The sequence below is a fragment of the Dermacentor andersoni genome, chromosome 1, assembly GCF_023375885.2.
Source record: "Dermacentor andersoni chromosome 1, qqDerAnde1_hic_scaffold, whole genome shotgun sequence".
Lineage (NCBI taxonomy): Eukaryota > Metazoa > Arthropoda > Arachnida > Ixodida > Ixodidae > Dermacentor > Dermacentor andersoni.
In genome coordinates this window covers 351,698,610-351,986,967 of record NC_092814.1, presented here as the reverse complement: position 1 = coordinate 351,986,967, position 288,358 = coordinate 351,698,610, and the positions used below count along the sequence as shown (strand labels likewise).

The 288,358-nt window shown below is 47.0% G+C and overlaps 2 protein-coding genes, 3 long non-coding RNA genes and 1 other non-coding gene across 11 annotated transcripts; 3 read left to right on the top strand and 3 right to left on the bottom strand.

The window, feature by feature from the left end:
- Positions 1-52,160: 52,160 nt before the first annotated feature.
- LOC129381200 (uncharacterized) lies at positions 52,161-59,232 on the bottom strand. Its single transcript, XR_008609420.1, has 3 exons — positions 57,735-59,232; positions 54,481-54,616; positions 52,161-52,617 (listed from the first exon to the last, which is right to left on the bottom strand). It is a non-coding gene; the product is annotated as an uncharacterized lncRNA (long non-coding RNA).
- Positions 59,233-108,390: 49,158 nt separating this feature from the next.
- LOC126516776 (solute carrier family 22 member 6-A-like) lies at positions 108,391-209,965 on the bottom strand. Of its 3 annotated transcripts, none has more exons than XM_050166880.3 (11): positions 209,282-209,965; positions 192,678-193,019; positions 157,767-157,946; positions 156,006-156,109; positions 147,683-147,837; positions 141,845-142,013; positions 138,083-138,316; positions 131,822-132,036; positions 120,680-120,861; positions 112,205-112,359; positions 108,391-108,637 (listed from the first exon to the last, which is right to left on the bottom strand). In XM_050166880.3, the coding sequence occupies exons 2-11, from the start codon at positions 192,879-192,881 to the stop codon at positions 108,586-108,588; spliced, it is 1,650 nt and encodes a 549-aa protein (XP_050022837.1). In that variant the 5' UTR covers positions 192,882-193,019; positions 209,282-209,965; the 3' UTR covers positions 108,391-108,585. The 3 variants fall into 3 exon arrangements, with proteins under 3 accessions (XP_050022837.1, XP_050022835.1, XP_054919777.1); XM_050166878.3 differs by lacking the exon at positions 209,282-209,965 and adding an exon at positions 200,760-201,058; XM_055063802.2 differs by lacking the exons at positions 192,678-193,019; positions 209,282-209,965 and adding exons at positions 163,653-163,777; positions 166,489-166,696.
- On the top strand, positions 119,693-119,767 carry TRNAS-AGA (transfer RNA serine (anticodon AGA)). The gene has a single exon. It is a non-coding gene; the product is annotated as a tRNA-Ser (tRNA).
- Positions 126,385-127,763, top strand: LOC129381169 (uncharacterized). 2 transcript variants are annotated; one of them, XR_008609410.2, is made up of 3 exons: positions 126,385-126,578; positions 126,652-126,710; positions 127,274-127,763. It is a non-coding gene; the product is annotated as an uncharacterized lncRNA (long non-coding RNA). The 2 variants fall into 2 exon arrangements; XR_008609409.2 differs by having other exon boundaries at positions 126,652-126,785.
- Positions 184,005-189,907, bottom strand: LOC140214496 (uncharacterized). The gene is made up of 3 exons (XR_011891432.1): positions 189,583-189,907; positions 184,545-184,586; positions 184,005-184,129 (listed from the first exon to the last, which is right to left on the bottom strand). It is a non-coding gene; the product is annotated as an uncharacterized lncRNA (long non-coding RNA).
- Positions 184,549-247,997, top strand: LOC126516889 (uncharacterized). 3 transcript variants are annotated; one of them, XR_008609407.2, is made up of 2 exons: positions 184,549-186,069; positions 247,071-247,997. XR_008609407.2 is itself a non-coding variant. In XM_050166977.3 (2 exons), the coding sequence occupies exons 1-2, from the start codon at positions 244,231-244,233 to the stop codon at positions 247,759-247,761; spliced, it is 708 nt and encodes a 235-aa protein (XP_050022934.2). In that variant the 5' UTR covers positions 242,251-244,230; the 3' UTR covers positions 247,762-247,997. The 3 variants fall into 3 exon arrangements, 1 of the variants encoding a protein (XP_050022934.2); XR_008609408.1 differs by lacking the exon at positions 247,071-247,997 and adding an exon at positions 192,361-192,671; XM_050166977.3 differs by lacking the exon at positions 184,549-186,069 and adding an exon at positions 242,251-244,247.
- Positions 247,998-288,358: the final 40,361 nt, after the last annotated feature.

Here is a 288,358-nt window from a genome sequence, read left to right as displayed (position 1 = left end):
CTCCGCATAAGCTTGTACGACGTCGATGCCGCGTTGCATGATCTCTTGAAGAGCTTGTGGATCATCCGCCGCTGCCCATAACGTCACGTCGTCAGCGTAGAGGCTGTGGTGAAGCCCAGGGATAGAGCACAGCAGTTCCGGGAGCCCGCGCATCGCCGCGTTAAAGAGAAAAGGGGAGATGACTGATCCCTGCGGCGTGCCTCGGATCCCCAGCTCTATAAATTCAGTTTCATGTTCGCCGACTTTGATCCGGCACTTCCGGTCGGTGAGAAAGTTTCGGACGTATTGGTATGCTCGGTTTCCGACACCCAGTTGGGTCAGGCCCTCGAGCACCGCTGCGTGGGCGACATTGTCGAAGGCCTTCTTCAGGTCGAGGCCCAGGAGGCACCGGAATCGGCGAGCGTCCGCCTGACTTTCGGGTTGCATCACCTGCCTTTTTAACTGAAGGAGCACATCTTGAGAGGACAGGTGTGGCCTGAAACCAAACATAGAGTGGGGGAACTCGTTCCCATCTTCTACGTGTTCATTGAGACGGTCTAGGACCACGTGCTCCATCAGTTTGCCGACGCATGATGTGAGTGAAATCGGCCTGAGGTTGTCCGCATTGCGTGGTGTGCCTGGTTTTGGTATAAAGACGATCGTTGACGTCTTCCACTCTTCCGGGATGGCGCCCGTCTTCCAGCATTCGTTAATGAACTCGATGAGCTGCTCCATTGCGGCCTCGTCCAGGTTGCGTAGGATCTTGTTGGTAACGCGGTCCGAACCCGGTGCCGAGTTCGTCCGCAGCTTGTAGGCGGCTGCCGACACCTCAGCGAACGTAATGTCTTCGTCTATGTGCGCGTTCGGCCGGCCCTGGTATGCCTCTATATCATCAATTTCTCAATATGTAAAAGAATTCCAGGCGCAAGAAGCCTTTTCTAAAACCGGGCAGATTAATGATTAGTACTTCAATAGTTTCGTGTCTTTTGGTGCTTTTGTATGTGTTTAGCGTAAGTAGCTTAATACATCTATTCAATGTATAAAGCCATAACATATTAAACGTGAAAATGACATCCAGGTATTTGTAATACGTCAACGTCGCCAGCGAAAGCTCTTTGGGACAGTAATAAAATAACAAAGGCTGTTGTAGTGTAGAAAATGGTGTTGTTATTACGGTTCTTGAATATTACGGTTCATTTGCCAAATGATGCACCGCTTGCGATGACGTAGGAATGAATTGTTATATCGCTGGTGGTCATAAGGAGATGTTGATCGATTCATGGACTTTCACTTCCCTAAGCAACGCTCTGTCTATGAGAGTCGCTGTAGTGGAGGACGTCGTATTAATTGTGACCAAGGGATGAGGGGGAGGAGGGAGAGGAGGTTCTCAACGTGCACCTAAATTAGAGTACACGAGCGTTTTTGCATTTTGCTCCCTGGGTCATTCCACGCAAAACGCCCAATACAATGCGCTCGACCTTCTACGATTCTATTTTTTTAAAAATGTGGTCAATCATTTGATTAACTATTTGCCCTCGAAAAGTGTTTTTGCAAGACATTTTGTTCCCCGTCTCTAACGGCGATTTGAATGTTGCCGTGGTGGGCGAAACTTAGGTTGGGAAGAAAACACCCGCAAAAGTGTAATAGTACACGGAGTGCCATAAAAAGCTGTTGGCTGCAAGAAGAGGAATTGCGTTTTATTCACTTCTATTGGTGGCTGCTACGTTGTCTCACAGTGGGCTTTGTGGTGGAGCAATACAGTGATCCTGGGTCAATTTTGACGATATTTTTTACAAAATTCTGTCTGTTTGCACAAGTGTGTAAAAAAAGTATTAAAATCGATGGGCGAGTAGTTTCGAAACGGAATAGGCGCAAACATTGAAAAATGTGCGAAATGCCCCATGTTCAGGCACCTGTAAATTGGTTATGCGGTGACAGTAAAAGTGCATGCTCAAATTCATTTGAAACGGCCTGTAAAAGAGCTTTATTTCTGAAAGTTTAATCGGACTACTTCCCTTGGCAACGAAAAGGTGCGGCAGCCGCGTGAGTGGCAATATTGTGTGCTGCTTTTTGTTTTCACGTTTTTGGTAACTTGGAAACAGTGTGACTGGCTGGCACGAGGTTTAGGAAGGGCATCAAAGGCTGTTGGTTAGTACTAGGAGCTGCTACTTCTGCCAAATCACTACGTCGGAGCAGGTACGACACACGCAGTATAACTTAAGTTGTGTGCCCGGTTTTGGATCTTTCAGGAAGTTGCAGTTTTTACTACCTTGACCAACGTATGGTCTTTGCCGAAGTGCTCGTGAAGCTTGGAACGTACAGAAACGAATATGATGATACTTTTCGAAAATGTCACAGACCCACTGTGGAGGATATCTATAAGAACAGAGAGGGTGTTACGATGACAAAAAATATGAATGATAAGAAAGAACACTGAAACATCAAATATAACTGAAAATACGAAAGACAAAGATCTAACTGTCTGCCACAATGTGGTTGTTAATGTCCTATTCAAGAACAATGCCGCATACCCACTGAAACAAGTCGGTGAATAATGTGGCGGAGTGCATGTGCCATTTACAGGGCTCTAATTTTTGAAGAAATTGTACAAAACAAAAAGAATTGCGAAATAACTGACAACATTAAGACCTGAGCGTCTAGAGGCAAACACAAGCCATGGCGAGCAAATAAAGAAGCGAAAGTGGCGGCCCTGTTTCTCCTACCGTCAGAGAGAGAGCAAGCATATCGGATCAGCAGTGATGCTCTATAGTAATGTAAATATCCAGCAGTTTAACAAGGTGAACTGTAGGAATCAAGGTAGTGTACCACGACGGCGGAACAAACGTTCATTTGGCTGAATCAGAGAGTTTACGCTCCAATCGTCATGCCCAGACCATGTTGCGGACGAAAGCGATAACGTCCGGAAATAGCGCCAAGCGCTATTCGGAGAACAGACTGTAAGGTACGCCCTGATAAGCGGAGGTGTGCCGTCAGCGCCTCTCGAGATGTGTGTACTGGACGCTAATTTCATGCAATGTCTGAGTGATGAGTACCTTGTTTATCTGGTCTGTACTGTGTGTTTTTTTTTTTTACGTATTGAAATCGCGGCTTTGTTGTCCCTGGTCAGGTTCACTGTTTATGTACAAATATGGAGGCTGCATGAATGTCGGATGTATGGCTCTCCCATTCACGTGACTAAGCTGCCGGTGCTGATGCCCGTAAAGTAACACTATTTGGGTGCTTGTTACCTGCGTTGGTGTGTCTATTACGTGCCATTTCGTTTTCGTCATTATTATTCCTGGTTTCATTATCCTAGCCCGAGCAGCGCATTTGACATTTTGCGATAGCTGTCCCAAAGAGTGGTCTACCTTGCCATTTTTCCTCATATAAATAAAGTAGATGAACTTGTTTTCGTTGTTATTGTTGTTTCAAAGCATGGCTCAACCGCCGCGGTGGCTTAGCTTCTACGGTGTTGCACTCTTAATAACGAGGTCGTGGGACGAAATCCCGGCAATGCCCGCATTTCGAAGGGGGCGAAATGCAAAAAAGCCGTGTGCCGTGAATTGGGGGCACGTTAAAGATCCCCTGGTGGTCAAAATTAATCTGTAGTCCTCCACTACGGCGTGCCTCATAATGAAATCACGGTATTTGCACATGAAACCCCAGAATTGAGAAATAAAAGCATGGCTCCTATCCACGTTATGAATTATCCATACGGAAGACGAAAACGAAGCACAACAAGGGTGTCATTGGCTGCTCTGTAGTCTGCTTGACATCGCTTTTTTTGCATCGAATGGGGATCTACATTTACTTTATCAATCGTTACAAAATTACTTATGCACTCTTGAAACTTCGATAGAGGACATACATGTGTCTCTGAACGTCACTAAAAGTGCACTTCTTCTCTTTCCGTTGGATGTTTTCGTTCACATTTCACTCATGTATCGCCAAGAGTTCATTCCCCGGGTGGATTCTCTTAAATACCTGAGAATCACGTATGATGGGAAACTAAACTGGAAAAGCCACATTGAAAAAGTCGCGCGTAAATCAACTCGTGCCGTGGGATGGTTGCGTAAGATCAGTAACCGACGATATGGGTTGCGAAGATATATAATAATTATGATATATAAAATGTATGTCCGAACCATCACGGAATTTGGGTGTGTCTTCTTTTCCGCCAGCCCAGCTTGTAAAATGCAGCCTCTGGTTTTGTTAGAAAGGGTAGCTCTGCGATTGTGCCTTGGACTCCCTAAGTTTGTTGCAAACACCGTTCTGTGTATGGAAGCGCGAACACCATGTTTAAAAAGTAGATTCAGGATCCTCACAGTCCAAACGTACCTGAAAATTTACGGTTCTCCTCAAAGAAAATCAGTGCATGTTTTCATTAATGAACCAAGTTCATTTTTTTTAATTATCATTGGCCACGACTACGCACATCTCAGGTTATATTTGTAAAGGTACAGCTAAAACGTTTGAATGCACAAATTCAACGTATTCAACCAACAGCTCAATCCAAGATAAGTCTCCAGATAGAATTTGGCGATATTTTCCCCTCGAATGCTAAACTAATGTCATACCGATATTTAAATGACCAATTACTGATTACCTTTCTCACCTGGAAACAAGCAATATAATAGCCACCGATGCTTCACTGTGTGGAGAGAAGGCTGGCGTAGACGTTTTCTCTCCTTCTCTCGGTTGGTCCTTTTTCATACGCCTTCCAGATTACACGCCTATTTTCATAGCACTATCATTGGCTATTGTTTTAGCGCTGCGCAAACTTCCCGCTAATCAATCGTCAGCTGTCGTGATGACAGATTCTCTATCGGTATGTGCGTTGCTTTCCACGGCAACGAATACAGCTATCTTAAGTATGTTTTAAAATTTCGTCCCTACAACTTCACAAAAAATTAGTTTGCTGTGGGTTCCCGGGCCACCGCGGTTTATACTTAAATGAAATGGCAGATGTATTAGCCCAGAACGTCTTGAAATGGACCTTTCATTCCTGTTTTACCGGATACAGCTTACGTCACTACATCGAGATACAGAAAACTGTGTTCGCAAAATGATGTAAGTAAATTATCGCCGATACCATCTCCCGACTTTCAGCATCTCAGTTTTGCTGGAATAAACGGTGTTGTCTTTCGCGGTAACGGGAAGTTACATACACCAGACTGCACTGTTGCATTCCGCAAATGAATTTTTATTTACACAGAGCTGGTCTGACGATGCCCCCTCTATGCCACAATTGTAAGAAAATTGAATCAATAGACCACTACTTTTTATCGTGTAGACGATATTCACACCAGAGAAAGATATTACTCGAAGCTCCACTCTTCAAAATTGGATTAGGGTTAAGTATACCCGCATTGGTTATCAGTTGGGGCCTCGACACCAGGCTATAGTCACAGAAACGTTTGTTCCGCAGTATTTGATTAATTAACTGAAACAAAACAATTGCCCTGCTAATTATTGTATCTTTATTCTAGATATCATATCTGCATTCATTTCACCTAAATTGGTTTCTCTAAATTCTTTAACATTAACTTCTCCTTGATTGTACCCTCTTTTAACAGTCACCTTTAAGTTAGCCTGACTGCTCGTTCGCATACTAGATTAGTTATTGCATCATTTCATTTCTTTGTATTTCTTTTACTTTGCGTTTATTTTCTTCAAATAAGAATTTCCTTTAGCAACCACCAGCCGCCCGATTTTTGGCCTATCCCCCTAGTGGGTGCGAGCAATGACAGAGGTTCATCATGATCATCATAATCGCTCTGCTTTCTCTTTCTTTTGCGTATTGAAATAATGGCCATGTTTTTCCTCGCGGCCAGGTTTACGTGGGGATATTGTGGCTACATGTAGCATGTTTCAACAAAAGGATTTGTTTGCATTCGATCACACCATCCTAGGAGAAGAATGACCGTCTCAGGCACTGGACTTTGCTGCTGGTGCTAATTCCCCTATAATGACGAAGGTTAATTTTTGTGACTTCTGTTTGTTTATCTAGTGCATAGTATTTATTTATTTAATGCTTTTTTGCTTTCTTATAGTCGCACGAGTAGTGAACTTAAAATAAATAATTGAAAGAAAAAAAGAATCCACACGGGAACAATGGGTATCATAAGAACAACATAAATTTATTAGGTATATTTCAAAAAGAAAAAGAAAAATTGCACCACGATCGCTCCCCTGACAGCGCAACCTTCCCGACGCTTCAATTAACTTATGGAAAGCTGCTATAAAAGACATGTGCAGTCCTGTGCAATGTGACTTGCAACACCCTCGTTTATGGTCGAAGGGGCTCCAGGGCTGCGTGGTGGCTCTGACATGCGAAATAGTGGTTTAACAAATACAGTACCACTAATTGAAGCTGCATTTAAGTCTGCAATTTACCCTCTGTCTACGCAGCCGTACAGTCTCGGAGCCCCTTCGACCATGGGCACCGGTGTTGCAGGTCATATTGCACGTAAGTGTACCTGCCCTGTCCCCGAACAGACATGCACCGGAAATGAGAACAGTTTGGTTGTCGATAATCTGACCGGTACGAAACACGAAGAACAGTCTCCGCAGGAAGGAGAAACGCCGACAGGAAAGTACGGTCAATCGTTTATGATTCATTGCGAAAAATGCTGGTTTCCCCGATTTTAACAGAGAGACCAGGAATATGAAGGTAAAAACATTGACGCGAATTATACAGCAGAATCCTGTTAAGGTCACCTCGCATTGTCGTGAAAGACATTTTCTTGTCTTCCAGAAAAATTCCATCTGCCGAAAATAATCGGAGCAAAGCAGGAATGATGGTTAAGCCCACTTCAAAAACGAAAAGATGTTCTAATCGAGCTCGTGTAACCAACGCAAAATACAGAAAGGATATATCAAACCAGGCCATTCATTTACGACAATGCGAGAGAATTAGTGGACTCATCTAGAGAGATTCAAGTGTGCCCATATACCTGCAAAACGCGTACTTCACGCTAGCTACACGGCGTAGAGAAAGAGAGAGAAAGAGCAAATGATAAATGAAAGGCAGGGAGGTTAACCAGGACTGAGCCCGGTTGGCTACCCTACACTGGCGAAAGAGGAAAGGCGAGAGAAAGATTAAAAGAAGAAGAGAAAGTCCGCTGGCGATATCGATCGGCTACTCAGCTACACGGCGTAAGTGCTGAAAACATACGTGCATGAAACTGCTTAAGAGAGGAAAAACCAGCACAAACCGACACGGCGGTAAGAATTGTCGCCTTAGATTGCTGAAGACCCAAACTTTTGTAGCCAATATTCTGCAATCACAGAATGTCGGCGAGCTTTGCCTGGGAAGAGTCCTCAGACAAGCTGGAATGGATTTCGAATGCTAACCTTGAGCGAGCGCCCAAAATTGTATAGTCTTAAAGGTAAGGTAGGTGTTTTATCCGCGATAAATATCAATTGAGTCTGACATGACAAAGACGGCGGTCAGACCTGCGATGCAGCAGAGGGTGCTAAGAATGTCTGGACCCGCGGACAGGCTGGCTGCCACTGAAAATTGAACCTAGCAACGTTCAATACACGAACCCTAGCTCTGGAGTGAAGCTAGCTTAGAGGGACTCTTTGAGGAACTATCAGGTATTATGTGAGATAATATTCGCCTTAGTGAGCTTGCAAGAGCTTGTGAGACTTATACAGGGCCGACTAACTGGCACGTTCTCTGATACAGAGGAGTTCCAGATCAGAAACAATAGGGGGTATGATTCCTAATCCATAAGGATATGGCGGACAAGATTGACGAATTATACAGCATTCATGAGACGGTAGCAATAGCCGTAATAAAGCTAAATAGAAGGTATATAATAAAGGTAGTACAAACCTACGCTCCAACCTCCAGTCACGTGGATGAAGAAATAGAACAGTTCTATGAAGATGTTGAATTAGCGATGAGAAAAGAGAAAAGAGAAAAGAGAAAAGAGAAAACTAGTATGCTGTAGCAATGGGCGACTTCAACGCAAAAGCTTGGAAAAAGCAAGCTGCTCATCAAGCAATTGACAACAACAGCATAGATTCTAGAAACACTACAGGAGAGATGTTGGTAGAATTCACGGAAAGGAATAAGCTTCGAATAATGAATACCTTCTTCAAGAAGCGTAGCAAGAGGACGTGTACTAGTAAAAGCCTTAATGGAGAAATAAGAAATGAAATAGATTTCATATTCTCTGCCGATCCAAACATAGTGCAGCATGTCAAAGTGTTAGGTAGGGTAAAGTGCAGTGATCATAGGTTAGTGAGGTTTAGGATTTCCCTCAATATGAAGAGAGAAGGAGTGAAATTAGTCAAGAAGAAAGCCAATCTATACGCAGTAAAGGGTAAAAGCAGGCCATTTCAGGCTGGTGCTTGCAAACAAATACGCAGCTTTAGTACAGAGAGATGAAGATGACATAGAGGTAATGAATGAAACCGTAACTAGGCTGGCTTCAGAAGCAACAAAGGACCCATTAAAGAAACGACAAAGCATGAAAGTGTCCAACTCAAGAGATCAGGTAGAATTCGCGGAATTATCAAAACTGATCAACAAGGAGAAAGTAAGGGATATTCAAAATTATAACCTGAGAAAGACGGAGGAGGCAGTAAAAGATGGACGCAGCATGAAATCAGTGAAAAGAAAACTTGGCATAGGGCAAGCCAAAATGTATGCGCTGAAAGATAAGCAAGGTAATATCAGTAGCAATTTCGAAGATATAGTAAAAACAGTGGAAGAATTCTATACTGACCTTTACAGTACTCAAAGCAGCCACAATACTGTCATTCCAAGTAGCAATGAACAGGATACACAGGCTCCCTCCATAACTAGCGACGAAGTTAGAATGGCCTTGCAAGACATGACCTGGGGAAAAGCGGCAGGAGAAGATGGAATAACAGTCAACTTAATTAAAGATGGAGGAGATATCATGCTTGTAAAGCTTGCGGCCTTTTACACAAAACGTCTCAGGCTTTCAATTAAGGGTTCCAGAGAACTGGAAAAATGCCAGCATTATACTAATCCTCAAAAAGGGAGGCATTAAAGAATTGAAAAACTATAGGCCCATTAGCTTACTTTCAGTATTGTATAAAATATTGATCAAGATCATTTCCAATAGAATAAGGGCAATACTTCAGTCAACTAAGGAAACAGGCTGGCATCAGGAAGGGATACTCTACAATGGATCACATCCATGTCATAAATCAAGTAATCGAAAAATCCGCAGAGTGCAATCAACCTCTCTATACGCATTCCATAGATTACGAAAATACACTTGATTCAGTAGACATACCAGCAGTCATAGAGGCATTACAGAATCAAGGAATACAGGACGCTTACGTAAATATTTAGGAAAATATCTACAGAGATTCCGCGGCTACCTTAATTCTACACCAGCAAAGTACAAAGACACCTATAAAGAAAGGGGTCAGACAAGGAGACACAATCTCTCCAATGTTATTCACTATGTGCTTGGAAGATTATTCAAGCTATTAAACTGGGAAGGCTTAGGAGTAAGGATCAACTGCGAATACCTCAGCAACGTTCGGTTTGCAGATGACATTGTCCTTTTCAGCAACACTGGAGACGAGTTCGCGGCACTAGTTGGAATCTGTTGGCGCAGGATGGGGGTAATTGGAAATCGCAGGGAAAAGCCTTCGTCCTATATACAGTGAACATAAAATAGGCTGATGATAATATATATATATATATATATATATATATATAAGGTAAGGCAGCTGTAAATCTGCCAAAGGGCCTAGAAAGTGTAAATCACTGTCACAAGTAACCCTTTCGGTTCGATGCATCTGAGAACTACCGGGCACGCGGTCTGCTGTCTTCACTATCAGTGCTGAAGTGCCTGTTTATATATATATATATATATATATATATATATATATATATATATATATATATATATGACTGTTCCGCTTGAAAACTTGCCGGCTTGTAATTTTTTGGAGCACTTACGTTTGGCAATTTTTAAAACGCCAGTAATTCATCAAAACACATTTTACCCCACCAAAGCATTTACCATGGTTAAGAGACTATGATGGGCTAGTTGGTTGATAGCTTGATAATTTACCATAGTGTCCTCCCTCCCTCCATGGCCCTCCCCCCACTCAATATCCGCTAGATTTAATATCGCTTGAATTCAGCGTTATATCCCAGGCCAACGGGATAAACTCTTTGTTCGCAAAACGCATTGATAAAGTTCTGGATCGCTTGCATGTGTAATTTACTGCAAATGTCATAATTATTCCCCTATCTTTGAAGTTTACCTACATATTACCCGTAACGCGCTTTATTTTCGCCAAATATAAACAAAATGCCTCGTTCAGTTCATAGAGGATATTGCTGAAACCAAGTCGGAACGTTTTATGACGGCTGAAAATAGGGAAAGAAAAACGACAGCTTAGTAATTATTTGCAACACTTCTAACAGGACAAGGAACGTCAAAATTTTGTCGCACATTGCGGTTACCCCCCTGTCCCTAATCCCTTTTCCAAAAAATATAAACCCGTTGTAACCTACAGCTATGTCGGCACATTGGGAAGCATATAGCTGATAGCGCCGTATCACGCGCTGTAATACTTGAATAAGATTTTTTTTTACACAGGCTGTGTTTGATTCAACCACGTTTAACTTCGTACAGAGAGTTTCCCAAGCTTACCACCGATTTTCGCTAAATTTAGCCTTGGTGGCTTTTATAGTACTGCCAGGGCAGCAGGCTCAATTCTTGCCCGCTCGTTAGAAACGCTCATAACGCTCTAGTTTGCTTGCATACGTAACTTATTGCGAAAGCCCCAATTACCCATCTGTTTTGAACGTCACCTACGCACCAGCCATTAACTTGTCCTTACAATAACCATCCGTAACGAAACTGACTCCTTTACATCAATGAGGACACCAGGCGAAACTAATGTATCACGCATGAAAAAGTAAAAGGAAAAAAATGAGGGTTTAATAGTATATTCCTAACGTTCGTAAATAAGCCAGAAACGTTAAAACTAAGCGTAACGTTGCACTCAAAGTGGTGCCTATTCCTTCAGAGCTTAGAATACCTGAAGCGCACAGCTCTTTTGGGACATTGGGAAACCTATAGCTAATATCAGCAGCGTGATACTTTCGAACACTTGCATACAATTTTTTAGCCTTGTATTTGATCAACACTCATTTATCATCGCACGTAAATGTGGCGTATTGCTCCCCTTATGTTCGAAAAATTTGACCTCAGTTGTAGATGTAATCGTGCCAGCGCAGCCGTCTGAGTTTTACCGCTCGTAAAACAGACTAATAACGCTATGGACCTCTTGCATACGTATTCTACTGGAAAATGCGCATTTAACCCACCCATTTTGGAACATTGCCTACGCAATGGCAATACCATGCCCCTAAGTTTCCCCAGATATAAATAAGCTGTCTTGTCTAGCTCATCGAGTACACTGGAGAAGCGAACTACGAATCTCGTATGATGCACGAACGAACATGTAAAAATGAGGGTTTAGTAATTATCTGCAACACTTACATTTAAAGCAGGAAAGGGGAAGTTTCGCGGCTCATTGCATTTAAAACTCTCTCTATTTTCGCGCAATTTCTACCGTTTCTCATGATGTGGTTTTAGGACCCTTGGAAACATTTCGATTAGTGGAACTATGACACCTTGGAACGCTTCAATGAGTAACTTCCTACAAAGGCTGTAGCCAACCTACACCGAATAAACATATATCGCAGGTCACTCGGAATATTACTTCGTACTTCGAGTGAATATATACACCGCGCCCGCATATTTTACCGAGGATACCGGGGGAAACAACTAATTACCGTATATAACACGTAAAAGTTCAGCAACTGTTTTCAGAGCACATAACCAACCTACAAAATGCAAGTTTTCAGTACAAGTCACCAAAAAGTGACCATCATGTTTTCAAATTACAGAATATCTGGTGTTTTACTCCCGCCGAGAAACAAGTAAAACTGTAGCTCTTATTTAGAAACTGCCTGAAAATGAAATCTTCGAAGTCAAACGTGACCCATGCCTTTAGAAAAAACTTCCCGGTACTGGAATGGCCTTCCGAGACAAATTGCACTCATCCGCGATACAGCGCGCTTTAGATCTGCCATCGAGTGTTCCGACTAATCTTTCTAATGTCATCGTCATCATTCCCACCTTTTACGTGCCCACTCCTCATGCAATATCTTACTGGAACTCTTGATGTATAAATAAAAAAACATAGGATAGTGTGATCGAATGCCGAGGAGCTTCTTTTTTTTTTCATTTAAACATAAGGTATATGCAGCTTCCATATTTTCATATAAACCTCGCCGTGCAGAATACGACCATTATTTGAATACGCAAAAGAGAGAGCAGAGTGCAGAGCAGCCAATAGCGCCATTGGGTTTCGTTTTTATCTTTCGTGTGGACAATTCCGAACATAGGTATGAGTGGTGCTTCGGAACAAAACAACAACAAAGAAAACGGTATTCATAGACTTTACTTTAAACAAGGAAAAATGGGAAGGTAGACCTCTTTTGGGCCAGCTATCAGGAAATCCTAAATACGCTGCTTCGGTAACAATAATGAAACCAGAAAAAAAGTTTAAAGCAAGGCGCGCAATGATCCCACAGCGTTCGCATTTCGCGTTGAGCGTTGTGGGATTGTTCCCCACCTGTGGCAAGTTGTTTTTTCGTCCACTTTCATTTCCATTAATTCATCGTTTGCTTACTTCATTTATTAAGCACAAGTAATTTCCCCTATGTTGTCCTTGGTGTCAGAGTTTGTTGGCTTCTTATGATATGACTAAGCCCACAAATAGTGTTACTTTACGGTCATTAGCACCGAAAGCTGTCTGGCGGAGTCATATATCACACATTTTTGCTCCATCCATATTTGCACTTAAGTGGTGAACCTGACCAGGGACAACAAAGCCGCGACCTCTATACGTTGAAAAAAAAAAGAGAAACACAGTACAGACCACATCAATCAGGTATTCATCACTCACGGACAGTGCCTATGATTACCGTCAGGCAAGGAAATCTCGAGAGGCGCTGACTCTCCTTATCAGGGCTTGCTTTACAGTCTGTATACCCTGCACTGAGATTTACGTTATTTTCGGAACTTACTGTCATCATTAGCAACATGGTCTAGGCATGACGATTTGAGCGTCAATTATGTGATTCGGTCAAATAAACGTTTGTTCCGCCGTCGTGTACTTTTGCTTCATTCCCCCTGTTCACCTAGTTAAATTGCTGGATTTTTAGATTACTTTAAAGGCAACGCTGCTCATTTGACATTACTTTTGTCCTCTCTCAATGACGGTAGGAGAAACAGGACTGCCACTATACCAGTTTCCTTGAGGGCAACAATGTCAGGTTTGGTTTGGCCATTTTGAAGCGTCTATTTCAGAGACCTGCGTTTACGGCGGAAGCCCCTGCAATTCCACTGCCAGATTACGATTGGTGCCTTGGCCATCACGTTTGTTTGTGCGGTTCCATGCACGGCGAAACCGTGCTAGGTGTTTTTGTGAGCGCTCCGGAAGCGGGTTGAGCCACAGAATTGCGCAGCATGTTTGGTTCTGGCGTTGGTGCAGGCGGAGTTACCACCTGAGGCTGAAGGTGAGGTTGGGATCGGGGTTGTGCCGCGGTTAATCCAATGTGGGACATAACTGCAGTCATGGCGGAGCTAAGAGCGGCAACGCTCTCTGCCAGCTGTTTGTTTTGGGCGGCTTGCTCAGCAAACCATGCTCTCCATCACGCGTTCCAGTTTTGAAATTCGGGGGTCCGGCGCGACGACGCTCTCCACGGGTACTGCGGCGGGGCCTTCGGCCTTCCGTTTAGTGCGGTGCGCACCATCTACCTCCATGTCGTTTTCTGCATCCGCTCCACGCTTAACACAAGCCACGATCTCGCTCGCGTTATTTGTGCTGGGGCCATTACTAGGAGTATGTCCGTTTTCTAATTGTCGAATTTTCTTATTAGCCGCAGCTAATTGTTGTTGGAGTAATTTCATTTGCTCTGCCAGAACCCTTACCTGCGGGTTTTGGGGCAGCTTCTTCCGGGGCTTCGGCTGAGGCTTGGCGACTTGTGTGCTCTTGGAGCTCGAGCGGTCTCCAGGTGGCCGGGACGCCGACCGGTGCCTCACGCTCGCGCTCCGGCTGCGAAGAGGTGGAAGGGACTCGGTTCGGCTCTGGCCGCTCACCTGACCCCGCTCCTGTGGTCTGGACGTTCTCGTCGGCGCCTTCTTGCCGTTTTCGGCTCCTCCACATGGCGACGGCGTGGTGTTAGCGTTGGCTGGCTTGGCGGGCTGCTTTTTTCGGATAAACCGATATTTGAAACTCCTGCTGCCGGTCGGGTGGCCTCCACCGCGTACTACGCAGGAGGGAGAGCAGGTTGGCTTTTCTCCGTTGGGTGGCGAAGGGTGTTCTTCGCCGCACCGCCGGCATCGCGGTTCTGTCGCTCGGGGTTGAGGGCACACGTCTGCCCTAGCTTCCAACAGTTGAAGCAGGCCTCCGGCAAAACTATCAGTTTTTGCAGCTTACATCGAAATTACCGCTCCAGATATCTCTCCGGCCACGATGATCATGGTGAACAGAAATCTGACCGCCAACCAATTAAACCTAGAATTCACGGCGGTGTCATACACCTTCCTTGAAATCCTGCCAAGACGACGATCGGACCAAACGCTCTATATTCTGAACTTTTATAGCCCCTCTAGGGATAAAAGCCCAGCAGTAGCTACACTAATAGGCAAAGCATATAAAGCTGCAAAGCATGCACAACTCGTGCTGCTGGCAGATTTTAACGCGCACCATTCAGCCTGGGGCTATGAAAAATGTCAAAAGAAAGGCACTAAACTCTGGGAGACCGCTCAAGACCTTGGTTTTACTCTTCTTGTTGACCCTGAAAGACCAACACGCATAGGCAATAGCGTAAATCAAAACACCTCGCCTGATTTGACCTTCACCAGGAACATAGACAATGCAATCTGGGAGAATACCGAACTAAACTTTGGTAGCGACCATTACATTCTTTCCATTACGGTGCCCTCCAGAGGCTGCAAGCGAAATAAGCTGAAAATTAAGCACACTAAATGGGACGCTTTCCGGTATGTTCGCAATGGACGCGAACCCGCCACCATTACAAACCTTGAAGAGTGGATATCCACTCTTCTCAAAGACGCAGCTAACTCGACCACCACGGAGGTAGACCAGGAGGAGGACGGCCCGGCTCCTGTTGCTAAATTGGTCCACCTGTTGTCTGCGCAGCAGAGCTTGCAGAAGCGCTGGCTCGCGCAGAAACACAATCGTGGCCTACGCAAACGCATTGCGCAACTCGAACGGGATATCGAGAAATACTCATGGCAGCTCAGTCAGCAACTGTGGCACCGGCTATGCGACCACCTTAACGGCCAGCTAGGGTGCAAAAACACCTGGTTCCTGCTTAAACACCTACTTGACCCCAGTCAGACTAAAACAGCATCACAAAAGAACCTTCAGAGGATCATACACTCTTTCCCGGGAGATAATGATGCCCTTTTTGAAGCTCTTAAAAACCGCTACTTTAATACAAGCACCAATATTCCTCTACCCGTAGCTTATACCGCAATGGAAAACAGGGAAGTAGACAGCGAAACTATGGAATCTGAAGGACGTGTTGTCCTAAACAACATCAAAACTACAGCGGCGGCTGGCGAGGACCGCATCACCAATACGGAACCTAGACGATCAGTCGGTTACCGAAATCACCAATCTTTTCAACATCCACTGGAAAGAGGGAACTATACCCACCAGCTGGAAACGGGCAAACGTAATTTTCATACCCAAACCAGGCAAGAAGCTGGAGCTAGCGAATCTCCGCCGTATCTCCTTAACCTCTTGCCTGGGGAATGTTAGAGAACACGTCATTCTTAACAGGCTAAACGAGTACACTGAAAGCAATGGGGTCCTGCCCCATACGGTGATAGGCTTCAGATCAAACCTGTCCACTCAAGACATTATGTGGCAAATTTAGCAAGATATCCTACACCCGCGCCCTATAAGAGGCACCCGTACAATTCTAGGGCTGGACGTGAGTAAAGCGTTTGACAGTGTGTCACATGCTTCAATACTCACAAATGTAGCCCAAATGAATGTCGGGAAGCGCACTTATAGCTATATTACAAGCTTTCTCAAGGATCGCACTGCAGAAATACATTTTGGGGACATTAAAAGCGGACAATTTAATTAGGTACAAGGGGCACCCCTCAAGGTGCGGTCCTCTCCCCCTTCCTTTTCAATGTGACCATGCAAAACCTGCCTCCATTACTGGAAAGGATCCCGCATATCAAACACTCCATCTATGCCGATGATATCACCATCTGGACAAATAGCGGTCCGATGGAGAAATCACGGAAGCATTACAAGCGGCCGCGGATACCGTACAAAATTTTGTGTGACAGAATGGTCTAGCGTGCTCACCGACAAAATCGGAGCTTCTCGTCATCCGAGATAAATCGACCAAACACGCCACCGAAAGGGACGCCACCTCACCTATACGAGTCAGTATGGAAGACGGCCCTGTTCCACCCGTTCTGACTATAAGAGTCCTGGGCATGTTAATTCAACATAACATCCATAAATATGAGGCAATTGTCCGATTACAGACGACATCCCGCCAAATATGTGGCCTAATCAGACGAGTAGCCACACGACACCGCGGTATGAAGGAGGCCGATATCTGCCATCTGACGCAGGCTTTCCTGATCAGTTGCATCGTGTATTCCTTCCCTTACTACCACCTACGCCTTTCCGACAAGGAAGAGGTTAACAGCGTCATTCGCGCAGCTCATAAAGCTGCCCTTGGTCTCCCGAGGTATGCGAACACTGAACGATTACTTGAGCTAGGTATATACATTACCCTAGACGAACTCGTGGAGGCCCGTAAAGCAGCCCAACATGAACGACTCTCCAGCACCGCAACTGGCAGGGTCATTCTAAGTAAACTCGGGCTGAATCCCATTATGAATTCAGCAGGAAGAACAACATTACTCGGTGCGGTCAAACGACGTTTGGTTATAAAACCGTCACACAAGAACGTGCTCCCTGGGAGACACGACAAGAGGCGGTCTGCCAGAGCCAAGGCCCTTAAAGAAAGGTACCAAAGCAACCAGCACGCCGCTTATGTCGATGCAGCAAAGCAAAATCACCAAACTTACGTAGTGAGCGTCGTGACCGGAGAGGGAAGTATGCTCAACGCCGCGACCATAAAAACAACGTCTACCGTGGAAGCGGAAGAGACTGCCATTGCTTTGGCCATCATGAATAACTCCATGCAAACTATCATAAGTGACTCCAAAAGGGCAATAGTCAACTTTTCGAGAGGCAGCATAGGCGTCTGTGCAGCGCGAGTCCTACGGGACTTTAATAATGAAAACACTGTTGAACTCGTATGGGTCCCTGCCCATTCGGGGAATCAAGGGAATGAGGAGGAGCGCTGAGTAGCCCGAGATCTAATCAATCGGGAGATGTGTCCCTCAGACTCGGATTCTATGGATAAGGCACCGACGACATACCACGAGATAACAAACTACTACAAGCAAAAAAGGCGAATCTACCCGCCTCCAAACGCGGGCCTCACGCGAGCGCAAGCCTTGATCCTGCGTCGAATCCAAACTAAGTCGTTCCCCAGCCCACATTTGCTGGCCATAATTACCAACGGGAAATGGAACCCAATATGTCAAAACTGCACAAATCAAAACATTGGCTACCCAAAATCACATTCTTTGGGGGTGCGAGAGCTTACCCCCTGCCAGGTCGCTCCTGCCAGCTCCCTCACAACAGACGTGGGAGGAGCTGCTCAGAACGCCGGATCAAAAACTATTAAAAGCCCTCGTTGCCTGGGCCGAAAGGGTCGCTCCTCGTGAGGGGCCATCCCATGACTCGGGCCTGCCAGATCATAACTGAGCAGAATCTCAATAAAGTTGCTACCACCAGGACTGCCACTTTTGCTTTCTTATTTACAAGTCATATAACTTGCGTTTGCCTCTATTGACGCAAGTCTGAGTGTTGTCAGTTTTCTCGTTCTTCCTCTTTCGTTTGTAGGATTTCTTCATAATCCGCAATATTCCCCTCAATTACACACAAGACCAGCTCTTGCACGCACTGGTGAACGTGAGGAACCCTTCCCTGGCGTACGCCAAGAGACTGGGCAGCACGACCACCGTGATACTACTGTACGAGGGCAACAGGGTCCCCGCGTGGGCGCACTTCAACAGCATCATGATGAGAGTATCCCTCTATCGGAAACAAATAGACTTCTGCAAAGAGTGCGGCAGACTCGGGCACAGACCCGATGTGTGCCCCAGACCGGACGACAAGCTGTGCCCGGCGTGCGGTAGCAAAAACCCGGACAAAGACCACGAATGCACACCTAAATGCAAGCTCTGCGGAGAAGCTCACCCCACGGCGGACCGGACTTGCAGGGCTAAATACAAGACGCCGTACATGGTAAAACTAAGAAGATGGACAGCGAGAAGAAACGAGGAAGAACTCTTGCGAGTAGCCGGCTCACAAGACCCTGACGGCGGGGAAAGCAACCCCACATAACCATCTCCCGCACCCAGATCCAAGTCCAGGTCCAGATCCAGATCAATGTCCAGGCCGGGTGCGCGGGGACGACCGATCTCGAGGTCCAGGGACAGATCCAGATCCAGGTCTAGGCCGGGAGCGCGGGGACGACCGACCTCGAGGTCCAGGTCCAGGAACAGGGACAGGACCGGGAGTGGGTCCATATCCACCTCGAGGGGGACGAAGCCCGACACGAAGGGGAAGAATCAAGAACAGACGACACCAGCAAAGGTGAACTGGTCAGACGTAGTGGCCAATCGCGAATCGGGAAGGTCCGGCAATACCAGTAACGATAGGGGCAGGTACGATCACATAGAGGAACGCGTGAAGGAATATCGAACGGAAAACCAGCTACTCAGACAGGAGCTAGAAAAGGCAAAAAAACAAAACAGCGAATCAGCCAAAAAAATTGACGAACTACAGAAAACACTTAATGAAATACTTACCAAAATGCAGACACAATCGTCGCCCCCGTCAGCCGCCTTCGCCTCCGTCTGCACCCCATCCACCGAAGCCATGGAGGAGGAAGTGGATATCTTAGCAGATGTAGCACACCCACTGGGCGCCAAGCGTAAAATCCCGGAGACCAAGACCAACGAACAGGTCGCTTCGGTACAGGAGGTCAAGAGACCCCGACCTAGCACAAAAAAAACTGACGTCCTTGAGGACATGCTCAACAAACTCTCTGACAAAATGGAGAAAATGTTCGAGATGCTGGCGGCGCGCATTAGTGACAGCGAGGCAGAGAGGAAGGCGCAGGCCCTAAAGTACGACAGGCGGCTCGCAGAGCTGGAGAAGAAGCTCTCGTAAAGATGGCGGGCACCAAAAAGGGAAGACTCGTCATCTGGCAGTGGAACTGCCGCAGCTTCTCAAACAAAAAAGCAACAATGACACAACACATTAAATTGACCGCGAGAAGACAAAAGCCCGACGTAATCATTCTCCAGGAAACATTCGACCACGCCAAAATTGCCGGGTACGCCACCCACAAACAACGCACAAAAGGGACGGGGAGGGACATAGTCGTGACCACATTAGTCAAAAAGGGACTGGTCGCGATCCCGAGAATTATGAGAAACATTACGGACATTAGCCACATCCTCATAGAAGCCGTGCCACGCAGCAAGAAGGAGAGCAGCACTTTCGTCCTGAACGTCTACAGCAGCCCGTCCAAAAAGGGCCTAACACACAATTTCGAAGATTTAATAAACGAAACGTTGACCATCGCCGGCGACAACAGGCTCGTCATCGGTGGGGACTTCAACGCTCCACACACGCAATGGGGATATGGACACTCGTCCAAGAAGGGAAAAAATCTGGCCGACCTCATAGAAAAGGTCGGCCTAACCCTTCTCAACGAGCCGGCCTCACACACCAGAGTGGGTGCGGGCCCCCATAGGGACACCACACCAGACCTAACGCTATGCAGGAGAGCCGGGAGAATCACCTGGGAGAACACCTTCGAGGACCTGGGGAGCGATCACAGGATACTCAGCATAGCCCTAGGAGAGGCCCGCGTCACGAAGAGAATAAAACATAAGTTCCGGCTAGTAGACTGGGACAAATTCCGCAAAATCAGAGACGAAAAAGAACAGGGACCCATAAGAAACATAGAGGAATGGAACGGAGAGCTGCTACGAGACGTAGAAAAGGCCACGACCGAGATGGAGTGGGACGACTGGGAGGCTCGACGCGAACATGAAGACGACGACAACGGTGGTGGTCACTCTCCGCGGATGGACAGCAGGCTCGCGCACCTCGTACAAGCCAAAAAATCCATCCAGAAACGGCTGCAAGGGCAAAAACACAATAGAAATCTAAGGCGCAAAATCGCGGAACTAAACAAGACCATCGAAGCACACTGCGCCCAGTTATGCAATCAGGATTGGGACGAGGTATGCGACGCCATGGACGGCAACATCAACACGGGCAAGACGTGGAAGATCCTCAAGCACCTGCTCGACCCGTCGGGAACGAAGACAGCGGCGAAAGCGGAAATGACCAAGCTCAGACACAAGTACAAAGGAAACATCCGTGAAATGGGTGATGAAATCGTCAAGCTCTACCTTGAGAGACCTCCAGCCGTTGAACACCGGAACTACTCGGGCTCTCCCAACGAAGACCTCGACAGAGATTTCTCCCAGCAAGAAATCAAGGCGGTCCTGCAGACCATCAAGACCAAGTCGGCTCCGGGCCCCGACAAAGTGACCAACAAGATGCTCCGGAATCTAGACGACCAGGCAACGAGCCGCTTGACAGACTACATCAACGAGTGCTGGCGGAACGGCGGGATACCCGACGAATGGAAGAGGTCCGACGTGATCCTCATCCAGAAGCCGGGTAAACCCTTAGAAATACAGAACATGCGGCCGATCTCTCTCACTTCCTGCGTTGGTAAAGTGATGGAGCACGCTTGCCTGAGTAGAGTTAACGGCTACCTGGAGTCAAACGACCTGTACCACAGCAACACGATTGGCTTCAGAAGAGGGCTCTCTACACAAGACGCCATGATACAACTAAAGGAGCAAGTCATAGATACCACGGGGCGGGACTTGAGGGCAATACTTGGACTTGATCTAAAGAAGGCCTTCGACAGGGTCAAGCACACGGCCATACTCGACAGAATCGTGCAACTGGGCCTGGGCGAACGAACGTATAATTTTATCCGAAATTTCCTTACGGGAAGAACAGCCAGAATCAGACTGGACGAGGAGGAGAGTATCCAGGTGGACATGGGCAGCGCTGGCACGCCGCAAGGATCCGTCGTGTCACCGATGCTCTTCAACCTCGTCATGATCGGACTATCGGAAAAACTGGACCGAATAGAAGGCATTAATCACACCGTTTATGCAGACGACATTACGATTTGGACCACGAAAGACGCAAGCGAGGGCGATATGGAGAACAGGCTTCAAGGGGCAGTGGAGGCAATCGAAAATCCTCTAGAGGGCACCGGACTTGAATGCTCGCCGGAAAAATCGGAATTGCTGCTCTACCGCCCCAGGAGGTTCGGCAAACCGCCCAGAGACGTAGCGGAACTACACAAAAGGGGAATCAGATTAACCACGAGGAAAGGCACGGAGATACCCATGGTCCAAAAGATTAGAGTCCTGGGTCTCTGGATCGAAGCCAGGGGAACAAACACGGAAACTATAACACGCCTGGAAAAGAAAGTCACGGCGGCCATTCGGCTAATACAGAGAGTCTCCAACAACAGGAGGGGCATTAAAGAAAGAAACGTCGTACGGCTCGTTCAGGCCTTCGCGATCAGCCACGTCGCGTACGTGGCGGCATTCGTCCACTGGAACAAGGCCGAGAAAGACAGGATCGACGCGCTCATTAGAAAAGCGTACAGAACAGCTCTGGGTCTCCCCCAATACACAAGAAACGAAAGGTTACTACAACTCGGGGTGCATAACACGCTGGAGGAGATCGCAGAAGCACAGAGAATAGCGCAACTCGAAAGACTCTCCGGAACCAAGGCGGGCAGAGAAATCATGGAAAAGATCGGCATAAACTACCACGGAATGAACGGCCCCAAGATGCAGATTCACCCAGACGTCCGAGCCGCAATTAACACGGAAAATATCCCGAAGAACATGCATCCCGTGCACAATGTCGAGAGAAGGAAATGCCGCACGAAAACGATTCTCAAAAACCACGGCGCGCGGGAGGGGGTGCTCTTCGTAGACGCCGCGCGGTACCCCCGAAACAGGGACGACAATGGTGGTGTTGGCGCTGACAAAGGTAACTCCCTCTTCGCAATGGCGGTCGTATGCACGAAAGGAAAGACCGTGACTGCGGGCTCCGTAAGGACTGGATCGTCGGAGGCAGCGGAAGAAACGGCAATCGCATTGGCTATAATCAGCGGTCGGCAACAATACAGAACAATAATCAGCGACTCCAAGACGGCTATTAGGAATTTCACAAAGGGCTGGGTCTCCACCGAGGCGGCCAAAATCCTGAACCACAGAGCAGAAGACTTTAGGAACGGCACAATTACACCCAAATACCTCAAATGGATCCCGGCACATATGGGAGAAGTTACCATGAGTGCCCCTCCCAACCTCAACGAGAAGGCCCACCGAGTCGCGCGAAAACTAACCCACCGCGGCCCGGCCAGTGACGGCCCAACACCCCGCAACCCCCGGGGAAGGGGGAAGGACTGCGGCGGAGGCGATGGAGAAGACGGAGGAGGCGACGACGACGAAGAAGCGATAAAAGACGACAGGGACAGACTGGTCACAATTTATGAGTTTTCAAAAATGCGTACGCAATATGCTTTTATCACTGAACCATCTGAGTTTTTTCAGGTATCGTGGTCAAGATTCCACAGCCCTCAGATACTATTTGTGCAAGCACAGTTACAACAATTGGACGTGTCCATACGCCAAGTTTGTCATTCAAATAATGACTTAACAGACCTCAAAATTGAGTTCGAGGACATATTTCCGAATCATGCTAAACTGTTACCAAGGCGAGATTTAATTAACATCTTACATGACCACCTACACCAACTAACCACTGAAAATGTAATAGCCACTGACGCTTCTGTGTGCAATGAGAAGGCGGGAGTGGGGATCTTCTCTGAATCTACAACATCTCTGAATCTCTACAACATCCATACTAACACCGTCTTCTGATTTCCACCATCTTGGCTTCTCTGAATCTCTACAACATCCATACTAACACCGTCTTCTGATTTCCACCATCTTGGCTTCCCATGGAATAATAATTGGTGTCCTTCAAGACAATTGGAAGTTTCTTTTACAAAATTGAGATGCCGTATACCTCCTCTAAATTTTTACTTACACAGGTCTGGTCTCGCTATGTCCCCTCTATGTTCTTTTTGCAGTGCACCTGAAACGATCGAACATTATTTTCTCTCCTGCCGCCGCTTTATAAGACAAAGAAAATTATTAGTACACTCATTCACCAAACTTGGGCTATCGCTAACCTCACCAACCATTCTTTCTTTTGGTGCGACCTCACTGGGATCAAGCCACAGGGATGCTTTTCTTGCAATTTACAATTTTATTAGAGATACAAAAAGAGTACCTTGCTGACTTTCTAAAATTATCAATATTTTCTATTATTTCATTTATTTACGTTAACTTACTTTATCAAAATTCACAATATTTTCATCATACGTAAATTACAGTTCTAGTCTCATGCTCCACAATTTAAATCTAGTTTGGCTTTACTACTAAGCATACGAAAAACCGCCTGCTTCTTGGCCAATCCCCCATAGTGGGTATGCGCCATTGTCTGGGACACAAGACAAGACAAGACCACGACATACTGAAACACTACACGAAACAAAGAGAAGCATACCCACAACCCCACAAACAACTCGACAGGTCTCAAGAAACAGATTGGAGAAGATTGCAAACCAGAACGTTCCGAAACCCAGTACACTTCAACAGAATAAATTCAACACAATATCCAGACGCTAGCTGCAAGCTCTGCAAACACGAACACGCAGACATGGCACACATCTTGTGGAAGTGCACACAGATCAGTTCAGTATACGTAGAGGACAACATAGAACCGGACCTTCTCGAGGAGCGATGGCTAAGCGCTCTGACTAGCTCCGAACTAAACGACCAATTATGGGCTATCCAGCGGGCCCGGGCAGCGGTGGAAAGGCTATGCCTCACCGCACACAATGCCCGTGTGGCCTGAGCCCGGGCTGGCAACCTCGCAGGTCCTTTTTCCATTAAAGTTTTTTCCGTCCGTCCGTTCATAATTAAGAGCTCAGTAATTTGCGCACTCCGCCAGATTATCGACTGATTTATTGCGTTCGGCATCCGCCATTGTTCATAAAGAGAACATCGACGAAGACATTACTCGGTTAGGCATTGATGGTCCTTTTCTTTCGTATTTTCATTTATATTTTATATTTCGTAGTTTTTTATGATGAATATTTTTCACAATGCAACACCACCTGGCATTTATACCTATCCTTCAGGGTGGGTTTGTGACTGTTTCTTGAAGTATCATCATCTTCGTTTCTGCGCGTTCCAAGCTTCACGAGCACTTCGACGGGCGATCGAACGAGGTAGGAGATGAGCAACCTTTCTTTCGTCTAGGGTTATGCGCTACCTCAGCTGTAGAACATTCCCCTCACTTTCGGCACTCCGGGGGGGACGTTCGTAGCCATTCAGTTCCTGGTGTAGGTCCCTTTAACGGCTCCTATGAAGGGTGTAGCTGCGCACGCCTAGCAAGGTTTAAAGAGCGAATCGTTCTGTGCTCACGAAATCAACCGTACGTGTTTTGCAGCCACTTGAACCAGCCTCGGTTGCTTGTTTGGCTTTAGTAAGTATTGAATAAGTAAATAATTCCTAAAGAGTACTTTTAGACCGCCATGTGGCTTTGACAACAATTGAAAGCATCGGTGTCAGCCCTTTTGCCGTGCAAATGCGTTTGAGAAGACCTTTTTGCCGCATTATAAAGAAAGACCGCGAAATTTCAAAACCTTGACGCGTTATCCGCCGCGGTAGCTTAACGGCTATAACGCTTCGCTGCTCAGCACGAGGTCGCACTTTCGATACTGTCCGCCGCGGTCTCATCTTAATGCAAGAACGTCGTGTACTTAGATTTGTGTGTATGTTAAAGAAGCCCAGGCGTTTATAGTTTATTGTGTTGTAGCATATAAATTTCTCCTCACGAAGCGCACGGACTGAGTAAGCAGTCGGTGATATTCTTTGAAGCGTTATATAACCTATATCGTTTCAAGGAATGTCAGCCAAACATCTATATCATAAGTCATATAAGCAATTCACGAAAGGCAATTTAACGTGAATCGCTCTCGATTTGCCCGGTCAGCATTGGAGCCGGGTGATTGCAGGGCAGCAGCAGGCCGACTGTGGCGGCCAAAGGCGGCATCGTATATTTATGCCTATAAGCAGGAAGTTGCGCGAGGGTCCGTATTTTCCCTTCTTTTGTCTGATCACAAAGGGCTCGTTGGGACTGACATGTCGTGACGCAGCTGATATGGGTGACATCGGCTGTCACCGGCCGCACGGGGCTACAACTTACGGATGGAAAGTGAAGTGGAGCGTTGAAAAAATACGCCCCTATGGTAGCCATATTTTCAGAAGACCCATTTCGTCTTCACTTACTTTTGTTCTTTCGTCATCGGCTCGTACGCGACTAGCACGCCACTGCTGCGCTGCTATCGCTGACGTCAGCCACTCGGCGGGACGCGTCACAACAAAAGAATGTAACGTCACGGGCCAAGAAGTTCCCAGCGTACTTGAGAACAGCATTGCTACTAAGATCAAGCAGGAGGCTTCATTGGGTGGTGCGCTTCTCATGCGCTACGCATTTCCTTGTGGGCCCCCACCCACTTTTGCCAATCCGCCGATCGATCGTGCCTCGAAGCTGTGTGTCAACGTAACTGACGTTGCATCAATATGTATAAATAATTCCCGTTAAAGGCTCTCTGTCCAAGCAATTCACCTCTTTAGTAGGTTGAATGGAAATTGTTGAAAATATATTTTAAATTCTAGGATAAATGCCGTAGCACATCTTTCGTTTACACCCGTTACTATCTTGTCCCTGTCTATCTGTAGCTGACCTATGTTCTTTCCTAACGTGACTAAGAAAAAATTTCATACCGCGGCGATGATACGCTCGTTCTACCTCTACTCCGAAGCCGCGTTCCAATTTTCCGGAGAAAGTTGTGTTGTAAACTTCTACGTTCATTTCGTAAAATTGTACGCATTAGAGCTAGCATGAGTAAAGATGAAAACCGTTTTGTGATGCGCAGTCTACAAACATTTTACGGGCTGTGGGTAGTCTAAAGAAGCAGAATTTTCGAGCAGTTTAAGCCCGCATGTAGTAAAACCGTGCTGCACCATGTAGGTCTCATATGAACGGACTGAAATCCAAATAGTGCAGCACTCTGACAAGGCTGTGAAAATATCAGCGTTTTTTTCTTTTGATTCGTGTCAGAGAAATTTTTTGATGCCGGTGGTATTTGAACCATCAGGTTGAATTCAAGTACAGGTGGTGTAATTCACTAATTCACCACGTATTCGCAGACGGTGTACTAAAAATTCCAATTAGGAAGATGCATATATTAATTTAACACGCAACATATACACTTTGTCAAGGACAATTAATCATCTACCGAGCGCCATAATGGCTCGAAACATCGCCACATTCAGTAAGAATAGAAATATTCAAACATGGCCTATTACACAAAATTGTTTCAGAATTGGTGTCTGCAGACATCACTTCTGCAAGTATTTTTTTCTTCCTGCAACTTTACATTGCTATTCGTCCAGCAAGTAATAATTTGAGACTCTTAAAGCAATCCGTCTGTTGTCTGAGAATGGCGCTGTCTGCCATGGACGACAATCAATAAGTCAGTCCCTACTAAAAATATAGGCGTAATGCTTAGGCATAACTTCAGGTAACTTAGATGGTCTAACTCGGAACATCTGTAGCTCGCGCACTAATCACGTTAAAGCAATATTTCTCTTCCCGTTTTTAGTCTCATTTCTTTTCTTGCAGCTTTAATGACTCCGGTGACTACCTCAACCTCAGTGTTGGTAGTAAGGACGAAGAATTCTTCGGTGAAGTTTAACATCACATGCCTTCTCGGAAATCTGCGGCCCAGCGTCCGAATTCTCCGCGTGAGTGAGCAGCTGCGTCACGTGACCCGCCAAAAGAGCGACTGCCCACACCGGAGTTCCAGGGCCTTGTCTGCACCGTACCACCATCGCTCTTCCTCGAGCAGCCCTCGGGAGGATGATGTGCCGCAGATGAACTTCCACGCCGAGAACTGCGAGAGAAAATCAGTGTTCTCGGCTGCCATCGATAGCGACAGGCCGCAGATGGCACCGCAGATCGTTGATTTCTCACGCGAAGCCCATGTCGTGAGGCACCGGCGCCCGAGCGGCGGGTGGCGTCAAGCTGCTCAGCCTTGGCTGGCCGTGGTGCAATGGTGCCGCTGTGCCGTCGAAAGGTATTGCGCCGTTGTGTTCGTGGTGGCTGACGACGACGCACTTCGCTTCCAACTAGTGTGTGCTGCTGACCACGTGACACGTACAGCGGCGCACGACGAGAAGCCCGGTATGCCACGCAGCGACACTCGGTGCTCCTTTCCTCACCAAGTGCTACGTGCGGGAAAGCAGCTACCTCACAGTCGTCTCATCCAGAGTGCCTCGCAGACTTCTGCCGTCGCGCTCGCGGTGGCGGAAGACGACGAACACTGTTGCGAGCTGCGGGGCCCACTCGGCAGACGTGCACTTCTGTCGGGAACGCTGCCTGTCAAAAGGCCGCCTGCTGCGTTTCTTCTGAAATATGGCGAAGTTGGGAGCTGTGCGTTGTACTGAGCATTGACAGGCTTAGCTAGCACTGGGCCAGAGTTTTTATAGATCTGATGGCGCCGGTCAGACAGGGTTGCGCTGCGCAGCTTGATGCTGCAACTTATTTTTCCGTAGGGGGCGCCTCGTAACTTACCCTAACCAAATTGAGGGTATGATTACTATTGAGTCGTATTGGGCATTTAGCAGCTTTTGTCGAGTATGGTATTAACGCTTTCGCACAATCCTTTATTTTTGGCAAAAAGTGATAAATTTTCTATCCCTTCAAAGAATTGCTGCTTGTTTCACTCCGGCACATTCCCATTCGGTGGGTGTCATTCTCAAGCCCGTCGAGGTCTCGTATTATCCGTGCATCTGGCCGGGAAAGCGCATGTATCAATTTTGCCGGTACAGGTACCCGGCGGCAGCTGCTGCCGGCCTCCCACAGCCGCGGTGGATGCTCGACTAGGAAGCAGTCGGTAGTGAAATCAATTAATAAAGTGAGTGTCCTTCCAAACTTCTGGAACTCTCGCATATTTATCGAGCACTGGTCCGGGAGCGCGCTTGTAACTATTTTAACCGCGGGTACCCAGCGGCACCACTCGTCTGCCTCCCGCAGCAGCGGCGGATGCTCGACTATTTCGGCAAATCTGTGGCGAGATAACAGGCACCCGGAGATGTTATCAAATCTCTATAGGGCCCCCTTTCAAGAGTAGTACACATATAAACAACTGCGCTCCGGGTCGTGGTATATCTCTACCCATTAGAGAAACTGCATGGTGGGACTCTGGAAGCAGCGATAACCCACCCGGCGCCACTGCGCTCGACTTCAGCGAGCTGCGTAGACCACCGAAAGGGGAGAGCGCCCCCCTCCACTCCGGCTGCTGAAAGACAAGTGGAAATTAGATGATGTAGAGCCTAGATGTTGGTGGCACATAGCCATTCTGGGGGTATTTCAATAAATGGGTCGTTCAATATAACCATAATAAAGAAACGATTATTGTGAGTGATGCAGATGACGAATGCCTAGTAATGATGAGTGAGCTATAACGTCGAATGGGCTCCCAGCAGGAATTGTGCAGAGTATATTATTCTCAACGCAAAACATCGGTAACAAATGAGCAGCACCAAGCTCATAGATGGTGCCACACCCAAAGTTTTTTCTAGGGCATTCACTGTGGGTCGACAGCTTCAAACTGTTATAACAATCCTTCCATTTCTCCTTCTGATGATTCTAATACTTGCCAGTTACACTTGCAAACAAACAAAAACTATTGCTTTCGTCATCCCAATGATTAATCTACCTGTGAAATCCGACTATTAGACTACTGCTGAAGAAGGCGCGTGTAAGCATAAGCGTTACTTGCAGTTGATACTGCTCTAAGTGCGATGATTGTCCGCCGAAAAAAACTTCTCTGTAGTTGTTGGGAACAAGTAATCAGCTCAAGTCAGTAGTATCACGGCCGCTGGATAAAGACACACAGCTTTTATCCTGCGGCTGGGGTAGTACGTTCCGTGTGCGGAACAATTTCCAGGAAGCATGTCCCACTTGCAAAATTTCTGGTACCTATGTAGCGTCATGAGAATTCCACCAGAGATGGCTTCCTGCTGTAGCACCCCATACTTTCTTTTCCCAGTGCTTAAAGCAAAAAGCCACAATGCATTTACCGTTACACATGCCTCACGCTGCACTTGGGAAGAGATGCTAAGCTAAAGCATAAACACGTCCATTGACAACATAACGGCTGTGCCTCCAAACTAAATGTCGCTTAAAATCATAAAGAACAGAGTATTTTCCGCGAAAGGCAACAACTCTATGTTCGTGGCCGTTCTTCAAACTAACCGCGGGTAAAGTCGTTGTTTTGCAGAAATATTATTTTTGCAGCGAAGCTCCATATCTCTATTCCCGATTGCATTTGTTATATCTGTGTACAAAAAAATGTGGGCCGATCCCGGAGGTAGTCAATAACCGTGCCGAGCCTCCGCGGAGAGGAAGCAAACTTCAAGCACTCCGTCCCGAATAATAATAATAATAATAATAATAATAATAATAATAATAATAATAATAATAATAAATGAAATCAATCAATCAAGATGCATTGTTTCAAGTCGATGGGTATACTCGAATCGTTTTTAGATAGAACATGGATTCACGAGATGCGGTCGTGGTGAAAAGCCTTTATTGCAGGAATGAGTAGTGTGAGCCCCATAGTGGGGCTCTACATACTAAGTGGAATTCTTATATTACCGCACCCCAATGGTCGAAGCCGCCAGCTAGCCTGCCTCTTTGGACCAAGGCCTTTTGGGCCTGAAGGTCTGAACAAAGCAGGGCCGCCTTCCACTCCTCTCACCTAGGGTTAGGGTTGGGGATTAGGGCTGGATTACACTGACAGGCACAGACCATGTAGTAGGTGTCGGCTACCTCCCCACAGTGCTGGCACCTGCCATTGACGATGGGTTCCAAATGTTTAGCGATAGTGGGGCAGATCATTGTGTTAGTAAGAAGTATCAGTGGGACGTGTTCGTTCGACTTTCTCAAACTTTTAGCCGGGTTGGGATATTGGCGGTGACTAGCCTTATAATAGCCTACAATTTCTCTGAACCTAAGAAGGAGGCCTCCTCTTTCCTGGTTGGGAGGGTTGTCGGGAGGTACACGGGAAATGAGTGCACGGGCAGCCGCATTGGCGGCCTCATTTCCCCATAATGCCTGATGACCTGGAGTCCAAGGGTGGTGCTCTGTAGGAGTCCACCTAGTGGACTGTCCATTTCGGCCGCTGCTAATTGGCTGGGGCCGCTCGTCTCCTCCTCGCCGCTATTCTGTAAGAGTCCACTAGGTGGACTCTTACAGAATACCCCCCCCCCCCCCCCCCCCCCCAGATTGTGTGTTTGGGTGAGGGATCAGTATCCCTCATGCAAGTCCGCAGTATTCTTTCAACAAATGCGGTGATCCACCCTGCTCAATAGTTCCGGCACCCGTTGTGCGAGTCCGTGATAATGTGTTTAGAGCAAGTATCCGAGGCCGCCAGTGCAATAGCTACCTCTTCCGCCTGTTTTGTTCCTGGGGCTCCACCTATCTTACGTTGTGGATAACCGGTGCCGTGTACCACCCCCGTGGGTTCGGGCTAGCGATGTCCACGTAGTACACTCCGTCTTTCTGCCCATAGTGCCTTTCCAGCGCCATTGCACGTGATTCCCGGCGACCGCTGTGATCCTCGTGATCCATCTTTGTGGGGAGTGGCTGAACTAGTGTGGCGCGGCGCCATAATTTGGGTACCTGTACCATATTCTGTATGTGAATACCATGTTTTATGTCTAACTGGGCCAGTAAATGACACCCAGATGATAGATGTGCCAGTAGAGTGTACTGGTTGGTGAGGTGAGCCTCTTTGAGTTCCTGGAAAGTGTTCGCCACTCCAAGGGCGAGGAGTCATCCGTTGGAAGTGGAAATGGGAAGCTCAAGAGCACTTTTTATCGTTTTGCGTAGAAAGACGTCGACTTTGTCTTCTTAATGTTTTATAAGGTGGAGGTAGGGCACCGAGTATAACATTCGGTTGGTGACAAAAACAAGGGCTAGTCACAAAGCTTCCTCCAAGTGTCCGCTAGTTGGAGACTCGGTGACCATACGACCCACCTGGTCTCCAGTCTTCTGTAGTGTAGCTGGTGTTGTGTCCACGCGTAATTGGTTGTCGATGTATAGACCAAGTATTCGCAATTCCGTGGCCTCGGGTATTGGGCCACTAGGTAGGGAAATTTTGGCACTCGTATTGTCTTTAGGGGAGGCCCTAATGTGGACAAATTCCTACTTATTTGGTGCACATTGGAGATCACAGCGGTTTGTGTAGGCGGCAACCACGCAAGCCGCTGCTTGCAGGCTTTTCTCCACCGATCCCTAAGGGTCACCGCCAATTGTGTTGTGCCCTGAAAGTTGTGTAGAACTCTCTGAAGATGACGCTGAGCTTCTCCTCCAGGATGCATTGGATCAATAAGGCTCCGGAAGAGTCGCCATGTGTTCTTTTGAGACATCAGGTATGCCGCTGTGTTACACGGATCTACCCAGTTAGAGTCAGCTATAGCTATGAAGCTTACTGCACTGCTTGTTGGCGGATGTCCTTTATTCGTTTGGGAATGGCGCGGTTGTGTTTCTGTCGGTTGCAGCGTTTAGTAAGTACCCTGCATGCTTCCCAGAGAGGGAGTAAGTGGTTGTCTACAGCAGGGTGTTCTGCTGTGCTTCAGATGAGCTTTTCGTATTTCCTGATACTAGAGGTTAGTGCCTTGTCCCAGGACGCGAAACCTTCGGTATTCAGGTTAGAGAGAAAGTAGGACCTGCAGAAAGCCTGGCACTTAGAAAGACGAGCCTGGTTGAGGGGTCATTTTAGGCGTCTTGCATGTACTGACGTATTGATGATGCAGTACCCGCTGCCAAGGGTGCCTGCCATGTTAGTCCACTCGACGTGTTCTGCATTTTTTGTGAGGTTGAGATCAGGGCAGGAGTCCCGGTTGATTGAGTTAGCTATACGCGTGAGATTCGCAATGTCGGTATGGAGGTTGATGTCCATAGTGGAGATAAGTTCTGCAAGCTGGCGTTCGCGGGCTTCCTCTCGTTTAATTCCCCTAGCCGGCTTCCTCAAAGCCGGCTAGGGGCATTAAAATCTCCCATGATAATTGGGCGGGGGGGGGGGGGGGTCTCGACCTGCTATCTTTAGTGCCAGAATACAGATATTAGCGAAGTTCCCATGTAATGTTTTGGGTGGGCAGTAAAGTTTGAGTACGTGTACCGAGGCATCTGTCCTCCGCCGGGGATAGCACAGTAACCATCGTGTAAGAATAGTCAATGTTAAGGCCGAGATCGACTTCCTGAGCTGTGTACGAGTTGTATACCAACACTCAGGTGGTTGGGTCTCTTCTAAACGACTTATAGCCCGTGATTTTTGCTTGAGCACCAGGTTTCTGAAAGGCCACAACGGCCGCTAAAGATTCTAAGGTGACTAGGTAGAGGTGGCGATGAGCTGTTTTGTGACGGTCCTTGAAACCTCTACAATTTCACTGTATTGCCGATAAGGGTTCGGATCCCTTTTTATTTTTGGTGATGCCGTCCCTATCCGTAATAATTTCTTTCTTGAAGGGGTTGAATTTCGTCGAATTCACGAGCGGAACCATATCGGCACTCTGTATGGTATCCAGTGAATAAGCAAATTCTTCATGTTCCTCGTCCTCCGTTGAGCCTAGGAGTTCGGTAGGATCCCCGGCCTCCCTAATGGGACCGGTGCGGCGGAAAAGTCTCGGGTTAGTTTAGATCTATGTTTTGATGTGTTGAGTGACCTGTTGCGTGACAATTGTGACTATTTGCTGTGTTGGCAGTTGAATGGAAGATTGGACTGCCTGATTGATTAAATTTGAGAGTTGAGTTATATGCCTCGTTGAGGCCTCCATTTGCTGCTCCTGGGAGGTAACCCGGCCTTCTAGATTGTTAGTAGGAGACGCGCGTGGCGATGTTACGGTTACGAGCACATGGACGAAAACATTCTTGGGCATTCATGGCCCTCGTCATTCATGGGCCCTCCCGGAATCGGAGTGTCTGCCCTAGCATTTTCCAGTGCGTGAATTTTGCTAGCTAGCTGCGCGTTCTGCCTCCTGAGAGTTTCTAGCTCTTTCTGTATCTCGAGTTACATGGGAGAAGGTTGGGAGGGGGCACAGGAGGACTGTGAGGCGACTTCCATCATTCCATCATTTCTGAATCATACAAACTGAAGGGCATGCAGCCACCCGAAGTGCACTGCGCATCTCCGGCCGGTACCTATTTTTCTAGATTTACGAATAAACTTTTAAAAAAGCTGAACAGGTTCTTTTTCCTAGAGAAATAGACAGCACAGCCTTCTCGTATTCATGGTGTATCAGAGAGGTTGTTGTTGTCCCCTGTAACGCATGTGACTCTTACCTGCTGGACTGGCCAAGTCTTGTCTTCCAAGCACTGGCGCATGCCCACTGTGGCGGATTGGCCAAGAATCAGGCGGTTTCCGGTATATGTAAAATTAAATCTAAACTGAATTTGAATAGTAGAGCGTGAAGTAAAGCCTCAGTCGCCTCCACTGTGCTGCTAGAGCAACCTTTGCCTTTTTCTCCTTCAAGATATATCATCTGTTGGTGAATAAATTTGGTGTCAGCAGAATATTTTCAATTAAAAATAGAATTAACAAGCATGGCATAGAATTACCTGTTCAAAAACAAAAAGAGAGACTTGTTTATTATTTTTCATGGGCTTCAAATGTTTAATTCTGTGAAATGGAAGGACAACACATGACAGTCGCTTACTTGCCACTTTATCTCAGCATGTTTTGTAGCGCTAGCCGATGCAGGAATATTATTATTACTTGAAAATATGTAAATACGGGCCCAGAGCCTGCATTTGTGAAAATATCTTGGGCTAGAATTGATCGTAAGAGCAAATTACAGCCAATTCTGAGACTGAAGATGTCATTAGCGAAGACGGTCGGCCAATGGCAAATATAACTTACAAGCGAAAATCATTGTGAATTTGGCCCCAGGGAAGTTTGGGATCTAGACCAGGGTCCGCTGTAGTGGCGTATAGTGCCAGCACTATTGATCGCCATAGACGATCAAAAACAGTGATAAGGTTTATTGACGTTCTTGTGCCTGTTTAGGGAGTGCTCACGGTGAAAACACAGCGTAAATTGTGAGATTGTATTAGTCATTGCAGGCTGGCACGGCAACTGTCACGGCAGTGGTAAAATGCTGTTGTATTGAAGCAACGTCAACAATGCCACCGTATTCCAACCGGAAGGTCGTCGGTGAAGACTTTGGATGTTCTAAAGCTGGTACAGCGCAACATAGAAAGGAAGAAACAAGCCGAGCCGGCCAGATGAAAGAACGGAGCGCTGAGATGAGATGCGTATACTGACAACGGCTTACGATTTTTAGACCTCAATTTACTTCTTTCACGTGACCATGTATGCTGGATGCACGAACCAAGAAGTGGGAAACCTCTTTTAGCATTTGACGCTGCCCATTCTTAGCTGGTTAAGTGAAGCATCACTAACCTTTGCCTTACTAATGCCCTCAGGAAATCCTGTCATTATGCCATGCAGCGAAGTTTTGCAGGTCAAGTTGATCGACTTTTGTGTGCCGGATACCCGGCTACACTACTATCAGCTATAGCTGAAAACCTATTAAAGCAGATTAAGAAGGACAGTAACACAGAAGCCCAACAAAGAAATAATGAACGAAAGATGACGGTAGTCATACCATGTTTGCATATAGTATCTCACAGATTCAAAAAGATTGGCCCCAAGGGTAGCGTGGAAGTAGTGTTTTCCGCGCCGGATATGCTACGCAGGTTCTGTACGGTAGTAGATCCGCTCCATCCGTGCACTACCGTCTATCCGACTATGCACAAGAAGCGTTTTGGGTCTGGCGTTGTTGGGGTTGTGTATTCAATTCCGCTATCACGTGGAAAGATATATATATGCCTAACTGGTCTCTGGCTTAATTAAAGGCTAAAAAACATGATCACAATTTGCACCGAGCTATGTAGGGACACTTAGGAATTCGCTGTCACGGCTGTGGATGTAAGCCGAATCTGTGTGAAGTGCTAAAGAAAGCACCGATCACAACTTACGCGGGAGATTATTCACGCTGATCTCATAGCAAGGGCTGGCAGCACGTGTGTTAGCGCGCCATCTTTGTGCCTCTGTTCACAGTAAGTAAGATTTCTTGATCAGATTAACCACGCATGGCAGAATTGCGCGTTCTGTGACTCAGGATCGTGTACTCTTCTATCGGTGTGACGTTTTGTGAAGTGTTGTGACGACATTTCTTGATGCTTTCTTGTAGCGAAATATTTCGTGCAACTTGCCAATAAACTAGTCCCAAGTAACCGCGCTCTGTCCTTTCATCTAGCCGGCTCGGCTTGTTTCGTCCTTTATATGCTGCGCTCTGCCAATTTTAGAATGCAATACCAACTCGCCCAATCCTCAACCCTTTTCGATGTCCATCACGCCAGAAGTAATTATTTTACCTTTAGAGAGTGAAACGAAACGGAATGTGTATCAATTTGCGAGGTGTTTCTAAATTTTATTCTTGGAGCAACCCTTCGCAAAAGGCTGAATATTTCACGTCGCCAATATGATAGGCAAGTTTCATGACAAGATTATGAGGCAAGTTTATGACAGACAAGTGAGAGGCACGTTCCTGGTCAGCACTCGGTTCAGCGTGCCTATATGCTATCGGGCGTTGTTTGCGGCAGTCTTCCTCGCGTTTGTTGGAGCAAGGCCAGGGGTTCCGATTTCTCCGGAGAGAAGGATAGACTCTTTCCATGGAGGCAGTCAATCAATGGCCTCTTGAAGCGAGTCCTGCTGTTCTCCGGCCGCCGACGTCCTGGTCCATATGGTCTGGTCATATGGTCTGGCCGCGAAACTTAGAGTACACCACGTCAGAACGTGGCCACGTGCCAGCGAAAGTCGCGGTTTCAGAGGAAAACCAAGCGTAAACCTCGACATATGCTAAGATCGGCATCTCGCGCACTTTCAAAGCCAGGCCGGCTCGTTTAAAGTACCATGTAAACCCGCCAAAACCTTCTGTCGTGAAGGGGAAAGAGCGCCTCCAAACATTCCCACCGCGATAAGCTAGCCTAGTACTTTATGAGCTTTACATTTTGGAGCGCTGAAATTCTTGCCGCACGAATGGGAATGCTGTCACGTGGTATTGTTTTTTCTTTATCGGGGCCTTTCTTTTCTGTTTTTCTATTGCCGAAAAAATGAGCCACAGAAGACCTAAGCTGCCTTAATCGCTGTTTCCAATAATTTCTCGACATCCTCCAACACTTTTGCATTCCCGCCTTCTCGATCAGGTAAGTTATATAGAAGTAAACTGATTAAAAATGTTATTTGCGCGAACTTTAAAAAAAAAATGCCCGTGACTAGCTTGAAGAACCGCCACGAAAATACAGTGATCGCCGTTCGCGGAAATCACTCTGTTACTTTATCATTCGTGGTGACATTTCGTTTGGAGGCACAGCCGGTATTCTGTACATGGACGTGTTTATCGTTTAGCTTAGCATCTCTTCCCAAGTGTAGCGGGAAGCATTTGGAAAGGTTAACGTCTTATCGTAGCTTCTTGCTTAACGCACTGAGAAAATACAGTATGGGGTACTAAATCAGAAAGGCATCTCTGGTGGAATCCTCACGACGTTGCATAGGTGGGAGAGATTTCACAAATGGGGCATGCTTCATGGAGATAGTCCTGCAACAGAACGTACTCTCACGGACGTTGGATAAAAGGTGTGTTTTTATACAGCAGCCATGGTACTACTGACTAGAGCTGATTGCTTATTCCGAAGCACTATGGAGAAGAGGTATTGCAAATGCGTGGCACGTTTTTTCAGCGGAGAACCATCGCGCTAAGCGCAGTCATAACTGCAAGTAACGAAATAGCTAGATGCCGTCGATTTTTACATGATACATTTTTTAAACGTATGCTTATACGTGCCTTCTTCAGGAATAGTCTAATACTCGCATTTCACATGTATAGATCAAGTGTTGTGATTACGAAAGCAATAATTTTTGTTTTGTTTTTCGCAACTCTGAATGACAAGTATTAAAATCATCAGAAGGAGAAATGGAAGCAGCGTTATCACAGTGTGAAGTTCTCGGCACGCCGTGAAGGTTCTACAAAGAAACTTTGGGTGTGGCACCATTTATCAACTTGTTGCTGCTCAGCCGTTACTAATGTTTTGAACAGAGAATAATATACTCTGCCCAATTCCTGCTGGGAGCCCATTAGACGTGATAGCTCATTCATCGTCACCGTACATTCTTCATCTGCCTCGCTCACAATTTTTTTTTTTTTACGGTTATACTGAACTACCCAGTTATTCTGGCTGGGCTCTACATCTACATGTTCACCTAATTTCGACTTCTCTTTCAACAGCCGGAGTGGAGGGGGGGCGCTCTCCACTTTCGGTGGTCTACGCAGTTCGCTCAATTCGAGCGAAGCCTTGAAGCGAGCGCAGTGGCACCGGGTGGGTTATCGCTGCTTCCAGAATCCCACCAGCTTCTCTAATGGGTAGAGATATACCAGGACCCGGTGCTCAGTTGTTTATGTGTGTACTACTCTCGAAAGGGATTTGCGAAGGTCTCTGGGCGCCTCTTATCTCGCCACAAATTTGGTGAAATAGTCGAGCATCCGCCGCTGCTGTGGGAGGCAGACGAGTGGTGCCACGTGGTACCCACCGCTAAAATAGTTACAAGCGTGCTCCCGACCCGGTGCTCGATAAATATGCGGGACTTCTCGAAGCTTGCAAGGACATTCACTTTATTATTATTTTTTTTAATCACCGGCTGCTTTCTAGTCGAGCATCCACCGCAGCTGTGGGAGGAAGACAGCAGCCGCGGCCGGGTGCCTATATCGGTAAAATCTGCACAAGCAACCTCCCAGCCAGGTCCGCGGATAATACGGGACCTCGACGCATGAGAATGACGCCCACCAAATGGGAAATTGGCGAAATGAAACAAGCAGCAATTCTTTGTCCAGATAGAAAATTTATCACTTCTTGCCAACAATCAAGAATTGTGCGAAAGTTTTACTACCATACTCGACAAAAGCTGCTAAATGCCCAATACGACTCCATAATATTCATACCCCGAATTAGCTTAATATACCCTCGATACGCAAAAATACGTTGCAGCATCAAGCTGCGCGGCCCAACCCGGTCTGCTCGGCGCCGTCAGATCTATGAAAATCTAGGGCCAGTCCTACGTTAAGTCTGGGAATCCTACCTGGCACGCGCAGCTCACAAATAGACGCGACATTTCCAAAAGAAACGCAGCAGGTGGCCTTCTCACAGGCCGCGTTCCCGACAGAAGTGCACGTCGGCCGAGTGGGCCCAGCGGCTCGCAACAGTGTTCATCGTCGTCCCCCACTGGGAGCGCTACGTCAGAAGTCCGTGAGGCACTCGCCGACGACTGCAAGGTAGGTGCTTTCACGCACGTAGCACTTGGTGAGGAAAGGAGCACCGAGTGTCGCTGCGTGGCATACCGGGCTTCTCGTCGCGCGCTGCTGTACGTGTCACGTGGTGAGCAGCACACAATAGCTGGAAGCGAAGTGCGTCGCCGTCAACCACCACGAACACAACGGCGGAATAAATCTCGATGGCACAGCGGCACCATTGCACTACGGCCAGCCAAGGGTGCGAAGCTTGACGCCACCCGCTGTTCGGACGCCGGCGCCTCACGACATGGGCTCCGCGTGGGAAATCAACGATCTGGGGTGCCATCTGCGGCCATTCGCTATCGCTGGCACCCGAGAAGACTGTTGTTCTCTCGCAGGTCTCGGCGTGGAAGCTGATATACGGCACTTCGTCCTCCCGAGGGTTGCTCGAGGAAGAGCGATGGTGGTACTGTGCAGACAAGGCCCTGGAACTCCGGTATGGGCAGTCGCTCTTTTGGTGAATCACGTGACACTGCTGCTGACTCACGCTGAGAATTCGGACGCTGGGCCCTGGATTTTCGAGAAGGCACGTGATGTTAAACTTCACCGAAGAATTCTTCGTCTTCACTACCAATCCTGAGGTCAAGGTAGTCACCGGAATCATTAAAGCTGCAAGAAAAGAAATGAGACAAAAAACGTTGAGAAATATTGCTTTAACGTGATTAGTCCGTGAGCTACCGAGGCCGGCGATGTATGTTCCGAGTTAGACCAATTACGCTACCTGAAGTTGTTTATTTACATATACTGCCATCTTGCATAGCAAGATATTGCAGGACTGAGTGCATACATATGTCAATCAATTGAAGAATACATTGCCTAAGTATGTCTAAGTGCTTAATACACCTACTGTAGGATATACACCAAGTGATATTTTTAGTAGGAACTGACTTATTGATTGTCGTCCATGGCAGACAGCGCCATTCTCTGACAACAGACGGATTGCTTTAAGAGTCTCACGTTATTACTTGCTGGACGAATCGCAATCTAAAGTTGCAGGAAAAAATGACTGTTGCAGAAGTGATGTCTGCAGACAACACTTCTCCAATAATTTTGAGGCCCGCTTTAATGATTAATAAGTTCGAATATTTCTATTCTTATGGAACGTGGTGATGCCTAGAGCGCTTATGGTGCTTGGTAGATGATTAATTGCCCTTGACAATGTGTGTATGTTGCGTCTTAAAGTACTATAAGCATCTTCCTAGTTCGAATTTTTCGTACACCGTCTGTGAATAAGTGGTCAATTAAACCTCGTGTACTTGGCTTCAGCCTGACGCTACAAATACCGTCGGCGTCGAAAAATTTCTCAGACGACAATTATGAGAAAAAACACGGATATTTTCACAGCCTTGTCAGAGTCCGCACTATTTGGATTTCTAGTCTGTTCATACGCGACCTACATGGTGCAGTGCGGTTTTATTAGATGCGAATTTAAGCTGCTCGGAAATTCTGGTTCTTCACACTACCCACAGCCCATAAAAGTTTTGTCGACTGTGCATCACAAAATAAGGGTTTTCATGTTTATTCACGCTAGGTCTAATGCGAACAATATTACGAAATGAACGTACACGATTACAACACAACTTTGTCCGAAATATTGCCACACGGTTTCGGACTAGCGGTAGAACGCGCCTATAATTCACGTTCGCAAAGAACACAAACTAGCTACAGATCGGCAGGGACAAGATAGTAACGGGCGTAAACGAAAGATATGCTATGGCATTTATCGTAGAATGAAAAATATAGTTTCATTTATTTCTATTGAGTTTACTAAAGAGGTAAATCGCTTTGATGGAGAGCCTTTAACGCGGAATTTAAAGATATGCATGCAACGTAGGTTACGTTGACACACAGCTTCGAGACACGATAGATCGGCGGATTGGGAACATTGGGCAGGGGTACACAAAGAAATGCGTATCGCATGAGAATCACACCAGCCAGTGAAGCCTCCTGCTTGCTCTCCGTATAGCAATGCTGTTCTCAAGTACGTTGCAAACTTCCAGGCCCGTGATGTTCCATTCTTCTCTTATGACGCGTCCCGCCGAGTGGCTGATGTCAGCGATAGCAGCGAAGCAGCGGCGTGCAAGTTGTGTACGAGCCAATGACGAAAGAACAAAGCTAATTGAAGACGAAATGGGTCTTCTGAAAGTACGGCTGCTATAGGCGCGTAATTTTGCAACGCTCCACTTCACTTTCCATTCGTAAGTTGTAGCGTCGTGCGGCCGGTGCCAGCGATGTCACCGATAACAGCTGCGTTGCGACATGTCAGTCCCAACGAGCCCATGGTGAACCGGGAAAATAATGGAAGATGCGGGCTGTCGCGCAATTTCCTGCTGATAGGTACAACTGTACGATGCTTTCGCGGCCACAATTGCTGCTGCTTCCGTTCCGCTGACGTGGCAAACCCAGAGCGAGTCACGTTAACTTGGCTTTTGTGAATTTGCTTATATGATCTGTCATGTATGTGGTTTCGTGACATTTCTTCATATCGCTTCAAAGAACGTCACCCACAGCCGACTCAGTCGATGCTCTTCGTGAATAGAAATTTAGAGGCTACAACACTATAATCGCATAAAAAACCATAAACCATAAAGGCATTGGCTTCTTTAACACGCGCATAAATCTAAGTACACGAGGTTCTCGCTCTAAGATTAGGCCACGGCGGCCAGTATCGAACCTGTGACCTCGAGCTGAGCAGCGAAGCGCCCTATAGCAGTCAAGCTACCACGGCGGATAACGCGTCAGTGTTGTTTACATTTCGCTAGATTTCTTTTGAATACGTCAAAAAGGTCTTCTCAAAAGCTGTTACACAGCAAAAGTGCTTACACCGATGCTTTAGAATGCTGTCAGAAACATATCGCGGCCTAAAACTTACTCTTTAAAAATTATTTACTTATACAATATTTAGTAAAACCAAACAAATGATCGAGGCTGCTTCAAATTACTGCAAGCAATGTACAGTTGGTTTCATGGGCACAGAACGCTTCGCTGTTCTTTAAACCTCGCTATGCGTTAGCGGGACGCCATTCAAAGCAATCGTTAAAGGGACCTACACCAGGCACTTAATGGCTACGAACATCCCTCCGGAGTGCCGAATGTGAGAGCAATGTTCTACAGCTGAGGTAGCGCATAACCCTAGGCGAAAGAAAGGTCGCTCATCTCCTACCTGGTTCGATCGCCCATCGAAGTGCTCGTGAAGCTGGGAACGCGCAGAAACGGAGATGATGATACCTTTCGAATATTTCACAAACCCACCGTGGAGGATAGGTATAAAAACCGGGTGTTGTTGCAGTTTGAAAAATGATATAAAAACATGATAAAAAAAACTATAAAATATAAGATATAAATCAAGATACGAAAAGAAAGGGCCATCAATGCCTCACCGAGTAATGTCGTTGTCTATGTTCTCATCATGAACAATGGCGGATACCGAACGCAACAAATCAGTGAATGATGTGGCATCGTGCGCCAATAACTGAGCTCTTAATTATAAAGAAATCCTACAAACGAAAGAGTAACAACACGAAAACTGACAACACTCACACTTGCGTCAATGGAGGCAAACACAAGTTACGACTTGTAAATAACAAAGCAAAACTGGCAGCCCTGTTTCTCCTACCGTCATTGAGAGAGGACAAAAGTAACATCAAATGAGCAGCGTTGCCTTTAAGGTAATCTAAATATCCAGCAATTTAATAGGTGAACTGTAGGAAATAATGAAAAGTACATCGACGATAGAACAAGCGTTTATTTGACTGAATTACAAAGTTGGCGCTCCAATCGTCATGCCTAGAGCGTGTTGCTAATCATGAGGATACTTTCCAAAAATAGCGCAAATCGCACAGCGGGGTACATATAATAAAATACGCCCTGATAAGCACAGTCAGTGCCTCTCGAGATTTGTTCGTTGGACACTAATCTGATTTTACCTGATATAACCTGATTTTTTCGTTCTGTATTGCGCTTTTTTTTTCAGCATCTTGAGATCGCGGCTTTGTTGTCCCTGCCCAGGTTCACCATATATAGGCGCAAATATGGATGGTGCATAAATGATACATAACTCTGCCAGACATAGGAATATGCTTCCGGTGCTAATGCCCGTAAAGTAACACTATTTGTGTGCTTGTTACTTGTGCTGGTGCGTCTATTGTGTGCCATTTTCTTTTTCTATTTGTAAATCTATTTTTCTGGCTTCATTATTCTTGCCCGCGCAGCGCATTTAAGATTTCGCGATAGCTGGCAGAAAAGTTGTCTACCTTCTCATTTTTCCTCGTATAAGATGAAGTCTATGAATACCGTTTTCTTTGTTGTTGTTTTGTTCCAAAGCATTACTCACACCCACGCTGAGAATTGTCCACACGGAAGATGAAAACGAAGCCCAAGAGCGCCATTGGCTGCTCTGCGCTCTGCTTTCTCTTTCTATTGCGTATTAAAATGTTGGCCGTATTCTTCCTCGCGGCGAAGTTTATGTGAAGATATGGAACCTGCATATAGAATATGTTCAAATGAAAAAAAAAAAAACACTTGTGTGCCCTCGATCCCACCATCCTATGAGACGAATGAACGTCCCAGGTACTCTGCCCTGCTGCTAGCGTTGATGCCCGCATGGTGACACGAGTAGTGCATTTAAAATAAACAATTGAAATACACAAAGAATCCAGAAGACAACAATCGGTATGTTAAGAACAAGGTAAATTTATTAGGCATATTTAAAAAAAATGACAACCATTCCAGTCTGTAAAGATGGAATGGCAGCGAAAGCTGACGAAAGTCGAAGCTCTCAAACGAAAATCAAAAGTGCTTTCGCTGCAATTCCATCTTTGCAGAGTGGAATGGTTGTCGTTTTTTGCGTTACGAGTCTGGCGTCGCTGCTCGTTCGGAGGTGCCCGGGCTCGCGATTGTCGCTTTCGTTCAGCATCGCGGGAACGTTCTTCGTCGGTGGTCGCTTCGCGCCGGCGCTGTTTACATTCTCGTTGCGCTTCCCTCCGGCGCTCCTCGTACGCATGTTGTTCTTCGGGTGCACGAACTATACGTGTCCGACCCATTGATAACACAGCTGTTTTCATCGCCGATACCTCTCCTGCTTATATAGTGCGATAATCTTGACGCCAAATTATTCTTCAAGGCGAGCGTTCCAATCTCTTCCGCATTTTGACATCTGCGCCGCCGCACTGCACCCGTATGGGTTTGTTAGAAATGGCCAATTCCGTTTTTGTTGCCGGACGCTGAAAAAACTACGGAAGGTTAGCCATATACAGCTTTCGCTATAAAAGGAAAAGAATCATAGCACCAGGATTCAACACATGACATCGCAACCTTCCCGAGGCTTCAATGAATTTATTAAAAGCTGATAATAAAGACATTTACCTACCCTGGAACTAAACACAAATGCACTAAAAATGAGAGCAGTTTCGATGTCGATAATGCTAAACTTAGATGACTAGTAGCGAACACGGAGAACAGTCTCCGCTGGAAAAAGAAATGGCGGCAGGAAAGCACGGTCAATGGTTTGTGATATAAAACAAAAAGTGCTGGTCTCCCTCGTAGTGAGATAGACGAGAAATATGAAGGCAAAAACATTGCCGCGAATTATACAGAAGAATCCTATTAAGATCACCTCGCATTGTCGTGAAAGGTAATTTATCGTGTCCTAAGAAAATTATAGGTGTCGAAAATTCTCGGATGAAAGCAGGGATGATGTCTCAGCGCACATCAAAAATAAAAACGTGTTTTAATCGAGCACATGCAAGTAAAGCCGTGTGCAGAAGGAATACTTCACAACAGGCTATTAACTTACAGGAATACGAGACAATCAAACGACTCATCAAGAGAGACTAAAGTGATGCCAGTGACGTGCAAAACGCGTACGTAACTCCAGCTGCACGGTGCAAGTGCTGAAAACATGCGCACATGAGGACGCTTAATAGAGGATAAATCAGCACAAACCGACACGTCGATAAGAATTATTGCCTTAGATGGCAGAATACCCAACATTCTGTAGCCGATATTCTGCAATCACAGAATATCGGCTACCTTTGACTGGGAAGAGTCCTCTAACAAGCTGGAATGGATTTCTATTGCTAAAATTGAGCGAGGGCCGAAAATTGAACACACTTCACAGATAGATTGTTTTTTGACAGCTAGAAACATGAATTGAGTCTGTGTACTCGATCGAAGGTTTATCATTTCCAAAATCTCGAGAGAGCAGGGGCGCTATAACGTAAAACTATTCCAAACTTTTCTATTCCAATTCTGCTATCAGCCCTCCACGTTTGTTCAAAAACTTTTTTCGACCACCCCCACTTCACCTGTCTGTCACGTGACGTCACGAAAACCGCGATACCTCCCCATCTGATATGATGTGTACACACTGATTATGCATGATTTGACAGAAAAAAGGAAAACAGTTATTTCTGATTCGACCCCTTTTCGCCGTTAGCCCTCGGCTATTGGTAAAAAGTTTTCGGGCTGCACCCACTTCACCTGCCTTTCACGCAACGTCACAAAACCGCAAGAACTCCCCGCGACAAAGTGACATGTACGCGATAAAGATGCATTAATATGCCGAACAAAACTGAATTTTCTTCGGAATAGCCGCAGGCTGCCCCGTCCCGAAAGGAATAGAAGATAGCTGCCGCCGATCGCTCAGATGCTGGCTACTCGCACCTGCCGGAGAGCATGGGTGTATTTGCGTATAATAAACATTCTTGCGTGGCCGTGTAACGTTTTCGAGCACTTTCGGCACGTTTACCCCCTCATTCTGCCAACTCTTATTTGCTGAGGGTCCGATTTAGCGCCATTTTTAAGCTTCCGTTGCATGCCGCCGCGATTTTCGACCAGCCACCGCAAGCTAAGTAAGGGAAAGCCGACCAATCGTAGACGCCGGCACCACCCTCTTCAACCGGTTATCGACTTTCATTGCAGTGGCTCTGCCCCATTGAATCCTTCTCCACTTGAGCGTTCTCCTCGCCTCTTGTCAGCCAATTAGATACGACAAGCCGCTCAGTGTAGGCAATGTTATTCGTTTTTCAAGCAAACAAAAGTGACCTCCTATGAACGAGGAGAGCGTTTGATTGGTCTGTTCAGACAACCCTGCGGGTGACCGCCCGGTGCTTGCGTTGGTGGTTACGCAAATTTGACGTCAGGAGATTGGAATAGAAACATATTGGAATAGTTTTACGTTATAGGGCCCCAGGTCTCTGCTTTTGAGCCGCAAACACTCTATCCTTGAGTGCCGCTTTAGTTAGGCAAACGAGGACACTTCTCATAAGAATAAGGATAAGTGCAAGTGTTTCTCTTTTTCAGACCACACGATATGGGAATGAGACTGAAACACCCACATCGCCCATATGACCCACCCCACACAAGAGCAATTGGAGAACTAGCATGTCAGCTACATCAGCAATGACGACCAGCGTCAGCTACTCAACAGCGCCAGGCACGCGGCCAGGTCACAAAGCTCCCTAGACTGAAGGGGCCACCTGCAAGGGAGATGAGCAAACCGCTTCGTCTGCTCTCAATAAAGTTCAATCATCATAGGCTGCACTTTACTAAACACATTTCAAAATTTAAATCACATGCCAGCCTTACACTTTGCTTGGATTCTGTATAATGCAGAGTACCCGTGTCTTCAGTCTGCGCCTGCGGCGCAACGGATAACGCGTCATATTGCGGATCAGAAGATTCGAGGCTCGAATCCTGACAGGCTCCGTCAAACTTTCCAAGTGTGTGCTACCTTTAACGATGGACCTAATTGTATGTGCCCAACTCGTATGAGCCAGCATGAACACATTTGGATCATTTTGCGCGTGTGCAATGAGAGGTTGTTTCTTATGCCTGTGTAACCGTCTTTGATTCCTCTTCGACGTATAATAGTGTAATATTTATGTCGGCGTCAAAGAGTTATTGAACAGTGGTACCTACCCAGTCTCGCCTCTACAGTGACTCATGGCGGCGTGAAAGGAGTTCGTTAAAGAGCAGCACATATATACAGGTTGCGACATACTCGGTGACCCACGTTATTGAAATGGATGGTTTCGAACCCTGCTCACCGAGTGCAGCTGATCGATGCGCTTCCCATTCGAAGAAAGACTACCCAGTGACCCAAGTAGGCCGGAGAACTGTTAGGTAGAAACATACAAACCTAGCCCCCGAGAAGTCCGTGATGTGCCATGAGAATTTGTACCATTATAAACGATAAAAAACACAGCTATCGACTTATGCGCGTCGGTACATCCAAGGAAGCTCATTTCCTTGCCCGATAGGGATAAGGACGGCTTGCTCCCGCATCGCATAAGTCGTGCTCATATGTAATCAGCGCAGCTCCAACGATAATGCGGGTGCGGTCGTCGCTCTGTTTGTGAAATGTTATGATGTCCTCAAACACAAGTGAAGACATGCATCAGTGGAAATGTTGTGCAATGAAGCCATGTTTTCTGTGGCAAACGTTGTTCACGTGTTCCCCTATGCGGTCGCTACGATATCTGCCCGTTTGACCTACATATCACGCGCCATACTACACATTTATCCTATAAACGACCCCCCGTTCGCCATCCACATAGCTGTTGTGCCCATGTGTTTGGCGTTACATAAACCAGGCTTTCTTTTTTTCACCGGACTAGTTAGTCTGCCAAGGCTCGACAAAATGAAAGGTGAGAAAAACACCACTCCAACGCCAGCTCAATATCTGAACTTTTATTGGGATAACAATTATATGAAAAATAGAGGCACTTTTTGTCGCCGTCGCCGTGATGTTCCTTATAAAGGCCAAGGACCATAACACCGTCGACATGCGCCATATGCTGTATGTGGGAGTGAAAGCGTGCGAGAGCGAGCCGACGATCGTGGCTCAATCTTGCGCGCGCAAGGGAGGAAAGCAGGTTGGAAGCGCGCCGCCTTCCGTCGCACGCTAGAAACCGGGGTGTGATAGGTGTGATGTGTACCTGTTTGCCTGTACGGTGCGACCATGCTGGCTAATTTAGTTAGTAAGCGTGTGTTCACAAGTTTACCCGGCAGATACAGCTACTATGATTAATCATTATGGTTGTCTACTAATTTGCTATCCCAATCGATGCTTGGCATTTCGGGCGAACCTTCGACTATTTTAGGCGTTGGTATAGACCGTGTTTCTATGTAATCATGTATATTTTTTCTTATCTGTGTGCTACATTTAAAGTCGCATCGTGCCCTTTGGTGCTCCCCATGGGTTTTTATGGAAGTAACATCAGAATTCATATGGTAGACACTTCTGGGACACCAGAAGGACTAGGGCGGGATACTTCGGATTCAAGGCTGCTAGCCATGCTATGGTGGTAAGATCGGTCCACGGAGTCTGACAGGCACATGTGTGCAATGCCTCGCTTAGATATTTGCTGTTCTTGAAAAAAAAAGGCAGCAGTGGCTTGTGCACGCGTGGTTCAAAGCACCAACAGATCCACTTGAAAAAATAATCATATATCGAGCAACCGCAACGCACCGCTTTCGGGCATCACATGTGTATTACAGAGACTTAAGACAGTTTTCATAAAGGATATGACTTGCTATGGGAAAGCAGTTAAATGCGTCTTAAAACATCTCGTTGCAGCGTGCCATGCCCTGCGCAATTACTTTTCCCGTTTACTTAAGCGCGAAAAGTGGCGCTTGATTACGCACTCGATATCCACGGCGCCAGGGGTCCCACAATTGTTCCGAAACAACAAACTCGGCTCATAGCCCGACTCGGCAACCACGTGACCATCACGACCCACTGCGGTGGCTTAGAGGCTCTGGCGTTCCACTACGAAAACACGAGGCCGCGGGACAAACACCCTTGCCGATGCAAAGCGCCCGTGCACCGTGGATTGGGTGCGCGCTAACGAACCCCAGGTGGTGAAAACCAACCGGTGTCCCCCACTATGGCGTGCCTCGTATTATATCGTGGTTTTAACGCGTTATACCCTAGACTTAAATTTTTTTAAATCTATTCATTGCGTAGGTTGTGACCATCAACGCGGAATACGCAGCACGCGAACACCGGAAGCGAACGCCGACCACTTGCCGCTTCCAAGCTCTAGCCGAGTTAGGCAGTGAGCGGAGTTGGTTCCTTCGGATCCATTTTGCGACCGCTAGTCTCGCGGATGTACAATCACGTGGTACTTTTGGTATTTCGCTACTACCTGCAATGGGCGAAGAAAATAATCTCGCTGACAATAACGTGCTATAAAGAAGATTTCCCATAGGACCTCTCCAGCCTGATGCACAAATTCAATGTCTCTCTGATCAGCTAAATAATTAGTACACAAAACTACGCCTAGTGGAGGAAGAGGACTGTTGGCTAAAGTCTGTAGGTGTTATAGCCGGAAATTTTACTGCTTTTTAATAGCTTGGTTAACATTAGATATATAGAACACCCTGTTTAGCACGTACTGTGCGCCGTGTTTAATTCCTTCGCTACTGAGCTCACTGCCCTCCCTGTGCGAGGCACACTTTGAAAAGTGCGGCCAGGCCGACTCATCGATATTTGGTGCATTTTCAGCGCTTAACGGGGGACAGAAAATACTGAGAGAAGAAAAGACAACAGCGTAAGGAGGACGCTGGTCATGAACTGATTTTACTGCATGAAAAATACGCCCAAAGGTCACGCGGCACCACACAGTAGTGCTGGAATGGTGGCCCGTGTGTGAAGCTGCTCGTCACAGATGCGTAGCGCACGAGTCGTGACGACACAGCTTATTGCACTATTTCATGGTCACAATTACATACGCACAGCGCTAACCCACGAATGCATCAGACTATACTTTTTGGTGCGGTATGCTGGAAGAGTCAGTTTGCATTGTCCATCCTTGTACCTTCCGGGAACACGTGTGCTGTGAAATGAAAGTGTGGCACTGGCACCCCTTAAAGTCCAGTTCAATAATTCGATGCAACGATCGCGCCCGCGCGTATCGTTACGCTGGGGAGAGGTGAGCCCTTCATACTCCGGCGCACCGACGTGGTTGTCGTAACCGGCGTCAGTCGGCGCGTCCCGGCGGCGCCGACATCAAGGTAGCACCGCAATACTGCGGGACCCGTTCAACGCGCCGAACTGTAGATGGGGTGGGGTGGGGGGGGGGAGGGGGGAGGGTAAGTTTTCGGTGATCCTGGCGGTGCCGGCGTGGCGTATCCGATTTCGCCAGCCGCTGCTGGGCACGCTGAAACGCCGGACTACATCCGTGCCTTTAACAACAGGGGTCTGCGTAAAGCTGGATTCCCACGAAGGACCACATACCATGGACGAGCATTACGTCGCTCAGTGCAGCCCAAACACGCCGCCCACATGAACGTAGCTGCTGGCGGCTCAATTCGGTGCGGCTCACCCACGTCACGCTGGTTTGTGTATTTAGAACACTCATTTAAATCCAGCTTAAAGTGATAAGGTCTCCCGAATGCCTGAACCTGCGCATGATGCTGCCCCATAAGAGCGGTTTAGGCAGGGCCTGGTCAGGCGGACGTAACACTTGCCGCATTGGTCGGGTAATGCTGTCCTCGTCCACCACGCAACGAAAGGAGTGACGTGCCTTGTTAATGTAGGCAGGACCTTTGTGCCTTTTGTCATTCACGACTCGGCACATGCGATCCAGCTCCTCTGGTGCTTTGCGGTCACGTTACGCCGCACCAGGCGGCCATGTTAAAGAACGCCAGGTGGTCGAAATTAATCCAGATGTTGAGGCACTACGGCGTGCCTCAACATGAGATCGTAGTGTTGGCGCGCAAAATCACAAGACCCTTACTTACTTTTTTTTCCCCACTTAGCGAACGTTCTTTTAAATCAGTGCATCGGGTATATACTGTGCACTTAACACACCACAAGTCGCCGTTTATCTGTCTGAGCATAGACACATTTTATTTCGGTTCCTTGAACTTGCAATCTTTGAGGAGGCTCTCTCTAGCACAGAGGCAATGATCTTTTGTGGAAAGCCCTGCTGACTCGGACATTTTACAGGCACATGAATATTTGTGGCCAGCCACTGTTCACACAAATTCTGGTTAGGTACAAGGATTAAAAATGTAGACTCACTATCGAAGCCCGGAGCATAAATAAATAGGTATGAAAAATGTGTGAGCACTGCGTCCATCACATTGACACTGAAAGGGTGCGATTATCTGTGTCGTCACAACTTGTGCGTCACACATCTCTGACGAGTGGCTACACGCATGGGCCACGATTCAAGTCCGTCGCCGCGTGACCTGTGGGTCTAATTTACTGCCCGTAAGATTAGTTTAAAACCGGCATACTGCCTGTACAGTCCTCTTTTCTTCTCTCAGTATTTACCGTTTACGCTTAAGAGCTGGAAATTCATGGAATGTCATCCAACTATCCCAGGTCTCTGCCATCTGTCCCGTCTCATCGCCTCCCTTTGAACTGCATAGGTTCTCGGCTGAGACGAAGCGCTATGCATAGTTCGTACTACTTTCCAAACTCCAAGGAGCTTTGTGATTTTGCACGTTGGCATTGCTGAATCTATATAAAACTCCATACATGTGACAAATGTCGTTTCTGTGTGACGTCTCCTGAAGTATTTATGGAGAACATGTCCGACCCGGTGAATACAGATTTGTTTTCGTCTAAAATCTGGACCAAAGATTCGTCTTAAAAAAAGATTTAGCACGGGAGCGAGTGTTTAAGCACGTGGGAACGGAGAAATTGTTTTTCTGTGTAACTCCGGCACAGATTTTCATAAGGTCTGTTGCAAATAAAGAAAAAGAAGTTTAGCGACCGTATGGGAAGCGGATATAGTAAGTAGACCATCATTTTGTCTTACAAAAATGTGTTGAAATTTTTGTTATCAATAAAAACTGAACAACCATGTTTTCTACTCCGTACCTCAGTATTAAGTCTTTAGTATCGCAATCGTAGAAATGCACCCATTAGGATGTATAAAGCACACAACATTCGTGTATTATAGACCACCCTGAAAAAGGTCTATACCAGTGAAACGCTCTCGAACATTGCAACAATGTCCATTACACTGTCAATTCAATATTAAATTTCGCCGCTTTAAATACTCTATTAGGTGCACTTCCAATAACAGTGATGTTACGTTTTGGTGAAGCGATAACGATTTGTAAACTTCGTTCTTCAATTTTTTATTTGTAGACAACATGAGCCCCTACATCAAAACTATGCTCACTAAGTTCACTAGAAGTTAACTTTCCTTATCAAATGCAGCAGAGATAGATCGATTCGGTACATTCGTTGCCTCACGAAAGGGTTTCTGCGTTGTGCGTGTATTTCTATAGGAAAATCGGAGTTGGCCCCGAGCGTTGGGGTGTTTCGTCATACCTCTGATAACCGCGGATCCTCGTGCACGTCACCATGCTCTGTAAGCCATGGGCGCGGCTACGCGAGGCTTGCAGAAGGCGGATGGTTATAGAGAAACTCACAGTTCTGAATATGAAATGCGACCAAATCGAACACTGGCCGAGCACATCATCGCACGCGCAAGTTGATCAGAGATGACTGTTCTCATCCCATTCAGGTCGCTACCGTTCCATACACTCGCCACTGGTTGATTTCTCGTATTTGTACACCCCAAAGTATACCGTAGTAGTATCATACCTTCACTTTCTTCATTTTGCTCCGGTGCCGTCGTCCTGGAAACAGACCGGAAGTGCTTCTACCTTATGTAGTAGCACGCTCAGTCAGCCACCGGGACGGCATCGTGGGTCGCAAGCCGGATCAGTAATGATGTGCCGCAGCTTCCTGAACTCAACCCTGAAGAATAAAATGAAAGGATTCAGAAAATCCAGGTTCACTTTAATAAACCTAGTTAGTCGGTGTCTATTTAATTAGTCTAATTTCAACTGCCCTCTAACCAGACTGTTTTCAATCGAATGTTTACGTTCCAAGATGATAGTTTTTTTTTATTTTTTCAACTACACGAAACTTGATTTAAGGGGAAAGCGCATAAATATTCTTTATACCTACGGGTGCTACTTTAACATAGATGTCAGCATTTGTCTGCAGCGGTCTTCAGCGACCTTTGGAACCAAGTAGTGTGTTTGTACAAGGGCCACATTTCACTGCTCTGCCAAATACTCAGAAAACCCCAATTTTCTACTGTAGGAGAGTCGGTTATACCAGTAGGATTGCAATGTTTCGAATTAGACACATTGTTCCGGAATATGTTCCCAAAAAAGCCTCATTTAGAGAGAATGAATAGAATTAGTCATGGTAGCTCGTTGAATTTGTTTGTTGATTATACCATCCCGCTCAATCACAACTCACATAGCGCAGGATGTCATACAGCGGACACAATGGGTTCGATGGGCTTCCCGGTGTCCGGTGATGACGCCTCGACGTGTGTGTGTGTGTGCGTGTGTGTGTGTGTGTGTGTGTGTGTGTGTGTGTGTGTGTGCGTGCGTGTGTATGTCCGTGTGTGTGTGTGTGTGCGTGTGTTCGTGCGTGTGTGTGTGTGTGTGCGTGTGTGTGTGTGTGCGTGTGCGTGCGTGCGTGCGTGCGTGTGTGTGTGCGTGTGTGCGTGCGTGCGTGCGTGCGTGCGTGGCAAATTAGTAGCACGTTAGTAGGGCTTTCTGGGAAAAATGTCGAGCGGCTACTTGACATAAATAGACGCGGTAGAAATGGGCAATGAAGTGGGCGACTAGCTTAAAAAAACCTTAGGTGAAGTATAGTTTAGAGATCCTAAGCTCGAAATCATGTCCCGGTCGTGACAGAAGGCTGTGTCTAACTATTGCAATATAAAAAATTCTGGAGAATATCAAAGCTATTGATTGATTATGCCATGTTTTTTTGGGGGGAGCACCGGTACATATACGCTACGTATATGTACCGGTGTTCCAACTTCAACGCCATCTAATTAATAAAAGACCCAGTGATACACATTCTTGGCAAGGGAAAAGAAACTGATCTTTCGGAAGGCTAATTAAGCAATATTCACTAACTGAAATATTAAGAACTAAGCTTTTAATATGCATAATGTCTCCTTATTTGAAAAACACTGGTGTTAAGAGTCCCTCTCAATTTACTATGGATACACAAGTCGTCGAAGTGAGGAGCGTGCATAACCGAAGTAATTAACACGGAAAGTCGGGCTAGTTGATGTGTAGCAGTTGCTGTGACATAGATACTAGCGCGAACAAGAGAAACGGAAAGAAGGGTGGGACGGGACAGAGCGCTAGACTTCAGCTCCGTCCCTCTGTCCTGTCCCAACATTTTCTTTCGTTTGTCTTGTTCGCGCTAGTAACTATGTCACAACAACTGCGCATAACCACGCCTTTTAAGGCTATGAGACGCAGAAAAAGCCATGCCATAAAGCTAGAACGCCTATATCGGTGAAACTAATGCCATGTTTCGTTAGCTGAAAAGCCGGCAGGATCTGCTGTCGAAAAGCAACAATGATTCTTCCTTTTTTTTTTTTTCTTTCGGGCGACGAGCGCAATCAAAGCAAGCGCAGACCGGCTTGACGCTCTGGTTGGCATGTCACGTGATAGCACATATCCCGAAGTGTCAACAAAGTGCCGGAATCTAGATCACTCTTGTATCATGCAAACTGAAGGGCATGGAGCCACCAAAAGTGCACTGTGCATCTAAAAAGAAAAGCAAAACAGGCTGTCTTACCTAGAGAAAAGAACAGCCTTCTCATATCCTTGGTGTATCAGAGAGGTTGTTGGTGCTGTCTCCCATAACGCATGTGGCTCCTACCTGCTATGTGGGACTGGCCAAGTCTTATCTTCCAAGCACTGGCGCATAGCCACTGCTCGGGATCGGCCAAGAATCAGGCGGTTTCCAGTACATGTAAAATTAAAAGAAAACTGAATTTCAATAGTAAAGCGTGAAAGTAAAGTCTCAATCGCTTCCATTGTGCTGCTAGCGCAACCTTTGTCTTTTTCTCCGTGAAGATCTGTCATCTGTTGGCGAATAAATTCTGCGTCAGGAGAATATCTTCAATTAAGAAAATAGAATTGACAAGTATGACATAGAATTACCTGTTCAAAAGCAGAAAGACAGACTTGTCCAAAATTTTTCATGGGCTTGAAAAGTTTAAGTCTATGAAACTAAAGGACAACATACGACAGTCGCCTGCTTGCCACTTTACCTCAGTGTGTTCTGTAGCGCTATCCGATGCAAGAATATAATTATTACTGGTAACTATGTAAATACGTTCCCAGAGCCTGCATTCAGGAAAAGCTCTTGCGCTATGATTGATCGTAAGAGCAAATTACAACCAATCCTAAGCCGAAGATAGTATTAGCAAAAACGGTCGGCCAATCGCAAATATAACTTACAAGCGAGAACCATTGTGAATTTGGCCCCAGGGTAGTTTTCGCTACAGACCAAGGTCCGCTATTGTGGCGCAGTGCCAGCACTGTTGGTCATCGTAAAAGATCAAAAACAGTGATGCCGTTTAGTGACTGTGTTGTGCCTGTTTAGGGATGGCTGACGGCACAAAAGCAGCGTGAACTGTTAGATTGTGTGAGAATGCGTATACTGGCACGGGAACTGTCACGGCAGTGGTAAAATTCTCTTGTGGTTTAACTGGTTCAACAATGCCACCGTATTCGAACAGGAAGGTCATCGTTTACGACATCGGATGTTCATCAAGCCAGCAGTGTACTCATATCACCTTCACAGAGTGAAATCACAGAGTATGTGTATCAATTTACGAGGTGTTCCTATATTTTATTCTTGAAGCAACCCTTCTCAAGAGGCTTAATATTTCGCGTCGCCTTTATGACAGGTAAGTTTAACGAAAAGTTCAAGAGGCAAGTTTATGACAGGCAGGTGACGGGCACGTCCTTGATCATCACTCCGTTCAGCGTGACCTCGCGATCGGGCGTGGCACGAGGCAGTGTTCCTCGCGTTTGTTTGCTCAAGGCAAGGAGTTCCGATTTCTACGCAGGTAAGGATAGACTCTTTCCATGGAGGCAGTCTATCAATGGCCTCTTGAAGCGAGGCCTGCTGTTCTCCGGTCGCGGCCGTCCTCGTCCATGTATGGTCGGGTCACCTACGTACAACCCGCGAAATTTAGAATATAACACGTCACTACGCGGCCACGAGCAAGTGAAAGTCGTGGTTTCAGAGGAAGACCGGGCGTAGACCTCCAGATATAGTAGGTTGTGCATCTCACGCACATTCAAAGCCAGGGCGGCTCGTTCAAAGCAGCATGGAAACCCACCAAAAGCTTCTTGTCGTGAAGGGGAAAGAGCGCCACCACACGTTCCCATCGCTATCAGCTAGGCTAGTACTCGATGAGCTTTACATTTTTGAGCGCTGAAATTCTTCGCGCACAAAGGGGGATGTTGTCACATGCAATCATTTCTCGACATCGCCCACAAGTTTTGCTTTGACGCCTTCTCGATCAGCTCAGTTAAATAAAACTTAAATAATTAAAAATATAATTTGCGCAAAATGAACAAAAAAAAGAAAGTGTCCGCGACTAGCTTGAAGAACGGCAACGAACATACAGTTATCGCGTTTGGCGGAAATCGCTCTGTTATTTTGTCATGCGTGGCCAGATTTCGTTTGGAGGCATAGCCGGTATGTTGTAGGTGGACGTGTTTACCGTTTAGCTTAGCATATCTTCCCAAGTGTAGCGTGAAGCATTTGGAAGGGTTAACGTCTTATCGTAGCTTTTTGCTTAACGCTAAGGGGTGCTATAGCAGAAAGGCATCTCTGGTGGAATCCTCACGACTTACAGAGGTTGGAGAGATTTTGCAAGTGGGGCATGCTTCCTGGAAATCGTTCTGCACGCGGAAGTACTATCACGGCCGTTGGATAAAAGGTGTGTTTTTATCCAGCAGCCATGGTACTACTGCCTAGAGCTGATCACTTGTTCCGAAGACCTATGCAGAAGAGGTATTGCATGGCAACGTTTTTTTCAGCGGTGAATCATCGCGCTTAGAGCCGTCATAACTGCAAGTAACGAAGTAGCTATATGCCGTCGAATTTTACATGATGTATCTTCTAAACTTATGCTTATACGCGCATTCTTAAGCTATAGTCTCATAGTCGGATTTCATATGGGGATCAATTATTGTGATGACGAAATCAATATTTTTTTATTTGCAAATGTGAATGGGAAGTATTAAAATCACCAGAAGCATAAACTGGAAGGAGGGCTATCACAGTGTGAAGTCGTAGGCACACCGTGAAGGCTTTACAAAGACAGTTTGGGTGCAGCACCATCTATGAGCTTGGTGCTGCTCATCGCTTACTAATGTTTTGCACATAGAATAATATACTCTGCACAATTGCTGCTGGGAGCCCATTCGACGTTATAGCTCATTCATTGCCACTGTGCATTCTTCATCTGCCTCGCTCACAATATACTTCTTTTTTTTAGGCTTATAATGAACTACCCACTTATTGGGCAATCCCCGTGAATGCTGTGTGCTACCAACATCTAGGCTCTACATCATCTAATTTCCACTTGTTGCTCAACAGCCGGAGGGGAGGGGGTTGGTCTCCGCTTTCGGTGGTCTACGCAGTTCACTCAATTCGAGCGCAGCCTTGGAGCGCACTGGCACCGTTTGGGCTATCGGAGCCTCTTGAATCCCACCAGTTTCTCTAATGGGTAGAGATGTACCACGACCCAGCGCTCAGTTGTTTATATGCGCACTACTCTCGAAAGGGGGCCCTATAGAGACTTGCGAATATATCTGGGCGCCTCTTATCTCGCCACAGATTTGGCGAAATAGTCGAGCAACCGCCGCTACGGCGGGAGACAGACGAGTGGTGCCGCTGGGTACCCACCGGTAACATAGTTACAAGCGCGCTCCCGACCCGGTGCACGACAATATGCGGGAGTTCCAGACGGATGAGTAGGACGCCCACCTGTAGGGAAATTGGCGGCATGGGACCGCCAGACTCACGTTTCCAACCAGAGACGGCTTTCAAGTAGAGCATCCAGCGCTGTTGTGGGAGGCAGACAGCAGCTGCCGCCGCGTATACCCATACGGGCAAAATTGATAGATGCGCGTTTCCGGCCAGGTGCGTGTATAATATGGGACCTCGACGCTTGAGGATGACACCCACCAGTAGCGAATATGCATGAGTCAAACAAGCAGCAATTCTTTGTCCACGTAGAAAATTTATCCCTTCTTGCCAAATATAAAGGATTGTGCGAAAGCGTTACTACCATACTCGAAGAAAGCTACTAAATGCCCAATACGACCTAACAGTCATCATACCCTCAATTGGGTTAGGGTAAATCACGAGGCGCCTCCTAGGCAAAAATAGGCTGCAGCATAAAAGTGCGCTGCGCAACCCTGTCTGCCCGGCGCCGTCAGATCTATAAAAACTCTGGCCCAGTGCTAGCTGAGCCTGTCGATGCTCAGTACAACGCACAGCTCCCAACTTCGCCATATTTCAGAAGAAACGCAGCAGGTGGCCTTTTGACAGGCAGCGTTCCCGACAGAAGTGCACGTCTGCCGAGCGGGCCCCGCAGCTCGCAACAGTGTTCGTCGTCTTCCGCCACTGGGAGCGTGACGGCAGAAGTCTGCGAGGCACTCTCGATCAGATGACTGCAAGGTAGCTGCTTTCCCGCACGTAGCACTTGGTGAGGAAAGGAGCACCGAGTGTCGCTGCGTGGCATACCGGGCTTCTCGTCGTGCGCCGCTGTACGTGTCACGTGGTCAGCAGCACACAATAGTTGGAAGCGAAGTGCGTCGCCGTCAACCACCACGAACACAACGGCGCAATACCTCTCGACGGCACAGCGGCACCATTGCACCACGGCCAGCCAAGGGTGCGAAGCTTGACGCCACCCGCCGCTCGGGCGCCGGCGCCTCACGACTTGGGCTCCCCGTGGGAAATCAACGATCTGCGGTGCCATCTGCGGCCATTCGCTATCGATGGCAGCCGAGAACACTGATTTTCTTTCGCAGTTCTCGGCGTGGAAGTTCATCTGCGGCACATCATCCTCCCGAGGGCTGCTCGAGGAAGAGCGATGGTGGTACGGTGCAGACAAGGCCCTGGAACTCCGGTGTGGGCAGTCGCTCTTTTGGCGGGTCACGTGACGCTGCTGCTGACTCACGCGGAGAATTCGGACGCTGGGCCGTGGATTTCCGAGAAGGCACGTGATGTTAAACTTCACCGAAGAATTCTTCGTCTTCACTACCAATCCTGAGGTCGAGGTAGTCACCGGAGTCATTAAAGCTGCAAGAAAAGAAACGAGACCAAAAAACGTAAAGAGAAGTATTTCTTTAACGTGTTTAGCCCGCGAGCTACAGAGACCGGCGTTGTATGTTACGAGTTAGACCATCCACGTTGCCTGAAGTTATTCCTAAGTACTAGCAATACGGCTACAGTAGGACATACACGAAGTGATATCTTTAGTAGAAACTGACTTGTTGATTGTCGTTCATGGGAAACAGCGCCATTCTCTGACAACAGACGGATTGCTTTAAGAGTCGTACATTATTACTTGCTGGACAAATCGCAATCTGTAGTTGCCTAAAACAATGACTGTTGCAGAAGTGATGTCTGTAGACAACATTTCTGAAATAATTTTGATTTATAGGGCCCGCTTTAGCGATTAATAAGTTTGAATATTTCTATTCTTACGGAACGTGGCGTTGTTTAGAGCGATTATGGTGCTCGGTAGATGATTAATTGCCATTGACAATGTGTATATGGTGCCTGTTAAAGTACTATATGCATCTTCCTAATTTGAATTTTTCGTACACCGTCTGTGAGTACGTGGTCAATTACACTTCCTGTACTGGAATTTAGCCTGACGCTTCAAATACCGTCGGCGTCAAAAAAATTTCCAGACGCCAATGAGAAGAAAAAGTGCGGACATTCTCACAGCCTAGTCAGAGTACGCACTATTTGGATTTCTAGTCTGTTTATATGCGACCTACATGGTACAACACGGTTTTACTATATGCGGGCTTAAACTGCTCAGAAATTCTGGTCTTCACACTACCCAGAGCCCGTAAAATTTTTTCCCCGACTGTGAATCACCAAATATTAGTTTTCATGTTTACTCTTGGTTACTCTAATGCGAACAATTTTACGAAATGAATGTAGAAGTTTACAACACAACTTTCTCCGAAATATTGCAACATGGTTTCGGAGTAGTGGTTGAACGCGCGTATGATCGCCGCGGGATCAAATTATATCTTAGTTATTCACGTTCGCAAAAAACAGAAGCTAGCTACAGATAGGCAGGGACAAGATAGTGACGGGGGTAATTGAAACATATGCTGTGACATTTTTCGGAGAATTTGAAACATACTTTCATAAATTTGTATTGAACTTACTAAAGAGGTAAATCGCTTTAACAGAGAGCCTTTAACGGGAATTATTTACCAAAATGCATGCAACGTAGGTTACGTTGACATACAGCTTCGAGGCACGATAGATCGGCGGATTGGGAAAATTGGGCGGGGTGCAAAAGGAAATGCGTAGCGCATGACTAGCACACCAGCCAATGAAGCCTCCTGCTTGCTCTCCGTAGCAATGTTGTTCTCAATTACGCTGGGAACTTATTATCATTCGTCTTTTATGACGCTTCCCGCCGAGTGGCAGACGTCAGTGATAGTAGCGCAGCAGTGGCGTGCAAGTCGTGTAAGTGAAGTAAGTGAAGTAAGTGAAGTAAGTAAGTAAGTAAGTAAGTAAGTAAGTAAGTAAGTAAGTAAGTAAGTAAGTAAGTAAGTAAGTAAGTAAGTAAGTGAAGACGAAATGGGAGTTCTGAAAATACTGCTTCTATAGGCGCGTATTTTGCACCGCTCTACCTCACTTTCCATTCGTAAGTTGTAGCGCCTTGCTCGCCGTGCCAGCGATGTCACCGATAACGGCTGCGCCACGACATGTCAATCCCATCCGAGCCCATTGTGATCAGAAAAAAGAAGGGAAAATACGGACCCTCGCGCAACTTTCTACTTATAGGCATAAATATACGATGCGGCCTTTGGCCGCCAGAATCGCCCTGCCGCTTGCGCTCCAATGCTGACCTGGCAAATCGAGAGCGATTCATGTTACATTGGCTTTCGTGAATTGCTTATATGACCTATGATATAGGTGATTGCCTGACATTCCTTGAAACGATATAGGTAATATATCGCTTCAAGGAATATCACTGACAGCTTTTTCGGTCGATGCTCTTCGTGAGGAGAAATTATGGGCTACAGCGCTATAATCGCATATAAACACCATAAACCATAAAGGCATTGGCTTCTTTAACATGCGCATAAATCTAAGTACACGAGGTTCTCGCTCTAAGATTAGGCCACGGCGGCCAGTATCGGACGTGTGACCTCGAGCTGAGCAGCGAAACGCCATAGCCGTTAAGCTAGCGGGACGGATAACGCGTCAGTGTTGTTGAAATTTCGCGGGCTTTCTTTGGAATGCGGCAAAAAGGTCTTTTCAAACGCAGTTGCACGGCAAAAGTGCTGACACAGATGCTTTGAAATGCTTTCAAAGCCTTATGGCGGCCTAAAACCTACTCTTTAAAAATTATTTACTTATACAATATTTAGTAAAACCAAACAAATGATCGAGGCTGCTTCAAATTACTACAAACAATGTACAGTTGATTTCATGGGCACAGAACGCTTCGCTGTTCTTTAAACCCGGCTATACGCATTCGCAGGACGCCCTTCAAAGCAATCGTTAAAGGGACCTACACCAGGCACTTAATAGCTACGAACCTCCCTCCGGAGTACCGAAAGTGAGAGGAATGTTCTACAGCTGAGGTAGCGCATAACCCTAGGCGAAAGAAAGGTCGCTCATCTCCTACCTGGTTCGATCGCCCATCGAAGTGCTCGTGAAGCTGGGAACGCGCAGAAACGAAGATGATGATACTTCTCAAAAATGTCACAAACCCACCACGGAGGATAGGTACAAAAACCGGGTGGAGACGCAATGTGAAAAATATGCATGATAAAAAAAACTACCAAATATAAAATATAAATGAAGGTACGAAAGACTCATCTGTGCCTAAGCGAGCAATTTAGTAATTGATGTTCTCTTCATGAGCAATGCCGAATATCCAATGCTACAAATCAGTGAATAATCTGGCGGCGTGCGCCCGTTACTGGGCTCTTACTTATGAAGAAATTTTAGAAATGAAAGAGGAAGAACGCAAAAACTGACAACACTAAAACTTAAGTCAATAGAGGCTGACAGAAATTATGACGAGTAAATAAAAGGCGAAAGTGACGGTCCTCTTTTTGCTACCGTCATTGAGAGAGGACAAAAATGATATCAAATTAGCAGCGTTGCCTTTAAAGTAATCTAAAAATCAAGAAAGTTAACAAGGCGAACTGCAGGAATGAAGGAAAAGTACATCGACAAAGGAACAAACGTTCATTTGACTAAATTACAAAGTTGAGGTTCCAGTCGTCATGCCTAGAGCGTGTTGCTAATGGTGACGATAGCAACACGCTCTAGGCATGACGATTGGAGCGCAAAATAGCGCAAATTGCACTGCAGGGTACATATTATAAAATACGCCTTCATAAGCAAAGTCAGCGCCTCTCGAGATTCCTTTGCTGGACGCTAATCTCAGGCACTGTCCATGAATGATGACTACCTGATTTTTCTGTTTTGTATTGTGCTTCTTTTTCTTTTCTTTTTTCAATGTATTCAGATCGCGGCTTTGTTGTCCCTGCCCAGGTTCAGCATTTAGGCGCATATATGGATTGTGCATAAATGTCTGATACATAACTCTGCCAGACATTGGACTATGCTTCCGGTGCTAATGCCCGTAAAATAACACTATTTGTGTGCTTGTTACTTGTGCTGCTGCATCTATTGTATGTCGTTTTCGTTTTCTTTTCGTAAATATTTTTTCTGGCTTCGTTATTCTTGTCCGAGAAGCGCATTTAAGATTTCCCGATAGCTGGCAGAATAGATGTCTACCTGCCCATTTTTCCTCGTATAAGATGAAGTCTACGAATACCGTTTTCTTTGTTGTCGTTTTGTTCCAAATCATTACTCATATATACTCACGTTGAGAATTGTCCACACAGAAGATGAAAACGAAACCCAAGAGCGCCATTGGCTGCTCAGCTCTCTGCTTTCTCTTTCTATTGCGTAATAAAATGATGGCCGTATTCTCCCTCACGGCGAGGTTTTTGTGAAGATATGGAGGCTTCATATAGAATACGTCTAAATGAAAAAAAAAAAAACTGACCAGCACTCGATCGCACTGTCCTATGAGACGAATGAACGTCCCAGGTATTTGGCTCTCCTGCTAGCGTTGATGCCCGCATGGTGACACGAGTAGTGTATTTAAAATAAACAATTGAAATACACAAACAATCCAGAAGGCAACAATGGGTATCATAAGAACAACATAATTTTATTGGGGATATTTCACAAAAATGACAACCATTCGAGTGTGTTAAGATGGAATGGCAGCGAAAGCTGACGACAGTCAAAGCTCTCAAACGAAAATCAAAGTGGTTTCGCTGCCATTCCATCTTTACAGAGTCGAATGGTTGTCATTTCTTGCGTTGCGAGTCTGGCGTCGTTGTTCGTTCGGAGGTGCCTGGGCTCGCGATTGTCGTTTTCGTTCAGCATCGCGGGAACGTTCTTCGTCGGTGGTCGCTTCGCGCCGGCGCCGTTTATGTTCTCGTTGCTGTTCCCTCCAGCACTCCTCGTACGCATGTTGTTCTTCGGGTGCACGAACTGTACGTGTCCGACCCATTGATAACACAGCTGTTTTTATCGGCGATACCTCTCCTGCTTATATAGTGCGATAACCTTCACGCCAAATTATTCTTCACGGTGAGCGTTCCAATCTCTTCCGCATTTTGACATCTGCGCCGCCGCACTGCAGCCGTATGGGTTTGTTATAAATGCTAAGACCGTTTTTGTTGCCGGACGCCGACAAAACTACGCACGGTTATCCATATACAGCATTGGCTCTAAAAGGAAAAGAAGAATTGCACCAGGATTTCACCCCTCACAGCGCAACCTTCCCGAGGCTGCAATGAATTTATTGAAAGCTGATAAAAAAGCCATTTACCTGCCCTGGAACTAAACACATATGCAACAAAAATGAGAGCAGTTTCGATGTCAATAATGCTAAACTTAGATTATTAGTAGGGATCACGGAGAACACTCTCCGCAGGAAAGAGAAGTGGCGGCAGGCAAGTACGGTCAATGGTTTATGATTTACAACAAAAAGCGCTGCTCTCTTTCGTGGTAACATATGGACGAGAAATATGGAGGTAAAAACAGTGACGTGGTACTATGCAGCAGAATCCTGTTAAGGCCACCTCGTACTCACGAATGCCATGATCTCGTCTTCCACGAAAATTGTAGGTGTCGAAAATGAACAGAGCACAGAGTGCTGATAGTTCATGACTCTTCAAAAATAAATAGGTGTTTTAATCGAGACCAGGTAACTAAAGCCAAATACAGAAAGAATATTTCAAGCCAGCCTATTCACTTACAAGAATACGAGGTAATCAGTGGACTCATCTAGAGTGACTAAAGTGAGGTCAGTGACGCGCGAAACGCGTACGTCACTCCAGCTCGACGGCGTAAGTTCTGAAAACATGCGTACACGAGGATGCTTAATACAGGATAAATCAGCACAAACCGACACGTCGGTAGAATTATTGCCTTAGATGGCTGAATACCCAACATTCTGTAGCCAATATTCCGCAATCACAGAATATCGGCTACCTTTGACTGGGAACAAGTCCTCAAACAAGCACGAATCGATTTCTATTGCTAAAACTGAGCGAGGGCCGAAAATTGAACACACTTCACAGATTGTTTTTTGTCAGCTAGAAACATGAATTGAGCCTGTATACTCGGATTGATGGTTTATCATTTACAGAATTTCGAGAAAGCAGGTCTCTGCTTTTTAGCCGTAGAATACTATATGCTTGAGTGCAGCTTTAGTTAGGCAAACGAGGACACTTCTCATAAGAATAGGGATAAGTGCAAGTGTTTTTCTATTTCAGACTGCATGGTATGGGAATGCGACTGAAACACCGACATCGCCCATATGCCCCACCCCACACCAGAGCAATGGAGACCCAGCATGTCACCTGCATCAGCAATGACGACCAGCGTCAGCTGCTCAACAGCGCCAGGCAGGCGACCAGGTCACAGGGCTTCCTGGACTGAAGAGGCCACCTGCAAGGAAGAGGACAAAAAAACTTCGTTTGCTCTAAATAAAGTTCAATCACCATATGCTGCGATTTACTAAACAGATTTCAAAAGCTAAATCGCATACCAGCACTGCACTTTGCTTGGGTTCTGTATATTGCAGAGTACCCGTGCCTTCTCTCTGCGCCTGCGGCGGAAAGGATCACGCGTCATACTGCGGATCAGAAGATTCGAGGCTCGAATCCTGGCAGGCTCTCTTAAACTCTCCTGGTGGGTGCTAACTTTAACAATGGACCAATCTCTATGTGCCCAACTAGTATGAGAAAGCATGTACACATTTGGAGCAATTTCCGCATGTGTAATGAGAGGTTGTTTCTTATGCCTCTGTAACCGTCTTTGATTACTCTTCGAAGAATAATAGCGTCATATTTATGTCGGCGTCAAAGGGTTTCATTGAACAGCGGTACCTACCCAGTCTCCCATCTACAGTGGTTCATGCCGGCGTGAAAGGAATTCATTAAAGAGAGGCACATATCTACAGATTTCGACATACTCAGTGACCCACGTTGTTGCAATGGTTGGTTTCCAACCCTGTTATATATGATTATATGAAAATTAATCAAGGCGCATTCTAGTCGACGGCGTCGCCGTCGCCGTACAGCTGATCGATGTGCTACCCATTCGACGAAGGACTACCCAGTGACCGAGGTAAGCTGGACAACTGTTAGGTAGGAGCATACAAACCTAGCCCCCGAGAAGTCCGTGATGTACCATAAGAACTCGTACCATTAAAAACGATAAAAACACTGCTATCGCTGCTGCTAAACACTGCTAAACACTGCTTATGCGCGTGGACACATCCCAGGAAGCTCATTTGCTTGTCCGATAGGGTCAATGACGACTTGGTCCCGCATCGCATAAGTCCTGCTCATATGTAATCAGCGCAGCTCCAACGATAATGCGGGTGCGGTCGTCCCTCTGTGGAATGTTATGGTGTCCTCAAACACAGGTGAATACCTGCATCAGTGGCAATGTAGTGCAAGGAAGCCCTATTTTCTGTGGCGAACGTTGTTCGCGTGTTCCCCTAGGCGGTCGCTACGATATCTGCCCTTTTGACCTACACATCAAGCGCCATGCTACATAGGTATCCTATAAACGACCCCCCGTGCGCCATCCATACAGCTGTTGTGCCCATGTGTTTGGCGTTACATATACCAGACTTTTTTTTTCACCGGCCTAGATAGTCTGGCAAGGCTCGACAAAATGAAGGTTGCTAAAAACACCACTCCAACGCTAGCTCACTGTCTGAACATTTATTGTGATAACAATTATATGAAAATTAATCAAGGCGCATTTTTGTCGACGGCGCCGCCGTCGCCGTGATGTTCCGTATAAAGACCCAGGGCCATAACACCGTCGCCACGCGCCATATGCTGTATGTGCGAGTGAAAGCGGGCGAGAGCAAGCAGACGATTGTGGCTCATTGTTGCGCGCGCAAGGCAGGAAAGCGGGAGGAAGCGCGCCGTCTTCCATGGCGCGCAATAAACCGGAGTGTGATAGGTGTGATGTTTGCATGTTTGCCTGTGCGGTGAGAGCATGCTTGCTAATTTAGTTAGTAAGCGAGTGTTTACAAGTTTACCCGGCCGATACAGTTCTAATTATTATGGTTGTCTACTAATTTGCTATCCCAATCGATGCTTGGCATTTCGGGCGAACCTGCGACAATCTTAAGCGTTGGTATAGACCGCGTTTCTATGTAATCATGGGTATTTCTTTGTCATTTGTCCGTTACATTTGGCGTGGCATCGTACCCTTTGGCGCTTTTATGGAAGTAACACCAGAATTCATATGATAGATACCTCTGGGACACCAGAAGGCTTAAGGCGGGATACTTCGGATTCAAGGGTACTAGCCATGCTGTGGTGGCAAGATCGGTCCACGGAGTTTTTGACTGGCACATGTGTGCAATGCCTCGCTTCGATATTTGCTGTGCCTGAAAAAAAAGGCAGCAGTGGCTTATGCACGCGTGATTCACAGCACCAACAGATCCGCTTGAAGAAAGAATCTGATATCGAGAAACCGCAACGCTTCGCTTTCAGGCATCACATGTGTCAGTATTACAGAGACTTCAGACAGTTTCCATAAAGTAAATTACTTGCTATGGGAAAGCAGTTAAATGCGTCTTAAAACATTTCGTTCAGTCGTCTGCAGCGTGCTATGCCCTGCGTAATTATTTTTTGCGTTTATTTAAGTGCGAAAAGTGTGACCATCACGATCCACTGCGGTGGTTTAGAGGCTCTGGCGTTGTACTACGCAAATACGAGGCCGCGGGGCAGGCACCCTCTCCGATGCAAAGCGCCCGTGTACTGTGTATTGGGTGCGCGTTAACGAACCCTAGGTGGTCAGAATCCAACCGGTGTCCCGCACTATGGCATGCCTCGTATTATATCCTGGTTTTAGCGCGTTATACCCTAGACTTCATGTTTTTCTTTTATTCTGTCAATTGCGTATGTTACGGCCATCAACGCGGAATACGCACCTCCCGATCAGCGGAAACCAACCAACGCGTATTTGGTTCCTTCGGATCCATTTTGCGACCGCTGATCTCGCAGATGTACAATCACATGGTACTTTTCGTATTTCGCGACTATACCTGTAATGGGCGAAGAAAATATTCGCGCTGACTATAACGTGCTGGCAACAACATAGTGGGACGTTTTGCAACGCAACAAAAGATATACCAAAGGACCTCTCCCGCCTGATGCACATATTCAACGTCTCTATGATCACCTAAGTAATTAGTACACAAAACTACTCCTAGTGGAGGAAAGGACCGTTGACTAAAGGCTGTAGGTTTTATAGCCGCAAATTTTACTGCTTTTTTAATAGCTTAGCTAACAAGAGATAGAACACCCTGTGCAGCACGTAGAGTGCGTTGTGTTTCATTCCTCCCCTACTGCGCTCACTGCACTCGCTGTGCGAGGCACACCTCAAAAAGTGCGCCCAGGCCGACTCATCGATATTTGGTGCATTTTCAACGCTGAACGGGGAACAGAAAATATTGAGAGAACAAAAGACAACACTGTTAGGAGGACGCTGGTCGTGAACTGATTTTGCTGCCAGAAAAATACGCCCACAGGTCACGCGGCAAAACACAGAATTGCTTGTATCATGGTACATGCGTGAAGCTACTCGTCACAGATGCATGCGCACAAGTCGTTACGACACCGATCATTGCACTATTTCATGGTCACAGTGATATAGGCACAGCGCTAACACACGCATGGAAGAATCCGTTTGCATTATCCATCCTTGTACCTTCACAGAAAGCGCCTGCTGTGAAATGAAAGTGTGCACTGCATGGCACCTTTTAAAGTCCAGTTCAATAATCCGATGCAACGACCGCGCGCGCGCATGACGTTACGCTGGGGAGAGGTGAGCCCGTCATACTCCGGCGCACCAACGTGGTTATCGTAACCGGCGTCATTCGGCGCGTCCCGGCGGCGCCGACATCGAGGTAGCACCGCCATACAGCGAGACACGTTCAACGCGCCGAAATGTCGATGGGCGCAAGTTTTCGGCGATACTGGCGACGCCGGCGTGACGTATCCGATTTCGCCTGCCGCTGCTGGGCACGCTGAAACGCCGGACTACAATCGTGCCTTTAACAGCGGTCTGCGTAAGGCTGGATTCCCACGAAGGACCACATACCACGGACGAGCATTACGTCGCTCAGTGCAGCCCAAACACGCCGCCCACGTCAACGAAGCTGCTGGCGGCTCAGTTCGGTGCGGCTCAGCCACGTCATGCCGGTTTGTGTATTTCGAACACTCATGTAAATCCAGATTTAAAGTGACAGGGGCCGCTATCTTGTACACGTTCAAAAAGCCGAAGTTCGATTTCCCCTCGCGCGATTGTCCAGGCGGCGCCGATATCGCGACCTAGGCCAATCTAGTCCAATCGCGTGCCGCGAAATCGAACGTCGGCTTTCCGAACGTGTACAAGATAGCGGCCGGGGTCTCCCGAATGCCTGAACCTGCGTATGATGCTGCCCCATACGAGAGGTTTAGGCAGGGCTCGGTCCGGCCGACTAACATTTGCCGCATGGGTTGGGTAATGCTATCCTTGTCCAACACGCAACGAAAGGAGTGATGTGCTTTGTTAATGTAGGGATGACCTTTGTGCCTTTTGTCGTTCACGACTGGGCGCATATGCGTTCCAGCTCCTATGGTGCTTTGCGGTCACGTTACGCCGCACCTGGCGGTCATGTTAAAGAATGCCAGGTGGTCGAAATTAACCCATATTTTGAGGCACTACGGCGTGCCTGAAGATGAGATCGTAGCGTTGGCGCGCAAGATCACAGGACCCTTATTTACGCTTTTTTTTTTTTTTTTTGCACTTGGCGAAAGTTCTATTAAACCAGTGCAACGGGTATATATAGTGCACTTAAGACACCATAAGTGGCTGTTTATCTGTCTGAGCATAGACACCTTTTTCTTTTGGTTCCTTGATAGGATAGGATAGGAATAAACTTTATTTGTCCAACGTTTATTGCAGTTGCTGCCCGGGGCTAGGCTGCCAGGGCTCCATCGCCCGAGGAAAATCTTTCGAGATCCTCGGCAACGGCCCTGGCCCGCTGGACGGCCCACTCCTGCTCTTCGGGTGCCTCACTGAGGAGGGCGGCTTGCCATTTCTCACCGAGGCGCCCCGCTGAGGCGAGGCGCCCCCCTTCCTCTTGGTTCTTCTTCCTCATAGCGTTGGCATTCCCAAAGCACATGGGCCATATCGGCCCGTTCGTGCTCGCACCACGGGCAGCCGGGTGACGGGTGCAGCGCGGGCCACAGGCGGTGCAGGTGGTAGGGGTTGGTAAGAGTGCCCGTCTGCAACCTCTCAGGTCGACCGCCTGGGACCTGTGCAGCCGCGCGTGGGGTTGTGGATATTTCCTTCGTTCCTTCCTGTAGTGACCAAGCACCTCTCGCTACGTTGCCGGAAACTCCTCGACATCGCGGTCGGCGTCCCCGTGATCCCCAGCTCTGTCCGCCACGATTTGGGTAACGAAAGCGGTGACGCCCGACGGGGTGGCCGCCACCGTCGCCGTCACTCCTCCGCTGGGGTCCCACACAACAACGGCAGCGCCTGCCCTTTGGGTGACCGCGTCGCGGCGGGTAGGCTGCCTCGCGACGAGGTGGGCGCGCTCGTTGTGATTGGGCGGGGTGTCGGTGTCGGCCGTTAGCATTGTTGTTGTCGTTGTTGTCGCGGCTGTTGTTGTTAGTGCCAAGCTCCCCGACATGCGCGAGGAGCCACTTGAAGGACTTGTTTGTAATCGTGCCCTGGCGTTGAGCATGCGCGCCACGTCCGCGGACACCCAACCTTTGGTGTAATTCCGAATCGCTGATTTGGAGTCGCTAATGATCAGGTTATCCTTCGCACCTCCGTGGAGTACCGCGACGGCTATGGCCATCTCCTCCGCTGCTTCGGCCGACGGCAGCCTCGCTGATGCCGTGACTCGGATCCTTTCCTTCGTATCTACGACTGCCATGGAGAAGTCGGGCGCCGCCGCCGTAGGCCGGCCGTGTCGATGTTGCCGCTGTTGCTGCTGCCATTTTAACGCGACAGCGTTAAGGAGCTCGTGTCGCAGAAAAGCCGGTGTCATCGGCGTCGGTGTCGGCGGCGTTGGCTGTGCGCGATAACTCCTGGGAGGCTATTCATGAATAAAAAACAACTTGCAAGATGGTCTGGGTGGGAACCGAACCAGGGTCTCCGGAGTGTGAGACGGAGACGCTACCACTCAGCCACAAGTTCGATGCTTCAAAGCGGTACAAAAGCGCCTCTAGTGAATGCGGTGTTACCTTAGAAACGTGCCGTAGAAAGGTATACTGCGGTGTATATCGGTATTTATGAGCATGTAACTTACAGAAGTCGCAGTTACACGAGTAGCGAAGTACGTTTCCGCTACATTTCTTCTACGCTCTGCGCACACGCAGAGCCATCTTGCGGCAAACACAGAAGACCCCCTCCTCGCAATTTGCGGCGCTGCCCCGACACGTGGCGCGCCACTCGCCCGCTTCTCCCCTTCGGGCCGTGCGGGGACCGGTGCGAGGATGCCCCACTACCCTTGTGTTTAATAAGTTTTCTCGCTCTCTCCCCTTCCAACTTCACTCGTCACTCGCACCCACGATGGAAGAATACTACTCGCACCCTCGCGTTTTGGCGACGTGGCTCCTCTTTCCGCTCACAGCGCGATTCCTACGTGCAGCGTCCGATGCGGGACGCCTCTGACCTGATCGCTGCGCCGTAGCGCGTCTGGTGGGAAAGCGTCCCCTGCGATGTGTGCCGAGCTGCTTCCGAGGAGTCATGCGTCTGCGTGGTGCTCCCAAGCGATATAGAGGACGATCCCATCGAGGCGTCAGCCCCATGATCGCGTCGGCCTTCATGGCGCGTCGCGGCCAGGCTTTCCGTGCTGATCACGACGTTTGGCTCGCGTAGATCGTTTCTCCCTCCGAGACACTGAGTTCTTTGGTTCGTTCCGCTTGCTCAGGCGCACGTTTCGTTGCCGCGCCGAACGCTGCGTTGCTCGGCGCTCACCGCGTGATTGGCGGGTGCAAAGCCCGATGCAGGGCGCCTCATAAGTGATCGCTGCGCCGTAGCGCAATGTCTTACACCCCTTGGCGGGTCGACGGGAACGCTATCGCGTTCCACTCTTGAAGGCGAAGCTTAAGCGTCCTCCAATTTTTTTACGCACAATACAGGTCCAGGGCACAAGGCAGAAATACCGTATACAACTTTGACTGGAAGCCACCTTTCTAAAAATTAAGTCCAGATCTAGACCATTCGCCTACATTTAACAGTCCATAATAAATTGAGGAAATACTAATAATCGGTAATGCAATTTTCGGTATAAGGATTCTCTTCATTCTCCTGAGAAAAAATTGGTTTGCTTTTGTAACAAAGCCCCGAATTTTATAATTGGTACTTACCAATTATAATTGGCCTTATCACAAGATTGACGTAGTGCTTGCGCCGGTGAAATCATTGTTTTCAGAAAAGCATTTCTCAAAATGACCTCTTTTCTTATATTGAAGGGCCTTCGATTAAAAAAAGATATCGCAGATGGTAATAGCGCCAAGGCTGGGATAGTTGGCATGAAATGAACCGTAATAATTGAGATAGTTTGCTAAAGAAGTCCAGGAAAATAGTTCTTCGCTAAGCATTAAGACTACGACGTATTTTTCCTGCTACTGCAGTCGATCAAGAAGACTATCAAGCCTTAGCCATAAAAGGTCGCTCGTTTCTACTATTCTTGATTCAACAAGTTATGCAGGTATTTTGCTTTAATTTTTCTAACGTACCAGTCGCCTTATTAGAACAGTATTTATATGCATAAACGTCTTGTGTACCTCTAGTTGCTAAAATGCTTTCCCAAAAGGTGTCTTATTATTTTATTAGCTGCAATGATTTGCTAGTGATAGATGGTTTCTTTTAGTCTTTTCTATATTTTTAATAGGCATTTCATCTGAACTATATGGATTTGAATAATAATACGAAGTTATCCGAAGTGACATGAGGGTCCTGCATTGAAAGTACCTGTTTCCACTTCCCGTTGGAAAGGGCAATACGAAACTTTTTGTTGAGAACGGGTTAATATCATTAAATGTGAGCGCATCAGGTGCTTTGAGTGGTCTCAATGATGCGTTAGTGTAAACAATTTTAAAAAGATGGAACATGACCGCTTATATCAGCAGCTGTAACCCCTGACAGTACAGATTCCGGTAGTAACTATTAGTTTCAAAAATGTATATTAAAGTTTCAGAAGTGCACTGAACCGGACTGGGTGAGATGAGTTTATAGATGCATTCGATTCGAGTATTCTTAGAAAATCCCCCCTTGCAGTTGGTGGGTCTTTTATGTCAATATAGATATCGCCACGAAGAATCCCACATATATTATCATTTACCCAGCTGAGTAACTTGTCAAGAAAGGCAAAAAATGTCCGTTTACTGCCGCAGAAAGGGCGATACCAAACGATCAGAGTACGCTGACTACACGACGTCATTAACACTTTGAAGCGTGCCGTCGTTCGGTTTAGCTCGTTAACGATATCCGGTCGTATTTTTCGCCATCAATAGGACGACTGCTCCTTCGTTATCACGACAATAAAGTCTATTTTGTAGCCAGGCATTTTCAACACCTCATTCCTGTCTTGTTACCCCGTTTCTTTCAGCGTGATTACGTCGAAGCCGAATCTAAAAGGTGAAAGCAATGAAAGAAGGGCATCATCCTTGTTTCGGACGTATTGCGCGTTCAAGTGAATGAATGATACATATTTACATTTTCGTCATGGTAGCGTTTCGATAATGCAAATGAGGCTAGCATGCTGCCAGATACATGTCATCTAGCAGTGGTAAGTACGAAGGGGAAGTACGCAGATGTTAGCTTTCATTCAATCATCACAAGATGTCCGTAGCAGGTTATGTGCAGGACACGAACGGCATCGTGCAAATTATGCGCGGGAACAACTTGACCTCTTTAGTTCAGACGTACTTCCAGTGTTTTATTCTTATTTTAAACTTCACGAACTGGCTTGACCAAGCCATTTTCTTTATAATCGGATAGAAATGTTGGCTGACAAACGCTGGAGCAGGCCGGACAGCCCCCCAAAAAAATAACTGATCACTCGTTGCTTTCTTGCTTTTTGAAGTACTTCGTCGCGTTTACGCCGCGCCCATGAACTGCGCTACATCAATGTTTCAGCAACGACCATCCTTTCTCGACACTCGATGGTATACGTCTACGCCTGCTTCAGAGATTGGTTCTTTAGTGACGTCACCGAGTGTCTTTACCCACGGCAAGCAACCGTTCATTTTTGGTTTCTGGGAGGCCCTTTACATTAATATTTTTTTTGTTCTCACAACATTGCCCCAAGTCCGTAAATTATTACTCAAGGGTTTTCATATTTGCTTTCAGGAGACCACATTCACTTGTCAATCCACCATTTTCTTTCTATTTTAGTGCTGCGTTTTGCTGTTCAATTTTTGCGCAGCGTTTTTCCATAGTATCAATCTGCTCGCCCAAAAAAATCACTGTTTGCTTCAAGACTTTATAATAATGTCCAACTCTCTTTCTACTGCAGGGTTCGTTTCATACATTTCTACTTTGAATGCTACAGAGCTCTGGCGATTTCAGGCGCCATATCAAAAAAAAAATTAACGTTAGACATCTCGGCATCGGCAATTTGCAATTTTTGGCCCCATCACTAGTAGATTATTCGTAGGGCAGATAATTCCAGCCCTAGATTACCGATTTATACACAACGGCGTTTTGATCCTCGTAATAATGCCAGTGAGCGCACATTGGTTCTGAGGAATCTAACGAGAATGACGAAAGTATGCCTGCCTTATATGTAATCCTCTCATACATATCTGTAAAGCAAATGCTCTGGAAGGAAGACGCACAAAGCTGGCCCCAATTCACGGCCCCCCAGCCAGAAATCGCCAGCATCCTCTGCCGAAGGTGCATGAAATCGCTTAAGGCGTGTTCTCGTTAAGTATGATGCTGACTGCACATGTGCGCTTGTACTCACATTGAGCCGCCGCCAGCCTGCTTCGCAGTTCGTGTCCCTGCCGATTGGTACGAGGAAATTCCTAGTTATACGCCGGGGCCGGGACCAGCCCACGTGAGGCTTCATTAAAGGGAAGCTGAAGAGTCTGTCGAATTCAATAAGACGCTCATATACGGATGCGGGAACCTTATAAACCATGTACGTAAAATTTGAGGTTTTTTTTCAATTAGGAGCGACGTAATCGTCGGTTGAAATTGCGCTGTAGCTCCGCCCCCCCGTCGAATGCCGCGCGCTGCTGCTGACGCTGACGATGCGAGCGGAGACCGGAAACCGCGGTGTTGTGACGTCAACTCTGGTGTTTCGTTCCTTCGCAGCGTCCGCGACCGTGCCTGACCGCGGTTGTTTCTGCGTGCGTGCCATCGTAATCTGCTTCGATCGACCCTGCATTCCTTTGTTGGTGCGTCTGCGTGTATGTAGAGTGGTAGTCAACGTGCGTGGTAGTCAACGTGAGTGGTAACCAACGTGAGTGGTAGTCAACAGATGAAGGTCACTACACGTACTGCATGAACCGGGAAGCTTTTCACGCGTTTAAACCGTCTTTGTAGATTGCCGACAGCTTTGGACAGCGCACAAATGCCGATGATCGCATCCCCGCTTACGTTCCACGAGGAGGCATGTAGGAACACAACACTACAGTTGTTTGACCGGAAACGAGCTCACTAGATCGGCGAAAGATCGGCGAGATCACTAGATCGCTTTGCAAAAAACATACCCACCAAAGAGCATTTCCAACACGAGGAGATCCCAAGACTTTGCTTTCGTTCGCGTCGAAAGCCCTGCTCGCACCAGCATCGTTTGCTTCTTCGAGAGGCCGGCTCTTCGCAATCGGCTCGTACATGTAGGGAGTAACGCCGAACTCCTCAGAAAAACGCAGTCTCTCTAAATTTTCATTTACCGTCTCAGAAAAACAGCACCTGGCACCGCGCTTCATGTGTAGCGGCAGCGGTCGGTTACTAGTGTTGACGTCACGAGGCGCCCGACTAATCACAGGCGGAAACGAGACGCGCGAGCTGGGCGTGTCCGCTGCTGCACTTTTCGTCGAAATAAAATATATTTGCGCTTTCTTTCGCTCAATTTCGATACGATATTCGAATTCGGAGGGTTGAAAACCATTATGTACAGATGTTCACTCATTTTTTTCTGGAAAACCTTTCTAGCTTCCCTTTAACGACCTCCAGAGCGGTGGTGACGCTGCCGTTAGCATTTTAGAGCGATAATCCCATAGGGGCCGTCCATATTCATTGCACCAATGGAGATCCCATGTGAAAAGCAGACGTGCGCGAAGATGAGATCTAAACATCGCGGTCCTCGAAACCGCGCGCAGCGGAACGCAGAACAAAAAGAAGCCGCAAGATAAAAAGCAGGGCCGGCAGTCACACAAAAGCTACTTGAGCCCGGAGTGTTCGTAAGAGCAGACGTCAGCGAATCGCGATGTCGGACACATATTACTAGCCAAGGCAGCCAGCCTATAGCAATCGATACTTCCTAACGAAACGCTTTGTGCATTTGTCCCAAGGAGCCTCGCTTGAACTGCTGATGTTGTGGCACCGCCAATGGTTTCGTTTTATGCTACTCAACTCTGTTTGGTCTGTAAGGGTCTGGCCGAAAGTACCACCTCATCTTACACAGGGTGTCTACCAACTATATATTTTCAAATTGCCTGAATTTTCGAGGTTTTCCCTGAGTGCCTTTGCAAGATTCCGTGAGCGACACAGAACTTTGTTTTATGTCAAGACGGGCCGACACCATGTCGCCCGATGCTAGTAAGTAAGTAAGTATGTTAAAAATAAAAGACGACTGAATTCACTTTGAATATAGCAAAGAATAGTGTTTATTTTATTCAAAAAGAAAACAGTAGGGAGGGGTTACTAAAATGCACAGTGAATAAGGTATATTCGAGAAAAAGAATGGTAAAACCCATTGCAAAATAAGTCGGACATTCTGAAATATGAATAAAATAGAGGTGCATACAGAAGCAAATATTTTCGAATATGAGCTACTTCTATCAACTGAGAGCAAGCTCATTCGTATGAGGCCCGAACTTTGTCACAAGTGAGATTCTCTCTCAACAGCTCGTAAGTCAACGTCACCTGTCCTGACATACTCTCAGCCCGCGCACAACGCCTCTGTGTTGGGTTTCACTGCTTTAAAGAGTTTGCTTTGGATGAGGAACACCTACATCTCGGCGTCAGCCAACACTTTCTTGTTTGACCTCAAGCTCCTTGAAAGAAGCGGCGGCATACTTATTTTGCCCTTCATTCGTCGATGCGTAGGTCCTTTCTGTTCTAGTCTTCCTTCCACCGAGCGTTCGCCCCATGGACCATTTTAAGCATCATCTTAGTCAGTACAGTCAACGCCTGACTTTTTGGAATCCCTAGGCGCCGCCAAAACGTCCGAAAATTCGGGCAGTTTGAAAAAAATTAATGCACGTCCTTTGCTGCCCTTAAGAGCTCAAATCGCCACAAGCACATCCGAAAATCTCTGAAGACCTGCCTTATTAGACATGTTGGTGCTCGTGCTGTGACAGAAGATGGCGGGTGCACGCATGTATAATTAAGGAGTACATACTGTGTCCCGTGATAATTGCCCCTTCCCACGCCCGTTATGCTTCACCGCAATACTTTTGCGGATGCTTGACTGCGTGACAACACTATACCGAGGCGAAGCTGACTTCCGGGAACCGGCATTATGCAACGCGTCGTGCTTTCCGAGCTTCTAAGAAAATCGCGAGGACCACAAAGGTGGAGTCAGTGCCGTTCCTGACAGCGGCGAATTCTTTCAATGAAAAGCACGGCACCGAACAGCAAGAAGCTTAATAGCGAGCATCGAAGGAGCTAGGCCTAGCGTTGCCGCGGTGGTGGCTGCGGCTGCTAGCTGATCTGTGTGCGAGAGCGCCGGTTCGAGGCAGTGAGGTAATCAAAATGGCGGCGGTGGTGGCTTTGATTAACGCCCTTTCGGACCTGCGGTGACGGCAAAAAGTCCGGAAACTCGGAAGGCAAAGGGTTCTTGCGTCCGAAATTTCATACATTCCTAAACAATGACTCTATGGCCCGGGGTACGTAGAGGTGCCGCGAAGCCGTCGAAATTATCGGGCGTCCGGAAAGCCAATCGTTGACTGTACACTAGTACTGTCAACTCCTCCAGCCGATGACACGGCGTCAAAGACGATTCGTTACGATTCCTCTCTGTTACTCGAGCCAGCATTTCCGCGACTTTCGTTCGCTTTCAATAGAATTACATCTAATTTCCCTCATAGAAGCACAAATTCCCTGAGTTTTCGCTCAGTGTGTTCTGACTATCCAAAATCCCTGAGAATTCCCGGTTTTCCTGGTTTTCCCGGTTGGTAGATACCCTGAACTTACACGACACGACATGCTCCACAAAACGTCGCAGTCTCGCCCGAAAGGCGAAGCATCGATTGCTATAGTAATTTAGTAGACAAGTATACGAAGTAAGCATAGTAGTTTTATCGACCATAAACATGCGTAAACATTCGCTTACTAACTAAATTAGTAACCGTGGTGTCAGGCGCGCACAGACAAACAGAAAGACATCGCACTCGATCAACGCGGACACTCCCTGTCAAAAAAATAACGCTGAAGTGAGGAAGAGTGGCAGCTGCAGCGAGCGAATTGACCTACGTGCTGCCTCTCGCTTTAACGTGAACTAAGCGGCGAGAACACAGCGCACACGAATCTACGAGCCCATGTTGCACCTAGACTCCGTTGTTCGGCAGCGTCAACGCAACTGCCGCCGGAGTAAAACGTCCCCCTCCCACCCTAGGGCTTTGCGCGCTGTAGAATACGGCGTGCTTCTCTCCCTGTCTTCCTCCCTTGTGCGAGTGAGATCAAGCCATAATCATCTGCTCGCCCTCGCACGCTTTTACTCGCATCTACAGCATACGGCGCGCGACCACCGTGTTATCGCACTTGGACTTTCTACGGAGAATCACGGAGACACCGATGGCGGAGATGCGCCAGAAGTGTTCGTATAATTGCTATCGCAATAAAATCCCGAATCCAGACGCACAGTGAAGCACAGACAGAACACATGCGTCTACGAATGATTGCGGCGACGGGCCGCATTGTACCGGTTGTATTTCACAGCGTGCGTGCGTGCGTGCGTGCGTGCGTGCGTGCGTGCGTGCGTGCGTGCGTGTGTGTGTGTGTGTGTGTGTGTGCGTGCGTGCGTGCGCGTGCGCGCGCGCGCGCGCGCGCGCGCGTGTGTGTGTGTGTGTGTGTGTGTGTGTGTGTGTGTGTGTGTGTGTGTGTGTGTGTGTGTGTGTGTGTGTGTGTGTGTGTGTGTGTGTGTGTGTGTGTGTGCGTGTGTGTGTGTGTGTGCGTGTGTGTGTGCGTGTGTGTGTGTTCGCCTGCACGTGGGTAGGGTTTTCTGGTAAAAATGACGAGGAAAATCTCCAAAATTCTGTAGCTGCCGATGCCATCTCGAAAGAAGGATCTGTCCTTCTGTCCTGTTTCGTGGAACTCTTAAGAGCACGATCGGAATCAAGAAACTAACATGGGCCCAACCACATCAAGTACGCTTTAAAATTAGGCGGATATGAGTTGATACAAATGAATCCGGTATTAAATATGCATGGAAGCGGGCGACCAACTAAAAAAAACGTTAGTTGAAGTAGTTTAGAGATCTTAGGTACAAAGTCACGTGCCGGTCATGATTGAAGACTGCCTCTAAATGTTAGAGACAATATCACAGTTATTAATTGATTATGCCATTTATTTGGTCCCGCTACGTGTTAGTACCGCTGTTCTAGCTTTGAATCTATCTAATTAATAAATGTAGAACATAAGAGACAGAGTGATAGTTTCGTTGGCAAGGGAAGGAAAACTGATCATTCGGAAGACTAATTGACTAATATTCACTAACTAAAAATTTAACTAAGCTTTTAAAACGAACAAAACGCCCTTTTTTAAGGAACACTGGCGTGAAGAGTTCAGTCCCAATTTGTGATGGAAACCGAAGTCGTGGGCGTGAGGAGCGCGCATAACCTCTCCATTTAGGGATATGGTATACCAGCAAAAGCCACGCCACGAAGCTAGAAAGCCTACAGCGGCGAAACTAATGACATGTCTCGTTGGCTCAAAAGCCACGCGGCTCTGCTGTCGAAAACCAACAATGATTCTTCGTTTTATTTCTTTCTGGCGACGAGCGCAAGCACACGATAGCACATATCCCGGTACTTCAACGCATGACGTAACCCTATATGACACGATTACACGCGCTCATGATGCACGCTGATGATGCAATCAGTTGCCATTTCGCACGCGAACCGGGAGAAAAGTCTTTGCGGCAACGTGTTAATGAGCTATAGCCATTATTTACAAATGTGTAAATCGCGATGCAGGCGTAACATTTAAATAAGTAAAATGCAGTTAAGCGGACTTTAATTGATTAGGCTACTAAATGATCCGTCACGGCTTTTGAGTTTGTCCACAAATGGTGTGAATCTTGACCAGCAAAAAGATATAATTTAGTATCGTATCTCTCGTATCCCTAGACACGGTCCTTGCTGAAATAGACTAGGATTAGGTTTCTGGAAACTTAAGGTGGGATGCCACTGCATTTCTCAGCAAGCTCTCCAATGAACATGGAGAAAGTGGTGGCGTACAGTTTCGGTATTGCTGCTACGCGGTCTCCTTTCAGTACTCACTGTCCTGGATCCCGCAAGGGCGACGTGTGCGCTAAAGTATGTAACGAAGTGTCACGAAGTGGAGGTTTTAAACAACTTGCCCGTGATTAGCTCACCATTGCTAATTTCCGCTGCTGCTTATGCTCTTGGGAAGCAAAAATTAGGATTTTGCCTAAATTTACGCACAATGTACAGGCCAATTGGAGCACAGAACAGTTGGAGCCAGTGAGCACTAGAAACATTCGATCACTGCTGAATCATAGAAAATGAAAGACATTCATCTACTCAAAGTGCACGGCGCTGCTCCGGCCTGAGCGTATTTTGCCGGATTTAGCAAAAAACTTATATAAACAAAACATGGGGCCTTATAAAGTAAAACTATTCCAATATGGTTTTATTCCAATCTCCTGACGTCAAATTTGCGTAACCGCCGACACAAGCATCGCGCGGTGACCCGCAGCGTTGTCTGAAGAGACCAATCAAACGATTTCCTCATTTATAGGAGGTCACTTTTGTTGACTTCAAGAACGAATAACGTTGTTTACACTGAGCGGATTATCTTATCTAATTGGTTGACAAGAGGCGAGGAGCACACTCAAGTGGAGAGGGATTCCATGGGGCCGGGGCAGTGCACTGAATATCGATAACCGCGGATGAAGAGGGTGCACGGTGTCGGCGTCTGCGATTGGTCCGCTTTTCCTTACTTAGCTTTCGGTGGCTGGTCGAAAATCGCGGCGGCATGCAACGGAATGTTAAGAATGCTGCTAAAACGGATCATCAGCAAAGAAGAGTTGGCAGAGCGAGATCGTAAACGTGCCGAAAGTGCTCGAAAACGTTACACGGCCACGCGAAAAGTTTTATTGCACGCAAATAAACCCATGGTCTCCGGCAGGCACAAGTAGCCAGTGCCTGAGCGCATAGAGTTTCCTACAAAAATGACTAGAGGGAACTCTGGCGCTGCAGTCGTTGTCCTACCATGGGAATGATGGGAAGTACATGGATTTGTCTGATCTTCGTGCTTGTGGATTCAGATGTTTTTGTGGCTTTGTATATTATGCTATATAAATGTTATTGTCGTATATTTCAGCGCAATATATATTCTTCGAAGTGCAGAAGACGCCAGGAACGCGCACAATTGCTATTAATTGCGACGATTGAGCTTGTCCAGGTGGCCAAATCGAAACGCGCCAAGCGTCTCAAGGCACTGGCATGCCCGCGATAAATTCACAACGGCGTTTCATTCGCTTGTCGATACATGCGTCTGTGGCTTAATGGTTTCAATATCATGCTTCTGTGCTAGAGTCCCTGTGTTCGAATCCTGCCGTCGGGCAATCTTAATTATGTTTAATTACTTATTTATTGCGCAATACACTGTTGAAAATGACGAATTCACAAAGCCGTTTAAAGCCAAAAGGACGAAATTGAGGCAAATCCATGTACTTCCCATGCTGGGACAACCGCTCCCATTGCAGCTCCCGTAGACACTAGCGCCAGAGTTCCCTCTAGTAATTTTTGTAGGAAACTCTATGCCTGAGCGATCGGCGGCAGCCATATTTTATTCCTTCCTGAATGGGGCAGCCTGCGGCTATTGAGAAAAAAAATCAGTTTTCTTCGGCATATTAACGCATCTTTAACGTGCACACGTCACTTTGACGCGGTGAGCCTTCACGGTTTTGTGACGTCGAGTGACAGGCGGGTGAAGTGGGTGGAGCCCGAAAACTTTTGACCAATAGCCGAGGGATAATGGCGAAAAGGCGTCGAATCAGAAATAACTATTTTTATTTTGTTCAGTCCAGTTATGCATACTCAGTGTGTACACGTCATATTAGATGGGGGAACTATCGCGGTTTTCGTGGCGTGGTGTGACAGACAGGCGAAGTTTTTGACCAATCGTGGAGGGCTGATTGCAGCATTGGAATAGAAAAGTTTGGAACAACTTTACGTTATAGCGTCCATGTTCACTTACCTAGAGAAAAAGATAGCGCTACCTTCTCATATTCTTGGTGTGTTAGCGATAGTGTCAATGGCCTCCATTGTGCTGCTACTGCAACCTTTGTCTTTTCTCCCCCAAGACCTGCAATCTGTTGGCGAATGAATTCTGTGTCGGTGGAACATATTCAATTAAAAAATGAATGAACAAGCATGACATAGAATTACCTGTTCAAAAATAACAAAGAGAGACTTGTTTAAAATTTTTCATGGACTTCGAAAGCTAAGGGCAGTGAAATGGAAGGAGAACTTATGACAGTATAGGCTGCTTGCCCGTTTATCTCAGCGCGTTGTGTAGCGCTAGCCAATGCAAGAATATTATTATTACTTGTAGATGTGCAAATACGGGCCCAGAGCCCGCTTTCCCGCATGGCTCTAGCGCTAGAATTGATCGTAAGAGCGAACTACAGCCAATCCTGAGGCTGCAGATGTTATTAGCGAAGGCGGTCGGCCAATGGCAAGTATGAATTACAAGCGAGAATTATTGTGAATTTGGCCCCAGGGCGGTTTTCGCTACAGACCAAGGTGAGCTGTGGCGGCGCAGTGCCAGAACCGTTGACCATCGTGAAAGATCAAAAACAGTGATGCGGTTAATTGACTGTCTTGTGCCTGTTTAGGCAGCGCTGGCGGCACAAAAGCAGCATGAATTGTGAGATTGTATGCGAATTTGTAGGCTGGCACGGCAACTGTCACGGCAGTTGCTAAATGCTGTTGTAGTGAAGCCGGTCCAACAATGCCAGCGTACTCTAACATGAAGGTCGCCATAGACGACACTGCCATGGATGTTCATCAAGCCAGGAGTACTTATTTTACCTTCAGAGTGTGAAACCACAGAGTATGTGTGTAAATTTACGAGGTATTTCTAAATTTTATTCTTGGAGCAGGCCTTCGCAAGAGGCTGAATATTTCAAGTCGTCTTTGCGACAGGCACGTTTTGGTTGTTACACGTTCCAGTGGTCTGCTGGTATAAAAAGCGCTGGTGATGCCATAACCGGTCGCATCAAATTGAAGTATAGGGTTTAACATCCCAGAGCAACTCACAGGACATCAGAGACGCCGCCATGCTGATTACTCCGCTGTAATTTCTACTACGCATGGTTCTTTATACTAGGCAAACATCTATATCGCGGCACGCGAGCGTTTTTGCATTTGGCCTCCATCTGGGATGCAGCCGCTGCGGTCGGGAACCGAACCCGCGACCTCGTGCTCAGGGACATACAGAACGCCATGGCCTGCGAACCACAGTGGCGGGTTGTGACCAGGGTCGCAGCGTCTCAGCGTCGAGTATGTTTCTAGGCAACCGCAATATCTAAGAACGCCCTCAAGTCATACCTGGTGTAATGCATCCATTGGCTTGTGACGAGTATAGATGCGGTTGAGACGACGAAGAGACGCGCCGCGCCACGGCCTGGGAAGTGGTGGTTGCCGTCGCAGAATTGGGGGACGGATCTTGCCTATAAGGAAAACAAGCATGGGTGTTTGAAAATGCTGTATACGTAGTTTGACAGTATAGGGTTGTGTGGCCTCACTCGAACCCATTCTGCGTCAAGGTAAACAATTAAGGAAGCAAACTCACCCAGCAGAATTCACCTTTCAGCCGGGTGGTCCTGTTACCGTGTTTGCTCAGGAATCCTGCAGATACCGGCGCACGCAGCTTTGACCGCGGCATGGCGTCCACGTACATGAATTGGGACTGCCGTGTTGCCATTCTATAGGACGTTGCCGACAATCGATGAGCCAGTGACGATATCTCGCGAGGCTTCACTGAAGGAAAGTATGTCTGCAGCTGTATTGCGTCACTGGCTTCGAAAGCAAGCGCAGAAGAGTCATGAAGTTATATGCCTGTTGAGAAGCCTTTGCACCACGGTGGCGAAAAGGAGCGTGGCCATCCACCTCAAGATTACAGCTCCATACTTTGATCAACCAGAATACAGACTGATTAACCACATGATTAATAAATGTGCAAGATGGCCGCTAAGCCTATGCTAAGCCTTGCCTGAGGCTTAGCGGCGACCGTTGACATGTCTCAATATACTTAGAGATACAGAGCAATACCCGATTGAACAGGCCACTACAGGATTTCTGAGACCTCGGAAAATCGTTCATAACAAGTGGCATAGTTAAGGGTGTAAGTCAGAATGCCTGAATAGAAAATTGCTGTCGTTGTTGTCGCCTCTAACAATGGCACGTACCCACGAGAGGGAATTGGCCATGGTTGGCAATGGGAACAAAAGTGATTGCTTCCCGTTAAATTAGTAGTCTGTTCTTCCTATATTTTAATAATAATGCGTATAAATTATAAACAATATCTGAAAAGGGATCATGCCAATTTCACGCGAGGTCGCTAGATTACAAAAAAAATTAGATGGAATTCGCTAAAGCATTTTCCTTTTCTTTTCCCCATGTCGCCGTTTTCAGGTGCAAAGAAAAAGATTGTTGCAAGAACCATTACGTAAACTTTGCTTCACGCTGACTCTCCCAGTGGTCCTTTCCTTTGGTGCTACCGAATGGGGTTTTAGCCACGGGAACATTTGCGATGCCCTCTGCAATTTTCAGTGCGAGACAAAAATAATTCAATGCTACAATCATCAGTTTATTTTTTCTTTTGTAATGAAGATTGTGTAACATGTAGGTACAATACAATTTATACCTATATCGCGCAAATTTTAATCCACGCAAGTCCCGGTTACTAGTCTTGATTGATGTTATATTCCTCAAAATTCGTAATCTTATTTCTTTCTTTGAAGCATTACACCGCCTGATTCATGGCAGATCCCCCAGAGGTGGTTGCGCCAATTCACTGAAGAACAACAACAAACAACTTCTGCTTTGGTGTCTTCAATATGGATGTGCCATCTGCCGGAATCAAGTAAAGTCATTTAGGCTTCATGCTAATGACCCACGTAGATGTAATTATACTGCATTAGTTTGTCGCCTTGTATGAACTCCGACCTTTTACATCTTACGGCCAGAAAAACGCCTCAAACCAACGGAAAACGGCAGGTTAAACTCGATTCAAGTGCGAGCACAAAGTATTAGGCCCGTTATGAGGACATGCGCGTACTTGGAGAGCGCTGTCTGCAGGTTTAAAGTCGCCGCGCACTTAGCTCCGTCTAATGCAGGCCTCAAAGCTTGAATGTAGCGTAATAATAAAATCCTTTTTTGCAGAGACGTTCCAGAATGCGCGTAGACCACGCACTATAACAGGACCTCCCGCGTGCTAAAAGATGATGCGTTATTGCGGAAGATGAAGCTTTCTTCTTTTGAAATTTCTACTTGCTTGTACGTCAATGGTGGACAAGCAAAGAAAATTAAATGCGAAGTGTAGTCTACCGCAGCCAGCACCAGGCATGCTGTAGCTCAAAGTTCCTTGGAATGCTCCGCCGTTTTACAGATGTCCGCTGCGCAAATTTCGCAATTAGAGCACTTCACTATTACTTACGACTTTCTTCACAGGTACAGAGCACAGAAGAGCACAAAATGCTCGATTCGTAATTGGACACTAACCTATATCCCCTCATATAACATTTCATACATATTACTATGTCAGTTTACCATTCAACTCTCTTTGAAGCGTTATTAAAGGGTTACTCTATTTACCACAGCACTTGCTTGGCCTTTCTGGGCCTTTTCTAAAGCCGTGGGAAGGCGTTGCTTGAGTTTACTATGCTCAATATTTTTTTTTTTTAACAGGCACGAGCCGTGATTTCAGGCACATGCAATTCCTGAAAGAAAACGACTCCTGCGTGCTGGCTCGAGCCACGCGAGGACCGTGCCACCAGCGCAGAGAGGCCCCATTTGTCCCGGACGGCGGCCCTTGAGCGAACGTCGACCAGGAGCCTCCCACGATGGCCGCCGCGGGCCAGTTCGGCGAGATACCATTGGAATGCACGTACTGGACTCCCATCGAAGCAGGTGTGGCGCCTCCGGGGCATGTCTACCTGCCCCCTCCGGAGTTCATTGGGGTGTTCCTGCCTCCGCCGGTTCCCGTTCTGGAAGTTCCAGACCCACTGGCGCCGTACGCCGTCGATGCGGCTGCGAGCGCAGCCCGTCTTCAGAAGCTCCTCCGGCTTCCACCATCGTACCCGTGGACTCCCGGTCCCACGCTTCCCACGGATGATGTGGCATACAGCCGCGGGTTCGGCTACACGACACCGCCGCTCCCTTTGTGGATCAAACCGGGATTTGTCTACGGCACCACCCCGAACCTGTACGTGCCCCGTCCAGCCCTGGAGCCAGTCATCCCGGGCAGTACAATGGCGCCTTTTGGAACCCCTCCTTGGCACCCACCACCACAGGCGCGCCGTCGCACACCACAGCTCCGCCACGGAAACGGAAACGGGAGCGGTCCGACGCCTCCGACGCCAGGTGGGCGACGTAACCGAGACTCGCCGGGCCAGCGGGCTCAGGCCGGACCCAGCGAGACACCCGAGCAGCCAGTCGGCCCCAGTGACTCCCGCGAGTTCTCGCCAGACCTTCCGGCTGAACCAGATTCCGACATTGCCGACCAGCTTTTGCAGAAGAAAAAAGAAGCTGCCTCGAAGGTGGAACCGGCAAACGACGCAGCTGGGGAAGCTGAACCGACAAAGGAGGCGGAAGGGAAGGCAGAACCTGATACGAATCAGGCTAGCAACGATACACCACCAGGCGACACCAGTCCACGCCAGAAGGTCACCCGCGTCTACAGCGCCGCAACTCTGAAGAGCCTGAATATTGGAGGACGTGGACACGGCTCACCGACTGCCAGTGGCGAAAGGGGCAAGCCAATACCGTCAGAGCCACGCATCGAGTACTGCTGGCCAGATGAGACGCCTTCCAGGGAAAAAGAGGAGCCGCCCGTGGCCCCAGCTTACCTGCGCGCAGCCAGGAACAGCGCTCCGGCGAAGCCGAGTGCGCCACCTCGGGCCAAGTCAAGCCTGCAGGACGGCCGCAAGCAGGGCTCGCCGCGTGACCGTGGTCCGCGACGACGCAACTCGGTGACTGCCTGGTGAAGCTCCTTGTCCTTCAACTCGCTCGGGAGGTGACGAAACACTTCCATCATTTTAACCTAGCGCAAGCACTCTTCTGCTCAGGTGGCCAGTGGAGAGCCTTCTCAACCTAACCCGATGCAGAATGAAGCCCTAACGCCAGCCTGAATAAGAAAACTTATCCACCACAAACCAAGGAGCCTGGCTCACAGCCCTTTTTTGAAGCAGTGCTCACGCTCGGAAGGCTGTAGCAGATGTCACACTCACAAGGTAATTTCCGCTGGCGTTTGTGCCAGACCTGCGTACACTGTACAGGTTTTCGCACCGACACGCCGTACAATACCTGTGGTGCTCAACGACTCGTGGAAAGACATAACTGTTCTGAACATCGAGGTCTGGAACTCGTGAATAATTAGCAACATATTGTGCACAGGGTACTGGTGACACTTCAGTGTTCGAGCTGACTGTTGATCTACCACATGGAGACACGCGGTTGAGTTGTGTGCCCAGTTTCCGCCACCTGGACTAGATCGTGCTTTGCGTGGTGGTAAATAAACGTGTTCAAAAGCAAACTCAGCAGCATTAAAATTTATTGAAGTATGGGCGAGCGAAATGCACAGCGCGTATGTTTATTTCTTTACACGTTCGCTACTTCACAAAGTAAACCCTTTTCTTCCGGTGGCGTGAAAGCTTGCGTCATGTAAATGGCCTCTGCCGAATACGCAGTGAAAAAGGTCGACGCAAGCAGCCTTTTGGTCTCAAAATTTTCCCTATAATATCAATACATCGGCGCCTTTTAACACAGCGTTGACCTGGTGGTTGAGCATCCGCCTGATTTTGCATGTTGCGGTTTTGCATGCAATATTGTGCGCGCAACTAAGTGAAGAAGTTGATTAAGAAACTACTGCGCTCACCGCATCGAAGAATATACAGCGCTTAATACAGTCGACTATCGTTACAACGGACCCTGATAACCTGACAAAGAACGTCCGTCACATCCGAAACGCCTCACTTCAGAAGCTTTCTTCATGATGTCTAACAATTTTATTGCAATGAGTGACTGACGAACGCCCAAAGTAAAAAAAAAAATTCGCAGATCCGCCAGGAAAGCGAAGCGCCGATTGCGATAGAAAATTATTAGATAGCTGAACGAAGTAAGGACAGTACTTTTATCGGCCGTATAAACTTATAAACATTCGCTAACTAAATTAACAATGATAGAATCTGTAAGCGTGACTCAACGAGGACGTAAAAAGAAACAGACACACAGAGACAGTGCTGTCTTTGGTGTCTGCTTCTTTCTACGTCCTTGTTCAGTCGCGCTTACACATACTTTATCATGGATTCAAACCAACTAGCGCGCTAACGTGTTTTAATTAAATTAATCAGCACGTTGTCACGCGCGCACAGGTAAACGTAAACACATCTCGCTCGATGAGCGCGGAAATTAGCTTTCGAAATTCTGGAGTGAGAAATCGCGTCAGCAGCAAGCGAATTGACCTTCATGCTTCTCTCGCTTCAACACGAACGAAACGTCGAAAGCACAGCGCATACGAAGCTACCGGCATTACGCGCGCTCTGCAAACATCGCAGATCGCTTTCAAGATCAGGCACGCGTGGGCGCGCACTTTGGCCACGTCGCAGATTGCTTTCAAGAGCCACGAGCGCCGGCAACGCGTCCCTACGGCGTCCGCCAAAGGCGTCTACTACGGCGTCCGCGATTCGCGTGGCCAACGCCCTAGTAGACGCCGCGGTTGTCTTCACTCTGTACGTAGCGGCGGACGAGAAGGACATCAAGGCACCCTAGCAGCTGCCGAAGAACTAAAGCCCCTTAACCCTTCCAAGGTCGATTTTTTTCGCCATATGCGACTGCCTGCCCAGGGTCGATTTTTTTACTGCAGATTCCAATTCTTCTGAGGGACCTATTTCGAAAAAAATTTACCGTAATTTTTCTTGGGTGACCGTAAAAAAAGAAAAAAAGTGAAGCCGGAAGTTAGCGTTGCTCATGGCGTTGCTCCGCCTATCGGGCCAGCTCTCCTCTCTTGTTTACATTTCTTGCGAAACCACGCCGCGCTGCGCGCAACCGTACTGCTCGGACCCGCGCGCTGGACAAGAACGGCACCGAGAGCGGCGCTGCTGCTACTGCGCCGGCGTTGAGAGCGCCGCATGCGAAGCAAAATTCTATTAGCGGTCTCGTTCGCACCGCCTTGATTGCCTCCTGCACTGCGCGTGTTTAGGCACGTTTCGTGCCACGCGCGGTGTGTGTCTACGTGTGTGCGCGTGGACATTTCATTCGAAGGGCGATGTAGTCTGTTTCACATTTAAGGGAAAACTTGGAGCGCATTGCATCGCGATGCGGCGAGCGCTTGAGTCAGGCGGCGGCAGCAGCTCGCGCAGGTGCTCGAGGGGCGGGATCTTGAACGGCGTCGTCTGCTACGGCGGCGCGCGCTGGCCGCATTGTCGGGAAACGTTCTACTGCCAGTTGCAGGGCGCCGATCTCATCGTTACTGCGTGAAATGAGCCGGTATTCTTTACTAAGCGTTGTGCGACGCCCACTGATAGGCCTCGAAAGTAAGTTCATCGCTGCAGGGCAGTCATAGACGACGTACTGATTCCATACATTCTTGACGGCCCGTTTCTGGAAGGCGGCTATATATTCTAACGCTATAGGTCGCCGATTCACACTGCTCGTGTTGTGCAAGAACTGCTGGAAGAGTGCGCAGTCACTCTCTTGGAGTGGCCGTCTCAATCCCCGGGTGCCAACATCATTTAAAATGTCTGGGGCTCGTTGAAAGTATCGCTGGCGCACCATCCCCTCTATCAATCGCCCGAGGATAGGCTTCGATCCGCCATCGTCAGCGACTGAGGCGTGCTGCGAACGAACACGTTCCTGATCAAGTCATTCTACACTTCACTGCCTTCCAGGATGAGCGTTGTCCTCGCTGCCGCTGGGGACATGACAAGATACTAGCTGAAGGTCCGAGCGTGACGTGTCCGATTCCCCGCAGGCGGGCAGGGTCTGTCTGGTGTAGTGAATGATTGTCGAGAAAAATCACTTCCAGCTCATTGTCTTAATCTAAAACATTCATTTAATCGTATCCGTTTGTTTCATCGTGTACGACCGCCATAGTTATTGTTGAATGCTTCGTTTTCCTTTCGAGTCAAACAAAGACTGAGCACGTTGCGCGCACATCTTGGTGCGTCTTGTCGCTGATTATTACGGTAGCACACACAGTGAAGAAATATACGTGCACGCGCTCAGTACCCCGGCCTTTCGAAAGAACAAACGAAGCATGCTGTCAAAAGAAGTTTGTGGAACTCCATTATCGCCAATGAAGGCACAAGGGTTTGGCGACGCACAACGTTTAGTAAAGAATATCAGCTCAGTTCCCGCAGTACCGATGAGGTCGGTGCAGTGCCCCCTGACAGTAGCACGCTTCCCGACAATTTGGCCAGCGCGCGCCGCTGTAGCAGACGACGCAGACCATGACTCCGCCCCTCGAGCGTCTGCGCCTGCTCGAGCTGCTGCCGCGGCACGACTCCAATGCTTGCCGCATCGCGACGCGGTACGTTCCGAGTTTTCCCTTAAGTGTGAAACAGACTGTACACGCTTCTATTTAACGCGACAGCGTTAAGGAGCTCGTGTCGCAGAAAAGCCGGTGTCGTCGGCGTAGGTGTCGGCGTCAGCGGCGTTGGCCGTGAGCGATAAATCCCAGAAGGCACTTTATAAATAAAAAAACATTTTGCAAGATAGGCTGGTGGGAAACGAACCAGGGTCTCCGGAGTGTGAGACGGAGACGCTACCACTCAGCCACGAGCTTTTTTTTTCTTTCTTTCATGGTATTTATTATAGTTGCATTCAACCAGACGAGTTCGTTCCTTTAAAACGGGACAAAATCGCCTCTAGTGAATGCGGTGTTCCCTTAGAAACGTGCCGTAGAAAGTTATACTGCGGTGCATATCGGTAATTATGACCATGTAACTTACAGAAGTCGCAGTTTCACGAGTAGCGAAGTACGTTTCCGTTAAATTTCTGCGCACACGCAGAGCCATCTTTCGGCAAACCCAGAAGACCCCCTCCTCGCAATGTACGGCGGTGCCCCGACACGTGGCGCGCCACTCGCCCCGTGATCGCGTCCGCCTTCATGGCGTGTCGGGGCCCGGCTATCTGTGCCGATCGCGACGTTTGGCTGGCGATGCGTGTTTGAGTAGGCGGTGCGAACGGGGTGCGATAATGCTATCGCGTTCCACTCTTGAAGGCGAAGCTTAAGCGTCCTCCAATTTTTTTCTTTAAGGAGATCGGTACGCTTGACGATTATTTTTTATGGCTGCAATGCGGCGAAAGGGCAGCGTCTGCTTAATTATGTAAGTGACGCTGAGCAGGTAATTGGAGATGACATCGTATGTGCCGCTGGAAAAATCGTCAGCACATACGATGCGGCACATACATACGGCACAAACGAGCTAAAGTCATTTTTGCAGTTTCTCACAATATGTTTGCTACAAATCCGTGTTGCCTCTGATGGCGACAACGGACTTCCATCGACACTGTGTAGAAATAAACAAAATAAATCGCTGCATAGCACAAGTACGACATGCGCGCACAACTTTAACTAGTACGTCCCCTACATTATGGAATAGAGGCAGCAATGTAGACAGGAGGAGGAGGAAAGAACTTTATTGGGTCCTGAGGAACCCCTTCCCACCCACTCTTGGTTTAGTGGTCGGCAGGGGTCGCGGGCCGCACCCACGTTGGGACGGGAAGCCCGTGAGCCTCCGCCCTTTCGTGAGCCCTCTGGACGGCCCGAAGCTGGGTCTGGTGGTCGTCGCTTCGCAGGGCGTCCATCCAGTCTTCTTCTTTGCTGAACACGGTGCCGCTTAACGCGGAGCACTGCCAAAGCATGTGCGATAGCGAGCAGTACGATTCGCCGCAATCCGGACCTTGCGGCTCTACGTCCGGTGAATAAAGGCTCATTCTGCCTCTCGAGGGGAACGACCTTGTTTGCAGCATTCTGAATATAGATGACTGTGGTCTAGTAAGTTTAGCGTGGGGGAGCGGGAAGGTCCTCCTCGACAGCTGATAATGTGTTGTTAGTTCGTTGAAGGTGAGCAGCGGGTCTCGGTGCTCCCCTCCCTCCCCGCCACTTCGCTCGCCACGATCGCCGCGGTGCGTGAGTCCTCGCGCGCGTCCGTGTGCCAGCTCGTTGGCGTTGGGAAAGTCGGGGTGCACGTCGGCCCCCATGTGGGCTTGAAACCATTTGAGGATGTGATGACCCGCGGCTCCCTCACTGCCGAGGACGGCCGCTGCTTTCCGCGATATCGAGCCCGAGGCGAATGCTCTGGCCGCCGATCGCGAATCTGTGTATACGTATGGACGTTCGGGGTCCCTCATTGCCATGGCTATTGCCACCTGTTCGGCCACCTCGGACGTTACCCCCTTGACCGATGCTGCGTTGATGATCGTACCATCCCAGCGTATCGAGACGGCCGCGTACCGGTCGCTGCGCCCGTACTAGGCCGCGTCTACAAATGCCGCCAGTCCCGGACAGCTGGCGGTCGATTTCAGCAGTGCTCGGGCCCTCGCCTTTCGGCGCCCCTCGTTGAATTGCGGGTGGACGTTTCTCGGAAGCGGTTCTACCTTGAAAGTGCCCCTGACCGCCGCGCTGAGCGCGACGCTGCGTGCGTTGCACTCTGCCTCGGCATTTATACCTGCTTCTTCTAGGATGCGTCTGCCGGCCCTGGTGGTCGACAGCCGCACGACCTGTGCCTTGGTCTGTGCTTCGATGATTTCTGCTAGCGTATTGTGGACCCCTAGCCGATCGAGCCGCTCCGTGCTTGTACTGATCGGAAGACCTAGAACCCTCTTGATGCTCTTGCGCATCAGTGTGTCTATCTTGGCCGCGTCTCTCTTGGTCCATTTTAGCGCCGAGGCTACGTAATTTACGTGACTCATGAGGAAGGCGTGGTAAAGTCTGATGAGATTGCTCTCGCTGAGCCCTCCCCTGCGGTTGGTCACCCTGAGGATCAGCCGGAGCATGTTCTCCGTTTTGGACGTGAGTCTCATGACCGTTTGCGTGTTACCGCCTTTAGCCTCAATTAGCAGCCCCAAGATTCTTATAGTGTCCACTCTGGGGATCGGCTGGCCGTCACTCGTGCGTAATTTGATTGGTATTTGATCGATCGGCGTCAAATTCCTCATGCCTTGTTTCGAGGGCCTGTAGAGCAACAGTTCCGATTTGCTGGGTGACAGACGGAGTCCCGTTTCCTTCAGGTACTCTTCCGTTGTGTCCAGCGCCTCTTGAAGAGCCCGCTCGACTTCTGCGTCGGACCCTCCCGGGCACCACACCGTAATATCGTCTGCGTAAAGGGCGTGATTGACGTTGGTCACTCTCGTCAGCCGGTCCGAGAGCCCTTTCAATGCTAGATTGAATAATAGCGGGGAGAGCACCGCCCCTTGTGGGGTGCCCTTCGCGCCCAGCGTGTAACAATCGGACGTGGCCTGTCCTATTTTGATCGTGGCTTTCCTGTCTCTGAGGAAGGAGCCTATGTAAGAGTGGAATTTCCGGCCGAGCCCCATCACCGAGATCGTTTCCATTAGAAATCTGTGTTTCACCGTGTCGAACGCTTTCGTTAGGTCCAGGGCCAGTATGCCCCTGGTGTCTCTGGTTATGCCGTCGATTATGTGCTTTTTGAGTTGTAACATTACGTCCTGTGTGGAGAGGCCCGGTCTGAAGCCCACCATGTTATGTGGGAAGAGGCCCTCTCTCTCTATGTACCGCGATACTCGGTTATGTATGGCATGTTCCGCCGTCTTGCCTACGCACGAGGTCAGCGATATTGGCCGCATGTTCTCCGCCGCAAGTGGTTTACCGGGTTTCGGTATTAGTATGACCGAAGCCTCTTTCCAGGCCTCTGGTACTTGTCCCGTTTCCCACGCTCTGTTTATTTCTTCGGTGAGCTTGTCGACCGACTTTCCGTCTAGGTTTCTTAACAGTTTATTCGAGACCCCTTCAGGGCCCGTCGCGGAGCGTCCGTTGAGGCCTTGTAAGGCATCCCAAATTTCCGATTCCGTGAAGGGCGCGTCGAGTTCTTCGACCTCTGTGCCGGCGTATTGTGGATAGTCGCCATCGCCTGACGGGCCCAGTGGTAGATACGTCTCGGCCAGCTCCTTTAGGAACTCGCTCTCCGTTTTGCCCTGCTCCTTTTGTTTGTGTAAAATCCTATCAATTGCCAATCTCTGATTGCCTTTGGATTGCTTGTCGTCTAACAGTTTCTTTAGGAGGTTCCATTTGCGCCCGGTTCTCATTTGTCCGTCTACCGACGCGCACACCTCGTTCCACTGTTGCTTGGAAAGCTCGATCGAGTGCGCTTCGATTTCCCGGTTTAGTGCCGCTACTTTCTTTCGCAGTCTGCGATTTAGTCTTTGCGTTTTCCACCTGGCCGTGATGGAATTCTTTGCCTCTAATAGGTGTGCCAATCTCGCGTCCATCCTTTCCACGTTCAGTTCAGTTTGGACAACCCTCGTCGCGGTGCCAACGTCCTCTTTGAGCCTTCTAAAAAGGCTGTCTAGGTCCGCATATTCGCTTTTGTCTTCCTTCCTTATTTTGCGGAAGCCGTCCCAGTCGGTGACCTTAAATTCTCTCGGTGGTGCCGCCTTGACGGGGATCGTCACTGCCAGTATGCAGTGGTCGCTGCCGAGGTTCTCGTGCAGGTTGCGCCACTCGGCCCCTCGCACGTTCTTGACGAAGGTCAGGTCGGGCGTCGTGTCCCGCGCCACCGACGTGCCTAGTCGAGTTGGATAGCGGGGGTCGGTCACCAGCTCTAGCGAGCACATAGTGACTGCCTCCAATAGCCGTTCTCCCTTAGGCATTGGCCTTGCATAACCCCAGGCTCCGTGGGGCGCGTTAAAATCTCCTGCCACTATTAGCGGGGCCCCCTTGGCCATTGAGGCCGCCTTCGTTATTATCGACGTGAACGATTGTTTGCGGTCAGACGGCGGGCTGTACACGTTCACTACGAATACGCTGTTTTTCAGCCAACTGTTCGGTATGATTTCGATCGCGGTTACCTCCGCTTTCGCGTTGCCTAATTTGAAATCTCGTTCCTGGAAAGAGCATTTGTTCGCGACAAGCGTAGACAACTTGGCCATTTTTTAACAGTGTTCAAGAGACGGAAGTTGAAAGTATTAGTAATCATTCCTGCTTCAGCAATGCCGGCGCGGCCAAGACGCGGGCGTATACGTACCGTCCAGTAACTCAATCGATCGGTGCAGTGGTGAAGCGGGAATGAACTCCGGTCATGTTCAATGCATCCTGCACATATTCAATTTCTCGGCACGCGTGAACTTCGGCCACTGCTAGCGCATACAACAGAAGTGGTTTCCATTCTTGGGCAGCGCACACACAAACGAAACACGAGAAAGAAGACAGGACAAGCGCTCGTCGAACAACTTAGTTTTTATATGAATAAAATGATTAGGTACCGAGTAATTATTAAATTCATGTGGGTTACATATAGAAACCGCCCTACACTCAGGAGTGATCAATGAACGAGCTCGCTTCGTTTGCCAGTTGTTTACTTCGCTCGGCGCACCGCAGTAATCCATGTCTGTCGTCTGCTTTTTTCGTACCATTTTCTTGTGAATCGGCAGAATTTCACTGGTGGCATCAACCCTTTCGTGTTTACATTGCTGTCGTGACAGTTAACAACACAATAATAATTTCCGGTCACCCGAAAAGGCGCCGTCGCAAACAAGAGACGTTTCGCGCGCAGCGCGAACTGAACGCGAGCGCGACCGCTAAGGGAAGCGGCGGCGGAAACCTGCACCCGTTGGAGATGAGATCGTTCCGCCAGGGGAGAAACGAGCGCTGGCGTCTAGGATGAAACTTGGCGTGCGGTCGTCCATACTAAACAATCGTTAGCCCGTTAGCATGATTCCGCCGAAGAGGGCAAAACTTCCCGCGGATATTCCTTCGTCCATTGCCATTGCCGTGGCGCAGTACATTGCGTACAGCGTTGCATGCGCGTTCATTTCACGAACTTTAGTCCCTCCTGTCCCACCTGGCCACAGCAACATCCGATAGAGCACGGTCCAGATAACGCAGCGCAACAAAATACGGAGACCAACGCAAACCCGGTCGCACGGCGCCTTTGCCACGGTAGAAACCTACGGAGCAACACGTGCGAGCGCACAGAACAATAACAAAGCCGCCATTGTGGCCCGAAAGGCGGGGCCACTCCAACAAAGAAATAAAAAAACACAGCAAAACAAAGGAGAACCTACTACGTCATTTCCTCCACACTTTTCTCCTAGCGCGCGGAGGGGGTAGGGCCTCTCTTCAGTTTCCATGGAGGAAGGAAACAGCATTTGAAAGTACTATAATAGATAGTGGCTGCCTTTGTAGGCGTGCAACATGGTAGGCTACTGCTCGATGTCGCAGTGCTGGACGTACGCAACGGAGCCCGGTGTCAGCCGCAGGACAAGGAGATGCGTGAAGCTTGGCTCGCGAAACTTGGAACTGGCAGACAGCCATCGGCTACAACTCGAGTATGCAGCAAGCACAGACGCGAGGAAGATTTCTGCTACGGCACCGGGACTGCGATGTTCGGTGAGTAGCAGAAGACGTGACTGAGACCCTCGCCCGCTGCCCGGCTAATGTCATGAAGGTTTGGTCTATGAACTTGTTGATGCTAGATACTAGCAAGGAAGTGGTAAGACGCACATTTAAAAAAAAGCTAGGCATATGGTCATGTTTGTGTTATGAATTAAAGCACTGGATTACGAAAAAGAAGCAGAGGGAAATCGCACGCTGAGAAGACCGATAAACATACAGTGCGACGCAACTTGAGAAATAATATTGAAATGTCCGAGAACTTAGAAGACAAAAAAAGATTGAATTGTCGCGACGGCACATCACAGTCGCCGTAGGCGTCGAAGTCTCTATAACGAAATTATTTTTGAACAGTTCTGATAGCGTCCACGCAACAATGGTTGCTAGTGTACTGTCAAATGCTTATATGCTGCTTCTAAAGCTCACGGCACGGTGCGAAAACGCGCTCACAGCGTGTGCGCGGACAGGCATGCAGACACGCAGTCGGTCGCTGCGAACCCGTGCGATCGCTGCATTGAGGCTACATTATGTTACGCCCTATTTAGTTATACAGACAGCCCGCTATAACAACATATTTCACATAGTTTACTCTCAGCGTTTGCCTACATTTCACCCAAGAAGCGGGTTCGGGAGACTCCATCGCGGCGACCGCGCGCAGTGGCGTTCACTGTACGTATTCGGTAAAGAGATAGCGTCTGTAAACCATTCTGTGTTTTCAGTTTGCCCAAGTTTATTAAATCGACAGTGAAAAACTTCCCTCGTTTTGAGAGTACTTCATAAATGTCCATGGAGGAGGGCTGCCGCATGGTGTTTTTATCGAGCTAAACTATATATGAGGAGCGCGTCGCGTGATCTCTCATACTACGCAAGGCAGGCGCTTCCGACAGATGGAGACTCCGTAAGTCCTCGCCTCCAATAGATGCGCCGGAGCAAACTGTACACCGTTTTTTCGTAGGCGCCGCCATATTGTGAGCGCGGTGGCGCCGCCTATGAGCAGCGCCATACTGGCTTGGGTGAAAGCGGTGTTCTGCATGGCAGGTATACGTTCTGCGATAGTTTCTGCTGTTTATTTTCGCGCTCGCGCAGTCTATTTAACATGACGTGCATCTTCTACGTGGTAAACGGTTCTGTAAGACGTGCTGAAGTGGTTTAAGGCGTCATGGCCGCAGTTTCTGCTGGCGTTGAGGTGTACGGAACACGCAGCGCGATGTGTGCGCGCATATTTGAGCCTACAATCAGCCTCGGAGATCAATTGTGTATTTCTGAATGTTCCATTCACTAATGTGACCTTATTGCAGTATTACCCTTTATTTCTAAGCTGCGGTTTAGGAGCCATGAAACATACGCGACGATCGTAACAGCGTGCGTACCGTTCTGCTACGATAGGAGCTGTGATGTTATACTTTGACAAGCGTTCAAACTGTTCGCTGCAGGTTACATTGCGTGACTACTTGGTTCGATGGATGAGGTTTCCGCCCCTGAATAAAATAGCTTTGGCAAGTAATAGCAGCATACCTTACAGTCTGAATTAAGCTTGTCCAGCAAAGGGACTGTTTACGAACTGCGCGAGCGTCCTAAGCAGTGGTAGGTGCTGCATTATACAGATATCTTTGTTCTATATACCGCATGGTCTAAGCATACGGAATCAGTGGTTATATATCTGCCCGTCGTCAGCAGACGACGGGCAGCGCTGTAGAAGGCACGGGGTTTTTTTTCTCTCGCGATCCCGCATGTGCTGTAGTACATGAGAGCTCTACTAAACCAGTCATCAAAATACAAAAGCTTTTATTTATACCGAGAATTGCGCGTTTCAGAAGCGCGACTTTTTGAGTGGGACTATTTTAGTCGCGGAGGCATTCGGCTGTCGCGCTTCGGTCATCTGGGCGGCATTTCCCCTTTTTTCTAAAGTTGTACCCTAAACCATGCAACGAAAACCGAGAGAGGGAAGCGCCAGAAAAAAATTCCATGTATTCCCACATAGTGGCAGCACATGCCAAGAAACAAAAAGTTCGGATTTTGGCACGCTTTTTAAACATGCAGATGGCGCCGGAAATATACGGCATCGACCATTTTGGACTTGTTCGCGGCGCCGTATATTTACATAATCGACCCTGAAAGGGTTAAACTTCGTAAAGCAGCGCCACGCTTTGAATGACGCCTCCTCCTCGCGAAAAAACGTTCATTTGAGGGATCGCCAGCCGTTTGTGCGCAAGCGCGAGTAAGAGCGGGTGCGAGAGAGAAAATTTTGGGGCTTTTGCTCCTTCAAGGGACATTAAAGGGAAGCTGAAAGCTTTTCCAGAAAAATGAGTGAACATCTGTACATGATGGTTTTCAACCCTCCAAATTCGAATATCGTATCGAAATTGAGCGAAACAAAGCGCAAATATATTTTATTTCGACGAAAAGTGCAGCAGCGGACACGCCCCGCTCGCGCGTCTCGTTTCCGCCTGTGATTGGTCGGGCGCCTCGTGACGTCAACACTAGTAACCGACCGCTGCCGCTACACATGAAGCGCGGTGCCAGGTAGTTTGGTGCTGTTTTTCTGAGACGGTAATGGAAAATTTAGAGAGACTGCGTTTTTCTGAGGAGTTCGGCGTTACTCCCTACATGTACGAGCCGATTGCGAAGAGCCGGCCTCTCGAAGAAGCAAACGATGCTGGTGCGAGCAGTGCTTTCGACGCGAACGAAAGCAAAGTCTTGGGATCTCCTCGTGTTGGAAATGCTCTTTGGTGAGTATGTTTTTTGCAAAGCGATCTAGTGATCTCGCCGATCTTTCGCCGATCTAGTGAGCTCGTTTCCGGTCAAACAACTGTAGTGTTGTGTTCCTGCATGCCTCCTCGTGGAACGTAAGCGGGGATGCGATCGTCGGCATTTGTGCGCTGTCCAAAGCTGTCGGCAATCTACAAAGACGGTTTAAACGCGTGAAAAGCTTCCCGGTTCATGCAGTACGTGTAGTGACCATCATCTGTTCACTACCACGTTGACTACCACTCACGTTGATTATCACTCACGTTGACTACCACGCACGTTGACTACCACTCTACATACACGCAGACGCACCAACAAAGGGATGCAGGGTCGATCGAAGCAGATTACGATGGCACGCACGCGGAAACAAGCGCGGTCAGGCACGGTCGCGGACGCTGCGAAGGAACGAAACACTAGAGTTGACGTCACAACACCGCGGTTTCCGGTCTCCACTCGCATCGTCAGCGTCAGCAGCAGCGCGCGGCATTCGACGGGGGGCGGAGCTACAGCGCAATTTCAACCGACGATTACGTCGCTCCTAATTGAAAAAAAACCCCCAAATTTTACCTACATGGTTTATAAGGTTCCCGCATCCGTATATGAGCGTCTTATTGAATTCGACAGACTCTTCAGCTTCCTTTAATAGTATGTAGAATAGAATTTATTGATAGGAAAGACAGAGAGGTCGACCTGAGCTAGTGCGCTCTAGTCTGCTACTCTGCACTGGGGAAGAGGGAAGGGGAGTGAAAGTACTGGGATGGATGATGATGATAAGAGAAGTGGTGAGTGCTTATGTACATGAGACAGTTGTCTTGCTAGAGCTTGGTGTCCTGCAGAAACTTCAACAATACTTTAGTTGCACGCATTGAAATTGCAGTGTCAGGCCATTTGCCGAGCAAAGCTTCCTCCGACAGTGGTTGCCTTCCAACGCTGGCTAGAAAGCTTTCTAACGTCCTTCGCTCTAGCATATATGCTGGGCAGTCGCACAGTACGTGTTGCAGTGTTTCAGGCATCTGGCAGTGTTCACAATCAGGGCTCTTCGATTGGCCGATGAGGTGCGCGTAGCGGCGGCTGAAAGCAATGCCGAGCCGAATCCTGTGTAGCAATGATGTTTTGTTCCGCGTAAGCTTCGGGGGCAAACAGAATTTACCGTCTGGGTCAATCATAGGTAGACGTCTGTGAATGTTGTCATAGTGGGTTCTGTAAGCCTTTGTAAGGTCCTGCATGAGTGCCTTGATCATGGAGTTGGTGTCAGGTCGCCAGTGGGCAATCCGTACTTCATCAGAGGAAGAGGCGGCCGATCTTGCCTCACTGTCAGCGAGTTCATTGCCAAAAACAGCACAATGACTAGGCATTCATTGAAAGGTGATCACGTGGCCACTTAACTCGGCACTGTGATGAAGTTCGACGATTTTCAGCACGAGCAGGTAGTACGGTCCTTTCTTTAAAAACCGCAGCAACATAGCAGTTTAGACTAATAAAACATCGGTTGAGAACACTGCAGGCAGTCATTTCAAAATAATAGTTTCATTATTAGACGAGAAAATGAAGGTTGAAGTATCAGTATTCGAATTTCGCGCCAGAACCCCTACGCCGGTACGTCAGTGTGACGTCAGGGATTCCAAAGTATGTTTACGCATTTGGGCCGCGTCGGTTGAGTAAAGGTTCCCGAAACCTGCCATGTTGAATATTTGGTTCTTTTAGAACACAATGTAGTCAATCTGTACGGCTATATAATTAAGTAGGCCCTAGAAGATCCCATCAATATCCATGACGTCACAGCCACCAGGTGCGGGAACTTCAAGGGCCATCGCCACCAGTCTTTCGTTCTTGCGCTTTTTCTGGCTTACCGAGCGTCTTATGGTGGTAAGAGTGGTGTTTTTGGTGTAGTAGAGAGGCAATTTACTGATCCAGAAGAAATAATTTTTCTCTTTAGTGTCCCTTTAGATATGACTCTACCTAGGCACTACGGAGGAGGTTTCTTAGCGCGTGTTGTAGGCGTTTGTCCCTAGGCGTGCCAGCATTGCGGAGTGGGGTTACAGTGTCCTGTAGTGAGGTCTAGTTTGGTTGCGCTCGGACGCTGGCCGCCAGCGCGGTGAAATAGGTGAAGCAGCGGGCACACTGACGCCCAATTTGGCGACCGCTGTGTTGGACAGACCGACTCGCACCTGTGGCGCTAGTGCTAAGTCAGTCGTGGCGGATCATAGCTTTCTCGCCCCCTTACGGCAGTGTACATTGTAATTAACATCACAGATGCTTCTGTGGGAGCACTAGCGACTGTACTAGAGCCCGGGTCGCATATATTGAATATCTAGAAGGCAGAGCGCCTTAGCAACCGCGGTTGAACGCAAGTGGCTGAAAGGCCGCCGGTGACGATGACTGACTCAGCACCAGAGCCGCAGGGCGCGAGAAAGTCTGTCCGAAGTACCTTCTGAGGCAAGGTTCTGAGTGCTGTTGCACGAGTCGCGGGGCGCGGTAGTGCTGAACTTAGCGTCACAAGTTGGCGGCTGGACGTAATTATATGTAATCAATAGCGTTTTTTTTTTAACTAATCGTAACAACGTGTCATTACTTGGCATTATTGGCGGCGCCCCCACAACACCAAAACGGCAACGGGGACTCCAAAGCCAGAACCCGGACTGGTCCGTAGGTTGGGGCTCGCCGAGGCCTGCGCGTGTCAGGGGTGTATAAGATCGGCTGTCGGCTGTCGCGCACAGTCAATTTTTTATGCGAACACCCCCTGGCACGCTTTGGCCTGAGTCAGTCAAAAATGAGTCGGTCAAAAATGAAGGTGATGTTGGTTGTGTTTCTTGACTGCAAAGCCATTGTCCATCAGAAATTTGTGCGACATGGCCATACGGTAAACAAAGAACTTTACCAGGGAATCCTAGCACGTTTGAGAGATTCTGAGCGCAGTAAGAGGCCTGAATTGTGGGAAAATCAGGCTTGGCTGTTGCATCATGACAATGCCCCGGCTCACGCATCGCTCTTTGTCCGCAGCTACTTAGCGAAACACCACACTCCTGTTGTGCCCCACCCACCATATTCTCCAGACCTAGCCCCAGCAGGCTTTTTTCTATTCTCCAAGCAGAAAACCACCTTGCAATGACGTCGTTTCCAAACCGTAGAGGAGACCCAGGACAATGCGAGAAGAGACCTGCGCACCATTCCAGAAAGTGCGTTCTAGGAGGTTTTCAAAAAATGGAAGATGGGAAGAGTGCATTTGTCTCGATCCGCCCGGGTTCGTGAACGAGGGAGGGCTCGAGGCACTCTCCGTTAGACGGACGCTCCGCAGCGTGGTGGTGATGAACGATCTGACCGCCGAGCAGCTGTGTTCGTCGGTGTTTATTGCAGTGCGGTGACCAATGTTGCCTGCCAAGCCTGGCAGGCCACCGAGCCTTGCGGGCCAACGAAGATTATGCCCGAGGGGCGTCACATGCTTGTTACATCCCCTTACCCCCAGTTTGTTTGTCGACAACAAACGTCCAAGGCTCTGCTCGTCCAAGGCTCTGCGAGGCTCTGCCTCCGCCCTATCCGGGTCGACGGTGCCCACTACCCAGCGTTAGGATCGGCCTGCAAGGGTACTGCTCTCAAAGCTATTTCAGCCCGCTGCAGGTTCGTCGATCGATCCGGGGTGGTGGCGCCCTTCAGAGAACCAGCGAGGACAGCGCTAACCAACCATGAACTTACTTCAGAGAACTGCGGACAACCGGCAGCCACGCGGCGGGGGTCAGCTCAGGGGAGTTCTCGAGGGGAGGTATTTGGCAGAACCTCCCCATGCGCTTTTCGAGACACCAAACAATGAACCGCGGCGGAGGCCACTGTACGAGGTCCGCTCTGGAATTTTAGAGGCGCCGGCTGGGGTCGGGCGTGACCACCTGGCTACGGGGACGCAGGACAATGGACACCACGACGACTGCGCTGCAAAGGTCGTCTTCCCGCGGAGGGGGCACTGAAACCTGTGTGCGTGTGTTTGTAAAACGTCCCGCAGAGAGGCGGCCTGTTTACGATGTCGTCGAACGTTTTGCCTCACCTAGGGATCTAGGGAACACGTAGTGGATATAACCAGCTGTTGTCGGCGGCTAGAGTGTGCTTGTCGTCGTGCTCTGTGCTCGTCAATGTACTCGTGAGCTGTGTGCTCGTTTGCTGTATGCTTCGTCTTGCGGGCTCCTTTTGGGAGTCACGCTAGACTGTGTAAATGTATCCCATGTTCAAATGTAAATACTGTAAATAAACCCTGTTCACCTAGTTCCTCCCTACGACCTTCAACCCTTACAAATGGTGGCAGCGGCGAGATCGTCCGACAACTCCTACAACTGGTAACAGCGGTGGGATCGTCCGACAACTCTAATACCAGGCGAGTAACGGTCTGGTGGCCTCCGCCGTAGAGTACTCCGCCTGGGCACCAGTGTTGACGGCCCGGGTGTGGCAACGCCGGGTGCTGCCAGAGACAGCCTCGCTCCATCCGGAGGGTCTGCAGTGGTCAGCCTTGTGAGTGACGACGGGCTCGACACTGGCCCAACGGGCGCCGCACCACTGGCAACGCTTAAGTGCCGCCTCCGAGGTGGACGTTGTTCCGCTGGAAGCGACTGGTGCTGTCGCTAGTCCTCCTGCGGGCTGGAACTCGGAAGTGGCAGTCGAGGGTGCTGGCCAGGTCCCGAGGCGAGGCCTAACATGGTCGGTGTGTCTGTGCCACGTGGGCCCATCTGGCATGCGGACGAGCAGCCATGAGGCGCTGGCAGGAGACACCACCTGTCCGGCGGACCAGGGTGGGCCAGGACGGAAGTTCCGGGCGAAAACTGGAGCTCCCGACTTAAGCAAAGACCCGGGACGGCACCCTCAGTCAGCAGCCACCTACTGCTTCAGGAACACTGTGGATAGGAAGTCTGGATGCAAGACGTCCAAGGGTGTCTTGACCATCCGACCGAGCAGGAGCTCACAGGGGGCACGGCCAGTGACATCGTGGGGCGTGGTCCAGTACTGAAACAGTATCCAGGCAATATGCGTCCGGAAATCCCCAGTCTGGCTCTTCTTGAGCTTGTCCTTGATGGTTTGCACCACCCGCTCGGCTGCACCATTCAAAGCAGGGTGGTACGGCGGAACCATCACCCGGCGGATTCATTTCTTCGTCAGCCAGGCCAGGTATTCTGTGCTGGCGAAAGCAGGACTATTGTCGGACACGATGACGTCCGGCAACCCCTGGGCGGCGAAGACCTGTCGTAGCGCTGCAATGGTCGTGCCTGCTGATGGAGTGGTGACAGGTAGAACTTCCACCCACTTCGAAAAGGCGCCCACCACCATCAGGAAGTAATGGCCCTTGAAAGGTCCCCCAAAATCCACATGTAGACGGGACCAGGGTCTCTGTGGGAATGGCCAGGGAGTGATTTCCACATGATGCGAGGCCCGCTGATGCTCCTGGCAGGTTTTGCAGCTCTGCACCACGTGAGCGATGTCCTGGTCCAGGGCAGGCCACCAAACATGGGACCGGGCCACCATTTTGGTCTTTTCCAAGATGACCCGCGGGCAGCAACTGCAGGACCGGGACCGGAGACTGTGGGATCACCACCCTGGAACCCCACAGTAGGCAGTCCTGCTGCAAGCTCAGCTCAGTGGCCTTGTGGCTATAGGCCTGCTGAACCAATTCCTCCCCACGGGACACCGCCTTGACCACCTGAGACAGGACTGGGTCCCGGCTGATCGCTTGCGATACCGCAGATCTGGAGAGCACCTCCGGGTACGCGTGTTCCAGCATGAACACTTCAACAGGTTCTGAAACCGCATCAGGCTCCTCGAGCAGGAGCAGGCGGCTTAGGGCATCAGCAGGTCCCAGGTCCTTTACCGGGCGGTAAACCAGCTGGTAACTGTAAGCTGCAAGCCTCAAGGCCCAGCGTACCACTCGAGGTGATGCCTGCACGGGAACTGCCTTGTCAGGTCCCAGCAGCCCCAACAGCGGCTTGTGGTCCGTGACCACCTCGAACTTCCGGCCCCACAGATACTGGTGGAAGCGTTCTAGACCGAACATGAGGGCCAAGCCTTCCTTGTCCAGCTGGCTGTAGCGTTGCTCTGCAGCATGAAGCCGACGAGAAGCAAACGACACAGGGAGTTCCTGGCCATCTTTGTCCCGGTGCGCCAGGACGGCTGCCACACCGTACAGCGACGCATCTACATTCAGGACGACAGGCTTGGCAGGGTCTATAAGTGTACTAGCACTGGAGCCTTCGTGATTAGCTCCTTGCTGCGCTGGAAGGCCCGGTCCTGCTCCTTCTTCCAGACCCATTGCTGACCATCTCGAAGCAGAAGATGGAGCGGCTGTAGATGCTGACAGGTTCGGCAGAAAACTCCTGTAGAAGTTGATGAGGCCCAGGTAGCTCTGAAGCTCCTTGTTCTGGAGCTTAGGCTCCTTGAGCACAGCATCAACTTTTCGGGGAGCCGGGGCTAGGCCAGCCTGGGAAATGACATGTCCCAAGTACTCAACACGGGGGCCAGGAAAATGCACTTTCCCAGCTTGAGCTTAAGGCCGGCGTCCTGCAGCCGTGCCAGGACGTTGTGCAGGTGGTCCCTGTCGTCGCTCCCAGTAACTAGGATGCCATCCAAGTACACCGCCACGTGCCTCATGCCCCTGAAGAGGTTGTCCATCTCCCTCTGAAATATGGCTGGGGCTGAGGCCACACCAAACGGTAAGCGCGTGTACTGGAAGAGCCCCAAAGTTGTGGATATTGTGACATACTTCCGGGAGACATCCTGGAGCACCAGCTGCTGGTAAGCATCCCTGAGGTCGAGCTTGGTGAACTTCTGTCCACCGGACAATGTTGACCAGAGATCTTCAATCCAGGGCAACGGGTACTTCTCGACGGTAGCGACGGGGTTGATGGTAACATTTAAATCCCCGCAGATCTTGACACTGCCGTCTCGCTTGAAAACTGGTACGATGGGAGCGGCCCATTCAGACGTCTTGACGGGCATCAGGATGCCCTCTCGCTGTAACCGTTGCAGCTCCTGGGTGACTCCGTCCTTCAGGGCGAACGGCAGTGGGCGAGGCTTGAAAAAATGAGGCCGGGCTCCCTCAGGTACATAGATGTCAGCCGTCGTGCCGGCGAATGTGCCCACCCCTGGCTGGAACAGAGGCTTGAACTCTGTCAGGAGGCTGGGGACGTCTTTCACCACATGCAGGCTGGCTTCCTGGTGCTCTGGCAGACGAACGCCCATTGCATGAATCCAGTTTCGGCCCAGCAGCGTCGGCGATGATCCCTTCGTTAAGTAAAGGGGAAGGGTTGCCTCCCTGTCGCCAGAGCGAACGCTTACCTGTGCCTGACCCTGGACCTTGGAGAGCTGCCCGGAGTAGCTGCACAGCATCACGCTCGAAGCCTCGATGGACACGCCAGAGGAAGTATGCCTGAAGAGTTTCCCGGCTATGACCAACACGCTGGCCCATGTTCAGCTCCATGGAAATGGGGTGCCCGCAGATTTCGACGGTCAGCATGTACGGCGGCACAGACTATGGTACGAGGCCTGTACGCCACATGTCGAAAATCAGCAGGTCCTCGGCCACGACGTGGAGCTTGGCCGCGGAAGAACTTGAGCCTGCTGCCGCACGCCCCCGCCGCATACCTTTGCGACGGCTACTCTGGCCGCGGGCTTGTGCGGTACCTGGGTTTGAACCAGGCTGCTGCTGCTGTCCGTTGTTCGTCCTCTCCCTTCGGTATACCCGTGCCAGGTGCCCAGTTTTCCCGCACGTGAAGCATTGTGCTTGAGAGAACTGGCACTGTGAGGGGGAATGGGCACCACCACAGGGACCGTAGGTACTGCCCTTTGTCGCCAACTTGTTGACCGCCGCTTCCGCCGACGGTGAGCCAGTCGCACGGGCAATCTCGCTGCTGCCCTCGGCGGCAGCTTCCATTGCCAGCGCTGCCTTCATGGCGTCGTCCAGCGAGGGGTCGGGAAGCTCCAGGAGTCGCGTCTGCATGGCGGGGTTGTTGATGCCGCAGGCGAAACGGTCCCGGAGCAGAGTCCAGCTGGTCCCCGAAAACGCAGGCACTCGCTAACCCTCGTAGCGCAGCAACAAACTGCCCGAGGGTCTCTCCTTCCCGGCGGCTCCGGTTGTTGAAGCGGAAACGATCCATTAGTGTGGACGGCGCTGGGATGAAATGCGAGCGCAGTATGACGAGCAGCTCACCCAGCGTCTTAACATGCGGCGTGCTTGGCTTGAGAAGGTCGAGCAGGAGACTGAGGACGCGGGTCCCGCAGCTGGCCAGGAAAATGTCCCGCTGTTTGGCCTTGGGTGTGTCGTTTGCCCGGAAGAACACGTGGGCTTGTTCCTCGTAAATTGGCCAAGCGGACCCGTCTCCCTCGAACGGCTCGAGCCTTCCGTACAGCGGCATGGCGGCAGCAACGGGAGGCGGTGTTTCGCCGCTCGCGGTGGCGTGGGACGATCCGCCCGGGTTCGTGAATGAGGGAGGGCTCGAGGCACCCTCCGTTAGACGGACGCTCCGCAGCGTGGTGGTGATGAAGGATGACTGACCGTCGAGCAGCTGTGCTCGTCGGTGTTTATTGCGGTGACCAATGTTGCCTACCGAGCCTGGCGGGCCAGGGAAGATTATGCCCGAGGGGGCGTCACATGCTTGTTACAGCATTGCCAGTAGAGGGGCCTACTTTGAAGGGGACAGCACTTAAAATGTTGTACCATAAACAGTAAAGGTGTTATAGCAAAAGTTCTGTTTCTTTTGAACCCACCTCGTATTTACATATCCCACACGGGACACACTCAAGACGTCTAATGGACACTTCCAATGGCTGTGCCTTATGTCCTGTTGTGCAATCTGTTTAATATGCACTGATGTTGAGAAAAAAAAAACAAGCTTATAAGGATAGTAATTATGTTGCTTTTTTGTTTATTTATCTTTGTTTCCTTTGTCTATATCACTGCAATAATGTGAAGTGGGGCATTTCAAATAGCTGCAGTTGCTTCAACAGACAGTCAGCCATTGCCGGCAACGGCAGAGTAGTCAAAGCTTTTTTTGACATTGGCTGTGCACTTTTGTTGTACTGGTGTCTTCAGATGCTAGTCGTTTACCGAGGAGGCGCCGCATCACCAGAGACAGCATCTCCACCAAGGCGCGACCTGCGTAAGAGCACCATATAAATCTTTGTCAGGGCGCATTGTTCAAACAAATCAGAGGCACTCTTGCAGAACCCAAACGTATTGTTATGTATCTGCAAGATGTCATAAAAATTTTTGGTTAGTTGACTGAAGCACTGAAAGATATACCCAACTCTTGTAAAGACACTTTGGATGCACACTGTTGTTCATATGCAGAAATGCTGGCCATGTTGTTTGTCTGCTCCTCTTTGAAGTAGTGCCCTGCGATCTTCACTGCCACTAAGCTAAATATTCTAAATGTAAAATTCCCGTGACGGCCCAAGCCGTGACATCGACCACTGTGATTGACCAAGTGATTAACTTGTGAAGTGCCCAAGTCAAGACAGCAGAGCCTCCATGAAGAGGAGGCGGAAGACGACCAAGACTAGGAGTAGGGGGCAGAAAAGAAAAAGAAGATTATTAAAATGGCCCCGTGTCATAGAAAATCCGGTGTCGATGCCGGCTGCATTGTCCGTGAGCGTACATTTCCGCATATATTTAGGTACATGTACAGTACCTTGCCTTACCAGTACCACGCCTTGCTATGTGGCATGTGGTATATGCGGGTCATATTTCCACACCATTCTATCACTAACGTTGCTCATACCTTGTCTTACATTCTTGACAGAGGAGAAGACGGGAGATGGAAATTCAAAAATTAAAATTAAATTATGGGGTTTTACGTGCCAAAACCACTTTCTGATTATGAGGCACGCCGTAGTGGAGAACTCCGGAAATTTTGACCACCTGGGGTTCTTTAACGTGCACCCAAATCTAAGTACGCGGGCGTTTTCACATTTCGCCCCCATCGAAATGCGGCTGCCACGGCCGGGATTCGATCCCGCGACCTCGTGCTCAGCAGCTCAACACCATAGCCACTGAGCAACCACGGCGGGTAGATGGAAATTCAAGACGATGAGCAAAACGAGAACTAGGTAAAAGCAGGAGCCAACGTTTCGACAAGTGGACTTGTCTTCTTTAAGGTGACATATGCTTTCCTTGGCACAGCGTATATAAGTAGGGTTCTTCTAAACGAGAGAGGGGGTACGGCAGGTGGGCGAGGCAACGACCGAGGGTCTGTTAGCGGTGAGGGTGCAGAATTGAAAAGAAAGGTGTGCTGTTCAATGTTGGTGGAGGAATGTGAGGAAGCGCCGAGTGTCAGCCGGCTGTGTGTTCTTTTATGGAAAAGGCCTGGACAGGGGGGTATTATCTGCTCCGCTGGAGGTCTGACTTCCTAACTGGGCTGCATGAAAAAATAAAAATAGGGGGATGGCAGAGCTGATGTGAGAAAACTATAATGGCGGGGAGGCCAGTGCCCCTCCCCACCACTTTCCTCCATCCGGCTGCTGATTGTGTTCACTCGTTTAACTGCTCCCTAGGGGCTCCGATCGCGTGTAACAATCCGTGGCTGTAGGCGTTAAAGAATGGCACTGCTATAACAACTGTAAAGAGTGGTCACGGGTGGCAAGCAATATACGAGCACTGCCGAGGCATTTTGGGCTTTTGAAAAATGCGAGAAGGTTGCCGTGGCAGTCTGTCAGCTTGAGAAACCGAGAAGAAACGCTGAGGCGAGATCGCCACAAGCGTCTCGCCACGTACTTCACACTGGTTCGCACGAGAAAACCCAACGTCCATCAGCCTTGCATGCTTTACGTCAAGCTTGCCGACACCCTTCTCCAAGGCATCCAGGTGCTCCACGTAGTGCAGCGGAATGTTCCTCGTGAAAACGAAGCACTGGTGAGGGGACTGAATTATCTGCCGGGCCTCCTGTGAGGACAACGTTGAGGCAGTCTGCCCTACTGCGTCATCGCTGCCATTGTTGCCATCGCTATCCGATGCAAGCATGTTTGTGACGATCACCTCATTGATTAGAAGCATTTAGTTTCTGAACCTATAGTCGTGTGCTTTCTTTTCACCGGCAATGTCGTGCACTGCCGATGATCAGCGGGCGGATTAGCCATCTTATGTTTCAACGGCGAGTCAAACGAGGCTGAGAAATCACGTGGCCAGGAACGATTCCGACGCAAACAAGAAAGACGAACGTGAGCAATTACGCTGTTTGCAGAATTGCACTGATGAGGAGCCAGCGAGCAACATGCGAGCAGTGCAGATGGCGCGGTCCATTCGTGTTTCGGAGGGTGGCGCGGCGTTGAGCTATGGGCGCAGCCCATTCGTGTTCGGAGTGGTGGAAGGGCGATGGGAGAGAGGTGCGCGGAGAAGGCTGGAAAATGAGCGCGCGACGACTGATGGAGCAGCGGGCCATCGTGCAGTGGCTCGAATTTCTCGTTTTTTTTCCGAGGATTTCGCATTTCACTACCTTTCGGCTCGGACACCCAGCAGCCAGACTTCATCGTTATAAGTGATAATGCGGCATCAGGGCATTGTACTATGTGGGTTATTTCACCATGCAAAACATACAAAAGTTGACAGTGCAGCAGCTTCTCATTGTTACAACCAATATGTTTTTAAAACCAGCATTGTAATAAGTGGGTTCAACTATAATGCTATAGTTGTCCGGTGCATCTGCATGTCGAACAGAGTGGCCTAATACATCTATTAGTGCCAGCACTTATTTGCCCACTTGATTAATAGAGGCTATTGGTCTAGAACTATTATTCATATTCTGTTACTTTTGTCTTATTAGTCTAATACAAATACATGTTTCAATAACCTGGATAAGCTATTACTTTTGTTAGGGGTTGGAAGAAAATTCAGTTTCGAACACAAATCAAATACTACGCACTAACTATTCATATTCATATTTCAAAAAGAACTATTTGGTATTTTCGAATATTCAAAGCTAACCACATAGTTCGCAACAACCAAATGTTAAAGTCTGGTTACGGTTGTCTGGATGCTGTTTAAATAAAGTACTGCAAATTATTAGAAGTGAGACAAAGACGAACATTTTCAAAGCAATGCAGAAACACAATTGGCAAAGCAAGCTCCGTTTTCAGTTTCACGGCGGAAACCTACGAGACCGCCTATAATTTTTGCTTCTAGCTTGTCATTCAGTGTTTTGGCATTATACTTATGCAGCAGTTTTAACATTTACACTGCAACTTGTGATGTTTTCCTTGCAACAGATGCTTTTACATGTGTCTATGGCACACAAGTACTTCAGCAGTACTTCTTTTTTTCTTCTACAACCTTTGATCATTATTTGGTAACCATTTATTTAGCCTTATCGGTAAGCTAGCGTTACATCAGCCATTCATTATTGGAAAGCTTGCCTGCAACCAAGCTCTAAAGTTGTTGAGACGCTACTGGGCCGTGCAGATATTTAAAATAACAATTAGCGATCTTCTGTTTCACCGTGATCATTGGTCCCTAATATTTATCTGTCTTTTTTTGAATTGCTTAGTACAGGCATGGAACCTAACTGTATTGAAATAAATAGTGTTACTGCAAATATATCCATCTGTGTTTAATCATTCGGCATTTGATACTTACTATTCGTATTCTATTTGTATTCAAAAAAGTTTATGCTCTCCCACCTCTAGTTTCTGTATTAAAATTTTTGGTTCGGTGGCTTCTGCTCTGACTTACTTCCGTTTCGTCTTCAGGCCAAGGTCATTGGCCTCGTCGAAGGTGTCTGGTAGTGGCTTTCCCAGAGTTTCTGGAAGGAAACAGGTGGCAGTGGCTCCACACAGCCCGGCACCGCTGAGCACGATGGTCGGTGCAATGGTGTGCACATGGATTCCCTGTGAAAACATGTCTCTTAAGCAATGCTGCTGCGTACAGCCGACAGAAACAGAGACTCTTAACACGAGCGTAGTGTTTGAGCTAGTCGTTCGCTGGAACAAGACACGCAGCCATGTGTAGCAGCACACTGGGCTCCCGCCTTCCCAGTACACTGGCATGTGTCAGACTACTCGCACAAAAAAAAAAAAGTCCACACATATGACATTTGTTTCAGGTGTGATATATGAAGACAGAGAAAAGCATAGACGAAGTTAATTGTTACGTCACCCTCTGCCTTAGCTAAGCGGCTATGTCATTGTGCTGCTGAGCTCGAGGTCATGGGTTCAATTCCAGCCGTAGAGGCCAGATTTCTATGGAACCGAAATGCAAAATGTGCTTGTGTACCATGCATTGGGTGTGCATTAAAAAACCCCATGCGGTCAAAATTATTTCGGAGTCCCCTACTATAGTGTGTTTCAATCAGATTATGGTCTTGGCACGTAAAATCCCAGAATTTGTAATGCGAGAGCATTATTTGGCTCACTGTGCGACCCTGCCATCATCAGAAAGCCGTGACAGAGAAGCGGCACACAAATTACGTCATCTTTAAGTAAAAAAAAAAAAAAAAAAGTGGCCACAGTGAGGATTTGATGAGTCGTTAGCCGAGCACGCTAATGACTGCGCCTCCAATACATTACGCCGCCACTGCAGCAAGCGGCAGTGATGAATACCTTCGAGACTGTGCATGTAGTTGGGCTCTGCTTTGTGGGCGATTCACTAGATTGCACACGACAGGAGTGGCGCCACTGTCGGCGCTATGGAGTCTTCATTCTCCAAAAAGGAAGCGCTCGTGTCCACACGATCAGGTGAGACGACAAAACGTGGCCAGAGGCACCAGTTCACTGCCAACGAAGTACAAGACCATCGCAACGCACCGAAACATGCGAAGTGACCTGCTGCTGCATTCTCTCAGCAAATAAATCTCAGCTGAAAGATCGCAATATGGTCGGTTTGTCGTCTTGCGTCGTTGCGACCTCATAAGCAGCAACATTACACTTGGAAGCACAATGCAGTAACACTAGACTCAATGCATTACTCAGCGACAAGTTAACTCTCGTATTGACACATCATAAAAATGACTTAGGTGCCCCCATAGTTTTTTCTTTTTTTAATTTGTATGTTTAATTTAAGTGTAGAAATAATAAGGCGATGGTAAATGCAAGTGGACGAAATGATAACTTGCCGCTGGTGATAAGGTAATGCATTAAGCACCGCACGTATAATGCCGAAGATGTGGCTTCGGTCCCCATCTCCGGCAGGTTTTTTTCATCCACTTTTACTTCCTTTTATTTATAACTTCTAAATTTCAGTTAAACACAAAAGTTACTACTGATCCTATGCTTTCTCCAGCTTCATTGCCTGTCAATTAATTCGTATGGCTGTGACTAACAAAAATCGGACCCCTTGGATCCTCGTATTCATGTCGCCGTTCCGGATGTGCCTGTTAAGCAGTAAAATATCAATAGCTTTCTAATAATGGCGTCTTACCGAATGATGCATGTGGTGCTAATTAACCTTAGACTGTATGCTTCACGCCTTTTTCCTGCATCTAGTACCTTTCTTTATGCTTTTGAAATGTTTTGACATGCTTTACGATAACATGTATGACATTCTTGCAACATCCTTGTGCATACATCCATCTAGCAGCAATGCCTTGTTTTAGCTTCCTCCCCTTCACTATAACCAGTTTAGATAAACTTGGTTTCCTTGCAATATAACTCTCCCTATCTTACCTTGAATATTGGGTTGCATTAGAATAAAATGGATTTTCAGAACAATGGAATACGGATTTTCGGGACTTCAGAATACAATGTTTTGGGACAACGTGCCGGCTTCAGTGGCGACCAATAAAATAAGTGATCTGAAGACTGTATGGTCCGTTAGCTTTAACACCATCACTCTCCCCATCCTATATTTTTTTCCTCTCTGAAATCAAATATTGAAATTGTAAGAATCAGTTTTGAATACCCTTCTTCAGATACTATTCATACAGCAAAGGAAAATCTCAGAGACCAGCGTTCACAAGATCTTTAGAATGTTAGAAAAAAGTTAGCAAATGATTCGATAAGTGCATTGAACTTCCTAATGGGTGCATCATATTACGTGAAGGTTGGCTGGTTCTACATCATTCCCTTCTTGATGGCCAGGCAAAGAACTTTTTAGTGCAACTGCGATTCTCTTCGGTCCTCAGCTGCGTTTCCATTCCCTTGGTATCTGTTGAGCAATTCTGACGCACAAATGTTATCTGTTCTGTCCTGTGCATTAAGTCACGTGCCCGACTGTCTAAATCATGCCTTTAACTGTTACCCTACTATGGGGAAAATAGGTGTTTATGTAGGTTACACCAGATTTTTTTTTTCACAGGGAACTACTGCACTCAATATTTTATGTAATACCTAAACAAAAGGCAGAATGAATGCACTTCTTATGCATGATATTTTTATTAACGAGATGCATGTCATAAAAAAAGATAAATTGCTAAAATCAAGACTCTGGGATAAAATTGAACAATGTTTGTAAAGAAACGTTTGTATCTACAAAGAAAAAAATTTAACAAACATTATGAGATACACAAAATGCACTGCCCCCTAATTGGCACTATCTCCGGAAAAATCGAAATTTTTCATTGAATAGGTCGTCGTGGTCATCATCATCAGCCTATGTTATGTCCATTGCAGGACGAAGGCCTCTCCCTGCGATTTCAATTACCCCTGTCCTGCGCCAACCGATTCCAACAAGCAGTGGCAAATTTCCTAATTTCAGCACACCGCCTAGTCTTCTGCCGTCCTCTACTGCGCTTCCCTTCTCTTGGTACCCATTCTGTAATTCTAATGGTCCAATGGTTATCTAATCTTTGCATTACATGACCTGCCCAGCACCATTTCTTTTTTCTTAATGTCTATTAGAATATTGTCTATACCCATTTGCTCTCTGATCCAAACAGTTCTCTTTCTGTCTCTTAAAGTTATGCCTCGCATTCTTCGTTCCATCACTCTCTGCGCGGTCCTTAACTTGTTCTCAAGCTTCTTTGTCAGTCTCCAAGTCTCTGCCCCATATGTCAGCACCAGCAAAATGCACTGATTGTATACATTCCTTTTTAATTATAACGGTAAGCTCCCAGTCAGGAGCTAACAATTTTTGCCATATGCGATACAACTCATTTTTATGCTTCTGTGAATTTCCTTCTCATGGTCTGGGTTATTTGTTATTAGTTGACCTAGGTAAACATACTCCCTCAGACTGTAAATGCTGAATGGCGATCCTGAACTCTTGTTCCCTTGCCTGGCTATTGATCATTATCTTTGTCTTCTTCAAATAACCTTCAACCCCACTCTTATATTCTCTCTGTTAAGGTCCTCAATCATTTGTTGTAGCTTGTCCCCAGTGTTGCTGAACAGGACAATGTCATCTGCAAATCTAAGGTTGCCGAGATATTTGCCGTTGATCCTTACTCCTAAGCCTTCCCAGTTTAATAGCTTGAATACTTCTTCCAAGCACGCAGTGAATGGCATTGGAGAGATTGTGTCTTCTTGACTGACCCATTTCTTTATAGGTATCATCCTACTTTTCTTGTGCAGAATTAAGGTGGCTGTGGAATCTCTGTAGATATTTTCCAGGGTATTTACGTAAGCGGTCTGTACTCCATGATTACGCAATGCCTCTATGACTGCTGGTGCTGGTATCTCTACTGAATCAAATGCTTTTTCGTAATCTATGAAAGCCATATAGAGAGGCTTATTGTACTCTGCGAATTTCTCAATAACCTGATTAATGACATGGATGTGATCCATTGTAGAGTATCCCCTCCTGAAGCCAGCCTGTTCCCTTGGTTGACTAAAGTCCACTGTTGCTCTTATTGGAGATTATCTTGGTGAATATTTTATATAATATTGGAAGTAAGCTAATGGGCCTATAATTTTTCAATTCTTTAATGTCTCCCTTCTTGTGGATTAGCATAAAGTTGGCGTTCTCCCAGTTCTCTGGAACCCTTGAAGTCGATAGGCAGTTAGTATAGAGGGCCGCTAGTTTTTCAAGCATTATGTCTCCATCATCTTTGATTAAATTGGCTGGCAGTTCATCTTCTCCTGCCGCTTTTCCCCATTTCATGTCTTGCAAGGCCCTTCTAACTTCATTGCTAGTTATAGGTGGAGCCTCTCTAATCTGTTCTTTACTACTTTGAATGGAGGTATCGTTTCTACTTTGTGTACTGTGCAGGTCAGTATAGAATTCTTCCATTGCTTTTACTATACCTTCGAGATTGTTGATGATATTACCCTGCTTATCTTTCAGTGCACACATCTTGGCTTGTCCGATGCCTAGTTTCCTTCTCACTGTTTTCAGGCTGCGTCCACTTTTTACTGCTTCATCAGTCTTTCTCCCTTATAATTCTGAATATCCCTTATTTTCTTCTTGTTGATTAGTTCTGACAGTTCCACGAATTATATTTGATCTCTTGAGTTGAACACTTTCATTCTTTGTCGTTTCTTTATTAGGTCCTTTGTTACTTGGGAGAGCTTACCTACTGGTTGCCTTGGGGCCTTACCTCACACTTCAACAGCTGCTTCTGAAGCCAGCCTAGTTATGGTTTCATTCATTGTCTCTATGTCATCTTCATCTCTCAGTTCTAAGGCTGCAAAGTTGTTTGAAACTGTCAACCTGAATTGGTCAGTGAATTGGTCTGCTTTTACCCTTACTGTGTTTAGGTTGGCCTGTTTGTCCATGACCAATTTTACCCTTTCTATATTCAGATTGAAGTGAATACTAGCCCTCACTAACCTTTGATCACTGCACCTTTACCCTACCTAACACTTCTACATCCTGCACTATGCTGGGATTGGCAGGAAGTATGAAATTGATTTCATTTCTTGCTTCACCATTAGGGCTTTTCCAGGTACACTTCTTGTTCCAATGCTTCCTGAAGAAGGAGTTCATTATTCACAGCTTATTCCTTTCCGCGAGATCTACCAACATCTCTCCTCGAGTTTTCTTAGAGTCTATGCCATAGTTGCCAATAGCTTGTTCAGCAGCCTGCTTTTGCTCCACTTTTACATTGAAGTCGCCCATGACTACTACATATCTGCCAACCTGGCAAGATAAAAAATCGGGAGACTTTATTCGCGCCAACGGAAGTGGGGGCGGGGGGGGGTGTATTCACTGTTTCAATACACGGCCTAGCCAACACAAATCATGCACACAAGCAGCAGCAACAAGATGCACCATGGAGGAAGGCATGCATGAAATGCAGGAGCTACATTGGCTCTGGCTTTAGTCGGCTTGCTAGGCACCGTAGTCTGCTGTTTAGTTGATGATACCAATGGTGCTAGTGCGGCCGTTGTTGGTGATGCTGGCGATTACGATGTGGCTGTAGATTCCATGGTGCCAGTTTCGCAAAAAAACATTATTGCACGAACAGAGACCATTTTTCGGGAGATATAAGACAGTGATCGTGCAATATGAAAGTTCAGTCAAAAATCGGGAGTCTCCTGGGCGAATTGGGAGGGTTGGCAGGTATGCTACTATACTGAGTTTGTACTTTTCGCATCACTAGTTCAACATCTTCATAGAACTGTTCTATTTCTTCATCATATCGTGACTGGAGGTTTGAGCGTAGGTTTGTACTGCCTTTCTTCTATACCTCCTATTTAGTTTTATTATGGCTACTGCTACCCTCTCATTAATGCTGCAGAATTTGTCAATGTTGCCCGCTATGTCCTTATGGATTAGGAATCCTGCTCCAAACTGCTTCTTATCTGGTAGTCCTCTATAGCAGAGGACGTGGCCATTTGTCAGCACTGTATAAGCTTCACCAGTTCTAATCTCACTAAGGCCAATGATATCCCAAACAATGCCTGATAGTTCCTCAAAAAGTCCTGCTAGGCTAGCTTCACTCGAGAGGGTCCAGGTGTTAAATGTTGCAAGGGTCAGTTTCCATTGGCGACCTGTCCAGGTCCGAGATTCTTAGCACTCTCTGCTGCGTTACAGGTCTGACCGCCGCCTTGGTCAAGTGCTCTGCAGCTGCTGGGGACTGAGGGCCATTGGGTAATTGAGTGAGTCATTTGGGAGGGAGTGGCTGAATACTGCACCAGGGAGGCCAATTCCTGTTCTGGTGAGGAAGTGTCTTGTTGAAGCTTAGCGGGCCTTCCTAATTTGGTTGTACCTGGATTAGTATAGCCACACTTGCTCTCGGCATTTTTGCCGGTGTCAGGCGCCACTCCAAGCCTGGAGATGCTGTCTATTGGGGGAAGTGAGTTCGAGTTTCCCACCTTCAAAAAAAATTTTTGATTGTGGCAACCGAGCATCCAAGCTAGCTCAGTCAGATAACCCTGCAGCCTGCTAGGCTACCTTAGGTCGGAGGATTCCAGTCCAGATGATCCTATTCCACAACATAAATTAAATGCAAACACTAGTTTGAAGTGCCAGGCTACGGCCGTCGATGTTCCAGGCTGGCTTGCATCGTTGCCAGTCTAAAAGTCTGACGAAAAGGTAGCATCCTCACACACGTTGCTGCTCGATCCATTGATACAGTCAGCCACAAACACAGCGGAATTGTGAGATCTGCGATCTTTCGAAGCACCCGCACTGTTCCCGGAGGCAGCCATTTTTGCTTTCTGCTTTGACGATCGCCAAACTTCAGAGTGCGTTCAAAAATTAACGCCTGGTGGGAAAAAGTGAACTGCTTAGAAAACAAAAATATAGCTCTTCTTCTTCATGTCCTATGGCGCAGTGTCCGTGAATGGCATGGAAAGTCTCGAAAGCGGCGTTTCAAATCATCGATAGCGGGCAGCAATTTTTGCTTTCTACTTTGACAAGCGCGAGAACTTTGGAGTGCATTAAAAAATCACCACCTGGGGAAAAACAGTGAGCTACTTAGGAGATAAAAGAATGGTTCTCCTCCTTCCTGTCCGATAGCGCAGCGTGTCAGTGAGTGGCACAGGAAGTCTTGAAACCGGCGTTTCAAACCATAGTTATGAATAAAGGGAAAATCAGACATCCACCCATTCGTAACAATTGCTACAAAGGAAACCCATACGGGTTCCTCAAAAGAAAAGCCTCAGAGTTGAAGAAAAATTCGTCCTGGTCCGAGACGAATTTTTCTTCAACTCTGAGGCTTTTCTTTTGAGGAACCCGTATGGGTTTCCTTTGTAGCAATTGCTACGAATGGGTGGATGTCTGATTTTCCCTTTATTCATTACTTCTCTCCACCTTGCGGGTTTCCGCAGAACTACTACGTCAAACACTTGCCTTTGCTTCGTGTTGTCGACAAATTCGACTTCACCCTGCCATCTGCTAGGCGCCTGGTTAGCTCAGATGGTAGAGCGGCTGCCCTAGAAAGGCGGTGGTCCCGGGTTCGTGTCCCGGACCAGGACGAATTTTTCTTCAACTCTGAGGCTTTTCTTTCGAGGAACTCGTATGGGTTTCCTTTGTAGCAATTGCTACGAACGGGTGGATGTCTGATTTTCCCTTTATTCATTACTTCTCTCCACCTTGCGGGTTTCCACAGAACTACTACGTCAAACCATAGTTAGCGAACCATATCATCTGCTCGCGTACGGTCCTCCACCAATACAGCACTTTTGCAATCTCTTAGTACTACAACTATTGTTTTCCGTCCAAACATTCACTGTGGCCTCTTTCCTTGTTTAGTCATTCCTTTGTATACAAATGTTCAGTAACAACTTATTGTTTTCTCGGTTCCTATACCTGAACTGGTGCCCAGTGTGTCTATTCTTAAAAGTCTATTAACAGCACAAGAAAATTTCTGTGGGTGCCAGTTACTCTATACTACATGAATGTTAAAAATCAAAAATTAAATTATGGGGTTTTACATGCCAAAACCACTTTCTGATTATGAGGCACGCCGTAGTGGAGGACTCCGGAAATTTCGACCACCTGGGGTTCTTTAACGTGCACCTAAATCTTAGTACACGAGTGTTTTCGCATTTCGCCCCCATCGAAATGCGGCCGCCGTGGCCGGGATTCGATCTCGCGACCTCGTGCTCAGCAGCCTAACACCATAGCCACTGAGCAACCACGGCGGGTCACATGAAGGTTGCACAGGCATAAGATGACACTGGACTTCCTCCTCACACTTTCTACGGACATCGCATGCAAATCATTTAACCATAGGACATGAATGGAAGGAAGTAGCAACATTTTCACATGCTGTCCAAACGTTTTCCACAGTAGTGAATGATGCATAACAGTGAAGGTCACAACTAGTATTGAAGAAGCCTTAGCTACACACATGCACAGCCCTGCTGAGGTGCTGCAAAAACTCACCAGGTCTCTCATAAAGGGAGCCACGATTCCTCCAATGCGTCCCATAGTGAAACAGGCTGCGAAGCCAAAGCTTCTCGTCGCTGTGGGGAACAGCTCCATGGTGTAGACCCACTTGATTGCGCCCGAAATGACGAGTAGAAAGCGAGACGTCATGTTTAGGCCTAGACGTAGCCACAGGTTTTCTGCAAAGGTGTAAAAGAGCACATCAGGCACACTGAGCTATCTCAAGCAAAGGTCAAGAAAGCATTTGCCCAAGCAACCCTAGCCGACTGCCGATGCTTGGTCGATTGTTGAGAAATAGTCGGAAGCCGGCTTCACTGACCACCTGCCTTCCATAAACAGTCGACCCGACGTCTCCTTCCAGCTACATCGGCACACGGCCGGCCACACGTGCTGGGCCTCCGTCAGAGCATGACTGGACGCCGAGCGCGCAAACGCTCGTCGGTGTGACAAGCCGGCAATGCATTGAGATGGCTTTAGTTACCGATTGAACTATGGATTCGCGTGTTTTTTGTTAGACGACAGCATAAAATATATTGCACTAAGTACATAACTACGATAATAACAAGCATTTTGCATGCTGCCACAACTGATGCAGGCTGAAGAAGCACCAGACTGCGACTCTGGACTTCTTTAAATTCTTTTTTGATCACTTTGCTCGTACTGCTGCTTGGTTTCAACTCACGTTTCGCTAAGAGGCCGCATTTTTTGTTTGTCCGCATTGGTAGAACGCGGACATTGCTGTTAAACTAGTTCGTTCGCAGCTGGTCTGGTTCAACTGGGTAGGAGGTGCCTTTTCGCATGAACCATGGCAAGCAGAAATACTAATTAAACACTCTGTGAAAAACGCAAGAAGAAAGAATACGACCTCATTGCGAAATTTGAGTGCGAACGAACAAGCAATGCAAAGGATTCTTTTAAGCTTGTTAGAGCAAACGCGCATGCCTACTTCCAACGATAAGCTGATATGCCCTCTGGTGACTTGGGCTGAGCAAAAATAAAAAAAAAGTAAGTAAAGGAAAACAGTTCAGAGGCGGGGAAGAATGCGGGCAAGAGGGGAGAACCGAGCCCAAGGCCGAATAGCGTGGCCGGGTAACCGCAGTATTGAGCTAGGAGGAGAAAGGAGAAAAAAAGAAAAAGAAAAATTGCGCGCCACCAGGGAAGGCAGGCGGACAAGCGCGGGAAACTTTTCGACCGTTCTTCTTTTCCCTCCATGTTTTCGACTAGTCTCTGCAGCTGGGCGACATCGTCTGGAGTTGTACGCTGCGCTTGCGGCAGAGAAGCCAGCAGTGTCTGTCGTCAGTAAATTTTGAATAAAAGGTACGATCTACCTGAGCCCAAGATGAGAAATTCAGAAACAGGCCCAAGGCAGCCCCACAAAAGCACTTGCGCGCAGAAAAATTAACATGGATGCATACGCTATAGTGCGTCGCAATAAATGTACAGACTATTTGGAATATCTTTTTTTATTCAGTGTAGTTTTACCTATACAGCTTTACCTAATATAGTTATAAATTTGTCAGAGACCATGGAACGGTTTACAATACGCAATATTACATAGGTTTCTTTTTTTCTTGGCCATCAAAGCTGCTGTCAACTTTATATGTTTTCATGTATAGCGCTTTCATACATCGCTCTTGCGCAAGACGGAGGAATGACACCACTTTCCAAATGGTAGACTGCGCGCCGCATGCAGGCGCCCACGTAACCTATAGCTCCCATGTGAAAGAAAGCTTTCTCATTAGAATATCCGACTCATGCATGTACTGCCTCAGTTGACAAAATCACATCTGTCGGAAGTCTCATTGCGGATATTTTATATGTGTGAGTAGAATATTACCCTGCACTTCTGGCACATATACGAAAAAAAAAAAAAGTTGTTTATTGTGATCGAACTTTAGGTTTCCGCATTAGAATATATATGTTTTCTGGTTCGTATATGGGGCTATGATATACTATCAGGCTCAGTATAAACTACAATGCGAATGGGCATGGTAAAGTGGTTGTGCATTGTATCCCGCACTGAGTGCGATGGTACCTGTCAAATCGAGACAACCGAACGTCCGAAATAATGTGTACTTGTTAAAAACATATACCATAATGCATAAACGAGATTTACACCTAAATGGGCATTTGTAGCTGCTAATGACATAATGTAGCAAATAGGTGCAACCACATACAAGAGACACACGTAGCTGGAGTCCCTGGATGCTGGCGTTGACCATTGTTGGTGTTTACTTTGCACAATTAAAACAAAATTAAAGCAAAATTAAAACAATAATACATAAGGAGGTGGTCTTTACGTGCTGCTACCAGTGTCACCAGCTATAGTAGAGGTTGTGCAGTGTGAGAGCACGTGAGCCACAGGAGAGGCGACACACGAGAGATACGCATCTTAACATATTTGCCCGAATATACCGCGAGTTTTTTCTCCGAAACTTCCAGCCTCGGAACGCGCCTCACTATACATCCGGGTTCGTGACATGAACATAATGTGTTCTATTTTTCCTTCATTTTATCTAGCGCTGAGATTTCACTGTGCCCAATAGCGCGCGAGCTGGGAGTTGCCACTGTGCATTTCGCACCGCCTTTATTCTCCCCAATTTAAAACGCTCTTAGTGCTGCATCAATGTGGTTACAACGTATTAATCGAAAGCTTGTGCAGGACGATCGGCGGTGATGTGTAGGCGCGCCAAGCGAGCGGCCTTCGTCGCACAATGCATGAAAGGCTTTGCCGTGTTCCATTCTATTACGGGTATTTCTGAAGTGCTGCCTGTCGAATAACTGGTCGCATGGGGAGCAGAAACCGTTCTCGCCAATGGTGGCAAAGAAGTCAGCAGTAACAACGAGTAATTCTGCAGGCACTCGTGCTTTCACTGTATTTTGTGACGGTAGTTCGCAGTAACGAGGAATAAATTGCTCCTTGTGAGCACCCGCTTTTATGAGTCATTTCCTGTTTCCTTGCGGCATTACTTCGCGTAATGTATATATATATATATATATATATATATTATTATTATTATTATTATTATTATTAAGCACAAGTAATGTCTGGTATGTTGTCCTTGGGCGTTGTCTGGTCCTTGGGCGTTGTTCTGGTATGTTGTCCTTGTCCTTGTCCTTGGGCTTCTTATGATATGACTAAGAAAAATCAGGCCCCTCGGTTAACCCCCTTTCTTCTTCTTATATATATATATATATATATTAGCTTTTTTTAGGCAGACAGTCCTCTCTCGCGTTATATTCTTCGTCGCGTCATTTGCGTGCATATACGGTAAGTGTTCAATTGGTTTCTCAGTGACGTGTTAAACAGGACCATGCACACAGTCCGGCAGCCGCTGAGCCAATTCTTATATTTAAGGAGCTGCATAGATGCAGCTTTGTCTTGCAGAGGCCGCCAAATTTAATGCCTTGTCATCGGTCACAAGAAAAGCAGCATAATAATGTAACATGGCGCGAAAAGTCTTAACCAGTGGTTCAGGCAGGAATTGAACAACATTTTACTTTGAAATTGAGCCTTTCCATGCGTTCACACACGTCAGTGCGTTTCAACAGGCTGTGCAGTGCTTTGAAGAAGTGAGAGGCAGCAATTTTTGTTGCTGTTTGTGCGCAACAAATGTTGTCGGACGAATATATGATGACGTAATATAGACCAGCTATACAAAAGCGATGACGGCGGTTGTCACACGGGGAAAAACAGCAACCATTACATGTAGATGTTATTGACAGTTTATCTGGCAGTTAGATCAACTTCCGGCTAAAGGATGGTTCTGTGTTTTGTTCTGGACTGATTGAACTCTAGTAGTTAGAGGGAGTTATGAAATCAGAATGAAATTCATTTTCACCATATATGCGGGTGCACATGCAACGACCACTACTATGAGAGCAAGAGTATGTGGAGACCAGTGTGGAAGTCAGAGGAAGAAGACATATCGCGGAAGTATTACATTTCATTTACCAAAAATCACAACATTTCAATACTTCGAAAACAAATATGTTTGTAACACTATTATATCGTTCATTATTGCTTTTTTTTTTGTAGGTAAACTATCGAGAAAATAGCTATTTAACGGGGAACAACATTTAATCAGGTGGATATTGCGTTAGATAGGTCTCGTAATAGTCATCTGCACAGCGGAAAGAGTCAAGCAAAATTGTTCGTGAACGGCATGTTAATTGTAAATCGCCCTGTCGCATCACAGTAAAAATCGTCAGACAATATAAGCGCAGGCAACTCACGGACTGTACAGCTCTAGAAAAACATTTCGGTTGGATGTTTTCACTGAGGAGTGTGAAAGAAGTGATTACACGAAGTCGAATGGTGAAGAGATGTCAAAATCTGCAATTTTCGTAGCTATTGTGAATTGGTCTAAGAATAATTAAGGCTGCATGCCAATCAATGTGAGTGATACAAATGGATCATTTCTGCTGTCGACGTGTATTTGATTGGAAAGAACTAGACTTAGATCAAATTATTCCAACCTTTGCTCAATGAACAAATGACATTCAACAATAAAGCAGTTGAGAATGAATAAACTTATGGTACATCATGAGTGTTTTTTCAAGCTCTGTCGCCTGTGAGGCATATCTACCATTTTCGTGCAAAGCTCCCTGGAAGGCGTATTGACTGTGCATGCATGCACGCACATATCGAACTCCATGCACAATAGACGTGATGCATTGAAGATAAATATTTATTAAAATTAATATTAGTTATTTCTGCCTTATAAAGGTACAGATAGCGGAGTCGCAGAAAAAGCTGTCAGATACAGCTTGACAAAGCCGCAGCCCCCTTTCACTTGGCAGCGGCTTCACAGCAACACTTTTAAAACAAAGGTAATTGCACAGTGTAACAACAGTTATACAATAATGAGCAAGAACAAAAGAAAACAAAAAAGATTAGACAATATTTAGACAATATTCACAAAAAGGAAAACAGAACCTACGTGGTAACATACATAGCACCCAAAATACTGTTTGATGTATTGAAGAGGTCAATATTATATATATTAGCTATATACATATTCGTACAGAGCTACCAATCCCTGCAAAATCTAGATCGCAGGTTTTCATTACACACGCACGCACGCCCGCGCACAACACACACACACACCAAGAAGGAAACAGCGAAAAAGAGAAAAAAGAAGAAAAGAAAAGCATGGAGAACCATGGTCGTCTTGTGCTGTCGTGTCTCCCTCTCCTAGAAAGAATGAAAAGGTTCTTGGAAAGCAGGGACGGGCGATTCTCTCCGTCAGTATCAGTTCCCACCAACGAGGACAAGACGAGTAAGGAAGCGGGGCTTTCTTTGCTATCTATTTTTTCTTCATCAGGCGCAACGCCGCCTGCACGCGGGGGTGCAGGCAGGGGCACGAGTTCCCGCCAAATGCTAGCTCTGGATGCCAGCTCGTTTCGTGTCTCGACAGCTTGGTAGACTAGTTGGTGCATTTCTGTTATAATGGACTGCACATATAAACACAAACTACACAAGATAACATGGACAAGAAAAGTGCAGGCCCTTTCCATGGAGTGGAGCCGCCGTGCAAGATATGCATACTTATAAGTGGCACTTTATTTTCATGTTGTGTAGTGCATGACCACCTTTGTCAAGTGAACAAAAGTAGCGTTACATTGCGCGAATGGTTTTGCAACGTATGAACTCTTAGTTTTTTGTTTGTTTTTTCTGATAGAAACAAAACTTTATATGAGAACGGATCAAGCGTTAATGTGAGACGTACTTTCAGGTATATATATTTAACATTATTGTTTCGTCTTGTAAGCGTGGCGTATCTTCCTGTATTTTTTTCTAGGAAGAACTGGAACGACACTGCTTAAATTGAAGCATAGTGTGTGAATGACCTGCTATGCTTGGAGCTGTTACCACCATTCGGGAAGAAATCAGGTAAAACACTTGTCTGGTTATCATTGCGGAAAAGTCATAATTAATTCGAAGTCGCTTTTGTTCCTTCCCACAGATGAAAAAACAAAACTATAAATACCTAGTACTGTACGATATACGTCCGCTGCATTGCAGGTAAAAATGGATTGTGTGTGGCACAGCTCCGCATGTGGACTAGAGTAGATCTAGGAACATCGGACTAAAAGACACGTACGTGAAACACTGCGGACAACCGATATGTAAGTTGTTCCTAAATTGTTCTGTTTTCGCATTTTCATAGTTTATGTGTAAAACTTTGTCACCGCAGTCTCGACGTGATCTAAACCTTATACTTATCTCATGGCAGTCTGCGTGCTATTTTGTTTGTGCATGCCCTGTGTCGATAATTCATTTATCATGCTCCCTGGATGTATATCTTTTTCAACAATATTCTGAGCCAAGTCAGTAGATCGATCCTTCCTGTCCTCGCATTTCCTTGGGCAGTTCTAAAGCGTGAATCACGTCGCAGAAGTTGAAAGCACTCATTTTCACTGAAAGTTCACAGTATATGTCTATTACATGCATGTGCAATGACGAAATAATAATTTTGTCTGTGGCTGTGTCAGGATAAGGATTTCTTGCACACAAATGTGAAAAAATGCACTAAATCATCTGCATGGTTCACAGAGTTATTCATTATTATATTATTCGTTTGTTAGTTTGTTTCAGTTTGAATGAGCATTGCAACTATCCAAGCTTCACTCTCGACGGGGACAGTGAAATGCCGGATACTGTACCATTCAGAGCCAAGAACATGGGAACGGCTGAAGAAGAGCCTCCCAGGCAGTATGCGAAACTCTCACAGCAGACCAGCACTGTCCTTTAGCTGTATCATACTATATCAGTGAACAAAGACTACTTGCAAATTGTTAACACTGCTGCACGAAAAAATTAATGTATTTTATGGTTGCAAAATAAACACCTAAAAGAGAAAACATTGCGTTCATGTGTTTCTTTTGTTGCGTGTTACTTATTTATACTAACGAGTACAGAGAATAATTAGTGGCATTTAATTATGTTTCACATGTGAATTACGTGCATATCACGTATATTAAATGCCAGCGCGAGTTAAACACCTCTAATAAACTGTATATCGTTGACCTGAAAATGCAACACGCAGCAAAAAAAGAAAAACGTGATGTTTTTTTTTTTTATAATAAAAAATAAAAAAATGTCCGCACCCAGCCAATGGCAAACCGGTGCTTACGAAATGTTGGGTCGTAGTCGGCCCGCGTGCAGTGTGCACTCGGCCACGTCGGCTACAGTGGTTGGGCCTAAGTCACTTGCCGATGGTTGCTAGACGTGAGGCCAATGTCGATCCCCGATGCCGGCCCACCTTCGGGTGCTGAGGTCGGGCCAACCGTTTTGCAGTCGGCCAGAGACGTCGGACCAATTTTGTAACGGGGACTTTCTGTTGCTTAGGAGTGCCTGTACTACCTGTGCTCCAGCACTTGGAAGTTGGCAGGCTCCTGGTTCACTCTGTCTTGTGACACTACGCCTCAAATATAGCAGCACAGCCTTATCATGGAGAGGAACGCTTTTATTTGCTATGGTTAGCCTCTCGGTACAACACAACAAAGTGTTAGGGCGCATTCACACCGGCAACTGAGAGAGGTCGACCGGCCAACTGCAAGCGACGATGCTAAATCGGCACGGGCCACCTCGATGGACATCACATAGCCACAAATTCAGACCAAAAATGAATGGCTGGCATTGCCACGACCATTTTCTAAATTCAATTTTAAAGAAATCAGGGGCGGCTGATGTCTGCAGCGTCTCTCAGCCTAGAGAAACACATGTTGTATGTTTGGGTGCGAAACTCCGTGAAACGTCTGTGAGCCTTCGTCACGCTCAACGAAGATTGCTCGCGTAAAAAACACACTAACAATGCTTCTTTCTTTTTTTAGGGTGGGCCTACGTCATGTGTTTGTAAAGCCTTGCTCTCACTTGGTTTACCAAGCTCGAACCTCATTTTAACGAAACGGAATATGACAGCATTGCCATTTGTTGGGCGTGTTGGTAAACTGAAAGCACATTTAGCGCCAGCAAACTGTTGAATATGACAACATAAATAAAATTCCCCTTGAAAGACACATAGAGATCCATATACTTGAAATCCGTTTTAGCAAAGTGAAATTGTCCTCCCAATGAATAGAACAAACTAGATTGTCTCCGAAACAAAAATAGCCGACCGTTGCGTGCCGAATACAACGCTTCCCGCAGGGTGGCGGCACTTGAATAAGTCGTCGAGCAACACTGGTCTTTCTCACTGCTGCGTTTAGCAGTGCACCTGCGTACAAGCAGCAGCTCACTATCCCACTTCTACGCTGACCTCTCTCTGTTGTGTGGCTACGTGCAGGCAAGCTCAGCTCGGCGTGGCCTCCAAGATCTCACATGCCAAATCTCAGGGGTCACACGCGAACTTGAGCAAGTTCGCGGCATGCTGTGCAGCTATGTGCAGCGGTGCAAAAGTTTAGTGCATTCACTTCTCTCCCTCTCCACGGCGGGCCACGCAGGCAGCGGCAGCTGGGCTTGGCAGCTCGACGTGGCCTCCAAGATTACATTGGCATCGCTGCAATCCTGGAGGCCATGAGCCTGTCGCCAAGCCAGTGCGGTGAAGTTTGCTTGCCTCCTCGATCACACAGCAGAGCGCTGTGCAGCATGCCACGTGCTGCTCGACTGGGACGAGCCAAGTGGAAAGTGGACGCGAAAGCTCATCACAATTGAACAGAAAGCAGCTATCTAAAGGCTGTCACGTCTAGCACTAAGTCGCGTGTTGCACAAGCCGAAGACTGTTTCGTTGTTCTATTCAAATTGCATCATATGCGTGAACGTGTAATGGTTCTGCAGCGCCACAAGGCCATCATTTCCATGCTTAAAGTTGTGCATCCCATTGGGCATATATTGCAGTAAATGGCAATAATAGATATGATGAAGTAATGGATATAATGAAGTGATTTCCGGTCCCCTTTCAATTTTGTTATAACGAGGTTCGAGTGTACTGGCAAACTGAAATTTAAAATATAGTTAACAAACAGATGCTAGTAGCCTCGTCAGAAGCACATGGTAGACAGCTTTAACTATTTTGTGTTACCATACAGGAAAACACTATACGGTAAAATGTCCAGCCAAACAAAACGGAAAGTGTGCCAGGCACACAGTTGCTGTATTACCGAAATGCTGATACGAAAACATCGAAGGGTTAAAGCTCTGTGGTAACAAACTCGCCTGTATGAACACCATTTGAAAACAAGCTTGATTTCTTCGTGATCTGTATTTTCAGAAGACAGACTCACTCCTGGCTTCTCACCCTTCACCTGGCTCTACGTGTCGTGCGTGGAACGCAAAAGGTTTTAACGTTTTGCAGAGGCAAACAAATTTCACGATGCTGGAGATGGCTCGACAATGTAAGGCCACCTAAATAATTTATATGCGTTCAGCTTTCGATACCATGGTGCGTTCATATGGCTACAGCAGGTCTCTTATGAAGAAACAGATGCGCTTTGGATAATACCTGATCATCAGTTGACATCACTGCAACGTCGCATTGGGTGGCAAGGAGAAATTCACGCACACTGATACCTGCTTGCCAACAAGCTAATACTATATCTATGGCAAGCTGGAGCAAATGAGGTTTCTCATCATTGCAAGGTCAAAAGCTGCTTGATGAAGTATTACAAATGTGGCACAAAGATAGTGTGTCAATTGTATGACACCTACATTTAATATACAGTCGCCGACTGATTTTCCGGACACCAAAAATTCGAACATGCTCAATTATTCGGTCTGCTTCGCGGCACCGCCATTCTCCCCATAGACAATAATGTATAACAACTGCCGAAAGTTCAGACACCTTGCAACCTCTCATCTGATTTTTCGGACACTCCTTGAGCCAACTCGATCAAGAGCATCATGCACAGACTCTGACCGGTACATGGTTCGACTTTCTGAACGCCATTTTTGTTTTAAACGGAGCCTCCTTGCTGCCCCACGAAGTGGCGCTACTGCAAATCCCCGCTCATCATCATCGTTTCTGCCTGGTTCTACAGCAGTTCCGGTTTCAGCTTAGTAAGCCATGTCAAGACAATCCAGCAGCTGATTTGTTTCTTCACGCACGACGCTGCGAGTAGGCCACGTTTTTCGTTTGTGCGACTGGTGTTGGCATGGTGGTGTTTGCTTTGTGTGCTGTGTCAAGGTTCCGGTTATCCAATGCGGCATACAGAAACATCGCGTCAAGTGTCTAATGGCGCCAACAGTGCACGCGCAGACTGCGCTGGGGAATGCCAGGAAGCGGGTGCTGGGAGGCCTAAGATTTGTCGCCTTCCAATGTGCTCTTACTGACGCAGAAAATGTTCTGCCGAGACTTGCACAGTGGTTGCATTGCGATTCCGGACACCGTCTCATTTGACAGTTTCACAGGTGCTGATACTGCTGTACTGACATGCGCAGAACTCCACGACGGCAAGATCATTCGTCAGGTTTCTGCTGCACCGCCGGACGATGACCGAGTCGGAAGATGACGCACCATGTGCTACGCTGCCATCGCATGTGGAGCGTGTATCAGCAGTGACTGTGCTTTCAGCCGCCTACAGTGACCCTACGACCCTCTCCGAGATTCAGGCTTATGTGATTACACGTAAACGGAACAGCGTGCAACGGCGCATTCATGATTTCTTCAAGCCTACTGCCGAGCCCGAATAAGTGCGTGGAAATAAAGGATTTCATCTTTTTTTCCCTTAATCTGCTTTTTCGGACACCTGTTTATTCGGACATTTTCCCAGTCCCCATGAGGTCCGAATAAACGGTCGGCGACTTTAATTGCCTTAGACATCATAGCCAGACCTTAGAGTCTCCCGAGGCACCAGCGGTCAGCCGAGGTTGCAGCATAAGAGGTAGTCAAAGTTACTTGAACTTGCCACAATTCACCGTACTATTGTGAAATGGGCTGTGTACCTTCCTTCTTTGCTTCTTTTTCGTAAGTCTTTGTATTGCTACGCTTTCTAACACTAATTATGTTGTCATTTGTAATAATTACTGTGGATATTCTGGAGGATGGGATTCCCAGTAGTGGGAGCATTACAAGAATAGGTCGAACTAAGTAGCACCTCCCCCGTTGCATGCGCCTCTCATCCTGCCCTTTCAGGGCCACAGTTGACCGAAAGAGAAGAGTGACTCAAAAGCGATTGAAACGAGAAGCCAGGGCTCACCGAGTGGCAGTAGAGAAATAAGTATGGCGGCAAGACCGGCTAGGAGCAGCAGCGCCGCCTGTGACCTCTTGCGGCGACAGTAGCGCACTATAGGCAGGCTCACCAGGCCTCCAGGAATCTCGCCTGCCGCCGAAAGGGCAAAGTTGATGAACCGGCTGCCACCCAGGTCAACCGATGACAGCGTTGTGGTGAACAGCAGCAGATTGTCGCAGAACCTGCAGTCGAACACCGTGCCAAAGAAAAATATTTGCATGGATGCGTTGTTGTCCTTGCACGCAGAAGCACGCACTTTCTTTGATTCCCACAAGTGGCATCAATTATTTGTTCATTTTACCTGATTATGCACGCGGCACAGCGAGCTGCACTTCACAGTGTAACCTTCCGGCCATGTAGTATCGCGACGTAAAATGACGCTTTGCCATGTCGTGCGATAAAGCAGTCTTTCTCACCCCTACTGCCGCATCAGTGACTGCATTCAATGGAGAGTTGTCGAAAGCACAAATCAAAATAAGCTAGTGGGAAAAGGGAAGTGCGGTCGTAGCTTCCACTTTACACCACACTTCTACATCACAGGGGGATTGGAAAGAGAGCCATGATTTGCAGTGTCGCATGCATAATCAGCTAAATATATGGAACAATTTGACGCAGCTTATTTCTGTCTACGTAGCCAATTTGATAAGTAGAAACATGTAACTAAAATTTCAACACGATTCTCTCCAATTTCTCTATATAAACATGTCTTGTAATGTTTGTAACTATGGAGTCAGATAATTAGTTTAATCAGTGAATTGCTTTGATTTTTACTGCAAAAGCACTACTTGGCTCATTGGGCGTTTTGTCAGTGTCCTACAGTGGTGGTAGATTTAATGGTAGGAATGCTAAAATGTAAGTATAGTATGTATGTCTGATATAATGTATGTCCACTTGTCTTAGATAATGTATGGAGGGTGGTTATGTAGGCATATCCAGGTATAATAAACTAAGATATTCGAAAAGAAAATTGAGGGTGCGCTTGCCCGTCGGTGGATTCGAACCCAGGCCATCCCGAGGAAGCTTGGCAGTGAGAGCCAGAAGTGTTACCTCTACTCCATACCAGCAGGTGTTATGCAGGTGTTATCAGCAAGACGAAGGAGCACCTAGCTCACGCGGCGCGCTTAGAGGTTCATGACGTCACGGGAGAGGGGGGCTCGGTGCACCTGTGGCACGGCACGCCTAGCAGTTCGTGACGTCACGGGAGAGGGGGGCTCGGTGCACCTGTGGCACGGTGCGCTTAGAGGTTCGTGACCTCACGGGAGAGGGGGGCTCGTTGCACCTGTGGCACGGCACGTCTAGAGGTTCGTGACGTCACAGGAGAGGGGGGCTCGGTGCACCTGTGGCACGGCACGCCTAGCAGTTCGTGACGTCACGGGAGAGGGGGGCTCGGTGCACCTGTGGCACGGCGCGCCTAGAGGTTCGTGACGTCACGGGAGAGGGGGGCTCAGTGCACCTGTGGCATGGCACGACTAGCAGTTCGTGACGTCACGGGAGAGGGGGGCCCGGTGCACCTGTGGCACGGTGCGCTTAGAGGTTCGTGACGTCACGGGAGAGGGGGGCTCAGTGCACCTGTGGCACGGCACGACTGGCAGTTCGTGACGTCACGGGAGAGGGGGGCCCGGTGCACCTGTGGCACGGTGCGCTTAGAGGTTCGTGACGTCACGGGAGAGGGGGGCTCGGTGCACCTGTGGCACAGCGCGCTTAGAGGTTCGTGACGTCACGGGAGAGGGGGGCTCGGTGCACCTGTGGCACAGCGCGCTTAGAGGTTCTTGACGTCACGGGAGAGGGGGACTCGGTGCACCTGTGGCACGGCGCGCCTAGAGGTTCGTGACGTCACGGGATCGGGGGGCTCGGTGCACCTGTGGCACGGCGCGCCTAGAGGTTCGTGACGTCACGGGATCGGGGGGCTCGGTGCACCTGTGGCACGGCACGCCTATCAGTTCGTGACGTCACGGGAGAGGGGGGCTCGGTGCACCTGTGGCACAGCGCGCTTAGAGGTTCGTGACGTCACGGGAGAGGGGGGCTCGGTGCACCTGTGGCGCGGCGCGCCTAGAGGTTCGTGACGTCACGGGAGAGGGGGGCTCGGTGCACCTGTGGCACGGCACGCCTATCAGTTCGTGACGTCACGGGAGAGGGGGGCTCGGTGCACCTGTGGCACGGCACGACTAGCAGTTCGTGACGTCACGGGAGAGGGGGGCCCGGTGCACCTGTGGCACGGTGCGCTTAGAGGTTCGTGACGTCACGGGAGAGGGGGGCTCGGTGCACCTGTGGCACAGCGCGCTTAGAGGTTCGTGACGTCACGGGAGAGGGGGACTCGGTGCACCTGTGGCACGGCGCGCCTAGAGGTTCTTGACGCCACGGGATCGGGGGGCTCGGTGCACCTGTGGCACGGCACGCCTATCAGTTCGTGACGTCACGGGAGAGGGGGGCTCGGTGCACCTGTGGCACGGCGCGCTTAGAGGTTCGTGACGTCACGGGAGAGGGGGGCTCGTTGCACATGTGGCACGGCGCGTCTAGAGGTACGTGACGTCACGGGAGAGGGGGGCTCGGTGCACCTGTGGCACGGCACGCCTAGCAGTTCGTGACGTCACGGGAGAGGGGGGCTCGGTGCACCTGTGGCACGGTGCGCTTAGAGGTTCGTGACGTCACGGGAGAGGGGGGCTCGTTGCACCTGTGGCACGGCACGTCTAGAGGTTCGTGACGTCACAGGAGAGGGGGGCTCGGTGCACCTGTGGCACGGCACGCCTAGCAGTTCGTGACGTCACGGGAGAGGGGGGCTCGGTGCACCTGTGGCACGGCGCGCCTAGAGGTTCGTGACGTCACGGGAGAGGGGGGCTCAGTGCACCTGTGGCATGGCACGACTAGCAGTTCGTGACGTCACGGGAGAGGGGGGCCCGGTGCACCTGTGGCACGGTGCGCTTAGAGGTTCGTGACGTCACGGGAGAGGGGGGCTCAGTGCACCTGTGGCACGGCACGACTGGCAGTTCGTGACGTCACGGGAGAGGGGGGCCCGGTGCACCTGTGGCACGGTGCGCTTAGAGGTTCGTGACGTCACGGGAGAGGGGGGCTCGGTGCACCTGTGGCACAGCGCGCTTAGAGGTTCGTGACGTCACGGGAGAGGGGGACTCGGTGCACCTGTGGCACGGCGCGCCTAGAGGTTCGTGACGTCACGGGATCGGGGGGCTCGGTGCACCTGTGGCACGGCACACCTATCAGTTCGTGACGTCACGGGAGAGGGGGGCTCGGTGCACCTGTGGCACGGCACGCCTAGCAGTTCGTGACGTCACGGGAGAGGGGGGCTCGGTGCACCTGTGGCACAGCGCGCTTAGAGGTTCGTGACGTCACGGGAGAGGGGGGCTCGGTGCACCTGTGGCACGGCGCGCCTAGAGGTTCGTGACGTCACGGGAGAGGGGGGCTCGGTGCACCTGTGGCACGGCACGCCTATCAGTTCGTGACGTCACGGGAGAGGGGGGCTCGGTGCACCTGTGGCACGGCACGACTAGCAGTTCGTGACGTCACGGGAGAGGGGGGCTCGGTGCACCTGTGGCGCGGCCCGCCTAGCAGTTCGTGACGTCACGGGAGAGGGGGGCTCGGTGCACCTGTGGCACGGCACGCCTAGAGGTTCGTGACGTCACGGGAGAGGGGGCTCGGTGCACCTGTGGCACGGCGCGCCTAGAGGTTCGTGACGTCACGGGAGAGGGGGGCTCGGTGCATCTGTGGCACGGCGCGCCTAGTGGTTCGTGACGACACGGGAGAGGGTGCCGGTGCACCTGTGGCACGGCGTGAATAGCAGTTCGTGACGTCATGGGAGGGGGCTCGCCACTTCTATTAAAAGGACACGTGCGTTGGCTAGTCTCCAGGGCATGTTGCAAAATTTGGGGAGCCCGCAACACTTTTGGGGGCTACTGCGAAAGCACTTAAGGGAAAATGCATTGGGGTGCTACTTTGGGAAACTACATTAGGAAACAAAAGTGAATCATAAAGGCTGCGAATCTCGAAAATAAAGAGAGCCTGACAATTGGTGGCGTTTCTTTCTTGCGCATGTACGTCGTATGCCCACAGTGCAATCTTGCTTACACTTGTGTCAAAAGTGACACAACACAGTTCAACACCAAATAATAAGATGGTGTTATAAGAGACATAAGACGGCTTGTTAATTGGATAAAAAAGGTGCAATAAAAACACTTGCCACGTTAAAGCTGCGCATCCCTCTTTACCCAAGAAATGTATATTTCCTGTCGTTATTCTTTTTCCTGGTTAAGTGCCAGTGTTTACTAAATGTTATGAATTGAACCTTTAATAGCTCTGAAGATTTGTGTAAAGCTTGAAATTGATGCACTGTAATCTTTTAGTTGATGCCCAGTGCTTGTTCTGTCTACCCTCCCTGTCCCCTATGTTCTAGTGCTGAATCCATTATGCATTCCGAAACAATGCAGCAATTAAGAGTGTCTGTGTTAGCGACTCTGCGATAACGCAACCAGCAAAACAATCAGCTGTAAAAAAATGCACACTAGATAACCGGTTCATAATTATATCTCATTCAGTCACGGGGTACACATTTGGATGTGCGATGTGTTTTTGCCAGTTCTGTCCACCGGTGGCAAGGAAAAAAGAAACTGTAATTTGTGAATCCATTTTCTTTGTTATTCGCCTTACCGGTCGCGGTAGCTTAGCGACTATGGCGTTGCGCTGCTGAGCTTGAAGTTGAAGCTTTGATCCCGGCTGCGGTGGCCTCATTTCGATGGGGGCAGAATGCAAGAACACTCGTGTACTTAGATTTAGGGGTAGGTTAACGAAACCCAGGTGATAAAAATTAATCCAGTGTCCCCCATTGCGGATAGCGTGCCTTGTAATCAGATTGTGGTTCTGGCATGTTAAATGCCATAATTTTGAAAAATAATTTTGTTACTCACCCCTACAGCATTGCGTGTAATTGCAGTTTTACCAATGGGATTGATCCCAGCTGCAGCAGCCGCATTCCAATGGGGTAGAATGCAAAAATGCCCATGTATCACGCCGATGCATGATGCACGAGCATCCAAAATTATTCCAGAGCCCTCCACTGCGGCTTGCCTCACAATCATATTGTAGTTTTAGCATGTCGAGTCCCATCATTTAAGGGACACTGAAGGAAAATAATAAATTGAGTCCGATTGAAATATTAGGCTTCTGTAAAAACGTATTCGTCATTCTTAGTGAGAACAGAGCTTTTGCAAGTGAGAAAATGCCAAAAATAGAAAATCGGAGAGGTGCCACCTATTTTGGGTAATAGTACTTATGTGGTGTCAGTGATTTCGATATAGCAGCAAAGAGGAAGATGACGCGATCACTATGTCAACTTGCCCGTATTGGTGTGGCTGATTCAAATTAAATGAGCGGCAGCAGGACATTCTGTTGCAATTTTCTGCACAATAGAATCGGAAGACAATGACGACAGACTGCTACGTAAGTAATCTATCCACCTAATACCGCTCAATATATTTCTTGATTGTCCCTTAATGTAATTTAATTTTCAAGTACCATTATCGTATTTCTCTTAGGTGTTTTCACATCAGGCAAAATGTATGCTTGCTTTATATAATGATTTGCAATGGCACTTGAGCCAACTGTAAAGGTATGTATAGTGGACTGTTAGGTTAAAATTAGCTGATAAAGTATATTCTCACGGTAGCAGCACAAAAGTTTACACGGACTAAAAAAAACTGAAAACCACACGGAACCCTATGTGACCTTAGTGGTTATCTTGTTTATTCTATTTTTTCAGTACAAGTCAATTCCAGATTCTCTTTCAAGTTTTACTGGGCACGATGGACGTTTCCAAGTCTGCTCGTGAGCTTGCATCATGCAGGTTACATGGGCACTTCAACGTCAAATTTGCAATTTTGCAAATGTACAATTGACAATAGCATGCAAATAATTATATCTGCTGAAAGTTGCTGTACATGAAAGCGTGGTACAACAGAAAAGCTAGAAAAGACAACTACAAAGCAGAGGAATAATGAAAGATGACAAACAATCTATATATCCTTTACGTGTGCATAACCGTGCATGGTGTGTTGAATGCAAGCAGCCACTAAGTCCACGGCTATAATTCGAAAGAGAACACCCCAACTGAAGGCTGGAAACATCGGTTTCTTGGCAATCTCCACAATTTATATATATGGTGTTGGACACATGCACTGAACAAAATTTCCCAAATGTGTAGCCGTGAGTCTATACGTTACACACCATAAGATGAAGAGGCAGAGGGTGTTACGCAGCAGCCGCCTGTGCCTGAAGATCTCAACAGGACTCGTGGAAGCGAGTTGGGCGTCGGCCTCGGATTTCTCCACCAGCTCTCGCATGGTGGTCTCCATGTTGGGCACCGCGCGTCCATTGATGCGCAGAATCTTGAGGATGGCTGCGCGGGCCTGCTTCTCGCGGTGGGTGGACAACAGCCAGCGTGGAGACTCCTGCACAATGCTGCATGGCAGCCAAGAGGTGACAGGACACGTTATAAGGTCACGATTCTGGGCTTATTTGTATTGGCAACTCACAGCGGTCGTGCGACCAAATTAGCCGCAAATAGCCACTTTGGTCGAAAAACATTCGTTTTGGGTCAATTGCTCACTGCTCACACGATTTTTCAGCAGTGTGACTGTCAGTCGCAAGCCTACAAAATCGACCAGCAGCGTAGAAGCAGCAAGTCAGTATATGCTGACACTTACTGTATGTTGCGATGACAGTGTGTGAAGATGTGAATGGCCCGAAGTGCAAGACATTTCAGTGTGGCTATGGGCAGGTCACGTTTGCCAGTGTGAACATTGGTCGCCGTGAGTCGCTCATTGATCGCCAATCGTGGTCAGGTGCGTGATCTCTGTCAATCGCCCGTGTGAATGAGCCCTTACCCTTATGTCCCCTGTGAGCTGCTTTAGAATGAATAGTGGATTCAGCGCTATGGCACAAGGAATGAGAAGAGCAGACACAAGAGTCCCATGTCAGCTGAAAGTTTACTGCGCACAATTTCAAGCTCTACACAAATTCTCAAATCTGGGCTGAGAAAATGAAGCGATTCTACTGATTATTCTTTTTTGCACGCTTTCTCAGTGGTTCGAGCAGCGCTCTGTCCACATTGTCAGCGGAATCGGCCGGCCGTGAAAGGTGGATGATAAGAAAGTAATAAAATAGAGCTCAAGAAATGCATAGGCTATGCTGGCCCCGTGGAAGTGTTGACACATAACAGTATTTAAACACTGCATATTAACTCTGCGCACACTAACAAGCTCCGCAGAAACACCGCCGCCGAAAGTCATAATATCTATCATATGTACTGCAAATGATGGGGTCCTTACTAATGCTTCCTCTGCTTTTATAATCCCAGAGGGATAACCTAATCTGATAAATATTTCTTATTTCTGCAGCAGTATTTGCAGTGCTAGTATGTGCAGGATATGATCAGCCAGTGTTTACTAAATGTTATGAGTCATAACTTGAACAGCTCTGAAGATTTGTGTAAAGCTTGAAATTGTTGCATTGTAATCTTTCAGTTGATGCCCAGTGCTTGTTCTGTCTACTCTCCCTGTCCCCTATGTTCTAGCGCTGAAACCATTATGCATTCTGAAACAATGCATATGCATACTGCAACAATGTAACAATTAAGAGTGCTTGTGTTGGTAAAGCAACTCTGCAATAACGCAACCAGCAAAACATCAACCATAAAACAATGCACACTAGATAACTGGTTTATAATTATAAGTATATCTAATTCAGTCATGGGGTACACATTTGGTTGTGCGATGTGTTTTTGCCAGTTCTGTCCACCGGTGGCACGGAAAAAAAGCTCTGTCATGGCGCAGTGGTTAAAGAGAACCCTCCATACATTCTCAATGTGGCTTCATTTCAGTTTGACGCGCTCAGTATAGCTACACACATCACTTTGTTGAAGGCATTAACACATTTGACGGGGTATTTGATGTGCTGAGCAATCACGAAAGAATTGTTTTTTTTGCGTTTCTTTCTCGTAAAATTTAAACAAAAAAAATTAATTATGTATGAGGTTCTATATGCCGAAACCACAATCTCATTATGAGGCACGCCGTAGTGGGGCAGTCCAGAAATTTGGATCACCTGGGATTCGTAAAATTTCCATCCATTGACTAACTACTTCAAATTCTATAAGCCGGTGAGCCAGTTCTTTTCGTAAAAGATGCGACATGATATCGATATTGAATTATACCTTCTGTTCGACAAATGTGGTTTTAAGTAAAGCAAATCGAGCTCGTCGGTTCCCCTTGTCCTTCTTGTTCATGGTAATTATATAGTACAGCGACTAGAAAAAAAAAATCCGAGGACACTTACTAAGCACTTCTTATGAGTTGTGAGTGAGAAATCATTAATGTCCGATTGAACGCGCCTGTGTGGTCCTTCAAGTTATGAACTCCTCTTGAGCAAGCGAGCATGTTCAGATGCTTGGCCAACGCCTCCTAGATAGCACAAGGCCAATGCACTTCGATCCGTGACACCGTGCTACCTTGCCTGACTGCCATAGAATCTAATGGGCATGCTCCTGAGTAATCCGCAGTGATCTTCACATTACCGCTTTTGTCACGATGGGCTTGGCAACAGAAATTTTGGTCCAAACAGCACGATGTCATAAAGCAGAGTGCACAGGCCTGCCATCTAGGAGGCGCTGGTTCATCTCAGTGGGTAAGACGCTTGGCTTCTGAGCATGGGGTTGTAGGTTCGAAACTCATGCCAACGTTCTTCCTTTCAAATTTATTTAGTTCTTTTTTATACAATAATTTCTTTATAGCGATTACCAAGACAAAGTTAGAACGCAGGCAAGAGCTTGCGCAGACAAGGAACGCACGGATGACACAGGCTTCTGAAAGCGAGAACAAGGGTGACGTGGCATCGTGGCGATGCCCTCCCCCATCATGCAACGTCAGCGTGGCAGCAGTGTACCCTTTCGCCTGCCCTGCTTCGTTGAGGCCCGCATGTGACCTCGCGTCACAGTCAATGGGAATTTAGGCACCATTTCATTGCTACAGATGCCAGCTTTCTCATTCAATGGGCCATTTGATGCTTTCGCATCAAAAAAGAAAATGCACAGATCATGATCCTACTGTCTTGACTTTTCTTCAGCGCTGTTTCCAGTGCGTACTAATAAAGCTATGCAACTATATGATACATTTATCAGCAGTGGAAAGGTAAAGTTTATAAGAATTCATTGTAGATTAATTACAGGCTATCTCTGAATAATCTGTAGAAATAAGTCTTAGGTGATATGCAGGATGCCTGAATTGATCTTTATAAAGAACGATGTTGGCTGACATTGCCGTTCGCATATATAAACCAACTGCTAAAATTAAAACATAAACCCCCGAAAAATATAAAGAATGTAATGCATTACAAAGAATGTAATGCATTATCATTAGCCTATCCATTTACTGAATATGGTGTAGAGTCTACGCATTTTGTATCTAAGACAGGATTGCATAATGTCGCACGCTCTGGACATGTGCTGTAATGCGGGCTTGATGGTATGACATCTTGAAGCACGATTGTAGTGCATATAGAACAGGACACAAGAAGGCACACGAAAAACACAGACACGGCACTATGTTTTTAGTGTGCCTTCTTCAGTCCTCGTTTATATGCGCTACTGTCGTACTCCAGGATGCTACTGGACAACATGGCAACGTAAAATTCGCACTCTAGTTCACTCACAGCTGTAGGCAATTCAGTTTATGTTGATTCTATGCCACACAGCAGCGTGAAGGCTCTTTCTAACAAAGCCTTCTCATACTTGATGGCATCTCAATCACACCAATTCAATAAATTGAATCTTTTTTTTAAACTGGCCATTAAGTATAGAAGATGGAAAGTTGCCCTGAAGACAAGCTAGGTGAATGAACTTTGCTGGAGCATTTATACACAAGATAAAATGCTTATTCAGCACTGCCCAGTGCGACGGCAACACCATTTATAGGAGCCCGCGGACAAACTCACAATATGAACGGGATGAGCATGAAGCCGCTGAGACCCGCGACGAGTTGGAGATACTTCCAGCTGCCCACAAGGTACGCCACTCCCGGTAGAAGTAGTGTCGGCAGAGTGAATCCCAGCGAGAAGCCCACATTGAGCAGAGTGCGGTGACGCGGCTCAACGATTTCCGTGACTGCACGTCATGCACCATACGTTGAAACATGAAACATGTGAGGCAGAAGAGAAGTGCAATAGACATAGGAACACATTGAAACCTTATTTTTATATATACTTGGCAACCTACCTAGAAGCTTCCATTAAAAGCAGAGAGCCAGGAGCCGATTTCGCGAAGGTTTATGCTTCTCAGTGCACTTTGCCATTGGTTGGCAGCATATGCTAGTAATATGCCCAGCATTAGGATTGGCTAGAATTTACTCTAATGAACAATTCCTATAGTATGGGTATTTTGGACATTTGTGCCCAGAGGCTGAATTCACAAAACTGTTCATTGCTATGTGATAATTTTTTTTTATTGCCATTGGCTGGCTGCCTTTGGTAATAATATGTTGAACATCACCATAGGGTGAAATATTTTCTTACAGTCAGTTTTAGGGTAAGATCGTTTTCGCAAATGTGGGCCAAGATTAATGCAACATATACTCACATAAGTGCAAAAGTTGCGTGCACAAACTGCGCGTGCATATGATGTGTTTGACAGATCTGCAGACAGGTATTGATACATTGTAGAGATCACAATCAAAGTAGTTCTAATGGCAGGTCTCCTTGCTCGCAGAAGTGGTCTTAATTTTGTCCTTTGGATCTCAAGGCCCGTATTCATGAGAAGGGTTCTTACGCCATAACTGTTCGTAAGAACAGGTGCCAGCCAACCATGAATTGCAAACAGCAAACATATCTCCTGAATGAAACATTGTATGAATTCGGCCGCACATTATTTCGAAAGAAGTGATGGACAAAATTGGTTTAAAGGAAGGCATACCTCCACGAACTACATCAACTACAAACTTGCAGACAGATGAGAATGGCTTTCGTAATTTAAATATCTTTTTCTTTTGTTTTATTTACTCTAAATAGCCATTAAGGCATTAAATAGGTGTTGGAGAAGGGGAGAAGGTGAAATCAAGAATGCAGTGCATGGCAAATACCTGAAACAAGTACAAATTACAATCAAGTTGCTACGAATTGCAAGAGCAACCACTTGCATTGTGATATGCTGCAAAGAAAGTAAAAGGATGCACAAACACAAAAAAGAATACAAAACTCACCAGAAAATACAATATACAAGAAGTGAAAGGCAAACAAAGCCAAGCATTTCGTTTGCGTTGGTATAAACATGATTAGTATGCACATTACATAGCTATCAGTAAATATATTTATGCATAGGTACCGTATTTACTCGAATAATGAATGCAATTTTTTCCAGAAAAATATGCACTAAGTTCTGTGTTCATTGTGCGGAGTAAAATTTTGAGCGATTTTTTTTTTCCACGGCCACCTCTAAAGAGAAGTTGGCTTCGCCCGAAATGCGAATCATCGGTTGCAATTGCAAATGTGCAGACAGCTAGACGAAGTAAGGAGAGTAGTTTTATCGGCCGTATAACCTTGCAGACATTCACTTCAACACAAACTGAATGGTGAGAACGCAGCACTCACAAAAGTATGAGCTGCCATTGACTCAGCCCGTGACACAGATTGCTTTGAAGATAGGTTGCGCCGTGGCCCCACAATGCGCAGTTGCTGCCAGAGTAAAATGTCCTCCCCCCTCCTTCCTCCCCTTCACCTGGCGCCATGCGCACGACGGAAGACTGCGTGTTTCCTTCGCGCTTTCCTCCCTTGTATGTGGGAGATTGAGCCATGACTGTCGGCGTTCCTCGGGCGTGGTTGTGCAATACGCAGTTGCGCAGTTGTGCGCAGTTGTGCAGTACACAGTTGTGCAATACGCAGACAAAAGAGGGCGCGAGATTGAGCCGCAATCATCGATTTCCCTCGCGCGCTTTTGCTCACACCTACACCATGCAGTGCGCAACGACGACTGCAAAAATGCGCCGGGAGCATCCATATAATTGCTATCGCAATAGAAGTAGGAGGCACGGCACGATTCAGCATCCGACACGGCCTTGGAGGAAGCAAGGAAAGAAAGAAACTTTACTTTTCAAAAAGAAAAGTAGGCAAGCGTGGTTTGGCCCTTAGTCCAGGGCTCCACTGGCGCGAGCGGCTCACTGGACTTCGTCCAGTAGAGCCACTTGGCTCTCCTTTCCCTCGTCTGCAAGCCATGCTTCCCACTGCCTATTTAACATGAGTAGATGGGGCAGTTATGTATGGGCTAGTAATATGTGAAGGCCTTTCCAGGCATTGGACACAATCGCACCCGCCGGACGCCATATCAGATGCCAAGTCCTACCATGTGTCTCCTACTTCATGGCAGCAAGTTCAGGGTGCGATCATTATGCGAAAAAAAGAAAAAAAAACGGCCATGGCTTAGCTTGGTTAAGCCTGGTGATTGCGAAGCAATAGTGTGTTATTCTCGGATCAGCTGGTAGTAATTGAGTAAATATACTCAGTAATGCCTGAGAGGAGCGGGAGTTAGGCCGCCGTTGGTGGCTACCGCCTCGCCTCGCGACGGCGTGAGATGGGGCCCCGTTTTTACACAGCTGGTGTGACGTCACACCGACCGTAGCGCCCCTGGTGAGAGGAGCGGGAGTTAGGCCGCCGTTGGTGGCTACCGCCTCGCCTCGCGACGGCGTGAGATGGGGCCCCGTTTTTACACAGCTGGCGTGACGTCACTCTAGGTCACGTGGTGTGACGTCACGCAGCGAGGTCACGCTAAAGGTCAATGGTGCCTACCACCACCTCGCCACGGAACGGGCTGAAGTACGACCTAAAGTAGTATTGCTTCGCAATAAAAACATACTTCTTGATTGGAAAAGTGGGGGCTGCATTCATTACATGAGGGCGTTCATTATGCGAGTAAATATGGTACTTAAAAGATGCTACTGGTTCAATGCATGACTGCCTTTTTTTAATTTATACAAGATCATGTCATTGCATAAAAACGAACACGAAAAGGTCGGTCTTATTATGTATTAATAGAATACAGGCCCGTATTGATGGAAACTACTTAGGCTATAATTGTTCATAAAACCCAATTCCAGCCAATCCTGATACTCGGAGAGTATTAATGAACGCGGTTGACCAATAGCGGGGTCCATTTATGAACTGAAATCTATGTGAATATGGCTCCTGATCAACGCACGATTTTATTCTGTGTAAGTCCTTTCGTAATTCATTTATCTCCATTCAGGCATGTTAGCCGACTAGGTTATATGTCTCTGACAGCGTCGAATAGTCACGCAATGAAGAGTTCATGCCAGCATGAATGCCATTCATATTGTAAAGAAGAAATAATTCAGGAGCCAAATTCAAAAAATTTTTGTTCGTAAGTGTTTGCCATTGGATGGCCACTTTCGCAAAGGATATGTCCAGCATCAGGATTGGCTGAAATTTTCTCTTAAAAACCATTGGAACATAAGAGCTTTTTCTGAATATGGGCCCAGGCTCTTAGATTAATCTGTGGGGAATGGTTGAAACAGTTTCAGAGGTCAGAACTTGGTACTACAAAAAAATGGCTCTACTTATGCTGCGGCAACTGAAGCGCAGGTGGATTCACCTAACCGCTTCCTACGCGTAAAAGCGACAGGCACTGCTTGGGCACGCTGCAACAATAACGTAAACAAGAGCAACCGTGCCAATTGCATTGAGAATCGGAGGTCAAGTGCACCCATAGTACTTACAAAAACACTGGCAAAAAAAAATGGCCGCATCTCTGTGTGCTCTGCTGCGAATCAAAGCACATATAACGTGGTGGCACTACGTCTGTGCACTGTGTGGACGTCAATGAAGGCTGCATTGTAATGCCGCAGTAACGCATAGTTTTGGTTATGCAGTGCAGATGACGACGTTCACAGACAAAGCATGATACGCTTATGTACCTGAACGCATAACTGGAACGTTAAATTAAAGTAGCTTTATCGCAAATAGTTGACAAAGTTGTTGTAAAGTTGCACCCCCCCCCCCCCTTTTTTTAGGTAGGCATGTTTCATTTTTCGACAAAATACAGTATTCCAGACAAGGCAGATACGTAGTGTCTGCTATGGATGTGCAGCTTCTGCATGTAGAGTCAAACGTAGCTCATGTGAGTGCAGTCTTTCTTCTTCAGGAGAAACGCAGAACACTGTGCATTATAGCTCCTTTCTGAAGCTTCTGCAAGCATTTCCTGATAGAAAATGCACGGACGGCAGCCAGAGAAGCTCATACAAAATTAATTGTGTGTAAATCCAAAAAGTTGCCTTATAATCCAGCGTCACTACTAGTCCGCAATTTATGCAGGACTGCAAACATCATTGCACTAAAATGTGACCCATACAGCACCCAGCATGAAGTGCTCATGTGACAATTACTTTATAAAAATCTCAGTGCCCTTCCACTCTGTGAAGAAGGATGACCAGCGAAGCTGTGTATGTGGGCCCCTTAATGGCGAACTGCACCTCCGCCGCAGGTCGGCCCGGCATTGCACTATCTTCAGGATCAGCCTACGTATGGGAAGTGCTTCACGCCTGCTTCACCTCCGCCGCGGGTCGGCCCGGCATTTCACTGTCTTCAGGATAGGCCCACGTATGGGGAGTGCTTAATACCTGCTTCACCTCCGCTATGGGTCAGGCCGGTATTGCACAATCTTCGAGATCGGCCCACGCATGGGGAGTGCTTAACGCCTGCTTCACCTCCGCCGCAGGTTGGCCCGGCATGGCACTATCTTCGGGATCAGTTACAACGAAGGCACCGAATAAAATAACAAATGAAGCACCTGCGTGGTTGTCCCGTGTCCCCTTCCTTCATCTGTTGTTTTATTTTGTGCCTTCGTTGTAATGATGTATAACAAACTCGCCCACCAGCAAGTGCTCAGTGACTTCGGGATCGGCCGACGTATGGGGAGTGCTTAACGCCTGCTTCACCTCCACCGCGGGTTGGCCCGGCATTGCACTAACTTTGGGATCGGCCCATGTATGGGAAGTGCTTAACGCCTGCTTCACCTCCACCGCGGGTCGGGCCGGCATTGCACTACCTTCGAGATCGGCCGACGTATGGGGATTGCTTAACGCCTGCTTCACCTCCGCCGCGGGTCGGGCCGGTACTATTACACTATCTCCGGGGATCGGCCCACGTATGGGGATTGCTTAACGCCTGCTTGACCTCCGCCGCGGGTCGGGCCGGTATTACACTATCTCCGGGATCGGCCCACGTACGGGAAGGTTTTGCTTACAATGGCACGAAAATTCCCTTGGACAGTAGAGCTATACATTTTCACTGTAATAATGGGCCTACATTCCCTCTATATACGTACACAACTGAGAGTCAGAAGTCATCCCAGCGCAAGCATTATCCGCGCTGTAGCCAACGAAGCCAGTGGCTTTTATGCACATCTTTTTCAGCCACAAAGTACAGAGCAAGTAAGTGCATATCTGTCATTTGTAATCAAACGATGAATCGCAAAATAATAGCTGTGCGTGTGTGTATGTATATATATATGTATATATATATATATACTCGGAGCTCAGGTATTTCTAAAATGCACAGACCTAAGACCGCATGATGTTCAATGGACATTACAAAGATGTGACATCTGAGTTGTTGCAACACTTTAGGCGCTACGTGTGAACTCATAAATAATGCACAGTTGGTATCCAACTGAGCGCCGCTTCAAAATGGCAGGGGATTCAAGTGCATTGTCACAGTAGATTACCATGATGGCAAATGAAAAGGATGTGACTGACGCTGAGTGGAGCTCACATAGTGATGCAGCGGTCGTCTGAATTCCGGCGACACAGATGGCGGTGATGAAGCGCAAACTGTTGTAGCAGGTTGCTGAAGGGGATGCCGAGGACACAGATGCAAACAGAATGAAGCCGAAGCTGGAAGCAAAGAAAACGAGGCGCCGACCGTACCTGCATGAGTCGAACGGGGGGAAAAATGACTGCATTAGAATGACGGCAACAAGTGAAAAAAGAAAAATGAAGACGATCCGAAAACATCATCTATGCTGCCGAGGAATTTCAGCCCGCAGCGCTTGAAGTACACATTTGATAGCATGCGAAAGCGAAAAAAAGAAAATTAAGATTTTGTGTAGTTAATCTTCTATATTTAGCCAAGTAAGGAGTGCATGAAAAGTATCTAGATGACACAGGGGCACTGACGACCGTACACCGTGATTGTGTAGTGCACAGTTTTAAAGCTTTTCTTGCTGACTTTCAGGCATCTGGCCTCGGGCACCACTTGCTTTGACAAACACCCTTTATCGCGCGCAAGCCAGCACATTGAGACACTTGGCATATTTCGATCCATATTTGCACTGGAAGAAACCAACACATGAGGAACACAACGTGTGCAGCATGACACAATGCATCACTACCGGAAATTTAAATAAATAATATGTGTACGATGTACTGCATGCAATTATGTTTATATAATATCCAGCCTATCTATAATTCACTGCACATAAAATTATTTGAATAACATGTGGCTCTTTAATACTAATACAGTTGAACCTCACAAGAACAAAATCAACGGGGAACGCAAAAAAATTCGCTTTCTTGATAATTTCGTTGTTGCGAAATGAGAGCACAGATAGTAATGCAACGCAGAATGAAACTTTACTGTCAAAATTCCGTTAGCCTACTTTGCCAAGCTTGCGAGGATATAAAACCACATTGCCAACAGTACAAAGTGCACTGCATGCGTCAATCAGCAGTGGCAGCATTGCCGTGGAGCAGTATCCTCAGTTAGTTGCTTTTGGAGATACGCTCACTTTTGCGAGATTTTGCGTAACTCGGCACTGGACACAGAGCAACAGCGCTCCACGCATGCAGCAGCATTTCTCCAACGCACGCTGTCACCCATAGGCACCGACGGGTCCGGTGCCGAGCACAAAAGTGATGGTATCTCGTATACCCGAAGGCAGTCAATCGAGATTACCGCCACTTCGCACAAATCTACGTCTGACGCCGAATCCGCACGTGATGCCTGTCGTATAGCACCAAAACCTACGTTCTTAAAGCAAGGAATGCATATTCTCGGACGATCGCTCAATCACAGCTCGATGCGCGGCACTCCATGCTGCAACCACCATCTAAAGCGCCATAAACAATGCCACATCAGTGGGACGTGGATTTCCTTGTTTCTTGTTGCATTTTCTCGCCGAGGAGCACATTATGCACTGCACTAGGTGTGCAAAAAGCATTGTCACATGTCGGTGCAGCTACAGTGTACTAGAAGGGGGCAGTGGGCTTACTCAGCCGCTCCTCTGACGCTGTTATCGTCGCATCCAAGAGGTGGCGCCACAGACAACTTGAATGGAAGCTTTGCTTGCAGAATGACCCTAGCAGAAGCTTTCATTTTCCTTGCGCTCCTGTTGATTTCAATTCAAAGCAGTTCACACTTTTATTTGTTTTTAATTTTGTCACACTTGAGATTCTTACATATCTTCAGCAAGCACTACATTTGTCTAAGCCACAATAAGATATTTGCCATAACAGTGCCTTGTGGCAAAGGACGACGCCAATCCTTCGGCGATTTACTGCCTATCCTAACCCCTAGATTTTTTAGGAGGTAAGTCGTCACCAACAGATTTTGCTTATCTGGAAGGGGCCTTAAAATTTTCCGAATTATCAGGCAATATTAAAAACGTAATTCGAAAAACAATCTTGTTGAACTAGAGGGTCGGTGACCAAATATATAGTTTCATGTCCTGTGTCGACCTAACCTAAAATGATTTTGCATCAAGACTATGTCAGGTAGCCCACCAGTGGAATTAGTCAGAAAACAGTGCGCGCATACTTCCTAGCAGAGCTAAAAAATGTAGGCACGCTAGCCAGATGGGGGGAGGGGGAGAGGAGGCGTAGCCTTCATTTTCATCAGTAATAGTTAACTAATTTTCACCAAATTAATGACGATACTATTTTGAAAGAATACCAGTGTAAAGTGATTAAGTGTTCAGCGGCGCGTCCAAGTAGCATTCCACACACCGTGGTGGATCAGTGGCTATGGCGATCTACGCTGCTTAGCCGAAATAAAATTGTATGGCTTAAATATTTCCATGTTTCACTGGAGTTGTTTCACGTGTGAGAATAGCCTTCTGCATTTATTATTAATCATCATTATGCAGTTACACTTTTGTTTTGCTTACATACAGCAATATAAAGGTTTTGTCAATGTCACGACATGGCTCAGTCACTGCAAGTCATACTCATCTCTTGCATACTGTGTGCGATAAAAACAATGCAGAGAAAAAAATTCCGGCAGAAACTCCTCCAGTAGTTGTCTAAATACGCGTAAGCATTGTGCCACTTGCTCATCTCCACGCAGCCCGGCATCATTATCAATGTTATGGAACTTGATCCGACCAGTATAAACCCTTATCAACCCTCATCAGTCATTTGCTTATCATGTTCAACTGCAAACATGATAAGGCAAGTTTAATTAAAAGAGAGTTCATTACAGCAGTGAAACCCACGACCATTTCTGTTAGGCTAAAGTTATTTAACCACATTTAATTAAGACATAATTAACTAATTAAGGCACTCATACCCTAGATCTTTGGTAGGAGTTGAACACATGACCTTTGGTGTTAATTTAGCAAAGCTGTTGGAAAACCACCACTACATTTGTTGAGGGGGGTGTACAGTGCTTTATTGGTGGTTTGGATGCTTGTTTTGAGCTTGTTCTTTATTGAAACGTATGCTGTTGTGTGTGTTATACGGGTGATTTCAATTAATGTATGAACTGTTCACTTCACTTTGTTGAGCGCTTTAGCCTCTGCCTTACATGGGTATAAGCCATTGCATTTTTTTGCTTGCTTATGGGTGTATGAGCCTTTCATTGTCTTACGTGACAGGCAAGTTTCTCGTTGGGTAGGCACAGAAGTGATTACGCATTTAAAACCCACGCGCCAACGTCCACAGCAAACCAATGCAGCTAATCAACTTCGGCTAATGTGCTAATGTGCCTCTGCGCTGCCACTCCCACATTCCGTTGAAGCCGACGCCAGCACCAACACTCAGGCTATTGGAGAAGCACATATTGTCGACGTTCGCGGAGCCACTGCACCGCATTGCCTCCGACGGTGAGTAAGCCCACTGCCCCCTTCTAGTACACTGTAGTGCAGCATGCTGCCGCTACAAACGGGCTATCAACAAACAATATGGCGGCCATGATGTGTTTCCGGCGCGACCGCTTCCGGCGCTTGGTTGTTTTGTAAACAAAAATGGCGGCGCCCACGCAAGAGTAATGTAGTGGTATTTTATTAAATTTTAGCGCAAAGCAATCGCATTCGAACACATTTTGGAGCCTGCTAGCCTAGGTAATATGCTAGGTAACATGCAGGGATACGTTCCGGCAAATTTTGTTGATGCGGGATTGTAGTACAGTGACATTTCATTGTCAAGAAGTATGAAATGCATTGAATCCTACAGGCGTTCTCCAGGGATACGAAAATATTCAGTGCCATGAGAATTTCGTAGCCGCGGGATTTCGTCATCACGGGTTTCGACTGTATATCTATCTATACCTAGAAAACCACACTTCATATACACATGCACACATGGTTCACGAGCCAAGCACATAAAACAATGCTTCACTTTACGTAAATGTCAACTTGAGTCTAGTCTGCCCAATTTTTTTAACGCTTATACTGCCTGGACCATCCGCTTATGCTAATGACCTTTTCAAGTAGAGGCTTTAGGACAAATACGTAACTGCCCAGTAGGAAGCAATCATTCTTAAACATTGCTTTATGAAGGCTCCTGAAACTAACCCGACTGCATGCAGATAGCAGACATAGAATTTCTACGGAGGATCATCGGTGCTCAACAATACCCTAAATGCATCCTTACGTCTTTGTGAGTTCCCGCTCTTCCGCTCTCGTTCTTCCTGTTGGAAAAGTTACGTAAGTAACAGTATCCGCAGGACTAAAAGCGACATTCACATTTTTCTTAAATACATCAATGCATTAATTCTTGAGGAAATGCCGCAATCCATCATCTCCTCCCTAAATGTAAAATTCAATTTCACTTAATTTCTGCTAAGATCCAGCATATTTCACACAATATTTCCTTTCAAATTTAAAAATTTGTTGAAAAATATTGTGTTCAATATCTACAACTTGCATGTGTCATTCATAGCCCCTATCGTATAAGACAGAATACAATGATAAAATACGCACTACCTGCTGCTGTAACTTAGTGGCTACGGCACTGTGCTTCTGAGCTTGAAATCGTGGGTTCCATCCCAGCTGTACCGGCTGCATCTTAAAGAAGGCGAAATGTTCAAATGCTTGTGTATTTCCAGGGCGTAGCCAGAAATTTCGTTCGGGGGGGGGCTCACGTTGCAGTTCGGCCTCCTCCTTAGGAGGAAGCTTTAGCTCAGGTACTCCTATCTAAATACATGTAGAACGAGAATTCAAGAACCTTGTTTACATTCTTGCACACATGCAACAGCCAGTGAAAAATCTCAATGACGCTGTCATTTGCTCCAATGTATTACGAAGGAGCAGCTGTCACCGGTCCTGTATCGTGAGTAATTGCACCGAAATTATAGTCGCAACAGAGAGCACGCATAAAAAGCAGGTGTTCTGCAAAATATACGAGGGCGAGTCAAATGAAAGTGATCCAATGCGAATATATGACAAACGGAGAACTTTATTTAAAAGTAGTCTCCATGAGCAATCAGATATTTGTCCCATTGACTACCGAGTCACGTGATTCCCGTCTCATAAAACTCCTTGGGTTGCTGCTCCAAAAGTCTGCAACTGACTCTTTCACGTCATCGTCCGACAAGAATCTGGTTACCTTGTGCTGTTTTTTTCAGTTGCCCCAAACGCAAGGCGACAGATCTGAGCTGTATGGCGGATATTGCAGCGTTTCTCACTTTAATTTCGCCAGTTTTATATTAGCCACATCAGTAACGTGGGGACGGGCTTTGTCGTGGAACAAGATGACCCCATTCGCCAATTTTCCATGTCGTTTGTTCTTGATTGCGAAACATAGCCGGTCCCGCGTTTCACAATATCGGAAACAATTGATAGTTTCTCAAGATTTAGCAAATTCTATCAGTAATGGCCCCTGACGATCGAAAAAAAAAAAAGTCAACAACACCTTTCTGGCGGAAATTACGGCCTTTGCTTTCTTGGGGGTGGTGAATGCGAATGTTTCCACTGTAAGCTTTGCTGTCGTGTTTCAGGCTCGTAGTAGTGGCACCATGGTTCGTCCCCGATCACAATTGCAGACAAGAAATCGTCACCCTCATTGTGATACCAGATCAGCTGTGTCAAAGCAGCGCCGAACTTTCCGTCTTTTGGCAGTGGTTCACAATCTTGGGCATCCATTGCGTGCACAAGAGCCAATAACCGAGATGTTCATGAATTATGGCAAGAACGGAACCGTGACAGACGTTCAAACGCTCTGCAAGTTCATCGATGCTTATCCTCCGTTCTTGTTTCATCAGCTCATCAACCTTTGCAGTTATGTTGGAGGTGATTGCATGGTGACTTTGGCCCGGTCCTGGATCGTCTTTGCAACTTTCACGTCCTTCTTTCAACAGTTTGCTCCAACGCTTCACAGTGACCAATGAAATGCAATGTTCAGCGTACACGGCAGCCATACGGCGACTAATCTTTTGGATCTAAATACCTTCAGCTGTCAGAAAACTCACGACACCACGCTGTTCAACTTCTGGAGCGTCCATTACGTCACGCAACTATGTTCAACCCAGTGTATGAGAGCATTAAAGAACATTCATTCTCATACCTACTTGTCTTTTTTGTAAATGAGAAATGCCTGTGTGCTACGCACATGCCTCGCAGATAATGAACCGAACCATTATTGCGTGAGGTGTGTAGACGCACTTTCATTTGACTCGCCCTCGTATATTAGAAATGCGAAGATACGATGGAATATAAAAATGCGAAGATACAGATTGATAAAGGGCAAAAAAATGCCACTGGAAACAATGTTCGCTGCACGTATACACAAAACCTCGCAACAAGATATTAAAATATACGTATAAATCTCCAATAAATCTACGTATCTAAGAAAAAGTCACTGTATATAATGCACCAAATAAGGCAAATAAGCATGTTGCGCAATCACAGATTCACAGAATCCTAGATCCCGCCCCCATTCCATCCACTCCCCCCGATGCATCGCGCGCGACGGAAGGTGGCGCGCTTCCTCCCCGCTTTTCTCCTTTGCATACACAAGACTGAGCCACCATCGTCGGCCCACTCATGCCACCACCCCCCTACGCTTTCACTCGCACATACAGTATGCGGCGCGCGGTCCCGAAGTTATCGCCTTTGGACTTTATACGGAATGTGAGGGCGACGGCGATGGCAGGAATGCGCCTGTAGCGTCCGTATAATTGAATAATATAATAAGAGTATCCGGCAAGTGAAGCGTCCCGTGGCACATTGCTTTCCTTTCCGCAAAAGAAGTAACGAAAACGAACTTTCACCATGCGACAATTCGCTGCGCCACAACGTCTTTTTATTTTTCCTTCTGTCACGTGGGGTACCAAAATGAAGAAACGCAAATTATCTCCGCAATCGAATGCCTACTTTGGGCCCCTAACATGGCTACCGAAGTAATATCGAAGAAAACATGAGACGTTTCGTCCACCGAGAACCATGCGCATACTGCTCGGTGTCCTACACCGGCTAGACAAGACTTTCCGGAGATGTTGCTCTCAAGCGAACGCGGTGCAATCCGTCGAGTCCCCCCCAGTGATGGCAGCGAGTGACCATTGTTCCTTTTTCTCGTCTGCTAGCCAGAAAGCATACAAAACTGCTAGGCGAAAATCCACTCGGCCAGAGAAAACCGAACGCGAACCGAACTGCGCCACGCGGTGGTCGGGGCAACATGAGAAAAACGCATGCGCTCTGGCTGGCTCTGGCAGCCCGCGGGTGGGTAGCGAGAACGAAAAAATTGAAGAGGCTCAATGTGTCCTCGTGAATAAAAGTCAAAGTTGAAAAAATAAATAAGAACGCATCTACCGTTGCTGGCTTTAGTGTCTTGACATGGATGCTTTGGAGTAGGTGAAAAAAAATTTTGAGATTTTTTGTGTGAGATGGCGGCACAAATGAACCACCTCAACGCTTCGTCTCATCGGACCTCGCTGCGTGCTTTGTCAACTTGTCTGATAGTGTGTTGATTTGGCTTGCCTTCTTGTATGTTCTGATGTACAACTTTAGAAAGTCAATACACCTTAGGCGTCAAACGTCTATAACAGCATTAAACAAAGTTCCGCAATTGAAAATCGAAAGCACGACTCTGGAAATGCCAATGCACGTATCACATGAAAAGTTTATGAGACCTTTATGCCCATAAATATTCGGAATTGACATCCATGCGCTCCGTAGATTCCGCGGCCTCCGCGAGATGCCGTGGCGAGCCCGTTCGCCATCAAAACGCCCTTGAAACTTTGTGCTCGGATGGGGCTGCTTGCATTATGTAACTCCTGGTGCATGGACGTTGTCGCAAAATCACGCCCGAGTTCGCTATGTTCGTGGTGAAATGTTTTTTCGAGTGTGAAAAAGACATTCTAGACAAAATCCAGAATGGTTTCCGGTGCAGGGGGTTGCTTTGGTCGGCGGTGCATGGACAGCACGAAAAAATTTCGGGGGCAGGGGGGGGGGGGCTGAAGCCCCATAAGCCCCCCCCCCCCCCCTGGCTACGCTCCTGTGTATTTCTCCCACATTCATTCCGGTCGTGCTAGGACGTGTATGGAAAACAGCTTTCAAGCTATATTAGGAGCATAACCAGCTGTGGAAGTAATGATCTCGCTTGCTTATCATCAGTGAAGCCCGCTTATGCCAACAGTAGTAATGCTTAGTTGCTCTTTTACATGACTGTTGTGGTGGGGCTAGGGCGCAATGAAACGATCGCCCTAATATGACATTAGATTTATGTGCACATTAAGGAACCCCACGCGGTCTAAACAAATCAGGAGTCTCCAACTACGGCGTGCCTCATAATCATATCAGGGATTTGGCCCGTAAAACCCCAAAATTTCATTAATTTTAATCAAACGTGCACTGCCTTCCTAAAGGAGCATGAGCACCAACCTGTCCGAGAGATGGCCCAGGAGAAGAGCTCCTACCAAGGATCCAGCGAACACAACACTCTGCATCAAAGATCGCTGCCAGTCGTGGGAGCAAACAAGGTCCCACTGCAAAAGCAAAACAAAAATTCAGTATTTCCTGGCATTCTACAAGAGTGAAAAACAAAAAGGTGGGATATGTTGACAAGATAACATTAAGCATTAAACATTGTTGCACAATGGCCATAGCTTTAGATTACAACCATTTATATACAGTGTGATCATTTTTAAGTTCAACACAATTTTTAAAGATCACCTGTTGCAGACCGTGTGTGTGTGTGTGTCTGCGTGCGTGTGTGTGTGTGTATATATTTGTTTTCTGTAGTATGCTACCTGCCAAACGAGTGTTCGTCAAACTGTTGACTGTGTCATCACAGCATCCGTGCCTACGTATGTTCTGCATCTGAGCAATGCAGAGGGAGAAAGTTTCCATGTGCACATTCTACTAATATTCCAGGCGATAATACCTACAATATTTGTTAAAAGCTTTGTTAGGTGCCAAAATGCGTCGTCATGACCTGTGGATCAGGCCAGTCGCTTTGAAGCCTAAACGAGTTAGGTGCATAACCCCTCGTTGTCTCTGTAGCTTTGGTATACAATAAGCATTCCACAAGGTGTCCGCATGCAGCCTGGCGACACGCCCTGTCACGAATGCAAGGTCTTCAAAAGTTGTGATATAAGACTGTATATGAGTGCAGGGGTTAAGGAACTTGCACATGACTGTTTGGTGATAAATGGACGAAAATCTCTGCCGTTTTTGTATGCATGCATCCTTTACACATTGGTAGGCTGAAAATACCTGATGCAAAAGGTTTTTTAAAGACACGTACTTGGTGAGGCATCTCCACCTTTTGTGTATTGCATTTCGAGCCTCTTTCATGGGCTGATCCCAGAAATTGTGCAGTGCAAATAATGTGTGCCCATCCCAAAGATGCATCTGATAATGGTGCTCCTGGTGGTATCAGTACTGGCAATAACACCGTGCGGTGCCGTTGGCGGTGCCAGTGGCACCAGTGGTATCGGCACTGGAAGTACCATGGTAAGATGGGTAATTTTCGCATTCTTTTATCGGGACGGCTAGCATTTTGAGGCGCTGTCGTTGAGATGCTGTGCCTCTAGTCTAAGACGCAGATGCTGCAGGCCTCAGAATAAATTATATGGTTAATACTCTATATTCTCACCCCAAAGTTTCCAAGAAAGACATTGTCATTTGACTTCAACTAGAGGTTGAATTGCCTTCCAATTTAACTTCTTTTTAACTTTTCTGGTATGAAATAAGAGTCCAGCCGGCACACCCTTCTGGAAAGCTGCCTCTTATTTGTACACGTTAATAGATGGCACAATCAGCCGCAAAAGGTTATAAAAGGGAAATTCTTAGACGTAACACGCAAAAAAGCTTGTGTGCTGTGACTGAGTTTTCTCTCCCTCTGTCTATGTTATTTCGCGCTGCTTGTCTAGGACAAAAAGTAACTGCAGAGCCACCATGAAAAGCTAATTTTCTCGTAGCCAAGACATGTATCGTGCACGTAACTTTACGTCAACTCTGCATGCATTGGGAAGGCAAGTGCAGTGCAGCATTCGTCTACAGATATCACTTCCATACCCTGACGCAATCAAACTTTTCACATACAGGCAATGCTCTGCAAACTTTGTGTGTATGTGCATGAGTATGCGTGTTTCTTTCTTTGAAATTAATAGGAATGATCGCTGTGTAACAATGACTCACCTCGGGTACTGCGGATGATCCCGGCACCGTTTCGTTGTAGGTCCACGTGTTGCATATTAGCAGTGTCTCAGGGTCTACAGTGCCATTTTTGAAGACAGCTCGATAACGACAGTGCTCAAACGTTGCCGCTCGTGGAACGCCCTCAGCACTGGTGTTTGCGCCCACTGCCGTACCTTGCGTCTAACATGGAGGAAGAGATCAACAGTAAGATACTGGGTGGATAGCGATGGCCCAATTTTCAATTCAATGTATGAATAAATTATTTACGTTCTATATTCCACTCTCCGCCGATACAAGCTGACAAAAAACTGTTGAAATGTCATCGGTCAACATCAACAAATGGTACTGAAAGCACATTGTGGTATTGTTGAACTATCATTTATGTATTTGCTGACAAGTGTTTATAATTGGCCCACGACATTTTGTCAAAACATCATTGAGGCATTTCAATTTGAAAGATCACTTATGTATTCTTGAAATCATGTGGTATTTCAATAGTGAAAGCATGTTGAAAGATGTGTCAATATTGAAAGCCCACCGAAGGATTGTTGCAGATGTGTTGAGTTATATTATTGAGCTATGTTGCGTCACATAGCATTATCTTTGATGTCATGTTGATAGAGTGCTTGAGGACTGGAGCAAATTTAATACAGGCACTTTTGCATTGCAGGACTGGGTCACCCCGGCCTCAAAAGCATGCTCTTAGATAGTCTGTAATAAACCACATTGTAAAGCTGCTAGCAGAAGCGTTATGCTAGTTTTTCATTTGGCTTAACACAGCAAAGTCTATGGTACTTCACGAAATCCACAGTACAGGACTGATGTAGACAAAAGCCATTTTCCTAGGTGAAGTGTTTATTTATATCCAAACATTTGTGTAAATATAGAAAAACGGTACATTTGTGTAAATGTAGAAAATTCAGAAACTTCTTTAAAAGTATTGCAAAGTACAAACTGCCTGCAGCTTAACACCCTAACAAAATTGAATCCTGGCAGATGTAGTCTGTATGGCCCTCAAGTAAAACATTTCCCAAAAGAAATATTTAAAAATAAATACCTAAATAAACAAATGCACCAGCAGACTGACATGACAGTGAACAAGAACACTCAAAAAAGGTACTTGCTTTTTTTATTAGGTAGCCAGTATAACTATGACATGATTTGCATGAGTTCATGGTAGACATATGCAGGGTGGTCATCTTTAAGCTTTTATAAAATTTTTAAAGATTGGCTGTTGCAGCTAACATAATCCTTGATCTTGAGCTGGATTATACAGAGTGCCAGACATTTCTTGCATGAGAAATCAAAACACATATTCACCTAATTACCAAAAATTTGGTTAATTAACTTCCTAATTAATTACCTTACGGTACCCATCACAATTTACAAATTCTAGCTGGTGAGTTTACAAGGTGTATGCACTTAAAATGAATTTCCAGAATGACACCAGTGATGACATACACACCATGAAACTGTGTAAGAATGCGCTGTTGTTCCACTTACTTTTTTAACAAAATGCACTAAAGCTCAAAACTAAATTGTAACGCCCATGTATTCTGTCCCATCTTTCTGGAAAAATCTTGAAACTGGTGTCATCCCGGAAACTGATTTCAGGTGGATACGTCTTGCAAACTCACGACTACAATTTGTAAATTCCAATATGTGCCATAATGTAATTAGAATTAATTTCCGGAATGACACCAGTGACAAAATACATGCCATGCAACTGGCTGTAAGAATGCGCTGTTGTTCCAATTTTTTTAACAAAATGCACTGGAGCACAAAACTAAATTCGAACTCCCATGTATTCCGTCCCATATTTCTAGAAAAATCTTGAAACTGGTGTCATCCTGGAAATTGATTTCAAGTGGATACATCTTGCAAACTCACAGCTACAATTTGTAAATTCCAATATGTGCCGTAATGTAATTAAGTGAATTAGTAAATTTCTGAGAATCAGTTGAATATGTGTTAGCATTTCTTGTGCTAGTAATGTCCACCTCTGAATAATCCAGCTTTAAAATAAGAATTGTGCTATCTGCCACAGGCAATAAAAAAAAAATTCTGTATTAATGAAAAACGATCCCTCTGTACAATCCTCATTTATTGGTGGAATAGTGCGTGGCAATTTAATTAAACATTACCTACTTTTGAAACAACATGGCCATTACAACAAGTGATGCCATGGGAGCAGTTTATCACGCTGCATTGCTTGTTGCATGATCCAGTTCTGTTTTCTGCCATCATAACTAGGTTCCTGAGCAAACCATTCCATGTCAAGCGACTTATTTATTTTGACTACTCCAAGTTTTTATATGAAAAACTGTATAGCTATTAGTGACCTGCTGGAAGAGTGAAAAATTATTCCCGAGGTGAATTCCATTTCAATTTTGTTCAGTGCCACAACAAAATAACGAGAAAATTAAAAAAAAAATTTGGTTTCGTGCATACATGAAAGGCACATCATTGCCATTACTGTAGGACTTTTGTTGCAATTTAAATTTAGGCTAACTTATACGTATTAATTCTTACTCACATATTTTAGATGCCAAATTAAACCATTTTTACGAACTTATGTAAAATGCAGTTTTTAATGAATGTTTAGAACCACACTGACAATGGCACAGATGCACTTGCAGGTGGGTCATTCCACGCCGAATCGACCGGCATTTTTTCAACACAACAGACAACAAATGATTGAGGGCCTGAACAAAGAGAATATAAGCGTGGGGTTGAAGATTAATATGCAGAAGACAAAGGTAATGATCAATAGCTAGGTTAGGAAAGAAGAGTTCAGGATTGCTAGTCAGCCTCTAGAGTTATGTGAAGGAGTACGTTTACCTAGGTCAATTACTCACAGGGGGACCCTGATCGTGAGAAGAAAATGAGCAGAAGAATAAAAATTGGTTGGAGCGCATTCGGCGGACATTGTCAGATCCCGACTGGAGGCTTACCATTATCATTAACAAAGGTGTACAATCAATGCATTCTACTGATGCTGACATATGGGGCAGAAACTTGGAGACTGACAAAGCAGCTCGAAAACAAATTAGAGACTGCACAAAGAGTGATGGAACAAAGAATGTTAGGCGTAATGTCAAGAGACACGAAAAGAGCGGTGTGGATCAAAGAGCAAACAGGGATAGCCAATGTTCTAATTGACATTAAGAGAAAGAACTGGAGCTGGGCAGGCTATGAATGCGTAGGTTAGATAACTAGTGGACCATTAGGGTTACAGAATGGGTGCTGAGAGAACTGAAGTCCAGTCGAGGACGGCAGGCGGGTGATGAAATTAAGAAATTTGCAGGCGCTAGCTGGAATCGGTTGGCGCAGGACAGGGGTAATTGGAGATCGCAGAGAGAGGCCTTCATCTTGCAGTGGACATAAAATAGGCTGCTGCTGACGATGATGATATAGCTGAAAAAATTTTAACGTTTACAGGAGTTCGAAACTCTTTCCACACTTTTATTTATTTTAGCCAAAAATTTTGTAGCATTTTAGTGACAGTTCATTTTTTTCTGCCCAGCTGAGCTAGAAGGCATCAATCAACATTTTTTTTTTCAAAGGCACATTGTATGGATCGAGACCTTCAAATGGTGTGAATGGACAGACGGTGAGTGATGTCACTGCCAAAATAGCCAATTTTTCCAATATTTGAATACTTCAAGTGCTTTTGGCAACTGCAAGGACAAGTGAAATTGCAATATGTTTTTTTTTTTTTTCTAAGCGCAAAAATATAGTACGGTAGTACAGTTGACATAGTATAGCAGAAAAATATTTAAAGCTTTGAAAGTTCAGCCGATAGCCTGTAAAGAAACTAAGTTTCTGATCTTTTGCATGTAGCTTCGTGTTCAAGGTAAAAAAAGCATCTATGGTGGTTGGCCTAAAAGTATGTGCAATACATCGTTAGGCAGCTCTACATTTCTGCTAGGCATGTTTGAAGTTAAAAAAAAAAGGTCTTATTTTTAAACACGAAAAATTATTTTTTTGAATTTTTGTGTGAGCACCGGCTTTTCTCCAATGTGTGCACAAGATTGCCGGTCGGGAGTGCGGATGACAAAGCTGGCTTCGTCTGCAACACAAATGATAGAGAAGCAGTGTTGTGGTCTGCATTTTATTTTCAAGAAACGCACACTCTAACACGACACCACTTGCGCTTGTTGCGAGCCGGGTAAACCATACAGCCATTGCACATAAAATATCAAAACGTGGTAAATTCGTTAAGGAGTCCTGCCAATGTTAAAAGATACGTTTCATGCAGTTTACAAAAAGAAAGATTTGCTCCTACATAGCCTGTAAATCCAGAAAAGCCTTTATATAGTTCACGCAAAGCACTTTAAAAGACATGTCGGACTCCGATACAATGCGACATATCAACATGCACTGCCGCATACAGGGAGCAGGACACTTTGTGCCCTGCTCCCTGGAACCCACACTGTCATATGACAATGCAAGTAGGAAACACACTTCACGATTACAACTGAAAGACTACACTAGCGTGAACAAATTTTTGTGGTCTTGCATGTTACCGCTGTTTGACAGCCTGAACGTGCTCGGGTATAAAAGTCATACTTGCTGTGTTCAATCTGACGTGGTCAGATGTGGTTGGCGACCACTTTTCGCATTCATGTTTTAAAAAAAAAATGCGAGTCGACACTGCAGCACCTGACGTCACTTGCCTTTGCATTGATAAAAAAAGGCAGTCACAGTTTGATGAGTAGCTTTTGTGGCTAATTTTATTAACAATATCTCCTTGCTAGACGACAAGGCTTCATAATTTATGCTGTATGTGCAATCCACAAATGAACATTTCAAAAAATAATTTTTCGCATATTAAAAATAATACCTTTTTGTAACTTGCCACATGCATAGCAAACACATAGGGCTATGTAATGATGTATCACATATACTTTTATGCCGACCACCAAAGCTACTTTTTTTACCTTGAATGCAAACATTTTTTAAAAAAACTTGAGCTTAAGTTTTTTTTAGGCGATGGACTGAACCTCCATGGCTTCAAATGTATTGTGGTTATACTATGTCAACCAGGTAGCCATTCTATATTTATTTTGTGCCTTCTGGACTTCCCTGCGTTCTGAGAAAAATATTCTAACTGCAATTTTACTCGCTTCTGCCTGTGCCAAAAGCACTAAAAGTGTTGAAATACTTGAAAAATTGGCTATTTTGGCAGGCGTACCACTTAATTGTTTTGACATGAACACCATCTGAACGTCTGGATAATAGAATTCCCCTTTGAAAAGAAACACTGATCAATGCCTTCTAGCTTAGCTGGGCAAGAACAATTTTTGCCAAAAATACTGGAAAATTTTTGCAAAGAAAAATAAATGGGGAGAAAGAGTTTGGAACTTCAACAAACATATGGAAATATTTTCAACTACCTATACCTGTGGTGGTCAAAAAAACACTGGTTGATTTGGCGTGGAATGACACAGGTGTATGCATCAAACCAAATTTTTCACAAAATTTCTCACTGTACCTGTACCTTATCAAGCGAACTTGAAATGCTGTTCCATCATGGAACAGTTTTTGACAAAACTGGGTTGTTTGGCATGAAATGACCGAAGATACTTAAAAAATAAAATAGTATAGAAACGCTATCTTTGGTGGAACTACATCAAAAATTAACAGAAAAATGTAGTGAAAAATCACAAAGCACAATGCTTGTATGTAGGTTTGAGACATAGAATGAGGGCTTTTCAGGAGACCAGCATAATTAACATAAATAAAATTAACATAAAAATGTCAATGCTTACAAAGGCACAACATTTATACGCTCGTTTGAGAAATCCAAATTGGCCTCTTCAGGAGATTCACATAGCAAACATAAATGAACACAAAATGTTGAGAGTTACAAAAGGACAACACTCGTGTTTTGGTTTGAGCTGTCCAATTTTGGATCTTCAGAGGCTTTAGGTCAGATGTAAGAAGCAAGGCCAGGGTGCTCTTTACATAGGGCATGTTGGTACCTGGAAATCTGCGACACGTGAAGCCTGCAAAAACAAGCCAGAACAAGTTTTAAAAACCAAGTTCTACATGCAAGAGTGTGGCATACAGTATGCCCCCGTTATAATGAAATTGATTTATTTGTTTTGCTTTATTCCAACTTTTCGTGGGCACAACTACAGAGCATGACAACTTTATTCAAAATGGCACAGGACTCCACTAAGTGTCAAATGCAGAAAAGGGCAAAGAGGAGCAGCACACTGCAGCAGAATAACTTTATGAATATGCTCGACATCAAAATCGTGAATTTTGCTTGTTTAGAAACGAAATCGAGAAAAAAGCTTTATGACGTTCATGAAGAAACTTAAGGGGGGACTACTGGCAACTAAAATTATTTTTTGTAACTTTCATGATTAAAATGTGCAGCACTTCATTGCACTTTTCCATGCTCCAAATACAATACTGTTATGTCACTAGAATTGAGTGTGGCTCGATTTGAAGTCAGGTTCTACGAGTTCACATGCAATTGGAGTGCACTTCTCACCTTACAGTGGCTGTTCTTAGGATTCTCTACTGTTTAAAGAAAATAGTGCTTATTACAAACTGTGTTTTCTACCTCAATGACTATTATAACGAAGATACTCTGTAGTTGTGTGCTAGCTGATTGCACTGACACATGCAGAATATGACACATACGAAGAAATGCTCAGTCTTCTAACAGTCATATGCAGGTGGACAGACATTTTTCACACTTTAGGTTCACTGCCGTACATGTGTGACAGCGATGGAACATGTGAAAAAAACATGCCTTTTTTCAGAACAAGGCATTGCCTAGCATCACACTGGAGGTGCTGAAACCTTCAGGGACTTCTAGAAAAGATGTTATTGTGGTTGGGTTTCTCCAAAACTGATTTTCCTCTTAGCTGCAGTAGTCACTGCAGTAGTTTGGGAGTATTGCCACTTCACCTGGTTTACTATAAAACAAAGTTTGTAAGTTCCATTACAGTAAAAAAAATTATGCTACTTTATCCTGCATGCAACAATAAACCATGTGTAAAACTGCAAACACTAAAAAGGTTTCGTCATATTAAAATAAATTATTTACCCATTCTTTTTTCGAAAAATCGCTCCAAGGAACTTAAATCTGCAATAAAAATATTAGGCATGTGCGAATTGTAGTTTTTGAGATCGAATTGAATACTAATCAAATAATGCCAGAAGCGAATTGAATATTGGACAGTTTTTGAATAATGAACAGCTGATATCACAATTAATGTAAAACGTTCACATTATAGTGTTCTTAAAGTTAGCAAGTTTCGGTCATTGCAAAGTACGTTATGAAGAGCTGTTTATTAAAAGAACAAATGGAGCAGCAAACAAGTAGTTCCTTCACATGCACAGGAGTCTTCAGTAAGCGTGAATGATTGCTGTACAGCCTCTAAAGTACAGCTACTTAAGTGACATAGCCTGCTCTACTACACAACTTCTGACGTTTTATGCCTATACTATGCCCGAGGAGGTGAAAACTTACCATACTTTTGCTACAATTTTAAGTTTCATTGGTGTTTTGATATTTGCATTTATGAATAGTGACTATTCGATTTGAAAACCAAATCGAACAGGACGCTATTCAATTCGTTATTCAACAGTTTCGAGTATTTGCACACCCGTAAAATATATATAACCCCTAAATTGTGGAGACATATTTCCCCCCAAAATGTGATGCTCTACAGATTAAACAAGAGCAAGTGGAAAGCCCATTTATCTTTTCGATAAATTTAAACTCATAGGCTACTTAGCACTGGTTTATAATAACCCTGTAAACAGGCATGTGCTCACTTGCCTCTCTCTCTCACTTGAAGTGAGGAAGCAGGAGGCACTTCCAACAATTTCAGAATGGGAGTTGTGGACATTTTCTTATGGTCTGTAAGAAGCTTTAGGCAGTAGTCACCAAAGGCCTATTCAGTGCTGCTCAATTTATTTAAACATGTGGGGAAAAGCACACAAATGTTTTTTTTTTTTGCCATATCTTAGAATAAAGTGATAACGTGCATGTTAATAAATGGGTTAGGTGCTCAGAATGAATAAGCATTTGCTAAACATAGTATTGTTGACAGTGACGCTAGCAATCCTGTCTCTATTGTTGCTTTGATTGAAACAACCTAACAAAAATGCTCTGCTGAAGGGTGCTCTCTAGCATCACATGGACCTCCTTCAATACAGGTTCAACTTTATTTCTATGTGATGGGTTAAAATTGGTGAAACCACTTTTTTTGCGTTAGAGAATCTAGAGGGCCATTTTGATTGCTGAAATTTGGCGGAAGTGCTGTCCCTCGAGTTGCGCAGTAACTGCACTTGAGCATAGCTTCCCCACAATTCCTGTATTATAATAACACTTTCAGGCTACTTAAGCATGTCCTCCATGCCACTGGATTGGTAGGGCACTTCACAGACAACTATTCGTTGCAATGACAGCCAAGTAGCCCTACTAATGCACAAATGCACCTCATTTTATGTGGCAGAGCTACCAAAAACTTCTGGCAGTTCAGGCAGCTTTTAAAATTTAGAAGCATTTGAATATGGAGGCGTTAGGCATTTAGGACCACATGAACAGTCATTCCAAATGATAGGCTACTGTAGCACACAGTTGCAGACACAGGCTACTTGAAAGTCATTTGTTATGCTAATGGCAAGTTGGTAATTTAAGATACAAAATGTGAATGCAAAAATGTAACAGGGAAGGATGCACGTTACTTACCTATAGAAGCGTTGACCCTGATGGGGTCACGAGCTTCTTTTTGCCCCTTAGTGTCGTTATTTCCAAAGAGTAAATGGGCTGTGAGCTCCTCCTCTGTGAACATACAGTGAAGCAAGGCCCTTGCAAGCTTTCCTGGTCCACCATGACAGGATAACCAAGCTGTGCCAGGATAACCTCCTCAATGCACACTCCTCCAACCTATGTGAACCTGCACGATCCAGTAAATGTTAGCAAGGCAGTTTTAATCCTTTTAAGCACAATTACACAACAGCCACACTGCAAATAAATCACAACAATAGTGCCTGTTGCAGATCTAGAATGCTAATCTTACTTGACTATTTTCATAGCTTCTTATGCTGTTTGGATGCCAAGTGCTTCAGAAAAACAAAGATTTATCCAGCACAAACAAGAAAAATAGTAAGTAAACTAAAGTAACCAGAACAACCTGGATTATTTAATGTTATTAGCATTCTTTGGATATTTCACATACTTTCGGGTGTCTGTCTGTAACTATTTTTCTGCCCATTTTCGTCACTGGTGGGAATCCATGGTCTAAAGGGTAGAGTATCGGGCTGCTATGTTGAGGGAAGTAGGTTCAAAATAAAGCATAGGACCAGTTTAGGTCACCGAGTACGTGACCCTGGGTATGCGCCACTCTTCAATGAACCTCTTTGACGTCATCTGGGGCAACTGCTGCTGCATGTGTTGGCAAGCAGCAGTAGGACCTCGAAGAGGAAGATGACTGTCGATGTTAATGTGACTACCACTACACATAAGATTCGCTTGCTGTGCTCCAGAATCTGCAAGATTCCGCTCTGCTGTATGAAGTGTACATAAGCCACAGAGACGGCGCGCGCCACCCACCACCTCATCAATTAAATTAATTGACTCTCAAAGCACAGGCTGCCTAAGATTACAGAGCGGACTCAGAAGTTTGTGGACAAATACAACTTTGAGAAGAAGCCATCAACTTGCGATTAGTCCATTTCCACGTCACGGACCTAAAGGGACACTTGGTCGTTTCCTCGATGCGTGTCATCCTGCCCTCAGAAAATGTATCATAATTCTGTCTTGTCTCGTTAGTTGCACCATCATAAGAATGCTCATCATGTATTACCACTAATTATAATTATAAGTAGACACCTATATCTACTATGTTTACTAAACCTTTATGGAGAATACTCTGAGCACAAGTTTTTGCAGAGATAATGAATACTACAGCTTAAAGAATCGATAATGAATGCTACAGCTTAAAGGGACACTAAAGGGAAACAATAAATAAGTTTAGACTAATGAAGAATTGTTTGAGAACCCTGCAGGCAGTCATTTCAAAAAAATTGTTTGATTATTAGATGAGAAAATGAAGGTCCAAGTATCAGTATTTGAATTTCGCGCCACAAGCCCAGTGCTGGCACGTCAGCGTGACGTCAGGGATCCCAAAGTATGTTTTCGCATTTGGGCCGCGTTGGCTGAATAAAGGTTCCCGAAACTTGCCATGTTTAATATTTGGTTCCTTTAGAACATAATGTAGCCAATCTGCACCGCTATATATAATTAGTAGGCCCTAGAAGATGCCATCAAAATCCAAGACGTCACAGCCCCTAGGAGCGGGAACTTAAGTAGGCGTCGCCACCCGTATTTCGTTCTTGCGCTTTTTCTGGCTTACCAAACGTCTTATGGTTGTAAGAGTGGTGTTTTTGGTGTTGCAGAACGGTAATTTACTGATGTAGAAGAAATCATTTTTCACTTTAGTGTCCCTTTAAAGAATTGAGCACTAAAGAGAAATTAAATTAAATTCTGGGGTGTTACGTGCCAAAACCCACAATCTGATTTTGAGGCACGCCATAGTGGGGAACTTGATTTTGACCACCTGCAGTTGAACGATACATGGGTAGTTTTGCATTTCACCTCCATCAAGATGCGGTGATTTGATCCAGTGACCTCATGCTTAGCAGAGTAATGCCAAAGCCACTTAGCAACCACGGCAACTGAACTCAAGAGAAAATAATTTCAGATGTATTTGTGAATGACCTTCCTACTATACAAAACGATTCACTCATACCGTGACTGAGTAAATTGTGGAAGAGGCAAGAGAAAAGATTGGTGGTACTGCTGCCTTGAAGTTTCCGCACCAGCTTGCTCTGACATCATGAAGTTTGATGGCGTCTGCTCAGGTGTAGCTAATTTTATTGCGATAGCAATTATATGGTCAATCCAGACGCATTTTTGCCGTCGCCGTGATGTTCCGTATAATGTATAGGGGCGATAACACCGTCGCCGCGCATCGCATGCTGTATGCGCGAGTGAAAGCACGCGAGGGAAGCCAGCGATCGCGGCTCAATCTGGCGCGCGCGAACGAAAGCGGAGAGCAAACGCGCCGTTTTCCGTCGCGCGAAAAGTCGTGGGGGGATGAGAGAGGGAGCGGCTTTGTACTCCGACAGCTGTCGGGCAGCAACTGCACATTTCGCGACCGTAATACGGTCGCGAAAATTGCCGTAATACGTGCGAGTACGTCGTAGAGAACGGAATGAAAACAACCGAAAAAAAAAAGCTCCGTGATCATCCTCTTTCTCGAAAAAGAAAACAGGCTAACGCCGCAGTACGACTTCGCTTAGTCACGCCGCACAACGTTTGCAGATCTGTAATCGCTGATGCCGCATGCTTGGACCAAGCGCTATGGACGTCAGACTATGGAGTTTTGCAAGACGCGTAGCGCCACCTGCCGTTGCGAAGAGGCAGTAATTGAGTAGTGCGAAGCCCGACTCCCTTGCTAAGTTGCCTATGCAGCTAGCGACTGCGAAACAACGATTTAACTAGATTTTGGTCCATATTGCGAGTGTTTTGCGCATTTAACACCCAGACAGACAGCTATGAATTTCTACGCTAGTCGGACGCGCCGCTGAACTGCCGTAAAGCGCTTGCTGGCTCACTCTTCAGACTGATGGCGGAAACGAAGGCAACCGCGATAGCTCCGCGCGCTACGAAGAAAGGCCGCAATATACGTTACTGTTGTGTTGTAAATTGCCATGAACGTGAAGGACGGAATAACAACGTTCAGTTTTACCGATTTCTATCGCGATCGTATTAAGGGGAATGGCGAGAGCGCTGGATACGGGCCGTTCAACCTGTTGGGTAATCGGATTACTTGCATTCCCCACAACACAGCGGCTCGCATGAGAAAGTGCGACAATTTTTTTCTTCTGTAATTGTGTTGCGTAGCCCTGACGGAGGACAATGGTAGCCAAGCGAAAACTCAAGAATCTGCAGCCGCCACTTCGTTAGTAACAGAAACAACAACGTTGTGAACCATCCTGCTTATGTGCCATCGATATCTCCACCTTTTAACAGACGTCCGCCTCCGCTTGACTCAACAAGTGCAACGGAGAGAATTGGCAGGTCAGCTTAACCAAGCATTTTGGTTCGTTTATGAATTCAAAATCCTGTTCTAGAGCATCGTTGTATCGCGAGCTCATTTCCACTTTCGGTATTTTGTAAGTCCTGCGCCGATACAGAAAGCACGCTTCGCAATGTGCTGAGCCTGCTCGACTGTGTTTTTCAAATATTCAATGTGAACCAATTTGAAATGCTTAGATTTTTATGCTGATATACAGACAAACCTGATGCTCTCTGTATTTGCGAGTTGCAGCACGCCGAAATAACACTTGAGACTTTATTTTATATTGTACACGCACTTCGCCCTGCTGAGCTTCCTTTCCGAAGCGTGGATGGGCAGAAGAAGCTTTCCAGGTCCTTGATTTTCAGGAAACCGGGCCTCAACACAAACGAAAGAGAAGGGCCCATTGTGGCCTATGCACCTTCGCTTGCGGACAGCTCTCCTTGCACTACTCAGTTAGCGCCAAGGCTGCGATGGGGGCGCTGGTAGCGGGTTTTTCCACAGCGCCGCCTGGGCAGAGTCTGAGGTCTATACAGAACAAAGATATGTTTAATCCAGCACCTACCACTGCTTAGTATGCTTGCGCAGTTCGTAAACGGACGCTTTGCTGGACTAGTTCACACTGTAAGATACGCTGTTTGTTATTACTAACCAAAACTATCTTATTCCTGGGTGAAAACCTCATCCACCAAACCAAGAAGTCACGCAATGTAATCTGCAGCTAACAGTTTGAACGCTTCTCAAAGTATAACAGCACAGCTCCTATCGTAGCAGAACGGTATCCACGCTGTTATGATCGTCGCGTATGTTTCATTGCTCTTAAACCACAGCGTACAACTGGAGGATAAAACTGCAATAAGGTCACATTAGTGAATGTAACATTCAGAAATAGACAATTGATCTCCGAGGATGATTGTAGGCTCAAACATGCGCGCACACATCGCGCTGCGTGCTTCGTCCGCCTCCACGCCAGCAGAAAGTCCGGCCATACCGACTTAAACCACTTCAGTACATCTTATTGAACCGTTTTCCGCATATAAGGCGCCACGTCATACTAAATAGACCGCACGAACGCGAGAACAAACACCCGAAACCAGCAAAACGGAGCGCTCGCCCAAGCCAGCAAGTGGTCCTGATCCCTTTTTGCTCAGGGCAGGCCACAGATGTCAACGCCACAGGAGATGTTGAAAGCATGAAAAGGAAGGAAAGTAAGGCGTAGAACTAAGGAGCGAAAGAACCTAAAACACAGTTTTATCACAGTCTGTGAATCCGTCTGGTCGGTCCATTTCGTTGTATTCAAGGCTCATGCCGACTGCTCATAGATGGCGACACTGCGAAGCAATATGGTGGCGCCCACAAAAAAAACGAAGTACAGAAATTCAACAAGAGGCGACACTAACAGTACGCTAGCAGTACTAGTAATACGCTAACAGTACATTCTAGCCACTGTACTAACAGGAAACAAGTCGCGCATAGTGCTCGTCCCATCCGTTAGCTGACGCGAGCATCGGAAAAAAAAAAAAAGAATGCGAAAGGAGCTTACAGACAACGCTTTAACTTTTTTATTCTTTCCCGCTACAACTAAAACATTCTGCGTATGAATGAACTTATACTTTGCGACTTATTTTTCCTGCGTCACCTAGCAACAAGCTAACGGCACGCCGGATGAGCCAGATCATGCGCACAAAACCTCGTCATGCGTCATGTATCGTCATGCGCCAGACACGCCACAGAAGTGGGCAAGGCCAGCAGTGCACCTATGCAGTGCATGCGAACGTTCGCCTGTTCGGCGACCCGTCTTTTTTTTTTTTTGTAGGTGTAGTCTGGTTTGTGGAGCTCTCGGCGCGGCGTAATCTTGCGTGCTGCTCTTCGACACGGCACCACTGCACTAGTAGACTACGGCAAGGTGAGAAATGCTTACCGCACGGAACCGAAACGTGACGCATTTAGCGAAAAACGGCTCGGCCGTCCGGGCATAGTTAATTTGAGTTATTGACTCGTACTGGGAGGCCTTTGCGACGCTTTCTATGTGTCCCAACATTACTGTAGCTCATTTCGGTAGTAGTTGAGCACGCTCGCCGCACCCGGCATTGTGACGCAGTTAGCGAAAAGCAGCTCGGCCGTGTGACGCAGTTAGTTTCGCGTGTATTGAATCTTACTGAGACAAGTTCGTGACGCTTTCTCTTACCTCAACGTTATTTTAATTAATTGCGTAACTTTTTTGGGGTACTTTTGAAGTATGGTGGCGGCACCCGGCGTCGTGAGGCAGTGAAAAGCAGCTCGGCCTGTTGCTCATTTTAGCGTCTACTGAATCTTACTGGGCAAGTTCGTGACGCGTTCTCTGACCCCAATAGTATTGTAATAAATTTCGTTACTTCTTGGGGATACTTTTGAGGCACGCTTGCCACACACGGCGTTGTGACGCAGTTTCGCGTGTAATGAATCTTAGTTACGCTTCCTCTGACGCCCAGTGTTATCGTAACTCATTTTTTATACTGAAACACTACAGCTTTGTGATCATGGTGGCTCTATTTAGGAGTACTGTCTGTTAATTATAACGATTCTAATTGTTCAAATGTATGTTAGTGTTTTGCAGTCTCTTATTGCATAAGGTAACCAATAAATTAGTGTTGTATCAAGCCCTTGTTGTACATGTAGCTTTATTAATACATGTATATTTTTTTTCTGTTACATTTGCTTGCAACAGTGCAGCAAGGGGCTCTCCGTCAAAGAAATTTAGGAGGACCGTCCGACGACAGCAGTCTAAGGTAGCAAGCTGCCAGCTGACCACGCGGTAGCAGAAGAACCAGCGCAAGCTACCGCCATCCATTTAAAAGGCACTACGCATTATGCATCCATGTATGACAGAGGAGGCTTTTAAACTTTGGTGTACGTGCAGTTCCAGCAGAGGGGCAAAGGCAAGCGGTTCCCTTGTCTGGCTCAAGAAGTTTGGTTTTCATTTGAACTTTCGTGGACAACGAGTGTACTGTTTTTTTACACCAGTTTTCTCTCTGCTTACACAGCGTTCTCCGAGACTGTGGTTGAGTAACGTTAGAATGTCACTAGGCATGATTCCCAGAATTATCGAGAGTATTTCAGCTAGCACTCGCGCATGGAAAACACGCGATCGAATGTGCACCCTCTTGTTTGGTTAAATAGCTTTAAAGAAAACTTACGATGCAGGTCAAGCTATATCCATGATGCTATGACGATGGCATGGAACGGTCGTCGAGTATTGCTTACATGGTTTTGCTTCTGTCTGGCATTTCTAAGAGGTGGGTTCAGCCACTCACGTTTACAATAGGACACGTACTGACAGTGGCAAGTGCTATGTTTAAGTTGCTCATCTCGATTACTGAGCAACTTAATGCCATCAGAATTATTGTCAAAGTAGTAATTTGTGACTTAAGGTACGTCAAATGTCTAGTCAAATGTGCGCCTAGCTCACCAATTGGGCACCACTATTAAACCGTTTTTTGAAGTTCTGGGTGAGCGAGTCTTATCTTTGATGTGCCTCATCTGATTAACAACACTTGCAATAGTATCCAAGCTCATAAGATAAGTTGCTCATTGGGAACGAGGTTGTGAATTGGTTGCACATTGAATGCCTCTACAAATCCACGCATGAATTAAGATTAAAATTGGCTCCAAAGCTAACAGAGTGGCACGTCTAGCTGAAGTCATTTTCATAAAGTTCAGTAGAGCTACACAAGTGCCGAGTTTATCAGCATTGCAATTATGGCATAAGGTTATGTAAATGAGGTTGCTTCAGCGAATTTTTGTGAGCATAAGGGTAAGCTGTTCAACAGCTCCAGCCTCTAAAGAAATGTTCAAAATGCAGATGCGCAATTAAAAAGGGCCAAAATGAATTACTAATTAAATTTCAAGAATGGCTGCTTCCGTGAATCTCATCTTGGAAATTTTCTGGCAAACGTCAGCCACGAACAGTCGTTGGCTGGCAGATCACAATTCGGGCAGTCATCCATTTGGGAAAGATCTCTAAATTACTTCACCTACCACTAACTCGTTGGCTCCAGCAGGATCCACTAGAGAACATGTTTGGGCACATTAGATGGAAACAAGGATGTAATACTAACCCATATGTCTCTCAATTTTGGTTTTAAGCATATTTGCATTTGGAAAGCATTCTAACTCTGAGCAGGTAGAAAATGATAGATCTGAACTCCTTCGCAAAGTGTTGCCATTCCCTCTGAATAGCATATCTCTGGTCGACGTAGCCGAATTGAATAGGCCTGATGACTTTCCATCCCTTGAAGATATTTCAGAACTTGCAGCAGACATTCAGTCCTATATTAGCAATGAATCTTATTACATGGCAGGCCTTTTGGTGAAAGTGTTTCTTGCGTTTTCGAACAGTGTACTTGCCAACAGTTGTTGCAAGGTGTAAACTCTGAATGGTGAACACCATTACTTTACAATGCTAAAAGCTTATCACGTACCAAGCAAACTGTTCGGGAATCTAACTGTGCCATCGCAATGGGTTTTTGCTTTTGTTCAAGAACTCTAGACCCACTTCCTTGCCATGATTGAGGCTAAATCGCATCTTGCGAGTGTCTGTAATATCTTGAGTCGGTCTCGCGTTGGGGACATGGAATTTTGTTCCATTGAATGCCAGCAGAAGTTTGTGAAAATATATTGCCAGATACGTTTGTGTTGTCATGGCCGATTTGGGAATCGTAATTTCGATAAAATTCGGCTTCACTCATCTGTTTCTGGCATGCAGCTTGAAAAAAGTTAGTTAATGCAGAACTTCCTTTAAACCATTGAACATATAATTGCCGTTTTGGGTCTGCTACTGGTCCGTTGTTCACAATGAATATCAATTCGGCAGGGTCCAACTATTCATGCATTTCCAGTGTGTGGTAGTGGTGGAGGGGGGCGTTGGGTATGCCACTAAAGCAATATGCCATTTAAAAGGATCAAAATCGGCTGCTGTTGATTAAGTCGAAGTTTTCTGGTAGGCATCAGCCACGAACAGTCACTGGGTGTGAGATCACCATTCAGGTAGTTCTCCATCTTTGGGAAGATCTCTCAACAAATTAGTTTCTTGTACTTGCTAACTCGTCCGCTCCTGCAGGATCCCCTGGAGAACATGTTTGGGCACATTAGGCAAAAGCAAGGCTGTAGCACCAACACAAATGTCACTAAATTCATTTCTGGTTTGAAGCAGATTTGCATTCAAAAAGCCTTTAAACTCTCTGAGCAAGGTAATGTAGAAGATGATAGATCTGCACTCCTTCGGAAAGTGTTAATTGCCATTCTTTGTGAACACTGCATCTGTTTGGCATAGTAGAATCTACTAAGCCTGAGGACTTTCCATCTCTTTGAGACATTACGGAACTTGCCACCGATATACAATCCCATATAATTGAATTCACTGCTTATTACGTGGTAGGCTTTTTGACAAGTCTTTCTTGCAAAGTCTGTCGAAGGTTGTACTTGTTGACGCTTGTTGCAAGGTAACGGAAATACACAGTGGTGCACAGCAGTATTTCGCCATGCTAAAGGCATATCATGTACGGTGCAAATGGTTTGGGAATCTGACTGTACCATCACAAAGGGTATTTGCTTTTGTTCATAAACTCTATATGCGATACCCACTTCCTTGCCATGATTGAGGCTACTGCGCATCTTGCAAGTGTCATGTTTTGAGTCTGTGTGTCTTGCGTTGGGTACATGGAATTTTTTTCCATTGAATGTCGGCAGAGGTTTGTGAAAATGTATTGCCGGAGACGTTTGTGTTGCCGTGTCTGATTTGCGAGCTGTAATTTAGATATAAGTTAGGTTTCACTCATTTGTTTCTGGCGTGCAGCTTTAAAAAAAAAAACAAGACTTCGCTTAAACCGGTGAACATATAATTGCCGTTTATCTTATAATTGCTGTTTCAAGTCTGTTACTGCTCCCTTGTTCACATTGAATAGCAATTCGGCAGGGTCCTACTATTTATGCATTACAGCTGTGTGGTGGTAGGGTGGTGGTTCCCTCCTGAGGTGCAAGGTCCTTTGGTCCTTTAAAATGCTATTGATTGCAACCAAGGCACCTGCAGCAGATTTAAAACAACTGTTTTCTTTTTACCTTCACCTAGTGCCTGGGGGGGATGGGTACAGATTTAAAGGGACACTAAAGGCTAATACAAATTTGGCGTGGACTGATTAATAAGATTCCAGAAACCTCGCAACGCTTGTTTCATGCCAAGACTTAGTTTACAAAAACATTGCATCTGAAGGGTCCGAATGCCTTTTACGAAGTTCAAATCTTCTGCAGAGTGGTGACGTTGTACACGCCATCACCTCCCTTTGCTGCCTGCCATCGGTGAGTAAAACGGCACCTGACAGATGGCGGTACCGAGTCAAGACAGAGAGCTAGAAGGAAGTAATATTGGGTTTAATCTCATGCAAACAGGTGGGTACAGTAGTAAGCAGCAGCTCCCAGGTTTATTTTATGCGGACGACATTGTGTTGCTAGCTAACAAAGTGATTTGCAATGTCTGGCAATCTATGGACAGGAAGGCAACAATTTAGGTTTGAAATTTAGTGTTAGAAAATCAGGTGTTATGGTATTCAGTGAAAACAGTGAACAGACAGTGGAGATACAGGGCCAGGAAATAGTAACGAAATATAAATACCTTGGTATATGGATAAACGAAGGCAATAGATAAATGGAAACACAGGAAAAAACAATAACAGTGAAGGGGAAGAGAAATTCAGCCATAATGAAGCACAGAGCACTATGGAGATACAATAGGTACGAGGTCCTCCGAGGTATGTTGAAAGGTGTAATGGTTGCAGGACTTGCTTTTAGAAATGCGGTTGTTTGCTTTAAATCAGGGGTACAATCGGGACTTGATGGGAACCGAAGGTCAGTGGGTAGCCTCACATTGGGCGCTCACGGGAAGACTACAAATGAAGCTGTGCAGGGAGATATGGGCTGGACTAGTTTTGAAGTGAGGGAAGCTCGCAGTAAAATTGAGTATGAAGAATGACTGAGGAATAAGGAAGAAAGTAAATGGGCTGGGAGAATGTTCAGGTATCTGTACAGAAAAACATTGATTCACAGTGGAGGAAAAGAACTATGAAGCTTACCAGCAAGTAGCCTGTAGGGTGGGCAACACAATAACAAAGAAGGTCAAGCGGAAAGTCGGAGAGGCTGAAATAATCTCGGGTGGCGGCAATGGAAAAGAAACCTGCCATGAGTAACTACTTAAGAGGAAAAAACGAAATCAGGAAAGAAACCATTTATGATAACTTAAAGGGAAGCTCATCACTTTTCGAAGCGAGATCGGGATACCTTAGAACACACACCTATAAAGCGAGATATAAGAAGGAAGAAGCATGTGCTTGCTGCGGTAAAGCTAGGGAAACTAAGGAGCATGTTTTATTAGAATGTGAAGACTTCTACCCAGCGGTCTATCTCTTGGCACCACTCGCCTCCTTGAAGCCCTTGGGTTCAGAGGGAGCAGTGGTAAACATGTGCGCAATAGGCATTAGTAAGAGGCGATTGGTAGAAGACTAGGGAAACGACAAAAGATGGAGACGTACAAAAGCACAGTTCGCAATAGGGGATCAGAAAATTTGGGTGTGGTAGTTCTTAGTGTTTCTTTTTTTGTTTGACCTAGGTAGGACATTGGGCAGTATAATAGCAAGAGCTTGGTGGCGCAATCCATCGCCCCATTCCAAAGGGGACGCTCATAACATCCACCCATCCAGAGCGGTGGATTCGCCGCTGCAGCTGCTTTTTGGTCAAGTGGTGTGGAGCGTTCGGATATCGATCTCGCAACATCACATAGAAGTTGAATTCTCTGCTACTTGCAGTTTTTGAGTTTTGCGAGGCAGCAAAACCAGCGCAGCACAACGCGATCAGGAAAGTGCTGAAACTTGAAACGTGGGCGGCGCACAGTCGAGTGCAAACGAAACCTTTCGATTGTGTGCATCATTGTCAACGGCAATCTCAATGAGTTCTTTTTTCTAAAATTGAAATAGAATTGGACAAGTAGCATTTTATTTGTTCTTATGATACAATTAAAGAATGTTTCTTGCAACGAGTAGTTGAGCACTAGTGACAGAATTTAACTGAGGAGTGCTGTTGTCATCGGGCAAGTGCTTGAATGTACTGGGGGAGTCTCTAATCATGTCCTGCATTTGCCTCAATTTCTCTATTATTAAGCCTCTGTTCGCGATAATATTGACGCCTTAGAGATTCTCGAGCACTAATCTATCACTTTAGCTTGACTCAGTATTTGCCTTTAGTGTCCCTTTAAGTGCAAAGCAATGCGATTAAATGGACCTCGCGAGTTATAGGTTGTAAACGCAGGAGCAGTAGCAGTCGTGAAATGTCAAATATGCCTAGACAAAAATAGTCTTGTGCCGTCAGTGGCACAAGTCTACTCTCAAATGTCCACTCGTGTAAATTTTTTCCTTGCATAAAGCATGTTTTGTGAAGTCTGCCAAGCTCGACCAGGTTGTGTGTTTTCATTGCCTAATGGTGTTATTTCAGTCATTGTTGATTGCCTTGTGGTGTTTTGTCAGTCTTTCAGGTTGCTTGCAGTGCACAAAATCTGTTAAGTTTTGCATGTTTACAAAGTGAAACATTGTGTTTTCCCTGCAAGTTTCTGTATTGCACTCACTGCCTCAGGTTATGTCAGTATCTATCGGCTTTCTTATAATGCACCAAAGTGTGGCATGTGGCGACTGTATACTGTGTCAATGTTCTTGTATTTTAGCAAGTGAAATAAATATTCAATTGAACGGTTACCTAGCGCCTGTTTTGTGGAATGGCAGTTGGGCAACCGTTGTTGGACAGCTGCATTTCCGTATATTTTCATACCTTCCGAATGCTGCTTCCTGCGCTAAGCAGCACGCGCACGGCGGAGCCAACAAGGAGTGTGCCACCTGGCGTTGACATTCAAACAGCGCGCGCTCAAAACCGAAATTGGGAGTGTGGTTAAAAGTTAATCCCATCCACATGGTGCGTCACAGTCGATTCGCCCACTGGGCTCTGTGGGAGTGTCGGCTCTTGTTAAAATTAGAGTGCACTAGAATACGGCTGAGTGGAACGAGCGGCTGGGGCAGCGCATGCTTTGTAGTGAGGCACGCGACGACGAAAGATACTGTGGCGGTACTGCGATCGAAGTGGATTGGGCTGCGTCAAGGTCACGCTGCTGGTTATTCTGCTTGGCAGGGTTGTTCGTACTGCTTCGCACGCTGCTGTTTATGATCAGACCGCTCAAATGGCGTTCATAATTGGATATAGCATGTATTTATGCCTCTGGAATAGATGCCTTTCTTTCTCTTCATTTCATTTATTTCTAATGCCACTCGGTGACTGTGCATGCATTGTGGCTGCAGTGTCAGCTTTCATTCTATTATGGTTCCCTTTGGACACCATATTTTTCTTGTTGTTCGAGCAGTATGTATCTCTCATATGTATTTTTGCGCATAGTTTTTTATCAGTAAGCGTTGCAATATGCAGACAGAAGAAACGCGAGCTTCCTGCTTGCCACTTCAAACAAATCAAACATATCAGCCCCATCCGGCGCCCTGTACTCAGACTTACGGGAAGCATTCTTATAGAAAAAAAACTTCAGTGCAACATTCCATTCATGTTTCCGTCTTCCTTGCATAAGAGAACACGGAGATCTAATTGGCACGTGTTCTTCTATTGTGGCTGGCACTCGGTGGCCGAAAACAGTTTTAGGTAGCTATTATATATGCTAATATTTGGCGCATGCTTAATAACAAGAACAAAAGAAAACTCTGCGCCCTTCTACTCTGTGAAGAAGGATGACCAGCGGAGCTGTGTATGTGGGCCCCTAAATGGCATACTCCACCGCGGGCTGGCCTGGCATTGTACTATCTTTGGAAAACAAGAAAAAAAAATGTTGCTCCGTCCTTTGGCTTTTTTCTAGGGGTGTAAACGAAAGAAATTATCAAGTCTGATTTCTGAGAAAAATGTTACACTTGCATTTCATACCTAAATGTAATGCCGTTCCCGACTGTACATCCGCTCAACTAAGCAGCTTCTGGATTATAAATGGCTGCTTTCAGTTATCCGGTGCACTATCATGAGGACAATAACGAAGCAATTAAAGGAATGGCATGCCCCACATACATGTAGATATATTTGTAGATCTGCTGTGTTCGTTAAAGAAGTGTGGTACCACATTGGGCACCCAGTTTTAATGGGTTGCAGACATCGTGAGATTGTATTGTAAAAAAAAAATTTTTTTCCTTGCCTGAATCAAGTTTGCAGATTTACAGGCTGTCCCAAAACGGGGCGTTTATATGGAATGACAGCTAGGAACTTGTTCAGCAGAACCGATTAGCACCCGTGCGTTAATTCCCTCAGGAACTGGTGCGCTCCTGCACAACAGCCAGGATTCTCCTGCAGCATAATCGTGCGGAATAAGAGTCCACTTGCATCGGCCCCTCACCTTCAAGATTTCAAGAATGCTGTTATTCATTACACTTGAACTCGGATGGCTATTCAGTAATTTTTAATAGAGCATTCTGAAGTCTAATATGATCTGAATGACAAATACCATTTGATTAGACTATGTTTCTGCTTCATTTCGCCTGCTGGCACTTGGAAGGAGATCGCCAGACAAGCCACTGAGATTAGTTTGGTAAAGACTTCCCAGTCTCTCCGATTCAGTCTGAGTACATCAGCAATATCTTGTCCCTAACACTCTTGTTCATATTAACGCCCAATAATTGCCTTGGTTCCTTTTCTCGGAAAGTCAGTTGGTTCACCTAGGGCTTGTGCAGCTTTTAAAAGAAACGCTTATTCCGGTCTGGAGTCCCCACTTCTTCAATCAGTGCAGTTAGAATATTTGATGATTTTTCTCTTGCATATATTTCATGGATATGTATGTCTGTGTACCCTTAGATTTACCTAGAAGTGCATTGGTCATCTGCATCTCTTCGCGCCACGTACTTAATAAACCTGGTTAATTTCACTATATATTTTCTTTGATCATTGTCCCTGATCAATATTCCACCAACAAGAAGCATGCATAAAATGACACGATATAAAAAAAGTTACGTAGCTTCATGTTGCAGATAGACTGCTTCTGTGGCAAAAATAATGTGCTACTTTTAGAAAACAGTGTTAAAAATTGCAGTTCACCTGGCTAAAACTCCAGTTGATAGTGACCGACAAGAGTCGTGGGCACACTAAAACAAGTAAAATCATTAAAAAATTTTACTGCACAGACTTTTTGCGAGAAAAACTGGGCGCGCTCGCTAGCAGCGCCCTCGCACAATTTTTCCACACGCGGCGCCTCAGCGAGATAGCGCCTTTCAGCCCACTCGACCATTGTCTAGGACACTCTACTTGAAATGTCTATGATCGCGGCTCGATCTCGCATGCCATATATGGAGGAAAGCAGGGAGGGAGGTGGAGCAGCTTTGACTCCGCCAACAAGTGCGTACTTTGCACGGTCGCGCACGCCATATGTTGAAAGTGATCTCGGTGCGCACAGTGTTCTAGCCACTCTTGCGTTGAGGTGATAGGCCGCACAGAGGTCACTTCGCTCAGTGATACTGCCGCACTTGCTCGCACCAGCATTATGACAGGAAGTGTCTGCACTCATCGAGTGTGATTGTTAATTTTTGCTTGTGCGCGCTTACACCATGCTTGTTAATTCAGTTAGTCAGCGAATGTTTTTTTTTTACAAACAAATAAAGGTGTTTTTCATTGTACTCCAAAAAAAAGCTAAAGAACGAAAGAAAAGCGTCACTGAACCAAAACGACCCAAGTTTGTAAAAATACCTGAAATCACGATGTCACAATGAGTTACCAGCACGGAAAATTGAACTTTGAGCTTCATTTTCTCTAATAATTAACCTACTGCCAAGAAATAACAGAAGTAGATATTTAAAACGATGCTTTCTCGTTTTAGATTGACTTAGAGTGTCATTATAGTGTCCCCTTAATACAAAACAAGGAATGCACTTGGCTGAATAATAGTTAACATGCATAACTGGTTCTCATTAAGGTAGGATTGCCGGTATAGCAGAGGGCATGCATTAGCTGATCCAGTGGGGAGCCCTGCCATCCCCCCCCTACTCCCGCAACCTCCAAAATGTTTGAGTGGTGGTCCGGCTTCTGCACCTTAAGAGACACAATGCCAAGGAGATTCATGCTGAGCTGGCTACGGTATATATTGTGACGGGCACTGCACACCGTCCAGCGCGGCACCAATATTTTTTGGAATTTGTCCCTTGATATGCAGAAGCCCAGGTCACTGCTCGTTCTTCAACTTTCTCAATGGACGCTGCTGTTCTTGGTTTGACGTATCTAGCGGTGCAATGCAGCACGACATAGTACATTTATTCTGCTAAAACTAGAATGACGCGCACTCATGTTGACCCCAAACATTGGCGTAGCCAAGGGGGGTCGGGGGTTGCAACCCACCCCTAAATTTTTTGACGAAACCCTCTTCCCCAAGGAACAGTTTCAGGAGGTGGGCTCCAAAAGAGCGACACGGATGAAAGTAAAGTCTGAAGGGCGCGGAGGGGGTTGTCATGTCACCATATCTAGAACTTAAGTTTATCCAGTTTGCCCACAACCGCTGTCATGTCTTGTAGTAGCGTTTCCTTGCCTTCTCACGTTGCCTTTTCCCTATCTCCCCCGCCCCCTTTGTATGGGAACTGCGAGCGAAGAGAGGCTGTTACACTCAGTCGGTTCTACCCATTCTCTGCCTCCTCTCCTCCCTCTTATCTACCATTCTATCTAGCTTCCCTCTGGACTTGGGTATAGTATAAAGGCAAGCCCTGCAATTTCTGCAGTGATTTTGCAGGGGGTCAGGGATATTTACAGCTGTCGAGGCTAATGTGGCGATCCATGCCCAAAGAGCTCCAGAGGGCAGTGTGCATATTCGATGCGGTGCAAAGGTCCAAACGAGTTTCTTGCGTCTTTCCTCTCTGCCATGCTCCTACCATGTATATACACGCTCTGAACCACCCCCGACAATGGTAAACTTTCGAGAAGAAAAAAAATAAAGGAAAAAGCTTCGCTTTAAAGGAACTCTGATTTGCGCACGGCGAAATATATCGAGGATGGGGGTACTGGACCAGGGAAGCTAAGAAACCGCCACAACAAACAGGTGGGAGGGCAGGTAGGAGAATGGCCTCGAAGTCTACGCAAAAACAGAAATACCATAGGAACGTTTGCGGCCGCCACACCGTTTAACAAACCGGTAAATGTTGAGTGTGACAGTGACTAACGGAAAATAATGTTAAGAAGGGGAGTGGAGTGATGGATACGAGGAGGGGGGGGGGCGGCACATAAAAGGCGTCAAGAACCAAGTTGGCAGACAATTATGGACATAGGGAGAGCGTCTCGTCACTGCCCCATCGCTCAACACCAGGCAGCCGTGGCCAATCACCAAGCTGAGGCTCACCTACCACGTGGTAACGCGTGCTGCTTGCTCTGCGGAGAGTCCATCATAACTTTTTATAAATGTCTCGGCAATTTTCAGAATAGACGAGTGTCAGGAGACACGACGCTTTCAAATCTCTCGGAGATACTGATTCTTATTTAAATGTGAACAACAGATGCCGTAATTTTCACAAAGGCTTCTAAACAGCAAGCAGCCCTGCTTCGGACTGCCTGCCGCATCACTTCACGAGTGTGATCAAATAACAATATGAGTCGCGTGATGACTACAATACCATGATTGCAAGTTACTTCCAAACATCTCTTCAAACAAGTCAGACAGCAAGTCACCAAAGTGAGTGAAACTTGCATCATATGATACTATCAAAGTTTTAGCGCAAAGCTGCGTTCGTTTATTTTTAAATCTAGAATAATATAGCAAGCCCACAACGCCGAAAGCGCAACTGAATGATCGGCGACTTGCAAAATAGTGCCCGCCTTCTCCCGTACGTAGCCATGGCCGTACCACGCACTAGGTCTGGCTGGAAAACAATGGTGATCTCTACTGTTACCTGGGCTGCAACAAGTTTAGCGTGCAAATGAGAAGACACACGATAGTGCGCTGTCTTGTTTTTGTATGGCCCCATTTTTAGCGCTGTTTGTTTTTCCAAGTCGTACCAGCTAGGTCATCGACATACATTATATAAATGCATCAATTCCTGAAGAAATTTTTTTATATCATCATATTTAAAAGTAACAAGGATGATAGCGTAATTTGATGCGAAGTGGCTGCAAAACGTGCATCCTCGTTAAAGCATTCTTGTCCAGGGAGTTTCTTTGCGTGGTGTACTAATGGAAAGAGAGAGAGGGAGAGGTTGAAAGAGTGGTAGTTGTCCGCAGAACTCTGCCCCCCCCTTGAAATAAATTTCTGGCTATGCCACTGACCCCTAATGTGTACACCTGTTCCTAGTTTATGGCACTGATAATACCAAGTTTTTGAATGCCCCTTGTACATCAGGCATCTACTCTGAAAAGGCTCATTCTACGTTTAATTTGTTCGCAAGTGACACCGAAGTTTACTCCCAGCCCCGTCGCAGTTTCAAAGTCTCTCAGCTACCGAAGGCACTGTGCACCAATTCATCAATGGAAGGAATGCTTGCGGTTGCATCAGCAATGTTTTTCTTCTGCTCCCTGCAATACATTCTTATAGCATCACTGCATTTGATCATGGTGACGATAGACAATGAATGGCCAAGGACTTCACCTTTCGCGTTCCGGCTATGGTGTCTCCCGACTCGTTCTGAATCTGAAAACAGATGTCAGTATTAAAATGGGAAGCCAAGATGCACCAAAAGTAACAATCAAAAGAACTACATGGACCATTACGCTGGCATAAATAGACGGGTATGAATAACTGATTCAAAACATTAAAGTATGCCTGCTTTTGCCACTGGCAGTGTGAAGTGGGCAAATAAATTATTTTTGCTCATCTACTTAACTGTTGTGGCCACTTCTTAATGGTAGCTCCTTCATATAAAACAACCATGTTGCATTTTTTAATCCCCGTCTAGCTGCTGCTACAGAAGTTTCGCTTGCTCTCAAAGAAAGCATTTCATAGAACTTTTTCACCCCCAAAGCATTGTTCCAAGCTTGTGGCAAAGCGTCATTTAGTTCACAAGGATGCGCTCCCCTTTCACTCTGTTATCTCTATAGGGTGCAAATTCCAAGAAAAAAAAATAGCATTTTGACATATCTACTTCTATGGTCACAAAAAAAAAATATTCTAATTTTTGACGTGTATGTTGTCGTCGATAACACATATATGTCGGCTGGAAGCACAGCTGTATGACACGGCAGATATATATATATATCTCGTTCCCTTACTGATTTTACAACTTCGTTAAATCAATCAGTTACTGAAGTGCCAAAATTAAGCTGAAATTTCACGCGATTACATTATTTTGAATGGTCTATCCCAATAAAGTAAAACCCAGAATGCCACTGAATCGGATGCTGAGCATCCAGGCCAGTGGATCCGAGTCGCGTTCGCCAGCACTGCCAGCTTTTTTTTTTTTTTTTTTTTTTTTCGCCCCGCCGTTTTGCACACGTCACGCATTTCGACGGAGCCGCCGTTTCAGCCGAAAAAAAAAAAAAGTGGAACGCTGGCGAAATGGTGGAAAACAAAACACATGGGATTGGCAAGACGTATAACCCGATGATGTAGCAGCATTCGGTAGCACCACCCCTATTTTATCTCGCCTATCGAATCGCACGTACACCCTTGAAATTCTTTATTATCGCGCCACAGCCTCCTATATGTTTTCCGATCGCGCGAGCGTCGACCGCATGGCGTGTCAGCTGCCTTGCAGCAACGCGGGGGCACTCGATCCTGAAGCGAACAGCGCAGCAGAATACATTTCTGCCGATCCCACCGCCCGGTGGGATAGGCAGGTCCGCTGACACGCCATGTACTGCCGTGATGCTGTCAGCACGCGTAAGCTCCGCAGCGGGGCCTGGGCCGGCTTGGATAAAGCTTTAGGCTTGGACTGACGCCAGCGCCACGAAGTGTTCGGCGCTGCTGTCGAGATAATATATCGGTGTTTGCGGCGGCTGACGATATCATCAGCACATTTTTTATGTCCACTGCAGGACGAAGGCCTCTCATGGCCTCTTTTTGCGATTTCCAAATACCCCTGTGACGCGCCAGCGGATTCCAACCGTGCGCCTGCTCACCCCACCTAGTTTTCTGCCGCCCTCGACTGCACTTCCCTTCTCTTCGCACCCATTCTGTAAGTCTAATGGTCCACTGGTCATCCGTTCTACGCATTACATGGCCTGCCCATCTCCCTTTTTTCTCCTAATGTCAATTAGAATATCGGCTATTCCCGTTTGCTCTTTGAACCACACCGCTCTATTTCGGTTTCCCTTGTGGTTACGGCTATCATTCTTCGTTCCATCGCTCTTTGCGCGGTCCTTAACTTACTCTCGAGCTTCTTTGTCAACCTCAAAGTCTCTGCCCTATAAGTCAGCACTGGTAAAATGCACTGATTGTACACCTTCCTTTTCAATGATAACGGTAAGCTTCCAGTCAGGATCTGACAATGTCTGCCGAATGCGCTCCAACCCATTTTTACTCTTCTCTAAATTTCCTTCTCATGATCGGGATCCCCTGTGAGTAATTGACCTAGGTAAACGTACACCTTCACAGACTCTAGAGGCTGTCTGGTGATCCTGAACTCTTGTTCCCTTGCCCGGCTATTGATCGTTATCTTTGTCTCCTGCATAAATCTTCAACCCCACTTTTATACTCTCTCTGTTAAGGTCCTCAATCATTTGTTGTAACTCGTCCCAGTGTTGCTGAACAGGCCAATGTCATCTGCAAATCTAAGGTTGCCGAGATATTTACCGTTGATCCTTACTCCTAAGCCTTCCCAGTTTCATAGCTTGAATACTTCTTCCAAGCATGCGGTGAATGGCATTGGAGAGATTGTGTCTTCTTGTCTGACCCCTTTCCTTAAAGGTATGTTTCTACTTGTGGAGAATCAAGGTAGCTGTGCAACCTTTGTAGATATCTTCTAAGATATTCACGTATGCCTCCTGAACTCCTTGATTACGTAATGCCTCTATGACTGTTGGTATTTCTACTGAATCAAATGTCTTAATCCATGAAAGCCACACAGTACGGTTGATTGTACTCTGCAGATTTCTCGATTACCTGATTGATGGCAAGGATGTGATCCATTGTAGAGTATCCCTTCCTGAAGCCCGCCTGTGGTTGACTGAAGTGTTGCCCTTATTCTATTTGAAATTATCCTGGTGAATGTTTTATATAATACTGGGAGTAAGCTAATTGGCCTATAATTTTTCAATTCTTTAACGTCTCCCTTTTTGTGGATCAGTATAATGCTTGCATTCTTCCAGTTTTCTGGGAATCTTGCAGCCGATAGACACCTTGTATAAAGAGCCGCCAGTTTTCCAAGCATTATGTCTCCTCCGTCTTTGATTAAATCGATTGTTATTCCTTCTCGTGCCGCTTTTCCTCGTTTCATGTCCTTCTACATCGCTAGTTATAGAAGGGACCTCTGTAACCTGTTCATTACTACGTCACGCTGGAGCGCAGCTCGGTTTGACTGGTCGACTTGTCTTTCGCTGGTGTCTTAAGGCCCACTCACACTAGGCCGACCCGTCACTGATTTCGGTCTGCCGACTGTCGGCGACAGCGTTTTTTTCCTTCGTACCGATGGCGAGCTCTCCGCCGACCGTCGGCAGATTGTCGGCGTCGGTACAGTGTGACAGAGGCGTCGACACGAAGGAAAAATTATGCAAATTCCACGCCCTGTGGGAATCGATGTAAGCGAAGCTTTCCGTGCTGGATGCTTTGACTGGCGATAAGTAGCGGTGATGTTGACGGCTAAAGCTTAATTTCTTTAATGTTTAGTCTAACACGAGAGGGGTGAGTTGATGTTAAACGTTACCTTGCGTGCACCACTGCTGTTTACGTAGTACACAGAACACACAGGGAGGCGTTTGCTTGAGGCGTTGCTGTGCGCCATATTTCATAACTTCTGAGAGGCTTGAACATTGTCATTACCTCACATGGTACATCCCACCGTGGCATAAGTATTAAACTTGAATTGTATTATGGGCCTGCACGTGCCAAAACCACAATCGGATTATGAGGCACGCCGTAGTGGCGGACTCCGGATTAATTTTGACACCTTGATGTCCGTTAACGTGTCCAAAAATCTAAGTGCACGTGTGTTTTCTATTTTGCTCCCGTCGAAATGCGGCTGCCACGGTTGGGATCAAATCCGTGACCTCTAGCAATGCCATAGCCGCAAAGCTACGGCGGCGGGCACAGAAGTGTTGATTTGACGGTCGACCGCTTCCGTAGTGTCGCCTGGACCTTACGGTGAGCTTTATTTAATTAATGCCGCTCTGCTTCTGCACACCCTGCGTAGTTTGTCCGCTTGACATATTCGCGTATTGTACGTACCTTGAACTTAAGCTTATCCAGTTTCCCCGCAACCGCTGTCGTAGGGTTTCCTTGCCTTATCACGACACCTCCCCCCCACTTGCATTGGAACTGCCTCTTCCCTTACTCCTCCCTACAGTTACATGTCCCCTATGGACTCGCACGTTAATAGAAAGGGAATGGCTGCAGTTTCTGCAATGCTCCTGCGGGGAGTCACGGATAATTACAGCTGTCAAGAGACTAATGTAGCGACGCCTAAGGAGCTCCGAGGGCATTATGCACGTTCGACGCGGTGGGGTGAAAACGAGTTTCTCGCGTCGCCTTTCCTCTCTGACTCGAACCCGCCCACCCCACCCTACCCGACGCCGTGTGCCGGACAGCAGCGGCAGATGTGGGAAAGTCGAAGGAAGAGGCAAAGAAAGCTTCGCTTTAAAAAACGCTGTCGCCAACAGTCGACCGAAACCCGTGTCGCGTCGGCCTAGCATGGGCCTAGTGTGAGTGAGCCTTTACCGGCGAGGAGAGTGCGTTCACTCATAGCCTCCTATATAAAAATATAGGAGGCTATGGTTCACTTGACAGGTCCGTTTCGCCACGTTTCGCTCGCGGCTGCAGTGCTGCAGTCTCACGCAGCTCAGCAAGCACGTTGCGGTTCGCTTATCTCGCTCGGCAAAGCGACAAGGCGCGCGACAGCGAAACGGACCAGTCAAGTGAGCGCACTCTCCCCGTCGGTCATACACAAGCGAAAGCGGACCAGTCAAGTCGAGCTGCGCTCTGGCTATCGTCACCCGCAGTAAACATACGGAGATCTCGACAACAGCGCCCAACACCTCTCGGCGCTGGCAGCGCTGGCGTCAGTCGAAGCCGGTGCAGACCACGCGGCAGAGCGTTTTTGTTTAGCGTGCTAACGATGGCGTGGCGCGAACGAAATGCCTTTGATTACAATACAGTTCGCATGATTTCACGTCGCACGGTTTTCGATCAAAATTGCAGAGCGCGAGCGCTCATTAATACGGCTAACTCAATCGGTGCTCGAACACCGTACCAAAAATCGTGACGTACTGTACAACACGTCCTGTTTTAGCTGGTGCCACATAGCTGATTTACGCCGCCACAAGGCAGTCTGAAGATAAACTATAGGACAAAACTCCATGTTCAGTATCACAAATCTAGTGCTGTACAAACAATTCTCGCAATGGAAGGATAGTACGAAGAATGGAAACGACTATAGAGGCGCGCGGAAGGCACGAACAGGCGTTGTACGCCGTTACGCGCTTTTGTTCACAGCTTCGCAATGAACGAAAAAAGAGAATTCGAAAGTCTCACTCACCTTTGATGTGGCTGAGTCGGAGGCAATCATGGCGATTTTCGAGGCAACAAGAAGCCCATAAAAAACGAGCAACAAGCAGGAATATTCCAACAGCGAGGCACACAACGAACGCAGAACAGGAAGCTATCCAAGCCAACCAAACCGGGCGCACGAACTCCTGGCACGCGCGAAAGTGTCAACTGCACAAACGCGCATTCATACAAGTACACGTATACAAATACACGCTTATACCGACCTGAATTATAATAATTATTAACAAATTTTGTATTATAATGTTATTGTTTAACAATTGTTGCAATTTTCCACTGTATTAAAGTTTTGTGATTGCCTTCTTTGATGAACTATTTTCTTTATCGCAGTAACGTAGTGCAACGGCCAGATCTAACGGAGTGGGCGGGAAATGGTGCGAAAATTCAAACGTCGCAAACGTCGCGCTATGTGTGCGCGCGCAGTTTTCATCGTGTGGATTTAAAAAAACATAATAATAAAGTAATACGTGCAGCAACCAGCGCGAACTGAACTATTGGACAGAAAATTTCAGAATTATCGCCGTTTGTGCTTGTCAGTTCGACATCATGACAAACCGCACACGGTCTGTCGTTCCAGCCTTTAAACATTTTACCTGTGCTTCTGCGCTATACGATTTGTCACCGGAAAAGTATAGCAGCGCACATTGTGCTTGGTGGCCAAGCAGATTCCCAGCACATTGGCCAGCACCCCGTCTATGGCACAGAAAAGACCTTTGCATCCATCTAAAATATGAGCACCATGTCTTAGATATTGGCCAAACTATTTTGTTTCTATTGTGCGCTAAGGGGTAGCACTAAGCAAAATGCATTCTCTAAAAGCCTTATGCACCACTTTTTCAGCCGCACCCGCCATGGTGGCGTAGTGGCTAGGGCGTTACGTTACTAGGCCCGAGTGCGGGATCTAATCCCGGCAGCGGCGGCCGCGTTTCGATGTGGGTGAAATATATATATATATATATATATATATATATATATATATATATATACATGGCGGTTCACGCAACTTTAACCATAGGCATATCTACAGGGTGGCCAGGGGGGCCCAAACGGTAGATACGTGGAGGGGGCACTGGTCCTCCCTCCCCCTTCCAGAAGTGGGGGGGGGACAACAATATGACAACATTTCAATAGTCATTTTGATAGGGGAGCGCACAGCGGAAAAAAAAACTACCTTTCGCGTGACTGGTGGGTCTCCAGCGTCCTATCTCCAACCTTGCCTGCCGCTTTACTGCCCGTGATTAATAGAACGCGTACGCAAAAAGGCCCACCATAAGAATAAAAAAGAAGAAACGTCATTTATAAACTACTTCATGGCTTAAGTTCACGGCGTTTAACTCCAAGGTCATATATTCCTGTTATTTGGGAATAACATACTCAACTCATAATGCATAGCGTCGCGAAAAAATAGTTAACTGCATGATCATGTACCACGCAATAGTAAGAAATTAGGCAGGGTATTCTGGTTATAAAGAAAGGCAAAAAAAAACAGTAAGAATCTTTCAGCCAGAAAACAACTACACAGATGTTGAGAGAAATAGACTTCCTATATACTCAATGCAATTTCACAGCTATACGTAGAGGAAATCTGCTTAACGCCTACAGCATAGGATTCTTAGCACAGCCGCTTCACCGTTTGTAGACTGATCTTGTAGGCAGGGTCAAAATAAATATTAGAAGGAAAATGACAATTTTAAGCGTATGTTGTTCTTTGCCTAGATGGAGGAAACTTCTGCACGAAATATCGATATCAGCCCAATGGAAAGCGAATGGGAAAAAAAAAGAGAATGCTTATTTTGAACACTGACATACCAAAGCTTCAGTACGCAAGTTCCGTTCCTGACTAGCCGGTCCTACAGGTATCTGTTGGCCAGCAGGCGGACACCGGCGAGTCAGAAACAAAGCTTACGCCTTAGCAGATTAATTAGCGAATCGCGGGCTCCGAGTTTACAAAACTGAACAGCCTCTTCGCAAAAGGTGCTCTATAACGGCGAAGCCATTACGTCGTTGTGCATGGCATCACGAATCGGTTAAAGACGTTAGCTTAAAAAGCCACTTCTTCGCATTCTTTCACAAGGTAAGGATGTCACACAAGAGCAAAAAATGGGCAAACGCCACCACAGTGCACATGACAACCAAATGCTCAGGCGATCACAGTCAGGTCGAACAAAATAGGACGCATGAGTGGGTAAGAGAACCTGCTCATGCAGGCGGTGAGAGAAACTTGTCTGATAGCGCATGTACTTGCCGTTTAAGACCATGCATGCACGTCAGACACATGCTTGGCTCTTCTGTCCTATGGCTGACATGAATAAAACTCATTGTGAAGAAGGGCGGGCAGGTACACTCCACGGTGATTACATTTGAGTGTTTCTTTGTGTTTGCGTATGTTGTACGTTTTTTTTTTTTTTTCAGCCCTTGCTCATCAATTTCCGTGAATGGGCGATCGCGAGCGCACCACTTCTATACGCGTACGGTAGCGTACCACGCACGAATTAAAATTTCTCGAGAAAAGTTTGTGACGAATGCGGCTGATTTTAGGCGCGCATTTGTAACACCCCTTTCTCTTTTACTCCCTATGCCTTGAACGAGCCTTTGAATTCACCTCCACCCACCTCACCTCTTTCCATTTCAACGTCTTATTCATTTCCAATAACTATATTGCACAGCTTCATCGTGTTGGCGCTTTATCTCTCCTTATGTGAGGTAATGTAACACCTGAAAAGTGGCACTGACGATGAATTACTCGCAGCGGTGCCACTGCCATACACAGCCTCAAATGCAGCGATGAAGAAGAACGAGTGGCCCGGCGATAAGACTCGCAGCGCTCAGGATGACCAGAGGGACTGGATGAGGCACACACACAGCGCCGCTCCTGTCCGTCTCGTGATTCTGCGCCGTGCGTCTAATCGTGAATCAACGACAAGTTTTAACTTCCCACTCAGGCGAGAAGTGCCGCAGCAGGCTCATCAGATCTGGGCTGCGGTAATTGCGTCTCTACTCACAAAGTACGCTCAGGGCGCACTCGGCTACATCCATTCAAGCATCCATTTCGCGACCAGCCCTTACGGGTATGGCGATCTCCTTCCACTGCTCGTCCGTCCAGTTGGCGGCCAGCCAGGCGGGCTTGGAGCACCAGTGATCCACATCGGGCACGATGAAAGGAGCGATGAGCAGCGTCCACGACGTTGGGAAGGCCCGTAACACGGTGATCGCGCCCACGGCCAGGTGGTACCAGCCCAGCTGGCCCACCACGTCCGAAACGTCCAGCATGCGCTAGCGTGCACGCTTCCCGCACGACTAGATCCTCGGCGCACGCTGACGTCACGCCTCGACGCGAGGCCTCCGATCAGGACGGCTCTCGCACCCCGAGTCTGTTCCCACGGTGCGGATCGCCTACATCTCTTCTCCCTGCAAGTCGTGGAAGCAATGGTAAAGCTCGAGGTAAAAATTAAACCCGGGGGTCTCTATACGCCGCTGCCTCAGAGATGCTTTGCTTTGGGAAGACAAATCCCATGAGTAAATCCTTTGTTAACTCCATGCATACCCAAACGGCACAGTTCACGAGCGTGATAACGCGAAGCTATTCCTTTCTCATTTTATTTCATTGCCGCCATTAATTGTTCCATTTTGGTCCGATTTTGTCGGGCAACGTTCACATCGCGTTCATGTCTGTCACGGGACGTCACGAAACCGCGAAAACTTGGAACCTCGAAACGATGTGTAAGCGCTAATTATACGCAATTATGCCAAACAAAAGGTGAACAAAAAAAAAAGGAAAGCCAGAGACTGACCTGTTCTGAAAACAAGATGGCGGCCCAACCGATCGCTCTGGCGCCGGCTGTTCCAATTGGCCGCCGGCGCGACCGGATTTTGCCCACTACGCGTTTGCTGTTCGGATTGTCAAACTTCGAGGCAATTTTCATGCACTGGACAAGTCTGCGGGGTGGTCACGTGACAAAGCAGCCAAGGAACTCGCGAGATGTTCGAGCGACTTGTGGAGTGGATGTGGGTGGCGTGGTGCGCGCGGTGCGCTGCATGGGTGATGAGGCGATCGACCTCACTCGGCCCTCCGTAAGAGCGCGAGTGCACATATATACAGGCGTGCGCCTTTATCAGGTCTCAAAAAAAAAAAGAAACGAAAACAAAAACACGCAAAGTGGGTCGTAAGAGCCTTTCCGTACACAGTCATTGCAATAGTACAACTCGGCAAGACGAAGGGACTAATCCGAAGCGCTGTTCAATGCTGCAGTCACACAAGTACCACATGTGAGCTACATTAGTGCGTTACTGCAACATGGTAAAGCGTAATGTCAAGAACGTATAGGCATGGTAAGCAATGCTAACAGTAATGCTGCAGTCCATTGACACAGTGTCCCGCATCATGTTACTCGTCGGATCTAAACACGAAACGAGGTGCGCTGAAATGCAGCGCTGCGAACTTTTTAAAGCGTGAGTATATATGTTATGAGAGAATATTTTTAAAGCTCAAGTTAAACTCTCATGCTTTGCCTATACCGCGAAACAATTCAATAAAACGAGCTGCTGCTTTCAATTCGCCGTCCTCTGGCTTTTGCGTGGACTATTCCTTGCGTATGCAGTAAACATGAAGTTTGAAACGTAACATCAAACAACAGTTAAGAGTATTTTCCGAGAGAAACAGCACGCACTTATTTCGCCTATTCCCACGCGCAACGAATTTGCATAGAACGACGTTTGTTCGCCTCGTTCTACTCTTTCATAAATTCCAGCTTTATTACAGCTTCCACAGCACTCCTCGAGTGAAAGTAGACCTCGCAAGCATGGATACCTCAAATCATCTTTCAGCGCTAGACGCAAAAAAAAGTGTATACATAAGCAAAATACGTCTCGGAGAGCAGGGCCCGTATTTAGAAAAATTTCTTACGCAAAAGCTTTTCATAAAAGCAGATGCTAGCCAATCTTGATGCTGGACATATTATAAACGAATGCGGTCGGCTAATGGCGAACAGCACTTACGAACAAAACGCTTCGTGAACTCGACCCCAGGTGGTTCCACGGCGGTCGCCATCTTACAAGACGCATGCGCAATCGAAACGGATGTGGCTGCGGCTTTAAACATTAGAGTAACATCGCTAATTTTAGATGGTATGCAAACTGCCTTTCCGCTGAAAAGCGATAAAGCAATTTTGCTTATAGTATATAGCGTACAATTATTTATTTATTAAGCGCGGTTCAGCCCAAAATGAAGTTGCTCTACGGCTCCTCTATAGGAAAAAATTCACGCAGAAACCATTGCAGTTGACCGCCTAGGTAAACGAACAGCTTTCTTATCCCACTGAATTGTCCTTGAACGTCCGTGGATCACTGAAATACAGCGTGTGTACTAGCAAGATTATGAAATCATCCCACTCAAGGCTTTGTTTTATACTTCGATGAAACATGCACAAATTTGTAATGAAATGTCGGTGCATTACTTCAGGCAAATGTTTTTGTTGAGCATTCAATGATGTTTATTTTTTTTCTTGGCTATCGATAGTGATTATCTGACCGAAACCGCAGCCAATCGCAGATACCGCACACAGCACCGAAAGAGTCGTTAACGAAGTGATTCTCGAAGTATACTTGTTAGCAGCAGCAGTCCAAGATGGTTGCTGGCGTTCCGCTTCGCGGCGCTGAACTCCCTCATGCGGCAAATTTGTCACGCAGTCCAGTCGCTACTGCCGTTGCGCAGTTGTCCGGGTAGTATATAGTGCAAGCACGTACCCAGGGGGGGGGGGGGGGAGAGGCGCCCCCCCCCACCCCGAAGTTAAGCGGCATACCCCCCTCCCCCCCATCCGCCCAAGGCACCGCTCCTGACACACATTCCTAAAGCGTCGACAAATCAATCTACTCGGCGGTGAACATTTTGCTGCCTTTTACAGCAAAAGCAGTGTATGACTAACTTCCGCAGTGCTTTTAGGCATCCATTAACAGAAAAAATCATGTGGGCCGATACTGGTGATAGTGCAAAAAGGGTCCAAGATCAATGGCACGTACCCCTGTGGACTCGGGAACCTATAACGCACCCTTCGGAATCTTCGGGGTGGGCCCACATATGGGTGTGCTTAACGCCTGCTTCACCTCCACCGCCGGTGGGCCCAGTATTGCAATATCTTCGGGATCAGTCTGCGTATGGCGAGTTCTTAATGCCTGCTTCAACTCCACCGCGGGTCGGCCCGGCATTGCATTACCTTCGGGATGGCCCACATATGGGAGTGCTTAACGCCTGCTTCACCTTTGCCTTGGGTCGGCCCGGCGTTGCACTATCTTCGGGAGCGGCCCACGGTAGTGCTTACGCCTGCTTCATTTCCGCCGCGGGTCGGCTAGATATTGCACTATCTTGAGGCCGACCCGCAGCGGAGGTGAAACACTTTGCTTTTCGTTTGAGAGCTTTGACTGTCGCCATCTTTCGCTGCCATTCCATCTTCACAGAGTGGAATGATTGTCAATTTTTTCACTCCTTTGGATGGCGGTATAGTTATCGGCATCTCCCGGGGTGTGGAGGCCAGTTTTCTCATCGATTCGGTGCCCGCGCGATTAACTCAAGATGAATTCAGTTGTCACCATCTATTGCAGCGGGAAAGGCCTAGTTTATTGTTTTAATTATAATATTTTATTTTATTTATAATGCCCAACACAATTTTTATGTCGCCATCGTTTCAACGATCCCGCGCATCCCTGTTGCTTCGTTAGTTCAACCTTCGTTGTTTAGACTGATCCAGGGGCCAGGAAATGGATTCGGTTCATAGACGGCTGGTCTGTATGCTCGTGGAACGAGTTGTGGCCGGAGAAAACGCCAGTTGCGTTTACTTTCCCTTTTGCTTCATTACTTCCTCGAGTGACGGCTCGCCGCGACGCTGGCAGATCCTCGGAACCATATACCCGCGATATGGGTTAGATAAGGTGGAATATAAGGTATTGCGAAACAGCGTCCATCATCAGACCCTGCAATAACCGTTCAACCCATAAGCAATATGACTGACCCATTACCTCGTCTGGTTTTTCCCTTATTGTACAGCACTTTTCGCGCAAAATTGGCAACTGGAAACAAGAGTCGCAAGGAGATGAGAAAGTAAGCGATCTACTAAACGAGAAAGTCAAGGCAACAGCCAAAGTGGGAGGGGAAAAGTCAAAATTGTTTGTGAAAATATGTATGGATCAACATCTTCTTATTTAAAAAGGAAGTAGAGGAAACGCCGCGGAAAGTGGAGAATAATTCCGTGTGTTTTGAATGAAGCTTCGAGCCGCCTGACGTAGCCACTTCCCTGCTGTGCTAATGGGTGGGGGGGGGGGGGGGGGGGTGTTCTACCGTTCCGCGGTGGGCGCAGTACGTCTAGAACCGCAGCGTCCTGCGTTCTACGCGGTTGTACGGGGCTGGTGACCACGCATCGTTACGCAACTTCCCAAATAACAACACTAGTCGGTTTTGCTACTTGGTAGAGCAGTAAAAGAGGGATACCAGATAACTGAGATTGTTCCGCAAAGTTTAGATTTCTCTATAATTCTTCCAGAGCTAATTCAAAAATACGTTACTAGAAATCTTTATTTTGCACTTTCGCTTGTTAACTTGTTCTTGGCTAGGTTCTTCCTGCGCATTATTCATGCGCGAGTCCATTTGATGTGGTTCTTTGTTTGCCAAGTAAAGGGGAAGTGTATCTCACAGGCGTACCTGTAAGGTACACGTGATTTTAATTCTCTTTTGCGGCTTTAGGCGTCTTTACGGCAAATGGTGGGCATTATTCACATCTGCACTAGTAAAAGTACCCTCCCCCTCATTTGCGTAGAAAAGTTGCCTTGGGTCGCCCCCCCACCCCCGAAAAAAAATCCTGCGTACGTGCCTGATATAGTGTTATCGAGCCTTTCGGCGCGCAGACGACGTCAGTTCACCCGCTGTTTCTCGCTGAGGAATCATTATCGCAGCATTTTCTGTGCCCCGTTGTACGTCGTCGCGATCGTCTAGGAGGCACCGCAAGGTGAGGAAGAGGAAGCGAAGTAATGGGAGACGCCGCGTCAACTTCCTCGCCTCCGTCTCTTCTCTGTGACGCCGGCGTGACGTTATCGCCCCCCCCCCCCCCCCCGGACCATTCGGAGACAGCCCTCCTCCCTCGGTTGCCTACTTTCGCCCCGCCCCAAATCTCCCCATCTCCGCACGGCCCTCGCCACTCGAGTAGATACGGGATACGGCAGGCAATTAAAAGGCTGTTCGCTTTAAAAGCAGAGGGTGTAAACGAGGTGAACCTTTGATTCGGCTGTTCAGAAAATGCCACGGAATCACCGCCCATGTGTGCGTGAACGACTACGTAAATTTTACTTCAGGCAAAATGAGTATAGAATCGGAAAGCAATAGCTTCGAGGCGTCGCGCTCTATATATGCGTACATACGCACCACCACATTTATCCATACACCAACTCGTTTCTGCAACTGTGAGCTTCTACTCCAGTTCATTAAGGTTAGGTGGGAAAAGTGGCACATATACCGGGGCCTGTACTCGCACTACTCGTGCCGTTTGGACGCCTGACACTCGTGATAAGAAATTGGCGTGATACAAGAAATCATCAGCGCGGAGATAGCCAATCGCAAACGGCACTTTGATTTAGAAAACGTTTGTGAACACTGGCCCTGGGCTCGTCGTATTCCCAAAAAGGTTCTAACTTTAATGCCGTTCGTAAGAGCATGTGCCAGCGTATCGTCAAGTCGGACATATGATTAACTAATTCGGCCGGCCAATGGCAAACAGCACTTGCGAACGGAAAGCTTTGCCGATTCAGCCCGCGAAGTTCAAAATGACCCCAATTGAAAATACAAAGCAGGGTGGTCAGCTGACTTGTGGAGGTCTCTGCGGGATCACAGACTCCGAAAAGCAGCAAATAGATATCTTTTAACTGGTTGCTCGTTTATAACACCGGCTCTCTTCTGGAGAGAAATGCGGCAGAGCAACGACTTGCTTAGTCTTCCGTCAGCACTGAATTAGGTCAAGCATGTCGAGAAAATAGCCCCCGGAATCGTTCCTCCGGTAAAAATGAAGGAGTCGGACACTTTCCACGCAACATCACCGCAGGGGACGTAGCATCTCTTATATAAGATAAAAACAACAACAAATTTGGACTACCACTCAATACATAGGTAGGAAATTTGCTGAATTTCAGGACAACATGAATGACAACAATTGTAGTTACGAGGCTTCCCTCATACAACGAGTAGATGGTTCTTTGATATGGCAAGTAAATTAGGGAGACCATTTTTGCTGGACCTCATTGCTGCAATTGACTCCACGAAGTCAAAATTACTAATATCCGGGGCTTAATCGTTGTGTTACGAGAACTATACGCGTTCAGTACTGCTAGTTAAAAACGCGAAATAAAGAATAAAATAGAAGGAAATGAAGTTTGTAACAGTACTTCAGGTAGTGCTAGATATCCAGTGTAGTGTGTCAGAAAAGAAAATGCGCAGGTACTCATGGTTCATATGAAAAGTCCTTCCCAAACCAAAAGCATATAACACTTGGGGCATAAACAGCGCAGGTTCTCTAGCCATTGCTTCCACGTTTTTGTTTTGATTCTCAATGAGCTTACAATTATAACATTACGTGTGATTTTAAGTAGTAGAAATACGAAAAACTTAAACTTGGCTTTCGCAGTGACATGAATGACGTGGTGACGCAATGACGTGATGCACCTGAACCGCGATTCGAGGTTAGGCGAAGAGCTGTGCTTAACTGTTGATTTTACCGGAATGCAAGTACATGAGGTGACACACACGCACGCACGCACGCACGCACGCACGCGCACACACACACACACACACACACACACACACACACACACGCACACACACACGCACACGAGCGCGCGCGCGCACGCACGCACGCGAAAGCCCGTGTACCAAAATTTTGGCTCGTGGTATACGTATACCCCCATGTACATGAGGTTACACGAGCGCGCTTCATTGTAGCCCCGCTTGTAGCCCAAGTCAAATGGTTGCTAGTATCTTCGTTCTGAGACGGAGTTCCCCTAAGTTAATAATTTTGCACTGCCCTGAAATAGATTTTCTATATTATTCTGTGCGTATGTTTTCTTACTGAAGAGCGTTTATTATCAGTGTATTGGGTGTTGCTTCTTTTTCTTTTCATTTTTTTAAGGAACATGTTTTTAAGGCAACATGTTTCAAGGCAACAAACCGGAAAGTTCTTCTGCCCAAGCCGCTGCCATATGGAAAGACGGAAAACCTTGATGTTGCATCATCTAAAAACTTGGTGGTTGTGGAATGACTTCGGAATATTTTTTTTTTCTTTTTTAAATACTAGTGTGTTTGGTGCAGCAAAAGCACGTTTTGCCGCATACGTCTTGCCATACTGATAACGTTCTCGCGTTTAACCGGCTCATAATATTTGACAATGTAATCGCTTTTATGGAAAGTGGCGCCTTTCTTGCCCGTAAGTTGCTCAATTGAGAACATGCAAAGTGGGCAAAACTGACATATTAAGAGGTCAGTTTTGCCCTCTTTGAAATGCCTGGCTAGGAAATATATAAATAACTCGTGAATAAAAATTTCGCAATATCTTCGGAAACAATGTAAGGTGGTCCCGGAGGCTGTGAAATATTACATCATATTTGTTCGCTTAAGAGTCTCTAACAGATGCAATTTGAAATTATAGGTGTTTAAATCGTCACTGGCCAGTCTAACAGATCATCGACAGATTTTAGTTTTCTCTCTGAACTGCAACAAATTTCATTCAAATGCGTTAGGTGGTCGTCTAATAAGATAACACCCGCAATGTATTTAATTGGAGAAATCAGAGTTGGACCGGAGCAAGAGCTTTCATTTAAGTTGTCGTGTTTTATTTCGACCTTACTGGGACCCTTTCACAGCATGAACAGTGAGTGGCTGATGCCAGTTTCGTTCGACCATGCACATTCCGCTTCTTCAGAAAGGCCTGCACGAATTCTATTCGATCACGTAGGAAAACAATACATTCCCATAGGCCCGCCCAAGAAATAAACGAATAAGATACCTACCAATTTAGGCCATAGTCATATATACGCTAATTAGTTCACCGCACCAAAACAAAACTTCCCTTCGTCATGCACCGATTCCACATGCACGCGGCGTATGCACTGCTGTTGACTTACAGTTTCGGCGACAGTTGTTCATCGACTGCTCAAGGACCTTTCGACCATCTGAGCTCGGATCCCTGCTTCGACAGCAGCCTTCGAACTCTCGAATGTCGTACAGCCTATAGGTTATGCTCGATCCAGCAAACGCTAGTGGACTGACCGCGAATGTGTGCAAGAAGTCGATTGACACTACAGGCGTCGGCGCCTTGCGAGATGCAGACCCTTCTCTCCAAGGAGAAGTGCGCGACAATTTCCTTCGATAAGGAGTTACGACCGGCCCGCCACGGTCGTCGTGAGCATCTCCCATCTCGTGGCGGCGTTTGTGCAACGATAAGGTGCACTCCGCTTGCACTCCCAAGTGGGCCTTCTCGAGACGCGCGCTATGCGGCCAATCAGACAGGTACACGCTCGTCGCTTGCGAATGGTACTGGAAAAGCCTGATGGAAGTCTCTCTCTCTCTCTCTCTCTCTCTCTCTCTCTCTCTCAAAAACACAACCACACACACACACGCACGCACGCACACAAAAAAAGGATTAGGATAGCTGTCAGTGGGAAAGCGTGAGCAGAGCAATGTTTCATAGTTCATAGGCGCAAGTTTCTGCGGCAAGCTTGCGCAACTTAATGGCGAATACTTCAGTTTCACTCTGGGCTTCGTCTAATCTTCAGTTCGAGTGGCAGGTGCGACATCCACGTGTTTGCTTCGCGTGGGCGTGCATTCAAGAATGCCACGGAATCGAACTCGTAGAACGGCCATCCCGCTATAGATGGAATGCTGCCATCAAATCAAGGTTAAATCATATAAAGTCTGTTGATATCACTGGTTCACGCGTGTTCATCACGTGATATCAGCGACCACGCGTGCTCGTACAAAGACAGGAGTTTTAAAGTGGAATAGTGCAGCAGGATCCTATATAGACAGCATCCCCATTCGACGCGCGACAACACCATCTCATTAATGCCGCCGCTCAGCACGCAGTTTTCGCATTGCTCAACGCATCGCGAGATAAGATTCATTTAGTTTAGGTACAATGACTAGACAGCGCACTTTTAGCAAACACCGGTATAATAATCATGATAGGCCCACATTTGATTCCTGTCGAGTCGCCTTTGTTTATTATTTATCTAATAGACCGTCGAGTCAATATCGGTGAACTTTCAAATAAAACATTTTAGTCAATCAATCATTTCTGCCTTTATTTACATTTAAATCATAATCAGCCGAGCATGCACTTCCCGCACTCACCGCCACGAGGCCTTAGGCGTAGTCCGTGGCGCTTCATGCCCGTATCTGTATATTCTCGGTCTGTACTTTGCCTGAGAAGCTGCTCCCACATGCAATCGTAAAAAAAAAAAAAAAAGATTTATGTGCTAAGATGAGTTCGAACCATAGAGTTTGCCTACAGTTACTAGAGGGAACTCTGGCGCTGCGATCGTTCTGTCACCATGGGAACAATTGACAGTACATAGATGAATTGCCGGAGTGTTATACTACGGTACAAATTCGGTCTGTTTTCTATGACTGACACTTCGATTATGTAATTCACTGTTGTAACACCCAGTTTGTATTTTTGAACTACTGTTCATATTACGACTTTTACCCGCTTTCTATTACTGACACTTAATCGACGTAATTTAGTGTTGCAACACCCAGTATGTATGTTTTGACAACTTATTGTTGTTGTAGCTCCCGGTTTTGCATTTGCGATGCATTAAATCCCACTCTGTAACGGCCTTATGGCCAACAGTATAGTAAATAAATAGAATAAAATTTGTATGATCTCGGTGTTTGGGTCTACAGACGTTCTTGCGGTTTCGTTTATTACGCTTTCTCTGGGTATAAATTGGAGTAAATTCCCAAAGAATTTTTTACTATCTTTTTATAGCAGACGGTAATATAAGGCTATGCAAGCACGCATAACCGATGCTCCGTTCCTCCGTGGCGTAATGGTTTCAGTATCGGGCTTCTGTGATGGAGGCTCTGCGTTCGAATCCTGTTGGCGTAGAATGTTAATAGATTTATTTAATCGTTTATAATGGAGTACTTCCTTAAAACTCAGCGCCCTTCCACCCTGTGAAGAGGGAAGTCCAGCGAAGCTGGCGCTATGGTTGGTTATACCAAGCTTTGGGGATTTACTATCTTGAACTTGACTATTATGAGCTTAGTACGGGCGAAATATGCAGCGTCTTGGTATGCATCGCGCTTGCGTTTCGCCTCCCTGACCCGATCATCGTCGGTGGTATTCGCTCGACGGCGCCGCTCGCACCGACGCATTTGCCGGCGCTCGACGCGTGCGAGTTGCTCTTCTTCGGGAACGGCTGCGCCGGCGCTCGATGTTGCGCTTGACTGGGTGCAGCGGCAAGGGAGGCGCCTCACGTTGTCGGCGCGCCCATTCGCGCTTCTGTGCGCGCCGACGCTCATTACATTCCCGCTGTTCTTCTTCCGATCGAACAACGCGCGTCCTGCCCACGCCCGGTCCAAAGCGCAATCGATAAACGCAGTGATGCGATCTCTACGCCACAAGGCAATAGTGCGCGACGACTGGTGGATCGAGACATCGACTTTTTACTATAGCGCGGCTACGCCAATCACGGTGCGCGCTCTGTATAGTATACGCCGCACAGGTGGCCGCCGAAGAGCACGCGCCGCGGTATTGCGCAATGTTGGAGAGAGAAAGAGAGAGAGAGAGAGGCGCTCGTGTCGAGGAGTATACACAACTTGGGAAAGGGGCGTCGGCGGTGGAGAGGAGTATGAGCTGTTGTTCTATGCCCACGGAGACAATATCCGCCAGAACATAGCCATAGACAGCTTCGCTGTAAAAATTAGCACTTGGCAAAGTCACGGAGCCATTTAAAGGCAGTAGGATGAAGTTTCGACAAATCCATGTATTACCCATCATTCGCACGGTGGCTGAACTGCCCTGCTTGCACCTCCCGCAGACACTAGCGCCGCAGTTCCCTCTGGTAATTGTATGAAACTCTATGGTTTGAACAGCTGATCTGAAATAAAGTACTAGCAGTCATTGCTTGACGCTCTTAGTCCTACGCTTCTTTCGGTTCAGCTGTTTAAGTCCGTCTTAGCGATTAAGCCAACTAGCTCAGTTAAGTGCTATTCTGAACACCTATTCGCAGAGTTCATACTGCATGCTGAAGTCGCGAACTGTACATGCAATGATGCTTTCTCAAACGCGTATTATTTGCCACTTCGCATTCCTTCGTGATTGCTCCTGTTGAACGCACATCGCATTCATTGTATCGGTGCATAAATTCGCGCCCCTTTTGTTTAAGAATTCGTATAGCTTTTTACTTGTTTCTTTCTTTTGCGAATTATTAGTCACCGTGTCCATTGTATTGGGACATGCTGGAGGGGAAGCACAACACCTCCGTTCGGACAGAGCCATCGAACAAAAGCGCCCTGATCGATGCCGTGACGTCATTCTTCGACATGACAATGCCCGCCCTCAAAGTCGAAAAATGACCGGTTTAACCATATAGAGAACTTGAAGGAGAAAATTCCTCCACATCCGCGCCCATACTCACGAAATCGTCTTACGCTAGAAATGTTCGTAACAGGAAATTTCAGCCAATCCTGCCCCTGGACATATTAATAGTGAAGACGGCCGGCCAATGGGCAGAGAGCCCTTACGAAGCAGTATTCGGCCTCGCAAATTCTGCCCCGCTCTTCACCAGTTCTTCGATGCACAAGGGCAAAATGAGAGACTGGGACCTACGTATAGTGGAATATTACAACTGCTTTCTTTTTTCCATTGACCAGAGCCCTTTCACCATTACACAGTAATTGGCGCATGTTCAGTACATTCGTATACACCATCCTCTCAGTAATTCGGGTTATTTATCTCATAGCACTATTGAAGGCTTCGACACACAGCGTGACAAAGTCCAACCATAATTTCCGCTTTAATAACGTCTCTGATTAGCCATGGTCACAGCCTTTCCAGAAGAACGTTGATTTATCCAACTCCGGCTGACAACCAAGCACTCTGGAATAAAAATCAAGAAAGTGATAATCTTCCTTGTCGATAATGTTGCGAAGCTTTCTGAGCTGATGGATCACGCATCTAGCTTTATTTTTTGGCCCACGTAGATCACGATAAAACGATATTACTGTCGCAGAGAGCCTCAACCAACTAATCAGAGAAATTATTAGAGCGGAAATTATAATTGGCTTGGTGTCATGCGCCATGCATTGGGTGCACGTTGAACAATGCGAGGGGGTCACAATTATTGGAATATCGAACTGCGGCGTGCCTCGTAATCAAATTGGTTTCGAGACCTAAAACCCGATCTAAAACTGCTCTAGGCACTTCTCGCAACACGCGTCACGTTGGCGCAGTGGCGCTATGTACTGCTTTATAGTAGTGACCCCAGTATAAAGAGCCGTGTCCGTAAACCATGGGACCCAATTCTTTACAGTAGTAGAGTTACTCTACACACGCCGCAACTCTAGCCTATAGCACTTAATAGCAGCGCCTTGCGCCACGGGCGCTAGGCTCATGAATGGTCTCACCCAAGCTCCGTACGTACGTCCTGTACAAACACGAATTCATCTGGAGATGTAGAAACACCGCCTTGTTATTTGATCAAACGTGGCTCCCGTCCATAGATCAGAGTAGTCGATCAGATCCATAACGACGAATCAACAACAACAAAAAAATGACAGATCGGTAGTGTGGACGGCATGCCTGCGGTCGACCCCCCGGTTCTTCATAATATCGAGCATGCCATGCAACTATAGTTGACGTTGTACTCTCTGTACTGCTCGTAGTTTTCGAATACAAGAACTCGATCGGTCCCCGGGCACATGCATCACATTGCAAACTGTCGCATTCATAACGCAACATTTTTTTATTGATTTTTGTTTATGCAATTGCGAAATACTGCGAACACCACAGGTTCCAGCAGGGTGGGCAATACGTACTATTAAAGTACAGAATCACAAATAGAACAATAGCACTTCCCTCCCCTCCATCCCCCCCCCCCCCCCCAAAGAAAAATCTACAGCCATGTTATAAATCAATAAAGGAAGCAATTGTCAGGCAGCTCATTCGACTCAATTATTGTTGGTGACGAGATATATAACAATGGTAACCCAGCGTTGTATAGCCAATGCCGATGTCAGTGAATGTGCGGGCGGTGGTGTCGTGCGTGCCTATAGATGTCAACGGTGACAGGTGCAACGAAGGGTCTATAACGATGATTTCGTATTTGGGATCAGGCCCCCGTATTCACGAAACGTTCTTACGCTAAAAGCGTTCGTGCCAGCCAATAGTCGTGTAGCACATATTATTAGTGAAGGCGATCAGCCAATGAAAAACAGCACTTACGAACGAAAAGCTTTGCGAATTCGGCCTCAGTTTTCAAAGTCACAAAGCCGTTTGAATACTAAAGGACGAAGCTTAGGCAAATCCTCGTGTGCACTGCCCATGCATTCCCATGCTGGTTGATCCGCCTAGTTGCTGCTTCCATAGACGCTATGTGGCGCCACGAAGAGCTACCTCGGAATAATTTAGGTGGAAAACTATAACCCGGGGCAAAAGAAAGAAGAAAAAAAGAGTATGCCACAAGCTCGGCCACTCCGGGGCGCACCTTTGTGCGGAGATTATCGTCTGAGAATGTGAAATAAGCCGCACTAGCTGAGCGATAATCTTCGGGATGAACATCTCGGAACGCGAGCCTTGCGGAAAAAAAATGTACAAAGTGAACTCGCCTGATATAAGATATGACTGTGCTCAATTTTTTTTCTTCAATATAAGTGTACACCCTGACAACAAAGCTAAATTGTTGAATAATAAATTTTAGATAATTATGCGCTTTCCTACGAGATAGGCAGAGTGTGCTTGAATGCGTAAAACGACGATTTGTTACGAAAGTAACTGGGACGCAAGTGCATTTCTCCGCAAAATTCGGGAGTTAGCATATCGAAACTGGTGTCATCCGGAGAATTCGTTCCAAGTGGATCCGCCTTGCGAACTCCGCGGCTAGAATTTGTAAATAGTGATATGGGTCATAGGTTAATTAGCTAGAAAGTTAATTAGTGAAAAATTTTGATAATTAGTCGGTTATGCATTTCAATTTCTTGCTCAAGCAGTGTCCGCCGCTTCGAGTTCGACTTTTGGACTTCGCACACTGCAGGCCAATTGGTGTGGCTGTTTTGTTTGGCTTTCGTTCAGTAAGACTTGCGCGCGTGTGCGCCCCCTCGCATTTATTTTGTACTTTGCGCGAACAGCACGGCGCAGCAAACAGAGCAATTCCGTTTTCGCACGAATGCTACCGACGCCGGCCGCTTGGACCACGACGGAATAAGTGAGAAGACAACGGCAACAGACGCCCGCCCGTGTCGCGAATATACCTACAGCTCGCTTAACCCGAAAGCAGAGCGTTGCCCGATACGCGGTTTCGTGGAGCGCGCATTTCATGTGCATTCGCCACTACGTCGCAGTCAAGCACGGAATGCGTGGTCGGTTGCGTTTCCTTTGTAGAATGCCGTAACTCTTGCCTCGAGATAAACGGTGACTATACACCGTGAACGCGCGCGCAACGTCCAGATATGGTTGCCCCGCTTGCTGTATAAGCTATGTGGACTTGCACTGCTAAGAGTTGGAAAAGCTTGAGCTCACGGTGCCCTTAATTCAGGCGCGCTGGCTTTGCCCGGCTCGGAAGAGACGGAAATCGTGCACTTTATCGACCCCTCTTTGCCGGTGCCGCCGTGCCTGCTGCTTAATTAAATGTCTTACTTCGTGCGCTCAGAGATTTACCATTTTTAGCGGTGAACCAGTCGCACCGCGGTCTCGATTCTTTACTCAAATTTTCCTGTGCCTCAAGGAAATCGCCGGTCACATTCACGATGTTAAACTAAACCGATTCATTAAACTTGAGAAGAAAATGGATGTTTTGTCGCACCGCGACAATGTTGCTTTATGCCAGAAGCAGCTTGCCCGTATGAGCTAAGTATATAGTCAGGACGCTTGACACGAGGATCGACAAGCCAGACAACCACAACAGGAGGTTTAACGTGATCGCTTCTAACCTACTTGAATGAAAAGTCGAAAACAACGATTCATTAGAAACATCCAGACAGGGAATTGAAAATACAGGTCATTCGATTCATAACTGTAAACCAGCGCTAAAAGACGCAGACAAGATGATAGAAGACGAAAAAACATTTTTTTTTTTCTCATGTCTGCTCACTTTTGTGTTAGTATTTAGTCATGATGTTTCGCCAACTTGCTCAGCCTTCCACGGCTAATCAGTTATGCAGAATCAGGTCACCGCTAATTTCAATTCATGTAAAAGTGCATCGTGCGCAATTTAAAAAAAATAAGAAAAAAGAAATATTGGCTTGTACGAGCAAGCACCAAGATCTGAGTACGAGGGACGCCGTATGGTGGGGGATTCCGGATTGATTCTGACCACTTGGGGCTCTTTTATCGTGCGACTAAATCCAAGTCTACGCAAGCGTCTGGCTCCACCCACTCGCTTTCTGCACTTCCCCCTTTTTTTTTTTTTTGAATAAACGTTTTGATATATCTGCATCGGAAAGCGACCGCCGTGGATGAGGTCGAAGCCACGACCTCGATCTCTCTCTGTAACAGGGCGCAATTTTAATTTCGAGACGTCAGCATATATGCTGCTGGCCCGAATGTTTGAGACGAAATGCGGCTGGACTGTTTTGCGCACTCACTTCTTACTAAATAGTGCGCGACGTATATGCTAAACTGTGGACGAGACCGAATGAATAATTGGGTGTTTGTGTCGAAGCAAAGCTGTCCCTGTGGGTCCTTTCGCGGTTGTTCAATGCTTTGTCTAACTTGCTTGCTATAGCAGCGAGCGCACGTGAATATTCTAATTTCGAGTACGACGCATCAAATAGCCTTTGTTTTGGAATCGTGTACAATTATACAACTCTCATTTTCGAATATGTGCCTGTGTCCAGATAGCATTGTTATTAGTGACTATAGCGTTATATATATATATATATATATATATATATTGCAGTTAGATACCTGGTGAAGGATATTTATTCTTTAGGCAGCCTTCAAGTTTTGCATACCAATTTAGGGGACAATTTTCTTTGCTGACTTTCACTTTATAACGTGTCCCAGCTAACTTTAGCCAAGCTGTTCAAAGAAGAAAAAGAATATTTAAAAACTGACACGGTGCTAGATGCGATTTTAAGAACTACGCTGTTCGGTCGTCAGACCTCTCACAACCGAAGACCATAGATCTTATAATAGTGTCTTGCACAGCGATTTTTTCACCTTTCTTTTTTTTTTTTGCTTTTAACAGCTTGGCTAACGTTAGCTGGGACACACGGCATACTCGCACTTATAAGCATCGTGTTTCCTTTTAAAGGAAATATTCGGCATCCTTTTTTTCATACTCGAAGCCCCCCCAAAAAAATTATTCCCAATAATCGTATTTAAAAAGATTACGCGATTAGACCAAAATGAGCGCGAGTATTTCACTTGTGCTGTTTCATCACACAAAGCCCCGAGAATAGGAGAGAGAGAGATGCTCACCCGAAGGTGTCGCCGATAAGTCCAGCTGTGTTTTCTCCTCGACGCCGTCAAGGGTTCTCGAGCAGCGCTCCAAGAGCAAATAAGGATGTTCGCCCGCTGTGACGTTTGAGCGCGTATCCGCCTCGAGCTGCCAAACGGTCGTGTCCTGTTCCTATCACGGACAGGGTGCACGGCCAGCGACGCTGGAAATATTTTATATATATTACCTATTTATTACACGCTGCCAAGAACAGGAAGAGCGAGTAAGTACGTCCGAGGTTACGCGGTGACTGCGCCGAGAGCGAGGGAAGGGCCTCGGGTTGTCTTGTGCCTCGTGCGAAAAAAAAAAAAACCAATAATATCTGGCAACAGGAAAACTTCTTCGCGCCCATTCATCGAGCGCTCAAAAAACAAAACAAAAAAAGAAACAACGAAGATTACGTTCATTGCGTAAGATTCAATTGTTCCGGTTTCACGAGGACCGTTAAATATTGAAAAAGAAAAATCTAACAATATACGCTAAGCGATCGCAACAGTGGCCCTAAATGTTGCGTTTCTCCAAGAAGAGGGAGTGATTCGAGCGGGCACCTTGCCCAGTGCAGGGTAGCAAACCAGATGCTGCATTTTGGTTAATCCCTGTGTTTCCTTTTCTCTCTCTCTCTTTCTCTTTTAGACGACTTAGATGCACTTAGACGAACAGTACACAATGTAAAATAATTTACACCCTTAATAGTGAAAAAGGGTGCAAATGTGTCTGTAACTCACGCCCTTAAGGTCTGAGATATATAAATCACAGCCTAAGGCGGTGAGTTATAGACACATTTACACCCTTTCTCACTTTTAAGGGTGCAAATTAGTTTACAGTGCAGGGGCCAATGAGTAACCTTGAACTGCAACGGCTTCATTTAAGCACTGTGAACGTCGGGAACAAGGACAAATCGGCGCAAGCACGTCAAATAAAGGACCGGTCTGAACTAAAGTGTTCACTCGATATTTTTTTTACATAAATGGCGCCAGCCCAATGGTCGTAATCTATGCTACGGTTCTCTCTATTGAATTGCGACGAAGCAAATGCACGGTGTGTACATAAAATGAAGCGCGAAGAAGTCGAATACGACTAATATACATTGTTGCGTTTGCAGTGGCTTGACTCAGGCTCCAAAACGCACATTTAGGACTGCACAATGCCTCTAAATTGACATGGTGTATAGGCTAAATACAAAAAAATAAAAGCCTGCATGGTCGTCTTGGCAGATTCTTGCGCCCTTGGGCGCCGATCCAGCTGCACAACACTGTCGCTCGGTCTGTTGAAAGTCACGCCAATTTCCCCTTCAGTCGCCGTACTAACAGCTGTGTATAGAGCCAAAGCTACGAGGCCTGCGAGCGGTGATTCTTACGCCGCGAGATGTAGTGCCATAGGTCGGAACCCGTTGCTTGAATAAATGGCCTTGAAAAGTGGTCTCGTTGCTGGTATTTACATGGAAGCTTCTCTGAAGGTTGCAGCTGCGTTTCTTTTTTTGTGCGATTTTGCTTCGCTTCTTAATAAAATTCAGGCTCTATGATACCTAAGTAATTTCTCCGCCTGTTCGATTGAAAACGTGCGAAGAACAAAAGAAATCAACGCAACGCTGCCGTATGGACATTAGTTCGAACTTTAAAGTACAACCAATTATTTCCTTTAGCAGTTCCCTGATTTATACGCCTAGTCGGTACAGCCAGAGCATCGCGAACGGCTCCCTCCTGAAAAGTGATTCGTGCTTCGCGAAAATGGCCCCCGCAGTCTCGTCTGTGCGGTATCGTTCCAAGCTGCTCTTTTACGCGGAAGGAACGAAGGATGCAGCCGGCGTTGAACGCGCTTTGAACAATGCGGAAGGAGTGCGGTAAAGGTACAAGCACGAACCCTGTTTTTAAGAGAACAGCTGCACTTACGAACACATAGTTAAAATAAGTAACTCTATAGAGGCAAAGCTGCCCATAACGTCCATGCGTTGAAATTGGTAACCGCAAGGGTGCCGCCATGTTGCTACGGTGTGCAGACGTACAGGCGAAAAAAACAAACAAACAAAAAAACTAGATGCGATACAGACGACAGGCGGAAACAACGCGATCACGAGCCCCGCTCGGCATGGCGGCGTCACACAGTGCAGGGGCCTTGAAACGTACGCTTTCGCACACCGTAAGCTTACTCAGGAACTTGATAAACACCCATATCAGCTCTTTTTCAAAATTACACGGAATGAATTTTTCACACTGTCTTTATACGTATGTGCTACGTGTTAAGTCTCGCTAATGAATCATATTTTGATTATTTGTGGCGTTACAAAAATGAGAGGTACCAACTTGACGGCGTCGTTAGGGCGGTGGCTGTTTTTCTCCCAGCTTTTCCTTTAGCCTCTGTGCTTGCGAATGTCCGCGAGCGCACACGTGTACATGCTGATGTTACAAGAGCGATCGACATATTGCCCAATCATCCCGGCGTGCGATGTTACACGCGCTGACCGAGAGCTCCTGTCACTGCGCCCAACTGCTGCCAGATCTCGTGGCGTAATTTCCTATAGCGTTCGAAGACGCAACGGACGTCAGGAAAAAAAAAAAGAGGAAGCAATGACGCAGGGCTATCGTTATGGTATTTTTGTTACCGCTGGCAGACACATATGCACCTTTTTCTGCTGATTACCACCCCGAACACCCGCAGGCTACACCAGTGAGCAGACGACAAACTGCGGATGGACAAATTTAAGGATGTCTCGTCTCCTGACTGGTCGAAGGAGCCAGGAGCTTCTACACTGCTGCGAGGAACTACAGAAATGGAGCATAGTTTCCATAAATACATGGTCGCAGAGATGACTATCATACTTGTACCGGGATTCAAATGTGCGAGTTTGGCGTTTCCCTCTCGCTTTGTCAAAGACATCTTCATCGTCAAATTAATTATGAGACTAAACTTTTCAGGTACCCATGCATGATGATAACAAACCTTCGGTTACCGACATGCAAAGTGCACGGTGCCCCTGAGGCCAGGCCACAATGCCACGTTGTCTGCCCGCACCTTGATCATATGATGCGCGATGAGGTTGTACGCATGAACCCATGCAAATGAAACAAAAAATAGAATTTGACATAAGAACACTCGAACGATGCTTTCGCAGTGATTACTGTCAAGATGACGGTTATACCTCAGGCTCGAAGGAGGCTGCGCGACCCACGTAGATGAGTTTGCAGGGGGCGGTTGCAGTGCACAGAATACTTTCTATATGGCAATCATGTTTGACATGCGATGAAAAGCTTACTTAACGAGAGTCCACTTCACACAGATTGAGCAAATTGTATGCAAACACCGCATGGGTTTTTTGAGAGCGCGCGCGCACACACGCAAACGCAACATCGCGAAGCCCACCATGCATTCAGAGGCCACAGAAATAACTTTCGTTTAAAACTAGCCTTACACGAAAAACTCTCAAGCTGATTTCAGAAGGTTTCTTTCGCATGGTAAAGCTCGATAAGCCGTAACGTACTACAGAAGCACACGTTAAACTCTAATGACATGCTGACGAGAGGAAAAGTGGCAACCTTCTGTATTCAGCAATTTCTGAATTTTATGCGCATTTAAGCGCGAGTTTGCACATTTATTGCTTCTTTATCATTTAGACAATGCTCACAAGTGCTCCCAATCCCGACTGTGACGACAAATAATTAACACAGACCCTTAGATGCAACGCCAATCTCACGCAGCTGTAGCCACCACAAGGCGCTGCATACGAACCAACGTCTTCGCATCCCCTTTCTGGGGTATGTTTTACTACTAGAACTTATATATATATATATATATATATATATATATATATATATATATATATATATATATATATATATATAAGTTCTAGTAGTAAAACATACCCCAGAAAGGGGATATATATATATATATATATATATATATATATATATATATATATATATATATATATATATTGCTACAGATATCGCGAGCGACTGCGTAAAAAGTGTCAAATAGGTATGTCGTTGGCAGATTATGCATTCATTCTTCATTCGTATATATCCTTTGCGCTGTTTAGTATTTTGTTAGTGTTTGCGAAAGCTCTGCTAGTGTTCATCAGAAATAATTATACTTCTCATAAATCCGCGCAAAACATGTTAGTGCTAGGGCGCGATCGGTGATCGTTGTTCGGAACACGCGTTCGGTTGCGCGGAGTGCGATTAACCTATAGGCCAATCGCGCTCGGCGCAACCGAACGCGCGTTCCGAACAACGATCAGCGATAGCGCCCCCCATTCACCTTGCAACCTTTATATATACCATTTATTAAAGTTAATATACCAGAAATCTACTTATTCGGTATTGGGATCGCTAGGAGTTACGGAGTCGCCATCTTTCGGAAGCACCTCCCTTGCGTATAGTATGAGCTAGGGATCACGCGGCGCGCTCCTCATATGTTTCGCTTACGGCGCTCAATAAAAACAGCACGCGGCAGCCCTCCTGGACATTTATGTATGGACTCTCAAAACAAGGGAAGTTTTTGACTGTAGATATAATAATCTTGGGGAAACTTAAAGCACCCAATCGTTTACAGACGCTATCTCTTTACCGAATACGTACAGCGAACGCCGCTACGCGTGGTCGCCGCGATGGAGTCTTTTGAACCGGATTCTTGCGTGAAAGTTAGGCAAACGCTGAGAGTAAACTATGTGAAATATGTTCTTATAGTAGGCTGTCTGTATAACCAAATGGGGCATAACAGAATGAAGCCTCAACGCAGCGATCGCACGGGTTCGCAGCGACCGACTGCGCGTCTGCATGCATGTCCGCGCACAAAGTTTTGGTTTCGCTGTGAGCGCGTTTTTGCACCGTGCCTGGAGCTTTAGGCCTCAGCATATGAGCATTTGACAGTACACAAGCAACCATTGTTGCGTGGACGCTATCAGAACTGTTCAAAAATAATTTCGTTATAGAGACTTCGACCCGTATACGGCGACTGTGATGTGCCGTCGCGCCGATTCAACCTTTTTTTGTCTTCTAAATTCTTGAACCCCCATTTCAATATTATTTCTCAAGTTGCGTTGCACTGAGTGTTTGTTGGTCTTCTCAGCGTGCGATTTCCCTCTGCTTCTTTTTTTGTAATCCAGTGCATTAATTCTTAACAGAAACATGACCGTATACCATGCCTTTTTTGAATGTGCTACTTACCGTTCCCTTTCTGTTCCAGTGAACTCGCCAGTATCTAGCATCAGCAAGTTCATAGACCGAACCGTCATAACATTAGCTGGGCAGCGGGCGCGGGCGAGCGGCTCAGTGCGTGTTTTCTGCTACTCAGCGAACATCGCGCAGTCCCGGCGCCGTAGCAGAAATCTTCCTCGTGTGTGTGCTTGCTGCATACTCGAGTTGTAGCGGATGGCTGTCTGCCGGTTCTAGCCAAGCTTCACGCAGCTCCTTGCCCTGCGACTACGTGTGAATAAGGCTGACACTGGGCTCCGTTGCGTACGTCCTGTACTGCGGCACCGAGCAGTAGCCTACCATGCTGCATGCCTCCAAAGGCAGCCACTACCTATTATAGTAGTTTGAGATGTCAAGTTGACACCCAAGGCGGTAAAGGCTCACCACTTAATCAGAACCGCGGCGCAAGTGGGACTTTTAAAATTTCGTTTTCAGCTCGCTTCGACGCTTCCGAAGCAGCCGACGCGGCCGCTGTGTCCACGTGATCCCTCATGCCACGTCACGCGGACGGTGGCGCCAGCTTTTCCAGTGGTGGAGCTCGCCGCCAATACAACGGCGATGGTTAATCTTTTGCACCGTAGCTTAAAAAGAAATAATATTTTTTAGACAGTCAGAAATAGAACTACTTTCAACCTTGGTAGTAGCATAAGCGGCAGTTAAAATTAGTTCATGGACCGAAGGAATAATTGGAACCTGGACGTAGTTTTTTCTTTTCTTTGGTGCGGGTGTTGCGAGGAAGGTTGCATTACGCTGCTGAACCGGCAAGTATACCGAGCAGCTTTCGTCGTCTCCACTCGAGGCACGGCGAACACTGTAATGTCTATAGGGCTCGACGCGACCGAGGGGAGCCGCGGGCCAGTAGGCATGGGCTCTTTGTCACGCGAAGGAATTGCGCGCGTTGTGTCTAACGAGGCTGTATACTTAATTCGTCTCAGCTGTCGAAATTTCACTTTCTGAGCCAACAAACACCGTCTACTACACACGTCAACATTTACTTGATTCGTGCGACCAAGTCTAGAGATATATTTGCAGCACGTTCAAAAACAGTTCGAATGTACTGGAATCACAGCCAAGCACTTCAGCTATGCTGTGCGGGAGGCCTTCCCTTACTGTGCTTTGAAACTTGCCCTTGAAGGCTCGGGATTCTTTACGCGTCAAGTGTATTTTCAGGTGAGGGTTGCGGAGATTCCTGCAGAAGTTAAAGTGAGAGAGGAAGAAGACAAGCAATACTGGAAGCTTCGTAAAAAGATAGCGAACAGCGAGTAACATTGCACTTTACTATGACGTATACTGCTGGAATTGAAATTGCTTCACCATTGGTTAGGCGTCGCTCCATGGGAGGTTTACATAAAAATAGTAATGAGTATGCCACAATTATTACGCCACTTTATTTAATGCATATTCCTCTACTCTTACACAGTGATTGTGACTAGTAATGAATTATTTACCCACAAGGAACCGATGTCAAGCAAGGAATCTTGTCAAAGTTAAGAGAGTTAGACCTTCATATAAAGTCTAAAATACTTGAACACGATAAAAAAAACACAAGAAAGACAATATCCTCAGGAGAATTATCAAAATATGCATATTGAAATATTATGCAAGACTTTCAACGTACATTCATTGTCTGTGCACAATCTTTCAAATGAAATCGTAAGCAAATTGGTGCGCACAGACATGAGTTGGTTCAGAGCGGCTTGCAGCAGACGCTCTCTGCGGTGCGCTCCGAAAGGCGTTGATCCGTGAGATCGTTGCTCGGAATTGGTTTTGAAGTAACAGTAAGAACCAACAAAACAAAAACGAAAACACATCGATTAGAAATGCAGTATAGCTGGCGTCAGTAGAACGTCTCTTACCATCAGTTTCAGTGGGTGAAGGCTGCACAGTGCTTTCATAGGAACTGTTTTGTCTCGTGCGATGTACCTGGATGTCTGCAAATGGCGGAAAATAAATCCAATGCAGCTGTTACGAATAGGTACTCCACCTCTTTTCCCCCTGCACGCGCGTTTATCTTGTCAAAGTGTGCATATTTAATATGGGCTCTACATTCCGCTTTCATGCAGGGTGCAAACACGCCAATGTCCGAAGGAATATTAGTGCTCCTGCCACGCTGGTTTTCCCCGGAAAAAGAAAAGCTGTGTTATTCGGGTAGTCCTTCTATTATTAGAATTAGCAGTGAACTTGACAAAACAACACGGAACAACGCACAAAACCATTCAAGATATCGATCTTCCCGAGGTGTAATAACTCGAAATTGGAGTACAAACAGGAACTAGTGACAAAAGACTCCCATAACATTGTAGACTTAAGTGGTTAAAAGTGGTCGGACAAGGGAAGCCTCGATCAAAAGCCAGTGTTTCGAGGAGGCGACTTTTCAAAACATTGGCTGCCGAGAGAAGCGTCCTTTGTTCGACCGTTGTTAATCTCAAGCAGGAGCCATTATCCTTCCTGGAATTTCGGCAGTGCGCCACAGCGAACAACGGTCGAACGCACATGTGGAGGTTCACGGGCCGAAAGCGCGCATTATTCCCACTTTGCAAATATCGCACGGGCGCGGCTGTAGCTTCCTCGCAAAAGGGGCGCCGGATCCGTACTGATTTGGAAACCAATGTGCTTAACCTGATCGAATAAATGAACATAAAGAAAGCCCTCTCCAGTGAACGGCATCTGTTCGTGGTCAGTATTTTTCTAACGATGAATTTCATTTTCCCTTCTATTCGCACTTCGTCATTGTTTGGAATTTGGTTCGGAGCTTGGACTCTTGGACCCGCGGTCACCTGCGCATCGCTGCGACTCGTGGTAAGAAGAGAAAACGAAATCCGTCGTCGATGCGGCGTCAAGTCTCGAAGCACCACTGCAACTACGAGAGACGCCGTTGTGGGGGACTCCGGATTAGTTTATAGCCAGCCGCTGTTCCTTAACGTGCACGTAGATTTAAGTGCACGAGCGTTATCGAAATGCGACCGGCCGCGAAATAACACGAGCAATAAGCCTGCGAAAGAGAAACGTCTGTCGCCTCACCAAGAAACGGCGACCAAGCAGCCGCGACCGCAGTTGGCTCGAGGACGATCTCTGGGCGCGTTTTACAAAAGGTCGAGCTGGACGACGGCGCCTGCTTTGACTTCGCGCGCCCTGCGGTTGGCGGCAGTTGCGCTGCGAGACACGGCCACACCACCGCAGCTGGTCGCAACGTTTGATTGAGAGCGCTTCGCTGTTTTTATCGGGCTAGCTCCTTATTTTAGCGTAATAACGAACCGAATAATAATCCAAACTTCATTTCTTCTTCAACGTGAAGTCGACCCGCCGTCAGTCTGCAAACTCGAGACGAGCCGCGAACCAACTCGCACGTGTCAGTGCCCGTGCCAAATTATACTCCGACTTTCGTTACTGTGCTCGCCCGACCGCGAGGCGTAACCTGTTGCGTAACTAAAGTCGGTCTGACCTGGGCGTAACCGTTGCGCTCTTCCGCAGTCGATGCTTTGGTTTTCTGGGTAAACATTGGACGAAATCTATTACGTTGCAGAAATCGTCAGAGTCGTTTTTTTTTTTGCATCTCTGGAGCGGCTAACAAGATTATAGGAACCGCCTTTTTCGACATTAAGGTTGACCCGATCTTCACGGCTACTTGTCTCATTGCTATCGCCAGATCGTTATAGAATTTATACCTCAGTTGCAAAACAAATCCTATCATATCTTGACTGAATTAGGAACCTCGAACACACCTTTTGAAACACCATTTACATAGCAGAATGTGCCTACAAGGCCCTCGCTCCACCGCGGCTGCAGTTATACTTGGATGAGCGAACGCTGTGCTGCTCGGTCCTCGAACGCTTTGCACGGCGCCTGTCACACGTTCATCAGTGCGAAACGTGAATCGCTAATTAAGAGCGTGCTGTTTCTTTCTCGCTGGCTGGATGGGAGTTTCAAACACTGTTTAAATTAAAGGGCACGAAACTAAAGCAGAAACTATAAATTATTCAGTGCTTTATGGCTCTGGCACAACTCTCGGCCCACGTTCAGAAGTTCTTAAGCAATACAACTGTTTGTGAGACCAGGTCCCAGCCAATCGAGGTGTTGTACGTACATGATGGCTTCCGTTTCTTCAATGACCCAAGAAGCAGCCCACAACGCTACAGAAGGAATGCATATGTGTTTTTTTGTTTTTTTTTATAAGAAATACGAAGGCGTGAGTAGCTCTAACTACAGTGGCTCATTGGGAATGCCACTGTTCTGCCGACACATGTTTCTGGCTAAAACTGATAAGCGGTGACTAGAGATAAACATAGGGAAATTTGAGCGAAACCATAGGTGATTATTTTTCGCATACGTTCATGCGCAGAAAACTGAAAATTTCGGTGTTTCACGATTTATCAGTTTTCGACAATATAACTAAAATTTATGGTGCACAAGAGAGGCTAATTGTAGTTTGCTGGGTGTTCTCAAAGTACCGAAATATGCACAGATAAAATCACAGGACGGAGACGCTGTTGCAAGACGTAAAAAAGAAATTGTTAAAAAATGAGCCACTTTTTCAACAGCTTGTTCAAAAGCCAAGTTTCCCTGTTTTCATTTGTGTTACGATTTTCTTCGAAATTCGAAGTTATTTCATTTTGATTTTGAAAGTTCCATTTTCTGCAAAACAGAGTCACTACCCGATGGCACCAGCGTCACTTCGGAAAGAAGAGCTCCGGAGGTAACTCATCAGGCGGAAAAGATGCTATTTAAGGAATATACGCCCCTGTCTAGCAGAATGCCCGGACATGAGTGCGGCCTCAGTGGGGGTCAATAAATGTGGAAGTGACAGATCAGATTCAACCGCAAAGTGAAAAAGAAAAAGAAAACCCTTCGCAGAGGTATGCTAATCCGAGCAAGTCGTAGACGAAAAACAGCAAAGCTGTATGTGCAAGTTCTCGCACCCTACGGAGGTCCATGGGGGTGTGTTTCGCCAACGCCCGAAATCAATCCAAGGCTTTGCAAGCGCTTCACAATATCAGTTGCAATTATTTCGCTGTACCCGAACCTCTTCAGTTCTTTCGCTATATTCGAGCTTAGCACATCCGTATTCTCCGCTGATACCCGACGTACGTTTCTGCGTATACTGTGCTAGCTCTGCCGACACTGGCGTCTGGCTGCGCTTTCCAACGACCTCCGTGGCAGTGATGCATTGCTGACGTAAGGACCGACGTAGGTTCAAAGCGCGCACCATAGACACCGCATGTCTGCCACGCATGCGCGGTGCGGCGCGTGGCTTGAGCACATGCTTGAGCATAAGGCGGCCCTAAGCGACAACCAATCACCGACGCTGTCGTCGGGCGGCGCGTTCTCACCGGTGCGCTGCAGTCACACGGTCTCTTAGTGTCCCCGACGCAGGCTGCGTGCTGACTGTCCTCTATTTTGCATTTGGCACCGACCGTGCCGCTGCATGCCGCCGCCGGCCGTCATTGCCGCCACCCGAGATCCGTTGTGAAAGTGCCCGTATACCAGCGTCTCTGTAACAGAAAATAGCAGCAAGAAACAACGAAGGAAAACTGTACCCAACGTACTTAAGCAAGCTCCCGCAGGCGACAAGAACACGGACAGACCCGTCGTCCATCTTTGCCAACATGATGATGATGATGACCAGAGAAACTGTGGCGCATACCTATACTGTGGCGGATCGGCTAAGAATCGGGCTTCTACCTGATGCACACAACATCGTCGTCCTCCACTACGCTATAGCCGGCTGTGGCCTCCGAAATACGCGCACAGGTGCCGACACTCTCAGGGTCTGTGCGGAATGCAAAACCTTGCATGCAGAAGTCGCCAATCGTGAATGTTGCGCGATTGCGCTTGTGTTTGCGCGTCCTGGTCTTACGTGCCTGTTTCCGCGGGCATATGAGTTCGAATCTCGCTGGTGTGCACAGTTTAGTGTTATAACGCAAGCGCCAGTTTTGGCAAGCACGTGGTCGCGCATTTTCCGGACGTTCTCATGCAATACCTAATTTCTATGAAACGATTGAATATCATTCGCCTTTTCTTTCGAAGGTCAGTGTACTTTCGAAACAACCATGAAGGGACCGTACCCGGTATAATTCAAAAATGTAAAGATCCCCTTTGCTCGATTGTCCCCTTTGCTCGATTGTGTTCTTTTCATGGCCAGTTGACTCCCGTGATAAAGTTGGCGGAGCACCGCTCGGATCTGCGGCGCAGTGCAAAAAGGAATAGGGTTGGAATAGAACCATTACATTATTCTGGTGTGTATATATATATATATATATATATATATATATATATATATATATATATATATATATATATATATATATATAAGAAATTTTGGTAACAAGAAAGAACTATTACGAAAATCACGTGGACCACACGCACTGTGGGAATCGATGTAAGCGAAGCTTTCTGGGCTATTTATTTGTTTTGACTGAAGTTAAATTAGCGTTGATTTTGACGGCGAATGTTTAAGTTCTTCAACGTTTAGTGCAATGCTATAGAGTGATGAGTTGGTGTTATGCGTTACCTTGAGTGCACCACTGCTGTTTGTCTGCGCAGTGTACACTGCAGTGCACACAGCGAGACGCGTTTGCTTGAAGCGCTGTTGTGCGCAACTGTTCGTAACCTCCGAGAAAGTTAGCATTGTCATTCCTTCACATGACACATCGCATTGTGGAAAGAAAAAAAAAACTATGCCCTTGATTTATCGCCGTTATCACCCCAATTCCTCACATTCATCAGCTATTCTCGCACCTGACAACCGCTCTCAGTGCTCTGCAAGAATGAGTCATCAAGGTTATTATATTGCGTTATCAATTTCTCATGGTGCCACTGTAATAATTATCGTGTAACTTTCGCTAACTAATCTTATACTAGAACTCCACGTTCTCTCAATATTGCTCCTCCATATACCAACGCACCGACATATTTAGCTTCTTTCTTTTCCACACAATTAATAATTGGAATTAATTATCTGGAGCAACTCGGTCATTGACATCGTTCGAATTTCTAAATCCACAAGCATGGTGCTAAATGTATAACTACCTTATTTATGTGCCATTTCTCTTGGCACGATTTGTCACTTTGCCCTGCATTTGTTTTTTATAATGTTTTTTTTTCTCATGTGCTTTTCGTCCTATACTACTACAACCTATTAGTGTTGCTGCAGTACTGTAGGAAGTTTAAATTGATGTGATGTTTTACGGCCTACAGATTAAAGGTTTCAGCAGAAACCTTTAAAGGCGATATCTATACCAATTGAGTGCATGACAAGAATGGAAAATAGAGCTACCGTAATGTTTGTAAAACCTCACAGTCGAGAAATCGCAACAACAAAAACTTCTAAGCACATAAAGTGCGCGGGACGTCGATGAGTACTTTATAATTACGCTCCACGCACATTGCAAGCTATTCAGTACTAAGTGATTAAATCTTGATAGCGATTGCTTCCCTAAAATGTAAGGATTGGGTGGGCAGGGGGTCGATGCAAGCAGTATATACAAAGGGCACGCTAATGCGCGCGATAACCTAATCGTTGTTAAACCTTTGTTATATTCTTTTTTTATATATATACCCAGGTTACATGAGCACACTTCTTTCGTTATACTTATCGTTCGTTCCGAGTTCGTGTTTGTCCTTTCTCTCAAACAACGATAAGAAATTAAGTATCCACCAGTGTTATCGCACTGTGCTCTTAATTCTTACGATGAACTCGCAACTAAGACCAGCGGCCGTAGCTTAGTGGTTTAGTGGCTATGGCGTTGCTCTGAGGCCGAATCTTATAACGGTTCGGAAGGAGAACCGTTCATTTGGCCTCGCCTGATTGGTCAAAATTTTGCTTGCGTCAGAGGCCGTCAGAGACAGCAGGGCGGCACCGCAAATTACGATCATGTCACGCATCTGTAAATCATTTTCAAAGCGAATTAAGCCATCATTGGCTAAGAGCGGAACCGGCGAAGGGGTAGTCCGCTTTGGGTTTCGTTGTTGCGGCTTGACTGTTGGCTTGCGACCCTTCGCGCGACCCCGAAGACACGCGGGCGTCGCGCGCGCATGCGTTGGTTGCTTCGGAGGCTATTCGTCGTCTGCTTGGCGTTGCCCTTTCGGTGTCGACCACGGCTGGAAGTGCGATACGCGTTCGAAGAAGTGACGGATAATGAGTTGCCCTGCCCTTGCCAGCTTTCTAAGTAGACCTTTTGCAGGCTACGCTATCAAATGGAGGAGACTCGGGTGCAAGCGTACGAGTGGCCATTCCACGCAGAGGAAGGAATTGCACGCTGCAGTTCATCGCCACCGGCCTGCAGCTCCCAGAGGTCGGTCGGAGGCGAAGCATTCGTCAGAATGGCCTAGACCTGTGCTGCCGACACTGTCCACGAAGTTGTTCTCGCAATTACTGTGTTGGCCGGTAGGAGGCCTGGGTCAGCTTTCCCGTGACCTCCTCTTCAAAGCCAATGCCAAGGAGATATTTGTATGGTGAGATCGAATTCCCAGTGCTATCGCCAGCGTGAAAAGCTCGCAGATCGCTATTCAGCAGTCAGAAGGGTTCAGCCTAGGCTGGTCCAGTGCTTCCTTCGTTCGGCTGGTAAAACTATATAGTCAGGACGGGAAGATATTGTGGAGATCTCTTATTTGGCTGCCCTTTTTGCTCTAGTTCGGGAGTGCCGCTCTTTCGTCCTCAATTTCACGTACAGTGCGCACCGTCAGCATCACGCTCTTCGATTTTACTTCGCGCAGGCAATGCAGGACCCGTATATCGTGATGTTCGATTTCAAGTTCTATTGCTTCTATCGCGCGACGCGCCTTGAGGCAGATCGCAGTGATAGCGGCAGCGCGGCGGCGAGCATGTCCGAGCCGATGACGAAGGACGAAAAAAGAAGGAAAATTGATATAGTCGGATAGTAAAATTGGCCCTAAGAATAAGTTCATCATACCTTGCTGGTGAAGCTGCGCACTGACACGGACACCATCTCTATGCGGACACAGTGAAGACACACAAGAAAAGACGACACTCGCTGCCTTTTTTTTTTTATTACACAATTTTTTTTCTTTAGTATACTTCCAAAAAGGCAACCTCACCATGGCTTAGATGTACAGATGGCTGACTGATACGACCCTCTCCCCTCTTGTGAATGTGAAAGGCTTCGATTATTTCCCTGGTTAGCTGACCCTTATGGTGCGATAAAACTGTAATATCATTGTAAAGCGGCCAGCACCCATGTTGTGAGCAGTGCCCCTTAATATGGGAAAGTGTTTCCCCCCAGTGACCTTTTGTGCTCCAAAAGTCTTGTGTTTACACAACGACCCGTTTGGCCGATGTATACTTTTCCACACGATATGGGCAAACAGTAGACAACGGATGATCTGCACTCGAGAATTTTTTCCTTATGCTTGACCGTGCACTTACGACTATTTGCTTTGAGTTTTGTTGAAAATCTACAATCCAGTCCGACACATATTTTTCCGAGTTTGTTAGGTGCTGAAAAAACTACTCGTAGACCCTATCTGCCACCTACGTTTTTTTAAGTTATGCGCAATTTTGTGTGCATATGGTATCGACACAATTTTTTTGCTGTCAATCTCTTTTCTTGTCGTCTTTTCGTCGTCTTTTCTTGTGTGTCTTCACTGTGTCCGTGTCAGTGCGCTGCTCCACCAGCAAGGTATGATGATTACTCACCAACTAGCCCAACTTTCCACATTACTGAAGAATAAGTTCACGGTTTTGTCGCGCTCCCTACTTAGGAAGTGCTGGCAGTGCGTTCCTGTTGCGTGCACCGTGCAAGCTCCTGGTAGCAGACGACATAGCGCTGCGCTCTGCCAACTCATTTACGCTTGCGATACCACCTGTCGGCTGAGAATGAAAAAGAATGACATTAATAAATTACTTCTGCATTGCGTAAACGCCCTACCACACGTTTATACTTTAGAATTTGCCGTATATTATTTAATTTATAGTTTATATCTAATTAGCAAGCAGAAACATTCTTCAGCTCCTCGATTAGCGCGTCCTATGGTGACGTACATTTCAGAGGTAGCACTCACTCGTCTGTTGGTCGCGTCCTCCCCTACTTCCACTTCCGGCTTGAGAGTGGTACATTTAGTGACGTAAGCGGCGACGTGAACGGTTCGTTTTCCAAACCGTTGTAAGGTTCGGCCCCTGCTGAACGAGAGTTGAATCCCAGCAGCGGCGGCCGCGATCCGATGGGGGCGGAATACAAGAAACGTTCGTGCACCGTGTATTGGCTGCACGTTCAAAGAACCCCAGGGGCGCTATAACGTAAAGCTATTCCAAGCTGTTCTACTGCAATTCTGCAATCAGCACTCCATGAATGGGCACAAAAATTTTTGGACCACCCCCACTTCGCCTGTCTCTCTCGCGAAGTCACGAAAACCGCGAAAACGCCCGATCTGATATGATGCGTGCGCACCAGCTGATTATGCATGATTAGACCAAACGAAAGAAAAATAATTACTTCTGGTTCGACGCCTTTTTTGCCATAATACTCTGCCATTAATCAAACGTTTTCGGGCTGAGCGCACGTCGCCTGTCTGTCACGCGACGTTACGAAACCGCAAAAACTCATACCGTCAAAGTCACGTGTACGCGCTAAAGACTCATTAATATGCCGAACAAAACAGATTTTTTTTTCTGAATAGCCGGAGGCTGTCCCGTAATAGAAGGTGGCTGCCCATCCATTGCTCTGACACTAGCTATAGGGCGAGCGGCGCGGAGCATGGATTTATTTGCGTATAATAAACATAACTATAGCTAATAAACTATATCCTTATGGAGCCCTTTCGGCAAGTTTACGACCTCGTTCTGCCAACTCTTCTTTGCTGAGGATCCGTTCTGGCGGCATTTTTAACGTTGCGTTGCACGCCGCCGCGATTTTCGACCAGACACCGCAAGCTAAGCAAGGGGAAGCGGGTCCATCACAGACACTGGCACCACCCTCTTCAGCCGGTTATCTACTTTCACTTTGCTGGTTCGGCCTCATCGAATCCCTCTCCGCTTAAGCCTGGTCCTCGCCTCTTGTCAGCCAATTCGATAAGGAAATCTGCTCAATGTACGCAGTGCTAATCGCTTTGAAAGAAAAAGAAGTTGCCTCCTATAAACGACGAGCGCGTTTGATTGGGCGTTTGAAACAACGCTGCGGGTCACCGCCCGATGCTTGCGTCGGTGTTAACGTGTATTTGACATTAGCGGATTGGAATAAAAACTGATTGGAATAGCTTTACGTTATACGGCCCCAGGGGCGCTATAAGGTAAAGCTATTCTAAACTTTTCTATTCCACTTCTGCAATCAGCGTTCCGCAATTGGTCAAAAATTTTTTTGGATCCCCCCCCCCCCCCCTTCACCTGTCTGTCATGCGACGTCACGAGAACTACGATAGCCCGCAATTTGACATGACGCGTACGCACTGATTACGCATGATTCTACCGAACAAAATAAAAACAATTATTTCTGGTTCGACGCCTTTTCGCCATTAACCCTCTGCTATTTACTTACTTATTTATTTATTTATTTACTTATTTATTTATTTACTTACTTATTTATTTATTTATTTATTTATTTATTTATTTATTCAAAAGAACCTTACAGACCCTATGACAGTGCATAAAGCAAGGGGGACATTTCAAACGGTAAATGCATAAGAAGTACAAATTTCCGAAAGGAACAGAGCTATAAAAAGATTGCCGTATTGTACAATATTCAAGGCACAGGGAATACAAAGGAATATCTGAAGACACACGAACACTTGTTATTATTAACAGAGCAAAAGGAATACTGTCTATGAAAATAATATACAACATTGCAAAACTGCGCTATAAGATACACTAGACTGGGCATTCGTGAACGGTATTAAATGGGTAAAGCGTGAGTAACTGACAGCGGAATGTGTCGGGGTTAAATATGAAAGCTATGTCATCAGGGAGGCCATTCCAGAGACAAATGGCACGAGGTAGTGCAGATGAATTAAATGCATTTGTTTTACCGTATATGCGCATGAAACTGAACTGATTATGTAATCTGCGTGAAAAAGAGGGAGGTATTTGTAGTTGTAACCGGGTTGGTTTATTAGTGTAAATATATTTCTGGGATAAGCACAGAAGAGCGATGTTGCGGCGGCTATCTAATGGTGGAAGTAGAAGGTCTAGTTTAATTTCTATAATGCTTAAGTCTATACCGTAGTTACGTGATATAAGCCGGGCATGCTCTATTTTGTATCCTTTCTGTCATATTGATTAGGTAATTGTGATGAGGGGACCAAATTGAGGAGGCAAATTCCAACTGTGGCAGAATGAATGTTTGGAAAGCGAGTTCTCGAACGTTTGTCGGAGCATTTCACAAGTTGCGTCGTAACTAGCCAAGAGAACGTGATGCTTTGGCGCATGTAGAAGTGATGTGTGGAACCCATGAAATATTCTCTGTAAGAAGAACACCAAGGTACTTGTATGATGAAGTGTGAGAAAGCATAGTGTTATTAAGGTGATACGAAAATTTAGAATTTACACATTTTCGGCTGAAACACATTACCTCGCACTTTGTAAAGTTGAGTGTCATGAGCCATTTGTTACACCAGTTAGCGATAAGGTTAAGATCTGCTTGAAGTGCCAAGTGATTGTCAGTCGTGTGAATAGGATGGTAGATTATGCAGTCATCGGCAAAAAGGCGAATGCAGGAAGTAATCTGGGTGGGTAAGTGGTTAATGTAGATTAAGAAGAGTAAGGGCCCAGAGGACGCTGCCTTGCGGCACACGAAAGCTAACAGATGAAGGTGGGGAAGAGAAATTGTTAACAACAGTAAACTGTTCTCGAAAAGAAGGAAAATGACGAATCCAGGATAATGTTGAAGAGTCAAGTCGTATAGGGCAGATAATTTAGAAATTAGGCGGCAGTGGGGCGCGCGGTCAAGAGCTTTAAAAAAGTCAAGAAAGATACAGTCAGTTTGAAGGTTGAAGTCCATGTTAAAGTGCAAGTCAGTCGTTAGTTCAAATAATTGCGTGTCACAGGAATATCCCTTCCTAAATTCATGCTGATTAGTAAAAAAGAAATTGTGAGCTTCTAGGTGGTTGTACATGTGTGAAGTGATATGTGCTCAAGCATTTTGCAAAATATGCAGGTTATAGATATGGGCCAATAGTTGGTCAGACGACTGAACATCTCCAGATTTGTGAATTGGTATTATTTTTCCTATTAACCAATCGGTGGGTAACATTCCAGAGGGATTGTTGAAAAATATGGCATAAGGTCTTGCTTGAGGCAGCGACGGTGTTCTTTATTATCTTGAAATTAATGCTGTCAATACCGGCTGAAGTGGATATTTTGAGATTACTAATGAGTAATTTAGCGCCTTCAACAGGGATAACAATTGGTTCCATGTATGCGGCGTCAAAAAAATTAAATTATGGGGTTTTACGTGCCAAAACCACTTTCTGATTATGAGGCACGCCGTAGTGGAGGACTCCGGAAATTTCGACCACCTGGGGTTCTTTAACGTGCACCTAAATCTAAGTACACGGGTGTTTTCGCATTTCGCCCCCATCGAAATGCGGCCGCCGTGGCCGGGATTCGATCCCGCGACCTCGTGCTCAGCAGCCCAACACTGCGGCGTCAAGCTCGGGAAAAGTTGGAACATTGGAAAATTCCTCCTGAGTGAAAACAGATGAAAAAAACGTCTTGAATACGGTGGGGCAATCGGTGCTAGAAATCGGTAGGTTTTCTGTTCCGTGTAAAGTCATGGTGTTAGTATCCCTCGTTGGAGATATGGTTTGCCAAAATTTGGTTCGAAGGTTTCAGGCTGCACCCACTTCACTTGTCTGTCACTCGACGTCGCAAAACCGCGAAAACTCATGGCGTCAAAGTGACGTGTACGCATTAAAGATGCATTAATATGCCGAAAAACACCCGGATTTTTTTCTGAATAGCTGGAGACTGCCCCGTTCCGAAAGGAATAGAAGATTGCTGCCGCCGATCGCTCAGACATTGCCTACTCACACCTGCCGGATCATCATCATCATCATCATCATCATCAGCCTAGTTACGCCCACTGCAGGGCAAAGGCCTCTCCCATACTTCTCCAACTACCCCGGTCATGCACTAATTGTGGCCATGTTGTCCCTGCAAACGTCTTAATGTCATCTGCCCACCTAACTTTCTGCCGCCCCCTGCTACGCTTCCCTTCTCTTGGAATCCAGTCCGTAGCTCTTAGTGACCATCGGTTATCTTCCCTCCTCATTACATGTCCGGCCCATGCCCATTTCTTTTTCTTGATTTCAACTAAGATGTCGTTTACCCGCGTTTGTTGCCTCACCCAATCTGCTCTTTTCTTATCCCTTAACGTTACACCCATCATTCTTCTTTCCATAGCTCGTTGCGTCGTTCTCAATTTCAGCAGAACCCTTTTCGTAAGCCTCCAGGTTTCTGCCCCATATGTGAGTACTGGTAACACACAGCTGTTGTACACTTTCCTTTTGAGGGATAGTGGCAACCTACTGTTCATGATTTGAGAATGCCTGCCAAACGCACCCCAACCCATTCTTATTCTTCTGGTTATTTCAGTCTCATGATCCGGATCCGTGGTCACTACCTGCCCTAAGTAGATGTATTCCCTTACCACTTCCAGTGTTTCGCTACCTATCGTAAACTGCTGTTCTCTTCCGAGACTGTTAAACAGTACTTTAGTTTTCTGCAGATTATTTTCAGACCCACCCTTCTGCTTTGCCTCTCCAGGTCAGTGAGCATGCATTGCAATTGGTCTCCTGAGTTACTAAGCAAGGCAATATCATCAGCGAATCGCAAGTTGCTAAGGTATTCTCTATCAACTTTTATCCCCAATTCTTCCCACTCCCGGCCTCTGAATACCTCCTGTAAACATGCTGTGAATAGCATTGGAGATATCGTATCTCCCTGTCTGACGCCTTTCTTTATAGGGATTTTGTTGCTTTCTTTGTGGAGGACTACGGTGGCTGTGGAGCCGCTATAGATATCTTCCAGTATTTTTACATATGGCTCATCTACACCCTGATTCCGTAATGCCTCCATGACTGCTGAGGTTTCGACTGAATCAAACGCTTTCTCGTAATCAATGAAAGCTATATATAAGGGTTGGTTATATTCTGCACATTTCTCTATCACTTGATTGATAGTGTGAATATGGTCTATTGTTGAGTAGCCTTTACGGAATCCTGCCTGGTCCTTTGGTTGACAGAAGTCTAAGGTGTTCCTGATTCTATTTGCGATTACCTTAGTAAATACTTTGTAGGCAACGGACAGTAAGCTGATCGGTCTATAATTTTTCAAGTCTTTGGCGTCCCCTTTCTTATGGATTAGGATTATGTTAGCGTTCTTCCAAGATTCCGGTACGCTCGAGGTTATGAGGCATTGCGTATACAGGGTGGCCAGTTTCTCTAGAACAATCTGACCACCATCCTTCAACTAATCTGCTGTTACCTGATCCTCCCCAGCTGCCTTCCCCCTTTGCATAGCTCCTAAGGCTTTCTTTACTTCTTCTGGCGTTACCTGTGGGATTTCGAATTCCTCTAGGCTATTCTCTCTTCCACTATCGTCGTGGGTGCCACTGGTACTGTATAAATCTCTATAGAACTCCTCAGCCACTTGAACTATCTCGTCCATATTAGTAACGATATTGCCGGCTTTGTCTCTTAACGCACACATCTGATTCTTGCCTATTCCTAGTTTCTTCTTCACAGTTTTTAGGCTTCCTCCGTTCCTGAGAGCCTGTTCAATTCTATCCATATTATAGTTCCTGATGTCCGCTGTCTTACGCTTGTTGATTAACTTAGAAAGTTCTGCCAGTTCTATTCTAGCTGTAGGATTAGAGGCTTTCATACAGTGGTGTTTCTTGATCAGATCTTTCGTCTCCTGCGATAGCTTACTGGTTTCCTGTCTAACGGCGTTACCACCGACTTCTATTGCGCACTCCTTAATGATGCCCATGAGATTGTCGTTCATTGCTTCAACACTAAGGTCCTCTTCCTGAGTTAAAGCCGAATACCTGTTCTGTAGTTTGATCCGGAATTCCTCTAGTTTCCTTCTTACCGCTAACTCATTGATTGGCTTCTTGTGTACCAGTTTCTTTCGTTCCCTCCTCAAGTCTAGGCTAATTCGAGTTCTTACCATCCTGTGGTCACCGCAGCGTACCTTGCCGAGCACGTCTACATCTTGAATGATGCCAGGGTTCGCGCAGAGTATGAAGTCGATTTCATTTCTAGTCTCACCATTCGGGCTCCTCCACGTCCACTTTCGGCTAACCCGCTTGCGGAAAAAGGTATTCATTATACGCATATTATTCTGTTCTGCAAACTCTACTAATAATTCTCCTCTGCTATTCCTAGAGCCTATGCCATATTCCCCCACTGACTTGTCTCCAGCCTGCTTCTTGCCTACCCTGGCATTGAAGTCGCCCATCAGTATAGTGTATTTTGTTTTGACTTTACCCATCGCCGATTCTACGTCTTCATAAAAGCTTTCGACTTCCTGGTCATCATGACTAGATGTAGGAGCGTAGACCTGTACAACCTTCATTTTGTACCTCTTATTAAGTTTCACAACAAGACATGCCACCCTTTCGTTAATGTTATAGAATTCCTGTATGTTACCAGCTATATTCTTATGAATCAGGAATCCGACTCCTAGTTCTCGTCTCTCCGCTAAGCCCCGGTAACACAGTACATGCCCGCTTTTTAGCACTGTATATGCTTCTTTTGTCCTCCTAACCTCACTGAGCCCTATTATATCCCATTTACTACCCTCTAATTCCTCCAATAACACTGCTAGACTCGCCTCACTAGATAGCGTTCTAACGTTAAACGTTGCCAGGTTCAGATTCCAATGGCGGCCTGTCCGGAGCCAGGTATTCTTAGCACCCTCTGCAGCGTCACAGATCTGACCGCCGCCGTGGTCAGTTGCTTCGCGGCTGCTGGGGACTGAGGGCCGGGGTTCGATTGTTGTATTCATATAGGAGGTTGTGGCCAAGTACTGCACCAGGGTGGCCAATCCTGCTCTGGTGAGAGAGTGCGTTACCGGTTCTGGTCACCGGGATCAGGCCGCACTCCAGGCCTGTTTGTGCAATTTTCTCAACACACGGTTTTTTTTTTGTATTTTCCGGTGGAGAATAGCGCGGCACCGGGATTTGAATCACGGTCCTCTTGCACTGGAGACGGATACTCTACCGTCCCCGTAGGAGTTAAATTAAAAATTAATTTATGGGGTTTTACGTGACAAAACCACTTTCTGATTATGCACGCCGTAGTGGAGGACTCCGAAAATTTCGACCACCTGGGGTTCTTTAACGTGCACCTAATTCTAAGTACACGGGTGTTTTCGCATTTCGCCCCCATCGAAATGCGGCCGTCGTGGTCGGGGTCCGATCCCGCGACCTCGTGCTCAGCAGTCTAACACCATAACCACTGAGCAACCACGGCGGGTTCCGCAGGAGTTGTACGCCTCATTTAACCTCCAGTGGTGACCTACTTGGTCAGTCAAGGTGGACCAATCTGAGCTCGGTTATACCGTATGGATGGCACTCGGCTAGAGAACCTGGCATTTATGACCTGCACATGTGAGTGTGAGGCCATACATATTTGAAGATATATATCTTTCTTTTTTTTTTTTAGGAGGGTTCCCGTACAGTGATAAAATAAACGCAAAGACATTAAAAGAAAGAAAAAGAAAGAAAAAGGGGCGGAAAAAAAAAGGCACATAACAGGTGATTTGAACTCGTGACCCTTCGATGTTGCCCGGAAAGATAGCTCAGTCGGTTGGTTCGTCAGGTTTTTGCTGATTCCGAGTAGTTGGAAGGCATACTTTCTAGGAAAAATGGCCGCTCAAGGAGAAGAGCGAACTCGAGCGGCTTTAGAGGCTAGGAAAACTGCCTTAAAATATTTAGACTTGAGGGAAAGCTTCGTTAACAAACTATAACACGGCAATCAGCACTCGAATACGACGAGAGAAATTACAGTTAAGAGAGCCAGTTTAAGGGCGGAGAAGAAGAAAGAAGAGAAAAGCAAAAACTGCAGCGCCGTGGTTTTAAAGCGCACCCGTGGTAGAGAAACGGAATGCGATATAAGCGTGCGTAGCCATGATACGCACACGACAAACTGCCTTAAAATATTTAGACTTGAGGGAAAGCTTCGTTAGCAGACGATAGCACGGCAATCAGCACTCGAATATAATTATAACCCTAATACTAATTGTAAATATTCATCTCATCTATGGGATCTAATGCGCGCGCTGTTGCTTTGTCTCTGCGTGTAGTAGTTGAGAGAGCCAGTTTAAGGGCGGAGTAGTTGGAAGGCATACTTTCTAGGAAAAATGGCCGCTCAAGGAGAAGAGCGAACTCGAGCGGCTTTAGAGGCTAGGAAAACTGCCTTAAAATATTTAGACTGCCGGATAGCATGGGTTTATTCACGTATAATAAAACCTTCTGGGTGGTCGTGTAACGTTTTCGAGCACTCTCAGCACGTTTACGACCTACCTGTGCCAACTCTTCCTTGCTGAGGATCCGTTTTAGCGGTATTTCTTAGCCTACCGTTGTACGCCGCCGCGATTTTCGACTAGCCACCGCAAGATAATTAAGGGAAAGTGGACCAGTCACACACACCGGCACCTCCCTCTAAATCCGGTTATCTATTTTCAGTGCGCCGGCTCGGCCCCATCGAAACCCTCTCCACTTGAGCGTGCGCCTCGCCTCTTGTTAGTCAGTTGTATAAGAAAAACCTTTCAATGCACGCCGTGTTATTCGTTTTGAAAGCAAACAAAAGTGACCTCCTATAAACAAGGAGAGCGTTCGATTGGGCTGTTCAGGCAACGCTGCGGGTCACCGCCCGATGCTTGCGTCGGCGGTTACGTAAATTTGACGTCAGGAGATTGGAATAAAAACATATTGGAATAGTTTTATGTTATAAAGCCCCAGATGTGCAAAATTCATCCTGATCCCCCCACTACGAGATGCCTCATAATCGGGGCGTAGTTTTAATTCGCACGTATAACACCAGAATTTAACACCTCGCAGCTAAAAATAGGATACGAAAGAGAAAGATTCGCGAACATGGCTCCTATACTGCTGATCTCATGGCGCGTGGCTGTTTCAGAAGAATTTTATTTCCTTGCCTCAATTCCATTTCATTGACTGTGTGATGAGTTATTCGCAATAAAAAAAAGTAATAATGGCGTTTTAGAACCCACTCAGAGGCCCCTGCAAGATGGGTTAATTTTTCATGTTCGAATTTCTGACCCCATCTTCTTCAATAACGGATAACGAAACGGAAAGGCGACGAAGATTACAGCAAGACTCGCGGCTATTCCAATAATTCCGTTGGTTATTTGTTTGCGTTTCTCATTTTCAAATAAGCATTTTCTTGAGCTAGCTCCTGCCGCCCGATTCTTTGCCTATCCTCTTTAGCGGGTGTGAGCCAGGACAAAGGTCACCATCATCATCATTCTCATCACGAGGCTCGCTGGTTGCACTTACGCGTGCGCTTTCCGGCCCACGTTTGCTGCACGTTCTGCTCGCGGCGAAATCGTTCGACGCCTTCCATCAGAAACTGGCTGCCCTAACCAGTGCTCCCGAATCTACTTCGCCTATTCCGCCAGAGCCTGGCCGGCTTCGGGATATGTCAACCGTCGCTGCTCCAAAGCGCGACAGGAGGAGGAAGCGTAACCCCAGGTTGTCGTCTGGCTCAACGAGCAACGCTTCCAGTAGCTCGCGATCCAACATGACGGCAACCCTCGCGGAAAACTTTGCCGTTCTCACGATGGAGGAGAAACCTGATGTTCCAGAAAACTCAGCAGAAGCAGCTGCTTCACAGCTCTGCTCAAGTGATGACGCGCTGGCTTCTCCGGAGACGACTGACAAGTGCAAGGCCCAATCATCGAATAGCATCAGGCTTGTCGACACGAAAGAATGTGAGGCAAGTGGGTCCATAGTAGTCGAGCATGCCATCAACATCATTGCTGAGGAGGCAGTCTTCGTCAATGAAGACACAGAGCGGAAGGCCCCCACAGAGTCAGATGTGGCGAATATCGTGAGGCAGCTGCAAGAAGTGTTGCAGAAAAGGGGCCCGTCCCAAGAAAACGATCTTATGGGAGCGCTGAGCATTTCGCAGGCTCAGCTAATAAAAGAAGTATACGGCACTCTGATGGCTTTTATTGACCAGCACCCAGGATTTAGAGTGGTGTGCGAAGAGCCGTACTCCTATATCTATTGCAAGGACCCCGAGCACGAAGATGCTTGCCATAGCACATCCCTTCTTCCGGATGCCGCTACCATCCCGTCTCCTTGTTGCAACGACGGCGGACGCCAGCATGCGGATGCTTATGAAGACGGACCTCAGTGCGCGCGTGACAGCTCGTCGAGCAGCAGCACTTACGAGTCCGCCGTAGATGGAGCAGACTTACAGCAAGAAGCGCGCAGTATGAAGGACGGCTGGAGCCAGGTATCGTCACCACCTTGTTGTCTGTCACAAGCCCTGCAGACGGGGCAGGAAACGCGCGATGCCGAGGCCCAGACCCAGGTATGGGATCCTGCCTTGTTCATCGAGTTGAAGTCGACGCTGCAGAAGCGCGACGCAATGGTCGCGGAACTCAAGGGAAGGCTGGAAACTCTTCGGAAGAGCCAAGCCAGCGAGGTACAAGAGCTCCGAGAAAAGATTGACAAGCTACGTCAGATGCCTCGACCAGAACCAACGCGGAGTGCGGCAGTAGTGAAGAACCGCACCGCCATAAAAGAGAAGCCGACATGCACGAATGAGGAAGGCGCCCAAGTCAGCCCACAACCATCGCAGCCACGGCCACAGCGATGTCAGCAGTATCCACTACCTGTTCCCAGCCCAGAGGAGAAACCAGCGCCCCGGCCACTAACTCCTTCTGACAAAAAGCTCGAGAGGAACGCAACGCCGCCGCCGGTGCCAGACTTCCCTGAAATGCCCGGCAGTAACGAGGAGGCTGCAGCGCAATGCCCGGACGTCGAGTCCATGGTGTACAACAAGGAAGAATCACCACCGAAGAGCAAGATGGAACGACAAATTTCAAAAATAGTGCGGATGGTGAAGAAGAAGCGGCCTGACTGCACTGATGAGGAGATCCGCAAGCTGGTGGACCACATGCGCCGGAAACAAGGCGGTTTCTCCCGGATGACGTTTAACGCCATCGTCGCACTCTTGCTGGGGCACCTCAATGATGTTCCTCAAGAGGAGCATTGAAGCCATGCGGATGCACCGCCCTTTGGAAAAAAACAAAAAAAACTATGCATGCTAAAGCCATCTGGGTGCACTTGAAGCTGGCTGCATTTCTTTTTTTCTTTTTTGCTTCTGCTTTATTTTTTATGTTCAATTTCTTAATGTCACTCTTCAAAGATAGTGTTGTTCATTTTCGCTATTCATTTTTCTTTTTGCTGGTGCATTCCTGTAATAAACGTTTTCGTCCCGATGGTATGGTAGCCAGCCTTTTTCATCAGAGATGGTGCCTCTCGTGAAGCGCCAAACATCTGTCGGCTCGAGATCCCGCGAAAAACAAACGCTCTTGCACCGAGCGCACGGCTGCAAGCCCACCATTGCGTTTGCGGCATCGCTGGATTCTTTTTTGAATCATGACAGCTGCACGCATCTGTTCGCGGACGTTAAGCTAAGCATTGCAGGGCATCTCGGTCGGGAATGAAGATTCCCCTTTATTTTTGCCTTTCTCTAAGTCGTGCAGGATGCCTTCAGTCAAGAATAATGACTAAAGGAGCGCGAACTGGACACACAAAAAAGGCACAATAACCAGACACGCACGTAACGAATTCTATGCAATTATTGTTATCAATTACATTTATGGAAGTCTTGTAGTTATTCCGATAATTTTTTGTGATGCCTGTATAATCGTACCGTTTTTCAGTAATAAATTGCATGTAGCCAGTTATTTCATTGAGATACGCGACGCTGCGTTGAGCGTTTGAATTTCACGATAACTGCAGTATACAGCGCCTGCGACAGTGTCACGCAGCAGCCACGGGGTTGCGCATGCGCAGACAGGCAATTTGTTCCCTTAACGCTCTACCAGGCGTCGGCCGACGAATTCACCCAGTGCTCCTGTGGTTCCATAGCGAGGACCAATTTGGACCTGGGTGCCGGGAAATAACGTGCGGATGATTTCTTTCAGCTCTTCATGGGGTCTACCGCGAATTCCTCCTCCTAGCCCAGGAAACATGAAGCGCTGCGCTTCATAGACGCGAGCACCGCGGCATAGAATGACCATTAATTTTGTGCAAAAGGTGTTGGAACGTTTGAAAACCGCCCTCCAGCGCGCACATCGAGCAAGTTTTCAGTGTCACTGCCTCGTGTTTTCATTATAAAACGTGCGAACATTACCGATTACGGTAATGTTCACTACATTGCATTACCGATTACATTACCGATTACATTACCGAACATTACCTAGATGACAGCGATCATCGTTTTATGATGGGCTGGAAATGCTTATTCTAAAACCCAGACCAAGATCAGTCCTTGGTAAAATGACGTCACTCCCGTCTTTCGTCAGAATCTTAGGACTTTTCATACAGGAAAATGGGTATAACGATGGGGCAATCAAAAATCTAGAGGGATTTGCCACGCAAGCGCTTGGCATATTTAGAAGGGTCGCGCTGAAAGGACGAGGCCTGAAGGAAAGAAGCTTGCTTAAACTAACCCAAGCATACGTTATAAGCCACGTGTGCTACGCCACGCTTTTCTTAAACATTAGATCAGAGGGTAGAGAAGGAAACTCGACTCGCTCATTCGACGGTGCATCAAGAGGGCCTTAGGCTTACCAATCACCACCTCCACAGAGAAGCTCCTCTCTGTGGGAGTGCACAACACCTGGGACGAAATAGCGGAGGCTGTCAGAATTAAGCCGAATGACCACGGGCAGAGCTATCCTCGAAATGATAGGCCTGCAAACAGATAGGGGACTACGAGGCAAATCAAACATCCCGCGGGACTGCCGAGAAAATCTATTCATTCCCCCCCTCCCTCGTAACATGCATCCCATATCCAACACGGAGAAGAGGGAAAAGAGAGCAGAAGCACTAATCAAACGCTTCGATTCGATGGACAGAAAGTCGGTTGTGTACGTGGACGCGGCAAGTGGCAAGTCGGGTGCGGCGGTCGCCTCGGTGGTCGGCGGCCGAGGTGCCCCCGTATCGGCCGCCACCATTAGAAGCCCCAACTCGGAAACGGCTGAAGAAGTTGCGATAGCGCTCGCTTGCGTGGGAACGGAAGCAAATTTCATAATTAGAGATAGCAAAACGGCCATCTGGAATTTTGGAAAGGGTAGGATCTCGCCGGAAGTGCCAAGGGTTCTTGCCAGTAGACGGCTAAACAGAAAAATTAGCCTAATTTGGACCCCCGCACACACGTTCGTTTCTGGCAACGAGGCGGTCCACGAGTTAGCCCGAGCTCTCTACTTCCGGGTGGCTGTGGAGCCGCCCGACTGCCGGAACATGGGCGAGCGTCTGCAAAATTATACGGAGATTGTCGAAAATTTTCGGCTGCGCAGGAGACTGGTTTTACCACCGGATAAAAGTCTAAACAATAGAGTGGCAGTCGCATGGCGGCGCCTGCAAGCTGGGAACTTCGTAAACCCGGTCTGGGCGTACCATGTTATACATGATAGAGAAAACGATAAGTGCAAACACTGTGGGGCGAGAGGGACTCTCGACCACATAATCTGGGAATACGCAAGCTCCCCAGGGGCTAAAGCAAACATAAATTGTATAGAGGCCCGGGAAGCCCTGCTGCGGAGCGAGGACCCTACTCCACAGCAACACGCCATCCGCCTGGCGGAAGAAGCCGCGAAGAGTCAAGACCTGTTTGCTTGCTTCTAATCGCGGAGGTCCCGGCCTCCGTCCCCAAGGCCTGTGTGCCGGGGACAGGAAGCAGGGGGCCTCCTTATCCGGCGGTACAATAAAGTTGCTATCATCATCATCAGCTGCTTCATGTGATGTTCATTCCAAATTTTCCTCCCCTCACCTAAGAAAGCCTTCATAGGCGTTTGTGAATACGTCGCAAGAATTTTCTTCCATATGGCGATCGTCTTACGGTGCTCCGTGCCTACGGCGCACGACAGATAACGCCAGGCTAGCGTCACGCCGGCAAGCGAATGGAAACGATACATAAGCACCAATCAACGGTGACTTTTTTTTTCACTGCTGTTGACGTTTATTTAGAAAGCATCTGAGACTAGCTATAGCTGTGCGAACATGGCGGCCGCCTTCCGACAAAGGCGAAGCGCACAAAAGTCCATACACTGAAATTTCGGAGCACAGTCGCAGTTCATACGTTGATGACGTCGAGGGCTGGAGCGAGATGCCTCGAACTACGGTGGTTCATCATAGTCCAAGTGGCAGCTTATGCAGGCCAAAGCTAATCAGTCAGCGTCGCGAAAACAAGAGCACTTCCATGAAATTACCAGCTTCATCAGAACACATGTTCAAGTGCACCAGAACACTGCACACCACTGCACGCAATGCACACGACCCCTTCTAAATTCAAGATAATTTCGGATAAAATAGGCCGAATTCGTCGATATTGTTCCACCGATGCATTTTGTTAACCCGTAGCCGTCAATGCAAATATAGTACGAGGCCAAGGTGTGGGTGAGAGTATCGTTAAGTGGTACTAGACGCCGTTCTGTAATAACTCGAATGCGGCATCGCAGTACGAAGTGAAACTCGGGCCAAAAGTAACACAGCCCAAAAATCGCGGAAGGATTTGGGTTGTTATTAAGCATGCGAAGCCGAAGCTATCACTGAAGCAGAGTAGAAGTGCTGACGACTTGCCGATGCATGTGCTGTGGCTGAACGTAAACATGGCACTTTCGCACAAATTAAGCAATCCTTGAGTTGCCTGCCGAACGCTAAAAGCACCACGGCCTTGGTGTGAAGTTCGTTCAGTATTTCAGCATCAGTGATACGATATGCACATACACCACCAAATACGCACAAATGTCGCAGCTTCATCCAAACGCACGGAACCAAGCGATGGAACTGCACTACCCGTGCAGAACACGCTGAGACAGCGTAATTCCAGCGACACAAATGCTTCCATCTTGCTCAAACGGTGCGTTTCGATGACTGTGATCAGCATCGTGCGCGCTTCACATTGGGAAAGTACACCTGAAAGTGTTTGCACCGCCGTAATTCCGGGCCAACATCGCCATCGTCAATTTTTCCACCCCGCCATGTTGGCTGAACTACTGCGCAGCAGGCACGAAGCGAGGCCTCGACCAGCCTGGACGTCGAGGCCTCGCTCCAGGCCTCGACGTCATCAACGTATGAACTGCGACTGGGCTACGAAATTTCATTGTATGTACTTTTGTGCACTTCATCTTTGTCGGAATGCGGCCGCCATGCTAGCGTAGCTATACCTAGTCTCAGATGCTTTCTAAATAAACGTCAAGAGCAGCACAAAAAAAATTCACCGTTGATTGGTGCTGATGTATTGTTTCCATTGGCTTGCCGGCGTGACGCCAGATAATCGTTCACCATTTTCCATGCACTGTTTCCGCGCCATATTTTCCCCCTTCTTCTCCTTAAAAAGAAATGAGTACCCATTGCTTTTCTAGGTGCGAAACGAAACGCGTTTTAGTGAAGCACTTCTAGGGTTTTTTACCTCGATTAGCTGGTGCATGTCAGCCATTATGGCACTCGTATTTTTTTTTCCTGCTAGTTAAACGAAATTCCTGATGATAGGTGACAGAGCAAGACGTGTCTCTGGCTATTTCGACCTTGAGGCAGTAGATGAGAAAATAGAAATCGCTTCTTTCGTCACCGCTTGTTTATCTAAATGAAACTAGTGATCGATGCCTAGAGTTACCAGGCGCGATTACAATATTATACTGGCCAACTTCACTGTTCCTCAGTAAAGGCAGTGCATGTGGTCTTGAATATGGCGTGCACAAAGCGTCTAAATTTGGCTTCGTGTTATCTTTGCGACCAGAAGCGACTGGAATGCACGTAGTCGTTTTTTTTTTTTTTTTTAAGATGTAGAAACATGGAAAGTTGTTTACCTGCTGTCGATACCAAAGCCTTTTCAGACGCGGCGTGTAGTTAAGTGTCCTCGTTGTGTACTATTTATTGGCAGTTTTCCCTTTCGTTTCCTTTTGCTGCGCTAGCATCAAAACAAACACGTTTAGTCACTTTTTAATATTGTCACTACCATTGCTTTGGCGGTACGGTGAATGGGCGAGCATGGTCGCGCTTGTCGGGCTTGTAGAAGAGGCCAGGAAATGGAAGTTGCCAAAGTGAGGCATGCGGTGATTTGTCGTGAGAGCGTAACCTCAACTACAGACGCATGATGTGAAATCACGATATCGGGTAACCGCGCTTCGTTCATTCTCTGTCGTTCAGTACGAGCTTTGCTTCCTCCTCGCTCTCATACGATGTCGTAAGTTAACTGCGATGCCACTTCAGTGGCACTCTTATCTTAGCGCAAGACTTTTTTCACTAAGAAAATGCGTAAGAACGGCGCAGCTTAGGGAATTCTGCCCCAGATAACCATAATTTTTTGCTCAATACACGCATCAGACAGAGAGGAAAGAACATCTCGTAAGAATCTTTTAAAATATTGTAGTTAATTAAAGTTTGCACCTGATCACTCGTAACTCTTACATGGCATGCTAGTTCAAAAATTACTGGCAGATGATCACTGCTTGTCGCACACTCAACAGCCGACCAAGAAGATACGGAGAGACTCGGGCCACAGAATGTAAGATCTATCCCGCATAAACGTAAGAGATCCGGAGTTTACAGACGTTAGCCCATTGTCCAACGACCAGTTCGATAATCGAGTGCCGCACAAATCTGTTCTTAGTCCCCATGATATATGGAGAGAATTGAAGTCATTTCGCAGTAGAATGTCCCGTTCACAAGAATTACGAACCCTATCCAGTGTTAGTGTGTCCTGCACGCCAAAAGGAAAATATGCATTTAGAATGGTAGAGGAGCAACATCCACGGAGATTCAGCTCTATCGCTAGGATTTCACATTCAGGAGTTGAAAGTTGAAAGTTTTGCCTTATGGCAAGCTTGAGACGAAATAAATGTAATTAATCCGCCACCTATAGTGGGGCGGTCTAGACAAAATGATCTGTAAAATTTTATTTGAGAATTTTTTGCAGTAATTTGACCACGTTTCTTTTAAAATAATTAAATTGAGGTTTAGCTGAGTAGTTAGACAAGATAAATCTACTGAAGCAGAATTTAAAGAGTGGCAGTTACACTGAAGTACTTTCAGCCACCTTATCGTTTAGAAAGTTGCACAGCCGAAACTCCTGTACAATGCTTTCTTTTGGTATAGCATTGGGTTGACTATTATTAGCTTTTGAATGAGGACCGGAGGATGAATCTTCATTGATTAATTACATTGTTCTTCTATACGCTCGAGCGTTTTGTTCCACATCTGTAATTTCCGATTCTGTGTTAACCACATTACCAGTAGCAAACTCCAGCGAAGGGGAAGTCGAAAGTGCGATACCGTTACTTTAAGGATGGGTACCTAAGTTTCTATCACTAGTTTGTTGCTTAGGATCCACTGTTTCAGTTGTTGCAGGACTCGGCCGGTTAGCTTGCATCAAATGAGATAAGCAAGTAGAGATGGGCTGTTATATACATTCCCCAGGGCTCATTGAGAGCCGTTCCATGGCTTTTGTAACTTCCTTTCCCACAGCGGGCATTATATTTGCAACAAGCAATATAACCGAGGTAAGAGTTTGTCTACCTCTAACACGCGCATAGCCAAGCGCCCTTTCTTTCAAAATGTTTATCGCGTCCTTTCTAGAGCACCGTCGTCTGTCAACCATTTCAATCACTTGTAATTCCTGGGCCCTAACAGAAAAGTCAGAATAATCGGCTGGATGACTTCCACCACAGAGGCAGCATCGCTCATCTTGGGCACTACAATCATTTTGAGCATGCTTTTCGCCACGTGTACAACAATGCTGACTTGTCTTGCACTCTGCACTGCTATGGCCATATCGCCAGCAATTACGACGTTGTAGCGGGTGCGATGCCAGAGGTTCAACTCTGAATACAAGGGGCACACCTTTAGTTCTGATGGACAGGATGTTCCTGCGAATGTTCCAATCACCGGTTCTATTGGGACCCTCTTATTGTCTACCACTCGATTGCATAAACAGCAATTACTCCAGTCCCAGACAATCTCTCTAGTACTTCTGATGCAGATAGATCAGCATCGACACCTCTGACTATTCCCTTAGTGCAAGTGAGGTGAGCAGGGATGAAGGCACTCACCGGCAATGACGCAAATGATGAACACGTAAGTAAATTCGCGACACAGGTCTGGTCTGGTGATCTACACACGATAACTCCGCGGCAGAACTGTCTCAATTCCGTGATGGTCTGGTTTGAATAAGTAGCAGCACGTAGATATTTCTGGATATATCCTTGGTGTTGGTCAGCCGTATCGAGCCTCCATTGAAATGAACCAGAGCCACCGGGATGCTGCTCACACCACCGCGGATGAACGAACCCAGAGGTAATTGATCTATCGGAATAGAGGCCGCCCAAGGGGATAAACCGTTCCCGGGGGAGTTTTTGGACATCAGCCTAGGATGAAGCAGTCGTAACAATAATTAAGAGCTCAATATTTGCTGCTGGTGATTGGTCAAATGTGTACGGGCTTTTTTGGTGAAAGCGAATGCTTATGCTACTGCACATCACTTCGTTCTTGTACTACCGCTTGTTTGCTACTTTGTTCCTTTCCTATTTTTGTAACAGATTCCAATCCTTTGCCTGGTTGTTCTTCGCCTTTTTATTTTTTTCAGTATTATTTTCTAGTGTTTGCACATTGCGCATGATTGATACAGTGTTGATTCTCTTTGCTTGGCAAACTGGTTGCAATTTTTCCTCGGTGGTGTTGCTTCATTTCGTGTGTGCAGCATTTATGTTTTCGAAATGATAATTTTAACCTGTGTGTGATATTTGCTTTAAGTGCTCTGTCTAGAAGCTTATTTTTTCGCGATTAATTTTTCTTTTTGTTGCTTTTTCTTGTAGGCACAATGCGCTTGACTGTACACTATTAAACTTTCTTACGATATTCATGTTCCTTGTATGAAAAACTGCTTAGGCCGCATTCATGGCTTTATACCTACCCTAACGGATGTGGATTGTTTTCTTTTTTTTCATTTTTCTATATTTTTTGTGTGTACGTGCGTGTGCACAGCGCACATGTTTACATAATGTCGATTCTTTTTTCTTTAAAACATGATTATACATTTTGTAATGCCCTTCTGCTATGATCTCAGCTGAGTGTGGCAGTATTGAAAATAAACAAATAAAATAAATAACAAATAAGATTAGAAAAGCCTGATGCCCCCCCCCCCCCCCAAAAAAAAAAAAAAAAAAAAAAAACCTGGCCAAGTGACGTTCGCACCGAGCCAACATGCCGGCTTTCAATTTGCCGCCATCCCTTTTTTCCCCTTCGTCGTCTTTGTGCTGCCTCTGTCTTTCTTTCGTGTGCCGATTCAGTCCTGCTTTGAGGTACGCGTGCGTAACGTCATTCTAATGTAAGTTGCTGGCCTCTCCCTGGCTCTTTATGTTTTTTTTTATATTGAATCATGGTAAGTATAATAATAAACGCCGACCAGCACGCTACCAGCAATAATTTTGGAAGTAGAGAGGAGAAGAAGAAGAAACTGATGCCACGTCAAAGAGCGAAGAAGCGAACCACTTCGCACGGTTAGGGCCAAGCGTCAGTTCGATTTCAATGAGCCATCGGGCTAGGTAAGTCGTGCATGATCCTTTCCTTTGACTGGACCAGCGGCTAATTCGCACGCGGTTACCGTTTTGAATTTTCTGCTTGCTTTTCGAGTTCTCAGGTGTACCGCTATCACCGTCATGTTTCGTCTAGAACTCCCGCATTCATGTTATAGATACATGTTATAGGGCGAGTCAAACATTTCATTAGACATATGTATAACTACATGACAACGTTGTATTACGGATATGATACCGCTGGAGAGGTAATAATTCAGACTAAAGATTTAAAATACCAATGTAAAAATGTTTTTCTCGAACTGCTCACCGCTTCAAAAACAGCATAATTCGCGACGCTTTGAAAATTTCGGCATATATTTCTGGTACGTGGACACTGCATTTTCGTGGATTCAAGTGTATCTCAACGGTTGTTTTCGACATTTCGATGCCTCGCAATTTTCAAGAATGAACATTTCCCTTCAAAGATCCTCACCATCAATATTCGCAGGTTGTTAAATCAGGGAAACAGCTTGCCATTTTGTCGGCCCCTTGCTCCCCACCCATCTTATCACAATTCACTATTCAAGATTTCCCTCGCAACAATACAATAATCATGGGGTCGAGAATCACGCTAGAGTAAATAGTGCATGCCCTCAGCTCTGGTACCCCCACGAGCTCATTAAGGATTTAACAATATCGTTTACCATTGACAGTCTTACAGCCTCACGAGCACCACTTGCACGCACTCCCGCTTGCTCCGATGGTGGCTTGCTGCTGTATGTTCAGCGTTATTTTGGGTAGTGACGTCAAGTGAGGCACGTGACACTTGCCTGAAGTGCAAATATGAAGCTCATGTTATACTATCTAACAATTTCGGGCACAGTGCATAGTAAGATGTTGACTTTGTGCGTGCAGCCATATTTCATACTTATGCGCGTGTGTGTGCGTGTGTGTGGGTGTATGTGCATGTGTGTTCGTGTGTGTGTGTGTGTATGCGTGTGTGCATTTGCCTGCGTGTTCGCGTCTGTGTGTGCGTGCGCATGTGTGTATCTGTGTGCATGCGTGTGTGGCCGCGCGTGTGTATGCGTGTGTGTACGCACGTGTGTGTGTGTCTGTGCGTGTGTATGCGTGTGCGTGTGTGCGCGTGCGTATGTGCATCTGTGTGTGCGTGTGCGCATGTGTGTGTGTGTGTGCGTGTGTGTATGTATGTATGTGCATGTGCGTGCGCGTGTGCGCGCGTTTCTGCGCGCGTGTGTATCTGCGTGCGTGTGCATATACATGCGTGTGTGCACGCGTGTGTATGTATGTGCGTACGTGTGTGTATGCGTATGTGTGCATGTGCGTGCATGTGTACGCGTGTGGGTGCGCTTATGTGCGTGTGTGCGCGCGTGTTTTCGGGCGCGTGTGTGTGCGTGTGTGTTTATGCTTGTGTGCGCATGTGTGCGCGCGCGTGTGCGTGCGCGTGTCTGCCTGTGTGCATGCGTGTGTGTGCATGTGCGTGCCTGTGAGCGCGCGTATGTGCGTGTATGCGTGTGTGTTTATGTGCTTATGTATGCGTGTGTGCATGTGCGTGCGTGTGTCTGCGCGTGTGTGCATGTGCATGTGTTTGTGTATGCGTATGTGTGTGTTTGTATGCGTGCATGTGCATGTGCGTGTGTGTGTTTGTATGTATGCGTGTGTGTGTGTGCGTGCATGTGCGTGCATGCGTGTGTGCCACGCTTTAAATCCTTTGAACTGAACAAAACGCAGGTGAATGGGTGCTTGCGCGCTGTGATTACAGTGTTCTCAAACCGAGGCCAATACGAAGGAACATTGCTTTCAACCTAAAATAGGGGCATGGATACCCCAATGACACACGACCCCTGATCTTGATTTATTGCATGTAAAGATAGTTATAAGGGTTATAAGGGTTATCTTAGATTATATAACTATCTTTTCTAAAGTCGATATTGGAGTGGTGTGCATGCATGCACCCCTACCCCGATATAAGGCGCGACAGGTATTGTATTATTCGGTCCGTGCTCACTGAAGGTATTCGCCTTGTCCCAGGGTAGGCCTGGGCTCTTGGGTGAGGCTGCCCGAATATGTAAGCACCGATACATTTTCAGCCTCTTACCTGTATAGCATAAAATATCAAGGATATTTTAGTTCATAGCTCTCCAGTATCCAAAAAACGGGCCTCAAATCAGAATTTGCCCTCAGGAACCGCGAACATGTGACAATGCCGCTGCTCGACCGAAGGAGACATATAGTCATTAACGGCTCTCAGCGATTTCAATATCAAGTTTCACTGCGAAGATACCTCTACTCCAGTGCCTTCTACCGAGAGCTGCTTGCCTACTTATGAAATTTTACCTGAACGATAGCCACAGAGTGTTTTTATAAGGCGGCGCCAACACGTGAGTTCTAAAGCCAAGATAGAATTTAGAATAGGGAAAATTTCAGTCATTTCTTTACGTGGGCTCAATAGGCGGCGAAATTTTTCGCGTAGTTCTCTTTTGATATACTTACATTTATTTAGTACGCTTGAATTACGGTAGCAATGAAGAGATACCGAAGCACCTCTTAAAATGTCTTTGGCATGCGAACAAGCATGTTGTCAGATCGCTTATCGCGACCCATTCTGGTGTTTTCCAAGTATTGCCTGTGCACTGGCTATTAGTATAACTACACTGTTAACAGTAATGTCATATAATTCAGGCGTATTTCATGCACGTAGGCCTGTCCTGACAATGTCACTGGCGTCACTACTTCGCACCATAACAACTCTGACCTTTCTAGTTAGCGAAAGAAACACGTTATCAGCCTGTTCTAATAGTTGGTTTATTTCTTTTTTTCATTCGCACGAAGCTCGTCCAAGCCAGGAGACGTCCTCGATCTTGAGATCGGAAGTGATGACGATGACTTTCTCGGTGAAGTTAAGTCTCCCACGTGTTCAGCGAAACCCGCAGCTCAGCGTCCACAGCCGCCATCGCTAAGCGCAGCGGGTGCGGCGCGCCCGCTTGGCGCATCGTCACAGCCGGACCCCACGGCTCAGCTTCAGGGGGACGGAAGCAGCGGCACTGCTTCGCCCTCTCCCGAGCACCGGGCGAGGAAAACTGGCGCAGATCGTCCCGGGCATCCGGACCTGCGGGATAAGTTGAATCTCATCAGGTGCCACCGACGACGCAAGTCCAAGCGCCGGCGATCGCGCTCCGGCGGCGATCTCCGCACGCAGCTGAGCGACAACCGCGAGCGCGCCGATCACGACGCCGACGAAGAGCCGAGAGCGCCAACGGTGGGGGCCCCGTCGGGAGGGAGGCGAGCGGTGTTCAGGGGCGGCAGCAGGGCAGGAAACGGGGGTCGCAGGAATGCGCGTCAAGGATTTGCCCGTCGAAGAAAGGCCTACGTAGACCTGGACCGCCCTGCGGAAGAAGACGTGGACGACATCCTAGCTGCGGGACCTCACCATGCGTTCACCGCTGCTCATTACCGGCAAGTTGTGTTCCGCCAGAACCCCGGGAGCAGTGCACCGGCTTCCTGCGAGCATGAAGGGCCGTGAAAGACACATCCCGAGTGCCGGAACCCAGTGGTGGAAACAGCAGCGTCTGGGCGGCGGCGGCACGGACATCGGTGCCGTGAAAATTGGCAAGGTCAATTGAAAGACGGAAGAAGGGTCGGAGAAATCGTGAGCCTTTCCGGCGCCACTTCTGCTCGCCGCTCCGAAAGGATCAGCGGTGCCCGAGACGTGTCAAGCGCTGCTCAATGTTCAACACGAGTTCCAGGCGTTGGTGTCTATTGCTGTCTCATTATTCTCTTCAGTAGACACCTTTAATAACGACGCCGCACACGAGAACTCCAACACGTACCAATACTACCGACGCAAATATTTAATCCTCGCTGTGTTGGCCATGACATAGTCAATATTTCTGATCGCATGTCTAAATGTTTAGGTAACGCACTCTGAACATCAATTAACACATGACGCTACCGATATGAAAAAAAAAAAAAAACGCCATTGAGAGCATTCCTTAGAGCAGCACCTATCACCTATATTTTTAAAATGTGCAGCGTATACAAATTTGGCGCATTCACGTTATTACTAGTACTTATAACTAAACGTTTAGACCACCAACAAACACGTTCAGTACGTATGTTGTTGACGTGTCGACGTACCGCAGCTTGATCGTACCTTCCTCGCGATTATAGTCGTCGTCTGTCCCGTTGAGCAAGGTATTTGCTGCCAAGGCGCGCGTTGGTTGCGTATTTATGGCTGAACAGTTGTATCGCCAGAAGCGTTAAACAGAATCAACGTGTTCAGCCAGCGGTTTACTACAATAATTATTAAAGGCAAATCGGACGCTACGATCGTTCAGCCACCATGGGGTGATGGTTAGTGCATGGATTTTTCTGATCTTCGTGCTTGTGGCTTTAGACGTTCTTGTGGCTTCGTTTATTATCATTTATTTGCCTTCACTGGCCAAAATTTCAAAGCAATGGATACTTTTTGTTTGAGTGCAGAAGGCGTTAAGACGTTGCGAACACGCATAATCCTGCTAATTGCAGCGGTTCCGATTTTCCATGCGTCGGTGGCGTAATGGCTTCCATATCGGCCTTCAGTGCTAGAGGTCGTGTGTTCGAATCGTGCCGACGGACAATTTTAATAATACTTACTTAATTACATATAACGGAGTACTTTCTTGTGAGTGATTAGTTCACAATGTCACAAAGCCGTTTAAAGCCAGGAGGATGAAGTTTAGGCAAATCCTTGAACTATAAGTCGGATACAACTTTAGAAAAATGGGGAGGCCCCACCCAAATGACCGAAGCGCGACAGCCGATTGCTTCCGCGACTAAAATAGTCCCGCTCGAGAAATCGTGCTCCTGAAACGCGTAATTCTTGGTATAAATAAAGTCTTTTCTATTTTGATGACTGGTTCAGTAGAGCTCTCATGTGCTACAGCACATGCCGGATCGCGAGAGAAAAATAACCCCGTGCCTTCTACAACGCTGCCCGTCGTCTGCTCTCTAGCTTCATTGCAAGTGAGAAAAGTAGAAAGAGCAGCTCTGCAAGGCTTTTGCGCTTGTTCACATGTACACGGCGTGTCTACTACTCGTTTTCCAAGCTTAAAATGAATCGGTTGCTATTGAAGAAGTACTTATATAAAACAATGCATTTATCGCAACCATTACAAACCTGGGGCGAGAATACGGTCGAGGCAGGAAGGTACAAAAATGCTTCATTCATCGTTTTAATTAAGTACCCTTGGTTTTAAATAGCATAAAATTTATATTTTTTGGTTTTGTGTTTTCGCAATGTCACAGCACGCATTCTACAGCTTGCGCGTGCAGTGAGCACTGGTGGACAGCAATCAATCGACGGTGCTACACAACGCTCGAACACCGTCGCTAGAAGCTCGGCTATCTCACTGCTGACAATGATCGTTCACGCTAAGTTGACGGCGGCAAATCTTTGCGTTGAAGGCTTCACATGCAAATATTTTCTGTTGAGACACTCGTAGGTTTGTTTCATGCGCGCACACTTTTCTGATTTCTCCTGAGAATGGTTTTGCTTCATCACTTCACCCCGTCCGACGAAAAACGCAGCGACACAGTACACGAACACACCCGCCGCTAACAGTAGGCACCAGTCTATGGAAAACTTTTCTCGTCGTAACGTCACTCGGGAGCGAAATAAAACAACATGGAAAAAACACGCAGGATGGGTGTTCGTAGCGGTCGCCGCGGGATCCTGTTTTCAGGCAAAGCGTAGCGCAGCGCCAGCGATGCTCGCTGCAATGTTCCTTCGCCAGATCACGGCTCAGAATAAACGCACGCGGCACAAATGCCGCATCGTAAGCTCGCAGTAATATTTCCGGCATGATAGACCATCACAAACAGTTCTGAAATTCACTCTGACGAGGGCCTGGAGCACACAGCTGGCGCGACCTCGCACAGTTCGAAGCGCGGGCGGCCATGTTCTCCGTCGGCGGGGTCACCGGCCGTCCGGCTCATGACGTTAGTCCAGAGTGCGCGCCCATTGGTGGATGCTGGTGTGCCTCCACCTCGGAGGAGTAAACTCCCACTTTTTTCTAAAGTTGTATCCGACTATTAGTTATCATTCCGACGCTGGCTGAACCGCCTTGCTTGCAGCTCCTCTATCCCCTCCAGTTTCCTCTAGTAACTGTGCAACTATATTCTCCCGTGTTTCTTGCAATACCGACTATATCTGCAACGCTTTTTCGTAACTATAGCCTTTTACGCTAGGCTGTACCACTATATGCAGACCTTTCGACTTGCGTTCGTGAATGCGCATGAATTCGGCCGGAGCTATAGGGGCGCACAGCTGTTCCAAGCTTTCCAAACGCATCAATACTCGTCTGTCGACAATGATACTAATTTGGCATGTGTGTCTGAGTCTTTCAATGTAGAAGTCGTATGGCTCTAGCAAGGTGCACCAGTGCTCAGCACAATTTTACTAGTGTTTAGAGACCTAATTACAAGCATTTTTCGCCGTTTGTCGAGGCTGTTCTGATTGCAGCGCTGTTTTTTCCTGCTGACTGCGGAAGGCTTTCGTCCAGCAATGGCTCAATCATTGCTCAACCAGCACTTTTAGCGGATATAATGTCGTCCGTTCTCATTCTGTACATTGGGATTCTTCTGTCTTCTTTTCCTGTGCCCTTCCTGCCGAGTCACCTTTGAGGTAGGCGACCGTTGTCCACCTTCCAGGCAGGCAGTTTCCCGCCGGTCCTTTACTAGATGTCTTTCGCTTAATGTAGAATTAACCTCGCCGGGACCAAAGGGGAGACAAAAGGAGACGAGGAGAAAGGTGACAGGTAACGGTGCAATGGGTATGTGCTAATGCATCAAATACTCATGATCAACACAAGATAGGCGAGGTGAACCACGAACTCGCTTTTGCTGCGCCTTAAGCCAAACGCCAAGGCCATGCGCTTTCACCGACGCCCATCCGTCGCAGCGTTACTAGCGTGCCATAGTATGCAGTAAGTAAATCCCTACATGTCGCGCTGATTACTGCTGGCGCGAAACTTGCAAAAGGTCAGTTCACGTTACGACCACCAGTGCATGCTGAGAGGCAACGCTGCATGCCGTAGAGTGTACGAGGATATACTCTGCAGTTGCGTGGGAGTGGCGAATAGCCTAACGAAGTGCCGTCTCCTAAGAGAGAGAGAGAGAGAGTGCCGAGAGGACGAGTTTGCTTCGCATGTTGTCTCATGCGTGTGACAACAGAAAAACAGCTCAAAATAAAGCCATCATACAGTGGTCTGCTATCGACGTATGCAATCCAGCTTCTGCCTTTCTCCTAGTGTACGCCACACAAACACAAAACACGTGTCCAAGTGTTTGTGCCACTTGAAAGTGCTCACCATTTGGGCCAGCCGACGTGGAATAACGAAATGAAACCAACGGTATCAAGTGAAACGCATGCAGGATGGGTAAGAGAAAGAATAACGAACGTTATAATAACCCTTCATGTCACGAATTATGACCGACTGTTGATAAATTTGTGAAAGTTGCGCAGTTTTATACCAAGGTGCTGTAGACCCCATTGAAAGCAAGTCATGCAACGTGGTAGATTGAATCCTTGCGCCTTTTAAAGTATCATACTATCTACTGGGTAATTACACATCTCTCTAGTGTACAGTCAGGCGTGCTACGTTTCTTCACAAAATAATTTAATTGCTCGAATTGCACGCACAAATTAATTATTGAATGCAGCGATTACTAGACAGGAAAAAAAAAAATGTCTGTCGCAACTACCACCCAAACGCCCAACGTAAAACGTGAAGTCAAACACGGTAGTGCCTTGACCCAAACGCTCGTCTAGATGTATCGGTAAATTTCACTCAGAAGTAAAATGGAGATCTTTGAGGTAAACAGAATGTTCACTTTCCCTAAGCCTTGCGTTCGTGGTCCACTCCTTGTCACCACTGCACAGAAATGACAAAAATAAGTCGTGTACACATATCTGCGCCCCGTGACTGATAAAGTTTTCTTTTCTGATGCGTTATATTTGGAGTTTCGAAATGGAAAAAATGTGTATGTGCGATTTGCGCAACCTACTGGAAGCCGGTCACACACATAGTGGATATATATATTTATTTATTTATTTATTTATTTATTTATTTATTTATTTATTTATTTATTTGTTTGTTTAATGTCTGTGAATTATAATATAATGTCGGTAATGTCTGCGAATGTTTACTATCAAATTGCCACCTTTTCGCAACGCTTTTGCGCGCGCTGACGCGCCATTTCAACGTTGCTGAATAAAAGCGCGTTGGCTGCGGTCTGTGCGGCGTCGAGTGAGGCTGCTCCGCATAACGCGTTATGCAGAGCAGTGTCACTCGACTCCGCACGAACCTTTGTTATTGAGTTCGTCAGCGAGCACGCCTGTTTTCACACGTTTCTGGAGCTTGCTTTGGATAATACGAGTTTCGGAAGATAAGCTTTATTTTCAGTTCCCATGAAGACCCTATCAACGAGATTCCGCTGTACGTATGACTAGGGTTTGACTCCGTCCAGCAGAGCATAAATTTCGCAGGACTTTTTTTTTTTCTGTCAACTGAGGAGCGGCACATACGCAGTGAGCCAAGTTGGCCCAACGGTTGGTTTCGCACCCGACTCCCCCAGCACAGCAACCCGATGCTCGACCCATTAAACGTTGTACTACCCAGTGACCCAAGTAGGATTGAAAGAAGTTAGATACGGACGGACATACTGAAAAGTTCGTGAAGTTTCCAGAGAATGCTGAATGCATTAAAAAGTGCAAACAAAGGAAATGTTAAAGGGCCCCTCAACGGGCCCCATAGCAAATTTTTGTTATACGCTGGAAGTTGTTACGTGTCCTCTAGTAGGGAGCGTTCTGCCGCAAAAGCTTTTCAAATCGGCTCATAATAGCCGAGATAGAAACATTTCAAGGCCGCGAACCCATGATTTCAGCAGGCGGGCTCCGCTGCCAAGCGAGACAGTCTCTCCACTCGCCCCGTCGAGTGGAGAGACTGTCTTTTTTTTTTTTTCTTTGCGGCGCTGCGCGCTTTTGCTGATGGCGTTGCGCGCGAGTTGTGATTGTCTCGTTTCGCGCAGCGCACGATTTTGCTCGCTCTGCACACGGACACATGACTAGCGGTATAATTCAGTGCTACACGAATACCGAGGCAGACACAAGCGGATCACAGAGCGGGATCACGCGCTGGAACACGGTAGAACATGGCATATATCGTCGGTACCTGCACACGTGGCTGCACGACCGTGGGAACAAAGAGAGGTAGCAGAAGTACATCTCTCTTGCTTCGATGCGAAGTAAAAAAAAAAAAAGCACGCAGACATTCCGTTCGTGTGTTTTATTACTTCTCTAAACTTCAATTCGTCAATTCAAGTAATAGATCACACAGATAACAAATGTTGTCTTGAATAATTCTCGAAGTCGCGTGTCACTACGAGCGACGTCGCACTGCGGACACCAGTACGTAGGCGCAGGGACACGAGTACGTCACCGTCCGGCTTGGAGCGCGGTCACCGCGAGGGAAAGGAAAAACAGCGTTCGGATTGAAAGTTCAGACCTTTCCGCGGCGTGTAGCGATGTAATTCTTTGCAAACACGATCGTTAGCGCACATTGTATGCTCTGCGCTTGTCAGCTCAAAATGGCCAGACCTGGTGAGGGGCCCTTTAAGAGACAGCCAGAAGAGTCTGTCTGTTGCCTGCTACTCTCCAACTAGGGATAAATGATTAGAGATTGAAAGGGAAAAACGAGGTGAATATGAAGTAATACGGTGGGTGCTAGGCTACCAAATGAGGAAGAACAAATATTCCACTGTGCGAGTTTCTTTGATGCCATGGAAGCCACCTCCACCTCAGTCATGTCTTAAGGACAAACATTCTGCGGTATAGCCTTCTCAGCCATCTCTGAATATTAGCACTGAAGGGCAACTGTTACAGCACAGACCAGTATGTTCGTAATCGGAAGAGCAAATCAACATGATGCTCAGACAGTTTACTAGCACCTTGAGAATGCTGCTCGTTTTGTTAAACTACCCGCGGCTAAAACAGCTGTTCAAATGCTTGAAGCTCTCGAAACGGTGCTTACTGCAATGTAAAAACGAGCAAGTTATTTATTTCTTATATATACATATAGATATTATGACCGCGCTGCGCATGGTTCTTTTGGTCCGGTACTTACTGTTGCGTTTGCTGTCACGTCGCCTCCTTTAAATCCTGTCAACACCGCAAAAAGCCAGCAGCCCTACCAGCTGGCCGTCTTCAGCCCATTGAAATACCATCTGCGCCATTATTTCGGTTTGGTCTTGATCTCCTTGGCCATTTTCCACTATCGCTTAGTGGGAACAAGTGGATAGCAGTTGCTACGGGCTACACCATCCGGTACGCGATCACGCGGGCTCTCCCTACCAGTTGTGCAACCGACGTCACTGACTTCCTTCTCGACGCAGTGATATTTCACCACGGTGCTCCCCGACAACTCCTTACCGACAGGGGCCGATACTTTTTCTCACAGGTTGTCCAAAACACCTTGCACACCTGCGCTACCAAGCACAAGTTTACAACGGCGTATCATTCTCAGACCAACGGCCCAACAGAGCGGCTCGATAGAACTATCACAGAAATGCTCGCTACGTACGTCTCTACTGCATGACCACCGTGAATGGGATGCCGCTCTGCCGTTCGTCACATTCGCCTACAATACGTCCCGTCATGATTCTGCTGGTTTCTCTGCATTTTTTCGCTTGTACGGACGAGACCCTATACTACCGTTTGACACGATCCTCCCAACCGTTCTCGATACAGCGTCAGAATAGGCCCGAGATGCCATATCTATAGCTGCCGAGGCACGTGAGGTTGCACGCCTGCGTCTGAGCACTTCCTAAGAAAAGCAAGGACGCATATACGACGCTCGTCACCGCGATGCTCACTTTAACCGTGGTGGCATCGTGCTTCTTTGGAAACCAGCACGCCCAGTTTGGTCTTTGTGAGAAGCTGATTTCGCCCTACACAGGCCTATACCGTGTCTTGCGTCAAGTGACAGACGTGACCTGCGAGTTACAACCTCTCGATACCTCCATACCGCGATCCTCCCTGGATATCGGTCACGTCGCTCGACTGAAACGATATCACTCAAACCTACCAAGCGCCGGGACAGCGCCTTCGCTGCCGGGGGTCATGCTACGAGGGGCTGCAGTGGCGAACGATGATGAGAGGACTGACGAAGACTACGATAGCCGACAGCCACGCGCACGGGCTCCATATTGTATGCCTGCCTTCTGCCCGTTGTAGGTGGTGGTAACAACTTTATTGAGATTCTGTTCAGTTATCTGGCAGGCCCGAGTCCTATATATTTTGTAAATATGTTGTCAAGCATCTTTTCTGCCCGTAACAATATCATAATAATGACGTCATAGAGTAAGGCCTATGACGTCATCGCCTACAAATGCGCGACTGGCCAGTCTACCGAGGCATTCGCCGGGTAAACGAAATAAAACGTTATTTTGATATAATCGGGACATGAAATTCACTCATATTTCATATCGTTGTCGTGTGATATAGAAAGAACACGTAAATATAAGGATTTGAATTGCAAAATTATGGTATCATTGCCCCTTCAACAAAAGATAGTACGATAGTAAAGCGTAGCTCAATACAGGAAATTAGAGGATACATCAATAATTGGGTGGTAAATTAAGCATAAAAAATATTGCTGGAACAGAAGTAATGTTCTTCCTTATTGATACAGACGGACACCTTCCACGTGTCCTTATAATTCCAGTAGAAACCTACTTTGTACTTTTATGTTTTATGTTTTTTATGAATGCTTCTTTTGAAGAGTGATCAGGTAACTTGTGTGTTCTATTTATTAAAGCGCCGCAAGAAACTAAAGAAAAGATAGTCGACATATTAAGAGACGAGCTGGCTACAAGGTCGTGTATCCTGCAACATTCGTTAGGTGTCATATGCAAATAGTGTTCAGCCCTTTCGGTCGAAACGTACAGCCACCGACAAGTTTGTGTAATGTAGCCAGCACACGAACATAGCCGCTTAAGCAGGCAGCCAGGGGCCGAGGCATGCTCAGAGTCTCTATACGACAGATGCTATACTTTTTTTTGTTATTTTAGACCTTGCGCTGAGACGACGGAATTTATTTTTCATACCTCGTTCCGCAAACGCAAGTGGGCGACCTAAATTCCTGAGTAAAGAAACATACCTTCGCTAAAATAAAAAGAAAGTCTAGTCAAGGCCATTCACGGCTAACCAATATTTCGCTACAAACTTCGCTCGCGCTCTTGAAACATTGGCCGCTCTCCAATATAAAAAGGAGAAATACCGAATTAAGACAGAGTGCATCGAACCAGCACTTAAAAGATACACAAATTGCGGAGTAATTTTTCTTAGCACACCACTTGGGACATTTATTGCCGGGCGACCGGACGTGGCCGCAATGCTCTCGTGCTGCACTGGAATTTAGGACGCATATGAGCGCCGCGCCGGCAGGAGAACACCCGCGAGAACTCGAGGCTGTGCTTCAGCGGCAGATTGCACATTGGCTCCGCATTTTCTTCTCCGCACAGAGGCAAGCAAGTCAAGACAAAAAAGAGCTCTGGCTCTGACAGGGAGCCGAGCTCCGCTAGTGCTCTCGAACCACCGGCCAGTGAGTCCTTGAACACTGGCCATAGTACACTCTGCGACATCAGTGACACCAACACGTCTTCCTTAATGGCCCTCAAGCGCTGGGAGTCGGGCTCCCTGCCCGTGATGCATTTCCACAGCTTACCCGTGCTTTTCAGGAGTCTCTGGCAAGGCTTCTTGGAGGAGAGTATGTCGTGGAACACCATTCTTGTTACCTGCGATCCAAGTCCGGCCAGCTTGACAGCGTGGGGCGCTCCCAGCGTGTACCAGAGGACGTCGAGGTATGCTAGGTCAACCGGAGACTCGGCGGCTCGGGCTTCGCGGCCGAACATCAGTTCTCCGACTGGAATCTGCTCGGCGTACATTGCGGATGCTACTTCGGCTGCCCCGATCCAGTTTGCCAGAGGGTTGTTGCTCATGTCTGGATACGAGGAGTAGGCTTCCTTCACGTAGTGAGGCTCGTACTTCCGAAACACGTCCAACAGCCTCTCTTTGTCGTTGGCGTAGGCTGGGCAATCGCCAAAGAAGGACCAGCCGGTGTTCAGGGTGTTGTCGACGGCACGCACGAGACGCGCGACGAGGCGTGTCACGTCATCTCTCACCGACTCTGTGTTAATGTTCTTGAACAGGCTGTGCTGAAATGCGTAGTGCATGAAGTAGTCCGTCTGGTAGAAGCAGTGCTCACGGTGCTGGCTTGACACGCGATGTGAACCATAGTAGCTCGCGATTATTTTATGGCTGGTAAAAGAAAACAGAGCTTCAGCGCAGAGATAGCCGTAGAGATCCATGGTCTGAACAGGGCCTGTTTTCCTGTAATGGGCAAAGAATGCCATGAAGTAACTTTTGCTGTCAAAAACGACAGGCAACGAGCTATTTTTCTCTATACGAAAGTATTTGTAGAACGCCGCTTGCCAACGCTTCTTGGGCACGGTTCTAGTCCAGCGATGGACTTCTGACGTAGTTGTGGCTTTCTGGGTCATGCTGCTGAGGGACGCATTAAGCGAAGCAAATAGCTCACTTTGCTGCTCAGCCAGAGACGCGAAGCGGCTTTCCAAGTCGGAAACTGGTTCGCTCGAAAAGGCCTCGTACAGAGTTCGGAAGAAGTTCTTCGCCGTGGACTTTTTCGTCTGTTCCTTGCGGCTTGTCATCATGTCCAACATGCGCATCGTGTTGAAAACAAAAACCTTGTTCTGAGAAGCGCTTCTATCGAACGACAGTTCGAACACGATGGGCACTCTCACCACGCGGGACATATAGAATATCGCGTCGATGAGATCTGCTCTCGCGTCCATGTCAGGCCACGTAATCCCGCCCTTGCGGAGGAGCGCCTTTACATCGTCCAGGTGGTCTTCGGAGGCAGAGACGACGTCGTCGCAAGCGGTAAAGTAGCGAGCCGCTTTTTCCGACGCCGTCTGGTGAAGGTCGGGAACCTGCTCGTTCCTGGCTTCCCGAGTAACCTTATCGATGAGCGAACCTCGAAGAGCCCTCGCAACGCTCACCGATCGGCTCTGCAGCCAACCCCCGCAGACGTAGTCGTGGAAGTTGACGCACGGTCGGGCACTCCTGTTCACCGCATCGGAGAGCAGCGTGGCCAATCGGCGACAGGGCTCGCTTCGGCAGAGCCTGGGCGACGGCGTCCGCCACCGTCGCCCCAGCAGTCCGTACTGGTGCGAGTGGGTGCCACTGAAGAGGCTGCCTGCGACTACCGCTGACACAAGCAGCACAGCGGCAATCAGCGACGTCTTTGCAGGCGTGCGCATCAGGCTACCCACGGTTCGCTCGGTGGAAGACGCCTCCAAATCTCGCTGCTCAGGTGCGTCTCCCGTGGACTTTTCGTCCTGTGTGCGAAGAGACAAGGGTGGCTCTTACGAACCAGCTGCATATCAGCAACTGAAGACTATTTTAGGCAATATACAGGGTGTGTCGCGTAACTTGAACCTGGGATTTAAAAAAAAAAAGTGGCTGACAGCAGCAACAAATGATATGTGGTTTTCCGTCATGTGGCGCTTCTGAAAATATTTTCTATATTCCGCTTAATTGGTCAATTAACTGAGATCAATTATTCCATTTCTTTCCATTATTCACTTTAGGGCCAAGTATGTTTCGTTACGTTGTAGAGAGCGTTCGGAAACGACCGATACAATTTTTCATGGGAACGTAGTACATGGTGCGTGTTGATTTTTTTCGGCGTTTAAGGAAAGCCCTCGGAAATATGAAATAAAACCACGTGACTGCGCTCATGCGCCATCACATTGCAGCGCTCTCAACCGTGCTTCGAGCACATCGCTTAACGGGGACGACGGCGCTTCCTTTCCGCGTGCCACCGCCAAACATGCTGACGCACTGTGAAGCCGATGCCTGGAGCTGCGGCCGCTCATTTCGCCACGGTCCACGCTAACGGTTCTTACGCTCTAAGCACGGTTGAGAGCGCTGCAATACGATAGCGCACGAGCACAGTCACGTGGTTTTATCTCATATTTCGCGGGCTTTCTTTAAACGCCGAAAAAAAAAATCACCACGCAGCATGTAAGTCGTGAGCAAAAGTTTGGAGACCGCGGCATCAGCAAAGAATTAACATGTATTCAAGCGCAGCTGCGCGGCCTGGAATTGGTTTAATACATTGTATTTGTCAAACACGCACACGTAGGCGTGCGCTGTTGATTTCAACCGGAATGCCCAGTATGCTAAAAAAAAAAATTGCATCACATTTGGTCCCCGAACGTTTGCTCGCGACTGTACTTGCCACAAAAATCGGTCGTTTCTGAATCCCCTCTACAACGTAACGAAACGCATTTGGCCCTAAAGTGTATATTAGAAATTTTGCATAATTGATCTCAGTTAACAAATTAATACCCTTGTCACACGGGCACTCGAAAGTCCTTTGAGCAAACAGGCTTTTCCCGAAAGAGTTTCCCCCGCAGACACACAACAGAGAGTGATCTCTTTTTCGGAAACGGCATTTCCTGGAAGCGAAGTTCGTCGCTCTCTTTTACGGCCGAAAAGGAGTAGCCTCGAAACCAGTGGGCGCCACCAATTATCATACATTAAAAAAAAATAAGCAAATGCGTATTTTTCTATCGCGTATACGCTCATCATAAAAAAATAATATCATGTCTCGCAGAAGGTGCAGCAAACCCAGGAAGGCTCGTTTTCATCCGTACCCTCGTAAACAGGTCGAACGGGTAGGGGATGTCACGTGATGACGCTTACAGACGCCGCCGCACGGACGTGACATTAAAGTTTCTTAATCTGGCGTTGTTAAATTTATTTAAAAAAACGTGTAATACAATAAGTTTTCACTTTATATTTCCACATACATCAGTTTATTTGGGCCGACTTTCTTTCGAACCACGCTTTCGGTAGCGTACGTGTCCAGAAGGAAGCACTAAAAAGAGATCAGCAACGCCGTATGTCTGCTGCACGACACCTCTTCATTACCAAGTGTGTAGCGAAGAACAGCAACACTATAGTGGGCCACCCTCTCCAGCGCTTTCTAGCTGGTCAAGCTTTCCAGCGCTGTTCTCGGGAGACGCCGCTCGTGCTGAGAGTGCATGCCCTGCTCTATAATGGTCGGTCCCTAACGCCGGTGACTAATAAACGCCTTTAGAAGTGTTTCAACTTGGTAAAAGACCGCTTACGTAAAAGTGTTTTTGCGTGCTCGTGTGACAAAGGTACAAGCGGAATATAAAAATACTATAAGCAGCGCCACATGATGGCAAACCTGTATGTCGTTGGTTTCAATCAGCTGCGCTCAACAACTCTTTGTTTAAAGCTTTGCTTCAAGTTACGCGAAACAGTCTGTATATCAACGCAAGAACCACATTTGCCAAGTTTGAAGCGACAATAAACATTTGTATAAAGCGACTGACACCTGCAGCCTTAAAAGATTATGGGGTTTTAAGTGCCAAAACCACGACTTGATTATCAGGCACGCCGTTATGGGAGGGGGACTCCGAACCACCAGGGGTTCTTTAACGTGCACCTAAATCTAGCCTAAATCTAAGTACACGGGTGCTTTCGCATTTCGCCCCAATCGAAATGCGGCCGCCGTGGCTGGGATTCGATCCCGCGACCTCGCGCTAAGCAGCCCAACACCATAGCCACTAAGCAACCACGGCGTGTACCGGTAATTTGCGACACCAAAAACGAAGTCGTGGCTCTTTAAATGGCTACGGCGGCCTCATAAGATGCTTCTACTGAAGAACAGGTCGCGCAGCGGCGCCTTATCTTTCTATGGATGAGCACAATACATAGTCCTAACGTCGATTACCTTTAGACGCAGCATGTGTGATTACATGTTATTATCGCATAAGCGCTTCAAACCAACGTAAGTCTGGCAAACGGGTTAGGCTGTTGCAAGTTCTTCTATAAAAGCCTGTAGAGACTTGGCAATGCTGAGTTGAGGCGTACTCATATGTTAGTGGTATAGTGAGTACCCAATCCCAAGTTATTGCACACAATGAGGACATTTCCGAGACAACCGCGCTCCGCGTTCGTTCTCGAGGATAAAAAGGGCAAGGAATAAGGTCAATAAACTAAACCTAGTGCCCTCCTCGCAATTGTTTCATTGAGCCCGTACACTAACAGATGTCCCACGTTTTTGCTCGTTGTTCTGTAGGCACGTCACCTGCGCGCTAAAGACTCGGCGCATCGAGGCTATATATGGTGATGTGGCTAGTTGCGCGAGCTTGATATAATTCCAATACATGCGACGATCAGCTCTTCACACGACGGCACCGAACGGGGACTCATGTGCATGCGAATCCGGATACCTCGGTCGCTGAGCAGAGCGGCTGTCGTTGGCGTATCGCGTTGCGATTTCGCGATGCACTTGCAATCGTTCCGCAAGCGCCGTGAGCGTATACAGTATATACTCACAGCTCGTTCGAGATCGGACGACGGCTGCTGGTCTTCCCAGTGGACGCTAACGTTGCTGAGCGAGAGGCGGCGACTTTCCGAGGATGGCTGTCGCAGCGACGACCTTCTGGCTGGCACATTCTGCAGCGACCGAGACTTACGGGTCCTCAAAGGACCGCGGCGGGCGCCCGTCTCGTCGGAAGTGCTGTCCTCCATCGTCTGTTGTTGTTGTTGTTGTAGCTTGTGGCACGTGTGGCTCCTACCCACGATGGGGGATTGGCCAAGAAATGGGTGGATTATTCCAAAATTATATAGAGCATCGTCTGCCTTCTCTTCCTTTACGCGCGGGGCTCGCGCGCGTGGTGAGGGATCGGCTGAGACTGGCGTCCTAACGCACAGGTGTGCTGAAATCGTTATTTGGCCTGCAAGGACCTCTATCAATATTCGTGTGTCACATTAGCGACAGATAAGGACTGTGTACTTGACATTACGGCACTTACGTTGCGGCAGACAATCTTAGTATGCCAAGCCAGAGTTTATGCGAAAAGGCCCATGTCAGCTGTACCTACGTACCTAACGACAGCTGCCTAAATAGCTGCGTGTATAAAATAACTGCCTAGGTTGAAGTTCGCGAGCTTAGCGATTTCAAAACACATCCCGCTAGTATAATTACGTCGCTCCGTTATCAGACGATTCGGAGGCTCTCGGTTTGAACTGGCTCATTCTTCTGCGAAGGTTACCGTGGGGTAAAATACCCAAATAAGAAAAAGGACAATGTGTCGCATGCTAGCGTACACGAAAGAGAATTAAGGAGGGAAAGAAAGAGTGTTGCGGAGATACATATGTAGACCTAAAATGAATGGAAAGTGATAAAAGCATAAAGATAAAAAGATATGCTGATGCAACGTACATGTTGGAACCTATGGGAAGTGAAGCTTACGGTAAGCGGTTAACTTATCAATCAATCAATCAATCAATCAATCAATCAATCAATCAATCAATCAATCAATCAATCAATCAATCAATCAATCAATCAATCAATCAATCAATCAATCAATCCATCAATCAATCAATCAATCAATCAATCAATCTTTATTTAGGACATAAATACAATGTTGTAAGTATGTCCACGAGGCGTGGCAAAAGGAAACACGTATATGTTTCCTGACAAGGCCTTCGCCTCGGGAGTACACATCAGACAGCATTTGCACTAAATCAAATACAGTGTGCAATCATATAATACCAAATAAGTAGAACAAAACAGAGATATTATAATACATAGGGAAACCAAGCAAATGTAACTTGACATTGATATAAGAACTGAATAACACACAAAGAGTAACAAGTCATACAAGGTAGTGCAATACGATTGTGTCATTATATAAAAATGAATTTTAAAGGCTGAATGCACTACATATATGCCTTACATACAACGATGAATTTCATTACCTATTACCCACAGGTCAAGCACCAAATAAAATCAGATAGGATCAGGTATTTTTAACAATAGTAGTTTTATTTTCCTTTTGCAATGCCAAATAGTTTTACAGTTGAGAGCGTGATCAATCATAGAAGGATGTCTGTTACAAAGGGATATTATTTGATTATATATTGTTTGGGTACCATTGTTGGTGCGGGGTCTATGTCCAACTAAATTTATTCGTGCGTAAATTATATACTACATCCCGCTTTAAATATTTTTCGAAGAAAAGTGTGTAGTTATTCTTGATACGACAATAAACAAAAATTCCTAGGAAGAAACTGTAAAGGCCGGCGTAAGGTAATATTTTTAGAATCTAGAATATACAGCTGTCTGGTACAGATATTGAAAAACCTACTAAACGCAGAGCTCTTTTTTGGAGTGCGAAGAGCCGGTCAGTCTTGTTGCCTAAACCCCAAACTAAATGACAGTACCTAAGATGTGAATGAATTAGTGAAAAATATACTTGTTTCTTCAAGCGCATCGGTATAAAATGTTTCAGCCGGTACATCAAGCCTATGGACCTAGATACCTTCAAACGTACATGGTTGACATGGTCGGACCAGCTTAAATTTGATTTGAAGCAAACCCCAAGGAATCGAGAGCCATTTGTTGACATGATTTCAGAATTGTTGATGCGTAATTTGAGATTATGGCGTATGGGTTTATTCTTCGGAGCTAAAATCATATATTTTGTTTTGTTCACATTAAGTCTTATTTCATTATTATTCAGCCATACATATAACTCGCTAAGCCAGGCATTAGCTTGTGATTCCAGCAAGGCAAGATCAGGTCCGGAAAAGAAAACATTTGTATCGTCTGCGTAAATAACGATATCTGGGGTTAAAGGTATTTTTACAATATCATTTATGTAGATAAACAGAGCAAAGGACCAAGAGTTGATCCCTCAGGAACACCATATTTTACATTGCCGGTCTCAGGCCGAGTTTCGTGAAGCTGTGTGTACTGTTTTCTTCCACTCAGGTAATTTTCTATAAGTTTGCCAGACAGTCCACGAATTCCGTATATTTCTAGGTTTTTTAGTAATATGTCAAAATGCTATAAACCTAACCGCGATCGGCGCAACTGTCTGTATTGTGCTCCCATGCTACCTGTAATCTCACACGATGTTTACCTTTATAAATACACCGTTCACAAGTCATGCCAAAATCCTCACAGAAGTTAATGCGAATGCACACGCTGAGACGTCGAAAGAGTGACGTCACGAGGACAAAGGCGATGTTTGATGTTTGTTGATAAAAGATAGACGAGGACCTGCATGTAAAAAATAAGTGCGGCGCGAAAGGCAGTGATAAGGTTGGCTATTATACACCCGTTTTCTTCCAGCGTTTTTGGGGTCAAATGGAAGCTTTTGGTTGAACGTGCTCTTGAAAACACGTGCTGCGCGGCAATCGTATGAAAGAGTTACTTGGCACTGGCACGAGACAAGAATGAAAAAAAAAAATGTGGATCTTACGCCCTGTGAGAATCGATGTAAGCGAAGTTTTCTATGCTGTTTGCTTCGATTGACGATAATTAGCGCTGATGCCGACGACGAATGTGTAGTTTCTTCAGCGTTTAGTCCAATACGAGAGTGGTGAGTGATGTTAAACGTTACCTTGCGTGCACCACTGCTGTTTGTCTGCGTAGTACACAGAAGACACAGGGAGAGGTGTTTGCTTGAGGCGTTGTTGTGCGCCATACTTCATAACCTCTGAGAGGGTTAAGCATAGTCATTGCCTCAAATGGCACGTCGCATCGTGGCAGAAGTGTCAAACTATAATAGAATTATGGGCCGTACGTGCCAAAACCGTGACCGTATTATGAGGCACGCCGTAGTCGCGGACTTCGGATTAATTTTGACACCCTGGTGTTCTTTAACGCGCACCTAAGTCTAAGTGTACTAGCGTTTTTGTATTTCGCTCCCGACGGAATGCGGCTGCCACGGTCGGAATTTGAACCCGCGACCTCGAACAGTACCATAGCCGACAAGCTACCGCGTTGGGCGCTGAAGTGTTGATTTGACGTCCGACCGCTTGCGTCGTGTCGCCTAGACCTTACGGGGTTTTAGTGCGGCTTTTCGTCTACACACCCTGCGCCACTTGCGCGCTTGACAAATTTACACGGTGTTTATTTTTCAGAAATAGCAGAAGCGTACCGTACCGTACCTTCAATTTGGCACAACCGCTGTTTCCTTGTCTTCCCACGTCATCTTTTCCCTCTCTCGCCAGCTCCCCCTCTATGGGAACTCCAAGAGTGGCAAGGCTGTTATACACTCGTTTCCAGACTGCGTCGGTTGTACCCATTCTGTGCCTCCTCCCCCGCCCCCCTTCTCTCTAGTTATATCTACGTCCCCTCTGGACTTGCACGTTAGTAGAAAGGTAAGCGCTGCAGTTTCTGCAGTGATTTTACGGGGGGTCACGGACAATACCAGCCGTCAAGAGGCTATTGTGGTGACACTCAGGAAGCTCCAGATGTCGTTCTGCACATGCCACTCTATGGAAAGGTCCAAACGAGTTTCTCGCGTCGACTTTCCTCTGTGCCCCGCTCCTTTCATGTACACGCTCTGAACCCTCCCCCCTCCCCTCCCCGACGTGGCGTGCAAGACACCACCACCAGCAGCAGCAGCAGTGGCGAAGTCGACGGAAGAGGAAAGGAAAGCATCGATTTAAATGGAAAAAGTGGTTGTTGCCTAATGGTTAGAGCATCGGGTTCTTGTGCTTGAAGGCGTAGGTTCGATCTCACTTGAGGGCACGTATTTCTGTTATTTTCTTTGCGTAAGCTATTCGGCAACAGCAGCAGCATCCAGCAGCCACGCTCAACAAAGTCTAAGAGGGTTCGCCCAGAAAGCTTCGCATAATATTAAAAAAAAGAAAAAAGCGAACACAGAGCCGTCTTTACCCGTTCCCAAGCAGCGTGGCAACCACAGATTCGGCTTTGACTGTAGTTGAATATAGCTGGTTGAATGAAACCCACCGGTGCGATCTTTCTTTAACATTATCAAACGTTCCAAATAAGGTGAGGAGAAAGCCCAAGCTTTTCTTTCCTCGACGCAGCGAGGATGACTCACCTCATTCCCTCGCCAACCTAGTGGTGGTGGTGGTGGAGGTGAATTGTAGCAACAGGCGGGTTTAACCTGGCGAACAAAGCCGGCAATTGGTCCGCCCGAGCGTCTCGCACAATACCGCTGAAGGGTTTCACCATATGTCCATCAAACCAGTCTCTCTTAAGAATTCGATGAGGAGACGTGAAGTTTCTTTGCGGGCTATAACTGATCCCTCGGGAAATATAAGGTGTTGCAGGCGCGCATGCGGAAGGTCCTTGTTTTGCAGATTCTTCAGGAGAGTGTCTCTTTCATCTTGGAATTGCTGGCAGGACCACAAAAAATGCTCAATGTAGTCTCGAAATCTTCCGGGCTAGTGCGATGCCACAGTGACAGTTATAGAGGAATAGTTATTTCTGAGCTGGAGTTGGGACTGACGATGCCACGAGCTGTTGGGAGAGAACCTTAAGAAATACTAGTGTGGGTGACGTCAGTGTCACTGTGATAGATTTGTTTAAAATTGTGTGAATGCCGACCACCTGGTGTAAAAGCCCCTTCCAAATGGCATTCCTAATTGCTGCAGGAAGGGGTCACTGTGTGTCAACGGATGGTGCAGTCATTTCAGCTGATGTTGATCTCCTGAGACAGCCATGACGTTTCACAAAATCGCTGCCTCGGAGTGCTTTTTGTGCGCCTGCAGAGTGAGTGCATTCGAACTTCCAGTTGACGTCGCTCACATAATTGCGTCATCTTAAAGTAAACATCGGCCCCATGAGGGGCATCATCCGAGAAGAAGCCTTGACCATCTGATGGTATCGCAAAAATGGAAGGGCTTCGTAAGGACGACGCCACCAGCCGCAATCGAATGAACCTGGCACAACATCCCTGTGTATCACCTGTAGTGGACTTACCCAAGCACACGACATAACGGTTTGGCCTTCGCAGAGACCGGCACGATGACTTCAGCGAGTGAAGTTACGATGACTATCATTACAGAACGTCACTGGACTTCGTACAAGAAACGGGGTTACATTCGTCGTGAGGCTTATAGCGCGTCAAAAGACAAGGACGAAAGGAAGACGTGACACACACAGGCCGCTAACTTGCAACAATATTTATTTCGAGCAAAGGACCCATACATATATACAACTTTTTCGAATACATCATCATACATGCGCTGTTTGCAAAAAATACCTTACACACATTTGCGCAGGTAAGCTAACCCTTTGCGGGAAAGGGCAATTGATGGTCTTGGCACACAGTTATCCCCAAGCCTATCAATCATTTCTGCTTCGATAATTTCGCGAGTTAATCTTCCCCTGGCTCTTCCCACAATGGAGCAGTCTCTGTATGGTAGAGCACACGTCGAGTGCTCACCATCATACACCCCGGCAACAGCGCACTTGCAATGGCTGCAGTGAGCGTCAAGGAACCCACCCCGCTTTTCTGCTATAGCAGAACAGCGGGGTAGCGAAGCTGTGTATGTGGACCCCTTAATGGCGAACTGCACCTCTGCCGCAGGTAGGCCCGGCATTGCACTATCTTCGGTATCGGCCCACGTATGGAGAGTGCTTAACGCCTGCTTCACTTCTGCCGCTGGTCGGCCTGGCATTGCACTATCTTCGGGGTCGGTCCACGGGGGAGTGCTTAACGCCTGCTTCACCTCCGCCACGGGTCGGCCCGGCATTGCACTATCTTCGGTATCAGCCCACGTATGGAGAGTGCTTAACGCCTGCTTCACTTCTGCCGCTGGTCGGCCTGGCATTGCACTATCTTCGGGGTCGGTCCACGGGGGAGTGCTTAACGCCTGCTTCACCTCCGCTGCGGGTCAGCCCGGCATTGCACTATCTTCGGTATCGGCCCACGTATGGAGACTGCTTAACGCCTGCTTCACTTCTGCCGCTGGTCGGCCTGGCATTGCACTATCTTCGGGGTCGGTCCACGGGGGAGTGCTTAACGCCTGCTTCACCTCCGCCGCGGGTCGGCCCGGCATTGCATCCACTATCTTCGGAATCGGTCGATGTATGACGAGTGCTTACCGCCTGCTTCCCCTCCGCCGCGGGTCGGGCCGGCATTGCATGCAATATCTTCGGGAACGGCCCACGTATGAGGAGTGCTTAACGCCTGCTTCACCTCCGCCGCGGGTCGGCCCGGCATTGCATCCACTAGCTTCGGGATCGGTCCATGTATGAGGAGTGCTTACCGCCTGCTTCCCCTCCGCCGCGGGTCGGGCCGGCATTGCATGCAATATCTTCGGGAACGGCCCACGTATGAGGAGTGCTTAACGCCTGCTTCACCTCCGCTGCGGGTCAGCCCGGCATTGCACTATCTTCCGGATCGGCCCACGTATGGGGAGTGCTTAACACCTGCTTCACCTCCGCCGCGGGTCGGCCCGGCATTGCATCCACTAGCTTCGGGATCGGTCCATGTATGAGGAGTGCTTACCGCCTGCTTCCCCTCAGTAGCGGGTCGGGCCGTCATTGCATGCAAAATCTTCGGGATCGGCCCACGTATGGGGAGCGCTTAACACCTGCTTCACCTCCGCCGCGGGTCCGCCTGGCATTGCACTCTCTTCGGGATCGGCCCACGTATGGGGAGTGCTTAAGGCCTGCTTCACATCCGCCGCGGGTCGGCCCGGCATTGCACTATCTTCGGGATCGGCCCACGTATGGGGAGCGCTTAACACCTGGCTTAATAGACCCGGCTAAACGCTATGTTCGTTTATGCGCAGAACGCTTGGGAGCAGTGCAATCAACGCGGAAGCGGGCATGTCACGTGATGTTTTCTTGTATTTCGCGAGCATCCGCAGTAAGCTGAAAAACACAAATACTTCATAGATATAAAGACAAACTGTTTATTCGGACGTTTTGCAAACCGCTCTTCGACTTTCTAATTGGAATTGTTTCCTTAGCTTCGTTGCTTCAGAAGTTGATTAACTAACTTGAGTAATTATCTAATTAAGCAAAATACAAAAAATAGCTTGACACACTACATACAAAAGTGAGCGACAAGCATTTGGTCACGTCGTCTTAGAGTGCATCGGCATATTTTGAGTCTGGCTAAATTTAGCTGAAACACCCTGTATGTATGTATGTATATATATATATATATATATATATATATATATATATATATATATATATATATATATATATATATATATATATATATATATACCGCCGGTATCCCGAGTGACTGCATCAAAAGCTTCATTTGGTATACCGTTGCAAGATTAGGCATTCATTCTTCATTCGGATATATCTTTTCGTTTGCTTAGTATTTTCGGCCCACGGCCTGACACTGCAACTTCAATGCGTGCAATTAAAGTGTTGTTGAAGTTTCTGCAGGACACCAAGGTCGACAAGCGGCTCTAGCAAGGCAACTGTCTCATACATAAGCACTCACCACTTCTCTTATCATCATCACGCATCCAGTTCTTTCACTCCCCTTCCCTCTTCTCCAGTGCAGAGTAACAGACTAGAGCGCACTATCTCAGGTCGACCTCTCTGTCTTTCCTGTCAATAAATTCTATTCTTTATATTTTCCATCTGTCGCACACAGTCGCCGACTGGGTTGGATGATGAAAATGCGACCCCTGCGGATGGTGCGTCCATGTTTGATATATGCATAGTACATGAAGACACATATACGAATTAAAATAAATGTATTACGAGATAAAGAGAGTAATACAAAGACAAGCATGCAAGGTATACTCGTCAAAATATGTCTGTAGAAAGTACAATGGGTGAAAAAAATATAAGCATCTCGGTGGCCGCTAACCACCGGCGCGCCGCCGTCGTAACGACGTTGTTGGCGTGCAACTGGCCGACGGGCGATGGCAACTCGACCATCGTCTGCATGGGCCTTCGTCGTCCTCTTAGGGCTCAGCATGCGAGCCCTTCGAGATACGACGTGCGCCATGCTGCGGGCCGGGCTCATCCTGTGACAAGTGCCGCCGGCCGGCCTGGGACACGGGCCACAGCCGCCTGCGCAGCTAGGCCTTCCGGAACGGGCCGAGGGTTCCACCCGCTCGAGACGGCGCGCATGTTGGCACCGCGCTCAGCACGGCCTCCAGTCGTCGCGCCCGCTGTGCCGCCGGGAAGCGCCAACAGTTCCGTCGCAGGAAGACGCGTCGAATGCGGCCGCCACCAGCAGCGACGCCACTGCAGACCGCACGCCAGGGGCACACTCGGGCGCAGTCGCCGCGGAAGCCGGATCGCGACGAGCCCGAGGGGCGCTCGACGGCAGCTGGGGTCGAGAGACAAGCCTCACTGTCGAGAACAGCAGCCTGAACTTCATCGTTGGGCGCATTTTCTCGCACGTAGTAGCGCTTAGTAATCCAATTACTCGATGTGGCATAGAGCTCAGAATTGCTGTGTATGAATTATATCCGAGTACCTCAGGAAAACAGAAACACGCGACCAGCTCGCAGTTTGAGCAGATTTCAGACAATTGCTCGCTATAGCTACGGGCAACGATTAGCCCCCCCCCCCCAAAAAAAAAACTACAAAAAAAACAACCTAAAACGAGTTTTCCTACGCGTTTTAGTGAGGGCTGACATGTTGCAGGAAGCGTCGCGGTGCTTTGTGGTAAAGACGATAGGAAGGGGGAGGAATTTTAGGCTGGTATGTATCCTTAATGTAGCAATTTGCAACATTGTCGAAAGAAGTCTAAGCCTTGCCTACATTACCATGTCCAGCGTCAGGATTGTCTGGTATTTTGTCATATAGGGACATTTCTAGAATACGCATATTTTTCATTCGCCTTCATCTCGTTAACTCGCAAGCATTTCTGCCGACGGGTGCTTTTCTTAATACTAAGGTTAAAATTCACCTATGAACTCCGGGTGTTTTCTGCGACAGCTTAACACTGTTCGTGTCATGTAGTCCTCTGCCGTACTATTGTATGCGTCACATGTAAAGGAATTATAGTTCTGGTTATGGTAGCGCTGTTCGCTATGGCGCTGGAATGCCAAGTTATTCACCTAGCAAGAACCGTAGGGAACGTCCACCTTCCAGAAGCTGTGGCATTCAAAGCAGATGAATGCAAGGCAGTTACGGGCATTTGCAACAGTACGATATAGAGATAGAAGTTTCAATAAACAGATTAACGATCAAAGAGAGATAGGCAAAATGCTGGACTGCAACATATATATATATATATATATATATATATATATATATATATATATATATATATATATATATATATATATATGTGTGTGTGTGTGTGTGTGTGTGTGTGTGTGTGTGTGTATAACGCGTTAGCACACGCAAGTTAGGTGACTACTCTTGACCACCCCACCCTGTTTCAAGTGAAGTGGAAATAGAAATCATTATCATGATCATAACCATCATCTGCGGGTCGCCGTGTGACGGGCGCGTAGTTCTTCACATGACCACGTTACGTGTGGTATACATCGACATCTTAGTGAGGACGCTAACAATTTGAGAGAGCGACTTTCAAAGCGTTTAGGTTTCGTAACTCCGAGCACTAGGCGTGGAGCACGCTATTAGCAGTTTTACTTGTAGGTTCGTTGGGGGGGGGGGGAGGGTAGGAGGGGCGTTCCCACAGCTACATCGAATGCTCTTCTACCAAGGTAATCTGTATCGCCACATTTCCATGCGTGCGAAAGTAGCTTAGGGTATTACAGCGAAAACTGTATATGGCTAGCCGATTCGGCCGTCCGTCTATCGCCTGTACGCCGAAAACTCACGAGACGTTCAGTTGAGGGATCGCCAGCGGTTTGTGCGCAGGCGCGAGTAAGAGCGGGCGTGAGAGAAAATTTGGGGGCTTTTGCTCCTTTAATATACGACTCTGCATAGGCGCTACGGAGGAGGTTTCTTAGCGCGTGCTGTAGGCGTTTGTCCCTAGGCGTGCCAGCATTGCGGAGTGCGGTCGAGTTGGCGCTCGGACTCTGGCTGCCGGCGCGGTAAATTAGGTGAAGCAGCGGTCACCGACGTCACATTTGGCGACCGCTGTGTCGGACAGACTGTCTTGCACCTGCGGCGCTCGTGCTAAGTCAGTCGCGGCGGATTATAGCTTTCTCGTGCCTCACGACAATGTACCTTGTAAATAAAATCACAGATGTTTCTGTGGGAGCAGTAGCGACCGTAGTAGAGCCCGGGCCGCATATATTGAAAATCTAGAAGGCAGAGCGCCTTAGCAACCGCGGTTGAACGCAAGTGGCTGAAAGGCGGCCGGTGACGATGGTTGACTCATGACCAGCGCCGCAGGCGCGAGAAAGTCTGTGCGATGTACCTTCAGAGGCAAAGTTCTGACTGGTGTTGCAGGAGTCGCGGGGCGCGGTAGTGCTGAACTTATCGTCACAAGTTGGCGGCTGGACGTAATTATATGTATTCAATCGTGTTTTTTTTTTTACTAATTGTAACAACGTGTCATTATTTCGTATTATTGGCGGCGCCTCCAGGACACCAAATCGGCAACGGGGACACCAAAGCTAGAACCCGGACTGGTCCGTGGGCTGGGGGCTCGCCGAGGCCTGCGCGTGCCAGATGTGTATATAAGATCAGCTGCCCGCTATCACGGATAGCCAATTTTTTATGCGAACATCCCCTGGCACGCTTCGGCCTCCGCGGCCCCAACCCACCGGCCACCCTGCTTCCAAGCTTTGATCCCCACCCCCCCTCGCTACCCCTTGGGTGCCCTGGAGCTCCTGAGCCGCCTGCTTTATTATAACCTCAGGTGCACTCCTGAGGCCTCCGTTTGCCAGTTACATGTGCCCTCCTGGAGCAGTGCTTGTAAAAAATCCAACCTATCGTCGCGACAAAAAAAGCGACCCGCGACTTACACAACACCAGTCAGAACCTTGCCCCTTCAGACACAGCGATCACCAAATGGGGCGTCCGTGCCCACTGCCTCACCGCGCGGGCAGCCGGCAGTGGAGCGTAAACAAACTCGACGGCACTGTCTAGGGGACAAACGCCTACAACACGCGCTAAGAAACCGCTTCCGTAGTGCCTAGGCAAAGTCATATATTCGAGGAGCAAAAGCCCCCAGGTTTTCTCTCTAGCGTCCGCTCTTACTCGCGCTTGCGCGGCTGGCGATCCCTCAAATGAACGTCTCGTCGAAAACTCCTCCGGCGCAACCCCATGCACATGCGCGACAAAGAAAGAAATAGAGGTGCGCGATTGGCTGCGCCACTAGTGACGTCGATGCTCTCCGTCACAGCCGAGCGCGCGCCCAGCAGTTTCTCTCCGGCTCCGAAATGGGTAGGCCACGCGTCATACGTACTCCTGAGGAGCAGGCATCTTTTGATCAGCAACGCCGTGAGCAGAACCTGGACTGAGCTCGTCTACGCCGTGCCGATGCTGCAGCCCGGGCACAAGAACAGGCTCGTGCAACCGAGCGCAAGCAGCAACTGCGCACCGAGGATCCGGCGGCTAGCCGTCGTTTAATAAACCGTGGGGATTAACGCAGTCAAACACCGGGGCTGCAAGTTTCAGCTTCGCTGGTTAACCATCTGCAAGGAGTGCTTGGGCGGTGACGTTTTTTGCCAGTGCCTCACGGACTAATACGGCCCCAGTTACACCTGCCGCGTCACCCCTTGCATTGCGGCGTCTGGAGCAGTGCGGAACCATAAATGCTTCCGATGAGTGTTTCAGGGGTGAACGAGAGGAAAGCACGCGTGAGCCTAAGCCGTGCCGATTTTCCTCTCTTTGACGGGTTGCGCGAGCGTTTGCGTGTGCCGCGTCAGATGACTCACCCTTCTCGATGTGACTTCGCCTTACCCATTAACCCTGTTAATGATGCTCAAACACCAGTTCCACCTCAAGGAAAACTTTTACAACTTGTTCACCTTTATTTCTGGCCACAGAGTATTCACTAGTGCAAAACAATCAAGTACACCGTTTTTGAGTGATAACTTAATTAGAACAGTAATTGAGTAGTAAGTGGTTTGCTGAACAACCCGCTTCTGGTGGGAAAGCACTCTCCAGCATCAACAACAATACTATAGGCTATGCATAAACTTTTTCTGGCATCAATTCCAATGCTTAGGTATAAAAATAACGAGGCATGTAATATGCTACGTTGGACATTATAGGGTTAATGCAATCCGCCTTCCTGGCGCATTACTGGTACGTGTTTATGTGGTTGTGACATGTGATGCAATATGCCACTGTCCTACTAATTAGTAAAAGAGGCTAGTGGTTGGAATGGCGACGGCCAGGGACAATGAAGGAGTTACACCTATATGGCCCGTCCGAGGTGCGAATGCGCCACCCCACTGCATGCCGAGAAGAATAACTGCTTAAAAGAAAAACTCGTATTTTTATTTATGTGTGTGGCAAAGCGATTCGCACTCGTTGAACTGATTTAACGCGCAGGCTTGGATGATTGGGTTAGCGTGACGAGTATGACCATTTTAATAACAGACTGCCATAGTTTGTTCTCGTATTTTGTCTTAATGAAAGTCATAGCTGTTAGGGTGCAACTTGATGTGGAAGTAGTATGTGTGAAAAAAAATTATCGAGATTATTGAAGTGTTGTTTGTGCAGATTGCAAACATTCAATACATGGTACTGGCGAAAATAAGCCATACAGAGAAGCGGGGAATAACCATCGCCACATGGCTGCTTTCCGCAGCTGCCGAACGGTGCCGCCACAAATACATACTGGCGCCGACTTGGCAGCAAATAGCTTCCCCGTAGACGAAAATAATTTCAGTTTCTTTTTTATTTATTGCGATATCAATCATATGGACACTCCAGATGCATTTCTGCCATCGGCGTCGCCGTGAGGTTCCGTATAAAGTCTAAGGCTACGTTCTCACTTGGGAAGCAGCAAGCGGGTGGAAAGGGCAAAGCGGGCGGAAAATATTTTCCGGACATGCCCATGATGTTCACATTTGTTTCGACACTGCAGCGGAAACCACTGCCGCTTTCGCCCACGTCCGTCTAGTCTGTGTACATTTGTCCGTGTGGTGGCGCTGTTCATCACACCATTTCAACTGGTATGTTCATTCATTGACCCATGGATCAGTTATCAAAAGCTATCCTTTCGCACAACTGCACGTGTTATCTTTAACTTTTGTCTGCCATGGATGAGAAAGAAGACATGGTTCTGATACCTTTAGCTAGTTCTTCTTCCTAAAGATGGACAATGAACACGGGAAAATGTTAAATTTTACGACCGGATGTTTACATGCTAGTGCAACTTCCGATGAAGCGGAACCGCTTTCCGCTTCGCCGTGGCGAAACAATCGGTCCGAGACCAACGGGCTCGCCACCTGGTTTTCCGCCCGTTTCGCCGCCTATAGGCGGGCGGACTTTGTCAAGCTTTTTCCGCTTCCGCCTGCTCCAAGACCAAGTGTGAACGTAGCCTGAGCGATAAAATAGTCGCCGCGCGCCGTATGCAGTATGTTCGAGTGAAAGCGTGCGGGTGTGAGCCGCCGATCGCGGCTCAATCTCGCGCACGCAAGCGAGGAAAGCGGGAAGATAGCGCGCTGCCTGCCGTGGCGCGCAAGGCTTCGAGGGGAGGAGAAGGAGGGGGAGCGCGTTCTACTCCAGGACGCCCAGGTGGCCGCGCGAGCCGACGACGGGTGCAGAGTCTGCGCTGCGCTTTGTTTTCACGACTTAGTTCGCGTTGATGCTAGCGGCTGCATAATGGTCAATTCGCTCGCTGCTGCTGCCGCGTTTCTCCACTGCATTGTTTTGCCACCGAATTTCCGCGGTCACCGAGTGAGACCAGGTTGGCTTGTGCGCGCGTAATACCATGCTTGTCAATTTAGTTAGCATGCTCATGTTTACAAGTTTACACGGCCCATAAAACTACTACGCTTACTTCGTATAGTTGTCCACTAATTTGCTATCCCAATCGACGCTTCGCCTTTCCGGCAGAACTGTGACTCTTCTTTTTTTAATAAAGACTAGGCAAGCAACTCTGCAAAGTGTAACATTGAACAATCCTATATTAAAAATAAAATATTTTTCAAATTTTAAGCAACAACAAAGAAGCGGTAAGCGCGAAATAATTTTTCTATGCTACTAAGACAAAAGCGCCCGTTCCAATATGTAGGGACGTTACTGGATACATTCTGCTGGGTGTCCCAAAAACTTATTAAATATTTAGATTATTGCGTTACCTAGCAATTAAGAATGAAGACAGACGGGACAGGTACATTGCCTTGCACACGTTTCTCGGGTTGTTTGCCCCAAACAAGACATAATTTACAACATTAGGTAACTATAACCCTTCAGGAATAATCGATACTGCACTATTCTTAGTGCATGGTGTCAAAACTCTCTCGCACTACGGCGTTTATTTCATGTCTGAAAGGCTTCATTACATGCGCCTTTGTGTTGTTGCCTCTCTGAAGCGATTGTTGCACGCACTGCTGCTTCCCACGTGGGGCACTGCGGCTCATAAGGTTTCCAGCTCTTGCATCTTTTGGTGATGCAGTTGGGGCTTCACTACCACGATGGCAATGTCCCGATAAGTGTGTACGCGTCATTATGTCGAGCACATAAGACACGTTAACAACTGCCGCGCTGTACCGAGAGTGTGGGCACATGTTTCCTTGTATATCAGTGCGGTTTCGGTACCTGTAGTATCGAGGAGTGAAGTACGGCGAGCGCCGTTTGCGGTGAGTCGACGAATCCGGGAACCCTCCACGTGCACGTGACTGCCTGTGGGCGCGCGATGAGGTACAGTACCTCGAACCACGTGCTAGGAACATTGGTTGGATCCTCGGGCAGGCTGAGCATGTCCATGACGCGTGGGGTCCACAGGCTGCTTTCATCGCCGGGTGGCGAGAGCGGTGGTACGCTGCTCCAAACCCTGTTACGAGAGACGGCGCATTTCTTTGTAATGATCACGGCACAAACGAGCGGTTTGGTGCATGTGGCGTAATCAGGACTCAACTGCAGTGTTTGCTTTCTGCCTGCTGTTCTGTTCAGGTGTTGTTTTCGCCTGCAGTGCACTGTTTCTCACTGTTCGTATAGTCATTGAAAATTTAGGACATCTCCATGAAAAAACCTGATTCGTAAAAACGAGACTCTTTAGTAGGCACCAAAAGGACGCAGTTAAACCTACAAAAACACTTCGACGCGGACAATGTATTTCAAGTGAGACTCAATATCAGATCAACCCCGTCGCATGTTTTGAGAAGGATGCCTTTACTTGGGTAACTTTCCGCTTGCGCTATGCTGTATAATGTGCTGCTGACGCGAGCAGGACTGTTACCCTCAAGCTTTTGTTCAGCAGCACAACGCCATAGCCAATGAGCCATAATGTCAGGTGGCGTGATACTGAGGATAAATACCTTGAGCCTCAGTCAATAGTTTCGAGAATCGTTTAAGTGTACATCCCTGGCGTATGCATCTGAACACATTGCAACACTAGCTTTTTTCAAACCTAAGAACTATGCCAATTTGGTGTAGCTTGTAGCTTGTTTGGCTATGTAGGCATCACTTCATCTGGGGCCCTGTAACGTAAAACTATTCCAATATGTTTTTATTTCAATCTTCTGACGTGAAATTTAAATAATTGCTGACGCAAGCATCGGGCGGTGACCCGCAGTGTTGCCTGAACGGCCCAACTCCTTGTTTCTCCTTATTTCTAGGAGGTCACTTTTGTTTGCTTTCAAAACGAATAATATTGCCTAGATTGAGCGGTTTTTCTTGTCTAATTGGCTGACAAAATGCGAGGAGGACGTTCAAGTGGAGAGTGTTTCGACGGAGCCGAGCCAGCGCAGTGAGAATAGATAACCGGATGAAGCGGGTGGTGCCAGCGTCTGCAGTTGGTTCGCTTCCCTTTACTTAGCTTGCGGTGGCTGGTCGAAAATCGTGGTGGCGTGTAACGGAAGGTTAAGAGTGCCGCTAAAACGGGTCCTCAGCAAAGAAGAATTGGCAGAACGTCGTCGTAAGCGTGCCGAAAGGGCTCGATAACGTTATAAGGCCACTCAAAAAGTTTTATTGAGTTTATTAGGTGCGAGTATAGTGCCTGAGCGTTCGGCGGGCAGCCATCTTCTATTCATTTGGAAACGGGGCAGCCTCCGGCTATTAATAAAAAATTCAGTTTTGTTCGGCATATTACTGCATCTTTAAAGCGTACACGTAATTTTGTCGCGTTAGTTTTCGCGGTGTTGTGACGTGGCGTGATAGACAGGTGAAGTGGGAGCAGCGCGAAAAGTTTTGACAAATAGCAGAGTGCTAATGGCCAACAGGCGTCGAATCAGAAATAATTATTTTTCTTTTGTTCGGTTTAATCATGCATAATCATAGAGTACATGTCATACCAGATGGGGAGTCATTGCCGTTTTCGTGACGTCGCGTGACAGACAGGCAAGTGGGGATGGCCCAAAAGAGTTTTGGACCATACGCGGAGGGTTAATTGCAGTTTGGAATAGCTTTACGCGATAGTGCCCTGTTATATGAATCGCTCCCCAAATGCAATTGTAAATATCACTTATGATAATTGGTGGATAGAAAAGAGCTTTCCATTTAGGAGACGCCACACCAAATTTTTTACAAAAAGAAAGTTGCATTCTGTATAACGTAACGGATTTCATGTTGACGCTTGTTCAGAAACATTTCTCTAAGCGTGCTAAGTTCAGTCTTTCGCTCCTGCTTCCTAATGCAATGTAGCCCCATCTTTACGGACAAAAAAATTAAATATCCTTGAGCGGACTCTGTCCAAATCCATGACGTCATGCATGGTTAGCTGGCGCGGGGAACTAGAAGGCAGCGTCATCACCCCTCTGTCGTGTTTGCGCCTCTTCTGGCTTGTAAAGTTTCCTCTCACAGAAAAAGTGGCTTGCTTGGTAATTTAGGAATGTACGCTCGCTGCTTAAGACATTTTCCTTCTTTGTGTCCCTTTAAGGATATATTGCAAATGTTCTGCAGTGTCAATCCCAATCGGTACCAACATGTGGTATTTGTACACTGCTGTTTTCCCGCGGTATAACGTATACGTGGAACCCCCCAAATATCACCTACAACTTAGTGTGGCAACGTTGGCGTTTCCTCCCGTACAGCAGACGATCAGCCTCAGCTGTGTATGCTCTGCTTCCCTTTCAGATTGCGCACCTCGTGTGGTGTACCCGTTTACGCGCTGCGACAGGGTTGCTTTTTCGTTGAATGCTTCTCAAGAATTGAACATATCATATGTTTGGTATATTTGCAATAAACGTCAATGTCACATAATACATTATTCCAATTACTTGCGAAATACGGGCCTTTTTTTTTTACTTGTTCGGAACCTACGCTCAAAGTTTATACACTACGTGTGATATGGCACCGCCCCCAACGTGGCCTCAGAATATATCGAGAGAGAGAGAGAGAGAACAACTTTAGTGAAAATGCCTGCAGAGTCGGTTAGGCTCCCTCCACGCAGGGAGGAAAAAAAAACTGTGAAAGTCGTGAGGCACTGTTCATGCATTCCATTCAGTCAATCACTCTGTTCCTATTGCACCACTAAGTGAAGAAGCTATACGGGGATTATATAGTCATATAATATAATATAGCCAAATAGACAGATTACATTGCTGCTAATATGATCGTGCTTGGATTCCTGCCAAACTCCTGTGGTTTCTTGTCTTCTCTGTTGTCACAAAGCCCTGTGCAACGCAGTCAGCGGGATACACAATCATCATCATCATCATCATCATCATCATCATTATCATCATCATGATATTTTATGTCCACTGCAGGACGAAGGACCCTCCCTGCGATTTCCAAATACCCCGGTCCTGTGCCACCCGATTTCAACTAGCACCGGCGAATTTCCTCATTTCATCGCCCCACCTAGTCTTCTGCCATCCTCTACTGCGCTTCCCTTCTCTCGGCACCCATTTTTAACCCTAACGGCCCACCGGTTATCTAACCTACGCATTACATGATCTGCCCAGCTTCATTTTTCTCCCTTCATGTCAATTAGAATATCGGCTATCCCGTTGGCGTTGTGATCCACCACCGCTCTCTTTCTTTCTCTTAATGTTACGCCTAACAATCTTCGTTCCATGGATCGCTATTTTCGTGGTCCTTAACTTGTTCTCAAACTTCTTTGTCAGTCTCGAAGTTTCTGCCCATATGTTAGCACCGGTAAAATGCACTGATTGTGCACCTTTCTTTCCAATGATAATGGTAAGCTTCCAGTCAGGAGCTGACAATGTCTGCCGTATGCGCTCCAACTGATTTTTTACTCTGTGAATTTCCTTCTCATGATCAGGTTCCCTCTGAGTAATTGACCCTAGGTAAACGAATTCCTTCCCAGACTCTAGAGGCTGACTGGCGATCCTGAACTCTTGTTCCCTCGCCCGGCTACTTATCATTGTCTTTGCTTTCTGCATATTAATATTTAACCCCACTCTTAAACTCTCTCTGTTAAAGTCCTCAATCATTTGTTGCAACTCGTCCCCAGTGTTGCTGAACCGGGGATACACAATCAAAGCCCGATTAAAAACTTATTCGGTTGGTTACAGTGAAATGCTGGCTATATATCGATGACGGTCATAATGCAGCTAATGAGTTGGCCTTGCGGCGAAATTTAGGCCCGATTCACACAGCCGTCATCCTCCCCGTCCCATCACCGCCTCGGCACCGACGAGTCTCCTTAAAAAACTGGACGCCGAAGCACTGCCGATACTTTTGGAAATAAAACGGCGAGGAAACGCTCTATCCTGATGGACGGCGGTGCCGTGAGGGTCTTAGGACGGGGTGGATGCACACAGCCGTATACCGCTTCCCATCGACCCGCCGTCATGGCATCGGTTTCGATTAGAGGTTAGAATTTCTTCCTTTTTTTCTCAACCAAACGCTGGGCGACGGCGACCTTGGCCGCCGGCGAAATTGCGAGTATCGGTCAAGGTCACCCGCGCCCTGTATATTGAGGAGAAACTGTGGTGGTGACGTGACGGTGACGGCTGACCACCTTAAACGCAAAGGAAAGGCCCGCCTATGGCGTACCCGTGCGGCGGCGTCCGCAGTGCTGCACGGTCCGCAGAAACATTCGAACAGGACTTGGACGTGCGAATGCTCGTGCAGTTGGAAATTTGTGGGAACCACGCTGGTAACGCACATGGGTCGCTCGACGGGGAACAGTCGTTTGGTCTCCTTCCCGATCTGCCTGTGCATGCAAGCGGACTTTGGTTACCAGGAAGCCTTTCTCACCACACGCTTTCACCATTTGGCGCTTTACAACTAACCGCTGTGGTATATACAGTTCGGTAAGGACGGCTAACCAGCTGGTTACACTAAAAAGTAGAACGAAACGCTATTGTTCTGGCGGTTCCCTAAAGGGCAGCCTTTTAGATACGCCTAAAGAACGCTGAATAAAAAAAAAAACATTTTATCATGTGACGACTGCTTTCATACGATCGGATGTCAGTAAAACATTGTATATATGACTTGTCACTTTAGCTACACCTCTAAACTGAAACTTCCAAACCGAAACTGACTTCTTAAGATTACGACACAACAGCCAGCCGGCTGTTGTGTCGTATGCACCAGCTCTTGAGGTGTTTCTGGATGGAATAAAGTAGGTAAAACTATATTTCAGAAACTCCCCGTGTGCTTATGACCATGGTGGAGGCAAGGTTCCTGTCCTCTCTACAAAACTGCATTGGTTGTTAGCTTGCCACGCGTTTCCTGTACTAAACAGGGTTCGCCGATTACCTCATTACTAGGCTAAATGTAGACACAGTTTCTTAGAAGATAGACCTACTTTCTTTTTATAGCATGGCCACACACTTTACATTATCTATTCCACAGAAGGTGAAGCTGTGAGCTGTGTTTGCTGTCAGTGAGAGAAAAACAAGCCCTCAATGGGCCCTTTATTCCAGGACTCAATGTTAGCTAACGAACCAAATGGTTCTAAGCTAACGGGTTTAAAGGCTCATTTAGCATGCTTAGTTTAGGAAAGAGGGTGAGCCTATAGACCGTTTCATCGGGCGAGGAGGAAAGGGCGCGCGGAGAGCCTTTCCTCCTCTCTGGCTTGGGCGATCCGGCGCGGCGCTGCTTGAAAGTATTGCTGTCGCGTGCTGCGGAACGATTTCGAGATGTTTTAGATCTTATGCCGCGTTCAGACTACAGTCGCATCCGATATAAGCTGCGTATTTATTGTAATTTACGCAACTGCTGGAAGGACTGTTTACGCAGCTAGCAACCGCCTATGTTCACATTGAGCCTTTCGATAAGATACGTTTTTTACGATTGGCCAATCACCGTTCTGGGACAGCCGCGTTTCGCATTTTTCAACATGGCGCCGATCAGCAAGCGGCTGTTAGCGCAGGTTGAGGCTCTTCAAGCCCAAAGTTTTCATGCGTTGGTAATAGAGTATCGGCCTCTGTCGCACTTCTTCAATTAGTAATTCATCGCTGCACAGCGAAGAAGCTTCCGCATTTAACATCATCACTAGGCACGGGCAGTGTACACAACACAATGAGACCGGAAAACCGCACTGCACTCAGGGACACCGCGCGCGTTCGGCGCGAACCCGGGGAAAACGCGGATGGCGTCGGCAGCAGCAGCAAGAAACAGCGTTGCAACGCCGGATGGCTGGGATGGCGGTCACGCAGAGGCTTCCGAAGCTAGTATCGTCACCAGCCACGAGCACACAGCACAATAACAGCGTCAAACCGCATAGACACGCAAAGAACAACGCTGCTACGTCGGATTACTGCCATTTACTGCTACGTCAACGCTGCTCCCGGATGAAAACGCGGAATATGGGCAGGCCGGAAGCTCCGTGAGCGGAAGATGCAAACCGAAGCTGCTTCGTGCATTGGCGGCGTCGTAACAGTCGTATCTGTGCCTGTCGTAAAAGTAGCGGGTACTCCAACATTTACGCCCAGGCTGGTTGCGATTGTTGCGCACTTTCCGCTCAATGCAACAGTAGTGTGAACAAAATAGTTGCGCTTTTTGCGTTTACGCTTACGTTCCGTGCGAACGATCCGTACGTAGCGCACGTAGTCTGAACGCGGCTTTACTTTGTGAAATTTACGCCATATTCGTTGATACAAGGTCGTCAGGGAAGCCTTTCGGTGCATCGGTAACTACTGTAGGCAGAAATATGTCTTGGGGGCGCAAAAATGTGACACGCATAATCAGCCGCGGTGTACGAGCATTATCAGTCGCGGTGCGTGTATGTGTTGTTTACTATTTTGCTTATATCGATTTTAATTCAACGAAGAAAACCGGCGTCTCTGTATTACCAGCATTAAATGGTAAATCAGCTCACTCTCTGATCGATTGGCGTAGGCAGTAAAACATAAAACATAAGAGCGCATGCTCGTGCACGGCCAACCTAAGGCAACCACGAAACATCTGAGCGGCAGGCGCTATCAAATATTTTTGATACACTGGCATCGTTCTCACGCATTTCAAGTCTAGTATGCTTGAAATTACCATATGTCTACGCTAGCCTTGCTGCATGAGGCCCATGGCGCTGCTCAACACAGCGATCACTGCGGTTGGTGAGCCAGCACGATACACATATAAGCTGTGTGCTTCGGCATTGCCTTTTTGGCCTGTATACAGCCATAATATATGAGAGGGTTCGCATAAAAAGAATGCGATGGCTATTTTTGAGCACAAAATTTCCGTAATACGTGTGAGTGCGTCGTAGAGAACTGAACGAACACAACCGAAAAAAAAAAATTCGGTTATCATCCTCTTTCTCTAAAAAGCAAGAGAAAACGGGCTAACGCCGCACAACGTTTGTAAATATATAACCGCTGATGCCGTATGATTGGACCATGCGCTATACAGAACAAAGATATCTGTAATCCAGCTCCTACGTTGCTTAGGACGCTCGCGCAGTTCGTAAACGGTCGCTGTGCTGGACAAGCTTAATTCAGACTGTAAGGTATGCTGCTATTACTAGCCAAAACTATTTTATTAATGGGTGGAAACCTCATCCATCCAACTAAGTAGTCACGCAATGTAACCTGCAGCGAACAGTTAGAACGCTTGTCAAACAGCTAGCACAGCTCCTATCGTAGCAGAACAGTACCCATGCTGTTACGATCGTCGCGTATGTTTTATGGCTCCTAAACCGCAGCTTAGAAATAGAGGATAATACTGCAATAAGGTCACATTAGTGATTGGAACATTTAGAAATACACAATTGATCTCCGAGGCTGATTGTAGGCTCAAATATGCGAGCACCCCCCCCCCCCCCCCCCCCCATCACGCTGCGTGTTCCGTACACCTCGACGCCAGCAGAAATTCCGGCCATGACGCCTTAAACCACTCCAGCACGCCTCACAGAACCGTTTACCACGTAGAAGACGCACGTCATACTAAATAGACCGCCCGACCGCGAAAAAAAACGCCAGAACCTACCGCCGAGCGTATACCTGCCATGCAAAAGACCGCTTTCACCCAAGCCAGTATGGCGCTGCTCATAGGCGGCGCCACTGCGTTCACAATATGGCGGCGCCTACGAAAAAACGGTCTATATAACGACGGGAAACAGCCTATCGGCGTGAAGCACGAATGCGTGGAAAACGTCTCTCACCCAACGGCGTCACCTCGCAGGCACTGGCGACCACGAAACGATGGCAGCAGTGCACGCGTCCGTTGCGCGGGCAGGCCACCTGCGCTCGCGCCGCTTACGCCCGCGCTGTGGCGTCGTCGTCGGCTTCTCTCGAATACGATGGCATGAGCTGATGTGAGAGCGTTCTCGCAATAAAGCGCGTTTTTTTAAAAATGTGCTTTATATATGTCGATACACAAAGAAAAAAAAAGCAATGCTCATAACATTGTCCAATGCAGAACTGTCGGCCGTCAGTAAAGTAGCAAATTCGAATATTCACGCTCGCAAGCGGAAACTGGCTGTGACGAAGTGTCAAACCGATACGACTGAAGTAACTCAATTGTTGGTTTTGATGCCAGGTATACCAAGTAGAACTTCGTTTTTCGATTACCACTATGCGTCCGCACAACTCGAATTGACGGAGACATGCAGCATACTTAGAATATGCCGCTTCAGACAAATAATGTGAAATATTATCGTTGATATAATGCGGATAATTAACACATAATAAAATGACACTACAGAAGATGAAGAACAATACTAAGTTGAGCCTAATTAGTAACTTAGGTTATTAAAGGGACACTACAGGCTGATGCTAGGTCGACGTTGACTGTTTCGATACCATTCCAGAAACCTCGCAACGCTTGTTTCGTGCCAAGAAAAGACTGAGTTTACGAGAAAATCGTATCTGAACGATCCGAATACCTTTATCGCAATTCAAACATTCCGCCGCCCAACCGTAGGACTGGTGACGTTGCATACGCCATCACTACCCTTTGCTGCCGTCGGTAGGTAAAACGGCTCCCGACAGGCGGCGGTACCGAGCCAACACAGATAGAGGGGCTTTAAACACAGAGCGGTGGATTCGCCGCTGAAGCTGCTTTTTGGTCAAGTGGCGCAGACCGTTCGGGCATCCCGCGACATCACATGGAATTTGAATTATCTGCTACGCGCAGTTTGTGGGAGTTTTGCGAGCCAGCAAAACCAGCGTAACACTACGCGATAACTAAACCACTGAAACGCCAAAGCGTGGGCGGCGCGCAGTCGAGCGAAAACGAAACCTTTCGACCGCTAACGTCGTTGTCAAGGGTAATTTCAACTAGTTCTTTTTTCTAAAAAGGAAATAGAACTCGACAAGTAGCATTTTAGTTCGTCTTAGAATACAAGGGGTTTTTTTTTTTTTTTTTGCAACGGGTGGTTGAGTATTGCCACAGAATTTAACTGAAGAGTGCTTTCGTCATCGGGCAAGTACATGAATGTCCCGGAGGAGTGTCTAATCATGTCCTGCATTTACCTCAATTTCTCGATTATTAAGGCTCTGTTCGCGATAATATTGATGCCTTAGAGGTTCTCGAGCAGTAATTTATCGCTTTAGCTTGACTTAATATTTGCCCTTAGTGTCATGTTTGAGAGTTGCACAGATCCTTTACAAATGAATTTGGTTGAATCCTTTGAACCATCTACCTTGCCTGTTCCTCAGCTACTGGCTACATTGTATTATGACGTACAATGAGGCATACGCAGAGCATGCTGGGAATGAATGTCACGCGACAGCGTCGAGAAGCCGGCGATAGCGTTTGGCGGGAGAAGTCGCTGTCGCGAGAAGTGACGTTCTGTGTGGACGGAAAAGTAATGGGTGGCAAGTGGTATTGCGTTGTGGGCTGCATGAACTTCAGCCCTCGCCCGCCGCACACACATTTGGAGCAAACGTCGTAGTTGGGCCTATCCCAGTCGCCGAGGCCGTGTTTCTGCTACCGCGGGACCTGAGCGACTGACATGAAGCTAAGCCATTAGGATGAAGAAAATGTTTTTGTGATTCATTTGGGACCACACGAATTTGAAGTAAACGATTCTTCATTTCTTTCAGCGTCCACACAACAAGCTACAATCGACGTCACGGCGCACTGTCAAGGTCGATACGTTGTCATTATCGAAGGCGGCCAGTCGCACTTGCCGGCACTTCCCTAAATGTCACTACGTACATGGGCGAATTTTTACGTACATGTTACGCTGCCTCATTGTTTAGCTCCCGAGATGCACTGTTTGCCTCGTATCCTAAGTGGGCAGCAAGCAGATACAGCAGCGTAAACAACCGTCTCGTTCAACTGCCAACGGTGTCAATACTGGCGTCGGCGTTCCTGCGAGAAAACTGCCCGATCTCTAAATGAATGATCCTACGCGTATATTCCTAGTCTGTCTACTTTACGGACCCGTGCTGGCTGTTTTAGAAGGTGAGTGGTTGCTCATATCAGCGTGACTAAGAGTGATGCGAGAGTGCTTACGTGCACAAAACCTGCGTGCTTTGCCATGTTATGACATTATTTGATGTCAGTGATGTGCGGCTAGCATTATATTTCAAGCGAACGACGAGCGGTTGGTTCGCGTGCCGATGCAAACAAATTCACCCGTCGGTGCATGCTTTAATTTGTCTGTCGGCGGCGTTCTTCCGGGATACAAATGCGGAAAGCAGTGCTCCACAACTTCTTACAGCGAGTATGCGAAGCGTTTTCCTGAGAAGGAGTAAAACACCTAAAATAGCAAGCAGCACGTACGCATAAGATCAGTGGATAACGCTATCCTTGGCCTTCTAATTAACTCTACCTTGATGAACTGTACCTTAATTACATTCGCCTTAATTAACACCAAAGGCTGTGGGTTCTACTCCCACCAGAGCTCGGGTGTTCGTAGCCTTAAGTAATACCAAAGGTCGGAGGTACGACTCCCACCTAATGTCAAGGGTTCGTAGCCTTTTTGGACGATCTTGTGGTCACGCCGACAACGCCGGGCTTTCCGCCTCATGAGCCGTATCATGTTTTCGCATTAATAACGAACATTAAAAGTAAATCGCGTGGTTAGTAGCGTTAGTAGCAATGTGCGCGCTTGGCATGCATGCTAACCACGAACATCGCTTCAATTGGCAAGTCATGGTTTCTCGCTTTATGTGCACAGATTGAAAGAAAGAAAGAAAGAAAGAAAGAAAAAAACATACTTAATAAGCATAAGGGTGGCTTGATTTGCAGGAGTGGTTCCCTCTTCACGGGAATCCATGCGCCGTCTTGGCTGCAACTGCCCTCTCAGCTAACATGACCTGGTCCAACAGGCGGGAGCTGGACAGCAGTGTCTCCCACTGCTCTTGAGGGTGGGGAGGAGGGGGGCGTAGAGGAAAGAGAAGGCGATACTGGATCTTGTTTGCAATCTATGACAACGTACCGGAGGGTTCCTAGCTGTTCGCCGTATAATCATTGTTCGTCATATTGAGTATTGAACATGAGATGAAGCCTCCTTGGGTGCGGGAATGTGTTGGCTTGCTACAATCTGAGTGTTGTCTCTTGCAACGACGTGAGCTGTGGATGTCGACAAGCCTCTCCGGAATGCAACGAACTTGCCCACTCCAAGGACACAACAGCTCACTGGACTGACAATATACGAAGAAATCATTCAATACTACAGACTCAACCGCAGAACACTTCCACCAAAACTTGAAAAGCTTTGCACTTTGCAAGAGCCGGTTGCATTTGTACCAATGTTTAAAACTAGTAAACACGCTTTCCCTAGAGTGGGCTTTCACGAGTTGTGAAGCACAGAAACGTGAGAACAGCGCTACTCAGCTTAGATATTTTGGA

Excerpts from the sequence above, each read along its gene's own strand:
- LOC126516776 (XM_055063802.2), bottom strand. The coding sequence starts at position 166,591 with ATGTTCACAGAGGAGGAGCTCACAGCCCATTTACTCTTTGGAAATAAC. Across the intron at positions 157,947-163,652 it reads CAGCTCAAACCAAAACACGA|ACGCAAGGTACGGCAGTGGG; the intron begins GTGTTGTCCTTT and ends CCTCCATGTTAG. Across the intron at positions 156,110-157,766 it reads GATCATCCGCAGTACCCGAG|TGGGACCTTGTTTGCTCCCA; the intron begins GTGAGTCATTGT and ends TTGCTTTTGCAG.